The following is a 281,526-nucleotide window of genomic DNA, read 5'->3' as shown; positions in this document are numbered from 1 at the left end:
ATAAATTATTAAAATAATTTAAATAGAATTACAAAAAATATATAAAATATAATATAAATTAAATTAAATATAATTTTAAATTCAATTTTAATTAAATTTAATCTTGTAAAATATAAATTAATGTTAATTTTAATTAAATTTAACTTAATAAAATATAAATTAAATTTTTATTTTTATTTTTTGCGGGTAGCGGATAGTATAATACCCGTACCCGACCCATTTATAAGCGGGTATTAAAATATCCGCTACCCGCGAGTTACGGGTAGTAAATATCCGCGAATATTAACTATCCGTCGCGGATTTTATCCGCGGGGACCCAAAATTTTTTGCCATCCCTAATCCAGACCTTTACCTCCCTCAATACTGGTTTTCTAATAAATAGTCTTATTGTAACATTTGTTTGAAAAAAGAATTTATTTGTATTCATTAATAATTTCCATTTTAAATCGAATATTAATCGTAATTATTTTTCAATTTGTATTCTATCTTTTAATAAACAAAACTCAATTTAGCTTAAGTTGCAAAGATTTTATTCAAAGTATAGCTAAAAAATTCTAACTGCATCTTATAAAATATAAACACTTAAATATATATTTAAAAAAAATTACAAAAACAAAAGTTTTAAATTGTAAATTTAATTCTTAAATTTAAATAAACAAATCTAATTGATTAAATATATAAAAAAAACACCATGTAAATAATGATTTCACAAAAGTCACTACCATTATAATAACTTTTTAATAAAAGGTTACAAAAATAAAGATAATCATTTTAAGTCGTTACTTCTAAAGATAACTTATCAATTTTCGTAATTTAATAAAAAAAAATTCCAAATAGTTAAATTCTAAAAGTAATTGCATTAGTTCGATGCAAAACCTTATAGGGTTATTGGTTCTAGGAACTATCATACATGTTGCCCAGTCAATTAAATACGCATTACTTATTATTTTAGTATATGAATTTTAGGTTTTTGTTAATTTATTTCTCTAATTTCTTTGATTTAGTCATGCTATTTTAAAAGATATAAATGTTGGCCTAATTTTAGTTAAAAGTTGTGATTGATATCAATAAGTTTAAAAGGTGTTAATGTGATATAATAATTTGATCTCAGAATGAATTTCTTCATCAATCTTTATTTTTGAAAATACTCTTATCATTATTTAATTATTAACTATTCATCCTAAAAGAGAAAACAATTCATAAGAATATAAATTTCCAGTAAAAATACTTCTGCAAATTTTTTATATGTTTTAAAAAGTAAATTTTAGAAAAAGAAGGATTTGGAGAGATTGTGATTTGAGGGTGAAAGAAGTACTTCTTCTGATTCCCAAGCAAATTACAAAATAAAGGACAATATAATTAATGATTACAGACCTAAAGGTTGTACAACTTGGGAAAATCTCATTGTCCTTTTTCCTTGTATCCTCCCCATAGTTGTCAACCTCATCTTCATCAAATCACTATATGTTCCATATTAGTTGTCGTGGTATGTGATCTTCTTAATTAGCTCTTAAAGTTCAATTGTTCATGAAAAATTACCACATAACACTTGGGAAGAGCACATGCAGACTACCACGGTAGCTAGCTGCTATGTCAAGAAACTTCAACTTCTTCGACTTAACTGTAACTCGGATGAGTATGGGTGCCTACGTAGGTTGTTATTACATACCTCGGATCATCCTTGTCCCTTTCAACTACCTTCTTCACTGAACATCCCTCCACTGAACACCTGTAGTAGTTCCTGTAAAACAATATTTATCATATAACAAAGTTTTTTAATATATATGTATATGGAAGATTGAATAAAACATAAACAACACTTGTCATGACAATCGTGATGAACCATGCAATAATCTCCCACACCTTGGATTTGGGCTGTTTTTCACCATCTTCTTTCCGTACTTCCTCCACTTGAACCCGTCATCCATTATTTCTATCTCTGACTTTGTTTTGAACGCAACTCTATCTCTCACTTCCTTCTTCTCATGTTCATCACCATCGTCTCCTTTACGACACAACCAGACACATATACAAGTTAAGAAAAATACAAGGTGTAAATAAAGCATAATAAACTTCATTTCAGGAACTTCATTTACCGATAGAAAACTCTTCATGGTGGGTGCTACTTCCTCCAAGCTCACCAACTTCATTGGCTTCAGTCTTATGGCTGAAAGCATGCCCTGAAACAAATGAATCGAGGTCATCGTATGACCATTGATCATCATCTAAATTCAGGTACTCGGAGAGCTCCGAAGGCCATTGCTTGGTGAAATCACTCTCAGGTGAATCTGGTGGTTTTGGATTATCACCACTCATTTTGGCACCATTGATACGAAAAGAATGGACTATGGCTCACATAATATAAACCCCATAGCCTTTTTCTAAACGAGGCAGCTTCTTTGTGACCTTCCTACGAACTACATTAGGAAGCTTCTACGGCTATATATATATAATGACACATAAATAACTCCTCTTTAATATGATCATGAGAACCAGTTTATGGAAAAGTAATAACGTGTCTCTAAAAACACAATGGTAGGTATCCATTAATGTCAGTTAAAAATGTAAGAAAACATACACTGAGTGTGGGACATGCCTCGGATGACTCAGGAAGACTTTCTAAAGTATGAGTTTAATTACTCAAATATAAAAATGATCGCATATAAAGTTAAAATGACTTTTTAAAGGATATATAGCTCATCAATTATAAGTAATCAGAATACAACTTCCACCAATTTTAATAATATGCAGTTAATTGCTTTGCTATATAGGAAAAACAAAAAAAGGAGAGCTGGTAATTTAAAGTAATTTGAGCTGACAAAATATATATTTTAATTATTTCCAATAGTGTTAAGTTTTTTTTGTTGATATTAGATTAGTACGTAACCTGTTAAAGTTTTAATTGGCTATTGAGTGTCGTGGTTAGACCAACCCCTTCACAGAGGTGAGAACTAAGTCAAAAGTGATGGTGCTTTGAGGTTCCTTCGAACCACTAGTTTTTGGTTATCTTAATAGATATGTTTGATTGCTCTCTTATATTGTAATAGAAAGTTGGTTTTGAAATAATGTAAAGGCTTAATACCCTATTTTGTCCCCAGTTTCGCTCGAAAATGTCAAATTAGTCCGTCCTTTAAAAAATGCGTCAATTACGTTCTCACTTAATAAAATTTGCATCAATGAAATCCCTTCCGTTAAATCCGTACAAACGGCGTTACTTAATAAGAGAGAAAAATAATTAACGCCGTTTGTACGGATTTAACGGAAGGGATTTCATTGATGCAAATTTTATTAAGTGAGGACGTAATTGACGCATTTTTTAAAAGATGGACTAATTTGACATTTTCGAGCGAAACTAGGGACAAAATAGGGTATTAAGCCTAATCTAAAATATCTATACATTTTTTTGTAAACAAAGAAAATAAATAAATAAAAGGTCGTAAACACTCATGTCTTCCACTGCTACTTTCATTGCTTTATTAACACATGTTAAATGTCATATCCACTTCAATACTCCTATTTTGTGGATTGTCATCTAGTTACTTTATTAATGATAATCCTCTATGCAAAGTATTGAAATGTTGGTAATTCTTTCCTTTTCTAAAATAGAAAGACCATTGATGCATTCCATTATTCCTGTTTAATTATAACTAATTAATTATAACAATACTTATTACTTGTGAATTTATAACATATATTCTTTCTTACTAAAACAATTTGAAATTTGCCTTAAACCAATTCTAGAGTAGTAAGTATCACAAAGTTATATATTATAAATGGAGTGTATGATAATTCTCCTAAAATTACTTTATTAAAATAAAAAATATATGAAATCAAAATTTACTCTATGTATGAAGAAGATACTTATTTTAAAAAAATTTTAAGACAATAAACCTAATATATATATATATATATAATATATATATAACCCTTATAGAAAATTGTCTTTTTATAAAATTTTAAAGTCCCTGATATACACTTTGTGCATTACTTCACCTGAATCTATCTCTAATAAAATAAAATATAATAATAATATTGTGAAAAAAGAGAGTCATGATATCTATAAAGTCAACGTCATTTTATTTTAATTATTTTAATTATTTTAAAGTCCATAAATAACGTAACTTATATTTTGTATTATTTTTTTAATATTCATGTGATCCTAACTTTATACTCAATACGATATATTTCAAGCTTGTCTTTAATTAAATTTGGTGGTTCCAAAATAGATATTTAAGTCATTTATGTGACTTTTCAGTGATTTATTATGATAAGCTCAAGCAGTGAAATGTTATTTGATATTATTGGCTAACTGATTGTAGGAACCGATGAAATAATATCTTGTGTTAAACATTTCTTCTTAAGTGTGATTCAAAGATGACAACCACTTTTTTAGGAATTTCTTTCGGAAATGTTCAAGGAATATCTATCAAGTTTTCAACTTTTGAAAAACTATACTCTACATAACATTTATATTATGCTTTTTTTTGGAGGAGTCTTCGTAGATCTTTCTTTATATATATATATATATATATATATATATATATATATATATATATATATATATATATTTATTGTATTGATTTGAATAAAGTAAAGAAAACAAGGAAAAATACAAAGGGAAAAATTGCGAGGAAAATATGTTAATAGCTAATATTTATTAGTTTTTTTTTATAAATATACAAGCTTGAAATATAAATGCATAAGATAATATATTAAAATGATTTTGTTGTCATTTGTTTTACAACATGACACATATAATACAATTCAAGAATTAGAGGCTACTCAAAGTTTGTATTGTCTAATTTACAGTTTAAGGTTAGTTGTGATTCTACTTCTACATTTTTTTCACATCTTATGATTACTTTGTTTAGATTATTTAATTCATTTATCATTTGAAGTTAAAAAATGATTTTATATATCTTCAATGCTTAAAGAATAAAAATATATTTAAATTTATAAAATAAAAACCAGACAAACTCTAAATTTAAGTAATAGGTAGAATTTAATAGAGAGAGGTCTTGGAAGCTCCATTCTCAACACCAAGTGGAAGGTCATAAATCGTAATAACTTTGGTTTTTCTTCATTTCTACTTATTTCTTAACACGATGTGTTGTGTATTGTTGATTTTAGCAGAGGCAACGAGAATTGGTTTATATCATTGCCTATGATATCCTTTTCGGCAAGGTGAGGTGTTTTTTCTGTTGTTGTATGGGAGGACTCCTACTTCTACGACTTCTGGAAATTGAACTAGTTACTTATGTAATAAACGTTTAAGATATGAATTTGATTCAATCATAGGTGCATTCTACTTCTTCATTCCTTGTAAACATCACCTATTACCCTATCATTTCTATCCCCACCCCCAAGTTTGGTCTTATTTTTCCTCTTCGCAGTAAATTGTTAAATAAGTATCCTTTTTTTCTGCCAAGGGACTTGTGCAACACATAACAATTCTTTCTTTTATAACTCAATTAGACATCAAAGTGTACAAAAAACACAAGAAACTCTTTTTGGTATTTTTATCAAACAGTTGGTGTGCAAGGAATTATATTTAAAAGAAACTTTTTTGGAATTGGGTTTTATGAATCATATGAAGATAAAACTATGTACAATATATCATTATTTCATTCAAACATTCACATCAAGGCATACTAGTCCTAATCCCTTAGCAACAAGTTCTAAATTTATATATCAAAATGTTAATCCCTTAGTCCATTTAACATACAATTTGCATTAAGTCCGATGCTAAAAATGACTTATTGAGTCTATCCCTAGATCCCAAACCACTTAGGTGCTCTATCTATGTTCATGTTCAAAATTACTTTTCGGTAATTAGAGACATTCAAATAACATTATATTTCCATAAGTAAATTCAAGAAAGAGCATATGAACAAACAACGAAATATTGAACAGGAAAATTAATTCACAGTGAGTTCATTACATCCAATTCCAAGGAAAAAGAAAAACTACTCCTAGTCATCTAAACATACACATTTGAAGCAATCGCTTGCAAAAATGGTGTCTTGATGCCTTGAAGTAGTCTCCGGAAGTTCCTGAGATGTTTTCGTTTCTTTCTTTTGTCAGGAACTTCTGTCAGCCGACTCTTTCCGTCTTTCTGTCACGACTTTTAATTGTTATTTAACATTAAAGAGAGAAAAATATAATTTTTTATAATGTTGATTTTTTTGTCCTTTAAATTTTATTTTTTTGAAAGAAATATTTATTAAATGTGTGGATGAACTTAACTTTGGAGAGCTCATCTCTGGTTCGACGTCCTCAAAAGAATTGTCTACAATACATGTTCTATTAATCAAACTTGACATCAATAGGAGGAGGCAACTTCTTGATGGTGACGATGAGCACACCATTCTGGTCCATGACAGATATGGCATCAGAGTTGGCATCGTCCGGAAGCGTAAACCTGCGCATGAACTTTCCGACTCTTCTCCCCATACTCAAATACTCAACCCCTTCTCTCTCCTCCTCCCTCTTCCTATAGCCGCTAATGATTAACACATTGTCCTCCTTCACCTGCACCTTTGCACCTTAATGTCCCCAGCTTTCACGCCAGGCATGTCGATCACGAACACGTAACAGTTCGGATACTCCTTAACATCAGCATGGGTGGCAGCCATTGCTTTTACATCTCCAGCGTACGTCCAGAAAGATTTACGGAATAATAGTAGGGAGTTCCAGACGATTCCGTACTTAATTCCCATGCTTAGAAGGTCCAGATAACAACTCTTCATTTCTTAAAAACAAAAGTCAAAATTAATTAGTCTCTGGGCTCCCATTCTTCATTTTTGATATACAGAACAATTCAACCATTATCATATTATTTTCTAGATTCTTCTCAGTCTACCCTCGTCAACTCTACTGAGAAAGAATCAGCTAAAACTTGAAAGAAACAAACTTTATCTGCAAAAAACAAATAAGATTAAAACCAACCAAAATAAAAGAGGAAGAGAGAGGGGAAACAAAGCTAGCACTCTGATAACTTTTTGGCAAGTATATCAAAACATTCCAAGTAATATAGAGTAAGTTCAAAGTATCGTTCTGCCAAGTGACTTGTGCAACACATGACAATTCTTTCTTTTATAACTCAATTAGACATCAAAGTGTACAAAAAACACAAGAAACTCTTTTTGGTATTTTTATCAAACAGTTGGTGTGCAAGGAATTATATTTAAAAGAAACTTTTTTGGAATTGGGTTTCATGAATCATGTGAAGATAAAACTCTGTACAATATATCATTATTTCATTGAAACATTCACATCAAGGCATACTAGTCCTAATCCCTTAGCAATAAGTTCTAAATTTATATATTAAAATGTTAATCCCTTAGTCCATTTAACATACAATTTGCATTAAGTCCGATGCTAAAAATGACTTATTGAGTCTATCCCTAGATCCCAAACCACTTAGGTGCTCTATCTATGTTCATGTTCAAAATTACTTTTCGGTAATTAGAGACATTCAAATAACATTATATTTCCATAAGTAAATTCAAGAAAGAGCATATGAACAAACAACGAAATATTGAACAGGAAAATTAATTCACAGTGAGTTCATTACATCCAATTCCAAGGAAAAAGAAAAACTACTCCTAGTCATCTAAACATACACATTTGAAGCAATCGCTTGCAAAAATGGTGTCTTGTGCCTTGAAGTAGTCTCCGGAAGTTCCTGAGATGTTTTCGTTTCTTTCTTTTGTCAGGAACTTCTGTCAGCCGACTCTTTCCGTCTTTCTGTCACGACTTTTAATTGTTATTTAACATTAAAGAGAGAAAAATATAATTTTTTATAATGTTGATTTTTTTGTCCTTTAAATTTTATTTTTTTGAAAGAAATATTTATTAAATGTGTGGATGAACTTAACTTTGGAGAGCTCATCTCTGGTTCGACGTCCTCAAAAGAATTGTCTACAATACATGTTCTATTAATCAAACTTGACATCAATAGGAGGAGGCAACTTCTTGATGGTGACGATGAGCACACCATTCTGGTCCATGACAGATATGGCATCAGAGTTGGCATCGTCCGGAAGCGTAAACCTGCGCATGAACTTTCCGACTCTTCTCCCCATACTCAAATACTCAACCCCTTCTCTCTCCTCCTCCCTCTTCCTATAGCCGCTAATGATTAACACATTGTTTTCCTTCATCTGCACCTTAATGTCCCCAGCTTTCACGCCAGGCATGTCGATCACGAACACGTAACAGTTCGGATACTCCTTAACATCAGCATGGGTGGCAGCCATTACTTTTACATCTCCAGCGTACGTCCAGAAAGATTTACGGAATAATAGTAGGGAGTTCCAGACGATTCCGTACTTAATTCCCATGCTTAAAAGGTCCAGATAACAACTCTTAATTTCTTAAAACAAAAGTCAAAAATAATTAGTTTCTGGGCTCCCATTCTTCATTTTTGATATAAAGAACAATTCAACCATTATCATAATATTTTCTAGATTCTTCTCAGTCTACCTTCGTCAACTCTACTGAGAAAGAATCAGCTGAAACTTGAAAGAAACAAACTTTATCTGCAAAAAACAAAGAAGATTAAAACCCACCAAAATAGAAGAGAAAGAGAGAGGGGCTAACACTCTGATAACTTTTTGGCAAGTATATCAAAACATTCCAAGTAATATAGAGTAAGTTCAAAGTATCGTTCTGCCAAGTGACTTGTGCAACACATGACAATTCTTTCTTTTATAACTCAATTAGACATCAAAGTGTACAAAAAACACAAGGAACTCTTTTTGGTATTTTTATCAAACAGTTGGTGTGCAAGGAATTATATTTAAAAGAAACTTTTTTGGAATTGGGTTTCATGAATCATATGAAGATAAAACTCTGTACAATATATCATTATTTCATTCAAACATTCACATCAAGGCATACTAGTCCTAATCCCTTAGCAACTAGTTCTAAATTTATATATCAAAATGTTAATCCCTTAGTCCATTTAACATACAATTTGCATTAAGTCCGATGCTAAAAATGACTTATTGAGTCTATCCCTAGATCCCAAACCACTTAGGTGTTCTATCTATGTTCATGTTCAAAATTACTTTTCGGTAATTAGAGACATTCAAATAACATCATATTTCCATAAGTAAATTCAAGAAAGAGCATATGAACAAACAACGATATATTGAACAGGAAAATTACATCACAGTGAGTTCATTACATCCAATTCCAAGGAAAGAAAAACTACTCCTAGTCATCTAAACATACACATTTGAAGCAATCGCTTGCAAAAATGGTGTCTTGCCTTGAAGTAGTCTCCGGAAGCTCCTGAGATGTTTTCGTTTCTTTCTTTTGTCCGGAACTTCTGTGAGCCGACTCTTTCTATCTTTCTGTCACGACTTTTAATTGTTATTTAACATTAAAGAGAGAAAAATATAATTTTTTATAATGTTGATTTTTTTTTCCTTTAAATTTTATTTTTTGAAAGAAATATTTATTAAATGTGTGGATGAACATTCGTTGTACTAGTCATGTGACAGATAAGAATGAGAGATAAATGTTAAATCTAGAGTATCAACTTAACTTTGGGGAGCTCATCTCTGGTTCGACGTCCTCAAAAGAATTTTCTACATTACATGTTCTATTAATCAAACTTGACATCAATAGGAGGAGGCAACTTCTTGATGGTGACGATGAGCACACCATTCTGGTCCATGACAGATATGGCATCAGAGTTGGCATCGTCTGGAAGCGTAATCCTGCTCATGAACTTTCCGACTCTTCTCCCCATACTCAAATACTCAACCCCTTCTCTCTCCTCCTCCCTCTTCCTATAGCCGCTAATGATTAACACATTGTCCTCCTTCACCTGCACCTTAATCTCCCTAGCTTTCACGCCAGGCATGTCGATCACGAACACGTAACAGTTCGGATACTCCTTAACATCAGCATGGGTGGCAGCCATTGCTTTTACATCTCCAGCGTACGTCCAGAAAGATTTACGGAATAATAGTAGGGAGTTCCAGACGATTCCGTACTTAATTCCCATGCTTAGAAGGTCCAGATAACAACTCTTCATTTCTTAAAAACAAAAGTCAAAATTAATTAGTCTCTAGGCTCCCATTCTTCATTTTTGATATCAAGAACAATTCAACCATTATCATATTATTTTCTAGATTCTTCTCAGTCTACCTTCGTCAACTCTGCTGAGAAAGAATCCGCGAAACTTGAAAGAAACAAACTTTATCTGCTGTCAACACTCAATTTTGTCCGAGTTGTAAAAAAAAAAAAATGTGTTTTTATTATTTTTTTCTTTTTTTCTTTATTTTATTGTTTTATTCCATTTTTATTGTTTTCGATTTTTATTTTTCTCATCTTCAATTTGTTTTAATAGGATCACTTAATCAAAATAATTAAAAAAAATTGAAAAAATAAAATTAAAATTAAAAATAAATAAAATAAAATTGAAAAAATAATAAATAAAAAATAGAAAAAAGAGAGAAAACGTGGGAAAGGGGTATGTGAGAGACGTGTTGGAGGAGGGGGGACCGGTTTGTTAGAGGAAGATTTTCTAAGATTTTTTGGGAAAAGAAAAAGGGACCAGGTGGTTAGGGGGGGATTGGAGCCCAAGATCTTGGGAAGGAAGGAGCAGAGAAAGATCAGAGAAAAAAAGTTGGAGAGGGTGACGGGAATAGATCATCGGGAGGAGATAGAGGTTATCCAAAGTGACGAATATCAGAGGAATTCTCAGGTATGCAACTTATCCTTTATTCTCATTCTTCTCCATGACCGCCTGTTATCATCATCGATACATCATGCTCTCGTTGGAAACCCAGTAAAAAATCACTGCCAAAAAACGCTAACCCAGTAATATCCACTTTATTCATTGCACCATTTTTGTGAAACCCTTACGTCCCAAAACTCAAATGACCCCCTTGAAATTCGAAGTCTTCTCCACTAGAGTTGCTCTTCCAGTGAGGATGAATAGGACGATGGAGGCCATGGCACGGAACTCCTACGTTGGACAGGCTTGAGAGGAAGAGAGTGGTTGATTGTTTCGTGGTTGGCGGTTTGGAAGTAGTAGTCTGCTGTGTGGTGGTGGCAACGGCGTTGCTAAGGTTGTCCTGGTAGGTGGAGGTGACTGAGGAGGTAGACGAAGGTAGGCACGGGGAGCCTTATCGCGGCAGTGGTCGTGGAGGTTTTAGTAATGGTGAAGTTGATGATGATGGGTGTTGATGACGCGAAGGGGATTGAAGATGAACTCGGAGGAAAACCATCCCCGAGAATCTCTGGTTTTCGAAGAAAGAGAAGTGGAGACGGTGGTGTTTTGGCTGACGGTGGTACTGGTGGCGCGAGGTGTCGCCGGCGAGGCCAAGGCTTATTCTGGTTGAGGTGACGGTGGCTGGATATGGCAGAGGTGGCGGTGAGTTCGTGGTGCAGAGCTTGAAACCTTGAATCTCTGGAGAAGGTGCAAATCGGCTTGAAGGAGTGAGAATGAGGATGAATCTCTGAACCCCTAGGAAATTCTAGGTCAGAAGCATTGGACTGGGCCAGGCCCAGAAATGAACGTACGTCCGGGAACATTCAGCTTTTTTTTGACCGTTCGTTCAACATTCCAAATGAACGAGCGCTCGTTATCTAAACGAGCGAACGCTCGTTATCCTTAAGGCTTTTTGAGCGTTCGTTTCTCACCAATGAGCGATCGTTATCTAAACGAGCGAACGCTCGATTAACCTTAAGCTTTTTTTGAGTGTTCGTTTCTCACAAACGAGCGCTCGTTATCTAAACGAGGGAGCGCTCGTTAACTTTCAGCCTTTTTGACCGTTCGTTAACCATTCCAAACGAACGAGCGTTCGTTATCCAAACGAGCGAATGCTCGCCTTTTTGACAATTCGTTCAACATTCCAAATGAACGAGCGCTCGTTATCTAAACGAGCGAGCGCTCGTTATCTAAACGAGCGAGCGCTCGTTAACCTTAAGTTTTTTTGACCGTTCGTTAACCATTCCAAACGAACGAGCGCCCGTTATCTAAACGAGCGAACGCTCGTTAACCTTAAGCCTTTTTGACCGTTCGTTCAACATTCTCGCCAAGCGAGCGAACGCTCGTTCTCTTTAAGCTTTTTGACCGTTCGTTCAAATCTTCTCCCTGAAGAGCGCTCGTTATCCAAACGAACGAGCGTTCGTTTCCGAACCAATGAACGCTCGTTACTCAGCCTCAATTTCTCAACGTCCGTTCGCCATGCCTTCAACGAGCGTTTGTTATTGAGCCTTCGTTCTCAACGTCCGTTCATCATATCTCTCGACGAACGCTCATCATTCAACTCACATTTCTAAACGTCCGTCCGTTATGTTCCCCAATGGACGTTCGTCCTCTCCCCCAACGAACGTTCGTTCTTTACCTAACGAACGCTCGTTATTCTGAATCTCTTCCCAGCATCCGTTCAGCCTCTCAATTTTCTTTTGTTTATTTATTTTTTCTTTATTGTCTTATTTTATTTCGTTCTATTTATTTATTTTAGACATTTACTTATCCTAAAATATATATTTAATAATACAATATTGATAGTTTAAATAAAAAGAAATTTCAAAAATATGTTTTAAAGGTTTAAGCACACGTGTGACCGCTCGCGTCGTCCTTGTGTTAAAAACCTTCTCTTCTCCTTAAAAAGAAATTTCAAAAACATGTTTTAAAGGTTTAAGCACACGTGTGACCGCTCGCGTCGTCCTTGTGCTAAAAACCTTCTCTTCTCCTTAAATAAATTTCAAAAAATACGTTTTAAAGGATTAAGCACACGTGTGACCGCTCGCGTCGTCCTTGTGCTAAAAACCTTTTCTTCTTTTCTTAAGTAAAATTTCAAAAATATGTTTTAAAGGTTTAAGCACACGTGTGACCGCTCGCGTCGTCCTTGTGCTAAAAACCTCTTCTTCTTCCTTAAATAAATATACAAAAAGTATACGTTTTAAAGGTTTAAGCACACGTGTGACCGCTCGCGTCGTCCTTGTGCTAAAAACCTTTTCTTCTTCTTAAATAAAATTTACAAAAATATGTTTTAAAGGTTGAACACTCGTGTGATCGCTCGCATCGTCCTAGTGTTCGATACCTTTCTCTCTTATTTATGTAATATTAAACGAGGGTATGAGTGCTCGTGCGATCGTCCGCATCAGCCTAGCACTCAATACTCTCAAGTTTTCTTAAATAAGTAAATAATGGTATGTGCGCTCGTGCGATCGTCCGCATCAGCCTAGCACTCAATACCCTTAAGTTTTCCTAAATAAGTAGATAACGGTATGAGTGCTCGTGTGATCGTTCGCATCGGCCTAGTGCTTAATATCGTTATCTCTCTTTTCAAAAATAATTAATTAAAAGTATTTAAATATCATTTTAAAGGAATGAGTACTCGTGCGACCGTTCGCGTCGGCCTAGTACTCATTACCTTCTTTTTCTCGAAAATATTAAAAACATAAAAATCTCCAAAAATTAAAAACATCTGCTTTTTCAAACAAACAAACAGTCTTTCAGCTAGAACTACGTAACCCTGATTTCTCATTTTGAATGAGAATACGTAGGAGCAAGGTCAATCCTTGTCGGGCCCAAAAAACTAAAAAAATATATTTTGTTTATTTATAATTTTATTTTAGGGGATAGTTAAACATTTTGAAAACCACATCATATTCGCGCATTTAGTTAAAGGTACTGCCTTAGGGCAGGCGTTGTAGGGTGCTAACACCTTCCCTACACGTAACCGACTCCCGAACCCAGAATATGGTTTTCGTGGACCGTGCTTTATCATTTTGAGGTTTTTCCATAGTTTTCCATAATAAACTATGGTGGCGACTCCAAATCTCCTTTTAAAACCCGTTTCTTTTTGGATCGTCGTCCCGTCGCGATTCCGGTTGCGACAGATGGCGGCTTCACTGGGGACGCTTAGAGAGTCGAGCCATTTAATTAGATGCGCGAATTTGGTGTGGTTTTGCTTTGTGTTTTTCTTTCCCTTTTCTCTATCTATGCTTGATATTTAGAATAACTGCAATAACTGTGGAATATTGAACCCTAGGGTAGACAATATGTTTATATCTGCCTGGGAATTTTTCTGGTTGTTTTGCAGGTGAGGGTTTGGGTGTGCATAATTTCCTCCCTTCACACACACACTTTTGGCATATCATGAGTGGGGCCCTATACCCGGGTCTGAGCGTAGCTTAGAATTAGAGGAGTTGTGTAGCGGTTTCACTCTGGGATGTACTTCCTGTTTGGCTATCGTGAGAACTCCAGCTAGAGTCTGTTCTCTTCATATGTGTTTTCACACCTAGTTGATTACTCGACTGTTGTGGAAATGCTATGAAGGGGGCCATAGCTCTAGTGACCTTTGACCTTTAGGTTCAGGGAACTACCCTTGTGAGATTGCATATACTTGACCTTGAACTCAAAGCAGTGAACCTTTGTTAGGGCACGATGGGAGGAATATGTACTTCTGTAACCCTCACGCTGTTCGTTTTTTTTTATGATATTACATTTCATACCATGCATGTGTTTTGTTTTGTCATGTTATTTTATTATCATGCATCATATTCATACATCATTTAGTAACATGTTAATTTTAAGGGAAATCACAGGTACCTACTTGACTTCATACGAGATGGATGTTAACACAAGACCCGATGCTACACGGCATACCGACTCTTCCGATTTAAGAAAGAAGTATAGTCTAAGGACTCATGTTGGAAATTTGACCGGGCTGATAAACTTGGGCAAAAGGCTTAAGACTATAAAGAGAGAAACCTTTCAGAGAAGATATGGAAATTTGTTGAATTTAATGGAGGTTGAAGTACAAATACCCGCTATCACAGCCTTGGCACAATATTATGATTCTCCGCTTCGATGTTTCACATTTCAAGACTTTCAGTTGGCGCCAACCATAGAGGAGTTCGAGCATATCTTGGGTTTGCCATTGGAGGGCACCACTCCCTACCAACATTTAGAGCATCATGCCTCTATACCCACTATTGCTACCATCATGAAATTACATCCCAAGGAGCTTGAAGACAGGATGATGATGAGGAATCAAGTGCATGGGTTATCACAGGGATATCTAGAGCAGTATTTACATCATCTGGCTGATAAAGAAGATTGGGAAACTTTCATGGATGTATTAGCCCTCACCATATATGGCATTGTCTTGTTTCCCAAAATAGAAGAATTTGTGGATTACACCGCGATAGACGTCTTCGTGGCGAGTAAAACCAGATCAGAGAATCCTGTAACAGCAGTTCTTGCAGATGTTTATGGGACTTTAAGTTTTTGCCATGAGAGAAAGGGAAAGAAGATTCTTTGTTGCTTACCGGCGTTGTATACATGGATGACAACGCGCGTGTTTAAAGAGATGGTCGACGTTAAGAGTCTAGCAGAGACTTTGTCACACCAAGGGCTTAAAGGTAAAGGAGGAAACGATTGGGCCCGATTCCTTGCCGGCTTGAGCGAAAGAAGTATAAAATGGCGCCTTCCTTGGCTCGGAAATAAACTGGCTATACAACATTGTGGTAGTTTTCCTAATGTGCCTCTCATAGGCGCCCGGTACTGTATCAATTACAACCCTCTTTTGGTGCAAAGACAATTTGGGCATCCTATAAAAGGGGCACCTTCATCAGATTACCTTGCTACCCTATTCATTTATTACGAAGACGGGCATTTCATCGAACTGTTAAGAAAGGTTAAAAGCGCCTGGGAAAATGTTGTTCGAGCAGAGAAGGACATGAGGGATGGAGTAGTGGATAGCAGTGTTAGTTATCACACCTGGATTCTGGAGAGAGTGAAAGTAGTCAAGTTGCCTTTCAAGCCAATCAAGGATCAATTAGCTAGTGAAGGACCATCTCAAGCCCCAGAAAGTGAAGAGGTGCAACAATTGAAGGCTGAGATGGAGAAATTGAAGGTGAGAAATGCTAGGTTGGAGAATGAATTACAAAGGGCGCGTAATGATCTTGTGGATATGAAAAATGATAATGAAGAAAAGTCGCGGGCTTATGAAAACCTTGTCAAAAGCCAGAAGGCTGAGAGGGATTACACATTTCGAGTGAAACAGGATCTAGCCGCCGCGAGTAAGGAATTATCCATGAGGGTAAATGAGAAGAAGGTGGCTTTAGAGGAGGGAAAGGAGTGGAAGCACCTCTACGAAGAAGCCAAAAGAGATAAACGAGAAGCCCTGAAGAGATTAAGAGAAGCGCAGATTCAGATAGAAAAAGCGGGGCATGAGATGAAAGAGATGGCCATGTCGTTTGAGGCGGATATGAATAGGGAGCGTTGGAAGCTAACGGAAGCAGAGGAAGAGCATCGAACTCTGATAAAACAAATGGAGGAATATATCGAGGAACAGGAGGAGCGATGGAGGTCGATAGATTTTGAAGAAAGGCATCAGGCCTTGATAAAGCGAATGGAAGAGCACATCGCCGAGCAAGAAATGGCTGTAAAGCACTGGAAGGAAAGATTCTCTCAGTTGGCTGCTTTGGCAAACGGGGCAATTGAAGACATCCCCAGGATGGTGTCGAATGCTGAAGCAAGCACTCATTTTTGTAACTCACCAGCGGAAATAGAATTGTTTATTAATCATTGTAAATGGTTGGTGGGAGAGATGAAATCTTTCATTGCCCGGGCGCGGGATTGATGTACATCGGAATTATGTGTTTTGTTCCTTAGACTATGTAATGGATCAAATTTCCTTTAAATGAAAGATAAGGGATGTTTGTTGGTATCGGCTTGTGTTAATTTTCCATCAGTATTGTCATCGTTATCCTGTGATTTCCACTTATTACTAGCATGCATCATGTTTTCTTTCGTTTTGCATTTTTCATCGTTATCTAATTTAATTTAATAAAAAATAATAATCGGCAGTACAAGTGAGAAAACAACGGCAAATTTTCCACGACATCCGTACAGGACCAGAGCTAACTCGAAGGTCATGGAGAATTGGGAGCAGTCACACGAATCTATTAAGGCCGATGTTAGCCAGTTGAAGGATCAAATGGCCCAGATTTTGGCGGCTCTCGAAGCCCTAAAGACTACGGGAGGGGCGACGTCTGCGCAAGTTGAGGGAAGTGCTCAATATTACCCTCCGATGTTCAATGCTGGGAGCCAATCTGTTTCGTTCCCAATGTATGGATTACCCCCAGGTTATACCCCACCTGTGGGAGAATACACAGAAGGGGAGCAGACTTCATTCTCTTTCCCTACCACTGTCAACATACCGCCAATCAGTACTCAGGGACCTGTTGTAATGTCCGCACCCCTGGTAAATGAAGGAATGCATGCAAGCATGTCTGATGGAATACGAGTAACTCCGGTGCCACCTGTGATTACCGGAGAGGGCTTTTCTACAGGGGCTGCACCACATACTTTGTTTCAGGGAGCAATTAGTAATGTTGATGGGGCGAAAGATAAACTGGAGAGCCTAGAGGCAAGATTGAGGGCTGTGGAGGGGTATGAAAGTTATGGATTCGGAGATGTTGCCAGATTGAGCTTGGTTCCTGGCGTCAAAATTCCACACAAGTTCAAGGCGCCAGATTTTGAGAAGTATAAGGGAAATACATGCCCAAAGAACCATCTAACCATGTTTTGCAGAAAGATGGCTGCATATGCTTATGATGAGCAGCTGCTCATCCATGTTTTTCAAGATAGTTTGGCTGGAGTGGCGTTAAACTGGTATACCCATCTGGAGCCGACTCGAATTCGTTGTTGGGCGGACTTGGCTGATGCTTTTGTGAAGCAATACATATACAATACCCATGTTGCACCAGATCGTTTACAGCTGCAAAATATGTCAAAGAAGGACAACGAAACTTTCAAGGAGTATGCTCAGCGGTGGAGGGAATTGGCTGCACAAGTTGAGCCGCCTTTGTATGATAAAGAAATGGTGGCAATGTTTGTAAATACGCTCCAACCACCATTTTATGAACATATGGTGGGAAATGTATCTTCAAATTTTGCCGATATCATCGTGATAGGCGAGCGAATAGAGATCGGGTTGAAAAATGGGAAGATTGCATATGGCTCGTCGGCGGGTGCAAACTCCAAAAAAACCAATTTCAATGCGAGAAAGAAGAAGGAAGGGGATGTGCATGCGGCATCGGCAATGCCTGTATGGAGAGGTCAAGCTCCCGCTCATAGCTTCCGACCATACTTGGGGCAACCCCCTCTTGCAGCTAATGCGGCGTTCACTCATCAAGCCAGGCCTCAACAACAACAAGGGTATTATCAACCGCCATTGCTCCCAAATGATACTTGGAGGGCTGGGGCAATTGCAGGTCCAAATCAGAATGCGGGCCAAAATACTTACCCAAGAAGGAACCAATTTGTTAATTTCACCCCTATCCCTACAACTTACACAGAATTGTTACCCCAACTCGTCCAAAGGGGTTTGGTTGCTATTTGTCCAATGAAGCCCATGCAACCTCCGTATCCCAGGGGTTATGATGCAGAGGCCAAATGTAGTTATCATGGGGAAGGTGTTGGTCATTCAACTGAGAGATGTCTGGCTTTTAAACACAAAGTACAGACTCTAATCGACTCTGGGTGGTTAAAGTTTCAAGAAGATAAACCCAGCATTGAGACTAACCCACTTTCTGGGCATGAGAGTGCCTCGACGAATGCCATCGAGGATGAAAAATATGAGTTGATAAGGGACGCGGGTGGAATCCGAAGTTCCAGAAAGTTTATCTTCAAGGCGCTAATAAAGGTGGGCCTTTTAAAAGGTGATTATGACGAGGATGTAACATGCGCGCTTCATCCGGATGATGGGCACTCTATTGAGGAATGTGGTGAATTTGAGTATGTTTTGCAAGACCTGCTGGATCGGGGTTTGATGCAAGTATGCTACAAGGATAAGGAGGGGGAAGTGTTTACACAGATTGGTGGAGAATCCGACGTAACTCTGCCTGAGCCGTTGGTGATCCATTTCACTAGAACCACCCCTGTGCCAGAGACTGAAGAAAAGTTGTCTGTCATCATCCGGGCGCCGTCTCCCTTTCCTTACAAAACGGGAAGGCTGATGGAAGAAAGGAGAGAGTGCGGTCTAGCTCATGTAGAAAGGCGTGAACCCAGGGTGGAAAAGATTCGTATTCGTGACATCAGGGAAAAATTTCGTAGTGCTGGTTGGATCAACACGGGCCATATAACAGCCATGGAGGATGAAGATAGCTTTGAATGCTCAAGTTTCGTGTGGGCTTGCTCCCCTGATACTCAACTCAACAATTGGAACTCTGAGTTTACCCGTGATGCTTAATTTGAATAAAATGTAATAGTTTTAATTAATCCTATAGCTTCACCCGGGGCTTTAGGATTCATGACTTACGGGTTGACGTTTAGTTTTGTGCTCAGCGTGATAATCGAATCGTGTTTGTTTTTATCATCATTTCGCATTAGTCATCTTTTTTCCTTTTTTATTTATTCCTTTTTTTTTTTTCATAAATTTAAATAATGCAGACGTGACAATGAAAGTTTTGAAAATAACAATGTCGATATTCCTAATTTTGAATACCCTATCGATAATACGGAAGATGATTATGAGGATAATCCGGAACCCTCTCCAGAGCTCTTGAGATTAGTGGAACAAGAGTCTAAAGAGATAAAACCCCATCTGGAAGAGGTTGAAGTACTCAACTTGGGAGAGGAAGAAGAGAAAGGAAGTAAAAATCGGTACTGGCATGAAAAAGGAAGTGAGGAAAGGGTTGCAAGCCCTATTGAAGGAGTTTAAGGATGTGTTTGCTTGGTCTTACAATGACATGCCAAGTTTGGATACCGATATTGTGCAACACAAGCTCCCACTTAAACCAGAATACCTTCCAGTCAAGCGAAGAACTAAGAAGAATGAAAAATGCATTCGACAAAAGGGTGCATCCCAGAGAATTCCACGAAGGTGAGCTGGTGTTGAAGATGATCTTGCCTGTACAAAAGGATCATAGAGGCAAATGGACCCCGAATTATGAAGGGCCATTCGTAGTGAAGAAGGCATTTTCTGGTGGGGCACTAATTCTCACAAGGAAGGATGGAGAGGAGTTACCATTACCGGTTAATTCGGGTGCAGTCAAAAAATTTTACACATGATGATTCCGTGATAGGGGATCAATATTAAGGGATATTGACATGATCTTTAAAGTTTGTTGTACTCTGCGTTATTTCATTCAATAAATACTGCATGGTTTCATTCATAATTTTTGTTTGCACACTTCTTGAAATATTGCATGTCGCGCTGAGCTTTTAGGTAAATAAAGGAAAATAAAGGTAATGATAATTAAGCACACATGAGTAAAAGCATCACGGGTATATTCAGTTGGCACCAGCTCGTTCCTGAGGGATGTCGTGAAAGACTAAAAAAGGAGAGAATAAAAATGCACATGTTGAATTCATTGTCAATTAGGTTGTCTAGGGCATAGTACGTTCAAAAAAAAAAAAAAAAAAAAAAAAAAAAAAAAAAAAACAATAACTGGAAATGGCAAAGATGCAGAGTCTTCTCCTAATTCAGAGTTTCGGGGGTAACCTGTGTTCATTTCTCGTTAAAGCATCCGCTTTCTTATGGCGTGAACCCCTAACCTTTTCATTTCCCTTCAAAACAAAAGATTGTCGTGGATATAACACTGGGGCAGTCGTCATCATTGTGCCCATGCTCAATGATCCGTGATCGGGGAGCAAAAAGAAAAAAAAAAAAAATGAAGTCGATGTGTCAACTGCTACAGAATTTCGTCTCATGGTTAAGGTTGTGGAAAGCAAGTCAAGCAAGCTTCAGGATGACGTGTGGCCGTTTTTCTTTATCCAAATGATAAAAGAGGTTTAATCAATTGCACCCACTTTGAGCCGTAAGTCGTAATCATTTTTCATTACCCTAGACAAGAATCATTAGCATATCGACGTCAACTCAAAAACATACATCATAAGCATCCAAAGTTGAGGAGGAAATCTCTAAAAAAAAAACAAAACAAAAAGGAAAAGGAAAGTATCATAAAGGACCACAGCAGGGGCAACAAAAAGATTGATCCAAAAGGAAAGAAAGAAAAAAACAACAATAAAGGATGCCTGAAGTTCAAATCTCTAAAGACAGTTGACTGGGCACCTTGCAAATGATTCTTGTTTAAAAACTTTAACCGTCAAACACTTATTTGGGCCTTCATTATCCATTTCTTTCATAACCCGTTTGCCTTTTAGCCACGTTACAAGCCGATTAAAGTCCACACCGACTGAAGATTGTTCGTCCTGGTCTTTCTTACGAACTTAACTCTGGGAAGGAATGATGTGGTGACTGATATCATCACTAGAAGAAAAGAAAGGACATTGAAAATGAAAAGTAAAAATACAATGTAAAGTCTCCCCGTCAATCGTCCTGTCAAGAAGGAACCCTCAACTGGGGCAATCCTTCCTACCCAAACCTTTTCACCTACCCAAATCGTACTTTTTGTGCACAACAAAATTGGGGCAATCTTGTGGGCCCTACATGTTTCTATGTTAACCATGTCTCCCCAGATGAGGAGAACACAAATGTTAGCTCCACATACAATCATTCAGCTATCTACTTCTCGTCCCTATTTTTCCCTCACCTTCTCGGGTTCAGGCCAAATTGGATTGCAGGAAGCGATAAAGAGAACTTGAACTCATGGTTACACCCTTCTCTTTCTCATTAGAGGGCTCACTGTCTCCTGACATTTTATGATTACGTTTTGAACGTACATTAGGTTTGATGACAATGTTGACAATGAGTTTCAAACATAGGCAGTCTAATTAAAAAAAAAAAATAAAAAAAAAAAAAAAATAAAAAAAAATAAAAAAAAAAAAGCAAAGGTTTCATGTGTTTATTCATTCATGCACCCTCATGACATTACATCATACATTTCATAATAAGCAAGGTATTTTGTTTGAAAAAATCCTTTAGGCACAAGAGAAATTGTGAAAAAGTTAATACAACATTTGCTTTTAAGTTTATTCAATGTTTTGCTAAGTGCTTACCAACGTTTCAGAAAGTTTCAAATCCAAGTTTTCTTCTGCGATACTGACCCTCTGCTTCGCAATGGTCAAATTCAAGTTTTTCTCCTACGATATTGGCCCTCTGCAAGGCATTGGTCGAATCCAGTTTTCGCTTTATGGCCCTCTGCTAAGCAATGGTCTAATCCCATCTCGTTGTTGTATTACTGGCCATCTGCTCGGCAATGGTCAATTTCAGCTAGTTGCTCTGTATTGTTGACCCACTGCGTGGCAATGGTCGAATTCAAGTTTTTCTCCTACGATATTGACCCTCTGCGTGGCAATGGTCGAATTCAAGTTTTTCTCCTCTGTTATCGGCCCTCTGCATGGCAATGGTCGGATTTAAATTTTCGTTCTGTGAGTTTGGCCCTCTGCGAGGCAATGGTCAAATCCAGGTTTTAATTTTCTGTTATCGACCCTCTGCATGGCAATGGTCGGATTTAAATTTCTGTTCTGTGAGTTTGGCCCTCTGCGAGGCAATGGTCAAATCCAGGTTTTAGTTTTTTGTTATCGACCCTCTGCATGGCAATGGTCGGATTTAAATTTCTGTTCTGTGAGTTTGGCCCTCTGCGAGGCAATGGTCAAATCCAGGTTTTAGTTTTCTGTTATCGACTCTCTGCATGGCAATGGTCGGATTTAAATTTCTGTTCTGTGAGTTTGGCCCTCTGCGAGGCAATGGTCAAATCCAGGTTTTAGTTTTCTGTTATCGGCCCTCTGCACGGCAATGGTCGGATTTAAGTTTCTGTTCTGTGGGTTTGGCCCTCTGCGAGGCAATGGTCAAATCCAGGTTTTAGTTTTCTGTTATCGACCCTCTGCATGGCAATGGTCGGGTTTAAATTTCTGTGCTGTGATTTTGGCCCTCTGCGAGGCAATGGTCAAATCCAGGTTTTAGTTTTTGTTACTGATACTCTACTTGACATTGGTCATTTGGCATCGTGATTTGAATTATTTTGTTCGTTTTCTTTCATGATTGAAACCCGGACAAAATTAGTGTCTTTATCTTTACTTAGCTTTACTTAAATAATACGAAAAGATTAAATTTTCATATTATTTAGTAATATCTAAGTAAAGAGGGGCAGCTGTCAACACTCAATTTTGTCCGGGTTGTAAAAAAAAAAAATGTGTTTTTATTATTTTTTTCTTTTTTTCTTTATTTTATTGTTTTATTCCATTTTTATTGTTTTCGATTTTTATTTTTCTCATCTTCAATTTGTTTTAATAGGATCACTTAATCAAAATAATTAAAAAAAATTGAAAAAATAAAATTAAAATTAAAAATAAATAAAATAAAATTGAAAAAATAATAAATAAAAAATAGAAAAAAGAGAGAAAACGTGGGAAAGGGGTATGTGAGAGACGTGTTGGAGGAGGGGGGACCGGTTTGTTAGAGGAAGATTTTCTAAGATTTTTTGGGAAAAGAAAAAGGGACCAGGTGGTTAGGGGGGGATTGGAGCCCAAGATCTTGGGAAGGAAGGAGCAGAGAAAGATCAGAGAAAAAAAGTTGGAGAGGGTGACGGGAATAGATCATCGGGAGGAGATAGAGGTTATCCAAAGTGACGAATATCAGAGGAATTCTCAGGTATGCAACTTATCCTTTATTCTCATTCTTCTCCATGACCGCCTGTTATCATCATCGATACATCATGCTCTCGTTGGAAACCCAGTAAAAAATCACTGCCAAAAAACGCTAACCCAGTAATATCCACTTTATTCATTGCACCATTTTTGTGAAACCCTTACGTCCCAAAACTCAAATGACCCCCTTGAAATTCGAAGTCTTCTCCACTAGAGTTGCTCTTCCAGTGAGGATGAATAGGACGATGGAGGCCATGGCACGGAACTCCTACGTTGGACAGGCTTGAGAGGAAGAGAGTGGTTGATTGTTTCGTGGTTGGCGGTTTGGAAGTAGTAGTCTGCTGTGTGGTGGTGGCAACGGCGTTGCTAAGGTTGTCCTGGTAGGTGGAGGTGACTGAGGAGGTAGACGAAGGTAGGCACGGGGGAGCCTTATCGCGGCAGTGGTCGTGGAGGTTTTAGTAATGGTGAAGTTGATGATGATGGGTGTTGATGACGCGAAGGGGATTGAAGATGAACTCGGAGGAAAACCATCCCCGAGAATCTCTGGTTTTCGAAGAAAGAGAAGTGGAGACGGTGGTGTTTTGGCTGACGGTGGTACTGGTGGCGCGAGGTGTCGCCGGCGAGGCCAAGGCTTATTCTGGTTGAGGTGACGGTGGCTGGATATGGCAGAGGTGGCGGTGAGTTCGTGGTGCAGAGCTTGAAACCTTGAATCTCTGGAGAAGGTGCAAATCGGCTTGAAGGAGTGAGAATGAGGATGAATCTCTGAACCCCTAGGAAATTCTAGGTCAGAAGCATTGGACTGGGCCAGGCCCAGAAATGAACGTACGTCCGGGAACATTCAGCTTTTTTTTGACCGTTCGTTCAACATTCCAAATGAACGAGCGCTCGTTATCTAAACGAGCGAACGCTCGTTATCCTTAAGGCTTTTTGAGCGTTCGTTTCTCACCAATGAGCGATCGTTATCTAAACGAGCGAACGCTCGATTAACCTTAAGCTTTTTTTGAGTGTTCGTTTCTCACAAACGAGCGCTCGTTATCTAAACGAGCGAGCGCTCGTTATCTAAACGAGGGAGCACTCGTTAACTTTCAGCCTTTTTGACCGTTCGTTAACCATTCCAAACGAACGAGCGTTCGTTATCCAAACGAGCGAATGCTCGCCTTTTTGACAATTCGTTCAACATTCCAAATGAACGAGCGCTCGTTATCTAAACGAGCGAGCGCTCGTTATCTAAACGAGCGAGCGCTCGTTAACCTTAAGTCTTTTTGACCGTTCGTTAACCATTCCAAACGAACGAGCGCCCGTTATCTAAACGAGCGAACGCTCGTTAACCTTAAGCCTTTTTGACCGTTCGTTCAACATTCTCGCCAAGCGAGCGAACGCTCGTTCTCTTTAAGCTTTTTGACCGTTCGTTCAAATCTTCTCCCTGAAGAGCGCTCGTTATCCAAACGAACGAGCGTTCGTTTCCGAACCAATGAACGCTCGTTACTCAGCCTCAATTTCTCAATGTCCGTTCGCCATGCCTTCAACGAGCGTTTGTTATTGAGCCTTCGTTCTCAACGTCCGTTCATCATATCTCTCGACGAACGCTCATCATTAAACTCACATTTCTAAACGTCCGTCCGTTATGTTCCCCAATGGACGTTCGTCCTCTCCCCCAACGAACGTTCGTTCTTTACCTAACGAACGCTCGTTATTCTGAATCTCTTCCCAGCGTCCGTTCAGCCTCTCAATTTTCTTTTGTTTATTTATTTTTTCTTTATTGTCTTATTTTATTTCGTTCTATTTATTTATTTTAGACATTTACTTATCCTAAAATATATATTTAATAATACAATATTGATAGTTTAAATAAAAAGAAATTTCAAAAATATGTTTTAAAGGTTTAAGCACACGTGTGACCGCTCGCGTCGTCCTTGTGTTAAAAACCTTCTCTTCTCCTTAAAAAGAAATTTCAAAAACATGTTTTAAAGGTTTAAGCACACGTGTGACCGCTCGCGTCGTCCTTGTGCTAAAAACCTTCTCTTCTCCTTAAATAAATTTCAAAAAATACGTTTTAAAGGTTTAAGCACACGTGTGACCGCTCGCGTCGTCCTTGTGCTAAAAACCTTTTCTTCTTTTCTTAAGTAAAATTTCAAAAATATGTTTTAAAGGTTTAAGCACACGTGTGACCGCTCGCGTCGTCCTTGTGCTAAAAACCTCTTCTTCTTCCTTAAATAAATATACAAAAAGTATACGTTTTAAAGGTTTAAGCACACGTGTGACCGCTCGCGTCGTCCTTGTGCTAAAAACCTTTTCTTCTTCTTAAATAAAATTTACAAAAATATGTTTTAAAGGTTGAACACTCGTGTGATCGCTCGCATCGTCCTAGTGTTCGATACCTTTCTCTCTTATTTATGTAATATTAAACGAGGGTATGAGTGCTCGTGCGATCGTCCGCATCAGCCTAGCACTCAATACTCTCAAGTTTTCTTAAATAAGTAAATAATGGTATGTGTGCTCGTGCGATCGTCCGCATCAGCCTAGCACTCAATACCCTTAAGTTTTCCTAAATAAGTAGATAACGGTATGAGTGCTCGTGTGATCGTTCGCATCGGCCTAGTGCTTAATATCGTTATCTCTCTTTTCAAAAATAATTAATTAAAAGTATTTAAATATCATTTTAAAGGAATGAGTACTCGTGCGACCGTTCGCGTCGGCCTAGTACTCATTACCTTCTTTTTCTCGAAAATATTAAAAACATAAAAATCTCCAAAAATTAAAAACATCTGCTTTTTCAAACAAACAAACAGTCTTTCAGCTAGAACTACGTAACCCTGATTTCTCATTTTGAATGAGAATACGTAGGAGCAAGGTCAATCCTTGTCGGGCCCAAAAAACTAAAAAAATATATTTTGTTTATTTATAATTTTATTTTAGGGGATAGTTAAACATTTTGAAAACCACATCATATTCGCGCATTTAGTTAAAGGTACTGCCTTAGGGCAGGCGTTGTAGGGTGCTAACACCTTCCCTACACGTAACCGACTCCCGAACCCGAAATATGGTTTTCGTGGACCGTGCTTTATCATTTTGAGGTTTTTCCATAGTTTTCCATAATAAACTATGGTGGCGACTCCAAATCTCTTTTTAAAACCCGTTTCTTTTTGGATCGTCGTCCCGTCGCGATTCCGGTTGCGACATCTGCAAAAAACAAAGAAGATTAAAACCCACCAAAATAAAAGAGAAAGAGAGAGGGGGAATCAAAGCTAACATTCTGATAACTTTTTGGCAAGTGTATCAAATCGTTCCAAGGAATATAGAGTAAGTTCAAAGTATCGTTCTGTCAAGGGACTTGTGCGACACATGACAATTCTTTCTTTTATAACTCAATTAGACATCAAAGTGTACAAAAAACACAAGGAACTCTTTTTGGTATTTTTATCAAACAGTTGGTGTGCAAGGAATTATATTTAAAAGAAACTTTTTTGGAATTGGGTTTCATGAATCATATGAAGATAAAACTCCGTACAATATATCATTATTTCATTCAAACATTCACATCAAGGCATACTAGTCCTAATCCCTTAGCAACTAGTTCTAAATTTATATATCAAAATGTTAATCCCTTAGTCCATTTAACATACAATTTGCATTAAGTCCGATGCTAAAAATGACTTATTGAGTCTATCCCTAGATCCCAAACCACTTAGGTGTTCTATCTATGTTCATGTTCAAAATTACTTTTCGGTAATTAGAGACATTCAAATAACATTATATTTCCATAGGTAAATTCAAGAAAGAGCATATGAACAAACAGTGATATATTGAACAGGAAAATTACATCACAGTGAGTTCATTACATCCAATTCCAAGGAAAGAAAAACTACTCCTAGTCATCTAAACATACACATTTGAAGCAATCGCTTGCAAAAATGGTATCTTGATGCCTTGAAGTAGTCTCCGGAAGTTCCTGAGATGTTTTCGTTTCTTTCTTTTGTCCGGAACTTCTGTCAGCCGACTCTTTCTGTCTGTCACGACTTTTAATTGTTATTTAACATTAAAGAGAGAAAAATATAATTTTTTATAATGTTGATTTTTTTTCTTTTAAATTTTATTTTTTGAAAGAAATATTTATTAAATGTGTGGATGAACATTCGTTGTACTACTCATGTGACAGATAAGAATGAGAGATAAATGTTAAATCTAGAGTATGAACTTAACTTTGGGGAGCTCATCTCTGGTTCGACGTCCTCAAAAGAATTGTCTACCGTACATGTTCTATTAATCAAACTTGACATCAATAGGAGGAGGCAACTTCTTGATGGTGACGATGAGCACACCATTCTGGTCCATGACAGATATGGCATCAGAGTTGGCATCGTCTGGAAGCGTAAACCTGCTCATGAACTTTCCGACTCTTCTCCCCATACTCAAATACTCAACCCCTTCTCTCTCCTCCTCCCTCTTCCTATAGCCGCTAATGATTACCACATTGTCCTCCTTCACCTGCACCTTAATGTCCCTAGCTTTCGCGCCAGGCATGTCGATCACATAACAGTTCGGATACTCCTTAACATCAGCATGGGTGGCAGCCATTGCTTTTACATCTCCAGCGTACGTCCAGAAAGATTTACGGAATAATAGCAGGGAGTTCTAGACAATTCCGTACTTAATTCCCATGCTTAGAAGGTCCAGATAACAACTCTTCATTTCTTAAAAACAAAAGTCAAAATTAATTAGTCTCTGGGCTCCCATTCTTCATTTTTTATATAAAGAACAATTCAACCATTATCATATTATTTTCTAGATTCTTCTCAGTCTACCTTCGTCAACTCTGCTGAGAAAGAATGCGCTGAAACTTGAAAGAAACAAACTTTATCTGCAAAAAACAAAGAAGATTAAAACCCACCAAAATAAAAGAGAAAGAGAGAGGGGAAACAAAGCTAACATTCTGATAACTTTTTGGCAAGTATATCAAATCGTTCCAAGGAATATAAAGTAAGTTCAAAGTATCGTTCTGTCTAGGGACTTGTGCGGCACATGACAATTCTTCCTTTTATAACTCAATTAAACATCAAAGTGTACAAAAAACACAAGAAACTCTTTTTGGTATTTTTATCAAACAGTTGGTGTGCAAGGAATTATATTTAAAAGAAACTTTTTTGGAATTGGGTTTCATGAATCATAGGAAGATAAAACTCCGTACAATATATCATTATTTCATTCAAGCATTCACATCAAGGCATACTAGTCCTAATTCCTTAGCAACTAGTTCTAAATTTATATATCAAAATGTTAATCCCTTAGTCCATTTAACATACAATTTGCATTAAGTCTGATGCTAAAAATGACTTATTGAGTCTATTCCTAGATCCCAAATCACTTAGGTGCTCTATCTATGTTCATGTTCAAAATTACTTTTCGGTAATCAGAGACATTCAAATAACATTATATTTCCATACAATGAAATGGTGTCTTGATGCCTTGAAGTAGTCTCCGGAAGTTCCTGAGATGTTTTCGTTTCTTTCTTTTGTCCGGAACTTATGTCAGCCGATTCTTTCTGTCTTTCTGTCACGTCTTTTAAAGTCACTTAACTTCATTAATTCGCTCAGCGCACATGTACGGGTGCGCTATGCGAATCTCCTTCTTCTGGCAGTGCGAATTTTGGCTTTCGCTTTGCGAAAATTGACTGATAGAGTCTAAATAATACACCATTTCATGTACAATATTTTACATAACAATCTACTACCTATTACAACTTTTCAATGAGGAACAACATGAATAACTACAAGATTAAGCTTATTTATAAATATAAAAACAACTCTTTTTGACACTTATCACACTCATTATCTCTACGCACAAGAAATATTGAGTAAAAGAAAAGGGTCTGAGAAAGAAAAGAACCCAGGAAAAGCAAAGTCTCAGGAATCACAAGAAGCCCGCAAAAGATAACACCCTTTTTTTCACACTACAGCATGAGTTGTCTGGATATGAGGCAACACAACTCAACCTCGTCCAATAATAATAATGATAAAATGAAAGAAAGAAAGAAAAAAGGTAAAAGAAATAAAGAAGAAAAAGAGATTCATTACCTAATTTTGTCAACCATGTAGAGTCTCCTTTCGTACTTCCTTCCTTGGTTTGTTTTCCCTTCTCACTGCCTCATCTTCTGACTGTGACAGCAGAGAGCCATGATGGAAGAAGGAAGAAAGAATCAAGAGGAAAAATAAAAGCATGGACTTTCCTTGATCGAAACCATTTTAGTGAATAAAAATAACAGCTTTACTGGATGTGATATAGATATAATAAGCATACCTGTGTATGTTGGGGGTGTGTTGGAAGCGCGAGAAAGGGAGTCGAGAAAGAAAGAAAATGATGCTGATATGCGAAGATGGATTTGTGAAGATTAGGACGTTCGTGGTGATTTAAGGGCGAGTGAGAGCGTGGATTTGAGGAATGAGTGAAGTTTTTTATCTTCGCAAAATGCTCATATTTGTGCTTATTTACGGTGAAAATAGACAAAAGTTTTAATGAAAGAAAAATGGGCTTAAAAGAGATAGAGGAGACATAGAAAAAAGAGAAGTAGGGTTTTGTGTGAGAGAAGTCAATGGAGTTGGACAGATGTCTTGCATTTATTTTAAAGCCTTAAATCTCATTATTTTCCTCTATTTTATTCATTTAATTTCCTCATCTTTTTCTGTCTTCCATTAAATTTCAATTTTCATCGACTTTTAGTTAATTTAGTTCTTTTTAATAACAATTTTTAAATCTTTAATAAAAGATGAATAATGTGTAAGGTCGTATCAATTTAGTATTTTTAAATAATACTAGTATTAATATTACGTGTAATTGTTTGATATTTAATTAAATTTTCAATTCAATTTCAATTTATTTCGTTTCAAATTGATAGAATTGAGTGTAAGACAGTAAGATTCATAATAACTTAACACATACTATTAATATTAACTTATCACATCACATGATATAATATTAATTTAACTGACACATAGATTAATGATCATTAAAAAATCAAATTAAAAAAAATTATGGTTTTATTAAAAAATAAAATAAAATAAAACAAACTTCACAAAGTATAAAGCAAATTTCTATTTAAACCATTTTATAACTTCTTATTCCCGGAAAGAAATCATGGTGACACATTTCTTTTTATTCCAAATGCAGTAAATTTTATATAAGGAGATTCTTTACTGCTAAAATATACAACAATTTTATTTTAGATCTCTTTTTTTCTTACATAATATATTATAAATGTTGATATTTACTTTTTTTATATTTAACATGTTAATAGGATCTTTCAAATTTATAATAATTTGAATTTTCATATTTATTGAATAAGTAAGTATCATTTCATGATTTTAATTTGTAAATTATCATTGCAACATTTTATTATAAGAGTATAACATGTCTTCTTTTAAACTTTTTTTACTGTCTCGTCGTTTTAAAAGTTTAACTTGAAAACATTTATGATTATAATTTAAAAAAAGAAACATTTTCTTATATTTATTGTCATTGTCCTATAGCAGACTCTAAAACAATCAGATGTATTGTAATACTCAAATCTTAAATTTATAATTTGAGTATGACCCTATAATAAAAATGATGTTAAAATGTAAATATATTTCAATTGAAAAAAAAAATTAAAACTTCGTACTTAAAATATTTGATTGGTGTAATTAGAATCTAAAAGTATTATATCTAGTCTCAAAATAAAATTACAATTAATTACTTTTCTAATAATATATTTTTTAAACATTAAATGTTATTTGCTACTAAATTATTTGAAATATGATTTTCGGAATATTGAAGATTCACATACTACATTACTACATTTAGGTATGCCAAAATTCGAAAAAACAGTTCTCAATCATTACTAACTGAGAATAAACAATGTAATTATTATTTATATATTTAAAAATTTCAGAAAAAATTCTTTAAAATGTTATTAATTGAAAAAGGTTTAGTTTGACTTGGTAATATAATTGAAAAAAGATATTTGCCGCAAATTTAATTTTGTCTATATGGATATGAGGAACGTTAATGATATATAACTAATACGATCTTATTATATTTTTTTTATTAACTGAATTTTAAAATTCACGAAGATTTGAGAAAGAGTCGTAAGTTATTTAATTTTTGTGATTTGATTTAATAGTTAAAATAATATTAAATAATATTGAAAGGTTGAATATAAAAATATATTGAATACAATTCTCGTTAACAAAATTATAATTAAAATTAACTTTGAAAATCATAATAAAATGAGTGTCAATACTGTACCTATATCAGTGGTCTTGAGTCAATTCGATAAAAAGTTATTTTAACTCACACATTAAACCGAATATATATAAATAAAAACCTATTCTTTTACCAAATGACCATTTTAGTTTGAAAGTTTTAAATTGAAGGAAATTGAGTTAAAAAGAAATGGAATGCCGAAAGAGTAAGTGTGGAAAAGGTTGTGTTTATAATCAATCATTGAAGTTGTTTGTGACGTATGATCATCTGGGCCTCAATGAAGTCAACATTTGGGATACAGAAAAATGCTATGAATTATAATCTTAAAATATTATCACATGCTCGCGGAAATTAGTTTACTTTGGGTGTAGAATTAAAAGTATGTAAATAATTTTCTGTTATTTGTTCTGCTATTTTTTTTTGTTACAATATTTAGTAGTTACTTTCAAAGTTTTATAATAAATAACGACTAGATGGGTCACATCATTTTCACCACTGTTATTTTCTGATTTATTTTTTATTGTTTAGCTTCAGAAAAAATTATCATTTTAAAGATAATAATGTCTCTAATTGAGATATCTTAAAAAAAAATCATATATTATTTTTTTTCTCGAATTTGTGCTTGTTAGTCTAATTTTGCTTATTTATCAATTACAACTTTAATAAAATTCATAGTTGGCTTCATAAGGATAAAAACAAAAACATATGGTAAACAATTAAGTTATAAAATTTGTGATTTGATTTGATTAATGTTTCATCAGGATTGGATTTCATGAATTAAATATTGCAAAAATTATATATAGTATATCTCAATCTCCTCCATACATTCACATCTAAAACATACTAGTCCTAATATCTTAGCAACTAGTTATAAATCAATATGTCAAACTGTTAATTTCTAAGTCAAGTTAACATACAATTTGCATTAAGATTAGGTGTTTAGAATGACTAAATGATTGAGTCTATCCCTAGATTCCAAATCACATGGTTGTTCTATCTATGTTCAAATTCTAATTCATTTCGCAATGATTAAATATTTTCGATATCATGATATTCCATCATACAAAATTATAATCAAGATAGAACATATGAACATGACGAGATTATATTATACAAGAAGATTTACATCAATTTAAATCCATTACATCCAATCCTAATGAAATAGGAGTTTAAGTGCTCCTATGCATCTAAAATATACAAGATTGGTGGAAATTGATGATTGCACGAAGTCTTGATGCCTTAGAGTTGTCTCTAACTGAAAATATGAGTTCTCTTGTGTTCCCATACTTCAGAACTACTTCCTCTCATTAGCTCACTACATAATAACCACCTTCAGAAATTCACCTCTTGTTGAGTGAGAGAACACACTCGCTAAGCGAAAAATCAACTTCTGATTTGCTCTTAACTCCTTTGTCTCGTTGAGTGAGTATTTTTATTCTTCATCGAGTAAATGGATCATGACTGAGTGAAAAGGGTACTGACAGGAAATTCCAAAACTCTTCAAATCTTCATTTTCTTGCAAAATATTCTACAAAAAGATAAAATAACATTTAACTTGAACTAAACAAAAAATATAACATCTTCTCACAAAGAAAACACCAAATACATGAATAAATACAAATTTAAGATAAGAAATAAACATGAATAACAAGTATTAATCACACTTATTAGATATGTCTACAATGTCTCCACATCGTCGTTACCGCTTGGGTTATCGTTCAAGTATATGTTTCGTCCAAGCAAAGCTTGATATTTATAAATTACGTCACGACACCTATCCAAGCTCCTAATAAAGGTTTGATCGAGGACCAAAGTCAGAAAAAAACCATAAGGGAAAGGAGCGACCGTATAGTTGGAAAAATTCGCGTCGACACCGTTACCAAAGTTTTTAAGGTATAATTAGGTGGCACATGAGATTTGTGAATAGGCTAATATTTTATGATTTTATCCTTTTAAATCATTATTTATTTTACAGTAAAAAAAAGATACATAGGGACGTATTTCCACTAGTAAAGATGTTAAAAATCAAACTAATCCAATTTAAAAAGTGGAAATTGTAAAATATTAACTTCGTCGTATTGTGTTCTATTTTTTTTTTTCAAATAACATGGTTTGGATTTATAGGTTGAAAACTAATCTAAACCAAATCAAATTAAACCGCAGGACAATGTATTATATTATTTAATTTTGTTTTTATTATTCAGATTTATAAATTTGATTATGTTTTAATTTATATAAAATGTAGATCTTAACATTTATCGATTCGAATTATTTTTTGCTGATGTTGAAATTATGTTGACAACAACAAATATGCGATAATGTTTTAATGGTGAATGGTTGTTCAATAAGTAGCAAAATTATTTAATGTAAAAAATAACCAAACAAGATAACACCATATTAGTAATAGGATCGTGATATTTTAACAACAAATTTTAACAATTTTTTGACAATGGGCTACATGTCATTGTTTTATTGGTTTGTTTGAATTTGTTTTCAGAAAAGTATTTGAAATCAACCCATCATAAGCCACCACGTCTGTGTTGTCAAAAAAATTGTTAAAAAAGAGTTGTTAAAAAAGACATTTCCTTAGTAATACTCTTGATACTTAGTTTGGTTCTTCTACAAAATATCTTTTTGGGTGTGAGTTCCACAAGTACTTGATTGCGATAGTTCTTTGATTGGGTGACTTTTCTAGAACTATTGTAACTTGGAATTATTAAAACACCCATATAAAAACACCACAACCTAGCATCAAACTACCGTATACTCTAAATGCCAAAACCCCGTAATTTGAGGCAAAAATCATTTCATTCAAGAACAAGATAAAATTATATTTGTTACAAAGTATAACATCACAGAAGAACCAAAGTACATATTTTAAAGTTTGAACTAAAGTGCAAAGGATTGAGAACCAAGAAAAAATAAAGTCAAACAGCCAAATAAATTAAGTAATAAAGTACACAACATTATTGAAATGTCCAACTTCGATTGGCAGCTTTTTTTGTCCTGAATGCTTAATTAGGACAAATAGTCAAATAGGTTTGGAAGCCATTCTCAAATTAAAAGATTAGGTTATGACTTATTTCATTTCTTTTTGAAAAGAAAGTGTGCAACCATCCATTCTTCACCGTTATTATATCCGAAAAGTTCCGCAACAGCTATGAAGAATGTTCTCCAATACGCAGTCCACTTGGTAGCTGAATCATTGCCATACGTTGATTGCATAATTGGCTTGATGTAAGTTATTTTCTGGTCCATTCTTTTCAGCCATTCTTCACTGCAACATGTATTCATTGTTTTTTTAGAAGTGGGTTCGAACTTGCTTTGTAAACAAATCAACTACCGGTGGAGTATGACATGATTGCTGTAAAATCATTTAGCAGTCAAGTTGATTCTAACCTGGTCTGTGCGTAGTGTTTACCATTTACCAGCCAATGGTTGATGACTGTAACATCATCCTACATACATCACCAAAGAAGATAGTTGGTTACAAGTGAGCTGATTCTGGACATAAAGGTGTTAAACAAAAGTATAGCGGATACTTCCTTCTTTTCCCGTTTTTTCTTTTAAGGAGACAGCTTTTTTCCTTCATATAACACAAGGCAACATTTGACGGGATTCAGAGATACCATTTGTTAATAACAAAGCTGGCACAAGAAGCATAGGAAACTCACTTGAAAATAAAGAAGTAGATTTGCTGAAGGCATGGTTCCTCCAGTAAAGAAGTATCTTGTAATCCAGTCATCTTCATTTTTATCCTTTATGAAGAAGTAGCAAGTAGTAGGTAAATTAATTATATCTGATTAGGTAGATTAGGTAAGCCTTTTGAGTTGTGGAATTGCAGATTCCTGTAACTCTGCAGTTAATGTACTTCTTGGCAAGGTATAATGCCAGCGATCCCCAACCACATCCCACATCAAGTACCGTATGACCATCTTTCAGGTTTGATCTGTCGCAGTACACTTTCAACATTGCTTCTTCAGCCTCTTCCAGCGTCGTTGAGGCAGAAGAGAAATAGAGCTTCAGGAGTTTAGGGTTTAGGGTTTCTCCTGTAGTCTCTTTTAGGTAGATTTTGTTGTAAAGGTTTAGGTCCTATGTGATTTTCTTCTAGTCTTTTGCCTTTGAAAACTGTTACTTAAAATAATTCCTTCCTTGCTACTTAAAAATCAATTTCGCCTATAAAGTCTACCAGTTTAAAAAATTATTCCAAATCTTACTTTATAAACCAAAAACCAGAAACAGTTAAAAGATATTTTCTCATCGCCTGTATCTATTTTGTGATCCTACCTCAAGAGTGCTGCAGGCGGTGAGACTGAGACATCAGCTTAGTTGAGTGTCTGTGTTCGTTGTTTTTTTTTTTTTTTATAAAAAGAAAATCAACTTTCGAAAATATAAATCAAAGAAACATGATCACTATCTACTAATAGCACAAAATCAAAGAAATTTTTTAGGTGAAGTTACCAATCGACTGCAAAATCATTTTAGAAGTACCTGTATTTGAGATTGCTTCCAAGGACAAGCTTGAAGAAAGCGGTTGGTAGTTCATAATGTTGAGATTTTGGCTTCTCGGTGTTGATTGCTATGGGCATCTCTCGTAAAGCTGAAAGAGCGCGAGACATGAAATTCCTGGTCTAATTGTTCACTAACCGGACAAAATCAAATGAACTAAAAAAACACATTATTACATTAAGACGTTGCAAAGTAATGTTTTCGTTATTTTTCTTTTTTTGATTCCTAGTGTAACATCCCAAAATACAGTAATTACCATAAATTAAAATTAATTACAATTAACAGTAAACAGTAAACAGTCTTTACAACTAACAGAGTTCAAAAGCCGAACGGCTTGAATTGCAGCGTTTCAATAAACAAGTCAACAACAGCGAACGCTAATAACGAACGGTTTTACAAAATATTTAACCGAACGTTCCTACAATTCTGAAAGACTAATAAAAGAAAACCTAACGAGCGCTCTAAGGCTCGGCCTTTACTTCAACTTCCACCAGATTTGCATCTTCCAAATTTTCTTCTTCTAGCATATCTTCAAGAGATGCACCACCATCTGCTCACATCCACAACGGATGATCATTGCAAGACAGGACGAACGTACATGGACAATTGACAACACAAGGAAAACGAAAGGGTAAGCTTATAATATTTAATTCACACGTTCAACATACACAATCAACATTTTGATGCACACGCACAACATACAATTTAACATAATGTAACATAGTAATTTATATGTATATTAGACGACCGTCCGGACTGTATGAACCGTGTAGCTATAGGCGTCCTTGCACCCGAGTGATGTAGTAACTGGGATACCCTCAACAGCTGCCACTCGAGGTTAGCTCTATCCAAAGTACCCCTAAGGAATAGAACCTCCTGCCATTCCCACACATGACTACCCCCTTCTACGTGAAGATGAGTATCACGGAATATCAGGATGGACCAAGCCAGCATTAGCTAACCACAGTCATACTTTACCAATTCAATATTCAACATATATGAGACGTTCCTCCCTGGAACGCTCGTCCAAAATCCAACATCACAAATTCAGTTCTCATAGGGTTCACACCGTAATTTATCATATTCCAACCTCTTTTACATAATTAGATTTAAAAGTCAAAAATGACGAACGCTCAGTCCACCAAAGAATTAGGACGAACGTCCAAATGAAGTTACTGGATACTCAGGAAAAATATATATAACGAACGTAATTTCTGTTTGGCCAGTTAAATGAACTGACTCGACTTGAAGTGTACTGGTACTTAGAAAATAATTATGATAAAAACTTGGTCCAGATTTAATGCACAACGGAGGGTCAAGAACACTTGGAATTATCTTTGAAGAGAATTGCATATGAAAATTTTAATACCAGGAATTGAAAGGACGTGATGAAAAATGAATATTTAATACTTTGGAACGAACGCTATTTTATCAAATGATTATTCAATTAGTACGAACGCTTGGTCTGAGACCTTACGCAATTTAGAACGAACGCTCGTTATAAGACCGAGCGCCATTTATGACGAACGTTCGACATAGGGCCGAACGCTATTAAGGACGAACGTTCGACATGAGGCCGAACGCTATTAAGGACGAACGTTCGACATGAGGCCGAACGATATTTAGGACGAACGCTTCGGTTAAAGACCGAGCGTTACGTATTTATAAAGTTTCAAATATTTATATAACTGAGCTGAACCGAACGCTCAGACACCAAATTGGGGACGCTCGTTCTCGAGCGGAGTTCTTTCCAAATGAAAGGATTCCCTTCTAAGTTATTTTAAGGAAAACCGAACGGTCTAAGACCGTACAGTGACGAGCGTCATTTATCATAGGGAATGATATGAATTTCAGATTTTTCAACCTTAACAGAATTTTCCAGATTTCAAATTTATAAACTTTATAACTTTCATTTCCAGATTTAATTCACCTTAAACATCAGCATCATACAGATCTCATCATTTTAATCATTCCAACTATACAATAGCCATACACCTTTCATACGAATCAAATTCAACATGCATTTCAACCAACAGAAGACATATTCGAACAGCACAACAGGGTTCGCACATGCAGATCCAGAATAGCACATATATACGTATATAACATACAAACAACCCATATCATGCCTTCATATAATTCATACAAGTATAAATTAAACATATAAGCTTCCCTTACCCGGATTGCAGTGTACGCCCTAATAATATGTCTTCCACACGTTCAACTACAGCTCTTCTATACTCAACAGCCACTTAAGTTTCTTCCACTAAATCTAACCAAAGAAAGGTAGAAAATATCAACTGCTACCCTTGCATGCAACAGAATCTGGGTTCGCAAGAATATCCAGAACTAGGGTATGGATTGGAAACTTACCGTTCACAGAATCAAAAGGGGTTCGGATCAAAATGATGCTCACTGGTCTGTGGACGTTCCTACGGTCTCTGAAAATTGATCGGAATAGAGAGGAATGAGTAATAGTAGAGAGAAGATGAAGGTTCTTGGAGAGAAGTTGGAGAAGATGAAGAGTTTGCGTTCAGAGAAAAGAGATGAGTGGTGCAGGTGAGAGGAAGAGTTTTCAAAAATCTGGTTTTGTTAATCTCACATCCGTTCGAACGAGCGTGTCCCAAGCTGACACCTGCACACCAAACTCTGAATTGGAAGTTTCTCCCGTGACACGTGGCGTGTGTGCATGCAAGGCTAGGTGCGTTTTTAATGTTTTCAGAGAAATGATTTGGCTCAGCTTTCCGTGCACAGCAGAGATGAAAATCAGATTTTGGGAGTGGGTTTTAATGGTATGAACATTGATTGTGGTGCGTGTTAAGTGGTGAGGTGTCTGAATTATCTTTGCTTAATTATCCAGGGTTTCACATTCCCCCTAACTACAAAAAATTTTTCGTCCTCGAAAATTAAAACTTACCCGTAAACAAGTGTGGATACAAGTCCCTCATTGCACTCTCCACCTCCCACGTTGAATCTCCAGTTTTAGCGTCCCACACTACCTTCACTAAACGAACGTCCTTTCCCTTGTGTAGCTTGGTGCGAACGTCTTCAATACGTACTGGTTGTAACTCCAGCGTTCGGTCTGGCAGCAACTGGATGTCCTCCAACTCCAACACATGAGAAGGATTAGCTATGTACTTTCTGAGTTGAGATACGTGGAAAACAGGATGAAGATTTGAGAGTTGAGGAGGCAAGGTAAGTTCGTAGGCTACTGGCCCTATCTTCTTCAAAATCTGGTACGGTCCTATGAACTTTGGAGACAGCTTCTTTGGACGAACTACTCTGCCCACTCCAGTAATTGGGTTGAGTCTCAAGAATACGTGATCTCCTGCAGCAAACTCCAATGGCCTCCTTCTTCTATCCGCATAAGATTTCTGCCTGCTCAGGGACGTCTTCAATCTATCTTGGATCAACTTAACTTTCTCGGTTGTTTGCTGGATGAGCTCAGGTCCAGTTAGCACGTTCTCTCCTTCCTGGAACCAACAAAGTGGCGTTCGGCACTTCCTCCCATAGAGAGCTTCAAACGGCGCCATCCCAATGCTAGCTTGAAAGCTGTTGTTGTACGTGAATTCCACTAGCGGCAGTACTTCATCCCAGGCGCCCAAGTGATCTAGGACGCACGTCCTCAGTAAGTCTTCTAAGGTCTGGATGATACGTTCAGACTGGCCGTCCGTCTGAGGGTGATATGCTGAACTCATCTGCAGCTTGCTTCCTAACTCACTTTGTAGAGATTGCAAAAACCGAGATGTGAATCTGGTGTCTCGGTCAGAAACTATGCTTGAAGGTACTCCATGAAGACGAACGATCTCCTTGATATATAACTTGGCCAAATTTGTCATTAACATCTTCAGGTTCACGGCCAAGAAGTGGGCGCTCTTAGTTAACCTATCCACGATCACCCAAATTGAATCATGATTCCTAACCGTTCGTGGTAGATGAGTCACGAAATCCATAGAAATGTTGTCCCACTTCCATTCAGGAATCTCCAATTGTTGAAGTAGGCCGCCTGGTCGTTGATGCTCCGCCTTCGCTCGTTGACAGGTTAGACATGATGCCACAAAACGAGCGACATCACTCTTCATTCCCGGCCACCAGAACGTCTTCCGGAGGTCTTGATACATCTTAGTCATGCCAGGATGCATGCTAAGACGACTCTGATGACCTTCCTCCAGAATAATTCTCTTCAGATCTCCATCATTTGGAACGAACGTCCTACCCATATAGCGTAGTAGTCCGTCCGGTCCAACGTTGAACTCTTTATCTTTATCTGTACCGAGCGCGCTTAAAATCTTCACCAGCTCTTCATCCTCACGTTGCTTCATTCTAATTCGATCAAATACATTACTAGATATTCTAAGATTACAGCACTTGATGCTGTTCGGCTCCAACTCAAACTGCAATCTTAGATCTCTGAAACTCTCCACTAAATGCAGCTCCTTCACCATCATTAACGAGACATGCACTGCCTTCCTGCTTAAAGCGTCCGCCACTACGTTCGCCTTTCCCGGATGATAAAGAAGTTCGAAATCATAATCTTTCAAAAATTCTAACCAACGCCTCTGCCTCATGTTCAACTCCTTCTGATCAAATAAATACTTGAGGCTCTTGTGGTCACTGAAGACTTGGAATGTTGATCCGTATAGATAATGTCTCCAAATCTTCAGTGCAAAAACGACCGCTGCCAATTCCAGGTCGTGCGTTGGATAGCTGCGTTCGTGAACTTTCAACTGACGAGACGCGTACGCTACCGCTCGTCTCTCCTGCATAAGCACACAACCCAGCCCTTGATGAGACGCGTCACAGTATACTTCGAAGGGCTTGGACGTGTCCGGAATGATCAGTACTGGAGCGCTCGTCAACTTACTCTTCAACTCTTGGAAGCGCTCCTCACACACATCAGTCCATGCGAACGGCTGATCCTTTCTAGTCAATTGGGTAAGCGGAGCCACTATCTTGGCGAATCCCTCTATAAAGCGTCTGTAGTAGCCCGCAAGTCCAACAAAACTCCTCACTTCCGTGACCGAACGCGGGCTCTTCCAATCCAACACTGCTTTCACCTTAGATGGATCCACTGAAATACCTTCAGCCGAGACCACATGGCCCAAAAACTGTACCTCCTTCATCCAAAATTCACACTTGGACAGCTTTGCATACAACTCTTTCTCCCTCAACACGGTTAGTACTGCTCTCAAGTGTTCTTCATGCTCGGCATTGGTCTTGGAGTAGATGAGAATATCATCTATGAAAACGACCACAAACTTGTCTAGATAAGGTCTGAATATCCGATTCATGTAATCCATAAAAATGGCTGGTGCGTTCGTCACACCGAACGGCATCACTACGTATTCGTAGTGTCCATAACGAGACCTAAAAGCAGTCTTCTGGATGTCATCCTCCTTCACTCTAATATGATGATATCCAGACCGCAAGTCAATTTTTGAGAACACGGTGGCCCCATGCAATTGATCCAGCAGGTCGTCTATTCTTGGCAAGGGGTACTTGTTTTTGATGGTCAACTTATTCAATTGTCTGTAATCTATGCACAAACGAGAGCTGCCATCCTTCTTCTTCACCAAGAGTACAGGCGCTCCCCATGGTGATACGCTCGGCCTGATGAATTGTTTATCCATGAGTTCTTCAATCTGCTTCTTGAGTTCAACCAACTCTGCAGGCGCCATACGGTATGGTTGAACAGATATAGGGGTTGCCGTTGTCACCAAATCAATGGTGAATTCAACTTCCCGAGCAGGAGGCAACCCTGGTATTTCATCTGGAAAAACGTCCGAAAACTCCTCCACAATGGACGTTCGCTCTTTACTGCCAATAACGGACGTTCGTTCGTGCCTTAATCTTCCAAGATCTTGGTCTTCATGCGTCATGATTAAGAAGCAGCTCGCACCTCCCATTATATCCTCCTTTAACTGACCAAGCGTTACTGTTAACTCCTCTTCTTCATCATCCGAAAACACCAATTCCTTCTTACCACAATCTATGAGGATATGATTGGTAGCCAACCAATCCATTCCCAAAATCACCTCCAAACCTTGAAGAGGTAAGCAGATGAGATTGACTTTGTACTTACGGCCTTCCACTTCTATAGGACACCGGACGCACATAGTGGACGTCCTGATCTCTCCAGCCACTGGGGTTGACACCACCAGATCAAACTGCATTTCACTCAACTCTAATCCCAGTTTGCCAACGCACGCCTTCGAGATGAAGGAATGTGTTGCTCCCGAATCAAACAGCACGCAACAAGATCTACCATATACTAAACATGTACTGATGATGAGTGTACCTGAGCTAGCTGCCTCTGCACCAGTAATAGCATACACGCGTCCAGCTGCTTGGGCTCGTCCTCCTCTAGGCTGATTCCTGCCAGCGTTTGGTGGCCTCATCACTGCCCGTCCACCCATGTTACACTCATTTTCCAAGTGTCCGTTTCGCCCACAACGATTACAGTGCTTCACTCCCACCAGTTGAGGACAGGACGAACGGTAGTGTGGTCCTCCACACTGGAAACACGTAACATTCCCATACTGTCCAGCTCGTCCAGAAGGAACTAAAGCTTGAGAACCGCTCGTGTTAGATGGCTGAATTTGACGAGCGTACGGGGCTCTTCTTGGAGTAACATTGCCCCTGGAAACTATAGGTCCTCTACTCACTTGCTGTTGCTTCTTGTGCCTTTCCGCTTCTGCCATGTTCTTCTCTAAAACCTTGGCCCTTTCAACCATGGCAGGAAACGTCCTTATACATAAGCTGGAGATTAGTACCTTCAAGTCACTCCGCAGTCCGTTTTCAAACTTCCGGCACTGCCACTCTTCATTGGTAGCCATTGTGTTGAAACGAACCAAGTGTTTGAACTTGTTCGTATATTCAGAAATGGACATCCCGCCCTGAACCAATTGAAGAAATTCCACCTCTTTTGCAAACCGGACGCTATCCGGAAAATATTCTTCATAAAACTTACTCCTAAACACTTCCCAAGTGATAGGAGTTTGAGCGTCTGTCAAGAGAGCTTTCGCGCTCGTCCACCAGTGGTTTGCTACTCCAGTTAACAAGTACTCAGCGTACGCCAACCTGTTAACATCTGGGCAACGTTTGGCGTTGAAAATCCTCTCAATGTCTCCCAGCCATTGATCAGCCTCATCAGGGAGGCACTTCCCACTGAACTTAGCTGGGTGATGCTGAAGGAAACTCTCCAAACTCCACTCAGCAGTAGGTGGGGCAGCGTTTGAAGAGGACGCTCCAGGCGTACCTCTGGTGGCAGCAAGAATCTCCATCAGCTGCCTCTGTGTGGTTTCAGCATTGGCACGAGAAGCCTCTAAACTCTGCATGGCGCTCTGATTTTGCTGCATCAGAGTGGCGTTCTGCTCCATCAAAGTGACATTCTGTTGCTGCAGTCTATCAATCACTGATTCCAACAGCCTAGTGTTGTTGGACGCATCAGGTTCGCTTGGTTGAGGAGGAGGAGGGAGTCTAGGCGCCATTAGTTCTCTGGACCAGAGAAAAACGAACGTTAATAAAGTTCAAGAGTTAAAATCAATAACTCATTAAACACATAAAAGCACACAGCATAAACACAGTGCACTCACCACCTACAGCGTCCCTTAAAAGAACAAAACTGCTCTGATACCACTAATGTAACATCCCAAAATACAGTAATTACCATAAATTAGAATTAATTACAATTAACAGTAAACAGTAAACAGTCTTTACAACTAACAGAGTTCAAAAGCCGAACGGCTTGAATTGCAGCGTTTCAATAAACAAGTCAAAAACAGCGAACGCTAATAACGAACGGTTTTACAAAATATTTAACCGAACGTTCCTACAATTCTGAAAGACTAATAAAAGAAAACCTAACGAGCGCTCTAAGGCTCGGCCTTTACTTCAACTTCCACCAGATTTGCATCTTCCAAATTTTCTTCTTCTAGCATATCTTCAAGAGATGCACCACCATCTGCTCACATCCACAACGGATGATCATTGCAAGACAGGACGAACGTACATGGACAATTGACAACACAAGGAAAACGAAAGGGTAAGCTTATAATATTTAATTCACACGTTCAACATACACAATCAACATTTTGATGCACACGCACAACATACAATTTAACATAATGTAACATAGTAATTTATATGTATATTAGACGACCGTCCGGACTGTATGAACCGTGTAGCTATAGGCGTCCTTGCACCCGAGTGATGTAGTAACTGGGATACCCTCAACAGCTGCCACTCGAGGTTAGCTCTATCCAAAGTACCCCTAAGGAATAGAACCTCCTGCCATTCCCACACATGGCTACCCCCTTCTACGTGAAGATGAGTATCACGGAATATCAGGATGGACCAAGCCAGCATTAGCTAACCACAGTCATACTTTACCAATTCAATATTCAACATATATGAGACGTTCCTCCCTGGAACGCTCGTCCAAAATCCAACATCACAAATTCAGTTCTCATAGGGTTCACACCGTAATTTATCATATTCCAACCTCTTTTACATAATTAGATTTAAAAGTCAAAAATGACGAACGCTCAGTCCACCAAAGAATTAGGACGAACGTCCAAATGAAGTTACTGGATACTCAGGAAAAATATATATAACGAACGTAATTTCTGTTTGGCCAGTTAAATGAACTGACTCGACTTGAAGTGTACTGGTACTTAGAAAATAATTATGATAAAAACTTGGTCCAGATTTAATGCACAACGGAGGGTCAAGAACACTTGGAATTATCTTTGAAGAGAATTGCATATGAAAATTTTAATACCAGGAATTGAAAGGACGTGATGAAAAATGAATATTTAATACTTTGGAACGAACGCTATTTTATCAAATGATTATTCAATTAGTACGAACGCTTGGTCTGAGACCTTACGCAATTTAGAACGAACGCTCGTTATAAGACCGAGCGCCATTTATGACGAACGTTCGACATAGGGCCGAACGCTATTAAGGACGAACGTTCGACATGAGGCCGAACGCTATTAAGGACGAACGTTCGACATGAGGCCGAACGATATTTAGGACGAACGCTTCGGTTAAAGACCGAGCGTTACGTATTTATAAAGTTTCAAATATTTATATAACTGAGCTGAACCGAACGCTCAGACACCAAATTGGGGACGCTCGTTCTCGAGCGGAGTTCTTTCCAAATGAAAGGATTCCCTTCTAAGTTATTTTAAGGAAAACCGAACGGTCTAAGACCGTACAGTGACGAGCGTCATTTATCATAGGGAATGATATGAATTTCAGATTTTTCAACCTTAACAGAATTTTCCAGATTTCAAATTTATAAACTTTATAACTTTCATTTCTAGATTTAATTCACCTTAAACATCAGCATCATACAGATCTCATCATTTTAATCATTCCAACTATACAATAGCCATACACCTTTCATACGAATCAAATTCAACATGCATTTCAACCAACAGAAGACATATTCGAACAGCACAACAGGGTTCGCACATGCAGATCCAGAATAGCACATATATACGTATATAACATACAAACAACCCATATCATGCCTTCATATAATTCATACAAGTATAAATTAAACATATAAGCTTCCCTTACCCGGATTGCAGTGTACGCCCTAATAATATGTCTTCCACACGTTCAACTACAGCTCTTCTATACTCAACAGCCACTTAAGTTTCTTCCACTAAATCTAACCAAAGAAAGGTAGAAAATATCAACTGCTACCCTTGCATGCAACAGAATCTGGGTTCGCAAGAATATCCAGAACTAGGGTATGGATTGGAAACTTACCGTTCACAGAATCAAAAGGGGTTCGGATCAAAATGATGCTCACTGGTCCGTGGACGTTCCTACGGTCTTTGAAAATTGATCGGAATAGAGAGGAATGAGTAATAGTAGAGAGAAGATGAAGGTTCTTGGAGAGAAGTTGGAGAAGATGAAGAGTTTGCGTTCAGAGAAAAGAGATGAGTGGTGCAGGTGAGAGGAAGAGTTTTCAAAAATCTGGTTTTGTTAATCTCACATCCGTTCGAACGAGCGTGTCCCAAGCTGACACCTGCACACCAAACTCTGAATTGGAAGTTTCTCCCGTGACACGTGGCGTGTGTGCATGCAAGGCTAGGTGCGTTTTTAATGTTTTCAGAGAAATGATTTGGCTCAGCTTTCCGTGCACAGCAGAGATGAAAATCAGATTTTGGGAGTGGGTTTTAATGGTATGAACATTGATTGTGGTGCGTGTTAAGTGGTGAGGTGTCTGAATTATCTTTGCTTAATTATCCAGGGTTTCACACCTAGAATGTTATAGTGATTGATTTTTGAAAATGCAGTCATAATCGCAACGAGAGAAATCAAGAAGGTAAGAAATAATAAAATGTGCGAAGTGGAGGAGGTTGAAAAGCTGAAGCTCCGAGGATGTGGTGGAAGAAGAGCGAAGACGAGTAGCCAAAAGGAGGCGCGTGAGTCTTCTGGTGACGGCGTCAGGGAGCAGGTTGCGCTCAAGTGCAGACAGCATGAGCTTCACCGTTGCATCATAAGCAATCTGCATCATCCCATCCATGGAAGCAACAAGGGAACCGTCAGTGCAGAAGCAAGGATGGTAGCACCTACGGTTCCACAATTCTCTACAAGTCTTATCTTCTACTTGCCTGTATTATTCTTTTCTTTTTTTATATTATTATTATTATTATTATTATTATTATTATTATAATAATAATAATTATTATTATTATTTGTATCCTATTTTCATGATAATAAAAAATAAAAACAATTAAAAAAATATAATTATAAAATTACTAAAATTTGCATTAAAATTATAAAAATTAATAAAAAAACTCCGTTAAAAGTAAATTTTTATTTACTGTTATAATTACACAATAAAATAGCAGGTAGTGGCAGTAATTGTTATTATTATTATTATTATTTTATTTGCTATAGAAAGTGGGAGAATAAATGTCTTGATATTTATATTTTTAGCATGAAATTATCTTATCAAATGATATCATGGATTGTTTTTAGTTCATTATGTTATATAACTTCTTAATTATACAAATGATAAATGAGACAATGACATCATAGAAAATCATCCAATAACATCAACATAATTTAAAAGACCAACTCAAGAAATAAAATATATGATGTTTAAATTTAATTTTTATAGATTTGTGCCAACTCATTTAAGATATTTTTTTTTCAAAATTTTTACTTTTATACTAAAGTCTTACTCATAATTTATTAATATTTTATTAGGTTATTACATAAATATGTATTTTCAAGACAAAAAAAAAATCTTTTAACGTTATAATTCATAGTCTTATTTAAAATCTTGAATGTTGTTACCTCTTATGTTGCATGGTTCAATCCAGACCTTTAGCTCCCTCAATATAGATTTTCTAATAAATAGTCTTATTGTAACATTTGCTTGAAAAAATAATTTATTTGTATTCAATAATAATTTCCATTTTAATTCGAATATTCATCGTAATTATTTTCAATTTTTATTCTATCTTTCAATAATCAAAACTCAATTTAGGTTAAGTTGCAAAGATTTTATTCTAGCTAAAAAATTCTAACTGCATCTTATAAAATATAAACACTTAAATATATTTAAAAAAATTTAGAAAAAACAAAAGTTTAAAATTGTAAATTTAATTCTTAAATTTAAATAAATAAATCTAATTTATTAAATATATAAAAAAAAACACCTTGTAAATAATGATTTCACAAAAGTCACTACCATTATAATAAATTTTTAATAAAAAGGTTAAAAAAAATAAAGATAATCATTTTAAGTCGTTACTTCTAAAGATAACTTATCAATTTTCGTAATTTAATAAAAAAAATCCAAATAGTTAAATTCTAAAAGTAATTGCATTAGTTCGATGCAAAACCTATAAGGTTATCGGTTCTAGGAACTATCACACATGTTGCCCAGTCAATTAAATACGCATTACTTATTATTGTAGTATATGAATTTTAGGTTTTTGTTAATTTATTTCTCTAATTTCTTTGATTTAGTTTTACTATTTTAAAGGATATAAATGTTGGCTTAATTTTAGTTAAAAGTTGTGATTGATATCAATAAGTATAAAAGGTGTTAATGTGATATAATAATTTGATCTCAGAATGAATTTCTTCATCAATCTTTATTTCTGAAAATACTCTTACCATTATTTAATCATTAACTATTCATCCTAAAAGAGAAAACAATTCATAAGAATATAAATTTCCAGTAAAAATACTTCTGCAAATTTTTTATATGTTTTAAAAAGTAAATTTTAGAAAAAGAAGGATTTGGGGAGACTGTGATTTGAGGGTGAAAGAAGTACTTCTTCTGATTCCCAAGCAAATTACACAATAAAGGACAATATAATTAATGATTACGGACCTAAAGGCTGTACAACTTGGGAAAATCTCATTGTCCTTTTTCCTTGTATGCTCCCCATAGTTGTCAACCTCATCTTCATCAAATCACTATATGTTCCATATTAGTTGTCGTGGTATGTGATCTTCTTAATTAGCTCTTAAAGTTCAATTGTTCATGAAAAATTATCACATAACACTTGGGAAGAGCACATGCAGACTAGCTATGTCCCCAGAAACTTCAACTTCTTCGACTTAATTGTAACTCGGATGAGTATGGGTGCCTATCTTCGTCATCCATTATTTCTATCTCTGACTTTGTTTTGAACGCAACTCTATCTCTCACTTCCTTCTTCTCATGTTCATTACCATCTTCTCCTATTATGACACAACCAAACATTAGGAAGCTTCTACGGCTATATATATATATATATATATATATATATATATATATATATATATATATATATATATATATATATATATATATATATATATATATATAATGACACATAAATAACTCCTCTTTAATATAATCATGAGAACCAGTTTATGGAAAAGTAACAACGTGTCTCTAAAAACACAATGGTAGGTGTATAGTATGAAATATTAACCGAGCGGTTACAAACAACCAACCGGATATTTAGGTAATCTGTTTATATCTTATTCTGTTTATATTTTATTGGGCTTATATCAGCTCAAGATCCATGAGATAAATTATAAATACAAAGCCAGGGCCAAAAGTCAGGTACGTTCCACTTACGCATCATTCACTTTACGCTATTCTCAAATACTCAATAGTGATAATCATTCACTAAATATTCAACTAAGAGCCGAGGCTCTTCAAATCACACGCCTAACTTGGGCGTCGGAGTACCTTTTGCAGGTACATCCTCCCTCGTCAAGAAGGAGACCGATCGGTTTGCACCAACACCGATCGGCCAACAGTAGGAGTTTGGAAGCGAGCGAGCGGCCCAGACACGTCAGCAGGTTAGTCTCTCGGTCCCAAAAATATCTACCGAAACATTTTGGCGCCCACCATGGGGCCGAGCGTCAAACCCAATGATGACCACGAGGAGCATGGAGGAACAACAAAGCACCAGAAAGATTATTAGAAACCACAAGAAACCAAGACGAGCGTGAATCATCATCTCTACAGTAGATGAATCATCATCTCTACGTGAGACGTCGTCAACAAGATAAGTATTTTTTGAAATATGAATATTTCATAAAATATCTAATTGATAATAGATATTATAACAACTATTTTTATGTTAAATATATAGTATAATCCATAATATATTATATGATATATGATATATAATATAGTACATAACTATAAATATAGTTATCTAATTATTATAACCGAAACATTTTCTGGCATGATTCAAATAGTCAAATAAATTATTGTGTTAGAGATAACTATCAACAACAATATTATAAAATCTCGAAACGGTTTTGATACCTTGTTTATTATCTATGTTATTTATTCGGTGCAATTCATAATATCTGGTAACCGAATCATTTATTATACGGTTATATACCATAATATATATCATCATGAGAATTTCAACAATGAACATCTTGAACAAATATATATCGAAATCCACGCCATCAACTATGCAAGTGCGGACTAAGATCTAGTCATAAACGAACTTCATGCTTAAAGTATCATGGAATTCAATTAACGAAGGGGAAGTCTCCTATTGCAAACACTGATTGCCAATTTTGTCAGCAAAGTTCATAATTAACGATCAAGTCCAAGACCGAGCGGTAAATCCCCCTCGAGAAAGAGGTAAAACCCTCTCAAAGTCGAACGGTAAAGCCCGTTCCCTAGGAAGCACTCCTAGGTCGAAGACCGAGCGGTAAATCCACCTCGGGAGAGAGGTAAAGCCCTCTCGACGACGAACGGTAAATCCCGTTCACTAGCAAACACTCCTAGCTCAAAGCAGAGGTAAAACCCTCTCAAAGTCGAACGGTAAAGCCCGTTCCCTAGGAAGCACTCCTAGGTCGAAGACCGAGCGGTAAATCCCCCTCGGGAGAGAGGTAAAGCCCTCTCGACGACGAACGGTAAATCCCGTTCACTAGGAAACACTCCTGCTCAAAGCAGAGGTAAAACCCTCTCAAAGTCGAACGGTAAAGCCCGTTCCCTAGGAACCACTCCTAGGTCGAAGACCGAGCGGTAAATCCACCTCGGAAGAGAGGTAAAGCCCTCTCGACGACGAACGGTAAATCCCGTTCACTAGGAAACACTCCTAGCTCAAAGCAGAGGTAAAACCCTCTCAAAGTCGAACGGTAAAGCCCGTTCCCTAGGAAGCACTCCTAGGTCGAAGACCGAGCGGTAAATCCACCTCGGAAGAGAGGTAAAGCCCTCTCGACGACGAACGGTAAATCCCGTTCACTAGGAAACACTCCTAGCTCAAAGCAGAGGTAAAACCCTCTCGACAAATGTCGAAGACCGAGAGGTAAATTCCTCTCGGTTCCGCCAGAAGGACGAGCGGTAAATCCCGCTCGGTTTATGTCGAAGGTCGAGAGGTAAAACCCTCTCGACAAATGTCGAAGACCGAGAAGTAAATTCCTCTCGGTTCCTGTAGAAGGCCGAGCAGTCAATCCCGCTCGGTTCATGTCGAAGGTCGAGAGGTAAAACCCTCTCGACAAATGTCGAAGACCGAGAGGTAAATTCCTCTCGGTTCCGCCAGAAGGACGAGCGGTAAATCCCGCTCGGTTTATGTCGAAGATCGAGAGGTAAAACCCTCTCGACAAATGTCGAAGACCGAGAAGTAAATTCCTCTCGGTTCCTGTAGAAGGCCGAGCAGTCCATCCCGCTCGGTTCATGTCGAAGGTCGAGAGGTAAAACCCTCTCGACAAATGTCGAAGACCGAGAGGTAAATTCCTCTCGGTTCCTGTAGAAGGCCGAGCAGTCCATCCCGCTCGGTTCATGTCGAAGGTCGAGAGGTAAAACCCTCTCGACAAATGTCGAAGACCGAGAAGTAAATTCCTCTCGGTTCCTGTAGAAGGCCGAGCAGTCCATCCCGCTCGGTTCATGTCGAAGGTCGAGAGGTAAAACCCTCTCAACAAATGTCGAAGACCGAGAAGTAAATTCCTCTCGGTTCCTATTGAAGGCCGAGCGGTCAATCCCGCTCAGTTCATGTCGAAGGTCGAGAGGTAAAACCCTCTCGACAAATGTCGAAGACCGAGAGGTAAATTCCTCTCGGTTCCGCCAGAAGGCCGAGCAGTCAATCCCGCTCGGTTCATGTCGAAAATCGAGAGGTCAAACCCTCTCGACAAATGTCCAAGACCGAGAGGTAAATTCCTCTTGGTTCCTGTTGAAGGACGAGCAGTAAATCCCGCTCGGTTAATGTTGAAGGTCGAGCGGTAAAACGCTTTCAATTCCGCAAACGCAGCCTCCCTCAAACTCATCAGTCCTATAGTTAACCACGGCTAAAGCTGAACGCTTAACTCGGACTTGGGGGGCATAATGTATAGTATGAAATATTAACCGAGCGGTTACAAACAACCAACCGGATATTAGGTAATCTATTTATATCTTATTTTGTTTATATTTTATTGGGCTTATATCAGCTCAAGATCCATGAGATAAATTATAAATACAAAGCCAGGGCCAAAAGCCAGGTACGTTCCACTTACGCATCATTCACTTTACGCTATTCTCAAATACTCAATAGTGATAATCATTCACTAAATATTCAACTAAGAGCCGAGGCTCTTCAAATCACACGCCTAACTTGGGCGTCGGAGTACCTTTTGCAGGTACATCCTCCCTCGTCAAGAAGGAGACCGATCGGTTTGCACCAACACCGATCGGCCAACAGTAGGAGTTTGGAAGCGAGCGAGCGGCCCAGACACGTCAGCAGGTTAGTCTCTCGGTCCCAAAAATATCTACCGAAACAGTAGGTATCCATTAATGTCATTTAAAAATGTAAGAAAACATACACTGAGTGTGGGGCATGCCTCGTAAGACTTTTAAAGTATGAATTTAATTGCTAAAATATAAAAAAATGATCGCATATAAAATTAAAATGACTTTTTAAAGGATATATAGCTCATCAATTATAAGTAATCAGAATACAACTTCCACCAATTTTAATAATATGCAGTTAATTGCTTTGCTATATAGGAAAAACAAAAAAGGAGAGCTGATAATTTAAAGTAATTTGAGCTAACAAAATATATATTTTAATTATTTCCAATAGTGTTAAGTTTTTTTTTTGTTTTAATTAGTTTGTAACCTGTTAAAGTTTTAATTGGCTATTGAGTGTCGTGGTTAGACCAACCCCTTCACAGAGGTGAGAACTACGTCAAAAGTGATGGTGCTTTGAGGTTCCTTCGAACCACTAGTTTTTTGTTATCTTAATAGATATGTTTGATTGCTCTCTTATATTGTAATAGAAAGTTGGTTTTGAAATAATCTAAAATATCTATACAATCTTTATTGTAAACAAAGAATAAATAAATGGTCGTAAACACTCAAGTCTTCCATTGCTACTTTCATTGCTTTATTGACACATGTTACAAATGTCATATCCACTTCAATACTCCTATTTTGTAGATTGTCATGTATAGTATTACTTTATTAACTATAATCCTCGATGTATTGAAAATGTTGGTAATTCTTTCGTTTTCTAAAATAGAAAGACCCTTGATGCATTCCATTATTCCTCTTTAATTATAACTAATTAATTATAACAATACTTATTGACTTGTGAATTTATAACATATATTCTTTCATACTTTATATATTCTTTCTTACTAAAACAATTTGAAATTTGTCATAAACCAATTCTAGAGTAGTAAGTATCACAAAGTTATATATTATAAATGGAGTGTATGATAATTCTCCTAACATTACTTTATTATAATAAAAAAAACATGAAATTTAAATTTACTCTATGTATGAAGAAGATACTTATTTTAAGAAAATATTAAGACACCCTAAAATATATATAAAAAGCTTATAGAAAATTGTCTTTTTATAAAATTTTAAAGTCCCTCATATACACTGTGCAATGACCTCACCCGAATTTCTCTATAATAAAATAAAATATAATATAATAATAACATTGTAAAAAAAAAAGTCATGATATCTTCAAGTTTTAATTCAACGTCGTTTTATTTTAATCATTTCTTTTGCCAAATCAAGAAACTCATAGTCTAGACTCCAGCATTGTATTTAATGTAATAACTTGGATACAAAATACCTAACTCAAAATTCAAAATTCTAAGTATTAGAATTATTAAAACTATAATTGCAATATATGAAACAAAATAATTGAAGGAAAACGATTCATAATTTTTGAAGACATCATCATAATCCCCAAAATTGGCAAAAGGTGAGGAAGTTCATAGGTATCTTCCGCTGACTTCCATTTCGGGACAGATCAACAAATTCGAAGACTATATATAAGTGTTTGGTTAGCAATTAAATAAAAGTTTATGTTAAAGTTGGCTCACGCTTAAAATACCAATTTTCAAAACAAGAATCTATTTGAGCCACTCATCTTTTTACGAGTGCTTCTCTTTACACCTCACTCATTTCGTCCTGCACCACCCATTTCGTCCTGCATCTCTCATTAGACTTATTTGTCCTTCATCTATTAAACTGTGTATATAAACATTGTATACACCTCCTTGACTGATCATTTCTTCACTATTAAGTTGTTCTTTGTAAAAGTTTGTCTTCTAAAATGCCATGGTGATACATTATTGTGATCTAAATGTTAGTAATAGCCATGTGGTGTGGTTTGTGAAGGAGAAAGACAAGAAAAGATGGTGAAAGATTGTAAATACCCTTAACCGGTGTTGGAACTGCGGTTAAGGGAATATCGGTGTTCGAACGCCGGTTAGATTTTGCCGTACTTCAAAATTCGACCAGCCTAAACCGAATTTCGAAATTCGGTTAATGTTTGACGCACTTCAAATTACGCTGTTATTTTTAGCGTACTTCAAATTGCGCTGGTATGTTTTTCTGTTATTTTTGTAATGTTTTATTTAGTTTTAGTTAATTTTGTTTTTTGATATATATTATGTTGTTCTTTTTATTTGTTTAATATTTTTATGTTTTTTATTTGTTTAATGCTTTTATATTTTTTATTTGTTTATTTGAATTGTAATATTTATTTGTTAATCAATATGTTTTTATTTTTATTTTTTTTTTTTGAAAATTTAACAAAGAAATATAAATTTTGAAATAAACAAAAAATATTTAAAAAATTTCAAAATACGAAACAAATTAAAAATATTCAAATTAAAAAATATCAAATATTAATAAAATTACTAATTAAAAAAATTAAGAAACAAAATAAAAAGTATAAAATTCATAAATAAATACATAATAAATAATATTTAAAGAATTTTAAATTATAAAAAAAACACAACAAATAATTAAATAATAATTCATATTAAAATAAATAAAATATATCAATAAATAAATAGAGATTAAAAAACAAACAAATATAAATTTTGAAATAAACAAAAAATATTTGAAAAAAGTTACAAAATACGAAACAAATAAATAAAATTTCAAATTAAAAAATATCATATATTAAAAAATTACAAATTAATAAAATATTAAGAAATAAATTCAAAAGTATAAAAAAACCACAATTCGAAATGTGATAACACTAGACCGGTGTTGAAATTGCGGCGACATCTAAAGCACATAGTAGAGTAAAATAAAAATCAATTCTAGTGAAAAAGAATATAAAAAACACTTAGAGACAAAAATGAGATGCGTAGGGGTGTAGAAGTGTAGGACTTTTGTGTCTAATGGTCAAATATTCATCTCACAAGATTAAAAATAGAAATTAAATAAAAGTTGGAGGTGGAGAATGACATATGTATGGAAATTAAATAAAAGTTGGGGGTGGAGAATGACATATGTGAGGTGGAGGAAGAATCTCTCATTATTATTGGTACATCACTCTCATGGACTATTGTTTTTAGGAAAATGATACTTGAACAACCATTTTTGACAACATTTAGACACGCGCACACGTGTCAAAATCTGAGTGGTGCAGTTGGAAAAATTAAACGAAAATGGACCACTCAGATTTTGACACGTGTGCGCGTGTCTAAATGTTGTCAAAAATGGTTGTTCAAGTGTCATTTTCCTTGTTTTTAGAGTGTTTCATCTTACACCTCCAACACATCATTCTGCACTTTCAAAAATTTCATTTTTAACCTTCTCACATCTGCACCTCTAACTTTTCTAAAAATTTTATTTTTTAATAAATATATTTTTATTTTCTTCTCTCTTATTAAAGACACTTTAATAAATACCGGAGAAGACGAACACGATGTCAAGCCAAAGAAAAAGCCAAGCAGGAGAAGATTGTGGTGCGGGGTAGGGTTGGGGTAAATTTTGATGAAGACGGGAAAAAGGTTTTAGGATTTGAAAGTATGTGAAATTATAATAGATGGAATGAACGAAGGCGCGGGGTAGGGGATATGGGTCGTAACTATTATAAAATAAAAAAAAATATATATTTTAGGAGTGGTTTTTATTCAGAACCGTCGAAAAGTTTAAAAAAATAATAAAAAAAAATATCTGCGGTATTACACATTAACCGCCGGAAATTATTTTGGGTTTCTAAAACCGCTGGAAAATAATCCCTCCTAAAATTAATTATTTTTGTAGTGATTTAACATATTTAAATATATTAAATGTGATTTTAAATATTACTTTTACTTTTATTATTATTTTTATTATTTTTATTTTTAGTAATTTTAATAAAACTATTATAAAAATATATATTATATTTTAATAATTATTAAAATATAAAAATATAATAAATAATATTATAATTTTCAATTAAATGAAATATTTATTAAATTATAAATAAAAAAACTGTTAGCATATTTAAATTTTTTGTTTCTATTTAAAATTTAATAATTGTTTAATTTATTTTAATATTTTAATATACTTTAATATATATTAATACATGAAATCAAATTTTATATTATTATTATTATTTCATTTTTTTATTTTTTATTTTTATTTTTATTATTATTTTTATTATTTTATTTTTATTCTTTTTAATATAACTATTATTATAATATAAATCATATTTTAATAATTATTAAAATATAGGCTTAATTACCTACTTAGTCCCCATGTTCGGAGGTAATTTGCTGTTTAGTACCCGGTTTTAAAAATGTAGGCATTTGATACCTATGTTTTGAAATTTGTATCAATTGAATCCTACCCACTTAACGCCGTTATAAATCTAACGTTTTTCTGACTGTGTATGTGATTTGTGGACGAGCGTTTGTGGACGAGCGACGAGGACGCTCGTCCAGCGAAGAGGACGCTCGTCCAGCGAGGCAGAAGAGGACGCTCGTCCAGCGAAGCGAACGCCCAGTCAGGCAGAAGAGGACGCTCGTCCAGCGAAGCGAACGCCCAATCAGGCAGAAGAGGACGCTCGTCCAACGAAGCGAACGCTCGTCCATAACCGCTCGTCCACAAATCACATACACAGTCAGAAAAAACGTTAGATTTATAACGGCGTTAAGTGGGTAGGATTCAATTGATACAAATTTCAAAACATAGGTATCAAATGCCTACATTTTTAAAACCGGGTACTAAACAGCAAATTACCTCTGAACATGGGGACTAAGTAGGTAATTAAGCCTAAAATATAAAATTATATTAAATAATTTTTAAATTTTAAATTAAATTATATTATTATTAAGGTGGTATAGAGTGATTTTAATAAGAAAGAAAAAAATAAAAAAAATATTTATTAAAGTGCTTTTAATAAGAAAGAGAAAAAAATAAAAATATATTTATTAAAACATAAAATTTTTAGAAAAGTTGAAAGTGTATATAATTAAAAATGAAGTTTTTGAAAATACATAATGAAACGTGAGAGGTATAGGACGAAACACTCTTGTTTCTAGGAAGCGTCGTGGATATTACCTCGAACTCATATCACAACCTTAAACTAATGTTAGAAACACTTTTCATAATAATTTCTTATATATGCAATGTGATTTTATAGTTTACAGTCAAACATGTAGAAATATTGCGGAGGTAAATAATCTTCCTTCTGTCATTTCAAACGCTACTTATCTTCTGCCTTAACCTTTTAAAATTATTTTAATTTAGTATAAACAATTATGGTTAACGCTACCAGAACATGCTAGCATCTGGAACACATTCACAGAAATTGCAAAAAGACTAATCACTAGTGCTATTTTAAGTAATAATATTTTAAAAAGTACTTTGACTTAAATCCACCAAGTTAACAATTTTTTTAATAATTTTTTAATAAATTGTGTTATTATTCTATTCGTCCGTTGTAACATCCCAAAATACAGTAATTACCATAATTGAGAATTAATTACAATTAACAGTAACATAAATAGTCTTTGCATTAAACTCAGCGTTTAAAAGCCTAACGGCATCAGTACAAAAGAACGTACGTTCAAAATAGAAATCAGAGATAAACAGGACGAACGGTTTTACAAAACATTTAACCGTACGTACAACTATTTCTACCATTTACAGCACAAATCTAATGAGCGCTCTAAGGCTCGGCCTTGACTTCCACCTCAACCAGATTTGCGTCATCCAAATTTTCTTCTTCTAGTATCTCTTCAAGAGATGCACCACCATCTGCTCACATCCACAACGGATGATCATTGCAAGACAGGACGAACGTACATGGACAATTGACAACACAAGGAAAACGAAAAGGGTAAGCTTATAATATTTAATTCATACATCCAACATACACATTAAACATTTCAATGCACACGCACAACATACGATTTAACACAATTCATTATAGTAATTTATAAGTATAATATACGACCGTCCGGACTGTATGAACCGTGTAGCTACAGGCGTCCTTGCACCCGAGTGATGTAGTAACTGGGATACCCTCAACAGCTGCCACTCGAGGTTAATCCTTCGCCCCTGCTAAGTGAGGGATACGAAAGACCTCCTGCCATTCCCACACATGACTACTCCCTTCTACGTGAAGATGAGCATCACGGAATATCAGGATGGACCAAGCCAGCATTAGCTATCCATAGTCATACTTTACCAATTCAATCTTTCAATATACATATATATGAGACGTTCCTCCCTGGAACGCTCGTCCAAAATCCAACATCATAAATTCAGTTCTCATAGTGTTCACACTTTAACTTATCATATTCTATCATCTTTTACATCATTAGGTTCAGGAGTCAAAAATAACGAACGCTCAATCCATTGAAGAAGTAGGACGAACGTCCAAATAAAATTACTGGATACTCAGGGAAATATACAACAAACATAATTTTCTATTTGGCCAGTTAGATGAACTGACTCGACTTGAAGTGTACTGGTACTTAGAAAATATTGGTGATAAAAATATGAACCAGATTTAATACACAATGGATTGTCAAGAATACTTAGAATCATATTTGAAGATGGTTGCATAATGAAAACTAAGGCCAGAGATTTAACGGACGTACGGAGAATGAATATCTAATACTTTAGAACGAACGCTATTTTATCAAATAATTATTCAATTAGTACGAACGCGAGGTATGAGACCAAGCGAGATTTTAGAATGGACGCTCGTGATAAGACCGAGCGCATTATTAAGAACGGACGCTCGACATAAGGCCGAACGCTATGAATGGCGAATCGTTCGACATAAGGCCGAACGCTATAAATGACGAACGCTCGACATAAAGACGAACGCTATCAACGACGAACGTTCAACATAAGGCCGAACGTTATTATGAACGAACGTTCGACATAAGGCCGAACGTTCTCATTTCAGCATTGTTTAATTTAAGGCGTACGACAACTCTACGTTGAGCCGAACACTCAAACATAGTAACTCAATAAGGACGCTCGTTCTCACACCGAATTCTTCCCAAATGAAAGAATTCAATTCTAAGCCTTTGCAGGAAAACCGAACGGTATAAGACCGTACGGTGACGAGCGTTAATTATCATAGGGACTTTCTCAGATACAGATTTTTCAACCTTAACAGGATTCCAGATTTTTCCAACTTATCTTAACTCAATATTTCTCATATAATTCATACTTTGTAATTTTAAATCAACACAATTTCCAGACTTTATACAATTCTCATTAATCATTCACATTCATACATATCAAATATACTCATACATCACAGCCAACACATATTCCATGCATCCAGTTCAATCAACGTTCATTCATACATGCTAAAATTAACATATTTATCATACATACAGTTCATATCATACGTTCATGATTCATACAAGTATAAATTAAATTTATAAGCTTCCCTTACCTGGATAGCAGTGTACGCTCTAAAATATGATTTCCACACGTTCAACTACAGTTCTTCTATACGCAACAGCCCCTTAAGTTCCTTCCACTCAATCTAACCACTTGATCTAAACACCCACAACCAGAATTTATTCAGATACAGTCCATGCATAAACCGAGAGCATGGTTTCGCATGAAACCCTAATGGACAGCTACTAAAGAGAGGAACTTACCAGTTGGATTCCAGTTCTGTTCGGTCCAAAAGGAAGACCACAGTTGGATGAATGTTCCTACGGTGCTGAAAACGGGTTTGGAGAAGTAACGTAAGATTAACAGTAGAGAGAAGTTGGAAGCTTTAGAGAGAAGATGGAGAAAATGGAGGTTTGGGTTCAGAGGAAGACGAAGAGTGCGTGGTGCAGGTGAGAGGGTTTTCTGAAAATCCAGTTTTGTTTGATAAAATAATGTTCGTTTGAACGAACGTTTCCCAAGCTGACACCTGCACACCAACCTCTGAATTGGAAACTTCCAACGTGACACGTGGTGCTCCTGCATGCAGCGCTTGGTGCGTTTTTAATGCACTGAGTGTGTGACATGGTGCGTTTGTCAGTGTACAGCAGAGATGAAATCAGAATTGGGAGTGAGTTTAGAGGTAATGATTATTGGTTGTGGTGCGTGCTAAGTGTGGGGGTGTCAGAATTAATTCATGCTAATTATTAAGGGTCTCACATTCTCCCTAACTACAAAAATTTTCGTCCTCAAAAATTTAGAACTTACCCGTGAATAAGTGTGGATACAAGTCCTTCATGGCGCTCTCCACTTCCCACGTTGAATCACCAGTCTTGGCATCCCACACTACCTTCACTAAACGAACGTCTTTTCTCTTGTGTAGCTTGGTGCGAACGTCTTCAATGCGGACTGGTTGCAACTCCAGCGTTCGGTTCGATTGTAGTTGAATGTCTTCCAGTTCTAAGACATGAGAGGGATTAGCTATGTACTTTCTGAGTTGGGATACGTGGAAAACAGGATGAAGATTTGCTAGTTGAGGGGGCAACGCGAGTTCATAAGCTACTGGTCCAATCTTCTTCAAAATCTGGTACGGCCCTATGAACTTGGGAGACAGCTTCTTTGGGCGAACGACTCTCCCTACTCCAGTGATAGGATTTAGTCTCAAAAACACGTGGTCTCCTGCAGCGAACTCCAATGGTCTTCTTCTTCTATCTGCATAGGACTTCTGCCTGCTCAGGGACGTCTTCAACCTTTCCTGGATCAATTTAACTTTCTCGGTCGTTTGCTGGATGAGTTCAGGTCCAGTCAGCACGTTCTCTCCCTCTTGGAACCAGCAAAGTGGCGTTCGGCATTTCCTCCCATAGAGAGCTTCAAACGGCGCCATCCCAATGCTAGACTGGAAACTATTGTTGTACGCGAACTCCACCAGTGGCAAAACCTCATCCCACGCGCCTAAGTGGTCTAGGACGCACGTCCTCAGTAAATCTTCTAGCGTCTGAATGGTACGTTCGGATTGTCCGTCAGTTTGCGGATGATATGCTGAACTCATCTGCAGTTTGCTTCCCAACTCACCTTGTAACGATTGCCAAAACCGAGATGTGAATCTCGTGTCTCGGTCAGAAATTATGCTTGAAGGCACTCCATGAAGACGAACGATCTCCTTGATGTACAACTTAGCCAAATTTGTCATTGACATCTTCAAGTTCACGGCTAAGAAGTGGGCGCTCTTAGTTAATCTATCCACGATCACCCAGATTGAATCATGATTCCTGACCGTGCGTGGTAGATGAGTCACAAAGTCCATGGAGATGCTGTCCCACTTCCATTCAGGAATCTCCAATTGTTGAAGCAACCCTCCTGGTCGTTGGTGTTCGGCCTTAGCGCGTTGACAAGTTAAACAGGATGCCACAAAACGAGCGACATCACTCTTCATTCCAGGCCACCAGAACGAACGCCTAAGATCTTGGTACATCTTAGTCATACCGGGATGTATGCTAAGACGACTATGATGTGCCTCTTCTAAAATAATCCGCTTCAGTTCTCCATCATTAGGAATGCACGTTCTACCAAGGTAACGTAGCATACCGTCCGTCCCAGCATTGAATTCCTTAGCTTTATCTGAACCGAGCGCGCTAAAGATCTTCACCAACTCTTCATCCTCACGTTGCTTCATCCAGATACGGTCAAATACGTTGCTTGATATCCTAAGGTTGCAGCACTTGATGCTATTCGGTTCCAACTCAAACTGCAACCTTAGATCTCTGAAACTTTCCACTAAGTGCAGCTCCTTCACCATCATTAATGAGACATGCACTGCCTTCCTGCTTAGGGCGTCCGCCACTACATTGGCCTTCCCGGGATGATAGAGCAACTCAAATTCGTAATCCTTCAAAAATTCTAACCAACGCCTCTGCCTCATGTTCAGCTCCTTTTGATCAAATAGATACTTGAGGCTCTTGTGATCACTGAAGACTTGGAATGTAGACCCGTACAAGTAGTGCCTCCAAATCTTCAGTGCGAAAACGACCGCTGCCAATTCCAGGTCGTGCGTTGGATAATTTCTCTCGTGAACCTTCAGTTGGCGAGACGCGTACGCTACCGCTCGTCTCTCTTGCATAAGCACACAGCCAAGCCCTTGATGAGATGCGTCACAGTATACTTCAAAGGGCTTGGACGTGTCTGGAATGATTAATACCGGAGCGCTCGTTAATTTCACTTTCAGCTCCTGAAAACGCTCCTCACACAGATCAGTCCAGGCGAACGGTTGATCCTTCCTAGTCAACTGAGTTAGCGGGGCTACTATCTTAGCAAATCCTTCAATAAAACGCCTATAGTAGCCCGCGAGTCCCACAAAGCTACGAACCTCAGTGACCGTACTCGAACTCTTCCAATCCAACACCGCTCGCACTTTAGCTGGATCTACTGAGATACCTCCAGCCGACACCACATGTCCCAAAAACTGCACCTCCTTCATCCAGAATTCGCACTTGGACAGCTTTGCATATAATTCCTTCTCACGTAATACTCCAAGTACAAATCTAAGATGTTCCTCATGCTCGTCTTCTGTCTTGGAATAGACGAGAATATCATCTATGAAGACGACTACAAACTTATCCAAATAAGGCCTGAAGATGCGATTCATATACTCCATGAACACGGCTGGAGCGTTCGTCACTCCAAATGGCATCACCACGTATTCATAATGCCCATACCGCGACCTGAACGCTGTCTTATGAATATCATCCTCCTTAACTCTGATTTGATGATATCCGGATCTCAAATCAATCTTTGAAAATACTACAGCCCCATGCAGTTGATCTAGCAAGTCATCTATCCTCGGCAATGGGTATTTGTTCTTGATGGTCAGCTTATTTAACTGCCTGTAATCTATGCACAACCGAGAGCTGCCATCCTTCTTCTTCACTAATAGTACAGGCGCTCCCCATGGTGACACGCTCGGTCTAATAAACTGCTTGTCCAAGAGTTCTTCAATTTGTTTCTTCAATTCGGCCAACTCTGCAGGCGCCATTCGGTACGGTTGAACCGAGATAGGTGCTGCTGTCGTCACCAAATCTATGGTGAATTCAACTTCCCGAACAGGAGGCAGTCCAGGGATCTCTTCCGGAAAGACGTCTGGAAACTCGTCCACGACCGTTCGTTCAATACCGCCCTCCCTGGACGTTCGTTCTTTTCCTAATTCTCCGAACTCCTGATATTCCTGTGTCATGATCAGGAAACAGCTTGCTCCTTCCATTATATCCTCCTTTAATTGACCGAGCGTTACTGAAAATTCTTCTTCTTCTTCATCCGGAAACACCAACTCTTTTTTCCCACAATCTATGAGGATGTGATTGGTAGACAACCAATCCATTCCTAGAATCACCTCCAACCCTTGAAGAGGTAGGCAGATGAGATTAACTTTGTACTTACGCCCTTCCAATTCTATAGGACACCGGACGCACATAGTGGACGTCCTAACCTCTCCAGCCGCTGGTGTTGACACCACCAGATCGAACGGCATCTCACTCACTTCTAATCCCAGCTTGCAAACGCACGCCTTCGAGATGAAGGAATGCGTTGCTCCCGAATCAAATAACACGCAGCAAGATGTACCAAACACAAGGCATGTGCTAATGATCAGTGTACCTGAGTTGGCTGCCTCTGCACCAGTAATAGCGTACACACGTCCAGCTGCTTGAGCTCGTCCTCCTCTAGGCTGATTTCTGCCAGCATTTGGTGGCCTCATCACTGCCCGTCCACCCATGTTACAGTCATTTTCCAAGTGTCCGTTTCGCCCACAACGATTACAGTGCTTCACTCCCACCAATTGAGGACAGGACGAACGGTAGTGTGGTCCTCCACACTGGAAACACGTAACATTTCCATACTGACCAGCTCGTCCAGCAGGAACTAAAGCTTGAGAACCGCTCGCATTAGATGGCTGGTTTGGACGAGCGTACGGGGCTCTTCTTGGAGTAACATTGCCCCTGGAAACTATAGTCCCTCTACTCACTTGCTGTTGCTTCTTGTGCCTTTCCGCTTCTGCCATGTTCTTCTCTAAAACCTTGGCCCTTTCCACCATGGCCGGAAACGTCCGTATACACAAACTGGAGATCAAAACCTTCAAGTCACTCCGCAGTCCGTTTTCAAACTTACGGCACTGCCATTCTTCGTTTGTGGCCATCGTGTTGAAACGAACCAAGTGTTTGAACTTGTTCGTATATTCAGAAATAGACATCCCGCCTTGGACCAGTTGAAGAAACTCCACCTCTTTTGCAAACCGGACGCTATCAGGAAAATATTCTTCATAGAATTTACTCCTAAACACTTCCCAAGTAATAGGAGTTTGAGCGTCTGTCAAGAGAGCTTTCACGCTCGTCCACCAGTGGTTCGCCTCACCAGTCAACAAATACTCAGCGTACGCCAACCTGTTCACATCTGGGCAGCGTTTGGCGTTGAAAATTCTCTCAATATCTCCCAGCCACTGATCAGCCTCATCAGGGAGGCACTTCCCACTGAACTTAGCTGGGTGATGCTGCAGGAAGCTCTCCAAACTCCACTCGGCAGCAGGTTGAGCAGCGTTTGAAGAAGATGCTCCAGGCGCACCTCTAGTTGCAGCCAAGATTTCCATCAACTGCCTTTGCGTGTTTTCAGAATTGACACGCGAGGCCTCCAAACCTTGCATAGCAGCTTGGTTTTGCTGCATCAGGGTGGCGTTTTGCTCCAGCAACGTGGTGTTCTGTTGATGCAGTCGTTCAACTACGGTTTCCAACAACCTAGTGTTGCTGGACGTATCGGACTCATTCGGTTGGGGAGGAGGAGGAAGTCTAGGCGCCATTAGTTCTCTGGATCAGAGAAAAACGAGCGTTAGTAAAGTTCGAGAGTTAAAACAATAACTCATTAACACATAATAAGCACACAGCAAAAACGTAGTGCACTCATAGCCTACAGTGTTCCTTAAAAGAACAAAACTGCTCTGATACCACTAATGTAACATCCCAAAATACAGTAATTACCATAATTGAGAATTAATTACAATTAACAGTAACATAAACAGTCTTTGCATTAAACTCAGCGTTTAAAAGCCTAACGGCATCAGTACAAAAGAACGTACGTTCAAAATAGAAATCAGAGATAAACAGGACGAACGGTTTTACAAAACATTTAACCGTACGTACAACTATTCTACCATTTACAGTACAAATCTAATGAGCGCTCTAAGGCTCGGCCTTGACTTCCACCTCAACCAGATTTGCGTCATCCAAATTTTCTTCTTCTAGTATCTCTTCAAGAGATGCACCACCATCTGCTCACATCCACAACGGATGATCATTGCAAGACAGGACGAACGTACATGGACAATTGACAACACAAGGAAAACGAAAAGGGTAAGCTTATAATATTTAATTCATACATCCAACATACACATTAAACATTTCAATGCACACGCACAACATACGATTTAACACAATTCATTATAGTAATTTATAAGTATAATATACGACCGTCCGGACTGTATGAACCGTGTAGCTACAGGCGTCCTTGCACCCGAGTGATGTAGTAACTGGGATACCCTCAACAGCTGCCACTCGAGGTTAATCCTTCGCCCCTGCTAAGTGAGGGATACGAAAGACCTCCTGCCATTCCCACACATGACTACTCCCTTCTACGTGAAGATGAGCATCACGGAATATCAGGATGGACCAAGCCAGCATTAGCTATCCATAGTCATACTTTACCAATTCAATCTTTCAATATACATATATATGAGACGTTCCTCCCTGGAACGCTCGTCCAAAATCCAACATCATAAATTCAGTTCTCATAGTGTTCACACTTTAACTTATCATATTCTATCATCTTTTACATCATTAGGTTCAGGAGTCAAAAATAACGAACGCTCAATCCATTGAAGAAGTAGGACGAACGTCCAAATAAAATTACTGGATACTCAGGGAAATATACAACAAACGTAATTTTCTATTTGGCCAGTTAGATGAACTGACTCGACTTGAAGTGTACTGGTACTTAGAAAATATTGGTGATAAAAATATGAACCAGATTTAATACACAATGGATTGTCAAGAATACTTAGAATCATATTTGAAGATGGTTGCATAATGAAAACTAAGGCCAGAGATTTAACGGACGTACGGAGAATGAATATCTAATACTTTAGAACGAACGCTATTTTATCAAATAATTATTCAATTAGTACGAACGCGAGGTATGAGACCAAGCGAGATTTTAGAATGGACGCTCGTGATAAGACCGAGCGCATTATTAAGAACGGACGCTCGACATAAGGCCGAACGCTATGAATGGCGAATCGTTCGACATAAGGCCGAACGCTATAAATGACGAACGCTCGACATAAAGACGAACGCTATCAACGACGAACGTTCAACATAAGGCCGAACGTTATTATGAACGAACGTTCGACATAAGGCCGAACGTTCTCATTTCAGCATTGTTTAATTTAAGGCGTACGACAACTCTACGTTGAGCCGAACACTCAAACATAGTAACTCAATAAGGACGCTCGTTCTCACACCGAATTCTTCCCAAATGAAAGAATTCAATTCTAAGCCTTTGCAGGAAAACCGAACGGTATAAGACCGTACGGTGACGAGCGTTAATTATCATAGGGACTTTCTCAGATACAGATTTTTCAACCTTAACAGGATTCCAGATTTTTCCAACTTATCTTAACTCAATATTTCTCATATAATTCATACTTTGTAATTTTAAATCAACACAATTTCCAGACTTTATACAATTCTCATTAATCATTCACATTCATACATATCAAATATACTCATACATCACAGCCAACACATATTCCATGCATCCAGTTCAATCAACGTTCATTCATACATGCTAAAATTAACATATTTATCATACATACAGTTCATATCATACGTTCATGATTCATACAAGTATAAATTAAATTTATAAGCTTCCCTTACCTGGATAGCAGTGTACGCTCTAAAATATGATTTCCACACGTTCAACTACAGTTCTTCTATACGCAACAGCCCCTTAAGTTCCTTCCACTCAATCTAACCACTTGATCTAAACACCCACAACCAGAATTTATTCAGATACAGTCCATGCATAAACCGAGAGCATGGTTTCGCATGAAACCCTAATGGACAGCTACTAAAGAGAGGAACTTACCAGTTGGATTCCAGCTCTGTTCGGTCCAAAAGGAAGACCACAGTTGGATGAATGTTCCTACGGTGCTGAAAACGGGTTTGGAGAAGTAACGTAAGATTAACAGTAGAGAGAAGTTGGAAGCTTTAGAGAGAAGATGGAGAAAATGGAGGTTTGGGTTCAGAGGAAGACGAAGAGTGCGTGGTGCAGGTGAGAGGGTTTTCTGAAAATCCAGTTTTGTTTGATAAAATAATGTTCGTTTGAACGAACGTTTCCCAAGCTGACACCTGCACACCAACCTCTGAATTGGAAACTTCCAACGTGACACGTGGTGCTCCTGCATGCAGCGCTTGGTGCGTTTTTAATGCACTGAGTGTGTGACATGGTGCGTTTGTCAGTGTACAGCAGAGATGAAATCAGAATTGGGAGTGAGTTTAGAGGTAATGATTATTGGTTGTGGTGCGTGCTAAGTGTGGGGGTGTCAGAATTAATTCATGCTAATTATTAAGGGTCTCACATCCGTATATTTAAAACGAATCAATTATAAATTATCACGTAAGTGATGGTAAAAAAGTTGTCAAAAAAATATTAAAAAGACATTTTTCAACTTCGTGGAGTTCTGAACTTAGTTGTTCAAATAAAAAAAATTACAATACAGAAGGTTAAATTTATGCAAGAAATTTAGATACATTTCAAGTAATAAATAACTTATAATTAAAATATTAACTGGAATTTCTCTTCGTTAAAAATAATGCATAATAAATCAACACAAGTGGAGTTATTATTGTAAAAAATGTACACATTTTTAAAGTCCATAAATAACGTAACTTATATTTTGTGTTATTTTTTTAATATTCATGTGATCCTAACTTTATACTCAATACGATATATTTCACGCTTGTCTTTAATTAAATTTGGTGGTTCCAAAATAGATATTTAAGTCATTTATGTGACTTTTCAGTGATTTATTATGATAAGCTCAAGCAGTGAAATGTTATTTGATATTATTGGTTAACTGATTATAGGAACCAATGAAATAATATCTTGTGTTAAACATTTCTTCTTAAGTGTGATTCAAAGATGACAACCACTTTTTTAGGAATTTCTTTCGGGAATGTTCAAGGAATATCTATCAAGTTTTCAACTTTTGAAAAACTATACTCTACATAACGTTTATATTATGCTTTTTTTGGAGGAGTCTTCGTAGATCTTTCTTTTTGTGGTTTCCATCGTTTATATATATATATATATATATATATATATATATATATATATATATATATATATATATATATAATATGTATTGATTTGAATAAAGTAAACAAGGAAAAATACAATATAAAGAAAAAAATTGCGAGGAAAATATGTTAATAGCTAATATTTATTAGTTTTTTTTATAAATATTCAAGCTTGAAATATAAATGCATAAGATAATATATTAAAATAATTTTATTGTCATTTTCTTCACAACATGACACATATAACACAATTCAAGAATTAGAGGCTACTCAAAGTTTGTATTGTCTAATTTACAGTTTAAGGTTAGTTGTGATTCTACTTCTACATTTTTTTCACATCTTATTATTACTTTGTTTGGATTATGTAATTCATTTATCATTTGAAGTTAAAAAATGATTTTATATATCTTCAATGCTTAAAGAATAAAATATATTTAAATTTATAAAATAAAAACCAGACGAACTCTAAATTTAAGTAATAAGTAGAATTTAATAGAGAGACATGCTTAAAAAAAGAGATGCGAAAAGACACGAACTTATAAAGGAATCCAAAGCACTAAACCCAAAAGAAGGAATCCAAAAAGGTACGGGCCAGACTCGCTAGAATGGGCTTCCGTATTGCTCAATGTTCATAGACCTCAAAGACGACAAATAGAGTCGTCGTTTCAGGCAAAAGAAGAGAGTGACAAAAAGTTGTGGTTTATTGTGTAAATTAAGTGCGATGCAAAGACGCAAGACAGAACCCCTAAACCCTGGGAATGAAGAAGACGAAGAAGAGTGTGGAAGAAAATGGGGGAAAGTTCAATGGTGCTGAGAGGTCAGCGTATTTCGCACGCAGAGAGGCAGCGAAGGTGCTGAGAGTGGTTCTCGAAGGAGACGCTAAGCGCCGCGCTCTTGCCTCCATTAAATCCCTCATCTATCAACCTTCCGTTAGGAACAAGAAGGCCACCTTCGCTCTCATTTGTCAAACCCTAAAACGTAACTAACTAACTTACTAACTAAGTAGCTCTCCCTGGAATGTATCATTTCATTAACGTGTTCGTTGTTTCGTTCGCAGATCTTCCCATCATCAAAGATGTCTTGGAAGCTGCTTCCATTCTCAACACCAAGTGGAAGGTCATAAATCGTAATAACTGTACCGCATTGTACTTTGGTTTTTCTTCGTTTCTTAACACGATGTGTTGTGTATTGTTGATTTTAGCAGAGGCAACGAGAATTGGTTTATATCATTGTCTATGATATCCTTTTCGGCAAGGTGAGGTGTTTTTTCTGTTGTTGTATAGAAGGACTCCTACTTCTACGACTTCTGCAAATCGAACTAGTTACTTATGTGGTTATGGCCAAACTTGAAATTTATAGGCGGTTTCACTAGTTGGTGATGCAGAGAAGTACCTTATGCGACACGAAGGCGCTCTGCGTTCGACTCTTAAACAGCTTTTGTTACAGAGAAATGTGAAGACTGTTAAACAGTTGATTGCTCTGCATGACATTCCAGGTCATTTTTCACATCTTCAGTTTTTATGCATTTTATTAGACTTTATAGTTTGTGGAATTGGTGCTTTTTTACAGTTGATGCGCGGCAACGTTTTTGATTTCGAAGCTGATGCTTTACAGATGATTTTTTTGAAATTTTTACATTTTCAATATATGCTCTTATGCAGATGTTTCTGTACCTCGGTATGTTCGTGTGAATACGCTTAAACTGGATGTTGATTCTGCCTTGCTTGAACTTCAGAAAAATTACTCGGTAAATTCATCAAAATATTTCTGATGATCAATATTTTATATTTTAGTCAAAATGTTTTCTTCCTTTTATTTTTTTAGGAAAGTATTTAACTGAATTTATAAAAAGTCACCAGGTTTACTTCATTGATTTAATCCACATTTTCGGTTGATACGGATTATTATTAAATAGGTTCAAAAAGATAATCTGCTGGCTGAGTTACTGATTCTCCCAAAAGGCACTGATTTACATGATCACCCTCTTGTTAAAAACGGCAGTATCTTTATGCAAGTAAGGAATTACTCTTTTTTTTTTTTTTTTTTAAGAAGTTATAGATATATATCATTATCTGTATATAGGTCTCATTGGATGAAAAGGTTATTATCTTTTGATATTTAAGAAACGTACATTTCAATTCTGATTGCATGTTTTTCTTTCTTTTATAATCGTTTTGCTAAAATGGAGACAAACTTTTGTAAAGGGTAAGGCAAGTTCCATGGCAGCACCAGCTCTTAGCCCTCAACCAGGATGGGAGGTGAGTTATTGCTGCAATGTAATAAACGTTTAAGATATGAATTTGATTCAATCATAGGTGCATTCTACTTCTTCATTCCTTGTAAACATCACCTATTACCCTATCATTTCTGTCCCCACCCCCTTTCTAGGCTTGGATCTTTTTTACATTGGACTTGCAACTCTTTCACTTTTCTTTCTTTTTGAAGAGTATTTCTGAAAAGAAAAGAAAGTTTGCTCTTATGTTTTCTCTTGGCAGTAAATTGTTAAATAAGTATCCTTTTTTCCTGTTGCTGTCTGTGTCTTTCAAGGTTTTTCATAGCCATTTAGTAATTAACTAACTGATCAAGCAAAAAGTAGAAAGAAAAGCAGAACTGATGTGGTCATAACACGGGGGAAGCTCTAGTCAATTAGTTTCATGAGTTATTGTAGCCCAAAATTTCTCATGAAATGTAACTTGATAAGACGATTTTAAAGTAGGATTGAGCTATTTACTCTGAAATTAGAGGCGAAGTAAGTATGCTACATTTACTGTTTAACAGATTATTCTGTTCATATTGGCCAAATTCCTTCTTAGATAGTTTGGTCATCCTATTGGTGATTCAGGAATATTGAAGAATATTATATTTAATCTGTTCTACTGGGTCCACTGAATCTTTTGTTTTGGCTTCTATTTTTTAAATTCTTCTTTTTCTTAATATATTAAGTTGAAATGTTTTTGCTTAATTTTACTTGTATAAATCCTCAGGAATTTTTAATTTGTAGGATTGCAAAGAAAGGGCCAAGGTTACCATATGTAAATTAAATTACTAGAGTATAAGTGAGCAACCACTCTGTTTGTATTTGCCATGTGCTTGCCGCCTGCTCATTTTAACTACCATGTTATGAATGTTCAATTTGTAAATTAAATTATAACTACAGAAATCAGAGTTAAATAAAAAAAGTAATGTTGAATCCTTGAGATATTTTGTTAGCTATTCCAATCCTTACTAATTACACACCTCAAATGTATTTGAAGGTTATTGATGCATGCGCAGCACCGGGAAACAAAACTATTCACCTTGCTGCCCTTATGAAGAGTAGGGGAAAGATTGTAGCATGTGAGCTGAAAAGGGAAAGAGTTAAGCGATTGAAAGACACTATAAAGCTATCTGGGGCTTCTAGTATCCTTTGATGTTATATCTATGTGCTTACTGATAGCCTTTTCAATGTCATAACAACAATAAGTGTGTTGGATGTTTTTTAAAACGACAGGTTATGCTAGTTGTCTAGAATCCATGTCTCTTTTCTGTATTTAGTGTCTCCACAGCTGACGAGCATTAAATTCTGGAATTATTCTTTTTTAGTTAATTTTTGGTTGGTGGTTCTAACTGTCAGACTTAACCCCAAGTTCAGACATACAAGTCCTGAATGAGGATTTCTTGAACATTAATCCCAAGGATCCTTCATATTCTAAGGTGAAGTATATTTCCTAATCTGTAGGTAAATATTTTTGTTTAATGGGGTGTATTGGGGTGGCTGCTAATAGTTTGACTGATCTTGTATTATCAAACCGGACCTAATGATCAGTACATCTGCAGTTTTCTTGTAAACTTCAATAATTACAATTTATGAAATGTTTTTTATGTTCTGTGCCAATGTAATTTTGCTTTGCAAAAAGGAGTTAAGGATATGTTTTGTTGGTCCTTTGTATGATGAAGTTTTGTAATCTGCTGAATGCTTCTGGTAACTTCGATTCTGTAAAAAAAGGCACACTAGAGTAAAAAAGAGATGTTGTCTTTCATTCGTATTTTCTCCTATTGGAGGAGTTAAGCCTCACTAAACGGCCGATCCTCCTATTGTAAGAGCATATATTTTTTTCTTATTGGAGGAGTTTACTCATTTTACTGAATAGCTAATCCTTATGTTGTTAGAACCTACCTACACTGTTTATTTTTCGAAATCCAGTGATAGCATCTTAGGTTTTTATCAATCGGGTAAGGAAAATACAACTTGTATACAGTCGTTTGTTAATTTGTCTTACGGATTGAAGTTTTATTTTATTTGGTTCGTATGTGTGTTTGTGTCTAATTATGATTAGATCTATCATGACAGGTGAACGCTATTCTCTTGGATCCTTCCTGCTCTGGTTCTGGTACTTCTGCCTCAAGATTGGACCATCTGCTCCCATCTAAAACAGCAGGTTAATTATATTCTACAATGTAGACTGTATCTACCTAGCTGTCACTCTAAACTTTGCCATTATAGTACACTGTCAATTACTGTCGTGTAAGACCTGGTTTGAAGTATTGGACACATTTTTAAAATTTTAATTCCAGATTAAGTATGAAAATTTTCTTTCCTTCTTTGGTATGATGATTTACTTTTTAACCGTAAGCTTTTGACTCCATAGGTCAGGATACTGATATGGAAAGATTGAGTAAGCTTGCAACTTTCCAGAGGAAGGCTCTTCAGCATGCTTTACTTTGTAAGTTAGTTCGTTGCTTCCTTGTCTAGATCATTTTATTGTCTAGATAGTTTAGAAACTTAATAACAGTCTCCAAATTCTTTGCTGGGGCAGCTTAGAACTTTCAGTTTCTTTTTCTAGATGATTTCATCCGAGTATACACATGACAAATATGAACCTAAGATTTTAACAGTTTTTTTTAATTTTTCCAAAATTAAGACATATTCCAAAAAATTAGAATTGTTTCATTTACCAGTTTAGAGTGATAAATAAACACCCAAACTTGTCTCAATGTTACAGGAGAAATATAAGTTGATCTGGTGGTATATGTATATTCTTTTCTATTTTAAATTACTAAAATACTTATTTTGTAGTCTATTTCAAAACTTATATAATTATAATTTTTTATCTTTATTTAACATTAAAGAGAAATATATAATTTTTTATAATGTTGATTTTTTTCTTTAATTTTTATTTTTTGAAAAAAATATTTATTAAATGTTTAGATGTTATACTAGTTACGTGACATAGATAAGAATGAGATAAATTTCATATCTAGAGTATAAATTTTGACTTTGGGAACTCATCTCTGGTTAGACGTCCTCAAAAGAATTGTCTATAGTATGTTCTATCAATCAAATTCAGAATAAAGATGTCTTTCCTTGATATGTAAAAACAAATATGAACTTAAGATTTTAACATTTTTTTTCTGAAATTAAGAAATGTTCAAAAAATTTGAATGGTTTCCTTTGGCAGTTCCCGCTCTTGAAAGAATTGTCTATAGTACATGTTCAATCAACCAAATTGAGAATGAGGATGTGATCAAATCTGTTCTTCCCATTGCCGAATCATACGGATTTCAATTGGCCAAGCCCTTCCCCGAGTGGCAATGCCGTGGTCTTCCTGTGTTTGAAGGCTGTAAGTACTAATTTTAGACAGCAGCAGAGTTCCTGGTCTATCATTGTTTTGCACCATGATTTTTAGCGTTTTCTTTTTACATTTCAGCTGAATGCCTGATTCGGACAGATCCTGCTACGCATGGCGAGGGTTTCTTCATTGCTTTGTTTGTTAGGAAAGATGCATCTTGGGATTGTTCAAATAAAAACGAAACTAGAATTTTACGTAGCACTCCCGGAATTAAAAACGCGCAAAGAAAGAAGAAACGTATGCCGATTATTAGCACGAACCCATTCAAAATGTGGTTATATGATCAACTGATGTAGCTTTCGAAATGGGAGGGTATAAGGAGGTGACCAAGATAAAATTAGAGGTGTAAAATGTTTTAAATTTTCTTATTTTCATTTAAAATAGTACACATTTTAAAATTATTTTGCTGGCATCGCCATTTTCTTACCTGTATATTAACATTGATTGAGTTTTGTCTAGCCCGGGCTAAAAAAAACGAGAACAGATTTCCATGTGGCGATAAAAGATAGAGATGGTCAATTGGTAGGGGTGGTAACAAAGTCAGTTCTGTCTATTTGACCTGCTAAAAGTGGCGGAGTGCTGTCTAACACCCCAGATATTGAAAGGCGTGGGTTAGTTTGTTAGATTTATTGTATAATTAACGCCTTAATTCTATATAGATGTAGAATGTAGCCTAGAATATTCATTTGATGTGATAGATGTGTTATATAGAATATCGATATATACTATATTTTCAAGAAATTATTTTATTCTAAACAAATATGACTACGATAAAGTTAAAAAGATATATAACTTTAGAAACAGATATATAAATGCAGCTGCACTGAAATATGAAAAAATATAGTTTCACATACTTTTACACTAATTTAACATATTATTTTTTATTTATTATTTCTTATTTTCCTATTATAAACATCATGTCATTTGACTTATTATTTTTTATTTTCGTATTATAAACATCATGTCAAATGTGTATCAACCTACCATTGCCCATGAAATATATACATGTTTTAAAAATATAAGTCTTATTACATTACACAGTAATACATCCTCTAATCATATTTTACCCAATTTTCTACCAAATATTTCCCTTCAAAATATTTCATATTTCTTTTTCTTGACAAAATTTCGAATGGACTTTTCCCCAATTCTTTCCAAAACACTTCACTTCAAACTATCCTTTTTCTTTTCTTTTTACAATCTTTGAATATTTTTTTTAATTTTTTTTATCAAATTTAATTTAAATATGTTATATGATAATAATGATAACTAAATGCATTTTTTTTAATAAATATTTAAACATTGTAATACCATAATTGATTTTTTACATAGGAAAACTTTCATTATTATACAAATCGTGGAATTTTTTCGATAAAATTCACGAAAAAAATGAAAAAATATCTATACCATTAGAAGAGTTTTCTAATTCATTGGCGGCTTTTTAAATTTCCCGAAGATACAAAATATTTAACGAAAATTAAGAATAAATTTGTCTTATGAAATCAATGTCAATGAACTCCTAACTATTCTTGCATTTTAATTTTGTTTAACTGCTGATTAATTTTTTCACACTCTTCCCATGGTTAGAGAATGTCGACTTTTTTTATTATTATATTCATCATACTACTTGAGAGTTTAAAAATTAGAAATCAGAGGGATTAGACAAATTAAAGTTCAATTCAAAGCATACATTATATCGCTGCATTCGGATTACATTCAAAGTCAGACCAACAAAAACGCAAGAAAAAACAAAAACCATATAACCAAATACATAACATGCAAACAGGGTAGAGATAGGTGTGATAGGTGTAATACAGTGCAATGCCACTGATCTTGAAAATCAAGAAATTTAACCAATCTTGACCTCAATAATCTTGGGTTTCTTGGGCTCAGGAGGAGGCAACTTGTTGACGGTGACGATGAGCACACCATCCTGGTAGACAGCAGATATGGCATCAGTGTTGGCATTGTCTGGAAGTGTAAACTTGCGCATGAACTTTCCCACTCTTCTCTCCATCCTCAAATACTTAACCCCTTCTTTCTCCTCCTCCCTCTTCCTCTCGCAGCTAACAATTAACACGTTGTCCTCCTCCACCTGCACCTTAATGTCTTCAGATTTCAGGTCAGGCATGTCGATCACGAACACATAAGAGTTCCGATATTCCTTAACATCAGCAGGAGTGGCCATTGCTTTTGCATCTCGCGCTGCTTTTGCGTCAGCAACCATTGCAGAAGTGGCCATTGCTTTTGCATCTCGCGCTGCTTTTGCGTCTAGCAACCACATACAAACGCACGTCCAGAAACATTTTAGGAAGTTCCATAAACATTCACAGAATAAGAGTAGGAAGTTCCAGGCATGTCGCACGCACGTCCAGAAACATTCACAGAATAATAGTAGGAAGTTACAGGCATGTCGCACGCACGTCCACAGAGATTTACAGAATAATAGTAGGAAATCCCAGGAGGTTATGTACTTAATTCCCATACTTCTAGGAGGTCCAGAACACAACAATGTTTCACTTTTCATTTCTTAAAAACAAAATTCTAAATTAATTATTCCTTGGGCTTTGGGCTTTGCCCTGACCCATTTTTTCATTTCCATCACATTCTACCCCTACACCTTTTTCAAGTCATATACCACAATAACAAACTAAACAAAAATATTTATGTACTATAAGAGTAGTTTTTTATTTATTTACTTTTATCAAATATAAAATAAATTATGCACAATTGGGAATCTTTACTACATTTTCTTACAAATATAAAATAACTAACTTTGCACAGATTAGAAAATAAAATAATGTTTGATGATCTTACCATAAGTTTTTTGGGCTTATGTAGACTTGTGATAGGAACATAAGTTATGTAATTATCTTTTTGTCTATGGATAGGCGTGTAGTAGTGACATTTTTTTTAAGTGATATTAAATTTGTTGAGCTTTCAGTTAAATGCATGATACGTTGTTGTCTACATTTTTTTGTTTACATCCTACTCACACATCTTAACATAGGCCGTTTTCTCCTCTAAAACTGAGAAAGAGTTTTTAATTAATTATATTTTAAATTTATTTATTTCATATTATTTATTATAAATTTAAATAAACTGTACAATATTTTATGTGAATAATAATGTGTTTTATTATTTTATTTTTTCTATGGACAATAAATTTATCCACATTTATGCTGACATATTCAAATTATTAAGACTAGGCTTTGTAAAGGGTCCGAATACATAACATTTTATCTGTCAATACTTCACCAGAATGGTCATCATAAATATATAATTAATTTAACCTTCGTGTTAAATAATTTCATAAAATTACAATGATTCTTTGTTTATATACTCCTTATTTTATTTATTTTTATCTAATATGGTTAATGTAAATTCTAACAAAAGTCCCAATACATAAATTCTTGACTCTTAACTCTAAATCCTAAATCTCAAACCTTAAACCATAAATCATAAATCCTAAACCTTAACTCCTAAACCCTAAACTTTAAACCCTAAATCCCAAACCCTAAAACACAAACCCTAAATCATAAACCCTAAACCATACAACTCTAAACCTCACACCCTACACCCTGAACCCTAACACCTTCACCTTAAACTCTACACTCTAAACCCTACAACCTACACCAAACAACCTAAACCCTACATCCTACACTATACACCCTTGATAAGTGCAAAAAAGGTAGTAAATTTTTATATGGAATTTCGGCACTTTTGTATTAAATTGTGTACATTTGTATCAATTTTCCCCAATCTAAGAAAGATGAAAGGTAATCATATGTTTCCGAGTTGTTGATTAAAAGGAAATCATTTGATCCTATTTTGTATATGTTCCAAGTAAATTAAGAGAAAAGAGAAAAGAGAGAAGAGTAAATCCTGCAACAATTCACCTAAGCTAAAATGATCTCGCTTAAGCTAGATTCATCCAGGAAGCCATTGATTTAAAAGTCATTCTCGCTTAAGCGAAAATGACTATCTAACCAAGACGTTTCTTCTTGCTTAAGCGATAATCATCTAGCTTAAGCGAGAATTCAAGTAGTATATATATTGACGATTTAGAAAGAGGAGGGAGGACGAAGAGCTGCGGAGAAAGAAGTTACCCAAAGCGTTTTTCTTCCACTTTAGCTGTAGGATCTTCTTCTTCATCTCTTAGAATGCTAATGGCTACGATGAGTGGCTGATCTTTTCTCTTGGGATTGAATGTAATCGATTCGAACTCGAATGTAATTTGGTGATATTTATATATAGTATTTCTGTTTTATTCAATATTGGTATTTTTGTTCTACTCTTAGTGCTTGATTCTATCTGATCAATAGTTTCATGAATGTGGGTTTTAGATTTGACTGGAAAGTATTTCTAAAATCAGATCTGAACAAGAACACTCGATATCCTGTGATGCTAGGGATAGGTTTCAGTTTATCAATTGCTTATAACACTTGAATATAATGTTGGACAGTTTGTTGGATATGTGAGGAATCAATATTCATGGAACTAATCTTATGAATTTTATACGCGAGGAATTAGTATAAATGACTTTTGTGTGTTGCATCAATATTGGTAATTTCAATTGCTGTGTTTATATTCATTCAAATTGCAGACGAGTGAGATAGATGAATTCAATCCCAACTTCTTCTATTAAACTTTCTTTAACTTATCTGTTGTTACTATTTTACTTTCATGAGTATAAATTATAAATATCCATTATGAATCAGATTGAATATCCTTGTACATATGTTGTTTGAGATGAATTTATCTATTTAATTGAAGTTGTTCCTCGTAGGATCGACACTCTTACTTAAAAATCATTATACTACAGTTGACTATTGGTACGCTTGCCAAAAGTTCAACAACCCTACAATATAAACCTTACACATTAACCCCTACACCATAAACCGTAAACCTTAAACCTTGCACCCTAAATCATGTACCCTAAAGCCTTTACCCTTAACAGAGTACCCTAAATCCAACACCCTAAGCCCTACACTCTAAACCGAAAACCCTAGACCTTAAACCATAAATCCTATACCTTACACCTTTCACTTTAACCCTACATCATAAACCCTACACCTTAAACCATACACCCTAAACCCTACACTCTAAACCCTAAACCATACATTCTAAACCTTTTTGCCTAAACCATATGTCCTAAACCCTATGTCCTAAACCTGAAACCATAAACCCTTGATCCTGTACTCTAGACCTAAAACCATAGAACCATAAGCCCAACCCCCAAACCGTATAAACCTTGCACCCTACACCCCTAATCTTGAACCTTAAACGCTAAACCCTTAATCCTTAATCCTATACCATAAACCTTAACCTCTAAACCTTAAACAATACACTAGACACCATAAATCCTACAACATACACATAAACCCCAAATCATAAACCTTAAACCCAAAACCACACACCTACACTATACACGTTAAACCGTAAATATAAATAATTTGAAGTCTATGGTAACAAAATTTATTTTTTGTTAAATCTATTATTTATTATCATACCACTAGTTAATATTTAATTTCATATTTAATATATATATATATATATATATATATATATATATATATATATATTAATACGAGAGATATATTTAAAATTTTTCATCAACTAAAAATAAAACAAATTTTTAATATTAAGTCACGTCAACAATAATAAGTTTGGTTTAAAGATAATCTTTTGTAACAAAAACAAATATACATATTTTGTGACTATGGTTTTATGGTCAGGCAACTATGAAATTACCCCTTAGTCTAATAATGACAAAACTTTTAAAGTCTTCCTAGCTTATATTTTTACAATTTTTATTGAACGAACTTATGGTATGATGTGACTTTTTATTAAGATTAATGAGAGTTGATTATTATAGTTATTTATATTACGAGTTGTTTAAAATATTTAAATTGCTTATAACTTGATGAAAAAAATGTTTGAGTTTATTTTAATTTGATAATTTTTTTTGGTACTTTTATTGAGAGTGTTCTAAAAAAAGAAGTATTAGAAAAATACCTTTTTTGTGTGAGAAAGAGGATTAATTGATTAAAGATGCTTATTAAAATAAATTTAGAATATGTTTTTACCCATAAATATTAGTTGTTCATATATTAATGGTGGTTATGGAAATATGTTTTGTTGTTTTGTTTCTACTTTTATTTCCCCTCTTATAACATGCTTTTGTATTTTAATTTTAATTCTAATGCAATTGTTGATTGATAAAAAATAATTTACAAAAGTTATAGGCACACTATCATATATATATATATATATATATATATATATATATATATATTATATTTATTTGTATTAATTTTCACTTGTTAATTTTTGGACTGACTAACATTAAGTAAATGGTTGATTTTTAAACTATTTAAGGATCAACAATATCTTGTAAATAAAATTGTGTGTGAATAAGATTAAATAGACTAAACATTGTTAGAATTTTGTTAGAACCTATAATACAAACTATTATTGACGTTTGACAACATTGAGAGAGTGTAGAGAGAAGAACTCAACTCATAGATATTATGTATCGGCTTATTTCGTATAACTAATTATTTTTGAACCGCTTTATAACTTATACTAATGAAATTAATTTTAATAATAAATATAAGGATTGTTCATAATTTTCAATATATATATATATATATATACTAATAAAATAATATATCAATAGTTTAACCATGACAATTTATATTTTACTATATAATTATTATTTTATAAAATCATTATTTTTATTAGTAACTCTTCACAATAGATAAATAATAATAATATACATAATTAAATGTATATATGTATATTATTATAAAATAAATTAGAAAACAGTGACCAATCACCTGTCATTCACGAAAAATATAAAAGAAAAAAGGAAAATGACACTTGAACAACCATTTTTGACAACATTTAGACACGCGCACACGTGTCTAAATTTGAGTGGTCCATTTTCATTTAATTTTTTCAACTGGACCACTCAAATTTAGACACGTGTGCGCGTGTCTAAATGTTGTCAAAAATGGTTGTTCAAGTATCATTTTCCAAGAAAAGATGGTAATAATATTGACTTATTTCTGTTAGTTATATTATAATTGTTTTCGTAACAATTCATACCTGTCTCTCATCATTATGTTTTTGTAATTTTCACGCTTCTACCACGTCCTCAGCACATAAGAACAGGTGAGTTTTCTGTTAGAGTCAAATTGATGTAAAATTTATGCTTATTATATTATTATTATTATCCATCACTAGTGTACTTGTATATTCAAAATTAATATAAAATAACAAGTATTTGTTAAATTACCATAATTTATTTTCAAATATTTTTTAATATTAAAAAGTACATCAGTGTAAAAAAGAAACAAAATTCATGAACAGAAAATAAATCAACAAAAATCTTTATATCAATAAGTAAATAATTAGGTATTTATTTTTTATATAATAAAAAAGTATTATATTAATACTTAATTTTATAAATATAATTAAACATATATTTAATATTTCTTAATTTTATTTGAATTTGTATATTATTAGTATAATCAAATGGTCTTTAATTTTATAATTATTTTTATTGTGACAAAATAAATTATATAAATATATTTGTTCTATTGAATCAATTATTTATTATAAAATAATATCCAAATTCCATAAAAAATATATTTATAATTAATGGTGTCGTGAACAAAATTATGAAAAAAATACCATATACAAAAATAACACATAGTTGTAATAAAGAGACCGAATATTACTCTGTTTAAACCCTCAGCAACGACGGTGCCGCTTGCCCATGCCATGGTCCCCATTGTATTTCACTCCTTCCATCATCATTACATTTACATCTCATACACACCTATCACTGCATTAGACTGTCTACACCTTCATCTTACCTCTATCTGACACCTACCTCCACCTTCATCTCACTTTTTTTTTTTAATATTTTACTCCCATTTATTCAGATTTTTTGGATTGTTTTTCATTACAGAAAATAGATAAAGTTGTCACAAAATGAAGTAATTTAAACACCCAAAACTCACCTATACATCAACAGACACCTGTCCATTAGTGATGCCAAAGCATTTCTATAATATTGGTAACATAACCCATTCTCATCCTTTTCTCTTTCTCTTTCTCTTTCAAGCATCATATGAACAGTGCCAAATCTCTCAAATTCTTTTTTTCTTTTCCTCAGTTACTGCCGCCGTTAGGTTTTTCCCTCTCATCTTGCTCTGCATCACACCATAGCCCCAGGGCTGCATAATTAAGAGATGAACTGCTGAAAAACCATTCCCATGACTCCCTTGGTAAGACCTATGCTTCACTCTCATCAACATCAACCCTTTTTTTCTTCCAATACATGTTTCACTCTTTTACATTAATCCATTCCCAAATATCCCTCCGCAAGCAAAAAAAAAAAATCACACACTCTGTCACTGCTAACCTTAGCATCCCCGACCTTACCTTTTGTTTTAAGGAAGTGAAGAGCAAACCCTACCCTTAAATTCTCCCAGGTGGCGAAGATGAGTTTGGGCACCGCCGAGGACGATTCGGGTTCTGAAATCCACATCCCCGCGGAGATTGACTGGCACATGTTGGATAAGTCCAAGTTTTTCTTCCTGGGTGCCGCCTTATTCTCCGGTGTTTCCTTCACGCTCTACCCCATGGTCGTGTTGAAGACGCGCCAGCAGGTTTCCTCCTCACGCTTCTCCTGCCTCAACATGTCCTGCGCCATTATGCGCTACGAGGGTCTCAGAGGTTTTTACAAAGGCTTCGGCACTTCCCTCATGGGAACCATCCCCGCGCGTGCGCTCTACATGGGGTCGCTTGAAGTCACTAAAAGTAACGTCGGGACAGCTTTTCTCGAATTGGGGTTCTCTGAGACGACGGCTGTGGCGGTGGCTAATGCCACGGCGGGTGTTACTTCCGCCATGGCGGCGCAGCTGGTGTGGACCCCGGTTGATGTCGTGAGTCAACGGCTCATGGTTCAGGGGAGTGGAGGGAGTAAAACCATTCTGGCCAATCTTAATTCCGAGAGTTACAGGAACGGGTTTGACGCGTTCAGGAAGATTCTGTGTGCTGATGGAGCAAGAGGGTTCTACAGAGGGTTTGGGATTTCGATATTGACTTATGCTCCTTCCAATGCGTTTTGGTGGACTTCTTATTCCATGGTTCAAAGACTCATCTGGAGTGCTTTTGGTTCTTACTTGAGTAAGGGTAAAAGTGAAAGCAACGATAATTTGAGTGGTGTTAGGCCTAATTCTAAGACAATGGTGGCGGTTCAAGGGCTGAGTGCGGTTATGGCCAGTGGGGTCTCTGCAATTGTGACAATGCCTCTGGATACCATCAAGACAAGGTTGCAGGTGTTGGATAACGAAGAGCATGGGAGAAGGAGACCATTAACTTTTGTTCAGACGGTGAGGAATTTGGTAAAGGAAGGTGGATTGCCCGCTTGTTACAGAGGATTGGGACCAAGATGGGCTTCCATGTCATTGTCTGCTACAACTATGATTACTACCTACGAGTTTTTGAAAAGAATGTCTACCAAGAGTCAATAGGATTTTGACTGCATGATAGACCACCCAAGTAAAAGATTGTTTGTTAGGAATTAAGAATTAGGATCACTTGTTCTTTGCTTGGAAATTTCTTTCTAGTTTGTATTAGTCGACCTTATCTGTATATAAAGCTTTTTTCTTTTTAAATTTCTTTGGATCTTTTACCAAATACAATACCTATGATTTTGGATTTTACAATGGCCTTTGAGGATTGCAGAGGACGTGGTAGAGACTAGAGGCATGAATGCAGGGTCGTGTTCAAACTCAGTCCCAAAACTGAAATTGACCTTCTGAGTTATATATTTTAGTGGCTGCTTTACTTTATAATTACACTACCCAAAGCTTATTATTCTATTGAAAATTGTAAGATCTGGTTGGGAGTTATGATTGAAATTTAGCATGGAGTAAATCCCATGATACATAAGGTAGAATCATTATCATTACCGGTGGTGATGCTGGGAATCAATTAGTAGAATGACCAACTTTTTGGGTGATGTGATAGTTTATTCTAAACTATAAGTATAAATATATATTATTTCTAATTCTGGCCTGCAAAAGAAAAAGAAAGCAATTTTTGTTACCACACTGAATTAGCCACCCGAACTATTTTGGTTTGCATTATAAAACATGGTGAAAGTGAGACTTGGTTTAGAATTTGGAATCTAGTTTAAATGGTGAGAAAGATAAAATCATTTAATCTAATTCCAATTGAAATGTAAATTAGGGATCTGTTAAGTTGAAAAGTAGATAAAAGCAATAGATGAAAAGCATGAGAAATAAAGGAAGCAGACAAAACAGTAGACAGAGGTGCGCCTCCTGAATGTTGTCCTTTGTTGAAACTAGGAGCTGAAGAGGAAACCATTTTTGGATCTGCTATGTCCCATAAGAAAAATGAATTGGCATTTGCATTTCTATGGACCATTAAGGAGCCAAATCTGTGGGCCAAGGCCTATCCCTTGAAGATGATGAGCCAGGTCTCTTGTAATGCAAAACCTTCACAAGGCAGTGACAAATGGTAGAATCTGTATATAATAGGATAACCTTTTTTCCAAGTTTTACAACTCACAACAATCAGACTCACTGTTACTCTGTGCTTTCAGACAAATAATATTCCAAAGTCAATGGGATTACCTTCAAATTCTTACTACATTTTTCAGTTTTTCTTCCTTTTCCAAACCATCTTAGCAAATATGTTTCTTACTAAATTTGAATCATTTTTTTTAAGATATCATAAATCATAGTTAATGTCGTCTTTAAAATAATTACAGTGAAAGTTAATAAATTTCTTATATATAATTGTGATGAGGTAACAATGTGAAATAATATATTTCTAAAAGTAATAATAATATCATTTTATTTTTTTTATTATAATAATAACAAATCTTTTAATTTTGAAACGAGAGGATAGAAAAACTCAAAGTAAAGCAATAGATTAGTAAATAGAATTTGGAATATAATTTAAGTAAATAATTGGAAATTAATTTTTAAAATTAAATTTATGAAAAAAAACATGAATTATACTTTTTTTTTCATTACTATCTCTCTAGCTATTTTATCAATTTGTTTTACTTCTTACAAGGATAAATGGTGTAGGCAGAAAAGATTCAACTAACTAGTGGTGTTTTCTGATTGGATGAGTTTAATGAAGTGATATTTAAGTTCAATTACCAATGGATGAATTACACCACATGATATAGTAATTAGATTTTTCACAATTTAACCTATATAGTCATTTTATCATTTATAAGATCCTTCCATTTAGGAAAAAATTAATATGACAGTGTTAAAATTAAGGTGAGATTTGAATGAAAAAAGAAATCATGTAAATATTTAGGTAAAGATAGGAAAAGACTAAATAAACAATAAAAGGCTTCGAGGAGTAAGAAAATATACGCCCATTGAAATATTTTTGGTATAATTAATTTGTATTGACATTCAATGACCATATTAAACAAACATAAGTATTTCTTTTTGTATATTAAATAAGGTATAGGAATTAGGATGTTGTTATTAACTTTTGGGCACAAATAATATTTTTGTCCTAAAGAAAGTTGACGTTCAATTTAAGATACTGTTGACCAAGCATTATTGAAATCACTAGTTGACAATATTTGATCCATTGGAACATCTTATAAGTCAAAAGAAAAGGAGACAAAAGTGATTCATATAACAGGATAGAAAAAAAATATTAAACTAAATTGTAAAACAAGATTGGGAGATAATTATTTAAGTATTGCATTTCTTAACAAATAAACAAAAAATTTCAATATAATAATGTAGCGTGAGATCTTAAAATTATAATAATTAAAAAATAAATAAATAAGATTAAATATATAATTTAAGTAAAATATTAAATGGTTACTTAATTATAGTTTAAAATATTTATTTTATTTTAAATTATGATAAGAAATAAAATAGTTTACTAATTATTTAATTTAAACGATTTATTTTACTGAAAAAGATTAAGATAATAGATAGAATGATTTATTTAAAAACGTTTCTTTTATTTAAAGATTTTTTAAGATATAAAATGGTTTAATAATATTTTAAAAGATTTATTTAACTTTAAAAAATTAAAAAATAAGATTTTGTGAATAATATTTTAATTAGTAAAATATTAAACATATCTTTAAAAGGATAAAGTGGTTATAAAAATTATATAACCTAAAATAGGTGAATTGAGGATGTACATCTCATTTTAATAGTATAAAGCTATTAAAATATTACCTTACATATATGATAAAATTAATTACACAAAGATAATAGATCTACTTCTGTAAATTCATCTACCAAATCATATGCTTTGTCCTTACCTCTCACAGGAACAACTAAAAGACGTTCTCTAAGCTCACATCATTTAGGTGATTATCACAAAGAGAAAACAACACACAATAGACAATATAAAAGCAATTGTAAATTAGTGATACAAAACAAATTGTATAACATTTAGACAATAGCAACCATGAATCACATATAACATACATCAACCAAAACATCTTAACATGCAAGGACCTAGACTGACTATCTATATTTATAATGAATGTCGAGCTATGACAAGTTGTGCACTTGTGGTGGCTTATACTATTTTGCAAAATCATTGCCAATGGGTTTCACCCTACCACACACTCACAAGGTTAGTTTGTTTCACACCTTGGATCATACTGGAAGCACTCAAGACTAAGATTTCCTACTACTCTCACCACATGTGTCAATCTTCTCTACTTGAGAATGAAAGACCATTAAAGTGTCAGGATAACCGCCAATACTGAGCACTCTACATTCAGACTAATGAACCACACCACGAAGTTCCACCTTGAAACTAACTTTCATAACTTTGAAATCATTGATGTCACTTCATATTTACATTGAATCCATTTGAAACCATATACATATTCTTGTTTCCAATTCATATTATAAATCAATTCATACTTCACAATAAGTATTATAAACCAATCATACAAACACTCACATACATTGAACACACTTTAAGAAAATATATAAAAACTTAGTTGAAAATATGATACTGTCACTCAACCATCAAGTCTACTCGCTCAGCTAAAAGTGTTTGTCAGCACACTCGCTCACCACCAAGACTCGCTCAGCGAATACAGAAACAATGGGTTATGCTCGCTCAACAACTACACTTGCTCAACGAGAAGTGTTCTCTTGCTCAGCTAGAATCCACTCGCTCAACTAGATTGCATAATTCTACAGCACCAAAACTACAGAATTTGCACCCTTCAACCACTCATGATTTGTCCTATGCATCTTTCTCAACTTCTAACACTCTTAGATTGTATTCTAAATTCAAATGGACTTAAACAAATGTATCTAAACCAATCTAGACTTATTTTAAACTGTTTTACCACAAGATTTCAATATAAAATTAACCTAAACGTCACTTTAAAGACCAAAATTTAATTCTACAAGTTCTAGCTCATTTTTTATTAACTTAAAGGCTCTAACAAGTCAGAAATGACTTACCAATACCCTCTAAAATCACCATTTTGACACAAGACTTAAAATTCAAAAGCTCACTAGTTCAAACCCCCAAAATACACTTAAACAACTTTGTAAATACTCTAAAATGACTACCACTCGATTCTAAAGTTAATTCTCATCCCAAACAAGTTACAAATGACCAAATAACAACCCTAAAACAGTTGTTTCTTCACCCCTAACACCTATTTCTCAAACTCACCTATTAAAACCTCCTTTTTTAAATTCACCATCCAAGTATTTAATCCCTCTTCCCTTTAAATACTTTGAAATAAATTTTCAACATCAAAACAACTTCATATTACATCATTCAATACAACAAAGACATTCCATTTTATCATATCAAACATAGATCATACACATTTAATTGAACTAACATAGCATAAATACTCAAATAAAACATATTGCTTTCCTTACCTTACACCAAAGCAACAAAGCTTTATAAACACAAAACCCTTGCTTAGAGCTCAAGGAACTATAAAAACGCCTATAAAACATCGAACAATGATCAGAGAGAGTCCTTAAGACCTCTGATCTATAGGAAACTTGGAAAAGACATTACAACTCACATGCAACAAGAGATCAACATGATCTTAATTAAGAACGAAAAAAAGAAAAGGAGCTTAAACTTACTTACTCTATTGAAGAAACTGGATCGAATAGAAACGTAGACCTCGTTATCGTGGTCAATTAAGTACCTCCTGATCGTTAAAGAGATTACTCAAGATTTAAAACTCTTAGAGAGAAGATAGAGAACTCTAGAAAAATGATTTCTAGAGATATGATACGTTAATAAAACTCGTTTATAACAAAATTATTTATAAATAAACTATTTAATATTAAAATAATCGAGTCTTAGTATTTTTAAACTACTATCACTTCTAAAATACTATTTAATACTATTTTTTGAAATTTTACAGAGGTGCATGTAAGAGACTAAAAAATAAAAAAAAAATTCAATGCTTTAAAGAGTGAAACTAGAGGATTTTTTTAAGGATAGTTTTGAAACAGTTTTTGATAGAAACATATGGAAATAAACATATAATTTAAAGTGGAGCGTAAAAGGAAGAGGCATTAATCTTCATAAATTTTAAAATAAAAAATAAAAGCAGATTCTTTGTATTTTTTTTTCTTCTGAGTTCATTTTTTGTTATATTCAGCGTTTATAAAAAATAAATTATAACAAACGAAAAATATTGACAAGATAAATAATTTAACTCCAATTTATGTTTGAAAAATAATAATTTAAAGGATCAATTAAAATTTAAGATCTTAATTTAAAAAAAAAAAAAAAATATATATATATATATATATATATATATATATATAAATTAAGAATCAATCAGAATGAAATTGAAGTTAAATTTACTTATATATACAAGCAGAATAGAATTTAATGGTCCAGTAAACATAAAATTAAAATTTAATATGTCTATTTATAAACAGGATGAAATTTCATAAAGTTCAATAGTTTTTTCTTTATTTAGAATGCAAGCAATATGTTTCTTTGAAGAAAATACATCTCTTTAAGGTAACTGTAAAGAAAATGTTAAAATTGTAATTTCATTTTTGAATATTTAATTTTAGATTAATTCCTATTTATTTATCTAATAATCCACAAAACCAAGGGCAATCCCAGCTACTCTAATCTTTTCTGTGAGCTGCTCAATCAGGAAAAAACATTCATTAAAGCTCTCTACAAGTGAAACCATTTTCACAATTAGGACTAAGTTTGGAGTTGAATTTTGCACCCAATTTGTATATATTAAATATGATGAGTTACTATAATATTACATATTATCACAATTTAATGAAATAAAAGGAACAGTATATGTTAATTTTTTTTAATTATTTAAACACTTTTAAATAAGTAATTTCAAAAAACACAGATAGATAAGATTTATGATATCTAACCATTATAATCAATTTAGAAAAAAAAATGTTATTTAAATATGAAATTCTAAATGGGAGTTATATTATAGGAGTATACCAGTAGTTTTGAACATGAATTAAGGACAACTTTGAAATCCTGTTATCTTCCACCAATTTCCAATCCACCTACTTTCAGCTTATAACCTTAATTATTTTCTAATGGTTTTGAATACCCTAAAGGCGACATCATTTTTTCAATAATTTTTCCTGGGGATTGAAATCCATTAATTTTAGTATTTTTCTTATGAAAATGTTTATACTTCTTTATTTTTAGTGTGTATATATAAAAGATAATTTTTATCTTTAAATCAATTAAATAATTAAAAAGATATTAAATACATCTGAAGATAAAAAATAAATATTTTGTAATTTTGATATTTATAGTTGAAGTTAAAAATTATTGTAAAATCAAGATGTAAAATTGCAAACTAAAGTTACATCATAACATTTTTCTCAATCACAAAATTATACAATTGAAAATTTAAGTAAGAGATTTTTATTGTGACTCTTCTGAGTTTTTGTGTATTAGTGGGATATTAAGACAAGTTTTTGTGTATTATTGTAAAAAAAAAAGTATGTGTTTTTGCAACACTAGTAAAATATGAATTAATGAATAAAATTTCATCTTGCCCAACTCACAAGACTGTGTTTAAATATGTATTTTAGTACATCAATTATCTCATTGCACCTCTGTAATTTCTTGAAACATCCCCATGATATTTAAAAAAAAAATCATGATACACTTTTCTTTTCATACTACTTTTTCAAGTTAGAAGTTTTGTAAAATTAGTGTTTTGAACAGTATAACCTGTAATGTAGTTAAAATATTTATAATTTTATATTGAACCTAAAAATACACCAATATCATAAATTTTGGAAGAGTTGATTAAAAATTAAATAATTCAAAATAAATTATAAATAAATCCATCCAAAAATCTCCATTTGATACTCCCTCTAACAAGCCCAATAAAACAAATTCATGTAAGGTTTATTAACTAATTAACAACTTTAAAAATTTTAAATATAAATATATGTTCAATAACACGTTTATAAATAAAAAAAATTGAACAGTATATAATAATTTTTATTTTGGATTGAATATAATATCACAATTTTTTTATATGGATTGCTCGAAACTTATTAATTAGTATAAAATCTCATTAGAAATAACTATGGATGTAATTTTTTTTGTTTGAAAAGAGTTTATTTAAAGAAATACTCTTTATTTTATAAATGTATAGTTTTGGGAAAATATAAGTTTATACATATTTTAATGTATTAGTTCTAAATGATCATTATTTTTTAAAAGGAAAAAGATTTTATTAAAAGATAAAATAAAAAAAAGTGTAATAAAATAATTAAAAAGGAAATTACAAAGAAAAAAGTAAGAAAAAAAACATGAAATATATTTGAAACAAAAATTAAGTTACGACCTTACGGACTAATTCTTTATCAAACTATTATTTAAGCTGTAAGAAAAATAAATCTGTTTCATTAGATATTTTCGTTTATCAGAATACATTCATAAACTAATCAAATTAACATTTATCAACAGTAACTGAATCCATGATCGGATAACAAATCCGTCAATGAAATGCAAATCTAAAGTTGCCATGGGGATGATCCAGTTTCCCTATCAGAAACTCAACTGATTATTATTACTAATCATACTCTTAATCAACTCAAACAAATATTCTATTTTCCACTTTTGGTCCATTCTATTCGAATGGAAGAACGTAAAATAGAAAACAATGACATTAAAGGCAAAATACAAAATTAACAGACGATAATATAATTTTTTCTTGACGGCCTTTTCTTAAACGAGATGTTATTTCAGACGCCTCCAAGATCAAGGAAATATATGGTAATATTTGAATTAGCTTAAAACATAAATATCCAAATTTTAGACAGAATGAAGCGTTACTCAAATATCTAATTAATATAAATCTGAAATAAGGCTTAACTTTTGGATAGAATAACCTAATATAAATCTAAGAAGGAATATGCAGTTGACGTAAACAAATAAGCAGTCATAAATATCCAAAGTTTGCATTCAATAGAAGTACCTAATATAAATCTGAAATGAATAAAGTAGAAAGTACTATTGACGAACTCTCTTGTTGCTGCAAGATGGACATTTGTACTCCTTGATATTCTGAGCCTTCGCAGGGGTAATCCTCACACATCTCCCATGAAACCACTTCTCACAAATGTCACAGCCAATCCAGAACTCGTCAGCATCATTACCATAGTTCTCTCCACATGCCCCACATAGTTCCTCTCCATGCTCATCATCCTTTTCCAAAGCACCCTCATTCTTTGGTTCCATTGATTTTGAATACTTTTCTTGTGATTCAGACCCTCTCTGCAATTTTCAAACCAACGACATTATCAAAAGGGGCAAACACAAACCTGGTGCTTCTATCATTACAAGTCTTTTAGGTCTAAAAAGAAGGCTTGTACAACCTTTTCACCTCAAATGCATTATTGCTGTTGGATATAAACGAATACTACTTATTTTGTTTAGATCTAACTTCCAATGGTAATACCTTAAACTTTGCACTGTATTTATTTAGGTTCAGTTCCAATGTTAGCATTTGAAGTTCAAACCCTTCTTTCTGAAAAAGGAAATTCTCTTAAAACAGAAGCAATTGAAGTTCAAAGACAATAAACTCATCCTAAATCTTGAATTAAACTAAAAAAGTTACTTAGTTTTATTGTAAAACTAAAGCTATGTCATCTGCAAAAAATGTAAACGTTAATGATTAGTTTCTTTGTTCACCAGCAGGAGTTCAAAGAGGTTAAACTAACCAAATCTTGTATCAAATTAAAGAAAAAAAGTAATTAGCTTCATTGTAAAACTAAAGCTATGCGATCAGCAAACAACTACTAATGGTTAGTTTGTTTTCTCAGATTGAATACCTTGTTTGATTTAGATTTGTTATTGTCATGATTAGAGACTGATGACTTCTCCTTTCCTTGTTTCTTGGCCTTCCCAGCAACAACCTCAAATATTGTTGGAAGATCATTTATCATACTAAAAAGACTCTTCCTGCACATGAAGAAAGAGATATAGATATTAATGAAAGATAAAAAAATTGAAAACGTATATCACAATATGAAATTAACTACAAAAAAAAGAGGGCAAAGAATCAAATTATTGAGAGGGTGCAAACTGAAACAGTCTATAATCAAAGTTAGTAGGGAAAAATCAGCCTTTCAACAAAAGCTTGACTTCTGTACCTGAATTTAACACTTATTGTATAAATTACACTTTGGGTTAGTTGAAACGAAATCCAAATCCAGTATGTTATCTGTTCCTTTATGGATTATATGTGTATTATGAATTTCATAAAATCCTGCTATTTTGCAATTTTAACCCCCTTCTCAATTTAAGGTAAAATTCCGATTATATCATCTTGTTTCTTATAACCTAATGCTTCAACAAAGGCAAATAAATCAACAAAAAACTGTCCATAGCTGGATACATTAAAAACTCAAATCATTAGGGTAAAATTTTAGAACATGATATGAAAAACAGTGTTCAGACATCCCAAAAGCTGAGCTGAAGGTGTGTTACTGAAGATGAAACATATCCCCCATTTAAGGGAAACAAAAACCGTTTGTTGAGTAAAAGTAAATGGAACGTGCCAATAAATAGTGGAAAGGAAAACAGTTACCTATCAGCCTTATCAAATCCAAATCTTGCACCAAAATACATAGCCACAGAAATTAACCATGTATCACTGTGAACGGCAACCAAGGATAGCCAGTCCTTTTCTTCCATCCCGTCTCTGGCAAAGTTAATACCTAACGCTGGTTCTGGAAGCTCTGGAGGAACCTCCTCAGCAGGTAGATTGACTTCCCAGTGCTCGTTAGGAAATCCATAAAGGCAAAGATTTTCCTTATCTGTATGACAAAGCTCATACAAATCAATTATAATTATTGAAAATTCAAAAGTGTACAAATAAATGTGATGAACTCAACCCTTGCACATCAGAAAGAAAGCTAGGACAAATGGCCTTGACAGAAACCATAATGAAACTACAATTTAGATCCCCGACAACCCATCATACACGAATGATAAACTAATAAAAAAAAGTAAAATGAAGCCCTCCGTATCAGTTTGATCCGGTTTCAGTTGGCAAGTGAAGTGTATCAAAAGAGGAGGCAAATTTAAATGAAATCTACAAACACATGAAGAAATATTCCCCTTCCCAATTCAGCAGCGACAGTATCAGGGTACGGTAATGTGAAAAAAACAAGTAGAAATAAAAAACTTTTCAATTTCAACGAGATTTATTGAAATATTTACATCAGGTATGCGACGAATTAGTTTGATATAAAGAGAACTATTTCGGGACGAAAATAATAATAACACACCATATAAAACAAAATCCAGAAGTACTCACGTTAGAATCACAGAGATTAATAATGTAATTTAAAAAAGAAAATACTCGGTAGCCAAGTAGGGCATTTGAAAAAAAAAATAGAGAATTAGTCAGGTAAAATCATATACGAAAGCCGAAAAAAAAACGAATGAAATAAAAGTGAAAAGAAACGATAAGGGGCAGGGATTCAAGAGCGATAAAGGTAAACAAGCGTAGAGAGACGCAAAAACAAAAATACCTGGATCACACTGCTGGTAGAACAATTCAACCTCTGCATAAGAAAGAAAAAGTTACGGCAAGGAATAAAGGCGTAATTGAAATTGGAAAATGAAAATTAAGAATAAAATTGAAGGGTACCGGTGGTGAGGGCCTTAACAATGGCGGCTCTGCGGCCCTTGAAATCTCGGAAGACCTCGTTGACGGAACGGGGATTGTAGGGAGGTCCTCCGGCTGCGTCCATGTGTAAGAGAGAGTGAGTTCAGTTAAAGGAAAAGATGGAGGGAAAGGGAAAACAAACAAAGATGCCAAAAACTCTTTTCACCACGCCCTTCTTCTCTCTCTCTCTCTCTCTTTTCTTTCTACAACCAATTCAAACAAATTCAATATCTTAATATTCCTATTTATAAAACCCTACCAATACGATTCATTACTTTAGCGGCATTTATTTATTTTGTGTATAATATTTTTAAAAAATTTCATACAAAAATAAAAAGATATGTATAAAGGTAATTGACTTTTAGAATTTGACCTAATTTTTTAAATAATAAAATACAATAATCTCGTTTTACAATGACTTCGAAACATTGATGAGATTTTTTTTAATTTATCAAAATATGAATTAGGTAAAATCTGTTTTAAAATTTGATGCTTTTTACTTCTTCAAAATAATGCCCAAAAATCTTATGAGATTTTCGTGGATTTAATGGTTAATCTCATTTTATAAAATCCTATAGCAGACATAGAAAATATTTCCATATTTATAATTTTTTTGAAATTATGGATGTAACTGGGTAGATTGAGTTTTAAAATTCGATCTAAATTTTAATTTTTAAAATAATAGAAGATTCATTTCTTTTATAAAAACCCTATAATATAAAAGTATTGCTGTTTAAAAGTTAGAAGTTAGGTCAGATTTTAAAACACGGTTTATCCATTTTTGATAATCATTATTAATGATGATAATGGGTAGATTTGTTGTAGATTTAAATTGATCTTCAAGTATAAATTCATTCACAAATCCGTGGATATGAAATATTTGTTCAATATCAATTTCATTAAAAAAACATATATTTATCTTTTTACTATTTCAAATACCAATTAAATATTTATTTTACAAAAATAAAAAAACAAACCATATAAGTATTTAAATTTAAAAAGATAAACGTTTTTTTCTTCTATATCAAATATTAAAAAATAAATCATAATCATATAAATATAAATAAGGTAAAAGAAATAAAGAAAAGTTATTATAAATATTTTAGTCATTTAAAATAAAAATGATATAAGGATAAATTAAATATCTACGTTTCATTTTGATTTTTTTGTCCCTTTCAAAAAAATTAGATAATATCCATATTTATATCCGTAATCAATCCACAAATCTCCCATTAAAATCAAAACTATCCGAAGAATATCTACAAATCTTTCATTAAAATCGATTTTTTTTAAATATTACAAGGCACATTTCGTTTATCATTTCTAATAAAATTTATTTATATTTATATTTATGGAAATTATCAAAGTAATTTTAAAATCTCATCTAATTTTTCTTAAATACTAATACATGTTAATCCTATTTAACAAAACCACATGTTCGTCACAACCAATTTTTGTAAATACCTAACAAATGACATTATAAAAGTAATAAACTCGATTATTTTAATATTAAATGGTTTTAGTATAAATAGTTTTGTTATATAGAAATTCCATTATTTTAAAACACAATTTCTTTATAAATAATTTTTTCTAGAGTTTTCTAATTTTGTTATAAGAGATTTTCTTTTCCGACTGGTCTGATTGAATAATTGAGACCATAGGATTGATCATTATAGTGAACTCTTCAATTTAAATCAATCAATTTTTTCATTTGAGTAAGTTAAATTTTCAATCATTTTTCTTAGTCTTTTCTTATATTAGTTGCACGTGGGCTTCACTCAGCTACCACATGTCCTTTTAGTATTCAGTTTGAGTTTTTGTTGATCAGTAGTTCTAATGGTGTATCTTGATTGTGTTTTTGTTGTTAGTATGAGCAAATAGAGTCTCTTGAGCTTGTGATGTCGTTTTAGGACCCTTAGAGCTGTTTGGTCATTTAGATGTGAATTAATACTTTATTTTTAATTGATAGACAAGTTTTATTTGATGTTTGTATGATGATATGATAATTGTTTTAAGTAATTGAAGTTTTTGATGAAATTTGGTACGTTGAGTTGTTTGTATAAGTCCTATGTTGAATTAAAATTCATGAATGTTTGTTTGTAGTTGGTTTGATGATATTAGAATTGATTTTTGATGAATTTGATAATGTTAGACTGTTTGTTCTGAGATGTTCAATTGTTATGGAACCTTGATGTGATAAGAAGATAGAAAATTTGTGTTTTTGGTCCAAAATGAGAGGTTTTGACAAGTCAAATCCTGAAAGAATGATTTTGGGGAAAATTTAAAACTTTGGGAACTGTTTTTGGGTTAATCAGGACTAAATTGGCCTTTTACTTTGCAAATATCTGATTTCTATAGATTAAAAACTTTTATGAGTTTTTGGGTAGTTGGTTTGATTTGATAAACTCAATTCATGTTCAAATGAGTAAATTTGTATTCAATATGGGTTATAAACGTGTTTATCAATCAATTTCATTAGTAAGAATACCAATTTGGTTATTTGAATAGGTTTAAAGAGCATTTAAGTTAATTTTTAGAATTGTTATCATCTGATATAGTGTTCATGAACAGTCTTGTAGGAGGCTGAGCGCTATAAAACCTAAGAGCTACTGAGTTTCTGAGCAGGTTCTAAGCGCCATGAAGTCAAAGAATTATCTGACTTGTGGGTGTTGAGCAGTGGAATCTGACTTGTGGCCTGAACCTCTTTTACTTTTAAGTTGCTAGGGGCGAAAGTTGTGCCGATAAGTCTTTATCTTGGATTTTTGAGTCTTATGAGTAAAAGATTAACTTCATGAGTAGTAGGTGGAGTTACCTTTTGTTTATAACTCTACAGAGTATAAATACTACCATGGGTGTACACCTTCATTGAAGTCTATGTCAAAGCATTGTATCCGGATAATTAAGTCTAGAGTCAAATGATTATATGTTTTTATGAGTTATAAAATGTTTTAATGTTGAACTAATATGTGATTAATGAAATTGTTTATGAAGTTTTCTTTTAAACACTAGTTCACCTTGTTGTCTCTTTTGTTGTTCTTGGTGTGTTGTTTGTTTCTTTTGCGATGATCATCTAATCGGAGAGATAAGTGTTGAAGTATCATAGGTAGAGGATGATGATACTACAGAAGTCTTTTTGATGGTTTAGTGATTATGTTTAATTATTTTCTTCTAGATAATTGTATTAATTTTGTATCTAAAAGTGATCTCATATTTATTTTGTTTTCTTAATTTTATAATATTTTATTTTATCCTAAGTTTAAAATTGAGATGTTACCATTTTTATATTAACGGGTAGTTTTTTAAACATGTTATCAAATTAAATAACACATAAAAGAAATATTTAAAGAAAAATATATCAAATTATGGTCACTTAAAAAAATGATATTTTTTAAAATTTACTCATTATAAAAATAACTTTGTTAATAACTTGAACACATCATTAGTTTAAAATTTTTTTTCTTCACCCGCCACTATTCTCTTCCATTTTTTTCTTGATTTTATCATGATAAACCGGTGGTAAAAAAAGTATTAATTTATCTTTTAATAATATATTTAATAAACATAGCAGAAAATAATATTTTAATTTATATTCAAAATACAAATGATTAAGTTATTAATTTTAAAAGATTAAGGAAGTCAAACCTTGTTCACTAAATATATTATTCACATAATATATATAGCTCATGAATAAGCATCATTACAACACTTTTAATCTTAGTACCATTTTGTACTCTGGGTTAAGAGAACCTAAAAAATATAATGTTGTGTGTATTTCTTTTAAGAGAAAAAAATAAGATATCATTATACTAAATCATTAAATTTGAAATGGTGTATAATACTTTACTACACATGATTTTTATCTAGAAGTTTATTGAAGTCTAAGCAAGTGTTCCATTTTTTTTTTCAGGTCTAAGTTTCGGTGAGTTTTTAAATTTTGTTATACAAATTAATAATAACAATTAAGTTAAATTTAAAATATATAAAACCTGTACCATAATCTTAAATTAAAATCATTTAGTTAACTTTTTATAAATAAAAATTATTTCATTCCTTATTATAGATCAGTGTAGATGTAATAGTTTATTGGGAACAACCATTCCAAAAAATATGTTTGAGATTAGTTACTGTTGGTGAATATTTTGTAATGTAGTTTAGAAAATGAAGGGTGCATATCAACTAATAATAAAGTTGCATCATTTTAACAAAAAATAACACTTACAAAAGAAATATATATATATATATATATATATATATATATATATATATGATTTAGTAATGAAAATAATAATAATAGACAGCATGTATTTTTTTTTAATTTAAACATTTTTTTTTCATTTTTCTAAAATTTAACTATTTTTTAAACTAAATTTTTATAGAAAAAAATTATTTTAAAAAATAAATATTACCTATAATAAAATTATAAAAATTATTTAAATTCATTTTTTTGTAAAATGTGAATTACACAGCACATGTATTCTTCACTTATATAACGTTATTTAAAATGAAGCCACAGAATCTCAGTGTAATCTGATTTGAAATAAACTCTTCTTTCTAGAAATTAAAACCCAATCTTTTTGAGAAGTGAATATATTAGCACACAACAAATCAAGTAATAAATGGAAAAAAAATTAAAGGAGTACAATTACGTGCACTGAATCTCTGTTGGGGCCACTAAAATATATTTCCCCTACATCAATTTGCCTTTATGCTGCGTATTTGTTTGTGCAGCTGCAACTTTATGTTATAGTTGTTATTCTCTTTTTCTGTGCCCGAACTCGAACACGACAATTACTAAAAAACAAAATTTATAAACTGATATCGCAATTGGGTTTAAAAGTTCAAGCCCTTATTCTCAGGCTCGGATTTAGATTCCTAATATAAATGTGCAAATTAACAGTCATAAATGTCCAAGTTGGTACCTAAGATACTAATATAAATCTGAAATAGATTATAACTAGAAACTACAATTGACGAGCTTCTTGATGCTGCAAGATGGACATTTGTAATGCTTGATATAGGCAGCCTTAGAACGGGTAATCTTCACACATTTCCCATGAAACCACCTTTCACAAATGTCACAACAAATCCAGAATCCATCCACACCACCCGCATCGTTCTCTCCACATGTCCCACAAGGTGTCTCTCCCTGCTCTTCCTCCTCCTCTTCTTCCTCTTCTTCCTCATCTTCCTTTGATTCCATTGTTTTTGAATAATTTTCTTGAGATTCAGAACCTTTCTGCAAATGTCAAACCAAAAGACATCAGCAACGGCAGTTCACTCAACTTTACACTGTAGAATTGGATTTCTCTGTACCAAAATATGTATTAATTTTCTTTCAGTTCAAAAGTTAACATCTGAAAAACCAAGCAAAACATCACCAAGGGACGACACTACAACAGTCTATGATAGTTCATACCCTTCCCTATGTAAAAAACTCCAAATTAAAATTAAAATCATTGTAAAAACAAGATATCCTCTCAGCGTGTATACCTTGAAGTTTGATTTAGATTTGTTGTTATGATTAGAAACTGGTGACTTTTTCTTTCCTTGTTTCTTGACCTTCCCAACAACAGCCTCGAATACTGTTGGAAGATCATTTATCATATTAAAAAGATTATCCCTGCACATGAAGAATGAGAATAGATATTAATGAAAGATTAAAAAAAAACTTGAAAACATTCATCAAAATATCAAATTCACTAATAAATGAGAGGGCAAAGCATCAAATTAAGAAACGAAACACTCCATTATTAAAGTTAATAAGGAAAAATCAGCACTCCACTTAAAGCTTGACTTCTGTCCTGAATTTAACGTTTATTGTATAAATAACAGTTTTGTTTTTCAACTCTAACAAATATAGAAATGAAATCCAAATCAAATACTGTTATGAATATGGATTATGAATAAGTATTATGATATTTGTAAAATCCTAGGATTCTATATACTTATTGCAATTGTATCTCTCTTCCCAGTTTAAGGTAGAATCCCCATTTTTAACATCCTGTATCTTATAACCTAATGTTTCATTTATTTATTTATTTCAGGCGCAATTAATTCAACAGATTAACTTGTAGGTAACATAATACATTTACATTCAACTCATCTAAGGTACAATTTTAGACAATAACACATATAAAACAGTTCCCTACCAAAGATAAAACATATCTCTCATTTAAGAAAAACAACTGGTCAGTGGAGTAAAACAGTTACCTATCAGCCTTATCAAACCCAAATCTTGCTCCAAAAAACATAGCCACAGCTATTAACCATGTATCACTGTGCGCAGCAACAAAGCATACCCAGTCCCGTTCTTTCATCCCATCTCTGGCAAAGTTAATACCTAATACTGGCTCTGGGATCTCTGCAGGCACCTCCTCAGCAGGTAGATCGACTTGCCAGACTTCATTAGGAAATCCATAAAGACAAAGATCATCCTTCCCTGATATCACAATGGTCATACAAATTAAATATAACTATTGATATCACAAAGGTCATACAAATCAAATATAAGTATTTAAAAGATCGTCCTTCTACAACAGAAAGAAAACTAGGATAAATAGCCTTGAGAGAATCTAGAATGAAATTGAAATTCAGATTCCTGCAACCCAGAATGCATGAATAATAAATTAATAGAAAACAGGAAAATGCAGTCATCTATCATATATTCAATTAGCAAGCAAAGTGGTACCAAGCAAAAACTTTGGGCCCAAGTACCAAAAAATCGACAATTTTAATTGAAATCTGCAACAATCTGATCAAATACCCCTTCATAATTCAGAGGCTGCAGTACCACTTTATGGTAAGAATGAGAACAAAGCAAGCAGAAAAAGAAAAACTTTACGATTTCAACATGCATTGAACTATTTATCATCGCGTTCGTGTCGACTTAGTTTGGCATAAAAGAGAGTTCGTGTCGACTTAGTTTGGCATAAAAGAGAATTAATCAGGGACGGAAACAATGATCGCACACCATATCAGATGTATCCAGTAGTACTGGCATTACACACACCACAAGGCATACTAACGTAACTTATAAAGAAAATAAAAAAAATACAGAAAGATTCAAGTAGGGCTTTTGACAAGAATTAGAGAATTAGACCAAACACAAAAACGTAGAAAAATAATGGAATTGAATACAAGTGGAGAGAAACTAGAGTACCCAGGGATTAAAAAAAACTAGAACAGAGAGAAAAATACCTGGATCACATTGCTGAAAGAAGTCTTCGTAATCTGCGGAAAAAAAAAAAAGTTACGGAGAGGAAGAAAAACGTTATCAAGAATTAAGAATGAAATCGAAAGGTACCAATGGTGAGGGCCTTAACAATGGCAGCTCTGCGGCCCTTGAAATCTAGGAAGACTTCTTGGACGGAAGGGTGATTCGACGGAGCTCCTACGGCTGCCTCCATGTACCGAAAAGACTGTTCCGTTAAAGGAAAAGATGGAGGGAAAGGGAAACAAACAAATATGCCAACCCAAAACATATTCAGTATGTGTTAAGTCCAATTTATAAAACCCTATCAAAAATTTTGTACATTTGGCTAGAGAGGTAAATTGAGTTTTTTAAATTTTACCCAACTTTGTTTTTTAATCTCACTTTTTAAAACTACAGAGGGTGGTAAACTGTGTTTTAAAATTTTACTTATTTTTATTTTTCAGTCAAATTTTTAATATTTCAAATTATTAAATATATTTATTTTATCTTATGTTATAAAAACCGGCGGATATTTTGTATTTATGGATAAGCTCCTTTTTCATTAAATTATCACCAAAATGATTTTATTTTATAAAATTATGGATGAAGGTAGATTATGTTTCTTTTGATTGTCAAAAGTCTCATCCCTTTCTCTTCCATTAACTATTAATTATTAACTAATGACAATTAAAAACAAACCAAACTAATCTATAACCATTATTCATTTCAAGAGGAAAATGGTGGAAAAAAATTGTGAGGGAAGGGGAAATCATTTCATTCAGTTTTCATTAAACAACTTAAGATATTAAAAGGAAATCCAAGCCCCAAAAAAAATAAAAAATAAAAAGGGAAGAATATTATGCAATCTAATATTATTCGGAAATATACCTATTTAAATAGAAAAAAGTACAAATATACTTCTTTAAATCTTATTTTTTACATATAAGCAATACAATCATTCATTTCTAACTGTTCAAAATTTAGTACTGGAATTTCTAACTTAACTATATAAAAGGACTTATATTTATCATGAAAATAATTATCTTTATCTTACAACCTGAGACCTCAGTCATAATAGCTTCTTCTCCATTGCAATTGAAGACACTATTGTTCTTGGAATTGAAGCAGCTGTATTCCTGTTGGGGTGACTCCACCACAGCACTCGATTATTAATCGTTGAAAAGTTTGAATATCCTCTCGACTTGTTTTCCTTACCACTGGATCCGCTGAATCCAAACTTTTCTTCAGCACTTCCACTCTCTTAGCCAAGCTTGTCACCTGTATATGTTTTCAAATGATGTTCATCAATAATGATTTGCATAAAATCAAATTGCATTCCATGCATGCATTGTACCTTCCTTTGTGGCCAGTAAGATATTCTTTCCCTGCGGCAAATTCCCTTTATCACAGATACTGATACGCCTATTTCTGCAGCAGCATCCTTAATCGTTAAATGGAACACACCTCTCAGATCATTCAATGTCATCTTTTTTATTCTCTTTATCTGTGCCCCAAACCTTCATTAGAGTCATGCAAGTGCAACACTTTCAGACAAACAAAAAAATATGTATAACCTGAAATTGGCGGTTGGGTTTAACAGCTGAAGAAGCCCTTTTACTCTCGGCCTCCAACTCAGGCTCTGTACAAAAGTAACGACTCAATAATCATATTTGTGGAATGACATGATTCATGGAAGAGAAAAAGTGACAACCAAAAGGGATAATGACCAACGTGGGATTGTATTTTCTTCTTCGCCAATGAAACCGCCAACCGTTTCCAGACCAGTGCAGAGGGCTTCATAATAAGTAGACAACGGATCTTCTAGAGCAATGTATCCTAATTTATTCTTCTGTGTGCAGTATTCTACCAGGTAACTCTTAATTTCTGCTGTGCTATTGTGGGAGAAACTGATACACCCAAATGCAGACAAGGGTTGAATATACACTAAAACATAAAATGACGATGAAGCTTTGTTTAATGTAACATCTCCATGCAAAAGTTTTAGAACGTACTCAATCCTGCGATAAGAGTCGCCTGAAAGGCCATCCGGTGTGAAATTCTGACAGTGGACTATTGCGTGGCTAATCACCCCGATCTCTCCATGAATCTCAAATGTTTCATCACAATCAGAACCTGCGATATATATTTTAAATTTAAAGAACATGGTTAAGGGAAAGAATTAAACCCGGAATGTAAGATGAATCAGAACTTAATTAATTACCGTTGGTGTAAATCAATTGTCTAAGAACTTGACAGCAAGTGCAGAACATTGGCTTTGGTACAGGACGACAAAATCGAAGGTCGTTTAAATTTACATCTGCACTCGTATTTTCTCCGTTGGGAAACGTATTATCGCCATGCACGGTATGATATTCAATCATTGGATCCATGAAAGGAATTTTAGGCTTCCTCGTCGACCAATCCCCCTTTTCCAAGTTAGGTACTCCTCCTCCTACGGTAAGATGATTGCCATGTTCAACAAGAACAGGAACATTTGGTTGTTGGGGCTCGAAGTCGGGGTGGTCATTGACTGTATAGACGAGTGCGGGATCTGGTTCGATATAGTTACAGACGAGTGGATTGTGAAATGAGTGGGAGGAGTTATCCCAATTGTTATCCATGGATGCATTGGAGGCAGAAAAACACTTAATCACGGTGAGGAAAATGGAAATGTGTGCAGCGGCGACGCCAAAGACAGCGCCGCCACCGACACGATTCGTTGGTGACTGAGACAACGATAAAAAGTGTTAAAGAAGTATGTTGGTGGAATGCATGGGAACCATACAGGGACTAAGAGTTGTGAGTGGCAGTTATGGATCGTTGGAAATTTGAAGTTGAGTATTGTTTTGAAAATCTATTATTAGGTACGAAGAGACTTTCCTCTATGATGCCGTTTCCCTTCCTCATCAATTCGTTCGACCATGCCTTATGTGAATTTTAATCTCAGTTGTGATAACCTTTCCATTCTTAGGATAGAAATGGGGTGAAAAAGAACGAAAAGAGGGATGAAAAAAACTGTTATATTATTGCTATTTGCTTGATTAGAGAGATATAAAGAGAATTTTTTTAAGAAAATGTACAAAATTAAAAATATTAACATTTAGGTATCTGTTAATTCTAGATGAAATTTTCTTTATTACCTAATGTATAGAGTCGACATTTTGTAAGATACATATTTATTTGTATTTAATTGAAATCTTTAATACACATCTGGATATTATTAAATTGAGTTTCTTTCTTTATTTCTTTATATATATATATATATATATATTTTTAATGTATCAATTTTTTTATTATTTCCAAATCACTTGCTTAAAGAAAATAAGAATAGATATGTGGGTTGTATGTGTGAAAAGATGGAAAGCTTGGGTATCTTGTATACTAATTTATAAAAGTAAATATAAGATATGTGTTACTTAAAAAAAATGTAGAATTTAATATTGTAACATCTGTTTTATCTCATTCCAAGTAGAGTTGTCAAATAGATTAAAACTCCCGAACCAATTCCACCTATTACATGTTCGAGTAAGATTGGATTTTAAAGAATTTGTAAATTTCGTCACGAATCAAAACTAAACTTGACTCACTAAAAATCGATTTATCTAAGTTAAACTCATAGAGAGTTAGGTTGGTTCACCAATCCACCCATAAACTTTAAATTATATTAAAAAAATAAAAATTCAAAACTTAAACCCTCCTATGCTATGAATTTATCCATTCAAGATTATAATGGTATAAATAAATAAGTGCTAACTGTGGTTTGATATTAGATAATAATTTGTTTTGTATTTTTTTAATTTTAGATTGTATTTGGAACTTAACATAATTTTGGATTGTATTTGAGCTATATTTTTTTTATTTTGGATTATATATGATATTTAATATAATTTTGAATTATATTTAGATTGAACTTTATTTAAAAAGAATTATTACTTTTTTGAAATTGAAAAAAAAAATTATAATTAAGTAAACCAATCCATTTAACTGTCAAGGCGAGTTTAATTTTTTTTATTCACTAATAAGCACAAACCCATGATAAATAGAGTCAACTTGGATTAAAAGTAGCTCTACCAATACTTCTAATTTAAATTTTAAATAATTTTTTTATTGATAGCTATCTTATTTAAATATAATATTTTATTATTAAAAGAAATTTGTTGTGTGTTGGTTTGGAAAACTTAGTATCACATAATAATTTTTTAAAAATATAATATATAGTCAAGTAGTCTTAAAAATTTTGATCATTGGCCTATCCAGTTGAATCACTCGATCAGTAATCCAATTTTTCTGAGTTTCTATCCAAACCCAGTTACTAACCATGCCACCAATCATCACAGACTTAACCCTACTGCAAAGAATGAACATTGAACTTCCAGTGCAGGATTAAGTTAACACCCTCCTCCACTGTAGCTGTGCAAGAATTCCCTGGTCTGAAAATTACGTCAGTGTTCCTCTGTTGCATTAGCCTCAACTTTCCCACTTAACTGGAATCCCCCGAGCAAGCATCCCTCAAAGATTGTATCCCCCTCTTTCAATTTCCCCTTTGCACACATCACCTTCACAAATGTGCTGAAAACGTCTTGCTTGATTACAAAGTTCTTGTTCATAATGTCATAATATGTCTTTAGTGCCATTTCTTCATCCCCGTCTTCACAATATCCCTGAAGTAAGCAGTTATACATAGTCGCGTCCAGGTTATGCCCATTCTGAAGCATGTCTGAAACAAGCTCTTCAACTGCCTGCATCCTACTCTTCACTTCACAGAGTCCACATACCAATATGCAATATGACAAGAAGTTGGGTGAGCTTCCCATCCGACTCATCTGCTTCAAAAGAAGAACTCCTTCATCAATCTTCCCCTCATCCACAAGAACTCTAAACACTGCATTGAAGCTTGACACACTTGGCTTAACACCCCTCGTCACCATTTCTCTCAGAAGTGAGACTGCTTCTCTTGGTTTTCCAATCTTGCAATACTCATTCACAACAACCCCATAGGCTTTCACATCCGGCTTCATCCCCCGACTAGCCATTTCCCTGAAATGCTTAAAAGCATCATCGGACTTTCCCACAATACACAACCCCTTCAACAAGCTAGTGTTTGTGGCCACATTATCTGTCAAACCATTCAACCGCATCCTACCCATTATCATCTTTGCCTCATCCACTTCTCCGCTCAAGCAAAGACCTTCAACCAAGGCATTGTAGGTCACAACATTCGGAGAACACCCTCGTTCCGTCATCTGCTTCAGACACTCCACCGCCTTTTGGAATTCACCTATTTTCGAATACCCATCAATCAAAGTGGTGAAACTCACCACATCCGGCTCACAACTCTTACTCTCCACCAATCTGTCAAAAACCCACCGCGCACCCTCCATGTCACCCTTCTTACAAAACCCGTGGATCAAAGTGTTATAAGTAACAATGTTGCGTTCGCAGCGCATTTCGTCGAACACCTTGCGCGCACTCTCGACCATCCCCACTTTGCAAAACCCACGAATCATGATGGTGTGAGTGTAAACATCGGGTTCTACCACAGCTTCTGAGAGAACCTGATTGTAGATGGCCTTGGCAAAATTGACACGGTTGGCTCTGACGAGGACGCCCAAGATGGCGTTGCATGAGTAGACGCAGTGTTCTCTTCCCAAGTTTTTTGCTTTGTGGAACCAGTGAACGGCGCCCCTGATATCGCCGCAGTGACCGAGAGCGTTGATGAATCTGCAGATAAGGAAGTCAGAGAGTTTGTTGGAGTGGTGAAGAAGGGAGTAAGCGGTGGAGAAGAGGGAGTGGGAGAGCAAGAGGTCGGTGATGGCGGCGTAGCATAAGGGGGTGTGGGAGTAGTTCTTAGGGTTGGGGTTGGGGTTGGAGGCCCAGTTGAAGAAGTGAAGAGCGTGGTATGGGTTCTTTTGGTTCTTGATCACCTGAATGACCAAGTTCGGGGTGAGGTGAGGAGAAAATTTATTGAGAGATGAGAAATCTGGGATTTGGGGATTTAGATTTTGAAGGATTGAGGTGATGGATGTTATGAGGCAGAGATTTCGATTTGGAATGCTGGATGAAGAAGACAGGGAAGAAGAAGAAGGTTTTGCTATGACTTTTCCAAATGCCCGAGCCATCTACTGTCACACTTTTCTTTCCCTCCAAATATGGCCCTTTAAATGACTTTTACACAAGCTCGTATCATAAAACAATCAATTTATACAAAATATAAATTTAAAATTAATCAATTTAAATAATTTCTATACATAGCAGATGAGTAAAATTCTTTCACACATTTAAATATTTTACATTTATTCAACATTATCTTTATTTACTTTTTATTTTATTTTTTCTTAAAACAATACATAAGTTTACATTTTTTTACTATTTTATCTTTGTAACCTATATCAAATTAACGTAAAAATGTGCCATAGTATCATTAATCATCACACATATACAACTAATTTGATAGCTGCCAAGTCAAATAAGGATAAAGACTATATTTTGTTTTAATAAATTCAATTATTATTATTAGTTTTTATATGATTAATAGACCTCACACATTCCATTTATTTTTGTCAGTGAAATTTTCATCAAAGTAAAACACCCATTTTCTATTATATAATTATTACAGTTTCAACAAGTTTCTATAATTCGAAAAGAACAAATACTTGTCAAATCCATTCATTTGATACCGTGATATGTTAGTGATTTTTAAGATGATGTAACTTAAAATGATCTAAAAAATTATATAATTTTGTATTTTTTCAAAAAATAAAAAATAAGTAAAAATAATATCAAATAAATATAAAAAATTTAGGTGTGTAATAATTATTTTCCTAAAACAAATTATCTGTGGAACCACTACTTGAATGTTAAAGCAAAAGTGTCTCAAACTATTATTATTTTAATTGGAACTGCCATGTTTGGTTTTTCGCTGAGTGAGGTCTACAGTATCTTATAACTTAAATATCTGTTAGAGGTTGACTTAATTAGATATAAAAACGAATTCGTGATAATGTCAAAAATATTGAAAAGATAATCTTATTGTTATCAAAACAAAAAATCTATATATATATAAAAAAAAACTCACTCGTTATCACCACCACCACCACCGTGAAAAGTCATAAACCAAGCAGACCGTCACAAAGAAACAAAAAAAAATTAGGAAAACATTGACCACAATCTATTCTTCTTCGAATTGGATAATTTCTATTGGAAAATGTTATTTGGACAACAAAAGTTTGACACAATTTTGACAACGGCGACGTGGCAGCTGTGCATTGGCTCAGTGAACCGGGGTGAGGGGTATTTTGGGTTTTTTCTGGTTTGTTTTCAATTCACTGAGCCAATGCACAGCTGCCACGTCGCCGTTGTCAAAATTGTGTCAAACTTTTGTTGTCCAAATAACATTTTCCATTTCTATTCCGGTTGGGGTAACTCCACCACAGATCGCTACCATTTCTAGTTGGAGTCGTTGAATTTCTTGTCGAACTCTCTGCCTTGTCCCTTCATAGGGCGAATCCAATGCTTTTCTCAACACTCTCACATCCTTCGCAAGGCTTTGCAGCTGAACACATCAACACCTATATAGTGATAAATCCAAAAAGAATCCCATGATGTTCAGAAAATCAAACAACAAATCTAACCTTTCTTTGTGGCCATCTTTTTAAGTTTCCCAAGCGACTGATTTTCTTCACCACAGAGTCGCTTACCTCCAATTTATCTGCAGCATCCCTGATAGTTAAATGGAAGAAAGGGCTCAAATCATTCATTGTCATCTTTGGTACTCTCTTTCTCTGTGTAACGTAAAAAAATAAAAGACAATATTAAAACAAGTGGTATTTACGCGCAAACGCAAAACTTCTCTAGAAAACAAAAACTCTTACCTGAACTGCCATATTACGTTTAGGCTTAGGCCTAGCAGTTGAAGCCTCTGCATTACCAGGCTCGGGAACAAGGTCTGGCTCAGAAACAGTCTCAGGCTCCGGAACACTCTCGGGCTCGGGCTCGGGCTCAGAATCAGACTCGGGCTCTGTGCCATTAACTACAGGAGAAAAAAATATTCAAAATTCAGAGTGAAACTGTCATTATTGGTCGAAGAGAAACTTGAGAATTAAGAGAAGAAGACCAACGTGGACTCAAGTCATCGTCCCCGTCATTATGTTCAGCCCAATCAAGTCCAGTGCAGATGGTATCATAATATGCAGATAACGGATCATCCAGAGTGACGAACCCTAATCTTGTCTGGTCCTTGCAGTATGCTACCAGGAAACTCCTTATTTGTTCTATGCTTTTGAGGCCGAAACTGGTAATACCAGAAAAGATGAAGGTTAATAACGACAGATATAGCAACTAAAAACTATGACTTTAATTCACAATGATTGTTTTGAATAATTAAACACATGTTCATGCTTCAATGCAAATAAATATATAGTTCCACCAAAGCAACACATATGGAAGTTAGAACTTGCTTTATCATTTGATAAACTTCTCTTGGAGGTTCACCACCCGGTGTCATATCCTGAACGTGGAATATCGCATGGCCAATCACCCCAAGCGATCCATGAATCTCTAACTTTTCGAACTTAAAACCTGCGGAGTGTTTAAAATTTAAAGAAAATGAAAACGAGGACGAAAAACGTACTGGCTAATATATATTTGTGTATAAACTTAATTACCATCTGTATGAATTATTTGTCTAAGAATTTGACAGCAAGAGCAAGACAGTGACTTTGGTGACGGGGGCCAATGGTCAAGTGCTACCACATCTTCCTCGTTCAGTATACCATGCTTTAATAATGGATGTTCAGCCATGGGTTGTTTAACCTTCCTCCTTGATGGACCCTCCATGTCAATGTTAGGAACTTCTCCAGTTGCAAAATTATAATTGACATGCAAGGATTGATCTTGGAAAGTTGGATTCAAAATGGGTACATGAATCTGTTCAAGGCCAAAGGGATACAAATTTTGGTTCTGAGGCGGCGCATTTGGCTGTTTGCAAAGTGCATTTTGTTGCCCTGGCACAGCGTGTTGGTGCTGGGGCAATGCATTTTGTTGAGAAGAGGGTGCAATGAGTTCATCATTGGATAGATCGAAAATTGAGATGTCCCGGTCGATCAAATTATGAAGAAATGGATCAAATGAGGCATCAATATCAATATCAAACGGCCCAGGAGGCCAAAATTGAAGTTCGTTGGAAAAAGTATTATCGCCATGCACGGGATGATCTTCAATCATTGAATCCATGTAGGGAAATTTACGCTTCCTCGTCGACCAACCCCCGTTTACCAAATTAGGAACTCCTCCTATGGTGAAATCATTATCGCTATGCGTGGATACATCTTGAATCGTTAGACCAGTGAAGGAAACATGATCCTGTTCAACGATAAAAGGATCATTTTGTTGTGCATTTCGTTGCTGTACATTGGGTTGGTCGTTTAATATATAGATAAGTGCAGGGTCTGGTTCGATGTAGTTACCGATAAGTGGACTGTGAAATGAGTCGGAGTAGTTATTACAATTATTATCCATGGAGAAAAACACCCTTAATCACTGTGGAAAAAATGGAAATGTGTGTAGTAGCGGCGCCAAAAACACAGCGCCGCCACTGAGACACGATTTGTTGGTAATTGAGACAACTAGTGTTCTTACAGACAATTTTGATGGAATGCATGAGAAATATATAGGGGCGCAACTGACAGTTATTGACCGTTGAAAAATTTGAAGTTTGTTGATTGTTATGAAAAACTATTACTAAGAGACTTTCCTCTATAACCCTTCATCATTGGTTGGTTCTGCCATGCTTTAACTAATGGTGGTGAGAAATGAAGATGTGTGTTTTGATCTCAGTACGAAAAAAGTCCGATGATCTTCTATGATCCATCTTGAGATGATTTATATGTGATGCACGTCAAAACACTTTTATATGTGATTTGCATTGATACATTGTGTCCAATAAATCAAAATATCAGTGGTCATTTAGATATTTTACTAAGAAAAAGAAATTATTATTGTACGGAATATTTTATCATAAAATACCTCTTTCTTAAGGGTGTGTTCGCTTCAACAGAAAGTACTGTTCAAGAGTATTTGAGAGCGAAGAAATACGATTTCTTTTATGTTCGTTTGAGATGAAAGGAGTGGATTTGCGGGAGACGTAAGGCGCGGATTTGCGAGATTTATAAAATTTTCATCACCCGCAAGAGTGCGACGATTTGGAAGGATTGTCGATACAATATCTTCTTTACCCTTTGCCTATTATATAATTCCAGTCCAAGTCCTGAAGCTTACGTGCATCGATTCTAACTATGAAATAACTGATTCCATATGAAGATGATGGTTGAAGATGAAGTTTGAAGCCGAACAAGATGAAGAATAGTGGCTGAAGCTGACGTTTGACTGCCAGTGTTTTCAGTTCCAGCGCTGGAGCATTTCCAAGCTTTGAAGCTTCGTGGTGGAGGTGCAAGCGCCATGTTCGACGAAGCTGGAAGTTGCTTTGGTGGTGGATGCTGGATTAAATGCCACAAAGGTGGAGGATCCAGTTGTCTTGGCTTCCGGCCAGAGATCCACTATCACCAACACATCTCTGCATGTTCAAGCAATCCCAAGAGCCAGCACAAAATAAAGAGAAATTTGGTTGTAAATAAGAGGAATTATTAAAATGAGGAACCAGATACTTCATAAAAAAAAATGACACTCAAAATAAAAAAAGAAAAGAAAAAGAAAAGTAATAATCAATAATAATAATAATAATAATAATTATTATTATTATTATTATTTTACATTTTAATAATTAATTTTAATTCTTTTTTTTCTTATAAACATTTCTAAAATTAAATATAACATTAATAATTTATTTTACTACATTATAATTTTTTTAATATTTTAAAATTAATTTTAATTATTATTAATTAATTTCCTTTCTTTAACATTAAAAATTAACATTTTATATTACTTTAATAGTTAGGGACATTTTGGTAATCTTTAATTTCTACCAATTAAACTAATTTTTTAAATCTGTCACATCAATCAAATCCTACACTAATTCTCACAAACTTCAACCCAAAATTCACTTTCAATTACCTTCAAATCCATTCAAATAAACACACACAAAAATCACCCTCAAATCCTCTCAAATCCACTCAATCACTCTCCCCCAATCACTCTCCCTCAATTACCTCCAACTAAACACACCCTAAAGAATATTTTCATCGAGCCACTCACTATCAGTTTTTTACTAATCGATTTAAAAAAAAACAGTTTTATTGATTTTTTTTTTAAAATTAAACTGGATGGCCTGTTTCGTTTCTTACACCGAAACGACTTAAAATATCAAATTCTATGTTAAAACAGAATATAAGAGAGTCGTTGTTAACAAACGTTGCGAAGAGATTCAATGAAAGAAAATTAAGTAATTTTATTGAAAAAGAAAAAATAAATCAATCACTGTATAACGTGACCCAGTAGTGTTAACCAATATTGTTTTATTATATTATATATATATATATATATATATATATATATATGTATGTATATATATATATATATATATATATGTATATATATATATATGTATATATATATATATGTATATATATATATATATATATATATATATATATATATATATATGTATATATATATATATATATATGCAAAATTTAAAATATAAACGTATATATTAATTTTAATATAAGTGCTTATGTTAATTTTCTTATATACAAATTAGGTTTAATTAAATTTAAATTTCGGATAAATTTTGATACTTATTTTTTATTAATGTTTTAATTTTTTATATTTTCAAAGAATTTAAGTGTGTATGGTTTTGGGAGAATAATGTTTACAATAATTAAAAAGTAAAGAAATTTTATTTTTTGTTTAGCCTTTTGTAATTATTGAAATACGGTGATTTTCAGGAGAAATGGATTTGCTATAGAGGGATCGATGACAACGTGAGAAAGCAAACGTATCACACTTCAAATGATATCCTTGTATTTTCTTCTTGATGATAATTCATTTAATGACTTAAAATTATTATTTTTACTATATTCAAATAATTATCCACGATTTATTTTAAGTTAATTGGTTGATTAAAATAATTATATTTTTAAAATAATAATATACATTGAATGTCAATATTATTCATATTAATTATATTGTACTTTAAATTAGGTTTATGATGAAAGGTAAAATTATACTAAATTAATTTTATCAATATCAAACTTATTACATTATTCACTCATTTTTATAATTTTTTCTTTATTTATTTTTAATTTTTTAGGTACCTTTCTCTTAATATAATTAATAATTTCTCTTTCACATTTTATTCCCTCAAATTAACTCTTCAAATCTATCTTACAAACAAACAAAGGCCTATTTATTTATTTTTTCATATCATTTTATACACGAGGACCTTATCCTTTATCGTCAATGAAAAAATTACAAAATCTTAAAAAAATATTAAATACTTTATATATTTTTATTTAAATATTTTCTTATTCTTTAAAAATTTGAAATATTTATATTGCTGATTGTTTCATTTCGGAAAATATTTTAAAAATAAGGAAAATTCAAATATAAAATGTATTAATAAAATTGTTAAATAAATATAGAGTAATAAATTATAACATATACAAATACTTAAAATATTATACTCTTATAAAACCCATAATATTATCTTTGAAAAAAAATATTTTGACACAAATTATTATAATATTTTGACACTATGTGTCATTTTTCCATTATTTTATTATTTATTTATTTCTACAGTGACATACTCTCAACTCAATAAAAAAAATACAATATATCAAAGTATTATAAAAAAATGTTAATATACTAATATACCATGGAAGCTAATCTTCATAATTAATTTTTATATATAACAGTTATTATAATTTTATTCTCACTATAATAATGTTCTGATAATTATTTTTTATTGTAATAACTTTTATTTTTTATACAAACACACCATTTGTATTTAAGGCTATGTTCGTTTAGAGGGATTTGGGGAAGATGATTTGGGAGAGATGATTTAAATGGATTTGAGTGGATTTGAAGGTAATTTTTTTGTTGTTTTTTTTAGTGGATTTGTGGGTAATTGAGAGTGAATTTGGAAGTACAGTTTGTGAGAATTAGTGTAGGATTTGATTGATGTGATAGATTTTAAAAATTAGTTTAATTGATAGAAATTAAAGATTACCAAAATGCCCCTAGTTATAAAAGTAATATAAAATGTTATTTATAAATGTTATATTTAATTGTAAAAATGTTTATAAAGAAAAAAAATTATGAATAATTTATAAAATTAATGTTTAAAAATTATAAAAACTAAATAATCAATTTATTTTTAATAAATTAAAAAATATAATATACCTAATTTTATTAATATTAAAATAATTATAAAAAAAACTTGAAAAAACAAAAAATAGAAAATTGCGTAACCGGTTACGCGAACGCGTAACCGGTTACGCGAACGTGTTACGCGAACTCGTAACCGGTTACGCGAACTCGTAACCGGTTAGCTTGGAATGTGAATTATAGTTGAATCACGACAATGTACATTCCATGGCTGCAATTCATTCCTTCAAATGAAGAATTTTGCAAAAAGGAAAAGCATAAGACCAATTGGAATCAAAGTGGGAACCACCAAATAGTATTGCAGAATTTTTCTTTGGTTTAAGTGAAGTAAGCCGTGAAGTTGGATGGAAGAAGGGACCACTTTGTTGAAAAGTCAAGGCCATACCACTTATTGGAAAATTCAGCAATTGGAATAAAAGGGGGGGACCACGTTACTTTGACATTGCAAAGCATTGTTTCGATTTGCCGTGAAGTTTGATAGAAATAGAAAGCCACCTCACGTTTTTTTTTTGTTTAGCTTGGTGCATAATTTTTGAAGTGCTTTTCCACTTGGGAGTTCACGGTTTTGAGAAGAGAGATATGCAGCAAGCTACATAATGTCACGGCCTTACACCATCATCCAGGGGCTAGAACGTTTGGAATTGATCATTAAATCAAGCTTTTGAGGAAACAACACAACAGCAAGGGACGGTCCAGCACCAACACTTTAAGCGTTCATGGCAGCAGCAAAATGAAGAAGGAAGTCCAGCAAAGAGAAGTCAATACATGGCCTTGGAAGAAGGGGAAGCATCCATAGAAGAGAATCATCTAGCAGCCATGAGTAAAGGGCTGGAATGAGGACGTGTTGAAGCAGCCGTGGAGGAAAAGATTTGATCCATTGTCTTGGCCTTGGAGAGGGAGACGTCATGTGCACAAGGAAGAAAGCATAAATGTTGGCTGGAAGAATCAAGGAGATGGAGTTGGACGTGTGAAACCTGGAATGGAGAAGGAGAAGCAGTGATGAGTTGAGCGAAGCAGAAGAAGCCGTCTCCAGGAAGTAGTGTAATCGGTTACAAGCCTCGTAACCGGTTACAGCTATGCACACTTTCTTTCACATTAGTGTAACCGCAAAGCCAAACCTTTAACCGGTTACGCCTGCATCATCCACTGTTCATTATCTTCTCAAAGACGCCCATCTCCTTTCTTCATCTTCAACATCCACCTGCTGCATTCCACCAACACGCACAACCTCCTTCTTCCTCGTCCTCTACAACCCTGCAAATCAAAACCAACACATTTGTTTAATATATACCCTTCGTAATCGGTTACCCTTCACCATAATCGGTTATCTGGTGCAGAATTAATAGGATGCACTGGAATTTAATATAAAGTTACGGGGCACACACGACATTTTACATAAAATCACTGCAAATCTTCTCACTTTCGCGGGTGATGAATATTGGATGTATCCCGCAAATCGGTCCGCGCTTTTCTTCGCCAATCCTCTCAAACTAACACCACCTCACTTTCAATTCATCGCCCGGTAATTCGCATGAACAGTAAATTCTGTTCATGCGAACACAGCCTAAGTGTCAATCCCTTCCCTGATGCCCAGTAGAAAGAAGTGCAGCTGCTATGAAGGAAGTAAGTGGCCTCACTTGTTCTTGCTATTCCTAGTTATTTTATTTTTAAAAAAAAACATACTATTATTTTATTACACTTTTTTAATTAAATTATTAATTTATGTATACATGATTTAACTTTTTTTTCTTTCTTTCTAAAACTAAAAGTTAATTCATGAAATAAATAATGGGAAGGTGAAATTTGATGTGTTTTTACGATGGTTGATTTGGTAGGTTTCGTCTCCCACATCGGATGAGCTGACCTGAAATCAAAGTGAAGGGTTTGGATTTTCAAAATCAGAAATGAAAGCATTCGCATTATCACCATCACTGCTTAACTTCAAATCTTTCACGTTCCACCACTCTTCCTCTTCTAACCCCCTTTTCCCCCTCTCTTTCATTCTCCCCTCTCTCTCCCCCTGCCATCTCCGCCACCACCGCCCAATCCACCGCCACTCTCCAATCATGGCCGCCGCTTCATTCAACTCCGAACGCGCCCGGGCCCCACCCGCCATTCCCATGCCCTCTCCCCCTCTGTCCAAGGCAAGTTCTCTCTCTCTCTCCCTCTCTCCCTCTCTCTGTTCCCGCTCACTCACGTCACGCGCTTTGTTCTCTTTCAGTTCAAAATTGGTCTCTGTCAACTCTCCGTCACTCCCGACAAAGATAGGAACATCGCCCACGCGCGCACCGCCATTCAGGACGCTGCATCCAAGGGCGCTCAGCTTGTTCTTTTGCCTGTCAGTTCCTTTTTCTTTTTCCCCTCTTTTTACTTCCTCTTCTGAACATCATCACGCGTTTTACTGAATTTAAGTTGTGAACAACTTTGTTAAACTTTCACATGTTTTTGAGCAATCTTTTGGGATCGAGTTAGGTTTTACGTCCCAATTCTAAGAATGAGTGCGGCCTTCTTTTGTCAGGAAATTTGGAACAGTCCTTATTCCAATGACAGTTTCCCTGTCTACGCTGAGGATATTGACGCCGGTGCCGATGCTTCTCCTTCCACCGCCATGCTCTCTGAACTCTCTCGTCTCTTGAAAATCACCATCGTCGGTGGTTCCATTCCAGAACTTTCTGGGGGTCGCTTGTATAACACTTGTTGCGTTTTCGGGACTGATGGAAAGCTGCTCGCCAAGCACCGCAAGGTATCGCTCCTCCGAACAATACTTCGTTATCTTTGGTATTGAGTTTTGTAATTGAATGTAATTTCGGGAGGTAAATAATGCGTGAATTGGTTTTTGAATGTGTTTTGTTGTTGTGTGATTTCGGACATACTGGCTATGCGGCAGATACATCTTTTTGATATTGACATCCCTGGGAAGATTACATTTATCGAGTCAAAAACTCTTACTGCTGGGGAGACTCCGACGATTGTTGACACAGGTCTAATATGTTCTCTCATTTCACATTCTAACTCATTCTCTGTTTCAGTACTGATGCGGTTTTACATTTTGGTTATGTTTGGGGTCATAAATGTATATTTAAAATTCAAAGTACTGAGTTAGTAATGATAATGTAGGCAGACTGCAGAATAAAGGAAATGAAAGTTATTATGGTGGTTGACATGGATAAACCTCAGAAGTTATTATGGTTGTGAACTTGGGTTAAGGAAATGCAGTTTTATACTCTGTTATTATGTTTACTTGTCCATAACATCTTGAACACACATGCTACTCCACCTTATCCTTTTGCACAATCAACCATTCTATGTCTCTGAAGGAATTTTTGTGAATCATATCACTTATTAAGACTAGATGCTTTTACGTATTTCTGGCTTCTCGTGTGTGAGTGTATGTGTATGTGTGATATGAAAGAGGAAACAGTTATACAGAATTCAGGAGGTTAGCTTAGAAGGATAGGTTAATGTGTAGTTGTGCTTTTAACTAGTTATATTTGCGGTGTAGTCTTAATCAAATGATACTGAAGATAGAAGAAAGCACCTTGTAAAGGCTTCCCATCCAATCTTTATTTATAGAGCATGTGTTTTGCCTACCATGACAAAGGAGTAACATAATATTTTGTTTCAGACTATTTTTTCTTGCAGTAAAAATTTCTCTGTTTGAGTAAACAAATTCAAATTGTGAGTTGATTCATGCAGAGGTTGGACGCATTGGCATAGGCATTTGTTATGACATTCGGTTTCCAGAACTAGCAATGATATATGCTGCTAGAGGTTTGTCTTTTCCATATTTAATATGTTTTGAAACAATTAATCTCTCTCAAGTTTTGATTGGTTGCCCATGATTTGAGTTCTCGAAATTATTTGTATCCATGCCTCTTGAGTGCTATTAGTGTCATATAGTACAAATTTTGATTTTTTGGGATGGATACAAAGAGAGATTGGTTCACATGCATTAGGCAACACTGCCTGTGTATTTCTTATTTCAGGGATATACTAAAAGAAATTTCAAATCCATAGTTCTTGGTATGATATTTCATTCCCTTTATTATGTTATCTGTTAATTATTCCTCTTTTTTGTGTATACTCTTTCAAGGATCAATTGAGATAAATTTTCAATTTATGTTGATTTGAAAACAAATAAACACAACTATTGTTATTATTTTCCTGTCCTAAGTTTTGGCAAACTTACAGTATCAGTTAGCTTTTGATTTCAGGTGCTCATTTACTCTGCTATCCTGGGGCATTTAACATGACAACCGGACCATTACATTGGGAGTTATTGCAGAGGGCAAGGTAGTAATGGATACAATTAAGTGAAACATTTACAACCCTACCTAGGCTTGTAGGTTTCCATTAATTTGTTCTGTAACCTAATATATTTTTATCTTTACCCATGGCAATATTTGAAATTGATAGCTTTTCGATTTTTATTCAATTTTAGTCTTTGAAAATTGTAAACCACATGCCTTTTGTCCCGGCACTATTTTTTGTTAAATCTTGGTCTAATCATAATAAACAGAATTTAACTAGGGACTAAAATATAAAACGTCAACTCTCAAATATGGAGAACATATTGAAGCCAATAACATGTTACTGTCTTTAAACCAACTCAATAAACTTGAAAGTTAACTAGATTTTTGCACTAATTACATCAACTAAATTGGACGATAGTTTTCTGAGCCATATTTATAATTTTGTAATACGCATTTGTGGACAAATGTTATCTTGTTTGTAGAAAACAAGAAACTTCTGATCATAATTGAAGTTAAAAATGCATTTGGGTTACCTTTCTCCTTGTTCTACTTTCATTTTTTCTTTTGACTCTTCCTTATCTTTGGCATGGAAAACCATTTTTTATTTTAACTTCTATAAAATCCTTATGATTAAGCATTAATGACTAATTAAAATTCCATTGCTAATCTATACTTTCTTTCTTCTCATGCAGGGCTACAGATAATCAGGTAATGCTCCCTTATTTTTTAAAACTTATGTGGGGTTTTAATGTATGAATACTAATATTTTATTTTAAAAGTATATGAAATCCGAAATCATCTAGTTGTTACCATTTATGTATTTAGTTTAGTTCTTGATGGATCACGAACAGTAGGCTTGAAAAAGTAGAGCTTTGAATTGAGATATGTGTGCATTTTAAATAAGAAATCAAACTCTTCACCCCCTCAAGGAATTTGCTGTAAATTTGACAAACTGAAAGCGTATGCTACCTTCTGTGAAGCACTGACTCCAAGACCAGTCATAATTGTGGGCACCGAGACTCAACTGTTCAAAATATAGGACACCGCGACACTGCTAATATATATATATATATATATAAATTTGTCACAGTTTCCATTTAACAACATCCTTCACAATAGAATTTCAAATTAGAAACATGCATCTTATTAGTTAAAGTAATTAGTTAAGTCTTACAGAAAGAAGCCTAAAAAAGTGTGTCGTGCATTATTTGTCATAAGTTGCTCTCTTTTGTTTTTTATAGTAATGTCCAGAAAGTTCAGCTAAAAACTAGGTGTCGGCTTACTTTTTTTACTCATGTTCAAGTCGTGTGGAAGAGATGTTCAAGATGTGTCAAATCGGTGTAAGAGACGAAAAAAATATTTTATCTGTGAAACTGAAAAGCACCAGACACGTTCCAGAGGCGTGTCTGACAAGTATCTTGTCCAAAAAAATGTTGAACGTGATGACATGCTATTCTACAGTGCTGTCATTGCTCCCTAAGCTACCTGCTTCAGTGTTGTTTCCCTTTTTCAACAAGGTATTGTCTCAACAATATATTTACGCATATCTGAAGTCTAGAGTCCAAATACGTTGATTATTATCCACTGACGAACAATGTATTTTAGGAAAGCTCCACAACAATTCCTACGCATCTCAGTATTTTACAGTCGATTATCCACAGATGAGCAGTGGAGTTTTGGAAGGCTCTACTACACATTTCAGTATTTTACAGTTGAACTTTAATCTCTTGAAATGTGTCAGCGAACTGCCTGTGAAGAAGGTTTATAGTAGGAAGAGGAAGTGCGGTTACAAACAGAATTTTAGAGTCGTGAGGATTTATTAATAGCATTAGCCTTGTAATGGGGAAATAACTGTAATATAGGGCGGGAGTACATAGGTAAGAGATAAAGTTAGTAACTATCCAGTAGACAGTATATTTATTAGGTTGCTGAAATAAACAGGAGAACGGTAGAGTTAGTCGCTTTACTGGTATTTGAAATTTTGAATCAAAATTATAATGGTAATTTTTCCTATACATTTCAGTTCGTGCATATACACTACACAGCTATATAGTGGTAATTGATTTCAATAAATTTTCCATTTTTGCGTATTATTTCTGATCCATTTCTGTTAGATTTATGCAGTTGATTGTGTGATTAAAGCATAAAGCAGGGTATAGTTAGGGATTTATCTGTGTGTTTCTGACCATAATAGTCATTGTTTGAATTGTAAATTTTAAGCTCTGAGGAGATTAATTGATGCTTAACTTTAGGAAATTCTTTACTGACAGTTGTATGTGGCTACCTGTTCGCCTGCTCGGGATATAGGATCTGGTTATGTGGCCTGGGGCCACTCTACTCTTGTAGGGCCAGTAAGTAGATCGTTTACACAGAGCTTTCCTTTATTAGAGCCAGTGAATGCTCTGATTATGGAAATCAGTATTGTATTTTGAGTTTTACAGAGAGTTTTAATAACAAATGGAAAGCAGTATTAATTGTCTGTACTTTCTGTGGAATATATCACTCTGGCAGTTTGGAGAAGTTCTGGCTACTACAGAACACGACGAGGCTATCATCATTGCAGAAATTGATTATTCAATATTGGAGCAGAGAAGGTTTTCTTTTATTCTCACTAAAATTCACTGCACGTGCATTGCTTTTAATTACCTGTCATAAGATTCATACGAATTGTTTTCATTAAATTATTCAGGACAAATCTCCCTGTAACTAAGCAAAGACGAGGTGATCTTTACCAGTTGGTCGATTTTCAGAGGCTGAATTCCCAGTGAATGGAAGCAGTGCCATTGTAATTTAGACATCTGGATTACCTTGTACGAGGCATTCGCTTGCTAATGTGGAATCCGAACCTGAAGGGAAGAAATAAAGGAATTTGTGCGTTCTCCAATAACTTGTTTTGTTGTTAGTGCTATCACTTCTACTAACATCTCTCAATTTTGGGTTCACAATGTGATGTCTTAATGATAATAAGTGGCTCCAGATTGAAATCTATGTAATGCAGATCTGGCTGTGGATTGGTTATAGCCGTTGCCCTATTATCAAATCATTGGATTTAAGTTTCTAAGAAAAATTGTGAAGTGTCTCTTTTAAGTAGAACACGAATCAGTTCTCACATTAATGATTACTCATTATACATTCATATATGGTCAAGATATAAGTTGTCAAACATTTTTTCAAAATCCTACTAGGGACGGAAACAAATTTGTATTTATAGGAATTGTTGGAGTTACTTATGATGTTTAAGGGTATGAGTATCTATTGGTCTTATTTTTAAACTATTATTTTTAAAAATTATCAAGATGTCTTTAGTTTATTTGATATTTTATTTTAAAATGTATAATTTTTGTTATTTGGAAATCAGGAAAAAATAAGTTTTTAATTGAATTTTTGACAATATTACTTTCTTAAAAGAAATTATTTATTAAACATTCAAGTTGTAGATAACTTTGTCAAAATAGGTCACTCGACCTGACTTGGTTTAATTTAGTAAACTACTTTAATTTAACTTATTTATTAGTTTAAAAATTTTGAACTTAGTCTAGCTTACCATGTGTTGGTATGTTAAACAAATTGGTTCATTGGCTTACTTAAATTGTTTAAGCAATATTATCGTCCTAGAATGAAGCAACAATAAAAAAGAACATAAATTGTTTGTAAAGGAGCATGATTTACTTGCCAAGGAACATGGTTTGCATTGTTTCAAATCAAATTAGTTGGTGTGCATCACTTCAAATCAAATTAATTGGTTTATACCGTTCAAATCAAATAAGAGAAGTGAGAGCATCTAGATTTAGGATTTTTATTTTTTTAATATAATTTAAAATTTATGGATATGTTGATAAGACAACATATCCATAAATCAGGTTCAATTTTGGTTCATGTTGAAATTTGTAATTTTTCAAACTTAATTCAGTTTGAACTTGTGATAAAGCAAATTGACTCGTGAATTTGAGTTCATTTTTATAGTTATAGGTGGAGATGTTTGTGCTCTTTATTCTTTTGAAAGAATTATGTTATTCTATGATCACAATTTTAAATTTATTCTTTGATCATATTTATTGTCATGAAATAAATACACTCTATATTGTTTTAATATTTTCTAAGATATTGAAATGTTTATGAAGAGTGAAACGGAATTTAAGGTACAAAATATATTTCACTTTCAATTTTGTTCAAAACATCTTTATGTAATACATAAGAAATAGAAAAAATGGTTATGGCTTTAAAAAAAAAACTTAAATCCTCATTCATCATGTTGATAATGTTGTCAAAATAGGTCACTCGGCCTCACTTAATCATTTAGTGAGTCAACTCAATTCGACTTACTTATTAGTGAGTTCAAAAATTTTAAACTCTGACTCATAATGTGTTAGTGAGTTAAACAAATTGATTCACTGACTTAATCAGTTTAAGCAACAATGTCGTATAGGAACCAATAATAAAAAAGAGCATGGATTGTTCGTGAAGGAGCACAATTTGCATTCACTTAAAGTGTAGTATTGAAAGCAAATAAAAGAAGTAGAGTATTTAGATTTAGGATACTATTTTTTTAATATTATAATTTAAAATTTATATTGTATTGATAAACCAACTTAATCTAGCATTAATTCAATCAGATAAATCAAGTTCTTAGTAAGGGGTTCAATTTTTTAACCTTTGTTGAAATTTATAATTATTTCAAACTCAAGTCACTTCAAACCCATAATAAGTTAAGTTAATTTGCATATTTTAATCCATTTTAATAGTTTTAAATCTATTTTAATAATTTTCTATTCTTATAAGAAGTTATGTTATTCTTTAATTATTATTTTAAATTTATTCCTTTAATCATATTTAATGTTATGAAATAAGGTGCACTTTATTATTTTAATATTTTCTAAAATCTCAAAATGTTATATTTTACTTTGAATTTTTGCCCTACATAAGAAATAGAAAAACGGTAATATAACTTAAAAAACTTAAATCTAAATTTGTCAGAAGGTTTTGAAAACTAACTTAATTAGAAGTTTGATATTAATTTCTTTCAATAAACTGATGATTAAGTAAATTAAATATAATAACGCAATTATTATTTTAAATAATAACAATTCGACAGGATTAATGATTTTTGTTTCAACTTAATTTTTATAACTTTAATTGAGGGAGCTGAGTTTGGCGATAACGAGAGGATTAGTGATGCTGATATATGTCTCTCTCTCTATATTTACCCAACACAACTGCCAACAATGGACAACATTTAAGAAATATATTCTTCAACAATTGAAAATTACTTAAACTGTTTATTCTGTACTTTCACAAAATTAGTAGGAAATTATGGTTGTAGAATTACTTATTTTACATATAAATGTCAGAATTTATAGATCATTTTCATTTTTAAATTTTATTCCTCTCTCAAAATATAGAAGGAAAAAAAATGTCATGCTTATAATGTGTGTAGTTAGTATTTATTTATCGGGTTACCAAACGTGAGAGTAGGAATTGATTTAGGAGAATGTGTCAAATTTAAATTTTGTTTCCACATCTGAATTAATATGAAACATTAATGGTCACATATGGAAAGGTTTTTTTCCACATAGAAAATTGTCACAATAAAGATAATTTTGTAAGGGTTTTATTTAAACTGTTACACATAAGAAATCTAAATATTATTAAACCATTTGGCATAACAAGAATCTAAATACTTTATCTATATTGGTTGAATTTTATGGAAAATTACCCATATTAGCTATTTTATTTGAATGTTGGAATGTCAAGTGTATGATTGGGTTGAAAATAAGAGAAGAATTTAAGAAAGTTTTGTTGTGTTAAAAAGGCACATAGTTAGAGTAGAGGCATGGCATGCCAACGATCATTAAAAGACCAGTTTTACAGATTCTTCTTCCTCTTTAAAGACGCCTCATCCCCCACCATTAAAGCCTCTCATCCACCTGTTTTTCTTTTTACTTTTTTTTTCTCAGACATTTCCATTTTCTTTAGGAGCACCACCTTTCATCCATGGATTTCAAACACAGTAACAAAAGAGGAAATACATATTGTAATTATTATGAGATCATTTTTTCCCAATGGGTTATAGAATTTCGCAATTCGTATTTCTCATAATAAAATATTTACTATAAATACAGCCTTGAAAGAAAATGATAATTATAATACTAGCATAAGCAAAAGGGGTGCCATAATCCCAACCCATCCTATGTTGTAAATTTTAATTGGAAAATCATTTTTGTGATGGTAAAAGCAAAAACAAAATCTCAATAACATCATCTTCCAATCATATCAACCATACGATATCCCAAAATCGAAGAATTAAACACATTTGCAATGTTTCCTTAATTTTATCCACTTACTGCTTAATATTTAACTTGTTAATTCCAAATCTCTTCCAATCATTATAATTATTCTGCATTATGTACCAACCATAACAAACTCCATAATTTATTCACACCATTCAATCTATCCCTTAATGAACTTCCTAAATACCTCCTTAATTGACCGAATTATGGAGAATAATTTTTTTATTTTAGGAGGTTAGACCTTGTTACCTAACATAAATCAATAATGCCCTTGCCAGCTCTATTCTAATTCCTTTTAAATTTACCCACCACATGAATAATTAAATGGAATTTAATAATCATTAATATTTGTCCACATTCAAAAATTCTGCACCCTCTAAACAAATATAAAGGAAAAGCCTCACGCACGGGCTAAAGTGATAGGTAATCATAAAAAATCTAAATTCCCAAATGTTTTCCCATTTTTCACACGTGGGCCCTCGCTTTCTCGGGCGCACCGTTACATTCAACACTTCACCGCACCGGCGACTCTCCCAAACTTCATCAACGGCTACAAATTCGAATTTGTGGCCCATCATCAGAACAAAAAAAAAACTGAGTAAAAAACAATGGCACGTCAGCGAATGCCAAGCTGGCAGAGTGGCGCCCAGGGGAAGGAGGGTGGAACGCACGCGCGTGATGAGATGAGAGCTTTATAAAGGTGTCTCTCACACTGTTCCTTCTCCTTGGTATCCATGTTCATATTCATATTCATATTCATATTCATTCATTCGTTGTAACTCGAAAGCGTGTCACTCTGCTCTCATTGCTCTTTTCTTTTCTCTTTCTCCAGACAAGGAATCAATTACCCTGTTCACGTTTTCTCACAAACGCAAAAAGCCTACAAACCAAGCAAATCATCATCTTTCTCCTTCCCTCAATCATGCCCCTGTCATAGCTTAACACAACACAACTCGACTCTCATCATCATCATTCTACACCACCTAGCTTCCATGGCAGCTTTTCAACCTTCCACCACTTCCCACACCTAAAACAAAACCCAAACACCTACCCCTCTTCCTATACCCCACCACACTTTACTCCCTGTTCCTCACTCTCCCATCTCATCATTCCCTTTCGCCCGTGCTGTTCCAATTTAATTGCGCACCCAACATGTACGCCCTCGACATTTCACACACACAACACACCTTCGCCTTCCAAAACAACGCTAAAACCCCCTCCTTCTCCTCCTCTCTCCTCGACACCATCTACCGCTCCATCGACGAAGGACAGAGCACCGCCAACGACATGAAACTCCACACCCAGACAATCATCAAGAAACAGAGCAGAATCCTCGTCCAACAAGATTTAACGGCGCCCACCATTCCCCGTTCTTGTTTAGTGCAAAAAGGGAAGGGAAGCGAGAAACCTGTGAAAGCACAGATGGAGAGAAAACCAAAATCGCGTTTGCATGGTCACGATCACGACCGGGAGGTGATGTTCTTCAGTTCGACTTCGAGTTGCTCGGATTCCAGCTCTGGATTACTGTCTTCCTCCGACACTGAATCCCTGTACGGATCGAGGTCGCGAGTTTCGTGTTTTGCTCCTTCGAGACCCAAGCCATTGATGACGTCGGCGAGCAATGGAGAGCGTCTTATAAAGCCAAAATCAAGGGCGTTGAAGATGTACAACAATCTGAAGAAAGTGAAGCAACCCATCTCTCCGGGGGGGAAGCTGAGTACTTTTCTCAGCTCTCTGTTGGGGAACGGGAAGAAAGCCAAAACCTTGGACGAAGCAAAATCCAAGTCGGGACAAGAATCCACGTGTTCATCTGCGTCCTCGTTCTCACGCTCTTGTTTGAGCAAGGCTTCGCCTTCCTCGAACAAAGTGCGCGACGGGGTTAAGCGAACGGTGCGCTTTTACCCCGTGAGCGTGATCGTGGACGAGGATTGTCGACCTTGCGGGCACAAGTGTTTGTACGAAGAAGACACCACGCGCGTAATGGCGGTGTCTATGCCAACGGCGTGGAAAATTGGACGCAACAAGAACGAAGAAGAGGAAAAGGTTGTGGATAAGAGCAGACGTGTGGAGGAGGCGGCCAGAGAGTTTTTGAAAGAGTACCACCGAAGTCAGAAAAGGAGCAACTTGATTAATTTCAGGGATTTTCCCAATGCGGTGGAAGATGAAGGCGAAGACGATGATGATACAGATAATGACGATGCAGCGAGTTATTCAAGTTCGGATCTTTTTGAGCTCGATCACCTTTCAGTGATGGGAAACAATAGGTATCGTGAGGAGCTTCCCGTGTACGAGACTACACATGTCAGTACCAATCGCGCCATTGCCAATGGCCTCATATAATGTAGTTTCTGTCCATTACATCCTAGTTTCATAATAAACTACACAGATTACATATATATTACAATCATTTTGTTTTCTTCGTTCACCATCATCGCTCAAAATCAATGTATCATCATCATCTTCATGACTGTTTGTCTATGAAAGACGAATCTCCTAGTTTGAAGTAGTTATCAAACAATAAAACAGCAGCACTGTTATGCATAAGTTTAACAAACTTTCTACTCGATCATGGATTATACATAGATGGTTTGATTTGCGGGAGACTGTGTCAGCCGTTTTTCAGTTGGTTTTGGCATTGGTAAGTATTTTGTTTTTTGTGTTTTACATCCCGTGTTAGACAGAGTAACTTTTCTGGTTTTGTAGAAGTACGTATCTGGGAAGGCGTGCGTGTGTATCTGTCATAGAATGTTGTTGAGTGAGGGAGAATATGATAAAAAGCAGAGTAGCTGCGTGATTTATAAAGTGAGTAGGGTACTAAAAGGAGAGAGAGGTGGGGATGTGTAAATTCTCGATCACGATCAAACATTCACACAGATACTGACAGAGCAGTTGGATGAAGGAAGAAGAAAATGATAAAGAAAAGAAAGAAAAAGAGGAAGAGGAAAACGAAAGATTCGAGATGGCGATGAGAAGCAAAATGGGGAGTGTGATGGTAAAGGGAAAGGCAGATCTTCGCCCATGGGAATAGAGAAAGTGAATACTAAAGCCTATGCTTTCTTAGTTTCCCTCTTTCTTTCTTTCTTTCTTGCATCCTCTCTGGAATTCCCAATTTGTATTGGTCCCGTTACTTGCAGGTTGCGCAACCATGAAAAATAAACGTTTTTTTTTCTGCTTTTAAATTTAAAATGCCGTGCTTTAACATGGTTGATCGTTGTTTTATGGTGGCAATGGATGATGTTGGGTGACGAAGAGTTCGTTTTGTCCTTTGTTTTGAGGTGTTGTTTGTACATAGTACAATGCAAACTCTGCTAGAAATGATGGTGTTGAAAGCAAATACAAGTCACTGATGCGCAGTAAAGTAAGCAATTATTGCTGTGGGGTGTTAAGATTAAGATGCTCATTAATCACAGCCACACATCACTGTTCCTTCAACTTAACATCTAATAACTATTCGTTATATATTTTTTAGATAAATACTTTTTATGTTTTTCAAAATTTAAACCATTCTTCAAGTTTTGCCATTTTAAAAGGTTTTTCTAAGAAGATGGTAAATAAATAAATAAGATTACCGCATTTAAATTATTGATAAACATAGAAAAGCGAAGCAACGTAGGGTTGATTGGTCGTAGAGCTAATAATAGCCTACTAAAAAAAGCATGATATATAATTAAGATTACTACGTGAGGAGCATGACGAGCATGCATATGGTTGCAAAATGTGGGAAGACCCACATAAAAAGAATCTCTCCCTTAGTCAAAATATCAACATGATATCATTTTCAAACTAATATTTACCCGTTGTTCGATTAGAGGACGGTGAGTGTGTAACTTAATTATTCAACAACTGCTTACGTAATTAATTCCTAATGCACTTTCACTGTTTTAAAGCAGTTTTAAACTGAAAGTTAGATCAGAAATAAATAGTAAAAAAATACAAAAACTATTTCAAGGATTTTAAAAAATTCCTATAATTTTCGTTGTTTAAAGATTCCGTACATGGGGTGAGTTGGAGAAGTAGGGTAGCAATGGGGAGAGGAATAAAATTTTGCTGGCTTCTCTAAAAGACTGTGTCTACCATTTAAAATGGAAAAGGATAATGATTATTATCGCATATTTTTTCTCTTTGATATCTTCCTTTTCTTTTTTTCACATCGTTCGTAATGTTTTTATTTTCTTCTGCTCCCAGTGCTACACTTAGAAATGGTGCATTAAGTCATCATTATACAAAGTGTAACATCCCAAAATTATACAGTCAGCAACTATATAATAGAATATTAACATGTATTAATATTATAAAGCAGTTTTACAATTAAAGAGAGCAGTATGCAAAAATGGCCGAACGGCCTTACATATACTCAAAAGAATAACGAGCGTTTACAAAAGAATAAGGACGAACGGTTTTAAAAACGATTACCGAGCGTCCTAATATTTACAATCAGAAAGAGGGCGCTCGCTCACCAGCGGCCCATTATCCTAAATACACTAACTAAAAACCGAACGCCTCACTGTTCGGCCTTCACTTCTACTTCCACGAGATTCTCCTCAGCTATGAATCCTTCTTCCAGTGTTTGCTCCAGGGAAGTATCACCTTCTGCTCACATCCACACGGATGATCATTGCATTTGACAAGACGGATATACATATACAAGACAACACAATGGAAATGCAAGGGTAAGCTTATTGAATTTAATTCAGGTCAAACAGATATTTCATACTTAACAAATTCAGCAAGTACATTCACAACATATACATTCAATTCATACATAAATTTCATCCAAAATCCTGATACTAGACCGACCGTCCGGACTGTATGAATCCTGTGTAGCTAAGGCGTCCGTGCACTCAGGTGGGGTAACTGGAATGCTCATCAGTAGCCACCTGAGGTTAGTCTGTTCTGTCCAAGTTACAGTTATGGACTAGACCTCCTGCCATTCCCACGTATGACATACTCCTCTCTACTTGAGAACGAGCACTCACGGAATATCAGGATGAACCACCATCTAAGCTTACCACGTTCATACTTACAAATCTCAATTTCCAACCAAGAGTCGTTCCTCCCTGGAACGCTCGTTCAAAATCCACAACCGTTTATTTCATCTCATATAATGTTCATCATTCATAATCTTTCACTTTTATTTTCACTTTTATACAGATGGACGATCTGTATTAACACGGGTGCTCGACACTGTCGGTCGACCCAAATGGACGAACTGTATTAAGAAGGTTGCTCGACACTATCGGTCGACACAGATGAATGATCTGTATTATCAAGGGTGCTCGACACTGTCGGTCGACACAGGTGGATGATCTATATTATCAAGGGTGCTCGACACTGTTGATCGATACAGATGAAGGATCTGTATTACAAGGATGCTCGACACTGTCGGTCGACACAGATGGATGATCTGTATTACCAAGGGTGCTCGACACTGTTGATCGACACAGATGAAGGATCTGTATTACAAGGATGCTCGACACTGTCGGTCGACACAGATGGATGATCTGTATTACCAAGGGTGCTCGACACTGTTGATCGACACAGATGAAGGATCTGTACTACAAGGATGCTTGACACTGGCGGTCGACACAGATGGATGATCTATATTATCAAGGGTGCTCGACACTGTTGATCGACATAGATGAAGGATCTGTATTACAAGGATGCTCGACACTGTTGATCGACACTATTCATTATGAACTCTAAGTAGAAGACCGACACAACACATACTCAACCAGAATTCTTCCCAAATGAAAGAGTTCAACTATTTCAAAGGAGTTACTGAAAATACCGATCGGTCAAGGACCGTTTCGACATCGAACGTTCATTATCATAGAATTTCATACTTAAATTCAACTTACGGTAAACACATTTTTCAGTATAAACTTTCATACATTTAATTAACTCTATCATAGTATATCCCAATAATTCTCATGCATCGAATCATAATCATATACCAAAAATCCAATATCAAAATCATACTGCATACAAATTTACAGAACGTTCATACAGTACAACGCATCTAGTTCACAAAACATTCATACATCACAGTATAACACAAGAACTAAATCTAATAAGCTTCCCTTACCCGGATTAAGCAGTGTGCGTTCGTTCTTCAGAAAGAAAACAAGATTCCAGTATACTCTTCTACCCTTAACGTTCAAACCCCAAAAACTCCTCAAACCGTTTCAGAATCCAAAACTGTTCGGTTTGATGGAAAGCTCACGGTGCAGGGATGGTTCTCACGGTGCTGAAACGTGAACGGAGCAGCGTAGGGTGAGTTACAGAAGAGAGAAGGAGAGGGGTTCTAGAGAGAAGGAGGAGAAAAATGGAGATTTTGAATTTCTGAGGAAGATGAAAGTGCACGCAGAGGAGGGGAAGAGTGTTTCAGAAAAATTTAATTCTCTTACCAAATCATACGGACGTTCCTTCCTGTGCTGACACCTGGCTTCCAGAATTGAGTGCAGAACCTTCCGATGTGACATATGTCAGAGAGATTCAGAGAATGAAAGTGCACATTAGTGGCACCGCACGTGGGGGCGTGGGTGTATTAATGAGGACACAGTGGCATTAAATGGGGCGTGACACAAAGAAACTATACACGTTTGAAAGAGTTTGCATAATCTAGTGAGTGACAGACCTACGTGTACATGAACATTTTCAGATTTTGCTAAAATTATTATTAAATATTTTAGTACTCATCGATTTGTCTTTTATTTATCGACAGTTAATGTTACATGAGTAATCGAAATACTAAGAACTTAGAAGAACTTTTTAACAAAAATTGCAACATTTGGAGACTTTGGTAACTTATCCTAAATTACTTGAGGTTAAACATGTTTAATCATGAAGTTCTTATGAGTTAGGATATCGAAAAATAAATGCATTTTGGTGATATGAGTAGTCAAATCAATCCTTTTAAGTTATTCTTTAACTATATAGTCTCATACCCATTCAGTCTTTAGATCTCTTATTCCGATATATGTTTGATTCATCCATGTGTCCCTTTCACTGAAGGCTGCCAAAAGCGGCTCTTTGAAGAAGAAAAATGTGAAGGTGTGTTTTGATTATAGTCCCGATTCCACATCCGAAATAATTTTAAAAGAAATTATTTGGTTTTTCTAATTTTATATAGTTAAATTTGTTGGTAGCTGAGTATTCGTTTTTTAATTGAATTATGGTTGTGGGTATCGAGATTAACTCGGTTGTTACTAATAAAAAACTTTAGTTATGATCATAATATTCCCTTCATGAGGACTCATGAATCCCTATACACTTAGGTAGGCCTTGGTTTATGGGGTGTAGTATAAACTACACAAGTCAAAGAATGCTGCTGTACTGTTGTGTGTATAATCCACGATGAGAAGTTGGATGATAAAATAATAAAACTTGCAGAAATAGAAACATCGTTAAAAAAAAGTGACAGGCGACTCTTAAGAGCCTTTGAAATTATACCTAGCCCATGTTATTAGTGCTCCTCTGTTCTTTACGTTCAAATCACTTTTTTCTTTTTAACAAAATACTATTGATGCAAATAAATATCTGTCTCTACTTTATCGGATCAACACCTTTTTTGTTATGTATATAATGGAAACAAGTGTTCTTACGGTTTTCTTTAAAGTTAATGCAATAACAACTTATTTCCAAAAGTTATCTTTTAATTTCGAATTAAGTATTGCATAGATTATATTTTTTTAAATTGAATTATTTATGTAGCAGTTTGCTCTTTTAGTTGTATTTGAATAAATCACACTACAATTTATGTAGTTAGTTCCATTACAATTTAAAAAGTTTATTCTATCACGACACTGATCTTGAATATAAGTTAAAAAATTAGAACAATTTACGCTCTTTAAAATGTTAATGAGTAGTATTTTAATTATACCTGTTTTTGTGTAAAATAAATTAGCTAAACTTTAACATTATCTTTCCTCAAAACTTCATATAAGAATAAAAATGTCATTGAAAATAAAATCTTAACTAGGCGAAAAACACTTGAGACGTTATAGTACTCATTAAATTAATTAAAGTTGTGGATATTTTGCGGTTAAAGTTTTCAATATTATTTTCTCTTATTTATCTTCCTTGATGCTAAGGCTTTTGTTTTTTTAATTCCTTTTCTAGTTGTTAGTTATAGTCTTTTTGTTTTCTTTTTATTCTTAATATTGAAAGAGCCAAATTAAGAGGTATTTATTTTAAATTGTTATTAGAAAGACTTTTGATATAAAGAGGGATAGTTAGATTTATAAGATGAGAATGTTCATTGAGAATATAAATATCAATAAATTAATCTTAGTTCAATCACATAAAAACATTAACATTACTTCTAATCTAAAATTTTAAAATAATGAATTTATAAATCTTTAATGCTATTTAACTTTTTTTTTTAATTCTGCTCAATATAAAAACTTATGACTCTAATTGAAATTCTAAGTATATCTTGGCCACCACCCTTCTGCAAGAAATTTGGGATGGCCTAAAAGTAAGGTCTTCTAGAAAAAGTGATTCTTACCTATCTTTTCAACAACTCCAACAAGGATATGATAATCTTAATACACATTATATAAAGTTGAAGTCTATTTGAGAGGAATTATATGACTATAAACCCCCTCTCCACCACGGTTGTGGTGGTCTTTAGCAACTTCAAACATACACCGAATCTAAATATATGTCATGTCATTTTTTATGAATTTGCATGGTTTTTTTTCTTTCAAATTTGTGATTAAAATGTTCTCTATGATCCTCTACCTTCAATTAGTAACGTCTTTTTCCTTATTCTCACAAAAGAAACTCAATGTGAAATTATTGACCCAAATTCATCTTATTGTACTCCTTCATGTACTACAATTGTTTGTGTTATGGTATAGGTTTAATTTTTCTTTCTTTTTATCGTCATTGTTATATGAACTCCCTTACTAGGCTATTTTATAGTACACTACAGTTTTCAGTACTATTCTCCTTTCTCTTACTCAGTGATGATCTGTAATGTATATTCTCTTTAGAATAATTCATTCAGATAAAAGTTTCGGTAGGTCCAATATAGAGATAAATAATAAATAGAAATAAAGATTCAACAAAAACATATAAATTATACCTAAAAAAGGAAAAAGTGCTTAATTAACGCTAAATAATCCTTGCATGCATAACGCACTTTACATCCATAATTTATTTATTTTCTGAAAGCTTAACATTAACTACCCTCAAGAAATCTAAATCCTACATCCTAGGAAGATTGTTCTTGCCGCTTTTGACATGTTTGCTTTGGAATTAGTCGTGTGCAGACAAAATTTTGACCACGATATAGCGATTAGTTGACCTTTTGTGTGTAATATGAATCTCGTTAAACTTCAAAGTAAACTCCGCCAAAATGTCTCTCAATTGTGAGGGTCTAAATTTACACACAACATTTCCGTCTTCATACAAACCAACAAATCTGGCCAGCACAAAATCTGTCTCATTCTCAAACTACATAGTCAATTCATTTTAGGAAAAAGATAAAATGAACACTCAAAATAATCTCAACACCATTAAACAAATAAAATCAGATAAAATTGTGGTGAAGGGAAGGTTCGTGAGAAAGTCCGTCAGTTGAGCCTGCAATACAGTTAACAAGGAAAAAGGTGCATGTTTATATATGATTATAAGACACTCTTTACCACCACATTTAGTTCTCCTCGTACATTGCCTCCTCCCACACAACATTCGAACCGACAACATGAGTCTAAGCGAGAGCCCAACCACTCGCCACAACCTCTCTCGCCAATCATCCAAGTCCAAGAGTGGTGGATGCTGTCGAGGCTTCAGCAGCGTTAGGACCGTCTCATCCACCGCACCAACCTTGCAACACCATCATCTTCAGCAGCTTTACCAAAAATTGGAACTAAAGGTACCTTTTTTCTCATGCAAATCGCTTCCATTGGACATTGAAGTAAAGTTATTAGCCTCCCAGTGATAGTGTGAGTTGAATCAGGTGGCAGGTTTGGAAAAAGAGGTGCAGAGGCAGACAGAACTGCGCGTTATGTATAGGAAAAGAATGGAAAAGACGCAGGATTACTTGAAATACTGTCTCCAAATCGCACAGGAAAATGGAATCTTGGACCTCATTATCCACTCCAACGGTGAATTCTCGCAATCTCCCATTTCTTCTCCACGTGAACTCAACTCCACCCCCACACCATCGCACAACCATCCCAATCTAATACCCATCGTTGATCAAGCCAAAATCAATGGATGGTTCATCAACCCCAGTGAGGTAAAACTAACTACTTTCTATCTTCCTTCTCCGTGCCTATTCAAAATTGGAATATACCTCAGTTTTACAGTGATGAACAGATTCGTCTGGGAGAAAAAATAGGGCAGGGAACCACGGCGGAGATTCACAGAGGGACATGGCGCGGATGTGATGTGGCGGTGAAGTGCATGTCAGATTCATTCTTCGGCAAAAACGAAAACGGTGTCGTGTTCTTCGCTCAGGAGGTTGAAACCCTCTCGAAACAGCGTCACCGGTTTGTGCTTCACCTCATGGGTGCGTGTCTCGACCCTCCGCGTCATGCATGGGTGGTTACCGAGTATCTGAACACCACGCTCAAGGAGTGGCTACATGGGCCGGGGAAAAGGCCCAAACACCGAACAACGCCACTCCCTCCCTTCAAAGAGAGGGTGATACGGGCCCTGGAAATAGCCCAAGCCATGCAGTACCTCCACGAACAAAAGCCCAAGGTCATTCATCGTGACTTGAAGCCCAGCAACATCTTCCTGGACGATGCGTTGCATGTGAGAGTGGCGGATTTTGGTCACGCGCGGTTCTTGGACGATGACGAAATGGCCCTCACCGGAGAAACAGGAACATACGTGTATATGGCACCGGAGGTAATTCGGTGCGAGCCCTACAATGAAAAATGTGATGTATACAGTTTTGGGATAATTCTCAACGAGTTACTTACTGGAAACTACCCTTATATAGAGACACAACTTGGTCCCGCCAAGGTAACTACACTTGTTTTTATCCTTTCTTTTATTAAGCGTGGTTTAAATTTAGTTTAATTTTTATTAAAAAATTTAAATTTTAGGTGTAAAGGAATTTAGAAATTTTGTATTACACACTTTACATTTACTATTTTACTTTTTAATTTATTTTTGTAAATATAAAAGTTAACTTTTTTTTTAATGATTAAAACATCTCTAAAGTGGTGCTTTCCAATGTTATTTTGTTGTGAAAATGTTGTTAGATTGCTATGGAAGTTGTGGAAGATGAGCTAAGGCCTTTAGTTGCATCAAAGGACGATGGTGAGGAACTGGAAGAAGTGATTGACCTAATATGCCTTTGCTGGAATGCAAGCCCATCCACTCGACCATCATTCGCAACAATTACTCATACCCTCAAATCTTATGTCGAAAGGGTCCTTCTAATTTCAAATTAATGTATCAAAGGTCAAATAAACTGTTTCCTCATTGTAAAAAGGAATCTAATAGAGCTTTTTCATGTTCGACTCAGGATTCGTTATTTCTTGAATTAGTAAAATGCAAAAATTACCTTATGAAAAAGGAAAGGCAAAAGGAATGTTAAATTTTGAAAGATGTCTAACTGTCTAAAGCTGTTGGTAAATAAGTTGTAATGAGGTCCCCATTTCAGATATTATGATGCTTCATGGATGTCGTATTGGTGGGTGATTTGTGATGTAAATTACAGAGCAAAAAGCATTATTGGTTTTTCTATACATACATTTCAAAAGTTGGTCTTCCATTCTGAGTTGTATAATCACCTCGTATTTGTCGAAATCTTTAGTATAACCACATTTGAGATATATGCGAATTTTGTAGCTAAGAACTGTCGGTGTTTCTGATTTTGAAATCAGTTAAAGAAACATGGGCTGCTTCGATAATTCAAAGGTGGGTCGTGTTGCTACCAGATTACAGAAAAAGTAAGAAATGCGTTTTTGAATTAACACGTTTCCTACTCAAATTGCACAAATTTGAATTACAATCACTTGAAAGTTGACAAGTTATACAAGTCAAATAATGTTTATTTTGAAAGTTTAGAAAACGACAGCACATAATAGGGGTTGCACAGTAAATACTCAAATATCATGATTTAATTATTTTTGCCAAATGTTGCAAGTATAAAAACAATATTTAAACTTATAATTAACTTATCAATTATACCTTTATTGCATTACAGAAAAAATATATAAATATATAAAATGTATAACAAAGTTAAAGCGAATAAGAATGACAAAGGATATCTTATTTAAAAAATTAAATAATACGTACTAAATACATTATAAGTAAAATATAAACATTGTTCTCCATTGTATTTAAAAATATTATCTTTTTGAAACTTGTACTGTTTAAAAAATAACCAAAACTAAAAACAATAATTCTCAACAAGATCAATTCATACTCATATTATTCATTATTTATAATCATCAATAATGTCAACACCAATTATTTTCATTTATCAAAATAGTTCCTATCACTTAAAAGTTACTTGTTCACTGAGCAAGAGTTTTTTTTATCAGCAAAGTATTATGAATTATATATATAATACGAGTTGAAAGTGCACTAAAAACTTCCAATAATCTAATGAAACAGTACTCAAATAATAAAAAACACTGACCAAAAGTTGATCAGATTAATAATTTTATATTTAATTACTGTCACCCACACGTTCAATTAACCCCTCTACATTTTACTAATTAGAACTTCTCCTGTTACTTTCAATGGGAAATGATCCACTTCCATCTAACCTTGTAGTTAAGGTACAAGACTCACAGGTGGAATAGATGTTACAAAACTTTTCAATTTACTTCATACTTTTTATTTATATTTTAAGAACTAAACAATAGAGACAGTTAATGATACTAAAAATATAATAAAGATTATAATAATATAAATTCAATACTGTATAAATACTTATTAGGCTGGTTTTTAAGAGTATGTTCAAGGCAGAAGAATTAAAGAAGAATTAAAGAAGAATGAGTGAATGAATTTGAAGAGATTTGAGATTAAATTAATGATTATTTATTTGAGTGAATTTGAAATTTTTTATAAAAAAAAATAACACAGTAATTAATGAAGTGAAAAATAATTAAATAGAGAAAAATGATAAACTGAATAATAAATTTAGTATTATTATCTAAATTGAAAACCGATAAAAGAGTTTCTATATTTAAAGAAAACACCCTATGTATTGCATCTGGAAATGCAACCCAAAAATCTCTTAAAACATCTCTCTTCTTAATTTTCTTTTAATTTCTTTCCGGGTTGGGTTGCCCTTGGGCTTTTCAGGGGGACTTGCGTCCCCCTCGCTTCACACAATTTACTGCGAGGGACAAAATCTGTTGATTTTCCGGCGAGGTAAGAAACTGTTAAAATTTTTCTTTGGTCAGAGGGGAGGGAGGAACCTTGAAGAATTAAGATTGGTTTGGCTTTGGCTTCAGATCTGGGAATTAAAGTTTAGTTTTGATTGTGGGTGACGCTAATTTTGGGTGAGGTGATTTGGTAGATGGAATCAGGCGTGGGTTGTATACTGCTTCCACGTCTTGGAAGTTCTATAAATCCAAGAAAAGAGCCAATGTTAGTGTCTCCTGAGTGATTCTGAAATTCTCTAATAGTTGAAGATAAATCAGAGATTGTACATTAAATCTCTTTCTTCTCACGGTTGATAAAAATTGCTACACCCTGAAAATAGCAATTATTCATTGCTCGCATTTCCGTTGAAATGAATACAAAAGTTATTGTATTTTCTCGCTCACAAATTGATGTGAATGGTGGAATATGCTGAAGTGAACAGAGCATAAAGAACTAATTCCAAAAATACAACTTAAAAGAACAAAAAACTAATATTATTTTATTAACACCAACTAAACAATCTTAAAAATCGATTTTTTAATTATTCTAGTTTAAACACAAGGAGTATCACCAATGAATTCTTTCTGATCACTTTACACTACGAATAAAAAATTAAGAATAAAACATTGGAGTTTGTATTGTTTGAGATATGGTTGAGATTGTTATCCAACTAGATCGACTTTGATGCAAAAAGTGTCTCCTCTGATTGATGATTATGATACATGTTTATTTAGTAAATAATACCTGCTCCAGTATTTGTTTACTTACGTCTTAGAGGCTTCTTTTCTGATCGGCTTGGACTTTATAGGGACTGCGATGCAAATCCACAGTTTCTTCCACGGCAACTCATTCCTTCATTTCACATTCCCTTTCTCTCTCTGCTCTCAAGTCTAAAAACTCAAACTTTTCAATTAGTCTTCGTCCTTGCCCCCAAAACTTCGCCGTTGTTTTTGACTCTCATGTAAGCACACTCACCCTTAATCCCCGTTTCCTGTTTTTCATCCATCCATTGGTGCAAAGCTAGACCTTTGTCTATGTTTGTGTTTTTCCAACCTTTGCCAACCAACTTTATCTGTCATCCACTGTGTGCCATCTAACACAACTAGTACAGCTTCACCTGATCTGTTTCCTTTCATACTCTATTGTTCTTTTACTTATACCGTTTTGTCTAGTACTATTAGTTCAAATCCAAGTTGTTCTTGGTATATACCATTAACATGTTGAACAGGAAAAACACATGTCCAATAGTAGACTAGCATCAGTGTGTTCATTTCTTGTGATTGATTTACTTATTACTTTCGTCAACTTTACATTTTTGGCGCAGGGTGATGAATGGATGCTAATTTTAAGAACCAAGGTCTTCAAGGCGGCGATGTGAGCTTGGCTGAGAAGAAAAGGGAAGTTATGGTGGCGATTCCAAATGAGGGTGGTGGTGAATCTTTGATGCCAAAGCAGCAGAGCAGGGGGAATTCGCCCCACAGAATGTTAAACGACGAGTTTTCTGTAAAGTCGCCACCTTTGAACTGTGCTTCCCCTGAGATAAGGTTCATGCCAAGCCCAAACAAGCCCCCAAAGATTCCCGTTTCTAGCGCCAATCTCACCCGGAGAAAATCACTCACAAGGTCAGTGTATTCCAAACCCAAATCAAGGTTTGGTGAACAGCCTTACCCTGTTGATGGGACTCTTTTAGAAGAGAATGGTACCTCAACTTTGCAAGAAAATTTCGGTGTTGGTTCACCATTTAAAGCATCGCCTATTAACAATAAACCTGGAACTATTAGTCGAACAGTCTCCATCCTTTCTGTGATCACTCCTAAGACGCCGTTGATGGCGTCTCCCGGGCCGGCTGGTGGGGAGGATTTCGATGAACTCGTTTACAGAAAAGTTGAATTGAGTAAAAGCAAACGTAGTAGAAGAGTGACAGTTAAGGTTTTGTCTGAATGGTTTGTGTTCGTGTGCATTACAAGTACCTTGGTGGCTAGTTTAACAGTTGGAAAACTTAAAAGAACGGAGATTTGGGGTTTGGGGATTTGGAGATGGTGTGTGCTTGTGATGGTGACCTTTTGCGGAATGTTGGTCACCAGATGGTTCATGCGCATTATTGTTTTCTTGATTGAGACGAACTTTTTGTTGAGGAAAAAGGTGCTGTATTTTGTCCATGGACTGAAGAAGTGTGTCCAGTTCTTCATTTGGCTTGGTTTGGTTCTTCTCACATGGGTGCTGTTGATTAACCGGGGGGTGGACCGATCTGAATTTGCCACAAAGATTTTGAATGGGGTAACATGGACTCTTACTTCCCTCCTCATTGGTGCATTCCTGTGGTTCATGAAGACATTGTTGCTCAAGATTTTGGCGTCAAATTTTCATGTTAAATCTTTCTTTGATCGAATTCAAGAAACGCTTTTCCACCAGTACATTCTGCAGACTCTCTCTGGGCCTCCACTTGTAGAAGAGGCTGAGAAGATTGGGAAATCAATCAGTGTTGGTCACTTTAGTTTCAGGAGTACAGATGGTAAGGGTGGAATGAAGAAAGAAACCATTGATATTGCGAAGCTTCACCAGATGAAACAAGAGAAGGTTTCTGCATGGACTATGAAGGTCTTGGTAGATGCAATGACAAATTCAAGGCTGTCCACAATCTCTAGTGCACTGGATGAAAGTTTTGATGATGGAGAAAATGAACAGACTGATAAAGAGATTACTAATGAGATGGAAGCAACTGCTGCAGCCTATCACATTTTCAGGAATGTTGCTCCCCCCGGTTGCACGTAAGTATATCCACTGTCACTTCTAGTCTATGAAGTTCGGACACTGACACACATACAACACTCCTACGATATATATCGCCGAAGTGTTCAATTCAAAAGACATTTTTTTAGCATGGCTCCAATTCACGATGCTTATGAAGTGTATTTATAATTCTCCTTTTTTGTGATATTTGCCTCTGTTGTTTCTCCTAAATCGTTCTGTCACTATGAATAGGTACATTGACGAGGAAGAACTAAGGAGGTTCATGATTAAGGAAGAAGTGAGGATGGTATATCCCCTACTGGCTGAAGCAGAAACAGGGCAGATTACCAGGAAGTCCTTAACAGACTGGTTGGTAAGGTCTCCAACATATGCCCATCTAAAAAATTGTCATGATAATGAAAGGATTTAAACTCTGTTTGGGTTGCAAACATATCACTCCATAATGTTTGTTATTGTTTGTGTTTTTCAGTTGAAGGTATATCAGGAACGCAAAGCATTGGCACATGCCTTAAGCGACACCAAAACTGCTGTGAGACAACTAAACAAGCTCGTGACAGTAATCCTAGTAGTTGTGACCGTAATTGTGTGGCTTCTACTAATGGAGATTGCAACAACGAAAGTACTTGTGTTTCTATCTTCCCAGCTAGTACTTGCAGCTTTCATGTTTGGCAACACTTGTAAGAACATATTTGAAGCTATCATCTTCGTGTTTGTGATGCATCCGTTTGATGTTGGTGATCGATGTGTTGTTGATGGGGTTGAGGTAATCTATGGCCACTACATTTTGTTTCCTTGTTTGAGATTTGCATATTAATTCATCCTACTAATATTGCAGCTATTGGTTGAAGAAATGAACATATTGACAACAGTCTTCTTGAAGCTTAACAATGAAAAAGTGTACTATCCAAATTCTGTCTTGGCTACGAAACCGATTAGCAACTATTACAGAAGCCCAGATATGGGTGACCGTGTAGAGTTCTCCATTGATTTTACAACACCAGCTGAGAAAATTGGGGCACTGAGAGAAAGAGTAAAGAGGTAAGCTAATTGTATCTTCATGCATAAATGAGTATTATTTGTTCATTCATGGATCATGTAACAACATATGAACAGATAAAGGAAACATAAACATTTTAATACATGCTTTCAAGGGTTTACCAAATGAAGTGTGTTATATTGTGAATTAGTATATTGAAAATAAATTTGATTGTGACTTATTGCAAGTGAAAGTGTGCATCTCAATCAGGAAATTTGAAAAATGACTGCAGTTTTATCACCAAATTCGGAAAAACTCTTATTCCTGTCATGCCCTCAGTTATTTGTTCTAATTTTGTTTTTATATAATTAAGGTACCTGGAGAGAAACCCACAGTACTGGCACCCTAATCATGGGTTAGTAGTGAAGGAGATCGAAGACGTAAACAAAATTAAGATGGGTATAATCGTTACCCACACAATGAACTTTCAAGAGTTTGGGGAGAAAAACAAGAGAAGAACTGAATTGGTGATGGAAATAAAGAAGATTTTTGAAGAACTCAACATCAGATACAACCTTCTTCCACAAGCCATTCATCTCAGACATATGGAGCCAGACCCTAGGGTTACATGAATCAACTGCATACACGTCTGCCTTTTTATGTTTCATTTCATCCGTCAAATACCATTGCTTGATTTAATTGGTGATAATTGAGAGTGGTGCTTTAGTATACATACTGGGCTTAGTATTAGCAATTTGTTTCCCACATATTAAGATTAAGAAATTATGAATTCAAGAATCTTGTACGAACCTTCAAGTGGATCCAATGTAAAAATTTCTCCCCACATTTGAGCTCTATCCAACTCTGTTTCTGATGACATGATGGAAGCATGAGAATGAGTCAAGTAATTTCTACTGTTCATGATTTGTTTGTATTAGGCCATTTTTGTTCCTCCCAAAGATCAATCATGAACCAGAGAAATACACAAACTATAAATGAACAGCTTTTTAAACAAAATAAAATTAACAGCTTTTTATCGTAGTTAAATTTTACTTTGTTAAGTGATTTCATGAACTCAGTTATTTAATTAAGAAATAAAAAGTAGTATTAGTTTCTACCATTCTTCTAACCAGGTAGTAACAGTATTCTTTTGAGAAGAGTTTTGACCCTTTCATAAGAGGTGTTAATAGGATGATGTTGCAGATTATGATAACGTTATCCTCCCAATAGCAAGTAGAGAATATCCCACGTAGGATAACCTACAAGTGCCACGTTAGCACAAAATCTCAATTTCATCATCCATTCTCTGAGCTTCAACCTCATGAGCAGAATCTTCAGTTCAGACCAAGGCAACTCCTGAGATGGCTTCTGCTTCCGTTCCGGTGGCTTTGTCTCTGACCTCTGTCACGCACCGCAAGCCTTCATCTCAAGCCTTCTTCAGGCCATTGCCCTCACCACAACCAAAGAGAACCTTCTCAAAAAAGCCACCGTCAAGCTCCAACCTTCAAATTAATGCATCTTTGAAGGAGAAGGCAGTGACGGGACTCACAGCCGCAACCTTCACAGCCTCTATGGTGATCCCAGAGGTGGCCAATGCTGCTGGATCCGATTTCTCCCCTTCTCTCAAGAACTTTCTACTCAGCATCTTCGCCGGTGGGATCGTGCTGGTAGCCATACTTGGAGCAGTTGTTGGAGTTGCCAACTTTGATCCGGTTAAGAGGACTTAAACTATGATCTACTTCTTTTCATTTCTCTGCCTTTTTGTCCCTGTTCTCATTTCTTACTTCATGTAAGTTTATGCCACTGCTTCTTTTTCTGCACCTTATTTTGTACCCTCCCCGTGCTTCTTAACGTTATAATATATAATAACTGCGTTTGATCCGGGGTTCAACATGTTTATGTTTTGTGTTTTTTATTAAATGAACCACACAGTCTGTGGATCAAAAACTATGATGAACTATTATCAGAATTTTGAAATCTTCATTCACACTACTAACAAATATGTCATGAGTTCAGCCTTCACTGTGTTGGTAAAACAATATTTAGTATAAAACAATTTATCCTCGACTTCGTTCTGTTTAAGAAAACCTCACCCCAGAGACAATAAGCCACGTCATGCCCAGAAATGAATCTGGCACTTTCGTTTTCAGTTTGAATTTGAAACAGTGATGATTTTGTTGTGGTTGTAGATGTCAGCATAATCTGAGATGTCCATTGAATTGTTAGCTTTTGTCAATTTGGTTATCAGTCAATCAAGTTCTTTTGTTGTATGCACATTCCAATTATGATTTGTGATTCTAAATTACAGTGATTTGAAAAATTAAAATGTTTAAAGTGTAATGAAGCTCTTAGATTTATGTGGAGTACTGGGTTTTGAATGTAAACTACAAAGACAAAACACCTACCATGGTGAATGAGTCTTATTGATGGTAACTGATGCCTGTAACCAGTTATCTAAAGCAGAATTGTCATATGTAAAAAAACGAGTTATGTAAACATCACTACGTTTTTATTTAGTTCTGCTCAGCATCTACCGTGATCAAGTTATTGATGTTTCTTTAAGGAATTTGTAAAAACAACTGTGTGTGTTGAAAGACTAGCTTCCTTCGAAGCTGGCAGTGCAAACTTTCACAAAAGGACTTTAGCATTGTGAGAACAGAATGTGTTTATCATACTATGGATCTTAAATTAGACAGGTAAACCGATATGTACCAAAGATTCAACGCATGGTATACAACCAGAGAAAAAGTTTCCTTAAAAATGTTACAAATGAAGTGGTGCAACTAGCAAAAGAAAGAAAAGAAATTAACTCGATAAATAGTTGATGAAAAATCTCTGATTGAAAAAAAAAAAAACTCCGACATGCTGATATGGGATGGGGCACACGTAGAGATATATATTACTCGAATGCAATCCTTCAACGTAAGATTATACAAAAATTGAATGAAAAGAAACAACTCGGTATTTGGAACCCGCACATAAGCCGTATTAAATGCTGCAGATATTCTAAATGTAAAAGAGGTAGAAAAGAATGGTTAATATGAAGAAAAGAATCTTGGAATCGAACGAAACTAACTGAACTTTAAGGAACCAAAAATTTTAAAAATACGCCATTGCCGAGATCGAACCCAAATCGTCTAATAGAAAACAGAAATTTCAAAAACATCGCCGTTGCCGGGGATCGAACCCGGGTCACCCGCGTGACAGGCGGGAATACTTACCACTATACTACAACGACATTCTTGATCAATATTAAAACATATTCTTTTTATTACAAAAACAGAAAAGGTTTTAATTAAAAACTATATAAAAACGCCGTTGCCGGGGATCGAACCCGGGTCGTCCGCGTGACAGGCGGAAATACTTACCACTATACTACAACGACCACCTTTGTTGACCAAATCCTCTGTTGTGTTATTATATTTGTTTGTTTGAGAGAATGCACTGTTGATAACTTTTTAATGGCAAAGAAGTGTTACCTTATCCCACCATGCATGTATGATTAATAAACAAAATAATAGCAGAGCCGAAGCGCGTTCCAGGAAAGGTGAAGGATGGCTGTGTCTTCTACCACTGCCCCAGTATGTCTTCCTGCTAAAAACATTCCAAACCCTCAGCTCCAAAAACTTGGTTTCTCAAGCACCGTTTCCTTTACTGTGAAACAGCGGAGATCGTTACGCATCAGAAGCTCCTCGGCTGAGACCTCTGACACAGGCGTAGATTCAGAGAGTTCCATTGAACTTCCCAAGGAACCCTATTCATTAATTTCAGCTCTTAACGTCGAAAGGATTCTCCGTGGCTTACGTAAGTTTTTGCAGAACTCTTATACCTGATTTAGTATTTTGTTATTTAGAGCGCAAATGGGCTTTTAATTGATGAAGACGTAGTTTAGAATGCAGCAATTACAGATGCAGATCATTATGGTAGGCTAGGTGTTCCACGAGGATGTCCCTTTGACATGGTCCGAACCAACCACCTTAATTCGATTTTCTGTTTCAACTCACTCACTTCTGATCTATTTTATGTTTTACACCTCTCTCTATTAACCGAAACCAGGTGGGGGTTGCCTATAAGAACAAAATTCAAGAATTGAAGACTCAGAATCTAGAGGAGGAGGAACTTGAGAAGAAATTGGAACTTCTCAAAGTCAGTAATACACACATATGTATTCAAAATTTGAATCACTTTTGCGGTATTTGTTCATGATCAACAACTACTTTGTTTAGGAATCATACATCATCCTGTCCTCAGAAGAAGAAAGAAGAATCTATGACTGGAGTTTGGCCAGAGTAAACAACACCGAAACATTCATTTGGCCGTTCGAGGTTGACATAACACAGACAAAAATCCCAGATGAAGATCCTCCACAACTGGTACCTCTGTTTCCCATAATCTATATCTACTTGTAGTTACAAAATAAATAACATTCTTATTTATGAATGTCATCATAACTCTCATTGCAGGACACTGAAGATGTTCGACCAACGATATTGGTTGGGTATTTCACTTTGGGATGGTTAGTGCTAGGAGTTGTGGTGTCTATCGCTATTGCACTAAACCAATAGAACTAATGTTTTACGGCGAGTTTGATGAAGTAATGTTTTTTCTGTTCTTAGAAAATGTGCTATGTGGCAGTCTCATCACATTCTATCATTCTTACCACAGGATAAATCTATGATATAATGAAGCTTCCTCAAAGAATATTTATTGCATTGGATAAGAAAAATTAAGAAATATATAAAGTTCTAATACATCTGGCCTAGTGTCTTCAAGCTTGACTACCAAGATTTCAAGATAAGTCTTGAATGGTGTTTTATGAAAGTCAAGAAAGGAAAGAAAAGAAAAATAACCAAGAAAAGTCAAGAAAATAAAGTAAACTTCTTAATAAAAAATGTGCATCAAAATTTGGATTGAAATTCGTAATTTTAATGTCATCTATAACACTGTCTTACCTATATTACAATGCCAATCGTCACCTGTGCTGTCTTCTGTGTCAAAATCTCGTGTTATGGTCTTTGTCACAAAATAAAGAAACTGGACTTTTATTTTTGATAGGCATATGAAAAGAAACTGGACTTGATCGGTTTACAATCTTGCTAATGATGCAACGATCAAGACAACTTAATTTGTTTTTTTGAATTGAAAAACCAATAAAGTTTTGATGAACTTCAATGGTGAGCATCTGATACGAAAAACTTACCAAGAACATGAATTTGAGGAAGAGAATAGCTTTGTCTCGGAAGAGACTGTTTAATACTTGAGTTGCCAATGTGAGGTATATAAGGATTCGCGAACTCACTATTTCACCTAACCAATTAATGAAAATATCATTTAATTTATTTTTTTTAAATTATTCCTGACGTTAATAGGAGAATTTTATAGACCTAAATAAAGTGATAGATGTTTAGTTTGTAGCACTTCATTTTTTAAAAAATTGTTCTCAAATTAATGACGAATACTTTTTTATTTTAATGTTTCTCATGATTAATGTAAATATTATTGTAATTTCATTAATTATATATAACGAAAATACCAAGAAACAGAGTTAAATATTCTTAACAGTTACTTACACGGCAAGGAACCACTACAAAATCTAGATATCACCAAGCAAACATATTCTCCTTGCATAATCAAGTGTTTCATCAAAAATACTAAGAAAAGAAACAAAAACTCACTTGCTCCAAACAACAAAATGATCGGTTGAAGTTGTAAACCTTGATGCAGTGATCGTTTAGGTACCTCCTAATCATCTAGGTACCTCACTATCAAAGAGTTATAATACTTAAGAGAATAATGTTTTGTAGATAGAAGGTGTTTTAGATAATGAGAGGAGTTTATAAAATTCTATTTATATTAGAATATTATTTTATAATAAAATGCTTAGTTTCATTATTTTAATACACATATTAACTTTAATACTTTATTTTCTGCAAAAATATTTTACCAGTACACCCATGCTTGGCATGAGGGGAGTTTAAGATCTATAATTTTTTTAATAAATGTTTCTATAATTTTAAATTTACCAAAATAAACATTAGCATATATATAAATATTTAAAACTATTAAAAATAGAGAGAATATTAATATGTATTCACATATTCTTCTATTTATAACTATTGTAATTTATATAAATTTATTTAAAAATTTACTAATTTTTATTGATAATTATTTTTTGTCGGAGAATTTGATAGATTGGGTAAAGTAAACTGTTCTTTCAAATATATTTCTCTCTATCACAAAGCTAAAATAGATATATTTATATTTTAAGTTATAGCAAATCAAATTTGTAAATAATTCAAGTTGAAACTTATATTTGAAATTTGGCCGAACTCATTTTCAAATGTGTAATTGTATTCATAATTACTTTTTTTTAACAAATTACACCTTACTTATTCGTAGTTTTTTAGATTGTCATTATATTTTTTTTCCAACTCTTAGTCACTCTAAAATACTATTTTTATGATAAATAGTAGTACAAGACATAATTGTTGCTTTATTTTGAATCAATTAAATTTTAGATCTTATATATTCTTGATGTAAGATGTGAAAGTTAAAAGAGAGGATAGAATAATATAATGTTCACGACCGATATTGTGGTTGGGGGAAAAAGATAAGAAAAAGAAAGCAAAAATAATGGAAAACTGATGGAAGAGACAAAATAACGCAATGTGAAATTCCACAATTAAAAATTGGAAAATAATTTTTGCCACTCCTAAAAAATCGCACTCGTTTAACACTCACTAATATAATAATATATATTAGAATTTTAAATTAAAAACAAAACAAATATAATTAAAATATTACTATTTTACATTATCATTTGAATATTTTACGTCACGCTTAAAAACTTGGAATTTTTTTTACACACTATATGTATCATTTGATAATTTAATTTTAGAAATATTTTGATCATTACAAAATTAAATTTTTATAATTTTAAAGAAAGAGAAAAATTAAAGGATAAAATGTCTAGAAATTTGGTGGGAGTAAAAACAAAAATAATGGTCGTCACTGAAAAAGTGCTACTATCCTGAAGTACTTACAAGATCTGTGAACATAACATACCAGAGAATCCAAACAGCAATACCCAACGTTGTTGCAGGATTCTCTCAACATCTACAAGACAACCTCAAAACAGTGTTCTTTCACTAAAGCCGTTTTTATCCTTGATTAGCACGTTTCAAAAGATTAACCTCAAATTTGTATTTATTAACTTCCACAAATCACAAAAAAGAAATGAAAAATCAAAAGCAAACAAATACGGTAGATGTCAATTTTCATGTATGGTAGATAATTGGTCGTGATGACCTTTCCCAGAAACAAGAACGAACCTTTGACCGGTTATTTTCTCTAAGCTGGAGACAATGGAAGAGTCTCTCTTAGAAGCCAGATCTCGCTCTCGTGCTTTCATAAGCGCTTCTCTATCGTGAATTTCCGCTTCTCGACGCCTCCAACCTTCTTCCCATTCCGCTCTTTCTTTCTCCATTCGCTCAATCGTCGCCACCAATTTGTTCTGCAGAACCTCCTGCTGCTTAACCACACGCTTCACCAACCTCTTAAAAAACGAAACCATTTTTTCTTCTTCTCTCTTCTTTCTCCTCCTTTTCCCACTCCTCCTCGCGCCTCCGCCCTCCGTCTCAACTGTTTCCGTCGCTAACATTTCCCACTCATTCATCACTGCACGTGATGCGTCTTCGTTACGACCCTTTTTGTACACATCTTCAAGATCCCCGATGTTCTCATTCACCTCTTGGTGCTTCCCCTTTGCATCAGAGAGCACAGTGTTGAAAGCTTTCCTGCAACACCAATACGACGGAGAGTGGTAATGGAGGAAAGAGAATTATAAAAGGAGTGTGAGAAGAAAAAGGAATTATACCAAAACGATGCTGTGGTTGTGGATTGTTCTTGGGGGTGGAGAGAAGAATCGAGCGCTCCCAGATGCTGGGGTTGTTGTTGGAAGAATTGGTGAGAATGTTGGTTGTGGTGAGTTTGAGGATAGTCGCAGTGTTGAAGATGATGAAATTGGTGAGGAGTGTGATTAGGGCTTAGAGTGGATGAGGAAGAAGTGTGATAGGTGTTGGCCATTTGGTAGGGACTGTGAGGCTGCATGACCAAAGCAAACCACTCTATTTCATACAACAACAAATTTAACAAATACATTTTTTTTCTTTTAAATAATCATTATTTTATATCATAAATCTAAATTAAATTATCGAATAAAATAATAATATCCATAATTTGGTGGCTGTATAAAGTATAGAATTTGTGAATGGCTGCTATGATAAAAAGAGAGAAAAATCTACAAAAAAAATATTGTTTTATCGTACACTTTTAAATGTGTATATAAGCTTGATATGAAATAACGTGGCATAATGATGCAAATCACTGTAAGAACTACAAAACTTGATTATGCTAGATCTACGATGAAGTATTATTTTGCTGTTTTGAATCAGTCACGACGTTATTCAATATTCAATATGCCGACTTTATAAAATTAAAAACTAATAAAATACCATAGGAAAGGCTTTTCAAAATCAAAGTATAAAAAAAAACTCATTAAAAATAATATTAAAACGAAAATGGAACATAATGTAGAATCATGAGAAATAAAAAATATAAAAAGATTGTATGAGTAAGTGTAGAAAATACAATTAATATTTTTATACGTAATATGGTATATGTGGGAAAAAAAGTTAAAGGTAATAAAAAGTGTAACGAAATTGTATGTAATGTTAAAGTGTGTGTATGGAACTTTTTACAAGAGAGTTGCTCCATGAGTAGAAAAAAAAATAATATAAAAATTCAAATTTATTGAAATAAAATTCTATTATTATAAAATTCGTATTGATATATAACTTCTTTTATTATATTTTATTTAATGTATAGTTTTGTTTACATTGTATATTAAATTGCAATTATTTTTTTCTTTTTTGGTACTTTGGTCATCCTAAACGGGAATGACGTTTTGTTTTCGTCTAAAACTAAATAAGAAATGTGACGGTATACAATGGCTTTTAAAAGGAAAATCTTTTGTTTTTCGGGATGTGCTATGTGACATTTAAAATTTATCGTATGAAAAAAATTAATCACAAATTATTGGGGATGTTTTTTTTCTTTAGTCACGAGAATTCCAGATTTATTATATTAATTTTGTTTACAGTTATTACATAAACAAAATTTTGTTATGGTGGAGAGCACACGTGTGATTTATGAACTTTTATTAAGTCCTAATATACCTTTAATTTGTTACAATTAATCCTCATTCATTAATTGTTCATAGTTTGTTTGGTGGGAAGAGAGAAATAAATCTTATGAAAATTATAAGTCTTATTTAATAATATGGATAGAATAACATACAAAATTTATGTTACGGTATATAAATATGGTACAAATGGTATAGTTTTTGAAATATAAAGTTATCAAAAGAATATTTACATTAAATAATTTTAATAAAGTTAAATAGTTAGTTAATTTCGGTAATGCATTGTCATGGATATCTAGTATTAAATAAATATAGGAAAAACTAACATTAAGTATTGAAGTAATTATAGTTACATCAAATATAAAAAATATTGATGTAATATTTTCTTTTAACATTTCAATATCTAAAGTCTTTTATATATGATTTGGTCATTAGTATGTGTAAAGACCTGAAAAATAGAGTGTTATAGAGTAGATTGGTGTATTAGAATAATGAGATAAATTATTTTACTTTAAAATAATCTTATAATATAAATAGAATTCGTATAAACACATCTCATTATTCTAAGAACATTTCATCTCTCTAGAACTCTATTCCTCAAAGTTCTCTGAATTCTCTCTACAATTTCTTCTTGCTGAGTTATTTGTTCAAAGATCAGGAAGTGTCTAAGCGATCCTGACATTGAGGGCTTGAGTTTGGGCCGATCAATTTCTCGTTCTTCAGCTGGTAAGTTGTCTCCCTTTTATGTCCGTTCTTCTCTGAGTTGTGAGCATGCAATGATTTTGGTTGCATGTGATTAGTAGTTATTTCTTCCTTTTCTAGCTCAATTTAGGTTCTAAGTGTGGTTCTCTATCACCAATTGGTGAGTTGTAGGTTTCTGTTGAGTTTCCTTGTTGTGCAAGGTACGGCTGAAACGTTTCTGTGTGTGTGACTGTTATCTCTGAGGTAAGGGAAGCTAGATTGTGATTTAATTATCAGTTGTGGTTGTATGTAATGAATTATGTGATTAAGTGTTGTGCAATTAACATTTCAGCTTGTGAATGTATGTTCTTAACTGTTAAAATGGTAGAAACTGTGAATTGTGATTGATGAGCTGATTTGGATTAGTCTATATGTTGTAATGTGTGCAAATTGGTGATTGTTATTGGATGTGATGTGTTGTAGTGTTGAGGAAATAAAGTGTAAAGTGATTTGGGATGGTTTAGTGTATTTTAGAGGACCTGAGGTAGTGAAATTGAGGATTAGTGGTCAATGGCTGTTGGTGACTGCTGGGGTAGTGTAGATAGGTCATATGTGACTGGTTTGAGTCATCAAAATGGTCAAAAACAGGTTCAAAGTGGTAGAATTGGTTTTGAGTCTCTAAGTTGATGAATTGGAGGTTTTAGAGTAGAGATTGGTGCATAAACACTTTAGATTGGTGTTAGGAATGTTTAGAATCCTTTAGTCAAGTTTAATTTAGTATATACATCGATTTATGGATGTTAGAAGTTGGCCAAGTTGAGTAGAATTGGTAAGGAGTCGTTGAGTCGTATAATTCTGCAGAATTTCGTTCTGCAGATTATGCAGACTCGCTGTGCGAATGGATTCGCACAGCGAGTCATCTTGGCGAGGTGCTCTCTGCCAATGTACCTGCATAGCGAATGGGTGCGTTGTACGAGTGATTTGAGAGGGTTGCTCTCTGTTTGTTAATCCACATAGCGAATTGGATCGCTATGCGACTGATTGAGGTCTGGAACCATTATTCATTTTATTCAATCAGCGAGTGGGTCTCGCTCTGCGAGTGTTTGGGGGTCAAGTCTCTGGATGAGGTTCTTGCATAGCGAATTGGGTCGCTGTGCGAGGGGTTGGGATCTGTTGCATTTTACAATTTTATTCGCATAGCCAGTTTAGTCGCTATGCGAGAGATCCAGAGTAGTTGGTTTCTGTCTAGGGTTTTCGCAAGGCGAGTTAGGTCGCTGTGTGAGAAGCTTATGGTCTCGCTATGCGAAGGTGTGCGCTGTGCGAGAGGTACGTTATAGTTCTGGTCTTGTGTATTCTTATGTTGTTTGATATGCATCAATGAGTGTTATATGAAGTAAGTTGAGGTTGTATCATGTAATATCTGTGGTGATTGTGGTATGTTGTAATCAAAAGTGTAAAGTTCAAGTATGGTATGAACTTAATTCCATGATCCTCAAGGAGAGGAGACATGGTGGTGCCCTATGTTGTGATTCAAAGTGGAATCTCTAGTTGAGATTCAAGTAAGTTTAGAATGGATGCAGGAGCTTAGTCTTGGGAGTTATCTTGAAACTCCAATGGTCTTTCATTCTCAAGTAGAGAGGATTGATCCATGTCGTGAGGAGTAGCAGGAGGTCCTAGTCTTGGGTGCTTCCAGTATGACCCAAGGTGAGTGATAACGGACTAACCTCGTGAGTGATAACGGACTAACCTCGTGAGTGTGGTAGGGTGAAACTCATTGGCAATGGCTTTGCAAAGCAGTAGAAGTCACCACTAGTGCACGACCCGCCATAGCTCGGCAATCATTCTAAGTCCGGATAGTCATAGTCAGTGTGTGTCATGTGTGAAGGGTTTAAGTGATGTGAATGAATAATATGCTTGTATGAAGTTAAACAAATTATTGTATGATTAATTCTGTTTAAACTAACTTACCCTGTTGTGTGCTTATGTTTTGTATGTTCTGCTATTCTTCTTCTGCGATGACCATCCTTTGGATGTGAGCAGCAGAAGAAGAGGTCTCTTTGGAGCAAGCATTGGATGAAGGTGATGCTGCTGCTGAGTAGTTGTTTTTGGTTCTTTAGAGCCTTGCTTATAGTTTTGGAATAGTTTGCAGTCTATATATAAAGTTTTAAATTTATAGTTGTTTTTGGATGACGGTAAATATATCACTTTATGTTTTAGAGGGATAATTTGTACTACTTTATCATGCATGTTGCTTCTCTTTATTATAGTTGCCACTATATATTGGGATGTTACAGTATGTGCGTCAGTTTTTGTGAGCTTCCTAAGACACAATTTTTTTTTATTGATAAAATTTGTAATAAATTTATTTATTGAAAATAGAAAACTGTTTAGAATAATTGAAAGAATTTAATAAAAAATTTGATTATTATTGGTTTATTGTCTTATAGTTTGAAAATTTATAAATGACTTATTAAACTTATTTTTAAAATATGAATCTAATACATTAAACAGAGATAAAAAAAATTTAAAAATATATAAGAAAATACTTTAGTTAGAATTTATCACTATATTTTATATATTGAACTCATATCCTAAATGAAACCTTGAGGTATTGGAATACAACAAAATCTTAATTATTAATTATATACACTTGAAAACAAAATCTTAATTATTCTTCTAAAATCCGGTAGAATGAAAATTATTAAAATACTCTTAACCTTCAAACTTAGAATCCATAATATATAAAGGTATTTTTGTCTACTAAAACCCGGTACACATGGCTAAAATGTACCAACTGAAAAACAGGCGTACGCGCATTAGCAAACCCCTATATATATAATTTATTATTGTTTTAATTATGTGTGATATTTTGCATAATTATAATATTATTATTACTAATATATTATCATTATTAAATGATAACTACGTTTTAATTTTAGACAAATTGAATTTTTAAAACATTATATATTAAACTAAGTTTAATTTCTAAAATTTTAATTTCAACATGATATAGAACATATAGTTGATCTATTTTTATTTACATAATCCGGTTTTATATGTTTCTTGATAATTTTATTTTATTTTACTTTATACTTTTATAATTGTATTGTATAATTTGTTTTTTTTTTACGATTAACATTTGTTAGTATGTATATTTTTTTTTATCTTTTCCCTTTTAGTGTTATGTTTCTATTACATTATATTTTAAAGTATTAAATTCTTATTATAGTTATACTTTTTTTATTTTTTTCGTTTATTCCACTACTTTTAATATTATATTTATAATAGTTGTTACTATAAAACTTATTTGCATAACATTATTTAAATCTCATATTATATATTCATATATTATAGTATATACATATATGAATTAGAGAAACAAGGTGGTGGGAATAAGTAAATTACACACAGACACACACACACATATATATATATATATATATCCCATGTATTCAATCCATAATTCAATATTCAAACATTTTTAATTTCTATTTCACACAATTCTCAACAATCATGCATCACTGTAATAATAATAAAACATTATTTCACCATCATTCAATAACTATAACTACTATAATACTACACGTTGAGAAGATAACATCGATTTTCACTAGGACAATCTTAAAGTTAGTCAAAATGACACTCGAACAATAATAAAGTATATATTAAGCTTAGGTGAGTTAAACTGACTCTAAATTAATCACCATTAAGTATAACAATTTAATTTTTCACTTGCAATAAAAAATTTGTTTAATAACAATACTAGATGAATTTTCACATCTTATAATTTTTACATCTTCTTCCATTAAAGCCAAACATAACGAAACACATTTTTATTAATTTAAATCCCACGTGCCAACCGAAAAGAGAAAATAAATTAAAATTTATATATAAAAATAGAAACAATTACTTCCTGCCAATTTTCGTAAATAATTATGATTTACCTATGGCAAATAGATAAATCTATATAAATATCATTATCTACAAATTTTACCCATAAATATATTATATACAAACTTTATTTACGAATATATTATATATGGATTTAATCATAGAGAATTACTTATATATTTATTACAAATGATAAATCAAGAAAAATAAATAATAAACCTGTTATGTTTATTTATACAGTTAAAACTATATTTATAACATAAATGTTAATTCATTAAACCTCTAAATCTTCTCCCCTAATATTATTTAAACAAATTTTACTTTTATTAAAAATTAATTTTGCTTTCTAGATAACTTAAAAAAATCTTACGTTTTATTTAATTTCGGAGGGTTCTTTTACAAACTGTATAGAAATACTGGGTATCCGTTCGGTTAATTAGTTTACTTTTAATCTTTGTCGTCGACTTTAGAAATTGTATATATTAAAGTATTTTTTTACTTTTGGAATATTACATTATCCCATATATAAATTTTATCAAATGTGATTTTTACTATTTTTAAGAGGTTTTTATTTTTTTTATACTTATAATTTTTTTTTTCAAAACTATTATATTTTATTATTGTAGTATATATACTATAGTATTTTGACTTTTTATTATTGTAGTATATATATAAACGTGTGTGTGTATTTTGAATATTATTTAAAATGTAGATTTTAAGTGAGTTTATGAGTAGACGAAAAAGTTTAGGCGAGTATGAGTGAGTATGAAAGTGTATATATAGTTGATGGAAGACATTGTTTTAGTGGGTAGTGGATGATGATGTATTTGATTATTTGAATGGTTTTAAAAGAATATGATAATGTAATTAATGGCATTGATGTTTGTTTTTCTATTGTCCGATATTGTTTGTGTTATTTAGGTTGGAGATGTGTGTGTAATAATGAGGGTGGGGCGAAGGGGTGGTTTTGTTAGGACACGTGTTTGGAAAAGACAGCGTTTGGAAGAAGTATAGAATAGACGTGTTGCGTGCACATGAACTACGTCCTTCTCATGTCTCCGCCATTAATTTGGTGTCTGCAACATCTAACGGTCATACGTCTCTGACTTCAAATTTCAAAATCACAGTTCTTGTTCTTCACTTTACACTGCAGAGGCTGGGGGGCCACCCACCTGACACCTGCACCCTGTCTTTCACTTCCTTCATAAACATACATTTACATCAACAACTCTTATTTTTGACTCAATAATTTTTCTTCTCTATTCACATGTCAAAACACACGTTTCAATCAAACCCTTAGTACTATTAAAATATACTTATAAAATTTATTCATGTTTATTACTTTTCATCTAAGTAATAAAATTAACATACAATAATTTCTTATATTCATATAATATCAAATTAATTTAATTAAATCAACCTTTATAACTTGCGTTCAATATCCAAATACAATTATTAATTTACAATAATTTCAAAAATAAAAATCACAGTTTCATCCGAAGAAATATAAAGTAATCAATCTATCATTATTTAATTACTTAATCTTATCAACTTATATCACAATTATAAAAAAAAACTTAAGTTTATTATCTTAAAATTTTGAATTCTACATAGATTAGACTCAAGCTTAATCAATGTTGCATATGTATCTTTCAGTCTAATCTATATAGATTAGACTAAAGGTTTGTCTCGACAATCTACTAAGACAAATATAGTATAATTTTTATATCAAAACTCATTTTTTTGAATGAAATTGTATCTCTAAGAATGTTGAGCATCTATTAGAAAAACTAATAAAGTCATTATCTCAAAGATTGTCTATTTTTTCACATACCCCTATATTTTCTTCTTTAACCCCATAACTCAAACTAAATTATCTAAATAGCCCTTATTTAAAAATTATTAAAAATGCTAATGTGAAAGTGACTTTCCCCTTCCATTTAACATAACTCATTCAATTTCAATTCAGTCAAATTTCATATTAAATCCAAAATTAACTAATGAACCTATTATTTGAATTTAATCTCAGATGCAATGACAAAAACCTTGTATATAATTGAAGCAAGAGAAAAAAAAAAACTTACTTTGATCTATGAGTAAACATTTCCTTCACTTTCTTACCGACACTTTCTAATAGAAAAAAAGTGAAAATTAACTTCCAGAGCGTAATAAAAATATTTTTTAGAAAGTAAAAAGGCATTGATATTTACAAATAAATATCTAAATTATTAAAAAAATTAATTTATACAGTGAACATGATAAAATTTTAACTTTTATTTTAATTTCAAATAAATATCTCTACTACACTAAAACCAAGTATCAATTACAATGATACTGATACGATAATAGTTAGTAATATTTTTTTTCATCACACTTTATAAATTACTAAAGTTTATTGAAAATCATAACTTGTGTCGTTTATTGTTTAAAAAATATTTTTTAATTTTTAATTTCTAGTAATTTATAATAAATAAAAGAGTTTGAGTTGGAAATAGTATGGAATGTGAGGTAATGGTATAGGCTATGGTTTTGAATTAGTTGTTAGAACATGCATGAGGAATCCATGGGAAAAAATTAGTAGAACCTCATGAATGGTATCAATTGCATGTTTGTTCAGAAATCGACATTCTTGGTATTGATGTGATAGCTCGATCGATCCCTTCGAATCGTTATCAAGAGGGAATTTTTTTTTTTGGACTGCCCAACGACCAACCGATATTGGTCAACTATGGCTTCAGTTATGTCCCTGCTTTCAGCTACACTTAGTTATTAAGTTGTTCTCACGCTTCTAAACATTATATATTTATGTCTCTGTTTATACGAATCAAATTAAATGTATAATATTTTGTTTATTTATATGATAAAATGTTTAAAAGTTAAATTGTTTTTAATTTTTATATGTGAATGTAAAATTAAAATATGTTTATGTATTAAGTTTTAATATATTTTGATCTTTAAATTTTAAAAGGGAATAATACAACTTTTTTAATATGATAATGTGAGATATAGAGGTCCGATAGGATATGAAACAATATATTCAACAAACCATAAATATCGTTAGAATGAGCTGTAACCATAACTCATGTTAAGAAGTTGATTGAAGTCTAACTCAATCTTACAAAACCGGTTTCTAAGGAGAGATTTGCAGTAACTTATATATTATAAATTTGTCTTATCTCTAATCGATGTCGGACTTTCAACAATTGCAATTAACATTTGAGTTAAACTTGTTAAAACAGTATAAACAACACAAATATCTTCCTAAAATATGTTTGACACAATTAACACAGTTAAGTTAAAGAGATAACCACTTTCATTTTTAAAGTTTAAAACCAACCTATATCAAAATTTAGTACAAGATTAAAATTTAATTTTACATCAAAATTTACTCTACTAGAAAATTCTTAAAGAGTGTCAATTTTTGTAATGAAAAATAATTAATCACCATAACAACCAATTTAAATAACAATTTATAAGCTGTAATCTATTAATAATTAAAATATTTTTCATTATAAATAAAAAAAATTATAATTGATCTCTATAATTACAATATTTTTTATAATAAATTAATCTTTAAATTAGTCATTAATATTAGATATCAAATAAATTAATGTCTAAATAAGTCTTTAAATATATTTTTAATCACTAAAAATTATTATTATTTAAAAAATTTCTTATAATATTAAAAATTAAAAATATATTTTATCCTTAAATTAATAACCAACTTTACATACATTTATGAAGAACAATAAAATATATATTATATATTGACCAGCTAAAAGATATGTATGCTCCACCATCTCCATCTATTTATCTAAAAACATGGACATTTTTCTTAAAAAAATTAATGTTAATTATTATATGACTCAATTTTTATATATAATAGATTATTTTAAAAGTGATATAAATTAAAATTTCAAAATATGCTTGACATACTCGTGTGTGTGTATTCTCCTCTCGTCTTTTATCTTATGGCATATGCGTTGATATCGTTTATGTATGAAACTTTTGAGTATTTGTTTGTTTAAAACTATAGTTGATGTTTTATTTATAATTTTCTTTTAAACAAGTTAGACATTTTCTATTTCTATTTGAGTTTTTTATTTTTAATTTTTTTAGAATAGAATTGGATTGAATTTCAAATTAAGAATTTGCAAATGTGATTTATTTAAAATGATGGTTATAATAGTTGCTTTAAACTTTTGGAATTATTTTGAGTAGACGGTGTATTCGAAGTTATTATATGAATGAGTTTAGAATCACAATTTTGAAATATCATAATACTATTGTAGTTTTGAAACTTTAATTATAGGATTAATTGTTGATTTAACTTGTTTAAAATAAATTAGCTTAATAAACAGAGAAAAAGTTTCGAAAAGTTTTTATGTTTTGCAATTTTGGCTAAAAAAAATTGTATGAAAATGTTTACTATTTTTTTAAAAAATAAATAAATAAAAATTTGCAGTTTTTACAATTGCTAATTAAATAGTAATACTTTTGTTCAGTATTTGTAATGATAGATCTTGAATAACTTAAGAAACAAAACTTAAAACAAGAAATCGACAACTTATATCTGTATAAATATAAGCACAAATCCGTAACAACTTACTTCTGTAATAAACAACGATAGTCTTACTAAAAATATATTTACTTTTACCTTTTTATATAATAATAAATACTTTTTTTACATTACAAGTACATCATTTGACTTTTTATTAAAAAAAATGTGCAAATTATTTTTGTTTAAATAAAATTTTGCACGCTCCACTTGCATTTTCGATGGACTCCAAAAGACTCTTACTGTTTAAAAAAATTAATTAAGATAATAATTTATTGTAAGATTACATACCCCTTACAAAATCTTAATTTAAACTCTAATTATAAAGAAGGCTCATTTTTTCCCACAGCGAAATTTCATGTTTACTCTCTCAAGCTTATTTTTCTTTATTCTTCTCATGACTTATCTGAAAGCTTAAATGTAAATTATTACCCGACGATGTTTGTATCCTAACCGTTGGATTGTAATAATTACAGAATCTTACTCAAATTTTCTTCGGGTTGCTTCTGCTTGTGGCCCAACATAAAATAAAATAAAAATACAGACTTCAAAAGAATGGGCCCATAAAAATACTAAGAATATAAATTAGTTTGTCTAGAAATTAATAAAAAAAATATATGCTGACGAATAACTAGGCTAATAGTGATTAAAACTAGGTACATAAAGGGATTATTGTATATTTATAACAACTATTACTTGTTACTTTGATATTTTTCATATTGTAAATATTGATCTTTAAAACAAATTAAATATATTATTTTTTATTTAATACTCTGTATATAAAGTAGAATTAGAAATTTTAAATAATTTATTTATTATATATCCTTCAATTATTTTCAAAACATAATAAAAAACTATAATTAGAAAATTATATATTATCTTAAAATTAAAAAAAAAATAGATAAAAAAGAACAATTTTTTTTAAAAAGAAAAACATTGTGCAGAGATAGGAGTATTTCATACATAAAGGGTTCTGACCAAAAGGGAAAAATCGTAAAGCATAGGTAAACACTAGTGCATCCATTAATTAATTGCAAGATTAGTACTTATGGCCTTAACGTAGTTAATTGGATTTCCCCTACATTTCCTTTAAAATTATTGATATTTAAAACTGACATAAACATGATAAATGTATAATATTTATAGTGACATAAGATGATAAAGTCATAGTTTGTTTGTCTTTAAATGGTAAACCGGTTTATTAAATTGGGACGTGATGGGTAAAATTACCTTATGATTCCACTTGGCAAGAGAAATTTCTCATATCTAATTTTAACTTATAACTTATTTTATGTTATCATTGTTTTATATAAATATATATTAATACTAATAAGGATTAGAGTTTTAAAATCATCAAATAATACTAAAAGAAGAAAGAGTAAGAGAAGCCAAATCCTTCCTATAAAATAGATAAGTTTTGATTTTGAACATTTGTATGCATCTCTTTGGCTCATTCACCTCAAATGAATATTCTTTGACACTAAGTTTTTTAAGCTTTAGGTTTCTTCCGTGGTTATATTAATCCTCAATTTCACCACAATTCTATCTTCATTTTATTGTGGTTGAAATAGCCCTGTTATTTGCTTTATACCAGTTTAGTTTAAACATGGAAGATAGCATGTTCAAAACTATGGCATGGTGTTTTGCCTTGCTACTTTTCTATGTCATGATTAGCTTTGTGAACACTATGTGGTGGAGACCCAGAAAAATTGAGAAATTGTTGAGGAAGCAAGGGATTAGAGGAACTTCATACAGGTTTTTTACTGGTGACACTTCAGACATGAAAGACTGTATCCAAAAGGCATTATCAAAAACTATCTCCCTTGACCATCAGATCATCCCTCGAGTCGTCCCTTTCATGCACCAAATCGTTCAGCAACATGGTAAATTAGTTTTACCATCATAATCACTTTTAAAACAACATTTCTAACACGTTTCTTGTACTGGGATTAAGTTAGTTTTATTGCTTTTGTAGTGAATGATTAATCAAAGTAATGCTATTTATGTGTATAGGAAAGATTTCACTGTGTTGGTTTGGAAGAACACCAAGACTCATAATAGCAGATGCAGAGCTCACACGATCGATTTTAACAGACACGAAAGGGCACTTTTTGAAGCCACCACGTAACCCTCTCATCAATCTTCTATCGTTAGGATTGTCTTCGTTAGAAGGCGAAATTTGGAGCAAACGCAGAAGGGTGGTAAATTCAGCTTTCCACCTTGAGAAGTTGAAGGTAACTTTTTATATCCCAAACACTTTTCTTTTCTGCTCCTTTCTGTCTTTAACACCAGTAAATGATAGCTTTTTTGTCGATTATCCTATTCCAACAATGATCAAAACAGTTCAATCTTATACAGTAACAGTAGAGATTAAGCAACAATGCTGATATAGTTTTGAGTTATATTATAGGCAATGATGCCAGCATTTTCAATCAGCTGTAACAACATGATCGAGCGATGGGAGAAATTAGTAGAAGCTCGTGGATGGTATGAATTGAATGTTTGTTCAGAATTCGACATTCTTACTGGTGATGTGATAGCTCGAACAGCCTTTGGAAGTAACTACCAAGAGGGAAAGAAAATTTTAGAACTGCAAAAGGAGCAAGCAGTCTTGGTCAACGAAGCCATCAACAACATCTATATCCCAGGTTACAGGTACGACACATAAACCATTATGTTTATTTATGAAAACTTAAAACCTGATCAACCATCAGAAGCAAACATTATTCATGGTGAGTCTTTCAAAGCTAATCTTATTCTAAAATCCACGAACTACAAATATAATGAACTGTTTTTTTTATCAGGTTCCATTGTGAAAGTGACCTTTGGTTATAAAATACAAATTTGAAATCTAAAAGTATTGGATGATTTGTACTCACTTCACTTTTTATGATTGCATGAACCTAGATTTTTACCAACCACAAAGAACAAGCGCAGGTACAACCTAGATATCCAAATCAAAGCTATGTTACGAGATATGATACAGAAGAAAGAACAGGCAATGAAAGAGAATAAAGTGAAAGAGCATGATTTATTAAGTTCACTGCTACAGTATAGGGAAGAAAGTGGTTCTTTAACAACAGATAATGTGATTGAAGAATGCAAGTTGTTTTACTTTGCCGGCCAAGTGACCACGGCCAACTTGCTTTCATGGACTGTGATTGTTTTATCTATGCATCCAAATTGGCAAGAGAAGGCAAGAACAGAGGTGTTGAAGATTTTTGGCAAAAAAACACTTGACTACGAAGACATTAATCACCTCAAGATTGTAAGTTCATTGTCTGTTATTGTTGTTGTTGTAATGATTAGTTTGAATAAAGAAGAAAAAAATGACCACCAAGTGTTTGACTATATGCAGGTGTCAATGATACTGTATGAAGTTTTGAGATTATACCCTCCTCTGGTAAACATCAACAAATACAGTTGCTGTGAAACAAGAGTGGGAAACATTTCCATTCCAGCAGGGGTTGAACTGTGTTTACCTTTGTTACTTCTTCATTATGACAGTAACTATTGGGATAAGCCTGAAGAGTTCAACCCAGGTAGATTCAGTGAAGGGATTTCAAAAGCTTCAAAGGATCATATCGCTTTCTATCCATTCAGTGGGGGCTCAAGAATTTGTCCTGGCCAAAACTTTGCCTTCTTAGAAGCAAAGATGGCTCTGGCTTTCATTCTTCAACACTTCTCTTTCCAACTCTCACCCACTTATGCTCATGCTCCAGCAACTTCTACTATTACTCTCACGCCACAGCATGGTGCTCCCATTATTATTCGTCGCACTTAGTCCTGATCAATCAACTGAAATAAGCATCGTGAACTGCACTTCGATCATCTTATCTATTTTATCATATTAATTATTACTTTTAATGAATAATGTGTATTAATATCAAATTAAAAAACTACTCTTCAATTTAAATTAGTCTTTCATCAAACTTTGGTTTAGTTTTATATCTTGGGTATTTCCAATATGAATTATTGAGTTTTGTGGTGTGAAGAAGTGTTTTGGACTGATATGGGTAAGTGGTAGAAAAGAAGAAAGACGTATAGGGGAATGTGAAATATTAAAATAGGTGGCTATGATTCTATAAAGACTAAGCAATGATAGCATGAAGAAATAGGGTGTGCATAAATGTATTTTTATGAGAGGAGTAAGACAAATTAGAAAGCAAAAGGCAGTTGTTTAACAGGACATATAGGAAGAAAAAGATAATAAGGTGATAGTTGAGTTTGTATCTATAAACCGAACCTCATGACGTGACTGAGATCTTTTAAGAATCTCAAACATGCCTCCTATTACATCACAAGTCAATCTTTGTTATAACTCGCTTCGGCATGACCTAGTTCCCATGTTAAGCGCAGATCACAACAAAACTAAGCAAAATGCGAAATGCTATAAACGTCGGCACTATAGTTTAATAATCTCAATGCATCAAATGAAAATGTAAAGAAAACCACACACTACACAACATAAATTAAAATTGGTGTGATTTTAATTTTGTTTTATTACCCACACTTTTTCAACTATGGGAGTTGTTACGATTTTATTTTTCTTCAAGAAATGGCATAATGTGAGTTGAGTTCTGGTAATGATAAGTGTTTTTGATTTGTGGAACTTGGCTTAAATCAAAGATAAAATATTGAAGCAATTCCACACTACAAAAGTGCTGTGTGCGCAGGCGCATAACCTTTCATTTCAAACTCAATTGCTTTCGTCACTATCTTTTCTCTCCTATTTATTCAAATCCAGATAAGATGAGACCATAGTAAACTTAATTTTGTAGCACTGACAATGTAATATTTTAAAAATTAAATATGTGTTTAGTCTTTTGAATGTAGAATAAGAATTAGTTTATATCTCAAATTATATATATATATATTTTATTTCTAATGAATAAATAATTTTTTTAAAATTAATTCAGTTAAATCTTTTTACATTATATCTCAAATTATATATATATATATATATATATATATATATATATATATATATATTTTATTTCTGATGAATAAATAATTTTTTTAAAAATTAATTCAGTTAAATCTTTTTACGTAATGACATTTTAGATTGACTTATAACGTGTTAAATGATACAGAATAATGACATCTATTTATTTTTAAAGTTTATAAATCTAGATATATTAAAATTTGAGATAATAACAAATTTCAATTTTGTATTTAAGATTAACAACTACAAGCACATATATTTAAATAATACATCTTTTTTGTTATTAAAATTTATCGAAATATTCAAGTATATATGTCGTAAAGTTAATTTTATCATAATAGATTTAGTAAGCATTTGGACTTAACTATATTAAAAGAATTAATATCTAATTATGAAAAAAAAAACTTTCTAAACTATTATCAAGTACACATTCTATATGCCTAGTTAACGTGGAATCCAAGCGATCATTAATACAAAAATAATTGTATTTGGGTTAACTTCAGTTAGTCAGTTGGTTAGTTGATGAAAAAACAAATCAATTTTTATCTAACATGGTAAACAAGCTTTTATTTTGGTTCAAGATTTGTTATCAATCATATACTGATTTATATTATGTAGATAAAGAAATAACTGTACCTTTTAAATTAACCATGCTATAATTTTTATATCAAATTTGGTTTACCACTTTTCCATCATAAAAAATTCTTTACAAATTCCTAAGTCAAAATATAAAATTGTATTGCAGATTAGTCAGGTGATTTATAATAAAAGTGAACTTTTATTCTTAATATAGTATTAGAAACAGTAAAAAATTAGCCTAGATTAATATTAAAAATACAAATATTAATATTAATATTTATAATAATACTAACAATAATAATACTTATAATAATGTTACCAATGCTAATAATAATAATAATAATAATAATAATAATAATAATACTAGGTAATGCTACTACTGCTAACAATAATAATGCTAATAATATCATGACTAATACTACTAATACTAATACTAGTATTATTTCAAAAAAATAATACTAATTAATAATATTTAATACTAAATATAATAGTAAGAATAATACTAATAATAATAACAATACTAACACTAATAATAGTAATAATAATAATAATAATATTTATACTAATATTACTAGTGCTAATACTAATAATATTACTATTAATAATAATGATATTCTACTAATACTAATAATACTACTAATGTTAATGCTAGTAATAGTACTACTAATACTAATAATATCAGTATTAATAATAAAAATATATAGTTTGGAATCCTAAAATGGAAAATTATAGTTTTAGAAGTATTTCATTTGACAACCATTTTAATAATACAATAATATGATTTAAAATTTTTAATTTTAAAAAATATGATTAAAATATTAATATTCTAAGTGGTACAGTGTTATTTTTATCTTTGATAGTGTTCGTGTATTACGCCTCTTATTACATATCAACCATTATCGATAAATAAAAATTTTCCAAATAACAAAAATATTAATAATGTGAAAAATCAAGTCCATGAAAAATCAGATGCTTTATGAGTATAAAAAATAAACTAAAAGAAATAAGAATAGTGGGCATTGAAGGCCAAAAAACCAATAAAATTTACAGTTGTCAAAAGAGTGATTAATTTAAGAATTATTCACACACGCATATTACAACTTGTATTCTTTAAATAAATTATTTTATTTCATCGATAAAAATTGTGGAAAAATAATAAAATTATATAAATATAAATTCGATAAATAAAAAACTAATAATTAGCTTAATAAATTTTATATTCCATATTTAGATAAACATAAAAAAAATTGTGTTTATTAAACCACACCACCAAGAATTCAAATTGTCCTTTTTTTTCTCTGAGTAAGAAAAACAAGAAGTTGCTATGGTTTGAAAGGAAATTTAATTCATACGACCACGGTAAAAAAAAAATTAAATAACTTTTTTTTCATTAATATGTTTTTTAGTATTACTAAAAGGAAAATGCAAATAAACATAAGATAAATTCTCTTAATCTTACCGCGAGTACGCGTGATTTCTTTTTCACTCTCTCCGCTAATTAAATAATTACTATTTGAAAATACGTTATTGAAACACTGCAATAAGACAATAAAAGGAATAAATAGTAAAATTATTTTAAAAATATGCATCCGGCCAGACAACATGGCCTTGATTGATAATTGATTACAAACATTGTAACAGGATATCAATAATTGATATGGTAATTGATTACAGCTTGATACTATTAGTAATTGGAGTGTGACCTAATTTCTTATATCTAGATCATATTAGTTACATCTACAACACAATACCATATAATAATTTTTTTTATGTACTTCAGAGATATTATTGTCAATTGTTAATTAACAGTGATTTTAGCATTTAAAAAAGTTTTAGATAAATCAATGTAGGCGTAAGTTTTCGAAAATGTTATAATTTATTGATTTCTTTTTGAAAAAGTAGTAATAATACAAAATAAAACCGCTTTATTATTTTTATGAGAAAGTAAAATAAAATTTAATTTCTTCCTTCAATGTTTCTCCTCATCACTTGCCATATGTCACACATCTTCGTAGTCTTCACCTATTAATGGTCTTCCTGCTCATTCCACCATTAAGCATATGCCTTGCTGCCATTGATGCAGTTCCCTTTTACATTATTTCAAAAACATATCATTATAGTTTGTCTTTATTACTTATTTTATGTTATGCTTTATTAAGTTGGTCAATAATATTATCTCTAAATAAATTAACGAATTTGAGTCTCGGTGTTAAAAGAGATTAAACTTTTAAACATATTAATTCGCATATAATTTTACAGTTTATGTTAAAAAATAATCAATAATGTTACATTATATCATATCTATTTAAATAAGCTACATTACTGAATTAAAAAAAAAATGTTAAATGATATCCATAGCTTTAATATTTTAAAAGTAAATACGTGTTTAATCTGGGATAAATTTACCTGACTGGTTTCTATTTTGAGTGAGTATCTTTTCACCATTGCAATGATTGTAGATAATGACGATTTGATAGTGGAGTTAAGTAAGATGCATTTAGCCATTGAATAATGTTTATGTTATACTCTTTTTATCTTTTTAATTATTTTATTTGTCATGGAAAGAGATGTAGTAATTGTTCATGAACAGTTAACAGAAGAACCTGATACTAATTTAGGAATTATGACTTTGAAATAAGTTTAAAAAAATCTCCTAATTTAGATTTTTTAATCATTTAGAGTTAGGTTAGTAACCACAGGTAACTTAAAAAAAGGTGTTTCTTTTTCTCTTTTTATTAAGAAAACTGTAAAAATACAAATTTTGTATTTTCTTATAAAATTGAAGTTTATTAATAATATTTAAAAAAAAAAGACGAAAAGAAGTTTTTGTGGGTGGGACGATGGAAGCTCACTGGAAGTGCATGGGACTGCATTCACAGTATAAGATGTCAGGGAATAATATAATAATAATTCAGGAATTCAAAAACTTGCACAAGTGGCAGACAATTGGTGTGGAAGGATCATAGCGTCAACGGAATATTGAAAGGGGCTAATGACGTCATAATTCTAATGAATCCAAAAAATACCACTACTGCTTTTTTAATTATTAAAAATTCCAAATAAATCCAAATCAGCCAGTATTTAATGCCAAACTTCACCTGGAAGAAGAAACAGAAGAACTGCACACTCTTGAGAGTTTATGCAAATTTTGTTTGGTCACAACAAATAACTTCCTCGCTGCCCAAGATGCTAGCTTATTTGGAGCACTTCGTTCACGAAAAAGATGCTGAATCCAGGCAAGACGACGAAGTTGCCAGCCTCTCCAGAGCGCTTGAACTTCAAGCCAGTATCGACGAATTGGGTCCCACCGGAATCGCCAGTAAGGATTTCGGCGGCATCAAGTCCGTGAAACCCTTGGCCATGATCAGGCCTTCCTCGGCCGTCGACGTGGCCAGAGTGGTGAAAGCCGCCGCGGCGTCTCCGAGTCTGACGGTGGCGGCGCGGGGGAACGGGCACTCGGTGAACGGGCAGGCCATGGCGGAGAAGGGACTGGTCCTCGACATGCGTGCCTTGGAGGAGCCTTTTGAGATTGTCTGGATAGAAGGCACGGCCTACTTGGACGTTTCGGGAGGGGCATTATGGGAAGACGTCCTTAAACGCTGCGTTTCGGAGGTCGGACTCGCTCCGAGGTCGTGGACTGACTATCTCGGTTTAACAGTGGGTGGAACGCTGTCCTATGCCGGCGTCAGCGGGCAAACCTTCCGTTACGGTCCTCAGACATCCAACGTAACGGAATTGGAAGTTGTGACTGGCAAAGGCGAAACGCTGTGCTGCTCCCCGACACAAAACTCTGAACTTTTCTTTGGTGCCCTCGGCGGCTTAGGACAGTTGGGTATTATTACAAGGGCTAGGGTCGTTCTTCAACAAGCTCCAGATATGGTGGAAAAAGAATTTACTTATTATTCATTTTAACCATTTTATGTTTTTGTTTTTTTCTTTTTTTAAAAATGTTTTGCTTGGTGTGATTTGATGAATTAGGTGAGGTGGATAAGAGTGGTTTACTCTGAATTTGAGGAGTATGCTGGGGACGCAGAGTTGCTGGTGGAGGAAGTAGAGGAATGTTTTGATTACGTGGAAGGGTTCGTTCTGGTGAACAGTGATGACCCGGCCAATGGATGGCCCACGGTGCGATTGGACCCGGAACAAGTGTTCGACCCGATTCATATTCCTTCCAATGTTGGCCCTGTTTTATATTGCTTGGAACTGGGTCTTCATTATGGTAAAGCGGATGATCTTTCCCGTGGCCGTGTGGATATGGCAAGTACCTAATATATCCTGTTAGTTATTTTGTGATCTGCTTTATGCGGGTTCCTTGTTGATGCAATAGGTTTGCCATTTGTGATGGGTTGAGAGGGGGGGCAATCAATGACTGAGTTTTGACCTAGGTGGTTGCTAAGGGGTTATGTGGTTAAAAGCATGCATAACAGGCATTGAGTACTGTAATATGTGGGCCCGTGTAAAAAGTCAATATAAGCAGAGTTAAATAAACATGACTCACATGAAATTTAGCAATGGAGGAGGGTAGTGTTAAAGCATGTGTGTTGTCCGGGGGTTCGGGCTCACTGGGTTGGTTCTAATCCTTTTTTTTAGGAGTGTTATGATTAAAAACTTGTCTCACAAGGTGAAAATGGTTGCTGAAAACTGACGATACCCCAATGATGTATCTTCCATTCCAATGGATTTTCTGACGACGAATATAAAAAAGCTATACCATAGTTTAAATGACCGTAGAAACTGAGTGTACTTGACCTGTTTCTGCTGCTGCTTCTGCTTCTGTTTCTGCCTGTGCCTCCTTATCATTATTGTCACAAGGTGTCACTTTCGTAATAGGGAGCATCCCATTGTGGCTAAAATGGTAATGTAACATCACTAGCTGCTCCATAGCGCTGATCATTGAGATCTCGCTGACGTTAGGGTCCCCACACTTCCACAAATAGCCAAAAGCCCATCATTTTCTGGAATCTCAAAACGTCAATTACTATATCATCCCTTAAATACAGTACAATACAATAAAATCCAACTCAATATTCCATCTTCCGTATGTGTTATGCTGTTGCGTTGCTCCTCTAACTAAAACTAACTCCGGTGTAGGATGTGGATCGATTGCTCGGACGGCTGCGATTCATTCCGGGTCTCAAGTTCCAGACGGATGTGAGCTACACGGAGTTTTTGCTTCGTGTAAAGCGCGTGGAGGAGCACGCAAAAGCCAGCGGCACCTGGGATGCGCCTCATCCTTGGCTGAATTTGTTTGTGTCCAAGTCCGACATTGTTGATTTCGATCGTGAGGTGTTCAAGAAGATTCTCAAGGACGGCGTCGATGGCCCCATTTTAGTCTACCCCCTCTTGCGAACCAAGTACGTACATCCTTCCCTTCTTCCTCCTTCATCCACTATAAGACAATATATTAGTTAAAAAAAAAAAAAAACAACCTTTACTCTTCTTCTTTTAATATCCAAAAATGCCTGTGATGCATCTTTAACCGATGAGTGATTGAGAGGATTATGTAAAAAAAAGACGAAAATATTCAAGAGTCGTCCAAGCAGAACACGTGTGAAGAACGTGGGCCAGGTCCCACCGTGTGACATGTTGGCCTCGAAAATGAATAACCTGAGCCCCTTCTTTCTTTCGCACGATGTGTGATGGGTGAGCTGAGCTTGCCGAACCCTGATTCAAACAGGGTCGTTAAGATTTTGAGTGTGAGTATGAAATATCTGTTACTACTTGAGGTCAGCCACAATGGGACCCCTACAGGTAACCATCTATTGTACCATATCTTGGTCGTCAATCGAAAATCATAAGCTCTTCATTGTGATGGTTGTACCATCTTACTCCCTGCTCCTCCGTACCCTATCGCACCCCTTCCTCTTACCTCCACGATGCATACGCCCACCCTTATAGGTTGTTGTTGCAGGTCTGTTAGGTTAGCGAATGAGCAACGTATGCACCTGTACGGATGTACCTCTGCATGGTGCTAAGATACGGTGGGGCCCGCTTGACAACAATCCTGCTTCTTTTTATTATTACAGACTTTGTATATATTAATTTGTTGCATCGAGAGTGTATGCTTGTGGGTGATCTGAGAGGGTAAAATGGGAAATGTGAGATGTGGGAAATTCTCTCTGGAACTGTGAATTGAAATAAATATCAATTGATTCCAAGCAATGTAGCTGTCTTAGTGAGTGTTACTGATCGAGAATCGACAAGGATATTTGTTCGGCAAAGCGGATAACTGTGATTCCGGAATTGTATGGGTTCTATATACGAGATTTAAAGTTTGATGGTGCTTTTCGTGGGGGAGGAATTTGGTTCTTCGAGGGTCCCCATGAACACTGTGGATGCGGATGAGGAGGAGGATGTATAATCTCGATCACAGGCTGAAGTCAATTGACCTCATGCATTAATTGAACATAAAAATTTATTTATATTACCATATATATATATATATATATATATATATATATATATATATATATATATATATATATATATATATATATATATATATATATATATACCTGTTATGTATGTTGTCTAAATAGTGATTTCAACCGAGGAAGAACAATGACAAAAATTAAGGCCTTTTTATTACTGTTTTTCAAATAAAACAGGTGGGATAATCGTCAGTCGGTGGTGGTGCCTGACAGTGACATCTTCTACATAGTAGCCTTGCTCCGATTCAGCCCACCACCTCCAAAGGGTCCACCACCCGAACTCTTGGTGGCGCAAAACAACGAGATTATTCAGTTCTGCACAAGCAGAGGCCTTGATTTCAAGCTATACTTTCCTCACTACCACTCTCGGGAGGATTGGATGAAACACTTTGGGAAACAATGGACCAGATTTGTGGAACGAAAGGCCAATTTTGATCCCATGGCTATCCTTGCGCCAGGACAGAGAATTTTCTCCAGAACCTCTCAACCTCGTCCTATCACATAACTAGATCATTTAAGAATACCTGTCATCATTGTAATTTGTAACCTTCTTTCCCTTTATTATATTTTTCTTTCCCTACTTTAATTTGGTGGCAGTGTATTGTAAGGAAAATATCTAGGGCAAATTATTTTGGGGTTTGGTATTTGACGCATCTATTAATGATTTGACGGTCGATCAGATCACATCTAAATATACACACAAGTAAATGGCATCGAAACCTAGGTACACGAGTTGATGAAGAAAAGTGATATTGGAGTACCAAAAGAAGATGAAAAAGTATAATGTGGGTGATGCATGAGACGTAAATGCAAAGCTTAATTGGTTAGCGTCATTTTCATCTTAGCCATTATGTGAAGCAAATTAGCAAAGTAGCAAAGTGCAATTGTGAACCAGTCCTTTTTCCTTTGGTCCAGTTGGAATTTCATCTTGGAGAACCTATAACAATCATCAATATGGACCGTCCACGAATAATACACTATATATATCTATACCTCTTATTCGGGACAGTTTTAACTGATGTTGATGTTTCAGTTCCAAGCTTTTGTCTGTCCTTAATTTGTTCTCTTCATCAGAAGCTTTCAGATATATACCATAATTACGTTTCTCTTCCGTTCAAACTTTAACTCAAACCTATCATTTTAAATCATGTTTGCACATTAAAACTATAGAATTTCATAAAACTTTCAAACGCACCATCAACAATAAATATTTATCATTTCTATATGACTCAATCTGAATAAAATATGAAACGGGTTATCATCTTTTAATTCAATTGTCGTCGTTCAAAGAACTTACCCATTCTTGTCTTTACAATTTCTCCTTTAAATTGTTTAGACATGATATTTCTTCTTCTGCAGAAAAAATAATTAGGTATGTATTATAGTTCTATATGTGTTCATTAATTTGATTTTGTGAAGTAAATAGGTAGTATTTTGAAATCTTACTGTTAGACAATGTGATTAAAATTTGTACTCATTGAGTAGGACTCCACAACATGTTGTAAAATAAAAAAGTGTTCTTTGACATGATCAAAAGTAAAGTTTGTGTAAAATTTAACTTATATGATATATACAAAACATATTTCAATAAATAAAAAATAAAAATAACGAAATTACCCTTAATGGTAATATTGATACAAAAGGATATTTGCGAATAAAATATTTGTTGGTAACAAATATTTTCAAATATTAAAATTAAGAAAAATTAATAAATAAGTAAAACAATATTCTTTAACGATGATTATTTTTACTAATGTTATTATTATACTTTTTGTTTCTGTTACCGTTACTTTTATCGTTATCATTATTGTTATCTTTATCGTTAGTGTTACCATTACGTTACTGTTGTCATCATCGTTGTTGTTGTCATTATCGTTATCGTTACTGTTGTCGTTGTTGTTAATGTTGTCATTATCGTTACGTTACTGTTATTGTTACTGTTACGATTATCGTTGTCGTTACTGTTGTCGTTGTCGTTGCCGTTACCGTTACTGTTACCGCTACCGTTACCATTATCGTAGTCATTGTCGCTACTGTTATCGTTGTCATTACCGTTGTTGTTGTCATTGTTGTTACCGTTAGCGTTGTCGTTACTGTTGTGATTGTGGTTGTCGTTATCGTTGTCATTTTCGTTGTTATTACCGTTGTCGTTGTCGTTATCGTCATAGTTGTCATTACTGTTATCTTTACCATTACCATTATTGATATTGTTGTCGTTGTCATTGTCGTTACTGTTGTCGTTGTCGTTACCGTTACAATTATCGTTATTATTGTAGTTATCGTTATTATCCTTTATCGTTATTGTTGTCGTTGTCGTTCCTGTAACTTTTGACGTTTCATTCCTCGAATTCAACCCCTAAGATAAAGCTACGTCAGGTTCGATCAAAACCATTTGATGCGAAATATCATTTCGCACTACAAGGAAATCATTGTGAAGTTGAGAAAGACCCCTTATTAATGCTTTATTGTTTCTGATAAAGTGATCATCAAGTCGGCAGCCCAAAACAAAGCCTATCCAAGTCGGTAGCATTGAGTTTGTCTAAGTAAAAAACACAAAGTAAAGATTATCCTTTGTTGACAACACTCATACAACCCAACCAAACAACCAATCCACTTGTAAATGTTAAAAGTCAGCCAGAACCTAGTCAAGAGGTCACTCATTACCACAATGAGCACCTATCATATGCTAATCAAACTCCTAAGACTAAGGGACTTATGTGCCTACCTCATTCAATATATGTGTTAAAGAATGTGGTCCAACAAAGTCCAATAAGTCTCATGGTCTTGGAATAGATCCAATATAGGTTTATTGAAGCAAATATTCACATAAAGATAATCATAGCAAATCTCATCAGTTTGATCATATCGTGATATTATTATTGTTATTCACAACAAGGTACAATGTTATTGTTATTATTGTTACATATGAGGTAAATATTTATTTTATTTATATTATTTAATATCGCATTACCAATTTTATAACATGAACCGTAAGACCCAAATACCCTATAACAACATATGGTATTTTTCATATAATACTCACTCTTACACTAATATTCATTCTCTCTTACTTATAAAGATTCAAAGTTTTTACTGATTTGAACATCAGAGAATCTTTTTCATATGAATCTTCCATGTATTTCAATCCTTAAGAAATACACGTTAGATTCTTTAATCCACTCAAATCCTACTACCTATTCTAAAGACCGTACTCATATCAAAATAATGTATATTATTTTTTTAAACCTTGTAAAGTTTATAATTTCAATATTCATAACTATAATTATAATTGTAACAAGATTTTCATAATAATGTAACAAAATATTCATAATATAGTAATAAAAAAATGACAAAAATAACATTTTTCTTAATGAAGGTTTGTGCTTTTAGAATGCGAAAATACACTTAATTTAGTAATAATGTAGATCACACGATGAATTCTTTATATCTAAAAAAATTACATCGTATCGTACCATTCAATACTACGAGTCTAATTTCTAATATTTAAATTAAAAATTAAAAATCAAATACATTTTTATATTTTGAAACATTAAAAATTGTATGGGTTACTTTCTTTAATAAGTAAATAAAAAAACAAGAAATAGACAATTTTAGAATTTGTCTTCCTTGATTTGTTAACTAGGCATGTTATCTTGTGTATACTTTTAGGCTTTTGCTACTTACACTTCCTATACGTTTATTTACAATCCTTTTTTGTTTTTATTTTGATCACCATTTTTTTTTCATATAAAAAAATTACAAATCCTACACTCCACTGTTAGCAATGCTCTTCGGCTGTCATTTGAATCCTTTCTACCAATTTTCTATATTTTTCTTGAAATGTATAAAATTCACTTTGTTCTTTTTCAATATAATTATATTAACACGATTGTTGTTATAAAATATTTTATCAATTTATTTATTTATTCTGTGGACACAAAACTGAGGTGTTTTTTCAATAAAGAGAAAATGTAGATTTATAATGTGAGCTGATTAGGTAATTTTACAAAAGAATAGGAAACTGAAAGTGAACTTAGAAAGTCTAGGAAATGTAAATAGCAAAAGCATTATTTTATTTGTAATTTATTGGGGTTGGGCTAGTTGCTAGTAATTGCGTATTGACCGAATACTTTAATGGGCTGATCTTTGGGAGGAATAAAGGCAGTTACTTCCCTTTTATAAAAGTTCGAGATAATTATAACTATTGAAAATAAAATTATTTTTTTTATATTCTTTATTTAATTTAACAATTAATTAAATGAAAATTTAGGTGGCATAATTGACTATGTTTTAGTAGAATTACCCTCCATCTAATGACAAAGAAATGTTAGGCTTGGTTGGTTTAGAGATGAATTTCGTTTGAAAGATAAAACTTGAACATAGGCTAATTTATTTTCACTCCACTCTTTGGTACATGTTTGTTTGTTCACAATTCTAAAACACGAATTATTAATTAAAGGATTCAAATTTAAATTCCAGAAGATAAACATAATATTCACATTTTTACGCTTGATAAAATTGATTAAAATTGCAATGATTTAAAAAATATGTATAAACTAGTTAACAATATAACTTATAAATATAAGTAGACTGTATTTATGCTTAAAATATGCACTTTTTTTAAATGGAAAATGTACTAAATAAACTTATAAAAATAAGTAGAGTATTTACTAAAATTACAATAAAAACCTATATAGAACTTCTTTCTCTAGACATCCTATTAATGATTCCATTGATAAATGAATCTATGTAAGAAATCTTCGTGTTACTGTTGATTGTTTTGGTGGAACCTACTTGTCATTGTATAAGGAATCCTCATGTCATATCTTAACTTTAGTGAATTTTTTGTATATAAAAGCCCAAATTAAATCAGCAAAAGAATTATTATTCTTTTTGCAAAATAATGGACAAACCAAGGATCTATCTATGGAGTGATATTTTGCAAAAAAATAAATTCAGTAAAAATTTGATTTTTTTTAATAAATTTTCAATTTGTTCTTAACGTATAATAGATATCATACCGTCTAACATAAAACAGTTCAGTCAATTACAATTTTGAGAGTCCAGTCTAATTTATTTGAACACTTGAAACAATAAATAAAGTCCATGACACCTCTTGAACAAAAAGACAATAATGTACGGACAAGAGTGAAGGAAACACATAATTGAATTATCTTAAAGTTGTGGATAATTGGCCAATCCAACAAAAATATTTTGTTGTTCACCGTGGGACTAAAAAACATTTTTAAACTCACATGATGACCATAAGGAACATGACAAGTAACATTGTTTTAGAGGAGACTTCAATCGACCAGATGGATGCTAAGGAGATGATGATGAGCATGTAGAAGCAAATGGATGAAATGCATAAGAGGTACGAGGAGGAGTTAATAATCATGCATGTTGAGAATGTAGTCATTCAACAAGGACGGGGCATGAAGAGTTTCGTGCATTCCAACCTGACCCTACTAGGATTAACTAAACAATCACATGATGAATTTGACCACATGGCTTGGAGAGCATTTGTGGAACAAGCAAATATCGTAACTCGTCCATAATGATGGTAGATACCATTGAGGAATGTGTTGTTATACAAGACAAAATAAAAGAGCTTATTTGAGTAGGACACTTAAATAAGTTCGTGAAAGTTAAACACTCTAAAAGAAGTCTTTCCTGTAAATGCAGTTCGCTAAGGAGTTGTTCACCTTGAAGGGAAACTAAGATATACGATCAACATAGAAAGATGATATATAAATAGAGTCGCATCCAAAATAAGAATTGAGTATAGATCGTGAACAAAAAACCATATTGGACACCATTCAAAAATACCCAATCAACCTTAACCTAATGTTTCATTTGACAAAACAATATAAACATACCGTGAGAGTGAAAGTCAATCAAATTAATTGCAAACTAATAATTTTAAATGAAACTAATGGTTTTAGTCTTATTATAATACTTGAATCACATTTAGAGGAACTTTTTTCTCATAAACTAGCAGTTATTTGAATCCTTGATCAGAATATGAAATGACTTTTGTATTTATATCATTTACTTTTTATTAATATTAATATAGAACTCTAAACTTTATTATCTATGTAATTACTTCTTAAACAAAAGAAATGAGAAAAAATCTACCCGAAATCTCTTAAACATCACATTACGAAGCCATTATCATATCTTATCGTATTAAACATGTCTTTAATGTATTAAATTTGTGTAATAAAATAGTGAAAAAACACAATAAAGCGATATAATTGAATGCATGACAATAGACATAATAGAAAAAATGGTAGCTTGTTTGTGTGAAAAGGAGTAACATGGTAAGTAAATCAGTGTCTATTTTGTAGATTGTTATGGAAGAATTGGAAGCAGGAGAGTCCCATTAAATGATGAATGTTAATGGAGTCTTTCTTTATTGTCTTCAAAATTGAAATCAGAAATAAAAATGCTCATCTCATCAAGACAAGACATCATCCTTTGGTTGGTTCCCATTACCACCACTTTTGTAGACGCAAAAAGAGACAACAACCACTAAGCACCCCTTTTCAAACTCAACACGCCGAACCAGAATTTTAAATTCAAAACAATAAAATAAATAAATAATAAATTAAATAATAAAATACACAAATAAATAAACAAACAATAAATATCAGGTTAAACGCCGTCGTCTACATCGTGCAATCTCTGATTAGTAAACTAGCTTTCCGCAAAGAAGAGAAAGAAACACAAGACTTCTCAGGAACCAAAATCGCAACAACGTATCCGATCGGATCCATTCCTTCATATAGCTCTTGAGTGTGTCCAATTTCCACATTTTGCGGAATAGAGAAACAAACTGTCTGTCAAAACCGCCATCGCCCTAGGGTTTCTCGCGAAATGTGCGCGATCGAGACCTAGGGTTTATGAGGCGTTAACTGTTGCTGCTCCTGCATAAGCTTCAAGCGTCGTCGTTTCTATTCTCTTCCCGCGGGACCCATTTTACCAAACCACGCTTTCATTCTGTTGATTGAGTGCATGGAGAGGTTTTCGTCTTACAGGCGTCGTTCTGACGGAGAGGGCAGTTCCGCTTCAGCCGAGGACAATCGCCGGAAGCGCGCCAGAGTTTATTTTGATTTCGAGTGAGTTTGAGTGCGAGTCGTTGGCATTGGGCATTCTTTATCTTTAAGACATGGTGTTTTTCTCTAGGGTTATGTTACGATTGATGTCCATTTTTGATTTTGGACAATTGGAAAATGCATGTGGGACAAGAATGTTATCGCATTATCGAGAAATTTGGTGGTGTATTGATGTTCGTTTTTAATTTTTTTTTTTTGCAGTGGCGCTCATTCTGCGATTGCGGGTTCTTCGAATGTTGGGAAATCCAGTGCATCTGCCGAATATGGGGATTATAATGATATTCAGGGATCGTCTGTTCAATCCAACGATGATGCTTTGCGGTTGATGTCTTCTGGTGAGGGGAGTAACTTTGATGAAGGAGATGACAGTGACATCGCAAATGTAGATGATCTAGTAAACAAGATGGATCTTACGGATGATTTGTTGCACATGGTATTTACTGTTTGTTGCTAATGGTTTGAAAATTGGAATTCTATGCTTACCCGTTCTCCTTGTAATCTAGGTTTTCTCCTTTTTGGATCACTCCAATCTCTGCAAAGCTGCCAGGGTTTGTAATCAGTGGAGAATTGCTAGTGCTCACGAAGACTTCTGGAAGAGTTTGAATTTTGAAGATCGTAACATATCTGTTGAGCAATGTGAGCCTGAGAATATATTTCATAATAAATTGTTATCTGTAAATATTTGGTGCCTTGTAGCGTTCAAATATGGTTAGTGGAAATAATGCTGTGTCCCTCGTAATCCTGTAAATGTGCTGATACAATGCTTGTGTCTGTGTAGTCGAGGACATCTGTAGGCGTTATCCTAAAATCGCAACAATCCGCTTGTCCGGTCCTCCCTCTTACCAGCTTGTCATGAAGGCCGTCTCTTCGTTAAGGTTGGTAGCTTCTTCGGTATTTGGGTTCTCAGTTATGTTACCAGTGATTCATTTTCATTCTTTATAACTGTTTTCAGAAATCTTGAGGCTTTAACGTTGGGAAGAGGAAATATAATGGATAGTTTTTTCCATGCTTTGGCTGATTGTTCTATGTTGAGGAGACTGAGCATCAATGATGCTGTACTTGGCAGTGGTATTCAGGAAATATCAGTTAATCACGACAGACTGTGTCATCTTCAGTTGACTAAGTGCCGTGTGATGCGTATAGCTGTCAGGTGAATAGGTTTAGTGGTTAGCGCACATTTAGCTGTATTTTTACCAGTGAACTCAAATGTGATTGCTTATTCTTTTCCAGGTGCCCACAACTCGAAACCATGTCCTTGAAGCGCAGTAACATGGCTCAGACTGTACTCAACTGCCCCCTTTTGCAAGAGCTTGATATAGGGTCTTGCCACAAACTTCCTGATTCTGCTATTCGATCAGCTGTGACATCATGCCCGCAATTAGTTTCTTTGGACGTGTCTAATTGTTCATGTGTTAGTGATGAAACATTAAGGGAGATAGCCCAGAATTGTGCCCACCTTAGTTTTCTTGATGCATCATACTGTCCAAATGTATCCCTAGAGGTATATTTTGAGTCTATAATCACTTTTTGCCTATATAGATCCAATCTTCCTTATTTTGACATGCTTTTTCCCCTCCTATTTGAAAGACTGTTCGACTGCCAATGTTAACAGTTCTGAAGCTACACAGTTGTGAGGGCATCACTTCAGCTTCAATGGCTGCAATAGCTTATAGTTCCATGTTGGAGGTGTGTGATTTGTCCATGATGCTGATGTTAATGTCTTACTTCTCTGGCAAGACTTGCAAATGAGAAATGATGTTACTGCTTTTGTAGGTTTTGGAGCTTGATAATTGTAGCCTATTGACATCAGTGTCTTTAGATCTTCCTCGCTTGCAGAACATTAGATTGGTTCATTGTCGCAAGTATGGCCACCTTTGCTTCTTGTCATATTTTTTTAATGCTTCTATTAACCGTATTACCGAGTATTTCCTTTTCTAATTTATTTCTTAAAACTATTTTTCTTGTCAGATTTGCCGATTTGAATTTGATGACCCTAATGCTGTCTTCTATCTTGGTGTCCAATTGTCCTGTGCTCCATCGTATAAACATCACATCAAATTCACTTCAAGTATGTCATAATTATCATGTCCTTCATTTTATGTTCCCATACTTGTCTATACTGTAATGGATTAAAGGGCAGAATTTTGGCAATGCAGAAATTAACTATACCGAAGCAGGACAGCTTAACCACATTGGCTTTGCAATGCCAATCTTTGCAAGAAGTTGATCTCTCTGAATGTGAATTTTTGAATAACTCTGTATGCAATGTTTTTAATGATGGTGGGGGCTGTCCAGTGTTGAAATCATTAATTCTCGATAACTGTGAGGTATATTTTAATCATTTGGTGTTCATTTTCCCTATTTTTTCTTGTGCATGATCTACACCACTTGTATAATCAACTAATGAGGGTCACATATTTTATATAATTTTTTTCCACGTCTTTTCCTGTATATCTCCATAATGCCATGTTGTGAATTTTGCCTATGGAGTTTTTGCCTGTAATTTTGTTGATTATTTTTTTCTTTTAAATTCTAATGTACGGTGTTTTGATGAATTCAGAGTTTGACATCGGTTCAATTCATCAGTACCTCTTTAATCTGTCTTTCACTTGGTGGTTGCCGAGCAATAACTAATCTTGATCTCACATGCCCTAATCTAGAGAAACTTGTATTGGATGGCTGTGATCATTTGGAAAGAGCGTCATTTTGTCCTGTAAGTGGTATTGGTTTTATATACTGTTTGCATAGGATCAAACTTGTTAGTTCTTTATGTATTTTTATTTAAATATTTGACATACTGCTAAATCAATAATCACGACTACTGAAGATTGATATGAACTACAAAATATGAAGTCTTCTGCTTGTTTGTTTTCCTGACTGCGTTCTTCAAGCTATAAAGCTTGTAAGATATCTAGGTTTTGCTCCCCCGTAGAAAACATTTCTGTTTTGCATGAGATGAACTTCTGTTAATATGATTTACATAAGCTGTAGGCTAAGTATTTTCTTTTCATGCCTCACTTGTCAGGTTGGTCTTTCATCTCTCAATTTAGGAATATGCCCAAAATTGAGTACACTCAGCATTGAAGCACCTTATATGGTTTCACTTGAGTTGAAAGGATGTGGTGTACTATCTGAAGCATTCATTAATTGTCCACTCTTAACATCTCTCGATGCTTCCTTTTGCAGGTCATCTATACATTATTTTCCTATTTATCCTTTGTAAAACATTTGTTAATGGTTTTCTCTGAACATCTCTAGACTCTTTTTTCTGCAATGCTGATTGACTTTTTACTGTTTGGAATTACAGCCAACTAACTGATGACTGCTTGTCTGCTACAACTGTCTCATGCCCACTGATTGAGTCATTGATACTGATGTCATGCCCATCAATTGGTTCAGACGGTCTTCGATCTTTATTTTGTCTTCCAAATTTGACTGTTCTTGACTTATCATACACTTTCTTGGTGAACTTGCAACCTGTTTTTGATTCTTGTTTACAGCTAAAGGTTAGAGTTTCCATAGCATGGTTTCTTATTCTTGTACATTCTTTTAATCACGAGTATTGCTAATGAGATGGGTTTAGAACAATCATACCTTTTTTTTATAATCAGTAATTTGTACTGTTATCACGGTATCATATTCCCATAATTCCAATCTGTCTTTTCCCTTTCGTTTCATTATTGATAATTTGGCATTTTATATTAGTGTTATTTTTTTTAGTATCTTCATTTGCTGATAGTGCTACTTTTTTTTTCTCCTGTTTCATGAAGGTGTTAAAGCTGCAAGCATGCAAATATCTCACTGAAACATCACTTGAACCACTTTACAAAGGAGGGGCTTTACCAGCACTTCAGGAGTTAGACTTGTCTTATGGAACTTTCTCTCAGTCAGCCATAGATGAGCTTCTTGCTTGCTGCACAAACCTCACTCATGTGAGCTTGAATGGTTGTTTGAATATGCATGATTTGAATTGGGGATGCAGTTGTGGGCAGAGTAAGAATTTGCCTGCTGCGAACACCCTATCAAGGGCAAGTTCTAATGAGAATGTTCCTGAATTAAGTGAGCAATCCCCTCGCTTGTTGCAAAACCTTAATTGTGTTGGATGTCCAAATATTAGGAAGGTTGTCATTCCATTGAGGGCAAATTGTTGTCATTTGTTAATTTTAAACCTTTCGCTCTCCGCGAATTTGAAAGAGGTTGATGTTACTTGTCTCAACCTATGCTTTCTTAATTTAAGGTATGGTTGGGTCTGCAATAAATGTGTGTTGGTTTCTATCCATCTCATATCAGATATATGTTAACGTTTTTTATTTCTCTTTTCAGCAATTGTTCCTCTCTAGAAATTTTGAAGCTAGAGTGTCCAAGATTGACTAGTCTATTCCTTCAGGTATTAAGTCTTCCCTGCTAATTTTAATCTGTTACAAGTTTTGAATATTGACGCTTCAGTGCTGTCTTGTCCTTTTTTTTAGATATGCTTTACTATATATATTATTTAATATATATTAAGTAACAAGTAAATATACTTTATTATATATATTATTTAATATATATTACGTAATATGTAGGTTATCTTTTCTGCACTGCAGCATTCATCAACCATCATTTTTACCTTGTGAAATTTATTGAAATGTTTGAAGGATTCCCCTGCTCTGTGTCACTGATTTTATCTGTTACATATTTACTTCTTTTGTCTTGGATTGTCTTTCTCCTTGCAAACCTTATATAATCTAGTGTTTCCCTGTTTAAAGGTTTCTTACGAACTCTAGAGGGTTGGATAAATCTTTTATGGAATCATGTTCGGATTTGAGATTGGCTTTTTGTGCTCCGCCGGAAATTTAGCTTGTTAGAAATGTATTTAGTATATTGTATTAGGATCCAATTTCAAGGTAATTGACACGAGTCTTTCCTTGGAATTATAAGATTGTAGTGTAGGATTTTTATGTTTTGAATAGGTAATTTTGGTAGTGTGGTTCTTATCATATTTTCATCAATTTAATTTACCATCCAAATCTTGAAGGTCCCCCTTGTCAATTTGTGTCAAACCTTCGTTTCATTAAACTTTTCTATCTTTTTTATATTTTGGGTTTTCAGTCTTGCAATGTTGACGAGGAAGCTGTTGAAGCTGCTATATCGAAATGCAATATACTGGAGACTCTTGATGTTCGCTTTTGTCCAAAGGTGATAGGGAACTCAGTTTTCTGTTATATTTTCCTTAATCACTTTGCCTGTTGTCTGATGCTTTTAGCCATTTAACCTTTTCATACGTAATGATGGAATAATGCTTAACTAATACTTTTGGTCATGATCTTCATGGGGGCTTCGTAGATAAGCTCAATGAGCATGGGAAGATTACGCACAATTTGTTCGAGTTTGAAGCGTATATTCAGCAGTTCGTCAACTTTGTTACCTTGATCAAGGATCAGTTTTTCCTAGTGGATTGAAGGAGCGCTTGGTAATAAATCTATTATTTCATCGTGTTTTTGTAAATGGCTAAAATTTAAATTTGCTTGTTTGTTTTGCATATGGAAATCAGTTCTATTTTTGTTGCAATAATTTATATTTATTCTACTTGCTATTCTTGTAAATCAACATTTCAAATTTCAAACGAATCCGCGTTGAAGAATACGGGTATATTTGACTTCTGTATTTTATTTTAAATATTGTTTTCTAAAAAAATTACATTATTCGTCAATCAATTTATCACCGATATTTATGTCTGAATTATTTTCAAAATTAGTATTTAAAAAAGAAAGTGAAAATGTTATTGTTTTTATGGAGTGGAAAGGGGTCAATTTTTTTAGAAAATATATTGAAGGTACAATATTTGCAAATCAGTTGTATTTGAAAGCAATGATGGCGTTATCATTGGATTATTAATGGAGTTATGTAAGCAGTTATGATGTTATGAAGTTTTTTATGTCTTTCAAATTTAAAATGATTGTTTTAATTGGAAAGATTGAGAAAGAAACGGGTATGTTTAAAATTGATGCAAATTTTATACCTTAAACTAGTTAATACAAATTTCAGAATTTTAAAATCATAGAAAATACTTCAACGATTTTTAGAAAAATAAAATAAAATGCCATTTTATAGTATTCTAGCTTTCAGCACAGATTAAGACAAATTGTATAAAAAATAAGGGTATTAAAAAAGAATTTTAAATATAGGTATCTAAAAATGTTTTTAAACTCAGATTATAGAAAAATAATTTTAAACTGTGGAATTGAAAAAAGTCATTTAAAAACTTGAGCGATGGAAAAGATTAATTTTATTTTAAAACTAGAAGAAATAAAAGAATGTTTAATGGGTTCTTTTTTTTGGTGGAAAAAATATTTAATGAGTTGTACTTAGATTTGCATGATATTAGTTCGCGGCAACTGTTCATTGACATAGCTGGAAGCTAGAGATTGAAAATCATATTTTTATATATTTAGAAATAAGAAAGTTTTAAGTATTAATAACTAAAAATATAAGTAATCGTTCTAACCTTTAGAATGACTTTAATCTTTTAAAACATTTTTTAAAGAGTTATAAACTCATTTTGCATATATAATTTTTTTCATTTTAAAAATATTTATATAAAAATTATATAAATAGAATTATAATCTTATTTCCTTAATCTTTCAATTTCGACTTGAGAGAAACATATAAATATATATGGGAAGCTTTTGGATATCATGAGTTGTAATTTGGTCGAACCTAACTCTTATATCTAGAAAAGGGAAAATGATTTACAACCTACATGACACGGCAACTTTTCTCAACATTTAACTGCCTGTACTACTCGTTTATACGGGAGTAAAACAACATAGGATAGGAAATAAAGAAAATAATCTGTTCTTTTTAAAAGAAAATAAAGTCAATAGGTATTATCCAGCAGAGCAACATATCGTTTAGTTCGTATTCTCATTCTAGGGGTAGGACTTAAATGTTTCTTTGCACCATTTTTCTATCAAATTTAACCACTAATGTAATTCATAATATAAATTTTCATAGATCAACACACTTTAAACAATTAAGACTAGGCATTTCCGTAAGTCCAGAGATAAACAATTAGATAATACACACACACAAGGGAGTTATACCTCACGACTAATGATCATCGCTGTAAATCACAGAAGATAAAAAACCTTGGTCAAGTTTAAAGAAACAGATCAATACTTTAAAACCTTTTTCATATTTTGATCCACATTATGTTATTTGTGTTTTAAGATTCTGCCTTCGGAACATTGGTTCTATAATCTTTAGTTCTCAAGTAAGCTGACTAATACTAAAAGGCGAATAAGCATGCTAGATATTCATAGTATTGATTGTAGTTGCTTTAATTCAGGGTCCAAACTACCTGTTTCCTCGCCTTCCGGTTCCCTGTATGAATCAGCTATAACCTTTCCCTTACTTAGCACATCTGAAGGCACAGTTTTTAAGAGGCTGAAAAATAAAGCTTAGTAAGAATCACATCTTCTCAATCATTCAAGGCTATGTTTGGATAAAAGTTGGAAAAATATATTTAGAAATTTCAATGCCCATCTCTGACTTTCAAGACGAATGAAAAAACTTGTTACTTTAACTTTTGGTTTTCCCAACTGACGTCCAAACATAAACCAGTTAGGGGAAAGAAATATGTGCAAGAGGAAGAAGAGACACTGTGGAAAGAGAAACGACAAAAACTACACAAATCACCTGTCTAGAGCGTTAAGGGCGGAATTGATTTTTGCTTTCATTGATTTGACCGAGGCTTCAGGATCCTTTCTTGTTGCATGAAGAAGCAGGGAATCAAGTTCTTCTAGTGACCTTCATAAGCAGAAATCTTACATTGGGTTTTCATATTGAAAGAATTTAATTATGTACTGTGTATAATAGATCAGTGGTTACTCGTGACAGTTCATTCATGCAATTTCTATAGGAAATTGATTACAATACCTCAGACATTCATCAACATCATTGGAAGCAGTTTTACCATTGCCACTGTCAGATGCATACTGTGCCACCTACAAAAAGATAGTGACTTTCTAATTAACTTTCATATCCATAAAGATAACATGATGAGAATGGCTTCAGACAGCAGAAGGAGAAATAGTTTATCCAAAGATATATATCAGCAATGGAATGAGCTATGAACAACACTCATTGAAGCTGTTGGTTGTTCTATGTTGTTTAGGCGTCTTCTGAAATTTGCTTGATAACAATGGAGACAGTAACGACCAAATAGAGTAGTTTTCGTAGCAAATAGAAGCTTGGTATCAGAATTCAAAGTTGAGGAATTGTATATAAAAAGGAGTCGAAGTAAATATACGAATACTTCATACTCAATCACAAAATTGAAGCTTCATAAACCTTTCAACCGACTCAAAAGGGTGGGAGGGGCTGGGGACTCAACGGAGAATTCTAAATTTTCTTTATAAAGAGAAACGATTGGTGTCACATCTAAAAGAACACCTAATAAGTTAAAGGAAGTCTTTACTTACTGCTCTTATATTTACACGAAGTGATGCTGCGGGCCCGGAACGAAGTAGAGACCGACAGAAGTCATATTGGGGTTCCTCACCCTCTAATGTTTTTTCTGCAGTAGTAAAAAGAAGCCTAAATAAATTTTATACTACCTTCAAATTATGATTGTTGCAAACCTTGTCATATGAACACCGACAGCAATACTAATGACGAGGATACAAAATGGACAGGAACGACAAGACCAGACATGTATTGAGAGGAATGTATGCACACGCATCAGAATTATGTCAAATTTTAAAGTCGAAAACAAACGAACTGTATTTCATTAAATTTCCTTTTGTGAGGTGCTTGTTGTTTTTAATGGCTAGATTAGAAAAGGTGGCCAATCAAAGAGATAATCAGGAAACGTTGGAAACCCGGAAAATATAACAAAATACTAACTACAAGTATGGAATAAATAAATAACTTCAAATAATTGAAATCACAGATTTTCTAATATATGGATTCTAGCACGACAAAGGCATTACCTAAGTCCTTGATCTGAAACTCCGTAAGTATGACAGCTGGTACATAAGCCTCCAGAGGATCAAGTTTTTTTCTACAGCATTACAGAACAAAATAGTTTTAAAATCATAGTTCTTTTGATGGAAAAAACAGTTGTTTTAACCATAAATTAAAAAAAAAGCAAATCTAGCACAGAAATAAATCAAACATCTCCTCCCCCTTATACGAGTAAAATGAATAAAATGAATGAACAATGTGCATTAACAATGTAAAGAATTTTTACAAGATCGACCAATCACAAGTCGTTATATTTGTCCACTTTTCCAATAACTCACTCAATCATTTTTCATGATTTCTGAGTTGTTAATATTACAAAAACCACTATAATTATACAAAAAAATGAAACTCAAGTCAAATAATAATTAGTCTAGCATAATGCAAAACCATGTATAATTGAACCATCGCAAAGCTAGCCAATACTGGTGGAGATGTAAAACTGTGAATACTTATCTATCTAAACAGAATAAAACCTCGAAAAACATACGCTAAGCTAATACAAGGAACTAATCGACTAACAAACTTATAACTATAGGAAAAAAGTAACTGATATGCACAGAGTGTAAGCGCAAAAATGATGACAAGATGATCGATACTAATTCATACCTCTTAACATAATTATCGAAAGGACTTGCCTGAACAGCAGCACCTGCAACGTGAAAATGGCAATATCGTGAAACGGATCCAAAGTGTGAGAAGAGTATGACTGAAACGGCGAAAGAAGTACGCACGGTGAGGAATGAGAAGGAGGTGGGAGAGAAGCAGAGAGAACGAAACCGTGCGCCGCCCCTCACGCCACCTTGGGGACGACACTGCGCACCTCACTCGCTTCGCCTTCCAAGTGGAACACTGCAATGGCCTGTTGCTGCTAACATGCGCAGGGGTGCCAAGTGACGCCATGCCACACAACATAATAGTGTGGCTGGCTTGATGGTTGGCGATATCGTAACCGATTCGGTGGGTCCCACTCTTATCTTCTTAGTTGTCACTTCTCTTTCACTAACCACTCCTCCGCGCCCCCTTCCACATTTTTGTAATTTGCAGATATATCCTTTCCGGCTTCCATAATTATTCTATCCACTCGTTTTTAAAATTCCTCCTCGTTCTAATGTTAATATTTTAATTCGATAAAAATGGACAGTTTCAATTAAAAATATTATTAATTTAAATTTTACAACTATGAATATACCGATAGAGTTAAATAGTTTAGATAATAATTATATATAAAGAATGTTAATTATAGTTGAATGTACCTGCAAAATATACTCTGACGCTCAAGTTAGACGTGTGATTTGAAGAGGCTCGACTCTTGGTTGAACATGAATGATTATCACTATTGAGTAGTTTAGAGTGAATAATGCGTAAGTAGAACCTACCTGATTTTTGGCCCTAGCTTTGTGTTTATAATTGACCTTATGAATCTGAGCTGATATAAGCCCAATAAAATATAAACAGAATAAGATATAAACAGATTACCTAAAAATCTGGTTTATTATTCATAAATACCTTAACCGCTTAAAATATCTAAGATATTTTATCCAATAAATATCTTACTATACAAGTAACATTTTAATCAATTAATATGATTTAGACATAATTATACTTTGATTTTATTTTTTATTTATTAGTTTCAGTTTGATCCTTTATTGTATGTGCAAAGAGTTTTTTTTGGATAGACGGGAAGTTGTTAAATATGGGCCTATAAAAATAAAGAAAAGTTGCTGCATTTGCAATGATTAAATTGTAGTTATTAACATTTAAACTTGTTCTTTATAAAATAAGTAGCAAATGTGTATTAAGAGGTAGGTATATATCAGTCTTTTAATCCACGTGTCGTATTCTTCAATAGAATAATATTTGACATAAAACTATTCATAGTTGTTTATATTGAGCTAGTTGTGTGTATGTTTTGAAGACGTAATATAATCTAAACAGCTAAATAAGGGACTATTTAGCCATTAAAAAAGGCAAAGGACTTATTTAATTAAGTCTGTGATTATATGGTTAACAACTCAATAAATGAAATTTAATAATATATGAATTTAATTAAGTCTAGGATTATATGAATTTATTGGGGTTGTGACCTAACTGATTTATGATTGACTTGTATATTATTTTTATTCTTGATAATGTACCTTTCTTGTGTTTCTTGTGTGATTTTGTATTATGGTTATATTTGGTATATAAAAAATAATGTTGCAAATCAGGAAGTTAGTTATAAATGTTTTAAAAGAAATTATTTAAACTTGTTTACATGCATGTAAATAAGTTAATAGTGGATTTTATTAAAACATTAAAATCTCATAATAGATATATTGTAAATGATTTCAAAAGTAAAATTTCTATCACTGAGATATAGTTTGTTCTATGTTTTACATGTAAGAGCTTAGAAAATAGAATATTAGAGTTGGTAGGTGTATTAAAATAATGAAACTAATTATTATAAAATTTAAAAATAAGTTGATTAAATAAATAGAATTTCTTAAACTTCTCATCATCTTAAACACTCACATTCTTTCTAAAACATTATTTTCTTGGACTCTCTACCATCTTTCTAAGAGTTTTAACTCCTCGATTATCTGTTTGACGACCAGGAGGTATCTGGACGGTCATAACAACAAGTTCTACCTATCCATTCAATCAATTTCTAGTCTAGAGCAAATAAGTTTCAACTCTTTTTTCTCTCTCGTTCTTAATTTGAGATCATGCATTGTAATCCTTTGTCGCATGCGATTCATGATCTCTTTTCCTAATTCTTGATCAATCCAAGGTCATAAGGACTCTTTTCGCTTCCAATTTGGTATTGTGTAAGTGTTTCTAGAGTTCCTTGTACTCTAACCAAGGATTTGGCGTTTTTAGAGCTATTTAGTTTCGATGCGAGATAAAAGAGGCTAGACTTTGTTTTAGATTATGTTTGTGGTGTTAAATTAGTGTGTGTGTGTGTGTATATATATATATATATATATATATATATAATATGATGAATTAACTGAAATGGTGATATTATTCTTGATCTTGAGATAATGATACTTGGTAGAATGATGTTTGTATACTTGGAATTTTGTGATTTTGATGTTTGATATTGTCATAATTGAGTGGGTTGAAGTTGTATTGTTGTGTGAAATTGAATTCAAAGTGTTTGGAATGAGTAGTTATTTAAATCATGAGTTCTAAGCATAAAAAGGGGGGTTTTTGATAGGTGAGTTTGAGATATAGGTGTTGGAATGAAAAAATTATTGGTTTATGACTATTGTGTGGTCATTTGGGACTTGTTAGAGGTATTATTTGCTTGAAATCTAATATGGAACATAGAGGTGATTCATTGTTGAAGTTTTGGGGTGTTTTTAGTGAAAAATTAGGGTTTTTGGTAGTGAGCTTTTTAGGTAAGGGTTGTGAGCTGTTTTGGGAAGTTGGGAGACTGATATCAAACTAATTATGACTTGTCTAGGCATTTAAAGGAGTAAAACCTGGTGTGGAAGTGTTAAATTCATAATAGGTAAGTTCTTGGGCACATTTTAGTTCAACTTTGAGGTTTGACTAGTGAAATCTTGAAACAAAAAGGTTATGAGTAAACTAAGGTATTTGGGTAGGTTATCTAGTGTATTAAGACTTGTCATATTGCTAGATTGTTGTTATTTAGTGTTGCAAGTGATAGAATTGATTAGGCACTTTGGAGTTGTTGAATTAGTTTGGTACATCTAATTCCTATCCAAATGAGCAATGTAGTACTCTATTTTCATCTATAAATATGTTTCATATCAATATTAGTATTACAGGTTATAATGTCTAAGATGCACCAAAACTATAAAAATCAGGTTACTATAAAAAACTAAAAAGAATAATCGATTATCACATATGATAATCGATTATTGTCTGATAATCGATTATTGTCGTCTGAAAATCATTTTGGCATAAATCCTTTCGGCAATAATCGATTATTTAGTGTGATAATCGATTAAAAATAACTTAAAATTTAATTTTTGGTTAGGGTGTCTTGTACGCATATTGGTGTTTTTTGTTTTATACTTAATTTGTTTTCTTATGGATAAAAACTGATACGATAATGTAAAGCTTGTTTAGTAATATCAATGAAAAATGTTATGAAATTTTATGCATGAGGTTATGTATGTTCCAAGTATGGTTTGAAAAGAGTTTATAGGATGAAACTCTTTACGGTTGCTTCAAGTTTTATAAAGTATGAATATAGGAAACTTAGTATTGAGATTTATCCTGACACTCTAATGGTAATTCATTTTCAAGTAGAGAGGATGAGACATGTGATGAGAGTAGCAAGAGGTCTTAGTCTAAGGGCTTTACCTTGGTCCAAGGCGAGTGATAACAGATTAACCTTGTGTGGTAGCTTGGGGTAGACGAGTTGTTTCACCACTACAAGTGCATGAACCGCCATAGTCCAGTCTAAGTCTTGACATGTTTAAATAATCTTTGGTTGGTTTGATGTGAAACATGAATCATGTGTGAAATGTTTAAGTATATTATGAAATGTTTTGTATCTCTAGCTTACCTTTTTGTTTATGATTTGTTTATATGTTTTTGTGCATCTTTCTTGGCTACGATCTTCCGGTAAGTGTGAATAGAGAGTGATAAGGTGACTGTAGAACAAGCTTCAGAGGGAGGATTCGCGGACTTGTAATTTTCTATAGATTAGTTTTATGTGTATAATTTTGTTTTTTTTGCCTGTATAAAGTAAAATTTTGTAGTTATGTTTTGTATAATTATGAGGACATTTTTATTCTTTGTTTTGTCAAGAGTTTTATTTTATTAAATATGTGATAACTCGTTTATAATTTAATACTATATATTTGTAACGTTACATTACACATTATTTTGTTGTTAAATTTAAAACAAATTATGTTGTTCAAGATATTAATTATTGTCATATTTATTTATAGTATAGAGAATAAAATTGCATCAACAACAATTCTAATTGTAATAGTTTATTTTAATAGTTAATCCAATTAAATATATATCTAGTCTTTAATAATTATCACATACGTTTATTAAAAAATTAAAGTTAATATGAAAAAAAAAACTATACTAAATTTATAATTTTATTATACTAAAAACAAAATTATTAGTATTTATTATACTGAAAAAATATTTATTCTTAAAACCAGAAAACAATATATTTTTTAAAATAAATTGAACAGATCATATATTTAAAAAAATATTATTATAATAGTTAACTCCATTAAATAAATTAAATTAGTTGTAAAAATATTTTTTTCTTGATTCTACAAGCCCGTTAAATGAACAGGACATTGATCTAAAACAATCAGAACATTGCTAAATTATATTTAAAAACTTTGTTTTCTACAACTAAATCAAATTCAACATCTAAAATCGATACACTCTATAAAATCGTAGAATATCTCAATCTCTCAACAATATACTACCAACCACAAAATGAATTTACTTTAATTGTGTATATTACAGGTACAATTAAAATCATGGACTCATCATAACTTGAAAGAAAAAAAAAGAGAAACGGAATAAAATGGACAGCTATGATCCTCTGCATTACTTAACATCTTTCATTAATAATTTCTTTAGTCTCTTGTCATTTTCAAACAAAATAATGGATTTTATTTGTCAATTTGAACAACTAAATATAACTCACCGACAGAAAAATGATGTAATTTGGTTGGCAATAACAACTTCAATTTATTTTTTAATGGAATTTTACTTGCTGTAATGGTATATTGCAGAATCTTTGAGAACAATGAAGGTGAAAAAAAAAGAGAAAATATAAAGTTGGGAAGGACCATTCAGTTGGTGGAATTTGTTGCAGTTTATTGAGGTTTGAACCAGAAGGCATCAGTTCGAGACAGACACAAAGCAGATCTGTCTTGAACTTCTGTGTCCTAAAACAGCAACAATGGCAAAAACCATGACCGTGTGGTATCTTTTGCTCACCCTTTCCTTCGTTTATGTTGCCACTGCTGATACTCAAAGTAAGTCCAAATCAAGTCTCTGTTTTGTCTCTATCTACTGATTTTTGTTTCAGATTTGGAATGTCGTTGTTAGTGTCTGGGGTACTCTAAGTTTGATCTGCATTACAATCCCTTTAAGATGTATTTTTTATTTTATTATAAATATTTTTTACTTAAGTTTTCTTGATGCGGTCCATGGTAGCTTCTTCTCATTCTGGACTGTGTTTTTTACTTTGTAAATTTATCGAGTGTCTGTTTACAATGCCAGTGATGCTGTAGATCTCAATTGCTTAGAACTTTCGTGTATATGTTTGGTCTCTCACGGGAGATTGTTTCATTTTGGCATAGAGATTGATGACATTTTGGATCTCGGACTATAATAGTAGAAAATGGTGAATAGAACAAGGAAAATATGTTAAGAATGTAAGCTGATTCTTGATTTGGACGACCGACCATGTTTGTCTTCCTTCATCTTTAACTAAAATTCGTTGAACATGTTGTTTAGGTTTCCTAGTCTTGGAGTATTCCATTCAGGGATGTGCATCTTCTGTGTGTGATAGCAATAACCCATTTGAGGTTTACTTTTTTGGAGCTAATCCCCGAGATTGATTTCATTAGAATATAACTTTTGCACTATCTTTGGCGTTTCTAGTTTTAAGAAAGAAATAGAAGTTGTTGATATGATTATGAAAACGATGCAGTTGTAAAGTATATGACAATGCTTTGTTTGAAACTGTAACTTTTTTATGTCTGGTAAGGAGCAAACAAGGTTTTGAAAAATGATCCGCAACCATTCTTGTAGTTTCAACATTAAGGTTTTATGAAGTGTTTGCTACCACAGTAGTTGCATTTGTCCTTGATTTCTCGCAATGTCAAAGATTGTGACAAAACTGTAACCATTACTGCAACCACTGTATAAAAGCTTAGGAGCAACATGAACTCACCTCTGTAAAAGGTTATGCCTTTATTATTTGAGGCTCAAACTTTTCTGTCCTTCCACTTCCATCTGTTACAGGGCTTTTGAGAAGTGATGACTGTCATTAGGATTTAATTTATAGAGCCCTCAAATGCTGACCTCTTTTATGTTGACGTGGACTTCTTTAGGAATTAGGAATTTGGAATAAGATTTGATATTGGTTCATAGTTGAGCATGTTTAAGTAGACAAATCTCTAGCATTTATAATAGCTACTGTAAATCTGTATTTCAGAGGGTTAAATTGATTGTTTAAGCCGTACCTTAGTCATCTTGGAAGATAAAAAAAGGGTTGGGAATGAAGTGCCAGAAGAAAGAAAAACAAAATTGTTGCTTTAAAAAAATTCCTGACCGATAATGCTCTCAGCGTGGTGGTACTGGCAATCTACATAATATGTCTGAATTAAGCTTGTGTTTGTCAGATGGTAGGTTCTTCAGGGGGGAATATATTAATATTAAGAAGTACATAATTTATTAATTGAAGTTTGCTGGTTCCTTTTTCTTTGGATTTGTCATGTATTATAAGTGTTTGAGATTTCAGTTTATGTTTCACTACTTGTTTTTGTTTGTTACTGTGTCAAACATGGATCAGAAAACCTGGTTTCCTTGCTTTAGCTTGAGACTACATACATCTTCTGACATTTTCATTAATTATACATACATGACTATTTCCTCAATACAAAGCCTTCTTCTGACTTAACGAGAGTTCCCCAGAACTCATATGACTTATTTCCTCAATACAAAGCCTTCTTACTCATAGTTAATATTTATTTTCATAAGATATGATTTCATTACTCTAAATTCATCTTGCATTTAGTAGTATCTTCCCAAAAAGAAATGTATTGAAGGTAAGATAATGATGTATTAATACGATGGTAATAGTGTACATATATAGTAAATGCTAGCAATACATGATTCTATGATTATGGCTAGCATTAAAGTGCTACAACTAAATAAGATAACAAGTAATGTTTACAGTAATTGATTGGAAATTACATTAATTACAATAATTGATAATATCAAAAAGTTAATATTGGATGCACAAATATACACAAATCAAGGGATCTTGTTTCTAATTGTCCCCCACTTAGGTGCACTTTAAATTCCCTTTTGTGACTTAATGAACAAAATTTTGTTGCAGTCAAAATAACTAACAATCCTGCTGACAAGTTGGTAGCTGCAATAAACGAAAACAGAACCGCTCACAAGGTATCAACCTTAACAGACAACCCGGGTCTTGCATGTATTGCTCTACAATACATTAAGGCATACCAAGGTGATTGTGATGCTGTGGGTGGACCTGATGGGAAGAAACCTCCAGAATCTCAATTTGCGGAAGTTTTTGCTCCAAACTGTGGTGTTCAGGCATCAACTCTTGCTCCTATAACTGGTCGTTTCCTGGGGTGCCAGACTAATTATGTACATGCACCCGAGGCATTTTCTGAGATCCTCATAAGGAACCAAAAGAGCTTAGACATACTCTACAGTAGGAACCACACTCAGCTTGGTGCTGCTGTGACAGGTACTGATGGAGGGTCTCCTTATTTCTGGTGTGTGCTGTTTAGCAGTGGCAAACCTAACCAAACCTTTGCTTTGGAGGGTGGTGTGGCTAAAATAACAAAGCCTGGTTGCTTCAGTGGAGCCAATGATGAGTGCAGTGGAGCCAGTGATTATTGGTCACCGCTCAATGGGATGTGGGTTTTGGCCACTTCAGTTCTTATTGCAATGGGGTTTGGTTTAGCATTATGAGCATAAATTGAGATATATTGTATGATTTCTACATGATTTGGAGGAAGGTAGTCTTTGTTGTATATGAAAGGCTTGGCCTCAGCTATTCTTTTTCCCCCTTGTTTGATTTGTAATTTGAGAAGAGCTTCATTTTCCTCACTTTTTTGTTTACATATATAAATTTTCTGGTATTGGCTCTTGCAAATTCTTTTACCTAAGTTTCTTTTTTCCCTTTTTTGAAAAAAAAAATAGATGAATTAAGCTACACAAGAGTATTTTTGTCGTTTTAATAGGATTTGTATCTTTGAGATTATATCCTAGTTTAACTGGCACTGCATACAATTTTTAAGAAATATTTACGAGAAAAATACTAGTGACATACATTTTTTATTATTGACAAAGAAATTAGGGAAAAATCATAAATTTTATAGATCTTATTTAGTATGTAATGAGTTTAACATTTTGTAGATTTAGTTATTCTTTAATACCTGAGAAAAATGCATTCTTAGTTGCCCTTAATAATATATGATGTTCTCCCTACTACTCTGATAAGCAAGTTAGCAATTGATCTTCTATAGAAGAAAGTTACGCCACAGAAAAAAAAATGCCAAACGTTATATTAGCTAATTACATTCTTTAAAAAAAATTAATACATTTTTCAAAATTTATATTTTATTAGATAAAATTAACGAAACACAAAATTTATCTAGTGTTACATCATATTTAATAAGCATCTTGTATAATTTACTATAACCAATAATTAAAACAACGTGTTAAGCAAAATTGAAGAGTTTCTTGTTAGCATTCTTCTCGCACCAAGCAAACCTAAGCAATGACCTCTACATTAGCCATATTGTATCAGAAATCGTGGACAATAAGAAGGAAAATAAAAGAAAATTTTACAGAATAATTTTGAGTTGTTACCAAATTTGCAGGAGAGTCAGAGGGAGGATTTGAGATTCAAAATAAGCAAAAGAAGAGAAAGAATGGCAAGAATACCGCCAGAAGAACCAATAACTCTGTAAATCCAGTAACGATCAAAGGCGGCAAGGGTTCGGTCGAGAAAAGCCGATAAAGCTATGCCGAAAATGAGAAGAAGTAAGAGAAACGGCAAGAAGGCATCAAAGTTGATAGGTTGGTCTTCCTCTTCCAACTCACACTCCGTCTTGCGGTCTATGTAGAGAGGAGAAGCCACAGCCAGAAGCACCAACCCTATGGCAGCCAATCTCTCATACGAAGAAAATCTGCTACCCCTTCTCCAACCTCCAACTTCCATTCACTGTTCTCTCTCTGCCTAAGTTTGTTTCTGCTGGAGAGGTGCAGTGCAACTGTTCTGAATAAACCATCCAAATCTAAATTTCAATGTTCATGGTGAAAAGCTTCAGCTACACACTCCTTTTCTTTTCTTTTTTTCATTCAACCAGTATATTAGTATTCAATCCCACACCCATTACTCCACTCAACACAAATATTCATTTGTTATTCAACCTCTTCCTTCCTAGCAAAGAAAATTATAATATAAATTAAATTAAAATTAAATTTTATTTAAATTTAACTTAATAAAATATAAATTAAATTTTAATTTTAATTTTTTAATAATAAAATTCATATATAATATAATATCTGTTTCTAAATTTTTTTTTAAATGGTTATTAAAGTATTTATTATTCATTATCCATGAATAATAAATATTATTATATTAACTATTTATTCAAATTTTATCTATTTATATTTATAAATAGAGATATTTTTCTCATTCATATTTACACCTTTCACATATACTTTTAAAGATTATATGGGACATTTTACTTTTTTGGATCGTAATTATTTAAATTTTAGAGTTTTTATTTGAAAATTTAAATAAATGGAACAGTATGGTGTGTTTTTGTGTGTTATTTTATTTTTAAACAGTTCGCTTAAATAAAAAAATATAAATCATGTATAAAATCAAAACTTTAGCTTCAAGATAAGAAAGTGAGAATTAAACTTGCAAAGTGTAGAATTTACTTAAACTAAATAAAACGCTTCTTTATGCGGTGAACAATACAATTGTTTTGTTTAGATTAGTTTATTTAAAAAAAAATATGTACAGTTTATTTATCTTTTATTTTATATTTTTATCGTATATTAATATTATTATCATTATTAATGATGAGAGTTTGACTAATTGAACTCAACATTAATTGACACAAATAGTATTAAATTTCTGATTCAGCTTTTCTAGGTAATATTACGAATATGTTAAATATGTTTTTTATCCATTAAGTGAAATTTGATATTAGTTCCTTTTCAAAACTTTGGTCTAATTTAATCCCCAACTTTAAAAATGGGTGAATTTAGTCCTTTTAACTAAATTTTGTTAGATTTATTTAATGTTTTAAGTGCATTTCATGATAGCATTTGAGTTGTTTATATCATTTGACACATTTTTGCTTCAATGTTAACTTAGAAATGCATTTCAAACATCAAATAAAGTTAACAAAATTTGATTAAAATGACTAAATTCACACATTTATAAAGTTTGGAAACTAAATTAGTCCAAAGTTTTGAAAAATGACTAATTCCAATTTTCACTAAAAGTTAAGATATCAAAAACGTATTTAATCCAATATTTTATAAAGACGAGTTGGATTTCTAGATTCATCATAATAATGGATATCTTGTTCTACAAATTTGTAAGTACTTTTTATAAAGTGTTTATCGGGTTGGGCAGTTTGTTAGGTTTGATAAACTTTTTTGGTAACTTACCTAATTTTTTTCTAAATCAAATTAAGTATACTCGGGAGAAAAAAGTAATGAGAATATGATTATTTAATCCACAAATTTAAAGTTGTTGTCTTGGATAGTGTTAGGAAAAACACTACAACTTTTTTTCTGCGCTGAGATGATCGAAGGATAAAGTGCAGCCGTACCAGAAATGGTTTGTTAGCTATAAAGCTCCGGTTACTAAATTGTAATATTGTATAGATATGAATAGATTCTTCATTAATAAAGCATATATTCGCTGCTATGCTAAAATTTCATGTGGAATCTGATGCCTTTTCTGCAGTGGATGAATGTCCGTGCAACATCAATTGTAAACAAACACAGAAGCTTCTTGAATGTGTGCAATAAAATGGCACATCACAGATAGGACCTATTCATGTTAAACAGTGAATAAGTGTCGTCACCAATTAAAGCTTTGAAGGGAAGGATAAAGGATAAAATTTGATTTTGGATTCTATATTCTTAATCTATCCAAATAAGCTTTGTAGAAAAGAGAATGATATTTCACAGCATTTTCTTTTATAACATTTTAATAAAAAATTACTTCATTATATCCAAAATTACTTCATAATTAATAATAATAATTATAAACACCAACAAAACAAGTGTAAATGATATTAAAATATTGTAAGAAAAATATTGTCAAAATATCATTATCCTGATAGATAACATCACCTTCATTTTAATTAAATAATTTTTTTTAAAAATATTTGTATCCTCTCGTTTTTAATATACAACTTTTTTTATATTGTTTTATCTTTTAACTAATTATCATAATCACCCAACATTCACAACCGTTATTATTATTTTAATAAAAAAATAAGGCCTCAAACATTTTTTTTGAAAGGTATAAGTCCTCTATCATTACAATTATAAACATTCTTAATTTAACCATTTTTTAACTAAAAACTCAATTAAAGACAGAACTAAATGTAGCTCTTAAAAACATAATTGACAAGACAGAGTACCAACCATTTTCAAACTAGCATCAGTAATAGATTTCACATTCAATAAGACACGAACATTGTATAGAGGATGGATTCTTAATTTGAAAAAAGAAATTACCTAAGTTAATTTCAGTCAATTGTGTACACTTTTTTAACAAGGTATCAGATCCTGCACTTTTAAACATTTAACAAGCATTCAGACACACACTACAAGATCTTGTGGTAGCAAATTATTTACTTTTACTTTTCGGTAAAAAAAAAAAGCATTTCTATGAAAAAGTGCTATCACGATGCTTCATAAAGTCAGTGGAGACTGAATCAATGAATTGGGATGAAGCCATCCGATGTTGAAATACGGTCACAATAAAATCATAATTAGTCTTGGACTGTTACGCTTTTGAGAAGAAAGAGATGAGTATAAGTTACAACTTTTTTAGTTTAGATATAAGAGTCCTTGAAAAAGAAATACCTTGAGATTAATGTGTACTGAAAAAATAAAACAAAATAAATTGTGACTGTGGTAGCTTGATCTTTCCACAGCAAACTTCATAGCTCTACAATCTTTGGAACCATAAGCTGGAAAATTGAGTTGCCTAGAACTACCATAATTGGACGGAATTATCAATAGCAACTTATATGAATTGATAAACAGTTATATGCATAAATAAACTCTACCATGTTCTATTTAGCACCACCAGTTGTCCTTGACTTGTTTCCTAGAAGCCGTCTCATCCATTTATTCTGTGAAGTAGTAACATTAGAAGCTTGTAATGGTGGTGCAAGACCTTGTTGGGATCGCTCTGTGGATGGGAGCTCAGCAGGGAGTGCAGCAGCAGTGCTAGTAAATGCATTTAGGACCAAAAATGCTAGAATGGGGGAGAGATCCAGTGTTCCTCCCAGAGGGGGAATAAGCCCACGGAATATGTTCAGGTATGGGTCACATATGGTGCTGAATCAAACAATAATCACTTTATTTAACCCTCAAAAGTGGTTATACACCATTATTATATGGATAAAAGTGGTTATACCCCATTATTATATGTTAGAATACATTTTCACTAACTATCATTAAGCATGTAACAGTGAAATGTCAAAGGATCCTGATCTATCCCCATCCAAAAAACAAAATGGTAAATCATATTATGGTTTATGTTTGGTGCATGAGTGGCCCTTGGTTTCTATACACTAAAATAACCAAGCAGTCTCTGCATAATTTTTTTTTAAGGTTTAGACTCTTAAACTTTTTCAGTTCAGTACAAAGACAAAATTTTAGTTGCTATAAAATTGTAGAGACCAATACAATCAATGGTTTTAAGGTGATAATGATAAGAATTAACAAATTGAACATTTATGACAATCAAAACCAGATACGGTACAAAACTGTGATACTGTCTGTCTGTACCTATTATTTACTTTTGAAAATGGAAAATTTTACATGAACACTAAAAAGTTTTACTAAAGTATATAACACACCTAATAAAACATAATACTTTTACTTTTTTATTTAATTCTTTTTTACATTATTTTATATTTTATGATAAAAATATAATTTTATTGGTGTTGCAAAGGTGTAGAGTAAAAATGAGAGTGTCCACGTATTATTACTCTTTGAAAATAACCGCCTTTAAAAATTAAAAATTGAACCAAGTCTTATTATATATACTCTTGAGTTTATTTTCTATGCAATGTTAACCTAAGAAGTTTCATAGTATTAATTACATAAAGAGAAATCGGGATAAAACTTATTTTGAGATACTTAATTATACACGTCAATCTGTGATATGAAAGTGGATTGACTATTGCTTCTGTAGTATTTATGATAACATGATAAACCAATTGAAAGAAAAAGCATGTAATTATGCAACCCCCAAAATAACAATACAAAGGAGGGTAACTCACCTGAGGGGACTAACAATGGAAGGAGGAGTGTTGGGAAACCATGTCAAAACAAGCCTGACAATGAGCAAGGTGTTGTAAATGTTCAAGAAATTCAGAACCCCATTAGCCACAACCAATCCTGCCACCGAATCCCCAGGTAAAACAGCAGCAAAATTATGATTACTCATCAATCTCACGCTATCCTGCTTCTGGATCTGAACCCAAACACAACAAGGTTTCGCATTATTTTTGCCACATAAATACTACCAAAAAGACGGAAGTTAAGAAGTACCTGGATGCATAGGGTGTGAAATTGGGAGGGGAGAGAGATGATTCTGTTGAGGAAGGTGTTCTGAGAAGCGAGGGAGTGGAGAAGGGTGAAAAAATGGTCAGCGACAGCGGTTAATGATGTGTGGAGTTGCGGCGGAGAGAGGAAAGTGGCGAAGTTGGAATTGGGGAGCGTGAGAAAGGGAAGTGCAAAGGGTATTTGAGCATTTCCCCAACAATGGGAAAGCTTCTTCTGTGTCTTCTCTATCTCCGTGGTGGAGTCATTAGTGTTGTTGGCACCCATTTTAGTTGGGTTCAGTTCAGGAAAGGAAACTCAAACCTGCATCTATTTTATCTTACACAACCTCTGGAGCACAGATAGGATAACCTTATCGCCTTTCTCCATTTCCTTCTTAAAATTTATTTCCTCGCTTCTTAACTATTTCTTCTAAAATTATATATATAATTTGGAAATTTTCTGTACATTATGGGAAAAAAGTATTGCATAAAATTCAATAACACGTGTTGAATTCGTAAATTAGCTTATTATACATTAGAATGAGGTGAAAGAGGAGAAAGAGAAAGAAAAAAATATGGTTTAATTAGTTATAAAACAAGAAGTAATAAAAATAAGAAATATTTTTTTTAAATCTTTTATAAAATAAACAATAATAACTAACAAACAAATAAAAAACATTAAAGTAAATAAATACTATAATAAAGTTACATTTTATTACTTATCCGTTTCTCGTCTGCTTCTCCTTCTTTTTCTTCTTACCTCTGACATTAAGCTTACAGTAATTATCCGTTGGTAGCCGCCAGCTGCGTAGGGAATGGACGTGTCAAGTTTTGATTGGCGATGTTTTTAATATTCAACGAAGGCTCTAACGTGCGAAATTAGCAGGTAACATGAAAAATTGGTGGTTCACAACTTCTTCTCTCTCGGATTATGGCTACTCGTCTCTTCAGATTTCCTCTCACGTCGCAACCCAAGCTCTGCTTCAATTACACGCCCAACCATCCTGTCCAATTCATATCTCCGATCAAACGACGTCGCAACCGCCACCGCCATGAGATTCTCCGTCCATCATTCGCAGTATCCAGCTCCTTCCGGACCGAGATTGGCTCAGCTGAATCAGTTCTTATCGGAGTCCAGAGAGAGAAAAAAGACTCGCCGGTTCTGCTTGACGTCACCGGCATGATGTGCGGTGCGTGCGTCTCCCGAGTCAAAAACATCCTGTCCGCTGACGAACGAGTTGACTCTGTCGTGGTCAACATGCTGACCGAGACTGCCGCCGTTAATCTGCGCCGTATCGAGGAGGAACCGGCGAGCGTCGCCGAGAGCCTCGCACGGAGACTGAGTGACTGCGGATTTCCGACGAAGCGGAGAGCGTCGAGTTCGGGAGTGACGGAAAACGTGATGAAGTGGAAGGAATTGGTGAAGAAGAAGGAGGAATTGGTCGCCAAGAGTCGAAGCCGCGTCGCGTTCGCTTGGACATTGGTCGCATTGTGTTGCGGGTCGCACGCTTCGCATATCTTTCACTCTCTGGGGATCCACATTGCTCATGGTAGTACTCGAGACCATGCAAAGTTCTATCTGCTACAAATTCGCTTAAACGCAAATAAGTCGAGTGGGGAGCGCAACTTGTAAACGCCGTCTTCTAGTCTTTGAACTTACTTTCTATTTGCAGGATCGCTTTGGGAGATTCTTCATAGTTCGTACGTGAAGGGTGGTTTAGCTTTGGGGGCTCTATTGGGACCAGGACGAGGTTAATTATTCTTTCTTTTCCCTTGTTGATACATAGCAGCACCTTCTCTTGAAGTATGTAGGAGAGTCGTGCATTCGTAGTTCTACTATTTTCTTACTGTGTGTGATTCATGAAAATGTTTCAGAGTTACTCTTTGATGGCCTAAATGCGTTTAAGAAGGGGTCGCCTAACATGAACTCTCTCGTGGGATTTGGTTCTATAGCCGCATTCATCATTAGTTCCGTGAGATTCTATCTGGAATTTGAGCGTTCGGTTAAGTTACTAGACAATAGAATTTCTGATTTTGTTCAATGTGTCATTAATTCGAACTTGTCTTTGCTGTAGATCCCGCTACTTAACCCCAGCCTAGCATGGGATGCATCCTTCTTTGATGAACCGGTGACTTTCTCTACTTTTATCTGCCCTGATATTTGTCATTGGAAAATCTGCCACCTTGTTCTATCTTGACTTTAGGGTCTTGTTTAATTTAATAACCTCTCACCTTTGTAAAATATGTTATTTATTTTCTTGTTCATACTTCTTACGTTCATGTGTGTATAAGCTCCTCATGTGAGTATTGAATCTTTTAGCGTGCAGGTCATGCTTCTTGGTTTCGTGCTTCTGGGACGTTCTCTGGAGGAAAAGGCAAGGATCCAGGCATCTAGCGATATGAATGAACTGCTTGTAAGTTACAGTGTGATTCACCTCTTTCATCTGCTAACATTCAGTAAAATAATATTTATATAACCTGGTTATTTGCTATCTGGAATCAATAATGTGTTTTCCAAGAACAAATTATTAGACAATTTGTAGAGTTCTGTTAGTAATACATCATCAACCTGAGACTTCAGAATTTGGAAGCCAACTACTTCAATATCATTGGAACTGAATTCATTAACATTCCGTTGGAACAGAATTTTGATTTATGAATATGTTCCTTATAGTGATTAAATGGCCTCCGTAGGTTACGGCAAAGAGGAGGCATTTTGTTGGTTCTCCGTTTAAAATCCAATCCTGTTTCAACTTCCACTTCCAGTTCTGATCAATTATTATTCCTGAGAAAAATGAAAAATCCAAGAACTGGAACTTTAGTCATAAGATAAAGTGGCTTATATGAAAATTAAGCATCAAATTATAGTTTTACTGGTATGAATGGCATTTCTTTATTGTAATATTTTCCTTTCAGTTTAATTTTTTTATCTTACATGATTACGCTGTGGTGAATGTTTTTCCAGTCACTTATATCTACTCAGTCAAGACTTGTGATTACTTCAACAGAAGGTTCTCCTTCTACTGACACTGTGCTTTGCTCTGATGCAATTTGTGTTGAAGTCCCAACTGATGATATTCGAGTAGGTGATTCCGTGTTGGTGTTGCCTGGAGAAACTATTCCTATAGATGTAAGCCTTTCTGATTTCTATTGGTATTCTGTTTATCTTAAATAAAACAAAGCATGAAGTTAATTTTGTGGTACCTGAATTGGTGAGAGTGCACACATATCATTGCATTAAATTTGTAGTCTCTAGGACCAAATGCTCAATTACTAGGATGTGCCTAATATGCCAACAATGTCCTATAATAATAACATTGTTATGAAAACATTCATTCAAATATTTATTCCTAAAATTTGGTTCATGTGGTATTGCTTGCTAACTAAACAAATGCCCGGTCAGGGAAAGGTTATTTCAGGAAGAAGTGTTGTAGATGAATCCATGCTTACAGGGGAATCACTTCCTGTATTTAAGGAGAAAGGCCTCACAGTTTCAGCAGGAACTATAAATTGGGTCAGTCTTTAACTTTGTGTTGTCTCACTGAATTCACATGAGGCACACGAGTGATTTCAGTTCGTCTACCTTTGTTTACGAACAAACTTGTTGATCTGTTTCTTAGACCAAACAAATTCCTGTTTCAGGATGGTCCTTTAAGGATTGAAGCTTCTTCAACTGGTTCCAACACTGTGATATCGAAGATTGTACGCATGGTTAGTATCTCATCTTCTGTAATGGCTTGGTGATAAGATGCTGTATCATTTAAATGATATGATCATGTTTTTCAGTTTTTTGCTGAATTGAAAATTCAATTTCATGCATTCCTAATTGTTATAATTTTATAGGACAATGTGGTGCTGAACACATCGTATAATTGCTTTGCTTCATTTAATGTTTTTTGGAAAATTCTGAGCTAGCATTGTTGATAAGTCCATTGATTTGACATATGTGGAAATCAAACAATTGTAGAGTTTCTGCAATATTACATCTTTGTCTTGGGAAATTTAGGTTGAGGAGGCTCAATCACGTGAAGCACCTGTACAAAGGCTTGCAGATTCAATAGCAGGGCCATTTGTATACAGTGTAATGACTCTGTCAGCAGCAACATTTGCTTTTTGGTAAGTACTTATGTTTCCATGCAAGTTTTTTAGTTGATAATTTTTGGATTTGCCCCACCGATCCCAAATGGTAGTGGGGTTTGTCATAGCTATTATTAATTTACTATGGCATATTGATGTTATTTGTTATCCAGCCTATGTGGCTCTCCCTGACATTTAGACTAGATAAAGTTGTGTCCTTTTGTGTCCCATGCCAACATCAGTGTCTGTTCTTAGAATCTTGCAAGATTTATGATTGTCATGCACATTTAACATTCCCGAGTAAAAGACTTAATGTATACAGTTCATCTTGAGCCTTATCTTTGACAAAGTTCTTGCATTTATCTCCAGGTATTTTTTTGGATCACAGATATTTCCTGATGTGTTGCTCAATGATATTGCGGGCCCAGAAGGAGATCCTTTGCTTTTGAGTTTAAAACTATCTGTAGATGTTTTGGTGAGCCATTCTAAACTCTAGGTTTCCTTGTAGTTGGTGCTTCAAGTTTGCAACTAAAATTTTTGGCGTGTCCTTATTCACTTTTCTTTCAATATCTCCTATGAAGCACCCCCTTTTTGCTGGCTTTCTGCATGCATCTGTTATTGGTTAGGACGTTCTTGACAAAATCTTGCATGTTGTTTATGAGTCTTCAGAGTTGCAAACAGTCTTTGATTTGGACTCTTCACATTAATCAACTCTAAAATTTGGTGACGTAAGCTAGTAGTTGTGAGCATGTCTATCAGGAACTGATTGCAACATTGTGGATAAAGAGGAAGAAAAAAAGTAGAGTCATGAAAACGAGTATACGGAATTGCTCCTGATAAAAGAAAATTTTCAGGCAGGACGAAATATTGGTGTTTGTAATTGCTTATGAGTTTATTTAAAAATAATCTTTGTCCCAATTTTGTAGGTTGTTTCTTGTCCTTGTGCATTGGGTCTTGCTACGCCCACAGCAATCCTGGTTGGCACCTCACTTGGTACGATGCTTTTGCTTTCTGTATATAGTAAACTTAGACAACTGCAAGGTGAAGCCAATTGAACAGTACAGTGCATTTATAGTTGCAACTTAACTCCGTTTACTATCGGTTGAGATTCACTTTAGACCCATGATGATAGCATTCGTCATTGCTCAAATATTATTGATTCATTTTATCTGATACCAAGGTTTTCAACTTTCTTTTCCTTGAAAATTGATTGGCACCGAGTAATAAAAATATTAATCACTTTGTTTTTCATTTATACTCTCCTATTAATACTAATGATGGACAACAAAAAACTATTAATGAATTAATGTTGGTTTATGTAAATAAACCTACCACGACAATTATTGAGACAGAAGAAATATTTCTTTCATATATTTTCTGTTCTTTCATGTAATTATTTACCACTCTTGGTCAACTGCTGGTTCTATAAATATCTATTAACGATGAAGACACAAAACTATTGCGTTAAAAAGTAACCATGTCTTAATCAGGATTGGGATAAGGTGTCTTACCTAGTTTTTCTTATGCACTTGACTTTGTTGACTTTTACTGTGTAAAACTCGCTGCGTAGCAAACTAGTAAGGTAGTTTTAGTATCTTTGGTCTTTTTGTAACTAACTCTCACGTTAGGCACGTGTTGACAATGACCAGGAGCAAGAAAAGGACTTCTTATTAGGGGAGGGGATGTGCTGGAACGCTTGGCTAGAATAAACTATATTGCTCTAGACAAGGTAGTTCAGTATTCATAGACAGTATTATTCGTCTTTCCCCAATCCTCCCCATTCACCATATAGAAACATTTATATGGTAAGGTAACATGCATATATTTATGTATTAATGACTTTAGCAGGATGAATGTCTAAAAGAAAACATTATTAAGCTTGTTTTGCGCATACCAAATTTCACATCGAGACAGAAAACTCAAAAAAATATGAGTTAGTGATTCCTTATGTTCTGCTTTATTGATACTGTGTAATGGGAGCTTATAATATAATGTACTGTGATGTAAAACAGATATATGGTATAAATAAATAATGAACAAAAATGAATTACTTTGAAAGAAAAAAAAAAAAAACTAATCCATGCACTACTCTAACTTTTTTGACCGGCTATAATTTCTCATGAAAATAAATAGAAGGAAGAAGATTTACTAGCACTGTGCTTTCAGACAGGAACCCTGACGAAAGGAAAACCAGTTGTGTCGGCCATAGGCTCTATCCATTATGGAGAGTCTGAAATTCTTCGGATTGCTGCTGCAGTGGAGAAGACTGCATCTCACCCAATAGCAAAGGCTATTATCAATAAAGCTGAGTCATTGGAGTTGATCCTTCCTGTCACCAAGAGACAGTTAGTAGAACCAGGTTTTGGTACATTAGCAGAAGTAGATGGGCATTTGATTGCAGTTGGATCTTTGGAATGGGTTCATGAACGCTTCCAAACAAAAGTAAATCCGTCCGATCTGACAAATCTGGAACATAGTTTGATGAATCATTCATCAAATACAGCATCTTCTAAGTATTCGAAAACTGTTGTCTATGTTGGACGTGAAGGAGAAGGCATCATTGGTGCTATTGCCATAGCTGACACTGTGCGTGAAGATGCTGAATCTACTGTGATGAGGTAAGTTTATTTTGCCGTATGTATCCTCAGAATATTCTACCCAACACAACTCATTATAGGAAAATAATACTAGTGCTGCTTCTGACCAAATGCGAAGTTGATTCACTTCACTTTCTTCAGAAAAAAATGGCAGTTTTATTTTTGTTCTACAAGCTTAGCATTCATTTCAAGCTCAATACTAGCATAGCGCTACACCATTTTCTAACCCACTGTAATGTATGACATATACTGAATTTAATATATTTCCTGCATTCATTGGAAGAAGTATTTGCCAATTCAAATCTTTATCTAGTTTTATGAATTCCATGTGTGCATTTTCCGGCTGACTTTGTTGCATTTATTGGAAGGCTCAAGCAGAAGGGGATTAAAACGGTACTCTTGTCAGGAGACAGGGAAGAAGCAGTTGCAACAGTAGCAGATACAGTTGGAATTGAAAATGATTTTGTCAAAGCATCTTTGTCTCCACAACAGAAATCTAGGTTCATTTCCTCTCTAAAAGCTGCCGGACATCATGTTGCGATGGTATGTTTAGTGATGATAGCTGTACTTAACCAAGTTCTCTCCCCCTCACACCTTCTCTTTCTTTGTAATTTTCTTCATCTTGGGTATTGGCCTTAAGTTCAATAGAGAGCTAGGGTCAAAACCCAAGGTAAATATGCACCGAGTTTATAATATGATACTGAGGTTGGTCTTAAATTTAGCACGTATTAGTATCATACCTAGCTATAAACAATTGGATTTTGATTTTGTTTTTTGTTTTCGAAGTTAAGATATTTATGGTTGCTATTAATTGAAGAACATGCTATGGAACAGCTCCATACCAAAATTCTTTTTAAAGCATCAGGCTGTGGAATTCCTCTCAACTATTGCATCCATCTACCAACGACCAGAAAAATGACATTTTTACTAACAGTTTTTCTCTCCCCTTCTCTAAGGTAGGTGATGGGATAAATGATGCACCCTCTTTGGCTGTAGCTGATGTTGGGATTGCTCTGCAGAATGAAGCTCAAGAGAATGCTGCCTCGGATGCAGCATCTATTATACTTCTAGGGAACAAAATTTCACAAGTATGTTATTTTTATGCCCCAAATTTTGTTTCACCTATATGCAATCCCCAAGCTATTGATCTTTTTTATTTTTGCCCAAATGGATGGAAGATGGTGAAATTTTGAAATATTTGAAATTTTCATTGCTTGTGGCAATTCTTAATACTTTTTTCAATGCTTTCAATTTACACGATAATACAAGTAATCTGCTTAAAGCATTCTTTTGTTTGATACAACAATGATGATGGCATAATGCATCCCAAGATGTTGCTCTCTTTTTAATACTTGAAATTTTCATCAGTTGTGGCAAGTCTAAATGTTTTTTCATTGCTTTGAACTTTTGCACCATGATACAAGTGACCTGCTTAAACAATCATCTGTTTCGTACCACAGTGATGTAACGTTATAGATTTTTTTTTTATGAATGGAGTAATTTCTTGTGTTTAGCCTGCTAACTTTTATTAGGGGAGAGAACAGAACAAAATAGAACGGATTGTGGTGAAACTCAAATTTCAAAATTTTATATCACCTTTCATTTTCTAACAATGGCAGGTTGTCGATGCGCTCGACCTAGCACAGGCAACAATGACAAAAGTGTACCAAAATTTGTCTTGGGCGGTCGCCTATAATGTTGTTGCCATTCCCATTGCTGCCGGTGTATTACTTCCCCAATTTGACTTCGCTATGACACCGTCACTTTCAGGTAAACAGCATTCTACCACTCCATTCTTCTCATACATTTCCTCCGGCTATTCAAGAAGTTATAATTAATCCACACTTATTAAGGAGTATAATTAATTTAATTAGTAGCATTGAAGTTGTTTATAATTCTAAGAATTTAAAAATTATCTTTAAGTAATTAATGTATGAAAAAATGAATAATAGTAGTAGAATTTTAACTTTTCAAACTTAAACTCTTCAATTGTCTAGTCTTCATCGAAGAGAGCCAATTGGTGACATTTTCTTATTTATACGAAAATTATTAATGTATTTTGATCAATAAATAATCAAGGAACCATTAAAATGTAATTTTATTAGAAGAGATGGAAGAATTTCAAAAGAATATTCATAATTAGGAAGAAAGACAGTATTTTTTTTTCATGAATAAAAGAAATAGGTTCTTTCTTTCTGCGTATGGTGTTTGTCACCCTTAACATTTATTCACAGGAGGACTGATGGCCCTGAGCTCCATCTTCGTGGTTGGCAACTCACTGCTTCTGCAGCTTCATGGGTCTCCGATCCCTAGAAAGGGCTAACTCTTGACACCAGTTATTCCCATTCCGGCACATATGCTTAAATAAGCTAGCATAGAGTATTTTAGCCCAAACCTGTAATATATTTGTATCTTATAAAAGATTAGAGTGTATATTTTAATAAATTGCAGAAAAAACATTGTAATAAATACTTATATTCTCAGTGAATGACAACGTAAAAAATATCTTTCTTATTATTCTTTTAACAATAATGAATGAGGCATTAACGAAAATTTAAACAGAGTCTAATGTCATATACTCGTTCACTAAGAAAGAAATTTGTATACTTTAATACGAGAGGAGAAAGCTTCTGCATATTTCAATATGTGTGTTTTTGTTTTCTTTCTCAGATTCAATATCTTTATATGACAAGAAGAAATAAAACAAGAGATATTTGGATATTCGTTATCGGAATATTTTTCTTGGATTCATAAATTTTACTATAAAATATAATTTAAAATTAACTTAATTTTATAAAGTTTACTTATAAGACTTAAACATACTTACATAATAAATTCGTTTTTAGATTATAAAAGAATAAATTTTAAATTCAACTTAATTTTACAAGACTGTATTTTAAAATTTATATCATTTGTATATATTGTAAGTTTATATTATTTCTAATAGTTGTGAAATATTCAACGACTTTTAGATGAACTAAACTATTGAATTAGTTAATTATACCTATATATACTTGAAATATTTGTAAAATGAACGTATTTTGTTATATGTTTTCTAGTATTTATCTATATAAGATTTTTATTTTAATTATTGTAAAATATTTTTACTTGAAATAGTTATTTTTTAAAGGACTTCTTTCTCAAGGGAACTTCTTCACGAGCAGAGCATAGCCATGCCAGCCGAAATGGTAATTTTATTTCGATTGAGTTATCTTTCTCTTCAATCTCTGTTCTACATCCCATAAATTCCCTCATTCCAATCATCCGCAAATTACTTGATACAAATGCAATAATCACTCACTTTTCCATCCTCTTATAGATTTTTTTTATTTATTTACTAGGACAGTTGTAGCTAATATTAATCTGAATAAACGAGGTTAGAATTTGATTTCTTATTATATTTGTGAAATGTGGAGTGCTAAATGGGCCCCCACAAGAAGTAAACCTAAAAGCCCGTTAACTGGGCTAAGTCCGGGGTGCATTAAGAAAAAGCAAAATGTGTGGTAATAAAACGACAACAAAGAAATAGAAAAGGTCCTGAATTTAGCCATAAGAAACAGAGGCGCAGCGCATCGCTACCTCTACCGTGGCATTGTAACAAACATATTTGAGATTATAAACCGAAAGCGTTGTAACGTGGGAGGGGAAGCAAAGCAAAAGAAAATGGGAAGCAAAGGAAATTTCTTCTGGCTATTGGCCACGTGCATGTGTGTTATCGTAGCGCATCACGAAGCCGGTGCTGCAGAAATGCGAGGCAAAGAGCTAATAAAAAATGTGTGCAAGACAAGGGGAAACGATGAATTGTGCATGAAGGTGCTTTCGACGGATCCAAGCAGCCCAGAAGCCACCCTAAAGGACCTGGCAATAATAACGCTGAAGGCCGCGGCGGAAAACGCCAGCGGCATATTAGTGGACGCGAAGAAGATGATCGATGACCCGAACTTGGAACCGGCAATACAACAGGGGCTGGCTGATTGCAAGGAGAATCTGTTGGATGCAGAAAGTCAAATTCAAGACACTATTGCTTCCGTTTTGTCCGACGATAAGAGAGATGCCCTATTGTGGATGAAGGCAGCCCTGGCTGCAATCGACACATGCGACGATTCCATCCCCGGAGACGATGACATTCTCTCCAGAAGGAGTGTAAGCTTTCGCCAACTCTGCAACATTGCCGTCGCCATCAACAAGAGAATGATGGGCGTTCAATCTTAGATGCTACTTACCATCTCTCAATCCTATGTTTCTGTCTTTTTGTCTCCACGTTTTGCAAATCCTAGATTTTTTGCTCGACAAGGTGGTTCAGCTTTTAGTTAGGTTGGTGAAGGAGACATTTAACTAGCGAGTGAAGGCGCCCACACATACTATGCTAGAATAAGGCACCCCTATTATCTTAGAACAACATCTTATACAATATACACGTCAATTTATTATTTTAAACAAAATTAGTGTAAGACATATTATACTTTTAAAACCAAATAGATAAAAGTAAATTAACTAGAATACGTAGTAGCAAAATAAACATACTGTAAAATGATAAATTACCAGTGTCAAATGATTTAAAAATCATATTTTCACTTACTCGTCAACAAAATAAAATAAAATAAATTATTTAGTGTTTATTTTTGTTACATTATAATAAATTATAAAAATTTAAAAATATGTTTTAATATTTATAAAACCTTAACTATATATTTTTATCAACGAAAAGATATCAGAGGAAATATACTAACTAAAAATTTGTGATACTCACGTGACAATTTATATAATCTTTTTATCTATATCATATCGTCAACTTCTCTGTTTCTCTTTTATTTTACAGATAACATTATTTAGAATAAAGGTAGGGGAAGGTGTTATCTTTCTAACGATAAGTTTGTGTGTAGCCAAAAGAAGCAAGGAAGAAAGAAGTTTTTTTTTTTTTTTTTTTGAAGTTGTGTCATTAACTCAGAAACAGGAACTGGGCAGCATGAGGACCCAATAATCTTGGTGATGAGAGATGGATATAGGATTATTCCTAAATCAGAAGCATGACCTATTTTGGAACCAGTTCATAGAACACATAATACTATTGCTTCTTTTTTTTTATTATTATTATTATTATTATATATGATGTAGTGGTTCCGAATAGCACAATAATTTATAGTTGAATAATATATTTCTATCTAGAAGAATAATTTATAAGAATACTCAAATTTTCAATCATCTTTATTGTTAATATTATTAAATTATTTCTCTCCTATTACTATTATAATATTATTTATATAATAAAACAACAAATACGAGATTCAAGATATTTAAATGATGCATTAATAACACATTTTATCACGTAACTATTATAATTTGATGTAATTTTTTGTCATTTAAATTTTTAAATAATTTACCACCAAATTTTAATTCTGTACTATAAATCGCGCTATCCAATATTTCCATGCATTTCGTTGATTGTATTTTTTAATTTGACACATCTTATCTTTGTGTTTGCTACAAAAATGGCGTTTTTAGTTGATAAAACCAGTTTTTTAACCAGTCAACACTCTGCTGCATAATCAAAATATAACAATGATGAAACGCTTAAAATAAAAAAAAATAAATTATGTGCAAGAAAATATTAAAGCGACAAGACTCGTAAAGTATAATTAATTAACTGACAAAGTATACGATCAAATTAATAAATTGGAACATAATTTATAAGATTATCTATATATAAACAAACGTATTCCCTTAAAAAAGTGGTATCTTTTGGATGCATAGACATATTTGAGTGGATTTTTTTTCTTATACATTTTTATTTTATTAAAAAATAATAATTTCTATTTTTTTTTCTAGTATACTACATTACACGAAGCCTTACAATCACAAAATCTAGTAGGTAGTATTTATAAATTTCAAAATACGAAGTATTAAATTTTGAATGGTGTAGTAGATATGAACAGTGATTTATAAATTGTTTTTTTTTATATTGTGATTTGATATAAATTTTGCTCTGAATATTCCGGTAAAATTAAATAAAATGAGAAGGTTTGATGTTGAGATAGGAAGAAAAGGTGGTTTTAAGATGTAATTAGTTTGTAAATAAAGTAGGGATAGTAGAAATGAAAAAGAAGGGAGTGTGGTCCTATTTACGAAAATAGAAGGTAGTGGGGTGGGACCTGTCCTATTTAACATAACACCAAAGGAAGTGCAACACGAATCATCATCATTGATGATGTTACTTAGGATAAAAGTAGAAACCACTTTCCAATTCCCAAGGTTAATACAGTAACTTTATTTCCTCTCAGGCAACGCAACTTCATCCATTCAAATATTTCAAATTAAATTATTAATACGTTTAACTCACTTATTTTATTAATATCATGTACGAAGTATATTCACAAAGCATAACCAGATTTGATTAATGTTATTTATAATTATTATTATTAATTATAAAATAATTTTAAATTAATTATAAAATGACACATTGTTATAAGAAAATGTTCTTAAAATATCATTATTGTATTCACATAATACTCAACAATATATACGTTACTTTAACTTTTACAATTATTTAAACTTATTTCACGAAGTTGTAACATTCTCTAATATAATTACCACACAACAAAGTTATAACATTCTCTTGTATAATTACCATACAACAATGTATAAGTAGACGAGAAAGTTAATCAAAAAATTACTAGTATAATTTTATACAAGTGAGTTAATAATTCAACGAACTTTTGTCGGACCTAACTTCTAAAACTTTAAATTTACAAGCAGATTGAAATTTGAAGTGATGCAAAATAGAAAAATGATAATAAATGTTTTTTGGAAATTTATTTATATTAAGTATGTGTTGATAAAAACAGATATTTAACCTATTTTTAAGACTTTATAGGTTTATGTAACATTATTTTTACATATATAAATGCGTTTTAAATATGTAAAAAAATCATTTTTTTACCTGATATCTATGTAAATATTAAGTAAGTTCATTTGAGATAAATGATTTAAGGGGGAGAGATTAGATGAATTTGAGAATATTTGAAAAGAAATTGTATACTGTTATTTTTTAAGAATTTAGATGTGATTTAGATGAATTTAGAAGTAAACTTAGTAAGATTTATCTTATGTAATAAATAAAATAATGTTTTAATAGATAGAAATTAAATATTATCAAAATATTGTTAGTGATAAAAATCATATAAAATGATATTTATTAATAACATCTTTATAGATAAAATAAATTAAAATTAAAAAAATATAAAATAAAATAAAAATATTATTTAAGTAAAGCCAAAATATGTTATTTAAACTTTAAAAATATATATTTTTAATTGATTAATGACATTGTAATACACTGTCTGGAATGGGTTCTAGGTGAATGTAGAATCAGTTTTGTCAACCATTAGAATGAGTTATGGATTCAAATTAGTTATACCCTTCACACAATCGATTACAGAAGTTGATGTTCTCACGTTCTCAATGTCAAAATGGTGGAATTATGAAAATTATAAGGACGAAAATGATATTTAGCATTAAATCCCTTCAAATAATAGCATATCACACAATTAAAAAATCCCTCTATTTCACAATTCATCAACAACTTGACTCACTTTCAATTATTTCAAACTGAACATCATTTTAATAAATTTTTTTAGGTTTTGTTCGTTTAAATAGATTTAGAAGAGAGTGATTGAATGAATTTAAGAGGATTTGAAAGTAATTATTTTTTTGTTTAGTTTGTGAGAATCAGTGTAGGATTTAATTGATGTGACAGATTAAAAAAATTTACTTCCAAAACAACTTAAATAAACAACAAAAAATTTACCTTCAATTCCTCTCAAATCCATTAAATCACTTTCTCCCAAATCAACTTCTATTTAACTGAACAAAGTGTTAATTAGAAAAATACCTATAAGCAAACACATTCTTATACTACAAGTCAAGTAAATATATCTTTACTAATCATACATTATAATTTTTTTTATTGTCAAAGTTTGTGTTGTTTTATGTGATATTATAAAATTAAACGCATAATCCCAGTCAATATAAAATCAATTGAAAAATATGAAATTTTTAAACTCAATAAAACAACTATTTTTAATGTGAATTTAATTTAAAATATTCAAACTTATGAAAAATTTAAACTTAATTATTTTTGTTTTAAGTGGAATGATACGTAAACAATGATAATATAAAATAACAATCACGTCAATTTAATTGATGAAAAGATTAGATAGTTAATTAAAAATATAGTTTTTTTGAATATTTAATAAAATAATTAATTTAAAAACCACTCAGTTAAAAATATTTGAAAATATTTAAATATGTGTAAAACTTAATTAAATTTTTATATTAATATACTTTTAAATAATAAATATTTTTGCTGGTTAAATATTATACTATTTATAATATTTTAGTAAATTACACTATGTGTGTAGTAGATGCAGACGTTACTTATTGATTTTGAAGAAAAAATTATCAATCTTTTGAACATCGTGAGATGTTCTCTCATTTCAGGGAGTTACATTATTATATCATCCGTAATGTTTGAAGGCAATATTGGATTGAACTTCTTGATTTATTCGAGTTATTGAGCTTGGTACGAAACAATATAAATTTCTTACAAAGATAGATCTTTTTACTAAAACAATTTATTTTTATTTACCATAAATAGCAAGAGGCTACTCGGCAATTATTTATTTTATGAATACAAGTGAAAAGAATATAAAATTGCTTTGCTTCACTTTCTTGACTTAATTAATAATTTGATTATTTTATTCAGTTCCATGATTTATTTTAGTTTTTGTAATTATTTTTATATAATATGTTTGGAATATATTTGTATAATTTGACAAATTACATGTTAAAATTTGTATAATTTCTATATGTCAAAATTTGAATAGTTTTTTATTCTGAGATTCTTTGATATATAACACATTGAAGATTTTGATCGATGGTATATTGTAAAGATTTTAACACATGATATTTGTTTTATACATAACACTTTCAAGTATAATTAACACTAGTTTAAAAAAAAACTACCAAATTAATGTTATTCAACAAATACTGAAACTTAATTAAATAAAAAGTTTCATAATAACTAAAATAAACCATAAACCTATAAATCAAATTACTCATTAATGCTTTCATATCTGGTATGGTGAAAAACCCTTTTCGCTCTTGGTAGGAGCATTTTATTAATAGGATTTATAGAAACTTTCTTAAACACTTAATAACAAATTCCTATGTTTTCTATTATAATATTTTTGAAGAAGTTATTGAATAATAAGGGTAAGAGTTTTCTTATTCACGATAGGGTGACTTTCACATGCATCCTTTTATTTAGAGTTGTTAAATATTGACTCATCACATATTGGTCACTTAGCGAGCTAATCGAATTCGACTTATTTATTAACAAATTGAAAAAATTCAAACTCGACTCAACCCACAACAAGTTGACGGGTTGATTCACTGGTTCATTTAATTATAAGTTTTCTTTTAAATAAAAAAATTTCATTTTTTTTAATTCAAATCTAAATAAACATTACAAGAAAATGATGTTAAACTCAAAAAACAACTCAAAAGTAACATACAATCCACACTTAATAAAAAACATGTACACAAGACAAACAAATAAGTTTTTAATGTTGATATTTTTTATATCACTTGTACATTTATAATTTTAGAATCTTGAATAAATAAATCTATAATATTTTTCTATCTTTAAACATCTTCTTCTTTATCACTATTAAAAAAATGTTAACTAATAATATTGAAACACAAAATAATAAATAATTTAATTAAATTAAGTGGGTTGGTGAACCAATCCGGTTAACCATAGATTTGACCCGTGAGCCGGGTTTTAAATGAGCCGGGTTGAAAACTAACCCGTATAAAAAAATTACATTTTTTTTAAACCCGATAGATTTTTTTTTTAAATTTATTAATTTTTTGGTCATTAATTTCTTTAACTTTTCAAGAAAAAAAATTGCGTTCAAAATTTTCAATAATAGTAAAGTTTAATTATACATAGCATTTTTATTTATTTATTATCTTAAGATTTAATTGTAGTGAGTCACAAATATTTTTCGCCTTTTACTTGTGCAATAAAACAAATTATGATTGATGATTGCTAGAAAAAATCACTGGCTACCATGTTGTCTGTTTTAAAGAAAGAAAAGTGTCAGCAGATAAAAAAACACATTTATTAACAAAAAAAACTTTATTCTGTATTATTTGTTCAGCACATTTAATGAGAATCACATAAGTATTTTCTATACTTTTTTTTTTTGCATTTTAAAATAATAGATATAGAAAACCTACATATATCTTTTTGTCCTCAATTCATAAAAAACAGTGCGACCAAACCTAAAGTAAAGTTTGAATTCTGGTTCTCTTGTTTAGTTCCGAACATAAAACAAGACCTCTAAAAATAAAGAACACTATTCTCATAGCCATGGATACCCACACAATTTTTAAGTATCTAAGAAAAACTCGTGTGTTCATTTTCATGGGATTTTTGCATATCAAAGAAGCCATTAAGATAGACAGATACGTCACTGTCCCCTTAGTATAATTTACATGTTCCAACTATACAATCATTTACGTTGTACGTTGCTATAATACAAAACACTACGATTTCTTTTAAATCTCAGATCACGTACCCTTTCTTTTTCAGATAAATTACACTTCCCCATTCATAATCTCACCATTAACAAATGAAAAAACCTTAATTTTAACGAGTTGCATGTATTTAGCAACAAACCCTTTTGATCTAAAAGACGTTGCAGTAGTATTTGACAAAGAGAGCAAAGAAAGATAGCTCCTTTCAAATAATAAACAACAAGGCATTGAAGGAGAGAAACACACAGACTCAAAAATAATCATGGAAAGAGGAAGTGTTGGTTGATTGGCAGAGAGAAGTGTGAACGGTAAAGAGAAAGGTGTCTCTGTCATCTCATCTCAAATGGATCTCCTTATTGCCTTGCATCACTCTCACAACACAAGAACACAAAGTGAAAACGACCCTTTCCCACGTCAATTAAGACCATGCCATGGTATAATTTGCAATTGCTGAAATAAGATCCCACTACAGCTACCACCACATAGTGTAATTAAGTTAAGAGAGAGAAAACAAACAAAGAGAAAGAGAAAGCTGGACCTCCCTGCTTGGTACGTAGATAGAGACTCTGCTACAGTGTTGCAGGTTGTAGCAGAACCGCTGCCAGATAGTTTTAACTTTAGTCCATTAATTTATTCACTTCACATCACTCCATTAATTTTAGTATTATAACTAGTAATTCTACCCAGCAAGCATGGTATTACAGAGAGAGAGAGAGAGAGAGAGAGAGAGAGAGTCTATGTGCCAGGGTGATGTGACGTGATTACAAAACAAAGCACTGCTTCTTCTGTAACACACCCTTCAAAACCAGAAAAAAGCATGTTATCCCATCACATCATTTGAACGAGTTCTATTCTGAACCTCTCAAAGCCTTCTCTTTCGTGGTTCTTGCATTTGGTGCAGTTATGGCGTTTTGGTTTGGATTCCTTCTTCCGGTTCTTCTCCTTCGTTTGGATTTGGTGGAATCTCACGACGGTGAGGCCTTTTCTCTAACCGGACACGGTTTGTTTTCTTTTGTTCCTCTGGTTTACGAGCTCAATGTGCATGTTTGAATTGAAGGAGCAACTTTGTTGGAGATGAAGAAGTCGTTGAGGGATGTGGATAACGTTCTGTTTGACTGGACTGACACACCTTCTTCAGATTATTGTGTCTGGAGAGGGGTTACTTGTGAAAATGTCACTTTCAATGTGGTTGCACTGTAAGTACCACTCTTCTTGTTGTTGAGTTGTGTATCATGTGCTTCAATAAGGATCTTCTTTTCGTTTTTCTTTGTTTTTTTTTTCTTACAGGAATCTTTCAGGATTGAATCTTGAAGGCGAGATTTCACCTGCATTAGGGAGGCTTAGCAGATTGGTCTCCATGTACTTACTGCTTCATGTTTTAACTTTATTTAGGCTCTTAGTTTTATTTGCAATTCTCAAACTCGAGGCTTTGTAAACCAATGCCCTTTTGTATGCATGTGTTGTTTAACAGTGATCTCAAGGAAAACCGTTTATCTGGGCAGATACCTGATGAGCTTGGTGACTGTTCCTCTTTGAAAAACGTGTATGTTTCATACCCGAAGAACTGAATTCCATTGATAGTTTTGGCTGCCGAGAGAAAATGTTTAATGGGGAACTTTTTCCTTTTACTGTGTTGTCAGAGATTTCTCTTTTAATGAGATTCGGGGAGATATACCGTTTTCAATTTCGAAGATGAAACAACTGGAAAATCTGTGAGTTCTTGTGAGGGTTTCCCTTTCATTGGGGTTTTTATTTGCCTAGGCTATGCCATGGTTATGACAAGTATTTCCCCCCCTTTTTTTAATCTGCTCTCAGAATCTTGAAAAATAATCAGCTCATTGGGCCAATTCCTTCAACTCTCTCTCAGGTTCCTAACTTGAAGATTCTGTAAGTCATTTTTCCATTTTCTCTTTTTCGTCTAAAGGATCAATTTAGTATCTATAGAGTTTTTGAAAATCGGTTCTGTTTCAGAGACCTGGCACAGAATAATCTCAGTGGTGAGATACCAAGACTTATATACTGGAATGAAGTTTTGCAATATATGTGAGTATATTGTATATTTAGTGAAACCCATCATTTAAATTACTTATGCAATGAAATCTATGATGTGATCTTGCTGTTAATCCTTTTGTTTCATTTTCCTATGACAGTGGCTTGCGAGGTAACAATTTGTCGGGTTCACTTTCTCCAGACATATGCCAGTTAACTGGATTGTGGTATTTGTAAGTTACTACACTGGCTCTCCTTTTATTTAATGTCCTGAAAGTATACATTTACTTGGTGTGGTAGGGAAGTAGTTATTATCGTCCTTCCATTTTGCAGTGACGTGAGAAACAATAGCTTGACAGGCAGTATTCCTGAAAACATAGGCAATTGTACTGCTTTCGAGATCTTGTATGTATATCTAACTGTATCTGTATCACAGACTTTATCTCACCATGTTTTCACTATTCTTTTTAATATGTTCTATTGATGTCAGGGATTTATCTTACAACAAGCTATCTGGAGAGATACCATTCAATATTGGTTTCCTACAAGTAGCAACTCTGTATGTATTGTGTTATCTGTCAGATATTTTCAAAAAGAATGATGTGGTCTTCCACTTTAATAATTTAAGAAGCTCCTAAAAACTTGTTTGAATTTGGTAGGTCATTGCAAGGCAATAAACTCTCAGGTTATATTCCATCAGTTATCGGTCTGATGCAAGCCATTACTGTCTTGTAAGTATTCGATTGACAAACTTTATGAAGTTTCCTTGTTGACTTGATGTTTTTCCTCTTTACTAATCTCTCTTTCGACATTCCTACAGAGATTTGAGCTGTAACATGCTAAGTGGGCCAATCCCTCCTATATTGGGAAATTTGACCTACACAGAAAAACTGTGAGTGCATGTTAGTAGTTTAAAATTTACATCTTAAGTTTGATTTTGTGCCTAAGTGTGTGCATTAAAAGTATCAGAAAATATTTAGACTCATTGGATAAAATTTATGTAATGTTTGAAGGTATTTGTATGGAAACAAGCTGACTGGTCTCATCCCCCCAGAGCTCGGCAACATGACAAAGCTTCACTATTTGTAATATGCTTTAGTCATTAGTTGACTTCAGGTGCAACTTGGGTTAAATTTTTCCTATAATGATTCACCTTCCTGTGCAGGGAATTGAATGATAACCTTTTAAGTGGACCAATCCCGCCTGAGCTTGGAAAGCTTACTGATCTGTTTGACTTGTAAGTGGTGTTAATATGAATTATATATTTTGTTGGTTGTTGAGTAGCTTTATCAGTCACACATTGTTCTTGCAGAAATGTTGCCAATAACAACCTTGAGGGTCCAATTCCCGAGAATCTCGGCTCATGTAAAAACCTCAACAGCCTGTAAGTAGTAAGCCTTGTATATTACTATGTAAGAAGGACTTTTTTTTCGTTACATTAAGGTGATGGATTCTCTGATGATATATATCAGCAATGTGCATGGGAATAAGATGAGTGGAACAATTCCCTCAGTTTTTCAAAGCTTGGAGAGTATGACCTATCTGTAAGTTTTACCTTGACTTTAATATGCTAAATGTTTCATCTTATCTGCATAATTAGTTCTACTGTGATTAGTTCTGTTGGCCCTAAACATGGCAGTACGCATGAACTTCTATAAATGCTAATTAGAGTCCTACTGGAGTTGGCCAACACTTAGCAGTTCAAAGTTAAACGAATTACTTATTTTCTTAATTAATTCTGATTCCTTCAAGTCCTTGTGATGGCTATCCTTAGGAATCTTTCTTCAAACAATTTTCAAGGGTCTATTCCAATTGAACTTTCACGGATCGGAAATTTGGATACACTGTAAGTATGAATAGTTTAATATGTCTTCTTATATCTATATCCCTGATTTCTTTCTAATCGATGTTTTCCTCCAGGGATATATCAAATAATAATATAGTTGGTTCCATTCCTTCTTCCATTGGTGATTTGGAACATCTTCTGAAGTTGTGAGTGTTTTAGCAAGTTACTTTTGAAATCTTGAATGTTACTTTTCACTGACTGTGAGTAAGAATTTTGCTAGGAATCTGAGCAGAAATCATTTAACAGGCTTTATCCCGGCAGAATTTGGTAATCTAAGAAGTGTCATGGATATGTAAGTCAATCAACTTATGGATAAAAATACATCAAAAGTCTTTTGTTGGTTCTTGTTACTGACTATTATTCCTACTAAGTAATATCTCAGACAGTTTGCTTAACTGATTAAATAACTTTTTTATATTCATGTAGCCGTTCTCCCTTAGTAGATAAGATGGTTGGCTTTTGTACTGACTATTTTCACGATTCTGTACTCCAGTGACCTTTCAAATAATAAACTCTCTGGCTTGATCCCTGAAGAACTTAGTCAGCTTCAGAACATGATATCTTTGTAAGCTCCCTTTTTCCTTATTCAATGTTTGTTTTATAAGTTCTTGTTAATATAAGTTGATGATATTTTATGGACTTGCAAATCTCTTTTGCCAGTAAACCAACTTCCTTAAATTCTACTGATTTATTGGATGGTAGAAATACATAAATTTGTTGCAATATATGCTGTCTTTTAGGACGAATTTCTCAAAAACTATGCTTAGAATCTATGTTCATTAGATTTGATAGAGTATTGAGATCAGCTTCTTTAATTGCTTGAATAGACCCAGAACTAATTTTCTCGTTCTTGGGTTTATTTTGTTAATTTGAGTTGACAAATCATGATAGAGTGATAATTTTGCTGCGGTTCTTACATGTTTTAATCACATCTCTTGTTTTGAAATTCTACAGGAGACTAGAAATGAACAAATTATCCGGGGATTTGTCTTCACTTGTAAATTGCCTTAGTCTTTCTTTGATGTAAGTTCTGTCTCTTCTGATTTTACTTTTGGAACAATTTGGCATTATAATTCTCTGGAAAGATCATATAACTTTTACCCAACAGATTGGTTATTGACTAAAAATTTTGTAGTAATGTATCTTACAACAATTTAGTTGGTGTTATTCCCACAAGCAACAATTTTTCCAGGTTTTCTCCTGATAGGTTAGTCCATTTCCTGGTGAACCTTTTATCTCTATTGCTTCTATTTTTCAACTCAATGTAGCTTTCCATCAGTATGTTCTTTTGGATTCATTGATTGATTGACGTCGCATTTTATTTGCAGTTTCATTGGAAACCCTGGTCTCTGTGGCTATTGGCTGGATTCATCTTGTCAAGGGTCTCACCCTACCGAACGAGGTCAGCTGAACTTTCTAGCATAATACCATGTTGTTCCTTCATATTTTTGTTTCATGGATTTTACAGTAATTAAAAAATCTCTAGTCCTCAAGATCTTCCCACGTTAATTTTGGTTGTTATTCTTGTTAGAATATGTTGGGTAATGTAAGGGATTGTTAACGTTGGAACTCTAAGATGGGGAATATGTCCCCTTCCATCTATGTTCTGTTGTATGGTTCTATTGTATAGTTCTATAAGCACCTAAAAGTCTCTAGTTCCTCCCCTAAAAGATCTTCCCATCAATGTTTTGTTTTTATAGTTTTGTGCTTGAGGTTTTCTAGGTTGCTACTTCTGTCTGATACAGTTTTTTTATTAGATTCCTGCCATGTGGGCATTTTTTTGTTGTGACTGATGTGATCTGGACCCTTGATTACATAAAAAAGATAGTCTGTAAGCCAAAGTTTATTTTATTCAAGTAATTTTTGTTGTTATATATCTCTTTCATATTTGTCTTTTGTAATTTTTCCATATTTCTCTTTTGTAATTTTTCCTTCGTTAAATGAAATAAACGGACACAAATAATATGGGAGTAATGGCATTTTGTTAAAATAGAAGCATTTGAAGAATAAAACTGGGTTTCACATGTTTGTTTTTATTTTCCAAAATGACACTGTTAATCATTCAAGATGATTGACGAGGAAGTTACACAAGGCGCTTTGTTCTTCCTATTACATCATTCAATTTAGAACTAAATAGTTTGTATGTGCATAATGAGCTAATATGTTTTTTGATGATGCAGTTAACCTGTCTAAGGCAGCTATCCTAGGAATTGCTCTAGGTGCCCTTGTGATTCTTTTCATGGTGCTCTTTGCAGCTTGCCGACAACACAATCCAGCTCCTTTCCCTGAAGGATCTTTTGACAAACCAGGTACTTCATCTTAACTGTGCTTATAGAAAATGAAGATGATGCTCTACTGATTTTTCCTTCTTGACAGTTAATTACTCACCTCCGAAGCTAGTGATACTTCACATGAATATGGCACTTCATGTATATGATGATATAATGAGAATGACTGAAAACCTAAGTGAGAAGTATATAATTGGGTATGGTGCATCAAGTACAGTTTACAAATGTGTTCTTAAGAATTGCAAGCCAGTGGCTATCAAGAAGCTGTATTCCCACTACCCCCAATGCTTGAAAGAGTTTGAGACTGAGCTTGAGACAGTTGGCAGCATTAAGCACAGGAATCTGGTCAGTCTCCAAGGCTACTCTCTGTCTCCATTTGGAAACCTCCTCTTTTATGATTACATGGAAAATGGAAGTCTGTGGGATCTTTTACATGGTAAGTTGAAGCTTTTGCTTGAAAGATGTTGATAGTGTTGCATGCTTTGCTACAAACTTTCAAGCCAAGCAACGCTTTTATTCATGCACATGTTTTTCAGGACCTACCAAGAAGAAAAAACTTGATTGGGATGTTCGTCTAAAAATAGCACTTGGATCAGCACAAGGGCTCGCTTATCTACACCATGATTGCTGTCCACGTATCATTCACAGGGATGTAAAATCATCTAATATATTACTAGACAAAGACTTGGAGCCCCATCTCACCGATTTTGGCATTGCAAAGAGTCTATGCCCTTCTAAGTCCCACACTTCCACTTACATAATGGGCACCATTGGCTACATAGACCCCGAGTATGCTAGAACTTCTCGTCTCACTGAGAAGTCTGATGTGTATAGCTACGGTATTGTATTACTTGAGCTTCTAACTGGGAGGAAAGCTGTGGAAAACGAAGCAAACCTTCATCATCTGGTGACTCTTCCATTCATTTTAAACAATTCTTGACTGTTATCTCTTTTGCCCCATCATGAGCTTTGAGATAGTTAAATACAAAAAAGAAGTTATATTTCTAATATTTGACGTAAAGCCATAGCATTGTATGGTCCTACATAGCTGAACAAGATTTTACCTTAAAAGACATGATATATATAGCATGAATAAGCTGAGTAGTGTTACCCTTTGGTGTTGTTACCTTAGTCCATAATTTATGGCATATACCTAACTCATTTGCTAACATAATTTTCATATTCTAACATCTAAGTCCCTTTATTCGTGTAGATTTTATCCAAGACAGCTAATGATGCTGTAATGGAAACCGTTGACCCAGATATCAGTACCACATGCAAGGACATGGGAGCAGTAAAAAAGGTTTTTCAGCTTGCCCTTTTGTGCACCAAGAAGCAACCAGTGGATAGACCCACAATGCACGAGGTGACCCGCGTTCTGGGGAGTCTAGTGCCACCAAAAGAATCAGTCCCAATGCAAGTACTTTTACCTCATTCACAGCCATCTGCAAAAATGCAATCCTACAAGGATGAATACGCCAATCTTAAAGCCCCACACCTGGTCAACTGTCCCTCCATCAGCACCTCTGATGCGCAACTCTTCCTCAAATTTGGAGAAGTAATATCTCAAAACAGCGAGTGAGCACTTGAAGAATCAATGTATATTTAAGCCACAGAGGAAATATGTCAAATACTTTGTATGCAATATGGTCCATCTGGATAAACTAGGAACAAAATCACTCCAGTAATTTTTTGGTGTAATGCCTAACATTTATCTACACTGCACTAATTGTACTACCTTTTTCCATTACACTAATTGTACTACCTTTATTCAATGATAATACTATTATGCTAATGAAAAAAGACAATAGATTACATTGCAATTTGCACAAATAAGTTGTCCCCGTCGTGTAATCTTAAAGGATTGATGATTACAAGATTAAAGGCTCTTATTGATTCTTTCTTAGGAAAGCGATGATGCAACAATATATTTTATTCAGGCTTAAGGATTTGGAGACATCTTTCTATCACTATTTTTCAAAAGGAAATATCAGGAAAGAAAACAAAATCATTTATTCTTTCAAGTTAAAATTAGTTTTGTATATAAATTAAATTGAAAATGTTATATTTTATTAATTTTTTAAAATATCACAAATTAAATTAAAAACGTTATTTTTATTAATTATACTTTACAGTTTTTCTTTTATTTCATTTTTTTTCTAGATACTCTTATGAATGTTTCCTCGAGAAGCCTAAGTTAAATCTTTATACTGTTTTGATTTCTTAATTATAAGTTATAACATTTTATTCCTAATCCTTGCCAAAGAGAACGGGTTACCCTAAATTACATTATTTTATCGTTTGATTAATGGACAATTCTGTCAAATACTGAAGGATATTTCCATGCAAGTTATTCGTCTAACTTTTCTTAAAGGATAGAATGTATTGTTTTTTTTGTAATTGAACTCAATTATGTTTATGTAAACAAAATAAACTCATGTAAAAAGCACTTCAATCATAGATTACATTAGCAAGAATCATAGTAAAGCTTCTAAAGATAGAGATTAGTTTTGCGAATTATTTCGGGTAAAAAATTATGAATTGATGATGTACTTTTATAGTAAATAAAAAAACTATATTGAAAATGATGCATGAATTTTTGTTTCAATGATTTTATCTCTCTTACCAAACCAATAACAAGTGGAGTAAAAGGTCAAAATTAATAAAGGATTGAAGCGTAAAGCAAAGGAGAAACAAAACTGAAGGAAGAGATGAAAATTGTCCTTTGCTTCCTTTATACGTTGATGCCAATGGCATTTTGTTTCGGTCTGTTTTACTCTTGAAATTGTATTGTAATTAAATCTTATAAAAGCTGTAACTCTTTTTCTTTATTAAATTTAGTTTATATACATCGCTATCGTATGTCAAAGGTATCTTTGACTTTTTTTACAGTCGATTTAAATACTTATACTAAGCTTTGAGGGGTAAGCTATACAAATATGCAAAAAGTCGTAAAAGTATATTGTAAATAATAAGAAGCACATTCTTCGTAAAATTTGAAGGTAATTATTATAAAAATAAATAAACTATTATGTGCTATGGTTTACGATTGTATTTTTTCGCATTTTATATTTTTAGTAATTTTAAAAAATCACGACTGTTGAAATGATATTACAAAGGTTAAATTATAAGAGAAATTCTGAAAGTTAAGATTTTGAATTCAAATTGTGTAAGAAGTTGAATGAAAAAACATGATCGTGGGGAAATAAATATCATCAATGTTTAAAAAATGGAAGTTACTTTGTGAGATCATGAGAATCGATCTAATTTAAAACTGTAACGTAATTTGGTGCAACCATGGCAAAAGAAAGAAGCGGATGATACGGTAAAGCGAAACCGCGAGTGAAAAGAGGAAGAAAACTACAAGGCCAAACTGGGTACGGTGGTGACGTGTCGAATACGATATAAATAGCGTACAGTTTCGCCATTTTTGACTCATAGTCCTCACCCGATAGGGCGGGAACCACACTTTTCAGCAGAACAGAAGAGAACTACCTCAACCTCATGCCTGTAAGTACTACCTCTCACTCTCCAACTTCTCTCTCTCTCTCTAGGGTTTCATTTTCCACTTTTTTTTCCCCTTTGCAGGAACCGATCATGAATCTGCGCCATGGCACTAAGGTTTGGGTTCACGACAGGGATTTCGCGTGGATACCAGCTGAAGTAGTCGAATCTTCAGGAAAGAATGTTACCGTTGCCACTGCTTCTGGCCATAATGTGAGGGTTTTGTTTCTGTCTAAGTTATTCTGCTTGCAATTGTGAATGCTGGTGCATAATTTGGATGATGAATTTGTGAGGTGTGTTGTTGTTGCTGCAGGTTGTCGCTCTTTCCGAGAACGTGTTTCCCAGGGACGCGGACGAAGATGAGCATGGAGGAGTGGAAGATATGACGAGGTTGGCGTACTTGAATGAGCCAGGGGTGTTGTACAATCTCCGCAGAAGATATGCGCTGAATGATATCTATGTGAGTTTTAGTGAAGTGATTTATCGGTAACTGGATGGAGAGTTAGGGGTTATTTTTTTTTTCGTGTTCTTAATCTTTATTTGTTTAATGGCGAGATGAGCATGAGTTTATAGTTGCTACTACTGCGCTGTGTGAAGTGGGTTTTGGTGAGCCGAGTTGGCATTAGGGGATTACCATATTAGTGAAATGATATTCAATTTTCTGTATAATGCTATTAATGTAGGGTTTTTCGTTAGATTTTAATTGAAATGCCTTGAGTGTTAAGTTTTTTACATTGTCACCTAATCACGTATTGCTGCGTATGGTAATTAATTTGTACACTCGCACACGATCATTCAATTGCAAATTGTCACTTATGATAAGTTTGCTATCTTTCACAATAGCTAACATTTTTAGCATTGATAGGTCATACCTTTAAAATAAATCTTTTAAAACACAACCCCCCAATGATGATTTTTGATTGAGAAATAGTATAACATTTCTTACATTGACCATTCATGACAATCAAACTCCCATTATTACTGTCAAAATTGCATATGGGTATGCGACTATTGTCCCTAGCCACTTCCCAATCTGCTGGTATTTGAACGTAAATAAGTATGATAAGCTGACATGTGCTTTGTTGCCACCATCTTTTAATGTATGAAGGTAAATAATCGGTGTTTTCATTTAAGGACTTTTACAGTAGTATATTCGAGGTGCAGTGCTTGTTAAGGTAGCCAATACCGATGAAACAATTAGCATTTACTTAATATGTCAATGTGATTTATATATATTTATAAATTTATTGATCAATATGCATGCAGACACACCTACACACATATATTTATATATTTTGCAAGGATTATTATGCCTATCCTTTACATTGCATTGTGTACTATTTTATGCTTTTTCCAGTGACTTGTTTTTCTCTCTTAGACTTATACAGGGAGCATTTTAATAGCTGTTAATCCATTCACAAAGCTTCCTCATCTGTATGATATTCATATGATGGAGCAGTATAAGGGAACTCCATTTGGTGAGCTTAGTCCACATGTATATGCTGTTGCTGATGCTTCTTATAGGTTAGTACGTATTTGGTCTTGCCCATTACTTTGTTTCTTTTTTGTCATATTTACTCCTTGCCTTTTCATGTTGTGACTAGTGAGTTTTTTTTTTTCGGCATGATATAGAGCTATGATGAATGGAGGTCAAAGCCAATCTATCTTGGTTAGTGGTGAAAGTGGTGCAGGGAAAACAGAGACTACAAAATTGATTATGCAATATCTTACCTTTGTTGGTGGGCGTGCTGCTGGTGATGACAGAACTGTTGAACAACAAGTTCTTGAAGTAGGCTAATTTTAAACTCCATTGATCATGAATTTGAGAATTATTTTACTTATAACTTCCATTCCATTTAGTCATCAATAAGGAATGCTGATTGAACATTTTTGCTTGATTCAGTCGAATCCACTCTTAGAGGCATTTGGCAATGCAAGGACTGTCAGGAATGACAATTCAAGGTGAACTTGGTTCTTTATAGTTTGTATATAGACCTTCTGCCAATCTCTAATATTTCACTTTCCACCTTGATTTAAGAAATAAGTATATAATTTTTCTTTGGTCTGTCTTATGATATTTTCTTATCTTTTAATTAACTAAAGCATGCTATTTGAAGACACAATCTTGTCTATTTAATCTACCGTCCATCCATCCAAAACCATAGTTGACTTCATAGAATCATAGTTTTGTACCTAAAAAGTGGCATTTCATGGAATAGCAATTATTTAAAGACCCGACTTTACTAGAACAGTGAATGGGGAATGATCTTGAGGTATAGATAAGCTATGCTATTTGACCGAATCAATACATGATCGACCAAGCTTTCAGTTATTTTACTGTGCTAAGCGCAACTTTACAAGGTAACATTATGAATGGTTCATGTGAGTGTCTATCATAAAAAAATATAGTTACATAGATGTGATTTTGACAATATCATACCACATGTTTGTATATTTTGTATTTAGATTATTATCTAGCACTAAAATGTTCTGCTTAATCATTGAAAGAAAGTTTTCTCAGGATAAAAGTATATGTTATAAATGAGTTAAAAAAGCTAAATCCAAGTTTTATTATTCTTAAGCAAGTCCAACTCTTAATAAGTCTTATTTAAATAAATAAGCCAAGCTTGAGCCACCCAATTTTTTCTTAAGTTGAGTTTAGTTCTTGGCTCTGCTCAGTTTCACTTGTTTACACCCACAGACTGCACCGTTGTTGCTTAAAATCTCAAAATATACAAGTGAGAAGAGAATTCCGTGACATCATAGAATTTTATTCCCTTGTGTATTTCCTGGGATATAGATTCAGAAGGACTAAAATTAGGAATCGTGGTATTCATATTTGAGATTAAAGTCTGAGGTTTAAGTGTGTAAAGTGGAAGAATACTACTTAAGTTTGTCAGTTTTGTGAGATAATATTTTATTTTTAATTATGTGCATATGATGAATAATCAAGCTCTCTGTTATGGATGTTTTAACAGGGTTTTACATTTTAATGAAACAGTAGTTTAGCAGTTCAAATATTCTTTTATTGAAATTTTTCTTGGTCATTGCCTCATTATTTCTATTTTCCTGAATGCAGCCGTTTTGGGAAGTTTGTTGAAATTCAATTTGATTCAAATGGTAGAATATCTGGTGCTGCAATTAGAACTTACTTGCTAGAAAGATCACGTGTAGTACAGATAACAGATCCAGAACGAAATTATCACTGCTTTTATCAGTTGTGTGCATCTGAAAGGGTATGCAGTCCATGGTGAAGTATTTATGCAATTATATTTAGGTGTAATATCCAGCATAGAACAATGTTTTCCGTTGTGCATGTTTGGGCTACTGTTTTCAGTATATCATGTTATTGTTATACTTTTTTATTGGAATGCCTTATTTTTAGGATGTAGAGAAGTATAAGTTGGGACATCCAAGTCACTTCCACTATTTGAATCAAAGTAAAGTCTATGAATTAGATGGCATAAATAGTGCTGAAGAGTACATGAAGACTAGGAGAGCAATGGATATTGTTGGCATAAGTCATGAGGATCAGGTTTGATGATGCTACCACTAGTGTTTGCTTTCTTCGTTTCTATCTTGATCAGTTTTGTTGATATGCTACCCTTTACTTACAGTTATCCTTTGTTTTTATTGTCAGGAAGCCATATTTTGCACCTTGGCTGCAATTTTACATTTGGGAAACATTGAATTTTCTCCTGGTAAAGAGCATGACTCATCAGTACTAAAAGATGATAAATCAAGATTTCATTTGCAGATGGCTTCCGATCTTTTCAGGTAGGTGATTTTTGTTAGGAACATTATTTTACTCGGCTTAGTTAACTGCATTTTTTTTAATTTGCATTTGACTTTCAAGTTAATTTATTTTTTTACATATTCATGATATTTCTACAGGTAGGATTTTGATAATATGACTATGTAGGGTGCATTAACAGACAGGGAAATTAAGGGGTAATATAGTTTTTTACAACTGCTCATTAGTGCAACAGTGCTATGAAATGCCAAGGTGTTAGTGAATACAGTTTTCAACTACTGTTGAGTATTGAGTTTGCTAAGATAGGTAGTATTAAGTTTTCAGAGTTTGTACTTCAAAGAAGGAGACAAAGCTTTAGATTAATTTGGTTTCTTTAGTCTGTGAGAGATTGGATTTCTGTCTGAAGCTGTTACTAATGGAGTTATCTTTTATCTTTGTGAAAAATGATAAAAAAAATAAAAAAATGAGATGGATGATTGGTCACTTAATTATTTTTCTTTAACATGTAATTAGACATGATTTAATGTAAGTTTTCACTTTTTGTCCTTTTCGTTAAACTTAATTGAATGTCTACAAATTTTCCATATCTAGGTGCGATTTGAACCTACTGCTTGCAACATTATGTACACGTTCAATACAAACCCGAGAAGGAAATATTGTCAAAGCTCTTGATTGTAATGCTGCTGTTGCTGGCCGGGATGCTTTGGCAAAAACTGTCTATTCTCGTTTATTTGATTGGTATGCTTGTGTTCAATGCAGACTTGTCAAACATATTTTTATCATGAGCATATTAGGGTGAATACTAACTATTTGTTACTCTACCAGGCTTGTTGATAAGATCAATAGTTCTGTGGGCCAAGATATCAATTCCCAGATGCAAATTGGAGTTTTGGATATTTATGGTTTTGAGTGTTTTAAGGATAATAGGTAATTTGTTGTGAATTAAATATCTCTTGGAGTATATTTTATTTTTTTAGGTTATATCCACCGTGGAAAGTTGAAGTGAGTGGGTTAACTGTGCATTTGAGTTGTTGAAATATATCTTGGTAGAAAAAATGAATTGTGAATATCTTGTTTAGTGATTTGTGAATACTTTGCCACTTGTATATAGCACTCTTGTAAATTTTAGCATTTCCAATGATAGAAAAAATGAATTGTGCTCTTACATCTGTGTTGTACCGTCTATTGGTTTCTTTTTCCTATTGAGTTTTTACTATTAAATTGTATTTTCTGCTGCATTATTTTAATTTGTAACTATTGTGGTTTCATTCTTTTGGTTGATCCTATTATATTCATTTCATCAGTTTTGAGCAATTCTGCATCAACTTTGCAAATGAAAAGCTTCAGCAACATTTTAATCAGGTATGCAAATTTGTTTTATCCAAGTTAGTGGTTTTGTTTGGTATAATTAGTTTAAAGCTGAAAAGCTAGAGTCAAAAGTTGAGGGAGTTCAAAACTGAAAGTTGCCAAGTTCCATGATTGGATTGAATGTTTTTGGTATGATCAATCAACCAGTTGATATAATATAATATGGATGACATATTATGAGAGTCTATACATAATTAAAAATTAAATAACTGAATGCATAAATTATTATTATTATCATCATTATTTTTAGTAAGGTATATTTCATAGAAATACTGAGTACACTCATATTGATTGGGCATGAGGATATTGATTAAGGGCACAATAAAAAGTATCATTTTTAGACACTAAAAGGGATAGTATTGGAAAAAATGAGCCAGTTTGTTTAAACTTAAAATAAGTGTTTCTAAAATAATTTTTTTTTTGAAATAATCACTTTTTAAGAAATAGATAGGATTTGCTTATTTAAAAAAAGCAGAAAACTAATTATTTTATGTTCTGCTTATTTTGTTAAAAAAACACGTTTAAAAATAAGAACAAACGAAGTCACCCAATATCTTGCAACATGAGTCGTATGCTACATCTATGGGGTCTTGTTTGATCCTCTGGATGAGATAAAATATGATAGGATGTAATAGTTAATTGCGAGCATGATAGAATAAGAGTGTGACAAACTCATACTATTTCAATGTTGATGCGTACCAAATAATTGTTAGATTATATATATATATATATATATATATATATATATGTATATATATATATATATATGTATATATATATATATATGTATATATATATATATATATGTATATATATATATATATGTATATATATATATATATATATATGTATGTATGTATGTATGTAATGTCTGTATGTATGTAATGTCTGTATGTATGTATATATATGTTTAAGGTGGATCAAAGTATATTGTGATATGAAAAAACATACATGTGTGTATGACAATATTACTCTTTCATCTTAATTGCACAGTATTTAAAAAAAATTAATTTGATATATTTTTATTCTTTTTTTTAAGTTATAGGAATCATACAAAGATATCTTTAATATTTTTTTACTTAATTTTGTTTTTCTAAATAGGAAAATTTATGTAAGAAAATAACTAAGATAAATGACGAAGTGGACATTTGAGATTTTAATAAAATGTTAAGAGAAAGAAACATATCTGTATCTATATATAATAAATGTTAACAAAATGTTGTAATAGTATTTATTTAATTTAGTTTAAAAATTTTCAATCAGTAATATATATTAGTTTGCAAATTTTCTTTGACTAAGTGAGAGGGAACACTGAGTGAGGAGGAGAGAACGCTGAGTGGCAGAGAGCTGGGCTGGGCTGGACAGGACTGTATGGTTGAGTAAATAGATGGACTGATAGGCAGCTCGAAGGTTGGGCCTGAGTGGGCTGTGCTATCAATTTTGATGCATTGTAAGATTCAACAATTTTATGGCACAGCTCTACATTTTGGGCTGGGTTGGCCCACCGATTGTGGCCCCACTTTGACAGTCTATGTATTACTGCATACATTATATTATTAATCATTAATATGGTATGCATATATATATATATATATATATATATATATATATATATATATGAATTGTTGTTATATGTAAATCTTTTATACACTCTATTCTATGTTGTTGTTTTTTGTCCAATTCTTTCTATTGGATAAAATTTGTTACCAAGAGGGTATAATATATTGTGGGATAATGTAATAATATTTTGTTGGTGTGCCAAACAATTCATAAAACCTAAACAGAATCATGTGTCCTATCATATCCTATACGCAAATGGCCAAAAGAGTCTTCTACTATGAAATTTGAGATTTTAAGTGTATAAATTTATCGAAAAAGCTTAAATGAAAGACTTTTAGTAGCTTGTTTTTTTTGCTAAACATACTAGTTGGCTAATTAGAAGGTACTCAATTATTTATCCAAACGCAATGCCTTGGTGTCTTAGTGCAAATGTTAGTTTCTTTTATTTTTTAAAATTTTATTGTAACTTGTTTGCGGCTTGTAATTGCTTCCAGCATGTTTTCAAGATGGAGCAGGAGGAATACACCAAAGAAGAAATTAACTGGAGCTACATTGAATTTATAGACAACCAAGATGTTTTAGATTTGATTGAAAAGGTTTTTGCTAAGTCATTTCTTTTGATGGAGGTTTTCTGATTCTATGTTCTCATGCACCATTGATTTCATATAACATTGATTGTTTCATGTGTAATATGATGCAAGGATAATGTTTTTCTATAACATCGATGGATGAAGTATTGTGAATAAGCTATGTATTTTGTCACTTTATTTCAGTAGGCTGCAATACTGAATTTGAATAGAATTTGCATTACAAAGTATTAGAAATTGATTCACCAAGCATGAAAGGAGAGAAAATTCCAATTTTATTGATGAGAGAAAAACTGAATTAAAATGGCTAGTCTCTATTTACAGAGAATCAGAAGTACCTATGCTACTAAAGTGGTAAGCCTGAATAACTTGTCAGTTACAACATATGGCAATCAGCCCTAGGACACAGGTGGTAAGTAGATTTAATTCTCTGAAACAGAAAACAACTACTTAACTAGACCACATTATATCAATTCCTTTGTCTTATTCTATGCTTTTGGTCTAATGTTTGGATCTAACATATATATGATTTTGACATAATGTTGGGAATAAGTATTGGATTGGGTTCTTTTAGGACTAGTTGGTAAGATCTGCATACTAGGGTTCACATGATTTTAATTATATCAAATGAAAACTGTGTAGCAACATTTGGAAATTAATTTCTGTTGCATTCATCATAGTATGTACGAGTAATTTTTTTTCTCTCTGGATTTCAGTTTCTCATGTACTTGATGCATTCTTTTGCAGAAACCCATTGGGGTCATTGCTCTGTTAGATGAAGCTTGGTACAATTTGATTTTTTTTAACCCAAATTGGTCTATAATTATGTGTTACCCGCTTGCAAATTATCTTTAATCCTGCATTTGTCTACTTTCAGTATGTTTCCAAAATCAACGCATGAAACATTCTCTACCAAGCTGTTTAAACACTTCCTGTCACACCCTCGGTTAGAAAAGGAGAAGTTTTCAGAAACAGATTTTATCCTTTCTCATTATGCTGGAAAGGTAATTTAATGTTTCAGTACTTTCTCTTGTTTTGAAAATGAATTATCTTGGCAGTATATCATCTAATACTTTTATGCAGGTCACTTACCATACAGAGACATTCTTAGACAAAAATCGTGATTATGTAGTTGTAGAACATTGTAATCTATTATCCTCTTCAAAGTTGCCATTTGTGTCGGCTCTTTTTCCTTTGCTAACAGAGGAATCTTCAAGGTCATCATACAAGTTTTCTTCTGTGGCTTCCAGATTTAAGGTTTGAATGTCTATTTGATTTTTGTGAGTTACTGAATTTAAGGGGAGTCATTATTGTGAACGAATACTATGTGTGATTAAGTATTTGAACATTAATTTTGTGATGTTGATCCTTTTCTGTTTCTTGTCCCGTGTGTGACATTGGTGGATGGGGACTTCAGCAACAACTGCAAGCACTCATGGAAACACTTAACACAACAGAACCTCATTACATTCGTTGTGTCAAGCCAAGTTCTTTGAATCGACCACAAAAGTTTGAGAATACTAGTGTCATACACCAATTACGTTGTGGGGTCAGTTGTTAAATATTTGAACTTCTTTACTATTTGTTGTTCACCTAAAGTCGTAAAGAAACATATTGCCAGTAAGCCAATTATTGAATTTGTTTCCTTGATTGCTGTTTGCTAATGACTTGGTCAAAGGAATTGTTTAGTTTTACCAAATGTTACTGTAGGGTACAAGATCAAGTTACTTTTGTGGTTTTTCCTTTTGAAGGTGGTGAATATCTTGTGTGTTAGTGCATTGAATTTTCCAAAGATCTTCTCTAAGTCGGCCTGATTAAACTTGATGTAGTTTTTTTTTCCTACTCAAATTTGAAAGGTTTTTAATCACACTTATTTGATAATAGGCAAAATATTACAGTTATCACTGTTAATAAACAAAATATTCTCACTTTGTCATAGTTTGTTAAGTCTGTTATCAGTGTTAGTATAGCTGTACCAATGAAGGCAGCCAGTATAAATGCTCCCAATGCATTAGGATTTCAGTGGGTCGATTGAAATGAAGAACTCCATTATTAGTTTATTTCTCTCTTGAAAATTCTTTATGATGGGATCTGAACTTTCTTGAAATGAACCCTGACCTATTTTGCAATCTGTTTAATATTCTCTCATGGAAACTCAAATCTCATCCCTTCCATCCCTCAATCTGCTGAAGTGTCTGATTTACAATTGCATCTACATGTTTTCATGCATACAAAAATTGCAGCGGGTTTGATTCAGTTTTTCATACTGACAAGGCTGCCATTATTATCTTGTTTTGTCTTGTCTAAATTTACTTCCTAGTATGGTCACATTTGTTAACATTTCTTCTATGACTTTTTTATTTATTTAGGGTGTCCTTGAGGCTGTTAGAATAAGTCTGGCAGGTTACCCCACTCGTAGGATTTACTCAGAGTTTGTAGACCGCTATGGATTAATAGCTCCCGAATTTATGGATGGAAGGTGATTTTTTTTAATTTTATGGACTGACTCAGTTTAACTGTATAATTGGATGAGTCTTTACTAATTTTATTTTTTTGGAAGTGATGGGAACCTTTGAATTACTCCCATAAAGTTGGATTACTTCTGTTAATTTTTCCTAGATTTGCTGGTTTGTTTGGTTAGCAATTAGTTCAAACGTTGATCTATTTATTAACTCGGCCATATCGTGGGCTTGTTCTATTACGTGCTTGAAATAGAAAACTTGGTCTGGTTATAAAAATGTTGTTGGTGATATATCCAGTTTTATTGGTGGTTTTAATTTACTGAACCAAATGAGAAACGAAAAGCAAGTTGATTTTACATCTTATTTAAATTTTTTATTCTTCCTTTTCATCATGTTTACATCTATTATCTCGCACTATTGGACTGTTTGTATTAGTATATATGCAATTTTAGTTATGTGAATGCAATTGCAGCAATTCAAGTTTCTTATTTGGTGATTTTTTCACTTCTGATCAATGTTTGGTTACAATTTTTGTGCTGACAGTTACGATGATAAAGCTGTAACTCTGAAAATATTGCAAAAGCTAAAGCTTGAGAATTTTCAGGTGTGCTTCTTTGGTACTGTGCATACTGTTGTTTTTCAGCTCTGGGTCTGAAAGCATAAATAAATTTATGTTGGTCATTCTTTAATTATTTTTTAATCTTTGTTGTTCAGTTAGGTAGGACCAAAGTGTTTCTGAGGGCAGGTCAAATTTGCATTTTAGACTCTAGACGTGCAGAAGTTTTGGACAATGCTGCAAAATGTATTCAGCGTCAACTGCGGATGTTTATTGCTCGCAGGGATTTCATGTCAATTCGTGCTGCTACACTTTCTCTTCAAGCATGCTGCAGGGGTCAGCTTTGTTTATGTTTAACTATAACGTTTCTCAGATGTTATTTTTTATGAAACATAATGCATTCCTTTCCAGCTTAAAGTAATGCTTGATTCGTATTGCATTAGCCATTGGTTAGTTTCAGAGTTCGTGAACTGAATGATAGTATTTATTGCAAGCATATGTCATGTATGTTTAGAATCTGTAAAATGTTTGTAGGATTTAGCTCCTCTAAAGTGAGGAAGGTGCAGAAGCAACAGCTATTAGCATGTCTTTTATGAATATTATATAGAAACTCAACGGTGGTAGTTTTCATATCCTTATAGTTTTTTTACATGTCCAGTGTTGGTTCATGATTTCAACAGTTGATTTTCTAATCAATGGTTGTAGCTACACTTTTTCTTCAAAGTACACCTCACTTTAGAGGAATCCTATAAGTAAATGCATGAGTTGCCATTTTCATGATTAGTTGTCAGCTTTTGTTCTTACAAGGTTGCATTAGCCGAAAGATATATGCTTCTAAGCGGGAGACAACAGCAGCTATTTCCATTCAAAAATACACCCGTATGTGTCTGATGAGACATGCTTATGTGAAATTGTGTTATTCTGCTATTATTGTACAATCCAATGTTCGTGGTTTCACAACTCGACAAAGGTTCTTGCATAGAAAGGAGCACAAAGCTGCTGCTTACATTCAGGTATTTTACCAAAGGGACAGAGTAGTAACATGACCTTTATAATGTCAAAGCAATTGCACATTCTTCATTTTAGCATTGAATTACGCTTGTGTGTAATTATGCATGTTTAGATATGATAATGCATTATATTCTTTCTATTGTTCCCTTTCAATTGGTTATGTTGTATTTTTTGTTTATTGTTGGATAATGTATCTAACATTTATAATGTGTAACCTTCATACATAGGCCTGTTGGAGGATGTGCAAGGTTCGATCTGCATTCGTAAAACATCAAAATTCAATTGTGGCAATGCAATGCCTTTGGCGATGCAGACAAGCAAAAAGAGAGCTCCGTAGACTTAAGCAAGTAAGGGTTTTCTTTCTTTTATCCAATGGAGGGGAAAATGCATCAGAAATTGTTCTCACTAAATTTTTTTAATTATCTTTTTTAGGAAGCTAATGAAGCTGGAGCCTTGCGTTTAGCTAAGAATAAACTTGAGAAACAATTGGAAGAGCTTACATGGCGTTTGCATCTAGAGAAAAAAATTAGGGTATTACATCCAAAAAAGAACAGATGTTTTGGTGTGGATGTGTTCAAATTTGGTTCATACATACGGATAGGATAAGTATTTTTTCACAGGATATTTTGTTGCTGCATCACATTCTATTTAATTTTCCTTTTGCTAATGTCATGAATATGTTTTTTATTTTGTGAGTCAAATGATTTTAGATTTTGTAGTGTACTATTGTTTCTGCAATATACATTGGTATTGTCTCATATTTCTAATAATTATTCTCATGGTATTGTGGTTTGTATATTTGTTGTGCTCATGACACATGAAGATTCATTCATAAGATTATCTTCATATATTTGTACATGGTATCATAGCCTAGTTTGAAATCATTGCTCTCCAGGGGGGATGTATAGTTGGAGTGCTGTTATTGGTATTCTAAATTAGGAGATTTCTCTCGTTTGTGATAGCAAAGCTGCCTTTCGAGGGAACCAATCATCCTAAGATGAATTGACAGTTCATTTGTGAAAAGATTATATCTTGAGACATTACTTCTGATTTTGGTAACTCTAATGATTAGTTGACAGATGTCCTCACCACATCATTGCATTGTCGTATAATTGATTATATTTGTAACTTGGTGCATCACATCATATGTACCAAATTAAAGGGGAGTGTTGGCTGTATTTTCAATATACGGCTCTAGGTCCATCTCCATATAATGTATTATACAGTCTATATAATATTTTCCTTTGCTGTGCACATGAAATACAAGGATGCATTCATATGAATGTCTATTTTATATTTTTACAAAGGGAACTGAAGGGAGTGGTGGTAAATACAATTTATTTGATTCTTCCATTTATATGTTTGCATCCCTCTAAGGAATTTCGTATACTAGTCACCCTCCCTCATTTGTTTGAAACGGAGGCTTCAAACAATTGCCTTCACTCCACCTTATTTGGCTATATATTTTTCTTTACTAATTCAAGGGTTTCATGCAGTATTTTTATGTCGCTTCTATGTGGGAAAGAAGAATCCTAAGCAGAACATGGTATTGTTCTTAATAATAGATTGCAAGAAAGGCTAGCAGCTGAGTTTAATGCTCCCTTTCCAACATGTCCTTATACCTCCTTTCCAATCGGTGAAATTTGTTGTAACTTGTAGTATAATGCGTTTCACTTTCTGGTTAACAAGTCTCACTTGTAATATCGTGTTTCTAATAATGGTTAACAAGTCTCACTTGTAATATCGTGTTTCTAATAAATTTCAGTTAATTGTATAGTATTTGTTGGAAAGTTTGTGCTACTAGCACGCTTAATAGATTACACATAAAGTGGAATGTCCACACTGTGTATTGTTCTCTGGATGAACTCGCATTTAGTAGGAACATGCAGTAAATTTTGGCTTATGAGTGCACTTGGTTATTGTGTTAAGGGTTTTTCATCAATGGTTAAATTGTTGCAGTTTTAAATTACGAGATTTAACACTAAATTATATATTTTAAGCTATTTTTCATTGTTTTTATGTCTTATGATTTGAGGCAAATATGATTCACAATTCAAAAATTAAATTAACAGTTCATGTTTTCAATCCTGATTTGTGTATTTCTTGTTTTTATTTTCTGGTATTGGAATTTCTCTTCCTCCATCTTTTTGTTGCTTTATCTTTATAATATAATTTCTTTTATTAAAATATACAAGTGTCCATATATCGGATTGTCAGTTTTTACTATAAATTATTGGTTATGTTTTTAAATTTTTGCCATTTAATTTAATGTGATGTGTCAATTTTAGACAAATAGTATGTATGACCATCAGTTCATTCCATTACATTAAAGATAAAGTTTGATTTATGCAGGTGAGATTTGGGAAACTTATGATATTGTTTTCTTCATTATAATGCAGATTTCTAATGAAGAGGTTAAGCATGTTGAGATTTCCAAATTACAGAAGACGGTGGAGGCTCTGAACGTTGAATTAGATGCAGCTAAACTTGCAACAATTAATGAGTGCAACAGAAATGCAGTTTTGCAAAATCAGTTGCAATTATCAGTAAAGGAAAAATCTTCTTTAGAAAGAGAGCTAGTTGCAATGGATGAAGTGCAAAAGGAAAATGCTCAATTAAAGGTGCTTATTATTCTTACCATTCAATTTATATGGCAAGATTTTCTATTTCTGTGTCTAGAAGCTAGCTTGAATTACATTCCAAATTTACTCTTCATTGTTTAAGTGCAAGAAGTTATCCTTTTAATTTGCATGATGTATGCAAAGTTGGGGTACATATTGGCTGCGCTATGCTGTACAAGGCCCGAGCTAGGCCTGCTACCCCAATTAAAATCCCAAGACCTGTTTACCTTATATAAGTCTTGTTTTGAGGCGTTGGTTGGTCAGAAAGCCTATTGAAAAGCTCTATTTAGTTTTAACAAAACCTATTAAATAAGGTGACATGCATACCTAAGCTGATTAATGTTATTTGTAGGCTAGTGGTGTTTAAGTCTTTAAATAGACCAACAGGTATATGATTCCAAATTGTAGTAAAAATTTAATACATATTGTTATAATCTGAGGCTTTTGGGAGGACATTCAAGCCTAACCTTTTGAACTTAATAAGCTTCTAATAAGATTTTAGCTTGATATATTTAGAAAATTTGCATAATCTACCCAAAGACTGATGAGGGCTAGAATAAAAGTCCCCAAAATGTGGGGTAACCTATTCACTTCTCTAAATTAGGCTCATGTCATAAATTGCAGAAATAATGGTTGTTGATGAAGTAGTGTGTTACATATGAGTTCATTCATTTAATAGTATATGCTTTGAAAACAAATGGTTAATGAAATTTTCTTGCCTCACTTTCTGTTTTGTCTGATTTCTCTGATAAATTATGTTATATAGATTGCTTATCTGATATTGTAGGGTTCACTGGAGGCTTTTGAAAAGAAGAGCATGGCTTTGGAGCTTGAGCTTGTTAGTGCTCGGAAAGACCATGACAAAACCATTCTGAAAATGAGGGAGTTTGAACACAAGTGTTCTCAACTTGGGCAAGATATGAAAAGGTGCCTCTTCTACTTTCATTTATCCTATTTTACAAATTGATTTAATTCAAGTGCCAAAGGTGCTGGACCTTGTCTTTCCCTTCCAATGGATTTTTCTTTCCTTTATTAGAGTTTGATTCTTTTAAAAATTTTAATATTGTGCAGTAGTTTACTTAAATTTGTTTGTAATTCTGATTTTTCTACTTGTATTTTAATTTTAATATAGCCTCCAGGAAAAGCTATTTAGTTTAGAGGATGAAAATCATGGGCTTCGTCAGAAAGCCTTAACTGTATCTCCTAAGAGTAACTATCGAGGTTTAACAAAGTCATTTTCAGAAGTAAGTTTCCTCATGCAAATTGATGTTGATATCAATTAACATTTACAGAAATTGTATCTTTGGGTTTCCATTTCCCGTATAGCCAGTATATAAATGTTTCAAATATTGCAAAACTATTTGATTGGGATATTGTGACATATCTATTTAATTTGCTTTCTGAAACAGAAACAATCAAATGCAGTAGCTCCCCGCACTGATCAAAAGCCCATATATGTAAGATGCTGCATTATTGGCTTCTGTTGAAAAGAATTACTGAGCACAATTATAGTTGTTTTTTATTGTCTCCAATTTAATGCAGGAATCGCCCACACCTACAAAACTTATTTCCGCTTTTACACATGGAAGTTTCTCAGACTCTCGTAGATCAAAATTAACGGCAGAGAGGCACCAGGTATTATTGTGCTTCAGCCTCTTGTTTTCAAATATCAGATGGTTGCTTTAAAAGGTAGCTGTAAACAATATAGCTCACTTCTAACAAACTACTCTAAAGAAAGCAGTTAAGAACTGCTCTGTATACAATATATTCATGCAATATTTATTTCTAAATTCTCGGAAGTAGCAATCCCGGACAGAGATTGCCATTGCTTAATTTTTTAATTTAGTAAGAAGGTGAAGTGGGCTGGGGCACATCATAACTGCAATTATTTTCAATGTCCGTTGACAATTTCCTTGTTCAGCTTAAACGTGTTGGTTTAATCTCTGGGATTTGGACTGATTGGCCTTTTTTTTTCTTGGCTCGTCCACAATACTCTAATTGTTTGTTACCACAAGGAAAAAGAAGCTAGGATTCAATCTACAATTTGCCAAACATTGTGCCCTGTAGGCTTATTGATACCATGTGTTGTGCAGGATAACAATGAACTCCTCTCTAGGTGTATTAAAGAGGATTTGGGGTTCAAAAATGGTAAACCTCTGGCAGCTTGTATCATATACAAATGTCTTCATCATTGGCATGCCTTTGAATCTGAGCGCACGGCCATATTTGATTACATTGTTGATGGAATTAATGATGTCCTAAAGGTAATAATACTGTATTTGAATTGTAGGTTGCTTGTGTAGTTTTCAGTGAGATTTATTCATTGGAGTTGAGTGTCATCTGTTTCAGGGTAGAGACGATGACATTATCTTGCCGTATTGGCTGTCCAATACATCTGCACTTCTATGCCTCTTGCAAAGGAACTTGCATTCAAATGGCTTTTTAACAGCCACTGCTCAACGTTATGCCAGATCATCCGGCTTGACCAGCCGAATTGGGCATGTGAGTTATCAAGTCAAGTTTGTATACTGATATCAGATTTTCCTCCCTTGTGCATCATAAATTTTCTTCTATTTTGTTGGTGATGATTGACTTGGTTCAAACAGTTGCATAATGTTATTAATTTTAATAATCTATTATGTTATGAACTTACAAATTATTAATGTTTGGATGTAGAGGTTGTTTTCTTTTATCGATCTCTTTATGCATATGTTTTGTAAGTAATTTCAGCATTCATAAATGCCTGCCAGACTAGACAATGCATGTTAGTTACTATGCAACCATGGAGATCACCTCAAAATGGGCCATATGGCTTTGATGCCATAGGCTGATAAAAAAGGATTCCATCTTAAAACTTAATACCATGATAATATGAACCACACTTCAATTATTTGGCAGCCAGTGTTGGACTTCCTTTTGCCTGCCATAACTAGCATAAAAAGAGATTTATTGAGATTATAAATTCCAATGACTAGATTGGCAGAAGTTGTACGGTTAGCATTCCACATAGTACTCTGCTGCATTGAATAAAATAAGGCATGGTGCACTCTCTAAGTGCTGCTCATAGTTTTACCCCCTATTTACATTGCTACCTCCTCAGCCACTGAACAGTAATCTGAAAAACCTGTTGTAAATAGAGGATTAATATTATTATGATAAGAATATCTTCAATATTTCCATAGAAATGTGGAGAAAATTATTTTTTGAATCTTCCTATTATTTAACCATATTTTATTTCCTTATTTTAGAGAGTTTGATTATTACAAATAGAGGAAATGAAAATATAACTCATGTGATTGTTATCAGTAAAGTAATTTTTTATTTCCTTCCATAGTTCAAGTATACCCCATGTCATTAATCAAGTTTCCCAAAATCTCAAACACTTAGGTGAAGATACATCAATCCTTTTTTATTAAATCTCTAAAGTTCTACTTAAACTTGTTTTCCAAATAGCTCTCAACATGCACACTTGTCAAACTGAATTATCATTTTGCTTTAGAAAACTACCAACTACCAGTTTTATTCCAAGTATTGGTCTTGGGCTGTGATTCTGCTAATTTCCGTCCCAGTACTGGTCTTGGGCCGTGGTTCTGCTAATTTCCGTCCCAGTACTGGTCTTGTTCCATGATTCTATGCAATCATTGAATGACAGTGTAGTATTGTGCTATCTTCATAGACACAGCCTGCAACTATTTCAACTTTATCAACACTTTTGAAACCCTTATTGCTAGCATTTTCTTTCTTCTAAAGATTGCTCTTTTAACAAGCTTTGCTTATCCGGTGCTAAGAGAAAGCTCAACAATGCAGAATGTTGAGAACAACCTATTTTTTCATTGTTTATAAATGTTCGATGATTTGATCATTATGTTGTATCTTCAACTTACAATTACTGATCATTCTATGAATTATATAAATAGCAATTATTGGATTCTTTTAAAGGTTATGTTGACTGTTGCAATGTTTTTATCTGTTGATTTATTTGGCTTTGTCGCCATGATTTTTTTTTTCCCTTTAGATTTTGCATTTCACTCTAGCTGGTCTCCCAGCACATTTCTTTATCTACCTCCTTATTCAGTTTGGTTTGATGCCATTTTTCAGAAGCTGCGGTCTCCATTGAAGCTTATTGGATATGATGATAGTACAGTACATGTGGAAGCAAGATATCCAGCTATACTTTTTAAACAACAGCTAACTGCTTGTGTAGAGAAGATTTTTGGCCTTATACGTGATAATTTGAAAAAGGAGCTTTCTCCACTTCTGGCATCATGTATTCAGGTGGTCCTAGCTGATACTTTTGGGGATTCAAGCAATGTGTCACTTAATTTGCCTAGTACTATTTTGTGCACAGTTGTTGTTTTATTATTGGTTATATTGTACTATTAAGTTTTAAATCCTGGATCATTGTATAATGGCTGTTTGACTTTATTTCATTGCTTGAGTTGCAATTTAAGTTCCATATTTAGGAGTTTATAGAGCAATGCAAAGAAACAATTCTGATAATTGAAGAGTTGTTCTTATTTGCTTGCACTAGGAAACAAATTTCACTTTGATGGTTAACTTCTTGTGGCTACTTTGCTTGTACAAAGAAACAATTTTATTTGTTGAAGGGTGTTTTATTTGCTTGCTCAAGGAAACACTTTGATTTTGATGGTTAACTTCTTTTCTTGTGGCTACTGTGATGCATTGAAACACAATAATTGAAACAACCTTGGGAATGGTTGAGACTGGGAGAGATGTCTTTGTTTAGCCTAGTGATAACCAATTTCACCCATTATTTGCATTGATGATGTTACTGCTTTGGAGATTGTTTTCTTTCAACAGCTGCTATATATATATATATATATATATATATATATATATATATTTTTATATATATAAAAAAATGCATGTTATATATTATAGCATCACTATACAAGTGCCAGTTTCTGTAGACTTTATTTATGCTAAGTTGTATGATTCATGTTGTCAAATATCACTAAGTGGGAAAGTGCTTTTGTTTCTGTCAAGCTTTAATAATGATACTTTGTGTAATCATGTTTCTTATTATATATGATACTTTTTAGGCACCTAAAACAGGTCGGATGCTAGGTGGAAAATTATCCAAGTCTACTGGTGGGCTTCCTCCACAATCACCTGTTGCTCAATGGGACAACATCATCAAATTTTTGGATTCACTCATGAGCAGAATGCGCATGAATCATGTATGCTATTTATTTATTTGTTTGTCACCATCTGATGTGCGCTATTCTTTCCAGTCCAGTCTTTGTAAGCATTTGTTTGGTCATTGCGACAAGAGATGTAAGGGTTTCCTTATTTGAACCATGGTTATTGTAACTCAAACCCACTTTCTAATATGGTATCAGAGCCTAGTTAGAGCCTATCCTAGCTAGTTCTAAATGGGCATTCTATTCTTCTATTCCATCCGCTATTGGACCGTTATCGGACCACCCAATTTCTACTATTACGCACGAGATGTCTATACCTCGGTGTGAAGGGAGTGTGTTGGAAGTCCCACATCGACTAGAGATAAGGCCAAATTATAATATATAAGTGAGGTGCAAACCTCACCTTACAAGCCGGTTTTGTGGGGTTGAGTTAAGCTTAAAGTTTACTTCTAACATGGTATCAGAGTCATGGTTAGAGCCTATCCTAGCGATTGTTGGGTGTTTGTTGGGCATATTGTTCCACCCGCTATCGGGCCGCTATCGGACTACCCATTAAAAATGTCTAATCCCACGCTCGAGATGTATATACCTCGGCGTGAGGGGGGTGTTGGAAGTCCCACATCGACTAAAGATAAGGCCAATTCATAGTTTATAAGTGGGTGCAAACCTCACCTTACAAGCCGGTTTTGTGGGGTTGAGTTAGGCTTAAAGTCCACTTTTATCAGTTATCAAAACCAAACTGAACCAACTGGGAACTGGCCTACCATCCTGTTCAAAGGAACCACAAAGCTATTACGTGAAAGAATAGAACAAGAACTGGCAAAACCAGTCTTCATTTGGGCAAACTGGTGGTTCAACTAGTTTTTCAAAATACAGGTTTCATTTTAGAAATGTCTATAACATGTTTTAATATGAAATCAACCTCAATGAATACTATGTTATGATGACTGGTAGTTATATGAATTACTTAGTTTCTATTTGTAGATGTTACTATTGCTAATGGATATTGTTGAACTTAAATATTGTCATATTTAATTTTAGTGAGTTTTGAATGTTAGTGTTGTAACTTATAAGTTTTGGCATTTAAAAGTGTTTTTTAATTTATAATGTTGTATTTTGTTGATCATTTTTTAATATAATATATGGTAACTTTGAAATAAATATTGTTTATCTTACTGGTCCAATCACAGTTAGCTCATTTATTATTGAATCGGTGCACTTTCCTGTTTAATGACCAGTTATGTTTCCAAAATATTGACAATCTTCAACTGATCTTTTCTGGGACTGAGTAGTTTAATTGGTTATGTGGTGTTTTTCTCAAGGTCCTTTTAGTTGGGTGTCTCTTTTATTTGAAGAGATTGGCTTGGAATGCCTCTTGTTCCTTTCATTGTTGCTGCCTCATCCTTAGTTCTGGAGGTTTTCTTGTTCTCTTTTTGTATATTACTTTTCCAAGTTTATAAATGCTTTACTTGTCCAAAAATTTAATCATGTTTCCGTAAAAATTGCATGAAATGAGGATGTTTAAGTTTTACACACTATGATTTCTTAATTGTTTCCTATTTTTTAGTTATGCCAACTTTAGTTAAAGCTTTGGTGTGGCGAACTGAAATATTGTAATTCTTTGAAACCTAGAGTGCTTTTTCTACACACTTTATGTTGAGAACATAATTAATAGAATTCCCTTTTCTATTAGAAAATAAATGAGCAGTTATAATTTATGGTTATGCATTTAGCTGTTTGTTTCAATAAGTATCAACCATTCAATGTGATCTATTTGTTTCCCTTAGTCTTTTCTTACCAAAGGCTGTGTGTTCAGGTACCATCCTTTTTCATCCGCAAGCTGGTTACTCAGGTTTTTTCCTTCATCAACATTACACTCTTCAATAGGTAAAATCCCCTATCTACTAGATTAAGTTTTTCTGCTGCCTCAAATCAGTAATTTGCTTTGTTTGTTGAATTGCTTTCTGTAGTTCAGTTCTCTAGTTTTTAATTGAATTTGCCCATAATATCTTTTAGCCTTCTGTTGCGACGCGAATGTTGCACTTTCTCAAATGGTGAATATGTAAAGTCTGGGCTTGCAGAACTGGAGAAATGGATAGTTAATGCAAAGGAGGAGGTAAAGTGAGCTTGCTATTACTGCATGATTTTATTTTTAAGGTTTAACTAGGTACTTCTGGAATTTAGTATGCAGGAACATCCTGGCACGAACTGAACTATATAAGGCAAGCTGTTGGGTTTCTGGTACAAGCACTGCCTTAGTTGTACTTTTTTTTTTCTCAAATAGCACTGATATGCTATATTTATTTTCATTTATTTTAATTGTACAGGTAATACACCAGAAGAGAAAAAAATCTTTGGAAGAAATTCGGCAGGATCTTTGTCCGGTATTATAAACATTATATTGTTCTTAATGATTGCAACATCTCTTTTATCACACGTTTATACTGAATAGTTTTTCATCTCAAATGATTTAAAGTTCTGTTGTTTTGTGAATATGCCAGAGAAATTGAACCTGCAATTAAGAAATTTGTGACCATGACCCAGGGGTTCTTGTTTCTTGCTTTGTTTTTCATTGAATCAATTATTTGGCTGAAGTGAAAATTCTTTTGAAGTTAGATGAAGAAATGTTGATGGTATAAAATAGCTATATGTGAAAGTCAATGTTTGCTCCAATATAATTGATACATTTATTTCTTAAATTATTAGTTTCTTGCAAGTAAATATGTGGAGTCTTTTTGGCCCGACGTATATAATAAATACCTGGGTAACAGTTGGATTGTCAATGCTGTGTTGGAAGGAAGTTGCCCCTAATATTCTCTTTTGTACTTTTGCTGAAAAAAATACTGTTTATAGAAGGGTTAACCTATTTCTAGTTCACTTTAACAGGCATTAACAGTGAGGCAAATTTATCGGATCTGTACAATGTACTGGGACGACAAATATGCAACCCAAAGTGTATCCAACGAGGCAAGTTGTGTTTTGAATTGATTTAAAGTACTTTTATGTTGTCGTAGTATCTTTGGAGTTCTGAACTACTTATGGTGAACAGGTAGTTAACGAAATGAGGGAAATTGTGAGCAGCGACAATCAGAGTTTGACAACTAATTCTTTCTTGTTGGACGATGATATGAGGTGCTTTGCTTTCAGCAATATCAGTTCTTTTTAGTTCTTTGTAGTTTTAACAAGTGATTGGCGTTCTTATTATTGCCATGGTACCAATAAAAGTGTATTTGTAAGATGCTTTTACAAATAGCCTATTATGTAATTTTGAAACTAAGTAAAGTCTAGTAGCCTAATCTGACTATGTCATGTAGTGCGTTTAGGTTAAATTGCATTGCATACTTTATTCTTCTTTGGGATGACGGAGAAATGCATTTTCCACAATCATTGATTCTTTGTTTACTCATTAATAAAATGTCTGGTAAAATGTTCTCACAGGACCTATAATATATTAAACAAGGGTAGCTTTGACCCCCTCTCTTAGCCTTTAATTTTTTTGGTGCAGCATTCCTTTTTCTGCTGAAGACATAGATATGGCAATCCCTGCTATAAATACTGATGATATCGATCCCCCAGCATTTTTGTGCGAATATCCCTGTGCCCAGTTTCTTACTTTACATGAGAAATAATTTATCTACACTACAATTGGAAGATCGATTGAAACTCTGCTTCAATATGTGATCTCTGGGATTAAATGAGAGCACAGCCCAGTCGGAAATTTCCCCCATTCAAATGGACATTAACCTTAGTTGTCATCAGATTTATCGGTCTCGTCACTGAATGCCCTTGGTACTCATGATATTAGTTACCAATCAGAGGTGGAAGAATGATTCTCTTGGTTTGATTTGTAATTTCTCTTCGGATTACAGTTAAACCAGCAAACTGTAATTATCTAAAGATAGGATAACAGTAAAGTTTTGACGTGCTGCTGCTATTATTATGTAGGCTCATCTTATTTGTATTCATCACTTTTGTTGTATTCTATGTAGGTATGCATTTGTAATCAGAGCCTTGGCCAAAGAAATTAAAAGTTTATTCATTTATGTAAAAATGCTGAACTTCAGCCTTCCGTCTCACTTTTTTTTATTCCTTTTAAATGTTAATATTTTTTGTAACTTCAGCCTTGAGATTTTGAATGTCATTGTTTCATTTTGGAAGCACGGCACAGGTTTGCTGGCGATTAAAAAGGGACTACTTTTAGTCCTTGGTCGACACCACCACATGCCATGTAACCACAATTGAGTAACGACATCAATGATCTATATCTTTCAAAGTCTTACTCAAGGTCAGAAATATGACTGATAACCCTATCATCATCATTTCAATTAAGTATGATGGGCGTTAATGAACTTTGTTAGTCTCATTATATTGTCTTCAAGGAGTGGTATGAACAACCAATGCTTTTCGTCTTGACTGAATTTAATTATTGTTTTACTTGAAAAATATAGAATTATTTTATTGATTTCATTCAATTACATTCTCATAATCTTTATTTGTAATATACTTATATCTATAATTTCCAAGTTCTAACTGATTTTTTTTTTAAAAGTTGATATTACATATTTATATTATATAGTAGGTAAAATAATATAACATAGTCGAATAAAAAAGTTATTTCATTGTTTCCACAAATTATGCCCATAAGACGTTTTAAAAATTATAATTTATTTTTGAGGTTATGCAAACAATTAAGTAAAATATAAAGAATTAGAGTATTATTAAAATAGAAATCAGTAATTTAATTTTATAAAAAGAGTGGTGAATATTTTTTCTGAGATCATATTTACTCTTCACTGAGTATAGTTGCATGTTTGAATGAGATAAAATTATACATTAAAAAAATCTCAATTAATTTTATTTAAAATTAATTGTTCACTTAATTAAAAATTAATGTATCTTTTCATAAGTCAGAACAAAAAAACTTATTTCTGAATTACCTTTTGGAAAATTTTAATAATACGACCAAAGCTGGAAGTATTGCTTGAACGCCTTGTCATTTGTAATCAAACGAGTGCTAAAATCTGATTAAATTTTTACATTTTTTTTGGAGTACCAGAAAAAGAAAATTGAATAAGAGAATAATTATTTTAAAACATCATAAAAATATTTTTACTATCATTTCTTGTTACCAAATAAAGAATGTATATTTATTAAGTTTGCAAATTATTAAATATATTTAGTTTCCTTTCCTTCTAACGAAATGTATCGATGAAGTATGGGAGAATAAAACGTTAATAAAAAAAACAAACAAAAACCCAAAAACAGTTCTGCATCAGCATCTAAGAGGAGTATATCACAGTGTATTCTTTTCACTTGCAAGGTGAAACACATCCACGTCCACAAATATTCCAAAATATATGTATTTAAAGATCAAAATACCTTTAATATTTAATTTTAAATAATTAATAAAAATAATGTGCAGTTTTCTTTCGATATTTTAAACACTCGACTATCTTTTGCCTTTTTTGTTTAAATTGCAATTAAGTTTGTTGATTTTTTTAAAGTTCATTTCAATCTCTCTTCAAAAACCTTGTTGATATCGGTTAAGATATGCTAAATATTCTATTAAAGGATATTAGGCAATCAAATATTATGTTAGTTATAATTTAGATATTATTATAATTTGTGCAGATTTGTGCACCTGTCATTCCTTTAATAGATGAAGGATTATAGGATCCTTAAATGTATATATATATGGTACTCTACTCTTTGAAATAAAATATCAGAATTATTCTTTAAACCTTTTATTATGGTATCAGAGCCAACACTGATATCCTCTAAGATATAGGAATCAGTGCCTTTTTTCATTGAATATTTCTGATGGCTTCTTCCGATGACAATCAATCGGAGAAACATGATTCTGGAACTTCCGCTGCTTTCAAGAGTTATATTTCTACTGCTGTCGGATTTGTGACCAAGTCAGGTGTATCTAACTCTGCCCTTAATCTTTCTGTTGTTACTAAGGATAGTAATTGGATAATTGATTCGGGTGCTACTGATCATATGACTTGTGATCCTCATATATTTACTAATTTTTCCTCTAATTGTTCTAAAACTGTTATTATTAATGCCAATGGGGTCTCATCTCCTATTGAAGGTATAGGTACTATATCCCTCTCACCCTCTTTATCGATTCCTGATGTTTTATTTGTTCCTACATTAAACTGTAATCTTATCTCCGTCAGCAAGTTAACCAAATCACATTCTTGTGTTGCCTTATTTTACCCAACCCATTGTCTTTTTCAGAACATCCATTCCAAGGAGAAGATTGCTAGTGGTAGAGAGAGTGAAGGACTGTATTATCTTGAAAATGTCTCACAATCAAACCATAATAAAGGATTGACTTGTCTTGCGAACGATCACATACAAGATAAAAACAAAAAAGAAATTTGGTTGTGGCATAGACGGTTGGGACATCCCTCTTTTGGTTATTTAAAAAAACTATTTCCATCACTATTTCATAAATGCAATATTTCTGATTTTTTTTGTGAAACTTGTGTTTTGGCAAAAAATCATCGTGTTGTGTTTCCTTTAAGCAATAACAAAACTAATTTTCCTTTTTCATTAATTCACACAGATGTTTGGGGCCCTGCCCCGCAATCTACACATAATGGAAAAAAATGGTTTATCAGTTTTGTTGATGATTGTACTCGGGTAACCTGGGTATATTTGCTTAAATATAAAAGTGATGTGTGTGATGTGGTTCGTTCCTTCTATCATTTGATTGTTACACAATTTAACACATCTATTAAGGTCATTCGATCAGACAATGGAGGAGAATATTTTAAGACTGAATTAATAGAGTTCATGAACTCTAAAGGCATCTTGCATCAAACTACATGTCCTTATTCACCACAACAAAATGGAGTGGCTGAGAGGAAAAATAGACATATATTAGAGGTGACAAGATCACTTTTGATAGATGGTAATGTCCCATCTCATTTATGGGGTGAAGCTGTGAGCTCTGCCGTTTATTTAATTAATCGAACTCCTTCTAGTGTGCTTAACTTTCGAAGGCCTTTTGATGTGTTGTCTGATCATTGTATCCTTCATCCCATAGTTTATTTACCACCTCATATTTTTGGATGTGTTATATATGTTCACTTACACCCACATCAACGTACAAAGCTTGAAGAACGAGCGATCAAATGTGTTTTTGTTGGGTATGGATCAACTCAAAAAGGTTATCGTGCTTACCATCCACCATCAAGGAAATTTTATATTTCTATGGATGTGACATTTAATGAGCATGAATTTTTTTATGTTGATTCTCCACTTCAGGGAGGCAATGAAAGTGAAGTGCATAATCGTGATGTTGGTATGTTTGATTGTGAAGATAAATTATTGTGTAAGGATCATTCTGCAGGAAGTGAGCCAATCCTAAATATGGACCCTTCTTTTCTGGATAATACAGTGTCTTCTGATCATAACCAATTGGCTCAATCTTCTCCACAGGTTCAACTTGACTCTTCAGAGGTACCTTCTGATACTATCTCTGATAATACTAATGAAATTGATCATGAAATTGATTCTTGTCTGCGTGAGACCACCAGCACACCAAACACTGAGTCTACTACTGTTCAATATATTCTTCCACCTCGTTCTAACCGTGGTCAACCTCCAGTTAAATATGAACCAGACCTCCAAGCCAAAGTTAAATATCCCATTAGTAAATATGTGTCATCTCACAGGTTATCTCAGTCATATGCATCATTTGTATCTCAATTATCTTCAATTTCTATTCCTAGTAATGTACAAGAAGCTTTGGCAGATCCTAGATGGACCGAAGCAATGGTTGAGGAGATGGCAGCTTTAGAAAAAAACAACACTTGGGATCTTGTGTCCTTACCAAAAGGGAAGAAAACTGTGGGCTGCAGATGGGTCTTTACAATTAAGCATAAAGCTGATGGAACTGTTGAGAGGTATAAAGCACGACTTGTGGCTAAAGGTTACACTCAGTCTTATGGTGTAGATTACCAAGAGACGTTCGCACCAGTAGCCAAACTCAATACTGTGAGAATACTTTTGTCGCTAGCTGCAAACCAAGATTGGCCTCTTCTACAATTTGATGTGAAAAACGCTTTCCTACACGGAGAAATTTCAGAAGAAATTTATATGGATTCTCCACCAGGCATGACTGATTCAATTGGAATGAAGGTTTGCAAATTAAAGAAGGCTCTATATGGATTAAAACAATCCCCAAGAGCATGGTTTGGAAGGTTTACCAAGTCTATGAAGGCTTTTGGCTATAGAGCGAGTAACTCTGATCACACCTTATTTTTTAAGAGAGGAAAAGGAAAAATTACAGCTTTGATTATATATGTAGATGACATGATTGTTACAGGAAATGACCAAGATGAGATTTCTAGTTTACAACAATACCTTGCATCTGAATTTGAGATGAAACAACTTGGAAATCTTAAATATTTTTTAGGTATTGAAGTAGCTAGATCAAAACATGGTATTTTTCTATGCCAAAGAAAATATACTATTGATTTACTATCGGAAACTGGGCTGCTTGGGAGTAAACCAGCTGATACACCAATTGAACAAAATCATAAACTTTTTCAATGCTCAAATTCAGCAAGCATAGACAGAGGAAGATACCAAAGGCTGGTAGGAAAATTAATTTATTTGTGCCATACACGTCCAGATATCACTTATGCAGTGAATGTTGTTAGTCAATTTATGCATGACCCACGGAAGCTTCATATGGATGCTGTTGAAAGGATTTTGAGATATTTGAAGTCCGCTCCTGGAAAAGGAATTTTGTTCTCAAATCATGAAAACTTAAAGGTAGAAGGGTACACTGATGCAGATTGGGCAGGTTCAAAAGATGATAGAAGATCTACCTCTGGATACTTTACTTTTGTAGGAGGGAATCTTGTAACTTGGAGGAGTAAAAAACAACCTGTAGTAGCAAGATCTAGTGCTGAAGCAGAATTCAGAGGCATGGCACTAGGTGTATGTGAACTTTTGTGGATTAAAAATGTGCTATCAGATTTGGGCTTTACACAAAATGAACCTATGAGTTTGTACTGTGACAATACTTCGGCTATAGCAATTGCTCACAATCCTGTGCAACATGATAGAACAAAGCATGTGGAGATTGATAGACATTTCATCAAAGAGAAGCTTGAAGCTGGAATAATTTCATTTCCTTTTGTAAGATCAGAATTGCAGTTGGCTGATGTTCTCACCAAAGGAGTATCAAGAAGATTGTTTAATGAGTCTTTATTCAAGTTGGGAATGTGTGATATCCATGCACCAACTTGAGTGGGGGTGTTAAGATATGCTAAATATTCTATTAAAGGATATTAGGCAATCAAATATTATGTTAGTTATAATTTAGATATTATTATAATTTGTGCAGATTTGTGCACCTGTCATTCCTTTAATAGATGAAGGATTATAGGATCCTTAAATGTATATATATATGGTACTCTACTCTTTGAAATAAAATATCAGAATTATTCTTTAAACCTTTTATTAATATCAATTTAAGTAATTACAAGAACAGCTTTAATACTAAAGATAAAATGTTTTATATAAAAATAAAAATGCAATAAATATTTTTTTTCACGATGCCTTAATTCTATGATTTAAGATTGTATGTACATTAACGACCATAAACATAAAACAAATCTTTTGAATGAGATTGGTCATTGGAGAATATATTGTACTTTTTTTTCTTGAGAAAATCACAAAAATTAAGGAGATCAGGAAGAAGGGTTTGACATATTCTTAAAGTGAATACATAATACATTATTCATGGTTCATATCGTTTCCTAATTCTTATTCATCTATTTAGTGGAGCAAGATAGAAGCTCATTAATCTGGAATCCTAAATTAAGAGGTAAGTAATTAATTACAGGTGTTATTGATAATATATGTGATCAGCGTAACAATTTATATCAAAATTTGGAATAAGATGAAAATGAATCAAGACAAAGATGCAAGCTTTGCAAGAACTCCAGCAGCCAGGGAATTGACGTAGGTGCATGGTTCAGTGTAGGGTGACTCCCAACGTTTGTCCTTGAAGTTGTCTTCGCGATCAGCTCCACCCACAATAGCACCGGTGAGTTCATGAGGGTTAGGTTCATCTTTCATAAACCATTTTGAGAAGGTCATGCCACAAGGCACATCTTCTTCACCCTTTTTCAGTGTCGGCACCGAAGCACCTCTATGGTGAGGTTGCTTTGGTGGGTTCTTTCCAAATCCTACCATGTACGATCTTCCCAGTGGGTTTTTCCCTAGAATGTAATCCATCTGTGCCAAACATTGCAATCAATAACTGTTTGTTGTTTTTAATCAATCTTTAAATGGAGTATATGTGTGTGTACTAACTTGTTCCTTAGCGAAAGATAAGAGACGGGAAGAGCTAAACTTTTTGTCACCACAAACAACTTTGTCTTTATGTTTGGCAAGCAAATCACTGTATACACTGAACAAGAAAGCGGTGCTAGTTGCATACTGCGAGTTGGCTCCGTCTCGTAAATGAATATAGCCACCTGCAAAACACCATTGTTCATAGATTTGGTTCATTTTTAGCACTGCAAACACAAACAAAGGAAGAGGGTACTGACCAGGAGACATTGTAATCTGGTGGTAGGGACTGTCTGGAAGGACAGAGCATATGAAACTTTCTGCATGGTATTTGAATTTCACGAACTTCTTTTCACCCTCGAAATATAACTGACAAACAACACCATGTGTTAAGCATTCATGAGGAAGGAAGAAGAAGAAGAATAAGAATGATTATAGGAAATTAAACCTGGCTAAGAAGGACTTGAGCTCCGGCATATTTAAGGTCCCAACTAAATTCTGATACACTAGCACTCTTGGAATCTTCTAATATGTACTTTAAATACATTGACCTCTTCGTAGCAATGTATAGCCATGTTGCTGCCCACATCAATTCGTCCTGCATTCCACACATTCACATTGCAGTGATACTTTAAACTTCATAATTCGTGAGAAATTATCAAAAGGGTGTCTTCTCCATGATTCAGAGATAAAGGTTAGAGGAGAAACTAATTACATTATAGCCGGAATAAGAGCAGTAGAAGGGACACTCTCCATCATACGTTCCTTTATGCGATTTGGCCATATGGAAAAGCTACACCAAATTTATTTAAGAAAGAAAATTAGACTATAAGATTTTCATGCACGCAAAAAGTTAACCGAGTAGACATGAAATACTTCACGTACCGTTTTAGCTCTGTTGAGAAGAGAACGAGCATATTTACGATTTTTGGGTCTGAAAACGATGGAAGAAGCTGCCATTGCAGCTGCAGTTTCAGCTGCGATTTCACTCCCGGCCGTACCTTCACCAATCTTCTTAACCGTTCTCGGTGTCTTCATATATTCTGGTGGAATCCAACACTTGTGATCCTCTTCCGCGTCCCCTACCTGCATTATAATAATATTTTTAAGAGAGAATGAAGCGTGCTATGACAAACAAGGCAAAATTATAGGGTAGTTAATAAAAGAATGCACCACCTCTACGTATAATCTTTTGCGTCGAGAACTAGCTTTGAGAAAATAATCAGTGCCCCAGCGAATGGCATCGATAAGATGATCCATCTCTTTTGCATCTTTAAATTCTTCCTTGTAAAAAATAGCAGCCCATGCCAGCGTAGTAACGGTGAAAGCCATGGGGAGACCATATTTCACATTGTCCCCTGCATCATAGTATCCTCCGACAAGGTCCACCTGCATGCATGCATGCAACATGTAAATATATAATAATTTGTTGTCTGTGTATACAGAGAAGCTATATATTGTATGATTCAAACGGTATAATATGATAATTTGTTGTGTTGTGGTGTAAGAAAAAAAGATAGAAAGAGACGTTGGCGAGTTTTCCATCATCGAGTGCTGAGTCTCCTCTCCAGGGCACCCTATTACTTGAGGGAAGTTTCCCTGATCGTTGTGCCTCGAGGAAGATAAGGGACTTGGTGAGAGCCTCCTTGTAATTCAAATCACCACTGACAAGCATCATGTTTCCTTCAAACAAAGTAAGCCATGCTATAATCATGGCCAAATATACTTGTCTGTTACCCATTTACACGCTTGAACGGGGAAAGAGAAGAGAGAATGAGGTGTTTGTAAGAGGTTATAGAGAAACGAAAACGAGGTTGAGTTGATTGTTGCTTGAGAAAAAGAACCCAGAAGCCTTTGTTATTATGCGTAGAGATTTTGAAACCGCTACTATTCTTAGCAATTCAGAATGTGGATTGCTAAGTTCTTGCCTCACAAACAAAGATAAAGCTACACCGCTTATTCTCCTTCTTACTTTTTTACCTTTTATCAACCAACAAAACAGAACCATCTTTCCTTCATTCTAAAGCCAACGTTTCTTGGAAAAACTTCAAATAATACATCTTTCATCAACACCGTTAGATTCGTCTTTTATATATTATATTTTTCTCCCTATTAAGTAATCAAAGTAATTACAGAAACCATTAGTTTTTACTTATATCATTTGAACATTTCATGTTCTAATTTCTGTATTCCTCGACTCCTAGAGTTATATCAGTTTGGTGGCAATCGACGGATTTTGCATTTTCATTATCAATGAAAAAAACTTAAATTTTTTAAGTGAACACAGGTGAAAATTCAAGATACACATTATTAGCCTGATGAGAGACTAAGCTTTAAGAAAATGAACGGCCCCAAGATGCGAAGGAGGGTTTACACTTTCTTGTATAAGGTTTTTCAAATTTATCTAATTGACTTCAAAAAATAACTAGTATTTTTTAGAGTACACCCAAATGTAGAACCACGAATTTTCATGTTGTTTGATCCATAGGTTGTAGACAATCAAGTATAGTTGTCGGTTGATAAAATGAACGAGTCTTCGTGCAAGTGTTCAAAAGAAATAAATGGACTAAGAACAAAAGGCTAGAAAGTAAACTAAAAAACTGAAATTAGCATGATTGCTGAACATGCAGACTAACATAAATCAGCAAAAGAAACTGATCAACACTTAGCAAGCTTAAATAAAAGATGTGGAGTATTTGATTAGTGACTTTCAATCAATGAAAAGATAATCAACTGACTTTACTTTCTAAAGAGGGATGTGGTGTGTGATCAAGTATTGAGAAAGGCTTTCCCAATCCACCCACATAAAATCAACAAATGGATTTTATATTGTTGTATACCTGACCTCTAATATACCCAAAATCAGAAGACCTTTTCAATGTAAAATTATACCATATTCCTCTTAAACACACTCTTGCATGGTCATAATAAGCCAGCTTCAAACAGATTCCTCCGTCTCAAAGTCTCGTCAACAAGCTTGAAAGTCTTCTTCACAAGCTTCTGATCAAGAGCAGTGGTCCGGTATATCTTGAACACACGATCTACGTGGTCAGGAGCAATGCTCTGGAAATACAATTCCTCAAACTTTTTCTTCACAAACCTGCACACATAGCTTATCCAACTAAGTCAATGGTTCAAGTTACATGAAAACTTCATCTTCTAGCACTTGAATTTTCATCAGCAGCACTCTTTATTCAAACAGTTTGCTTACTCATACGCATGTTCGATCTCTTGCTTCCCTGTTGAAACTGGCTGGTAGTCTTTGAACCACTCACACACATTGAGCGGAACCTGCACAATGCAAGGTATTAAACTGAAATGATAACACACTCCACCTATGACAAAGTGTACTCATGTGGATGGTTCTTACTTTCAGGATCTTCTTTTCAAATATGTCAAACTTGTTTAAAAATAACATGAAGGATGTTTTCTGTCCACAAAAGATAAGACCGCCATTATTCACTAAGATAGACACAAATGTTAATTTTCATATAATAAAGGAGACTTTCTATAAAAATGTAGTTATTACAATTTAAAAATGAAAAAGAAAACCTCAAAACATGGTTGCTTCAGGACCCACTCGAAAAGTTCCTTAGTCTCCATCATTCTGTTCTTGTTTTCATCCTCATAAAGTGTTTGATCATACCTGGAAGGTAAATGTAAAGTCAGCACTTTTGCTAATCATCGAACATTTTTAAGTGTTAAGGAAAAACATAACAGAAAGAGTTTAATTGTAAGTGTGTCTGTGGATGTGCAGCTGGATTATGATTTTTTAATTTGGTGTGCTAAACAATCCAAACAGATATGCAGACAAGAAATTAAGATAAGTTTTTGAGATTTATACACTTTTAGTAGTCCAAATAGGCTTCTATCACCACTATTATAAATCATATTAAGCTATGCAACCAAATGTCAGACCATACTCGCTAATTGCAGCACAGAATATTACAGCTGTAACTCCTTCAAAAAGATGGATCCACTTTCTCCTCTCATTTCTCTGGCCACCAACATCAAAGAGTCTATAGACTTCACCACTTCTCTTATTTTCTCCAACAGGACTGTCAAAATAGCAAAAACATACTGATGAAGTTGGTTCTATCAGTAAATCATATTGAAGATGTAGATGAGGAACCACCATCTATGTTGTTTGAATCTTTATTCACACAATTTGCATCTTCAAGCAACACATAATGATTAAAAAATGCAATTGTTCAGAATAAATGTTGAAAACAGGAGCCTACCCAGCTTCAAGTAATACAGGTGGTTTTACATACTCAAAATAAAGACAAGGCCATACGAAGAAATGAGTTAAAAAAATTGCTACGACAAAGTGTGTACAGTAATAGCACTTCTCAGTATCATTTCGGTACAAAAATTGTCAGTTCAGCATGTTCACCTGAATTGGATCTCGACAACACCAGTCGTACGAACTCTTGCATACAAAACATCCTCCTGTAGTTGTCAAATCAAGTGAGAAATATTAAGAGAACCTTAACTTTACCTTCAAAAACTGAGGGCCCAAAATGAAAACAATAGCAAAGACACAGTGAACTTCTTACAACATATGCCGAATTAGGCGTACTAAATTAACATATAATATCAAAATTCACATCATAATGTTTGTCAATTATAGACAATAAGCTGTTACATGATAGATAAAAGAAAAGAACAGCAAGAAACAATGCAAACCACTCACTCTCTTAGAGTAACGCATGATGGCTTGATTTATTTATTTTCATAAAAAGAAATTAGTAAATAGCCACTAATGTTTCGAAGTTTATGTTTGTTGATGATTAGCAGCTAATAACCTCATTACTGAAACAATTAAAAAATCCAAAAATACAACACTCTCCAAGAAGAAAGAATTTAGCTTTATAATATACTGATATTTGTAGTTGGCTTTTTGTATCTTTACACAGAACAAAATAATGGTAGATTTTGGATACCTTTGTCGGAACATAATTTGCATCAGACAGTCTCTCCAAATTTTCCATGAAATAATGGGTACAATCTGGAACTTGGAGTTCATTAGCACGGGCATATGTTTCCTACAGCAAGCATAACATATAAGACATACATTCTAAGTAACTGATAAAAAAAGGTAATATGTGTATGGATTAAGGTTAAAGCAATCAAATGGCATCAAAAGGGTGCAACCTGAATTGCAGCATCTTCCCACAGAGTCTCAATTTCCTGCGCAAGCTCCTTGGTAAGACGCGGGTAATCCAACCTGCCTCCTATTTCTGAGAGCTTTTCCCCAATGTCCTGCCACAAACATTAAACTCTAATTGAATTAAGAATCCTTTGGCATACAGCTTTGTTGGAGCAACAGATCCCTCCAGAAGAAAGAAAACTGTGCATGTATGTTTGATCATTACACAGTAGTTCTTTACAAAAGAAACTTACTGACAAATGTACCAGACGATAAACTACTCAACTATTATTAACCAACCCTATTGGGGAATAAAAGAGATGGTAAAGGTGAACTACCTGGTTTTCATTAGATATTACGTACTTTGAAGAATCAGCATCATTCTGCGCCAACTCTTTTGACCCATCATGCAGTACCTATTTAAACACGTCAAGAACAAACTAAGGATTACAGTTTTCTCAGCTATCTCTACTGAACACAACTCAACATTTTTTCTACAAACAGAGAACACTTTAACTCTGTATTTTTAAGAGAAAAATAATCAACACACCCTTTCAAGTATTGCGTACTTTTATTGTCTGAAACACGTTAGCATGAATGACTGGTATGTAGCTTTTTAGCTCAGCATCGTCGAAGCCGGTTTGAAACAAAAGTTTTATCTACGTATTACAAACAAATAAGTGATTATCAATAATCTAACAATCATATATCATAAGCAGCTCTGAAGATGAAATTTCTTGCCTGCTTAAAGATTGTAGACTTCCCAGACTCTCCAGCACCTAAACAACAGAGATATTTGCACTTAACACAGGTAAGTGCAGAAACGCAATAACAAAAGCAAACAAGCTACTAAGAGACTGCATTAATATGATCCCTTCAAACTATGGGAGTTCAAACATGCAATACATCAATGCTAAATTCCAACTATTCCTACGGAGCAAAGCCACTCTAGTAAAACACACCTAATAGTAGAAGTTTCTGAATATGTTTTTCAGCCTTTGTTTCTAACTCGATTCTTCTTTCAATTTCGGCATCCTGCAAATGCATGCCACGTTCATCAAATAAAAGCCTATTTAACAGTATTATTTGTAACTTAACAAGTACCAAATTTATCAACGACAAAAGACCTGAGCATTTTCTTCAGCATCAGCATCACGAAAACGTCGTCTTTTGCTGCAGACTAAACCCATATTTCTGTAACCAAGAAGATGATCAAGCTCATTTAATGTACTCATACATTATGCAGAATTTAGAGGAGCTTATTTGGACTTATGGAAATAGCTTATTATGAGCTTCCCATAAACACCATTCAACTTATTTTAATAAAATTGCTTTTCATGGTTAAACTTAACAACGTAAATTCTTTTTAACTAATTACACTACGATTCACTAGCAAGTTTATAAGCAAGTGCTCATTAGACAAGTGCTTACTGAATAATTATTGATCAAGGTGTTTATCACTCAAACAGTATGGACTTGAGTTTAAACAACAAGAAGACTTAAGCAGAGCAAACAAACCCAAGCACGCACTAAGCTACTTCATGCAACTTGCAATAATATATATGCAAATAATAGATTCTCAATCCACAGAATAAGACATCTGAATGAATCAAAAAGACTCAAAGGCACAGCTGGATAGCAGGAGTAGGTTGAAACGAGCTCTGAACAATCGCTTTAACCAGAATAGTTTCCGGCCCACACATCAGATCTGAAGAAGTTAATGATTATTCTGAGCAAGTTATTCGGCCGAAATGTTGGGTTCAACAAACAATAGAATATTCTACTCCTCGCATATGGGAAACGAGGTTATGGGGCGATCACCAGCAACTTGGATTTATTTATCAACTTTATTTTTTAAGTGAAAAACATTTTTGTTACATACCATTAACAAGAATTTTATCAAATGGATAACCTCCATCACCAGATACATAGAGTGAAGTTAGTTAAGATGCCCATGACTGTTAAGAAAAATCACAATTTCCAGCGTTGAGCAGAATCAATTAATAATCAAGTTATCAATTCATGTATATGGGCAAGAATGATTCTTTTTCTGATTTATTTTCTAGGTAATTATTTCTTGGTTTGAATGCCGATACCCTCCGCACGAAGCATGAAAGTTTAGCAGTAGAAGTACCGTGAAAAAGCAAGAGCAGCATGCAGGGTACAGCCACCCCATCATCAAAGTTTTCACCAGAAAGAGAATACAGTCGAAGATGGTACAAAAAAACAACTGTTAAAAAACTATACAAAAAAGTGGAGAAAAAAAGGAGAATATTTCCGCATCTCGATCTGCATATGCAACATCAACACAGAGATCTCCTGAGCCAAAACCCACACTCCACAAACTATCATCAACAAAAAAGAAGGATCTTGGGAAAGAGAGAGAGAGAGAGAGAAAGAAAGAGAGAGATTGGGAATGCAACAGAAGAAAGAGTTGTTACCCGAAAAGAAGCAAAACTAGAGATGTGGATGTGGAATATGCCCCTTGATTTGGCGGATACGTTAAGTGTGAAGTGTGAAGCGTGAAGCGAAAAAGCAACAAGTTCAGTGTGTGTTCTTCTCTGTGGAAGAAGATATATAGTATAGTAGTATTAAAGTTCTTTACAAGTACTGCTATTGTAACACAACAATAACAATTGTTGTTTAGTTCAGCGTAATGACAATAATGACAATAAAGTGTGGATTATAATATGCTGTTAATAACATAATGGGATTCGGAGAAGTGTGCATATGTGAATGAATTATATTATATGATGAGATAGATAAAAGTAAAATGATGAGAATGGTGGAAGAAGGAAAGAAAATAGAGATTAATTAATTAGTTAAAAATGAAAACAAAAGAGCGCCGAAAGCTGTGTGAGGGTTCTTGGTTGTTCCTGCACCCTTTGGTCGGGTCAAAGTTTAGTTTAGAAAAGACACAAGAAGGCAGCAGCAGGCACAGCTATGGCACTTTCTTTATGTCTTCTTGGGAAAATACACACACTGTCACTGACCCTCTTTCTCTCTCCGACTGCCACTCTCAACTCCAACATCTTGACGCAGACCAAGTAGCATCACTGTACATTTTTTTCATTTTTTATTTCGATCACCAAAAATTTCACCATTGACAAACAAAAAAAAATGAAACTTTAAATAACAGCATTCATTGGGTGGCTTTATAACTTTATGTGAAAACAACCCATTAAAAAAGATAGGATTTTTAGTTGTTGAATTAAGAAAATCATATTACATTTGAATGTGGAAAGGAACAGGTGTGGAGGTACTTATCCATTAGATTACAGGTGCGAAAATGCATGACGGGTGACAGAGTAGTTTGACTGAAGGGAATGGAAGAATGGGATTTGTTGGAGGATGAATTTTGTTTGCAGGATTTTCATTTGATGGTGTGGTGAGTTGAGAGAGAGAGAGAGAGAGAGAGAGAGAGAAGAGAATTGTGATTCCATTCCATGTCTGTTGGCGGTCAAAGGAGACAAGAAAGGACACATCTGCATCTGTATCTGTATCTACGTGTGTCTGGTTTAGATGTTCTTCCAAGGTATTACACTTTCATCATTCAAACATATATTATTTTACACTTTCATCACTCAAACATCTATTATTTTAATACATAAATAGTTTATTACTTTGATATGAAAAACTAAATATATGGTATGAAATGTTTTTGTAACGCTTTATAAATAGGTTTTGAAAAACTGAAAAAGAAAAATTATTTTCTGTGTAATAAATGGAAAAATTACTTTAAAAAGGCAAAAGATTGGGACAATCTGCTTTTTTCACTTTCTTGGCAATTTAGGATAAAATACTTTTATCCGTAGTGAAAAACCTTAAAACAATCTTCTTTTCCAATTTAAAAGAATGCAATTTTTTTAAATATATTTTAAATATCCGTACTTTAATCCTGATATTATCCTATTTAATTGTTTCAATTGTAAGAGAAAGAAAAAGAAAACTCTTGATCATAAAAATCCAGAAAAATACCAGTAACCCCATTAATTATTGTAATAATTGGTTTTTAATTACAAATATCTTTTTATCTTCATAAAAACAAACTAATATATATATATATATATATATATATATATATATATATATATATATATATATATATATATATATATATATATAAGCATTTACTATGATAACCGATATACGTTAATAAAATTACGTGACTTTTATTCTATTAATCTTATAACGTTTGAAAGTTTTTGTGTTTTTCAACATATTTGTGTTTCAAAGCAATATATGTTTGCAAAAAAATTTCAATTAATGCGCTAATAAATCAACAACAATATTTGTAATGATTTAATTACGTCACTCAAGTAAGATTTGAATTATTTATTTAGTGAAAGATAAAACTAAATAACCCATAAAAAGATTCTAAAATACTGAGTTTTTAAAATTTTGTATTCAAGATAATATATATTCTCTTTTACATGAATAACTCAGACCTCAATTATAATGAATCTCTCTTTTCCTTATAAAAAAATCGAACAAATAGTATTAAAATCAATTATCTGTCTTAATGGCCAACTTGGAGGGTTATGATAAAAGTTCAACAATTTTTATAGTTAAAGAAAGTATATTAAAATAAATAATCAACTTTGCATGCTTTCTATCTGTACTTGCGATAAAAATAAATAAAAATCTCCCTTTTTTTATTTCATCTCTCAAATCTCTCGCATTCACATCATACCACCCAAATAGCATTAAAGTATAAAACATCTCTATATTCAATTAGCTATTTGTATTAAAAAAATTATTTTTAATTCATAATCTTTTATCTGCTCACAATTCAATTTTAATTGTAATATTTTTGTGCTGTTAGTGAAGAATTTTTATTATCTTAACTGCCTTTTTTCTTTTACATTGTGTTTTGATGGTATTTGGTGATAAATCTTTAGGTAGTTATATTTCTTAAGTTTTTTACTATTTTTTATTTTTGTTTGAAATCCAGATAAATAGAAGCAACTGTTTAGATAATAAGTATTTTATGATTATGAAAGTATGTATTGTTATGAAAATTGTTAGGTCAATGTAAAAATTAAACTAAAGAATACGAATTGTTAGGTGTAACTGTATATATAAACATTAAATAATTACAATTAGTTTGGAAAATAGACAGGAGAGTTTAAAGCTTAATAAAAGGTCTTCATTTAATTAACAAATTAGAAATACTAATGATTCAATTTAAATTGTGCTTATTATATTCTACAGTGCGAAGAGGTTTAAATTGAGAATATTAATGATTAATCAATTATCAATTATTTGGTACATTTTAAACTTTCTTTAAATTAGAAAACTGACTTGTTTGGAAGTGAGATTAATTTTAGGGCAATTGTAGTAATTTATTCCAAATTAGCTTATTCAATCATATAGTGAATAATATTATAATATATTATATATGGACTCTCAACTGTTAAATAACTCATTCTAATTATACAAGTATTTAAATTTTTTGTCTTGATTATATTTGATATATAAAAAATATACAAGTTTAAGGATTAAACCAATGTTGATGTCGAAATTTAATTTATTGTTATTTTATGTATATACTTTAGAAATATAGATATTTTGTTAATTTTATTATTGAGTAAATTATACTTTATTGAAACCTGTCGATCCTTACTGGTACAAATAATAGCTTCTTTTTTTACTGTAAAATTCAGAATGTAACTTTTATTAGTAAGTTATCAACTATATTATTTATAGAATCAATTACTACAGTATACTTTATAATATTTATCTTTATCTCTTTACATCACATCAATCATCTTATATCGTATCTTATCTGACATGTCTTTTACCAACATTAATCTTATCTCATATAAACTTTCTCTCCTAAATTAATATAACACAATTCGATATTGTAAAAAAAGTGCTTCTTGTCCACACATTTTAGAATAGTGTTAAATTAGTTCATGATTAACTAATCGTGTTTTTTCCTTTTGCCAAATAAACACAGTTTTGCTTACATTGCATAACCAAAAAATAACCAATACACTTGGAATTAAAATAATTAATGTATATATTTAAAGTGAGAGAAACAAGATTTTTTGTTCTCCCGTTTAAGCCCTGTGCATGGGGAAAAAAATATCTTATTTTCATGGTTTTTTTTTTATTGTGTGGACAAGTATTTTTTACACGTGTAAGTCCCATATTAAAAATACTTTAATTTATTAAAAAAAACACAGAAGAGGAAATACACGTGTGAACTCATCAAATATAAAAGTTACTTTTCTCAATTTCCAAATTTTAATAAGTAAATGATGCACATCTAATATATAAGTTATTTCTAACAAATTTAGAAAAATCAAGTAAAGAATGGACATTTTTAAGCTCTAGATAAGTATAAAGGTGCATTACATCTAAACTTACACTTTCTGTAAATTTAAAAAGGAGATTAACAATGACTAAATTAATTAATTATAACATTTAAAAAACATATATATTCAACTGAATGGCCAAGTTACCTAACCTAAGTTGAAAAATGATTATGTAGGTTAAATGTGGAATAAGACAAGTTGTCTTACTAATAAAGTTTTCAAAATAAGTTAACTAACTCCACTTAGCCTTGAAACTAAGGCGAACTAGAAAATAAAGAAGAAAAAATATCAAAACACCCAAAACTCATGATAGCTACCAGTCATCCCTAAAGACTTTCTGCTGTTAGATATCAAAATTTATATAAAATTTATGTATAATTTGACAAATTAGCTTTTATTACATTAGTTAGTTGCTCGAAGTTACGCATGATAAAGTTAATTTATAATATTACATTAATTAAATTTATAACATATATTTTATTTTATAGTTAATTTTGTAAAATTAAATTAAATTTTTAAGATTAAAAACATTAATTAAATATATCATATTAAAAATTGGTTGAATTTATTGTTTTATTTGTTGTTAAAATTAAAAATAATTGTTAGATTTATTGTTTTACATTACTATTAAATCAGTATATAAATAGACGTAGACTTTACTTTATAAATAATTATAATTTTATAAAATTAAATTAAACTTAAATTTCATCTCTTAACATTAACATTATTAATGTTGGTTATATTTAATGAAAAAAATTTAAAAGTTACTGAATTAAATATTAACGTTTACAAATAATTATAAATCTCCTAGACATTTTTTAATGAAAAGTAAAGTATTGCAAAAATAATAATTTATTACAGAAAAAACTATCTTTAGGTGCAATTAGTTTTTCTTTTGTTAAGGAGAATAGAAAAAAATGGTTAAAGTATTTACGGATAATTAAATTATGGTATAAATGTGAAGTTATTTTCATATCAAACATCAAGAAAATACGATATCAATAAATCATGAATAAAATCTACATAAAAAAAATTAGGATATAATTTTTAATCCAAAATATTAAACCAGAATCTTAAATAATGTATTTATAAACTTTTTATTTATATTTTAGTTTTGATGCCACGTAACACTTTTAACTCACTTGAAATCTTAACAATAACCAAAACAATTACAAATGCTTGTGAAAAGTGTTTTTGGTGTAAGGGAAAAAACATTTAGTAAATTTCATTTAATTTACTAAATGAAATTTTCATTTAGTAAACAGTCTCAACTCAAAATAAACTTGTTTCAGTACAATTTATTTAAATTCTCCAACTCTACTTAAACTAAATATTTAAATTCATTGATTATACAGATCATGCTATCAAACTCTGCTTTTGTTTTCTTACAATATATTACAATTTACATTGCCAGGAATCTAATAAACTTTCCTACAAAGTTGTCGAAAATTGAAAAGAAAAAAAAAATAATCTAAATTGATTATGAAGAAGAATTATGATTAAATGGACTAAGAAAGAATAATTAGAAAAAAAAATGAAGTTAATAGAGCTAAAAATACAGTCAATGAGTCCCCCGTAAAAAATTAACGATGATGCGGTTGAATTGTACTGGCTTTTCAATTTGAGGCACATGTGCTGCTTCCTTTATGAGTTCTAATTTTACATCTTTACCTATCACCCTGCCATACATTATGCATACATCAATTTCTCTTCCATTCCATAAAAACTACAAAACAAAAGCACCCACTTAGAAATTTAACATACTCTTTCAGTTCATGCGCCAATCGCACCGGAAAAACCCGGTCTTCTTCCCCCCACACTATCAGAACTTCCTGAACATCACAACCACAGTAATTAACAACGCAAGCAAATGCAAACTATTTAAACACAGAATTCATTTCGTATGTAGAAATTGAAATCGCATTATGAAAAGGAAATGAAAAGTCTGGATGCCTGTTTAAGAGGTGAAACGTTAGAGGTTTCTTGCCTGCCGACAGAGATCCCTTTTAGAATTTCCAATTTTCTCTCCTTATTCTCTCCGTACAATTCCTAGAAACAATAAAAGGAAAATGCAGGAACGAAAGGTATGGAAAATGACAGTGAAGAGGGAGAGAGAGAGAGAGAGATATGTATATACATGAATGAAGATACTGAGGACAAAATCAGGGACATGGGGAGGCTTGTAGATGGAGAGGGACATCAACTGGCGCAGGTGGTGGGGGGAAGAAGGAAACATGAGGTCGTCGATGTTGTTCAATTTAGAACTTCGGAGCATCTCTAGGTTGCTTCTGGCGGTCATGTTAACGCCGGAGCTGGCGATGACGACTTTCTTCACCCTCCCTTCCCCCAACATCTTTGCCAGATTGTAAGCCACCAAGCCACCGTAGCTGGTGCCCACCACGTGCAACGTCTCCACCTCCAACCTATCCAGAAGCTTCCCCACCGACTTCGCCTGAAACACCTCGCTCCTCTCGCTGGAAATTGTGGTGGAGCCTCCGAAGAATACGAGGTCCGGAACGTAAAGGTTGAAGTGTGGGGCCAGGGATTTGACCTGTCTGCGCCACTGCCACGTGGCCACGGGCCCAAAGCCGTGGATGAGAACCAGAGAGGGCTTCTGGGCCGTTTTGTTTCTTGGGCCCCAAAAGTGCATGGTGGTCTTGTCGTCAAGGGCGAGGGCCTGCGACCAGAGGCCCGCCCCGGCGAAACAGCGCCGGATGTACTTGTTGTACATGCAGGCGAAGTTGAATGACGAAGGCATGTCGATGAATTTGGTTGCTCCCTCCCTCGTCGGAGATTTCATTGCTATTTATATTGGTTCAAGATTGTGTGCGTAATCCATCCTTTTTTTTCTCTCCTTTCTCATGGCTCCCCTTCATTTTCGGATCACCGTCTTTTCCTCTCAGTTCCCGTCAAAATAATCTTCACAGATCTTTCCCCACTCACTCACTTCTTACCTTGCTTATTCTTCTAACTCAAATCATTCTTTTTTACCAATAATATTCAATTCCGATACTAATTTCTTTTTTCATGCATTCCTAATCATTTTTAAAAAAGATAACTTACTTTTTTTTCCTTATATTATTTATTTTATTTTCTCTCTGAATGGTAATGGTATAAAATGAAAACGACCAGGAGATTGGAAACCGTTCAGGTCAGTACCAGTTCTTTGTATCAACTCCGATGCAACATAATCCTTGTTGAGGTAGCAACTAAGAGTCCATTTTGTTTTGGTGACGAGTGCCTTCATAAGCTGACTATTCAAGTCAAGGAAATTACCGACAGGGTACATAAATAATATGGTTAAAAATATTTGATAAGGTTAACAAAAATAAGTTTGATAATTATGATTAATATGTGATTGGATCATAATTAGATTAATGATAAATAATAATCTATTACAAGTTATATAAATAAAAAATTAAAATAAAATAATTAATTATATTGATTGCCACGTTTAATAGATTTTTTTCAACTTGCGCAAACTGTCCTGAATTAAGATAAATGTGACATATTTATCATTGTTCTTACGTATGAAAAGTGAAATCAGATAAAAACAAGTACAATGCCGAGTAACTTTGCTTCGGCAATATAGCATAAAAGTATTCTGATTTTTTATTTTGTTTTTTTTTCTTTTAGTTCCACGATATTGTCGTAATAATAATAAAAATAATAACAATAAAAATAATTTTTAATTTTAAAATTGTTTGTGATTCTTTTTATTGATATCAACTATTGATTATTGAAAATAGGAATATCAAAATATAATAACATAAAAGGACACTCAAAAAATAAGTAAAATTAAGGTTTAATAGGTTCGGAGGTCCCTATATTTGCGGGTTCGTTTCACTTGGGTCCTCCAATTTTAAAAGTGATCAATTAGGTCCCTAATTTAACAAAATTGAGTCAATAATACCCTTTCCGTTAAATGCAAGGGAATCTGAATGCAAATTAAAAATTGCAGAAATTGTCACGTATTAAGCTCAAACTCTGCCACCTGCAAATAAAATGATGTCTCAGCATGTCACCTGTTTAATTTGCATTCAGATTCCCTTGCATTTAACGGGAAGGATATTATTGACTCAATTTTGTTAAATTAGGGACCTAATTGATCACTTCTAAAATTGGAGGACCCAAGTGAAACGAACCCGCAAATATAGGGATCTCCGAACCTATTAAACCTAAAATTAAATTAAACAAATTACAATTTAAACTAAATTGTGCATTTTTTTTATGTGAAAGTCATAAATTTTGAAAGTGTTCTCTCTTTTTTTAAAAAAAAATAATCTAAAATACGAATAGGCAATATTTGTTCGCAATTAAAACTGAAATTTCTAACGGTGAAGGGACACATAATCTCAGACACCATATTAAATCACATTATTCTAAAAAGTCAACTAATCATTTGTGAATTTTCTAATACATAACTCCTCTCAGTAATAACATGTTTGTCTTATGAAACGAATAAAAAGTATTACTATTATTATTTTATTTTTTCGTAAATTTATTCTATTTCTTATAAATACTGTTTTCGTAACTTTAATTTCAGACATCATTGTAAAGTTTACAATTCTGCTAACACCTAAAAGTATTAACTCAAACCTTAAAGAAAGAAAAATTAACATTAACACGGTCAAACTTTTTTTCCAAACGCCTAGATCTATGATTCATTAACACGGTTGACTGTTTCTTTCGATAATTTAGTATACGCATTCATTAAGACTATATTCAAGCCATATAAATAACTGCATAACACTCTTTGAGTAGTATGAGTCTGTACAAATATTACATTTTTCAAAGAGTTCATTTTTTTTTTGTTAAGATAAAGATATTAAAATATTAGGGGTGTTACTCCCTCCACCCCCACACGTCTCTTCCTCCACCTCCCCAATTTTCTAAAATACCAATTATATCCTTCTAAAATGACAATTATATCCTCAAAAGTTAAAATTTTTATTTTTATTATTTTAATATTTTAATTTATTTAAAACTTCTGATTTACTTCCCTCTGCACCTCTTCCTCTCTTCCATTTTCGTTTACCTTTCTCTCTTTCGTTAAGCTTCTTCTCCACCTATAACAAATTCATATTTTAACAAATTCATATTTTAACAAAATTATTACGTTTAAAAACTAACCATATATAACATTTAAAATTATAAATTTAAATATAAATTACTGTAAATAAAATAAACAAATAAAATAAAAACGAAACGTAAAAGGAACACTGCCTCTGGACGGATGACATCCTTCAACGGATGTCAACATCCGTTGAAGGCAAAACGGATGTCGACATCCGTTTTGCCTTAAACGGATGTCGACATCCGTTTTTCCTTAAACGGATGTTGACATCCGTTGAAGGATGTCATCCGTCCATAGGCAGTGTTCCTTTTACGTTTCGTTTTTATTTTACTACGTTTTGCGGCTCATGCAAGGATTATAGGCTTGGATATTAAAAGGATTATTGGAAGTATGGGAAGGATTTAGGGTTTAGGATTATTGGAAGGATTATGACTACGTACCTGGAGAGGAACCACGACAAGGACACTACACCATAAACGCACTGCACCACGTACTGCACCGAGAACAAGAAGAAGATTGTTTGATAATTCTTTTCACGATCACCAAGCTTTGTAGAAAAATATTTTACTCATACAAGAAACTACGTAGGTTATCAATGAAATATGTTATAAATGAATAAAATTAAAAAACAACAATTTTAAAAATAAAATTTTACTGAGGGGCAAAATAGTAAAGGAAAGGTGGAGGAAGGGGCAAAATAGTAAAGGGGAGGTGGAGGAAGAGATGTGTGGGGGTGGAGGGAGCAACACCCAAATATTAGCCACTGAAAAGTTGTCCTAATGATTTTTAAAGAAATTATTTTAAAAATCAATATTTTGCCATGCGTAATAATTTGCGACTAGATGACAGGATAAAAAATATTAACGTTTTCAAAGTATTTTAGTTAATAATAGAAAAAGTGTTAAAAATAAAACGTAATACTAGTTGATATATTTTAATCAAATACCATGTTTGTTATGAGTGAAAAAACATAGCGGTATAATTAATTATAAAAATGGATCCAGACAAAGCATGGATTTAATGTAGTTTGCAGTGGTAATGAAAAAATTACTCAAGAATGGGCTTGCAAAAAATTAAGGAGAATGTTGTTGAATTCTCTTGGCTTCTCCATTTGAGGCACATGGGATGCCTCCCTAATCAATTCCAATCGAGCCTTCCTACTGATTATTCTGCAATATGTTAATTAAAATAACACAATTAGCTTCACAGACAGAATATCTCATCTTTTAACAATCTAATTTTTCATCCACTAATTCAATTCAAAAAGCACCTAACAGATGTGAATTGAATTTGGAAGAATAGAAGAAAAAAATTGAATTAAAAGACGCAAAGAATTCAAACTCTTTCAGTTCGCGGGCCATTTGCACGGGAAATATTTGGTCTTGTTCGCCCCACACTATGAGAACCCCCTGATCGTAACCAATATAGATCAGTCACGGTAACGATCGAATATCCTATACGGTGTGTGTGTGAATTCTAAGCATATCAATATACACCATGCTTACTTGTTGAAGAGGCGAAAGTGTTGAAGATTCATCCTTTCCGATGGTTAATCCTTTCAGAAGCTCCTTTTTTTCCTTCCGATTCTCGCTGTATAGTTTCTACAAAACGTCAAAATGTATTATAAGAAACTTAATTTCCAAAATTCATTATAGTTTTGAAAAGAACTATTATTTTAATCAATCGATCGGTGTAGTTGGTTGGAAAGCGGAAGAAAATTGTTTGTAAAAAGAGAGACAGAGAGAGAAGTTACATGTAAGAAGTCGTTGAGTAAAAAATGGGGGAGGAATTGCGGAGTTCTGTAGACGGAGAGCGACATCAATTTTCGCAGTTGTTGTGGTGTGGCAGGTAACATGAGGTCTTCGATTTTCTCCAATTCGGCCCTCTGCACCAAAGCCACGTTGTTGCTCCTTTTCATGTTAACACCGGAGCTAGCAATCACCACTTTCTCAACCCTCTCTTCCCCGAACATCTTCGCCAAATTGTAAGCCACCATGCCTCCATAGCTCGTTCCCACCACCTGAAACTTCTCCACCTTCAATTTATCCAGAAGCTTCCCCACCGACGCTGCCTGAAACGTTTCGCTCCTTTCGCTCGATGTGCTGCTCGACCCTCCGAAGAATATCAGGTCCGGAACGTACACGTTGAAGTGAGGGGCCAAGAATTGGACCTGTTGCCGCCACTGCCATATGGCCGCAGGCCCAAAACCGTGGATCAGAACCACGGCAGGCTTTTGGGCCGTTGGATTGGTAGGGGCCCAAAAGTGAACCGTGGTTTCGTGATCGACGTCGAGCGTGAACGAGGAGAGGCCCGCGGCCGTGAAGCAGCGGCGGAGATAGAGGCCGTAGGCGGAGACGGGGCTCAGAAATGAGGGAAGCATCTTAAACTGAAAACTGGTAGCTTGTGGTTGGCGATTGCAACTAAAAGGTAGTATTGTGAATTGGTGGGAGTATGAGTATTTATGACTCAGCTTCTTAATTATGAGACGGTAAAGATCGTTGGGTTCAGAGAATGAGTTATGCCAGTAAGAGGAAACTTTTATGAATGGGACGCGCTTCTTCTTGCTCACGTTGACTAAAACTACTATCCTGATTATATTATTATTAATAATAATAATAATATAACATTATATTTTATATGCATGTACCATTCTAATCTTGAACTAACTATAATGATTCGGGGAAAATGTTTCTTGGATCACGGAGACTGATTGCTAGCGTGAGTGGAATAAATAAAACATGAATTTTCAACTTAACTTCGGACAGTGTTAATTAATTCCCATCAACCGAAAAACTGACACGCATCTTAATTATAGGTACTGCTTTTATGAGAAAAGAAAAGGTTATATGCCCTTTTTAGTGCTCAAATTTTCATATAAAGGATAATGATAGTCCCACTTTCATGATTTATATATGTTAAAGAAAGTTAAACCATAAAAAGAAATGTTAACAAAGTTGTATGGAATGTTTGATAGGACTTTCGAGTTTCACACATGCTTTGGAATTCTCGTCTATAGACCGTGAAAGGGTTCTACTATTTAAGTATTTGTTTTGTATTTCATTTTAGTTCTGATAATTTTTTCTGTTCAAAAATTGAGAGGAGTGCAAAGAGTAATAGAAGGGGAAGTGTGAATAGCATGGACCTGTTTAGTAAATAGATCAAAGGAGCCCATATAGTAGCTGGGCGACAAGAACAATATAGTTTGCAGGCTATTGCTTCCTGCACCCCCCCTCCCCCACAATACTATGAAAAGACATAAACAAAATAAGAAAATGAAGAAAAGCTGCATATAAAGAAAAGAAACAAAATAAGAAAATGAAGAAAAAAACCTATTCTGATTTTTTTTTTCAGAATATATTTCATATATGGGTATTCCGGATAATTCATTATACGGAACATATTTTATGGGTTTCGAATAATTCTTTTCAAAAATTCCAATCCAAAAAATTTATTTCAGAACATATTTATATGTTTGAAAATTTTGCTTCAAAAATTATATTTTGAAAATTAAAATGTTGTTTCGGTAGTTTCGAAAAGCTTATTTCAGAAAATTTCCCAAGTATGTAATGTGGAAGTAACTTTTTCAAAAGTAAAATGATTATTTCGAAAGTTTGAGGAGTCCTGTTATGACGGGTAGATAGATGGCTAGATCTGGAAGAGAAGAAAAATCACATAAAATCCTAGAAAAAGGGTTGAAGAGAATCTGTAAATTTGTATCCCTTAATTCTTACGCGGCCATTGAAAAAATGATTAGAAATTTCACATTGTTCTGGTAGAGACACAGAAGCCAGTTTTGATTTTAGAGTGTCATCACATGTTCCTGTTCCAAGCATGGAACTGAACTCTTCTTGCACTTGTTGCGGGAAAACTATGAAACACCAGAATCAAACAGACAAATGACATCTACCCAACACTTACTAGCAATTACATTGCAGTTTGCCACACCGTGACATTAAGTTATTAACTTGCATCAGTCAGGAATACAAGTCTTACATTAAATAAAAATAAGAAAAATCAAGAATTCATGCAAAGTTTAGTAGGATTTAAGGTAACATGAACTTTTATTCTGCAGAAGTTGAGTCTGTGGAATGAAACAACGTTGGTTTTAACTTTTTAACTTACCTACTACAATCCCTGATACAACTCATTACCCTGATAATGACCTCCACAATGTTCAGTATCTGAAGTTTAACATGTACCGGAACTCTGGCTGTTGGCTTGAGTGTTTTCAAAGCTAATTTATCTTTCATACTGAACACAAGTTTACACAATTAAAGTATATATATATATATATATATAACTTTTTCCCCTTTCTTATTTTGGTCATACTTATGGTCTTTAAGCACTTGGAAAGGGCAATTCAATTGTCAAAGAATGATGCAACGATTAGCATAATAAGTTGTGTAGAGTTTTGGCAATTTTCCACTGGGGATAGAAGTGGTTAATGGTTAGATTGATTGGTTCACCCTTTCTCTTTGACCTTTGTGAAGGCTACCTATCCTTTTGTTTTTATTTTGGTATATTTTTCCCTTTCGACAATTTTAAAATATCTCAAGCCTTTTGAAGTTTTTCGTCGTTATTTCTGAAACTGAGGCCTAGACCAAGGAGATGTATTTGATGGATTTATTAGGATTCTATGAATACTAAATTCTTAGTATCCTCGGTCAGGAAGCTATCCTTGATTACCACATTAAAAATTGCAAAGGAGAGTCTATTGTCGGGCTGCCATGTCTGAAGTTGACATGTTAACAACAACAATAGAGAAAAGTGTGACCTACCAGAAACTGGGAAATGTATCAATTGAATAAACAAAGAAAACCGTCTAATGTGCTAAAAGATTCGATAATATGGAATTGTTGGTTTTGCACCTGGCAAATTATGTCAAATTGTAAGACCTTCACTGGAA

At 33.5% G+C, this 281,526-nt stretch overlaps 33 protein-coding genes, 1 long non-coding RNA gene, 2 other non-coding genes and 4 pseudogenes across 50 annotated transcripts; 16 read left to right on the top strand and 24 right to left on the bottom strand.

Annotated features, from left to right (window-relative positions):
• Positions 1-1,617: 1,617 nt before the first annotated feature.
• LOC148204157 (putative WRKY transcription factor 51) lies at positions 1,618-2,358 on the bottom strand. Of its 2 annotated transcripts, none has more exons than XM_088108032.1 (3): positions 2,097-2,358; positions 1,864-2,005; positions 1,618-1,741 (listed from the first exon to the last, which is right to left on the bottom strand). In XM_088108032.1, the coding sequence occupies exons 1-3, from the start codon at positions 2,314-2,316 to the stop codon at positions 1,618-1,620; spliced, it is 486 nt and encodes a 161-aa protein (XP_087964158.1). In that variant the 5' UTR covers positions 2,317-2,358. The 2 variants fall into 2 exon arrangements, with proteins under 2 accessions (XP_087964158.1, XP_087964159.1); XM_088108033.1 differs by having other exon boundaries at positions 1,864-2,002; positions 2,097-2,316.
• A 3,948-nt stretch (positions 2,359-6,306) lies between these two features.
• LOC148204156 (17.3 kDa class II heat shock protein-like) lies at positions 6,307-6,719 on the bottom strand (annotated as a pseudogene).
• Positions 6,720-7,940: 1,221 nt separating this feature from the next.
• LOC148204155 (17.3 kDa class II heat shock protein-like) lies at positions 7,941-8,345 on the bottom strand. Its single transcript, XM_088108031.1, has one exon. The coding sequence runs from the start codon at positions 8,343-8,345 to the stop codon at positions 7,941-7,943; it is 405 nt and encodes a 134-aa protein (XP_087964157.1).
• A 1,271-nt stretch (positions 8,346-9,616) lies between these two features.
• On the bottom strand, positions 9,617-10,021 carry LOC148204154 (17.3 kDa class II heat shock protein-like). The gene has a single exon (XM_088108030.1). The coding sequence runs from the start codon at positions 10,019-10,021 to the stop codon at positions 9,617-9,619; it is 405 nt and encodes a 134-aa protein (XP_087964156.1).
• Positions 10,022-27,799: 17,778 nt separating this feature from the next.
• Positions 27,800-28,114, bottom strand: LOC148204153 (17.3 kDa class II heat shock protein-like). Its single transcript, XM_088107856.1, has one exon. It carries the CDS (start codon positions 28,112-28,114, stop codon positions 27,800-27,802), a length of 315 nt encoding a protein of 104 aa, XP_087963982.1.
• Positions 28,115-28,659: 545 nt separating this feature from the next.
• Positions 28,660-30,099, bottom strand: LOC148204152 (uncharacterized). Its single transcript, XR_015784550.1, has 2 exons — positions 29,834-30,099; positions 28,660-29,691 (listed from the first exon to the last, which is right to left on the bottom strand). It is a non-coding gene; the product is annotated as an uncharacterized LOC148204152 (long non-coding RNA).
• Positions 30,100-34,854: 4,755 nt separating this feature from the next.
• LOC148204151 ((S)-coclaurine N-methyltransferase pseudogene) lies at positions 34,855-35,083 on the bottom strand (annotated as a pseudogene).
• A 480-nt stretch (positions 35,084-35,563) lies between these two features.
• LOC148204150 ((S)-coclaurine N-methyltransferase pseudogene) lies at positions 35,564-46,835 on the bottom strand (annotated as a pseudogene).
• Positions 46,836-60,675: 13,840 nt separating this feature from the next.
• On the bottom strand, positions 60,676-64,602 carry LOC148204149 (uncharacterized). The gene is made up of 4 exons (XM_088107855.1): positions 63,389-64,602; positions 62,782-63,172; positions 62,004-62,205; positions 60,676-60,878 (listed from the first exon to the last, which is right to left on the bottom strand). The coding sequence occupies exons 1-4, from the start codon at positions 64,600-64,602 to the stop codon at positions 60,676-60,678; spliced, it is 2,010 nt and encodes a 669-aa protein (XP_087963981.1).
• Positions 64,603-69,417: 4,815 nt separating this feature from the next.
• On the top strand, positions 69,418-74,847 carry LOC124819710 (25S rRNA (cytosine-C(5))-methyltransferase NSUN5). Of its 3 annotated transcripts, none has more exons than XM_088107214.1 (13): positions 69,421-69,790; positions 69,870-69,928; positions 70,014-70,067; positions 70,172-70,307; positions 70,474-70,559; positions 70,728-70,826; positions 71,017-71,070; positions 72,067-72,211; positions 72,444-72,505; positions 73,143-73,230; positions 73,441-73,515; positions 74,251-74,412; positions 74,500-74,847. In XM_088107214.1, the coding sequence occupies exons 1-13, from the start codon at positions 69,571-69,573 to the stop codon at positions 74,715-74,717; spliced, it is 1,458 nt and encodes a 485-aa protein (XP_087963340.1). In that variant the 5' UTR covers positions 69,421-69,570; the 3' UTR covers positions 74,718-74,847. The 3 variants fall into 3 exon arrangements, with proteins under 3 accessions (XP_087963342.1, XP_087963340.1, XP_087963341.1); XM_088107215.1 differs by having other exon boundaries at positions 69,422-69,790; positions 70,017-70,067; XM_088107216.1 differs by lacking the exon at positions 71,017-71,070 and having other exon boundaries at positions 69,418-69,790.
• A 1,254-nt stretch (positions 74,848-76,101) lies between these two features.
• LOC148204148 (17.3 kDa class II heat shock protein pseudogene) lies at positions 76,102-76,888 on the bottom strand (annotated as a pseudogene).
• A 5,315-nt stretch (positions 76,889-82,203) lies between these two features.
• Positions 82,204-84,296, top strand: LOC124838147 (uncharacterized). 2 transcript variants are annotated; one of them, XM_088107212.1, is made up of 2 exons: positions 82,204-82,721; positions 82,929-84,296. In XM_088107212.1, the coding sequence occupies exons 1-2, from the start codon at positions 82,710-82,712 to the stop codon at positions 83,970-83,972; spliced, it is 1,056 nt and encodes a 351-aa protein (XP_087963338.1). In that variant the 5' UTR covers positions 82,204-82,709; the 3' UTR covers positions 83,973-84,296. The 2 variants fall into 2 exon arrangements, with proteins under 2 accessions (XP_087963338.1, XP_087963339.1); XM_088107213.1 differs by having other exon boundaries at positions 82,206-82,721; positions 82,892-84,296.
• Positions 84,297-91,749: 7,453 nt separating this feature from the next.
• LOC148204147 (PHD finger protein ALFIN-LIKE 4-like) lies at positions 91,750-94,886 on the bottom strand. The gene is made up of 5 exons (XM_088107211.1): positions 94,649-94,886; positions 94,530-94,562; positions 93,581-93,809; positions 92,823-92,952; positions 91,750-92,265 (listed from the first exon to the last, which is right to left on the bottom strand). Exons 1-5 carry the CDS (start codon positions 94,749-94,751, stop codon positions 92,002-92,004), a joined length of 759 nt encoding a protein of 252 aa, XP_087963337.1. The 5' UTR covers positions 94,752-94,886; the 3' UTR covers positions 91,750-92,001.
• Positions 94,887-99,454: 4,568 nt separating this feature from the next.
• LOC124828131 (PHD finger protein ALFIN-LIKE 4-like) lies at positions 99,455-102,133 on the bottom strand. Its single transcript, XM_047301360.2, has 5 exons — positions 101,970-102,133; positions 101,864-101,896; positions 100,877-101,105; positions 100,157-100,286; positions 99,455-99,902 (listed from the first exon to the last, which is right to left on the bottom strand). Exons 1-5 carry the CDS (start codon positions 102,070-102,072, stop codon positions 99,621-99,623), a joined length of 777 nt encoding a protein of 258 aa, XP_047157316.1. The 5' UTR covers positions 102,073-102,133; the 3' UTR covers positions 99,455-99,620.
• Positions 102,134-106,040: 3,907 nt separating this feature from the next.
• Positions 106,041-107,988, bottom strand: LOC124828132 (uncharacterized). Its single transcript, XM_047301361.2, has one exon. The coding sequence runs from the start codon at positions 107,975-107,977 to the stop codon at positions 106,301-106,303; it is 1,677 nt and encodes a 558-aa protein (XP_047157317.2). The 5' UTR covers positions 107,978-107,988; the 3' UTR covers positions 106,041-106,300.
• Positions 107,989-109,227: 1,239 nt separating this feature from the next.
• On the bottom strand, positions 109,228-111,374 carry LOC148204146 (uncharacterized). The gene is made up of 7 exons (XM_088107854.1): positions 110,522-111,374; positions 110,315-110,435; positions 109,976-110,148; positions 109,837-109,887; positions 109,730-109,776; positions 109,490-109,639; positions 109,228-109,410 (listed from the first exon to the last, which is right to left on the bottom strand). Exons 1-7 carry the CDS (start codon positions 111,372-111,374, stop codon positions 109,228-109,230), a joined length of 1,578 nt encoding a protein of 525 aa, XP_087963980.1.
• Positions 111,375-117,034: 5,660 nt separating this feature from the next.
• Positions 117,035-122,561, top strand: LOC148204145 (omega-amidase, chloroplastic-like). The gene is made up of 10 exons (XM_088107210.1): positions 117,035-117,343; positions 117,421-117,537; positions 117,718-117,942; positions 118,087-118,180; positions 118,896-118,970; positions 119,414-119,492; positions 120,145-120,160; positions 121,723-121,803; positions 121,964-122,046; positions 122,142-122,561. Exons 1-10 carry the CDS (start codon positions 117,104-117,106, stop codon positions 122,218-122,220), a joined length of 1,089 nt encoding a protein of 362 aa, XP_087963336.1. The 5' UTR covers positions 117,035-117,103; the 3' UTR covers positions 122,221-122,561.
• Positions 122,562-126,432: 3,871 nt separating this feature from the next.
• On the top strand, positions 126,433-128,135 carry LOC148204144 (protein BIG GRAIN 1-like B). The gene has a single exon (XM_088107209.1). The coding sequence runs from the start codon at positions 126,892-126,894 to the stop codon at positions 128,077-128,079; it is 1,188 nt and encodes a 395-aa protein (XP_087963335.1). The 5' UTR covers positions 126,433-126,891; the 3' UTR covers positions 128,080-128,135.
• A 7,504-nt stretch (positions 128,136-135,639) lies between these two features.
• Positions 135,640-137,156, top strand: LOC124826171 (serine/threonine-protein kinase STY46-like). Its single transcript, XM_047298938.2, has 3 exons — positions 135,640-135,988; positions 136,069-136,722; positions 136,965-137,156. The coding sequence occupies exons 1-3, from the start codon at positions 135,755-135,757 to the stop codon at positions 137,154-137,156; spliced, it is 1,080 nt and encodes a 359-aa protein (XP_047154894.2). The 5' UTR covers positions 135,640-135,754.
• A 1,777-nt stretch (positions 137,157-138,933) lies between these two features.
• On the top strand, positions 138,934-143,732 carry LOC124826176 (mechanosensitive ion channel protein 10). Of its 2 annotated transcripts, none has more exons than XM_088107208.1 (6): positions 138,934-139,092; positions 140,411-141,854; positions 142,069-142,189; positions 142,307-142,600; positions 142,673-142,875; positions 143,187-143,732. In XM_088107208.1, the coding sequence occupies exons 2-6, from the start codon at positions 140,419-140,421 to the stop codon at positions 143,443-143,445; spliced, it is 2,313 nt and encodes a 770-aa protein (XP_087963334.1). In that variant the 5' UTR covers positions 138,934-139,092; positions 140,411-140,418; the 3' UTR covers positions 143,446-143,732. The 2 variants fall into 2 exon arrangements, with proteins under 2 accessions (XP_087963334.1, XP_047154898.1); XM_047298942.2 differs by lacking the exon at positions 138,934-139,092 and adding an exon at positions 139,643-140,047.
• A 386-nt stretch (positions 143,733-144,118) lies between these two features.
• On the top strand, positions 144,119-144,704 carry LOC124826177 (uncharacterized). Its single transcript, XM_047298943.2, has one exon. The coding sequence runs from the start codon at positions 144,175-144,177 to the stop codon at positions 144,538-144,540; it is 366 nt and encodes a 121-aa protein (XP_047154899.1). The 5' UTR covers positions 144,119-144,174; the 3' UTR covers positions 144,541-144,704.
• Positions 144,705-145,979: 1,275 nt separating this feature from the next.
• Positions 145,980-146,051, bottom strand: TRNAD-GUC (transfer RNA aspartic acid (anticodon GUC)). The gene has a single exon. It is a non-coding gene; the product is annotated as a tRNA-Asp (tRNA).
• A 75-nt stretch (positions 146,052-146,126) lies between these two features.
• TRNAD-GUC (transfer RNA aspartic acid (anticodon GUC)) lies at positions 146,127-146,198 on the bottom strand. Its single transcript has one exon. It is a non-coding gene; the product is annotated as a tRNA-Asp (tRNA).
• A 75-nt stretch (positions 146,199-146,273) lies between these two features.
• On the top strand, positions 146,274-147,514 carry NDHU (Chaperone DnaJ-domain superfamily protein). 2 transcript variants are annotated; one of them, XM_088107207.1, is made up of 6 exons: positions 146,274-146,394; positions 146,479-146,617; positions 146,713-146,774; positions 146,870-146,959; positions 147,040-147,186; positions 147,277-147,514. In XM_088107207.1, the coding sequence occupies exons 1-6, from the start codon at positions 146,368-146,370 to the stop codon at positions 147,376-147,378; spliced, it is 567 nt and encodes a 188-aa protein (XP_087963333.1). In that variant the 5' UTR covers positions 146,274-146,367; the 3' UTR covers positions 147,379-147,514. The 2 variants fall into 2 exon arrangements, with proteins under 2 accessions (XP_087963333.1, XP_047154890.2); XM_047298934.2 differs by having other exon boundaries at positions 146,299-146,617.
• Positions 147,515-149,800: 2,286 nt separating this feature from the next.
• On the bottom strand, positions 149,801-150,924 carry LOC124826168 (uncharacterized). Its single transcript, XM_047298935.2, has 2 exons — positions 150,690-150,924; positions 149,801-150,609 (listed from the first exon to the last, which is right to left on the bottom strand). The coding sequence occupies exons 1-2, from the start codon at positions 150,920-150,922 to the stop codon at positions 150,084-150,086; spliced, it is 759 nt and encodes a 252-aa protein (XP_047154891.1). The 5' UTR covers positions 150,923-150,924; the 3' UTR covers positions 149,801-150,083.
• Positions 150,925-162,601: 11,677 nt separating this feature from the next.
• LOC124826178 (cytochrome P450 CYP72A616-like) lies at positions 162,602-165,077 on the top strand. Its single transcript, XM_047298945.2, has 5 exons — positions 162,602-163,028; positions 163,159-163,379; positions 163,556-163,800; positions 164,053-164,413; positions 164,504-165,077. The coding sequence occupies exons 1-5, from the start codon at positions 162,752-162,754 to the stop codon at positions 164,927-164,929; spliced, it is 1,530 nt and encodes a 509-aa protein (XP_047154901.1). The 5' UTR covers positions 162,602-162,751; the 3' UTR covers positions 164,930-165,077.
• Positions 165,078-169,759: 4,682 nt separating this feature from the next.
• On the top strand, positions 169,760-174,211 carry CKX7 (cytokinin oxidase 7). Its single transcript, XM_047298946.2, has 4 exons — positions 169,760-170,548; positions 170,648-170,926; positions 171,761-172,023; positions 173,278-174,211. The coding sequence occupies exons 1-4, from the start codon at positions 169,856-169,858 to the stop codon at positions 173,603-173,605; spliced, it is 1,563 nt and encodes a 520-aa protein (XP_047154902.2). The 5' UTR covers positions 169,760-169,855; the 3' UTR covers positions 173,606-174,211.
• Positions 174,212-179,759: 5,548 nt separating this feature from the next.
• LOC124826180 (F-box/LRR-repeat protein 15-like) lies at positions 179,760-185,849 on the top strand. The gene is made up of 17 exons (XM_047298947.2): positions 179,760-180,221; positions 180,420-180,651; positions 180,722-180,854; positions 180,997-181,093; positions 181,171-181,368; positions 181,449-181,719; positions 181,806-181,904; positions 181,992-182,080; positions 182,187-182,286; positions 182,375-182,545; positions 182,779-182,931; positions 183,244-183,404; positions 183,526-183,724; positions 183,989-184,455; positions 184,542-184,605; positions 185,310-185,396; positions 185,544-185,849. Exons 1-17 carry the CDS (start codon positions 180,118-180,120, stop codon positions 185,628-185,630), a joined length of 2,712 nt encoding a protein of 903 aa, XP_047154903.1. The 5' UTR covers positions 179,760-180,117; the 3' UTR covers positions 185,631-185,849.
• Positions 185,850-187,224: 1,375 nt separating this feature from the next.
• LOC124826182 (uncharacterized) lies at positions 187,225-190,191 on the bottom strand. The gene is made up of 7 exons (XM_047298949.2): positions 189,959-190,191; positions 189,834-189,876; positions 189,194-189,264; positions 188,684-188,778; positions 188,139-188,206; positions 187,899-188,009; positions 187,225-187,646 (listed from the first exon to the last, which is right to left on the bottom strand). Exons 1-7 carry the CDS (start codon positions 190,137-190,139, stop codon positions 187,517-187,519), a joined length of 699 nt encoding a protein of 232 aa, XP_047154905.1. The 5' UTR covers positions 190,140-190,191; the 3' UTR covers positions 187,225-187,516.
• Positions 190,192-194,924: 4,733 nt separating this feature from the next.
• On the top strand, positions 194,925-198,070 carry LOC124826183 (uncharacterized). Its single transcript, XM_047298950.2, has 2 exons — positions 194,925-195,199; positions 197,293-198,070. The coding sequence occupies exons 1-2, from the start codon at positions 195,124-195,126 to the stop codon at positions 197,898-197,900; spliced, it is 684 nt and encodes a 227-aa protein (XP_047154906.1). The 5' UTR covers positions 194,925-195,123; the 3' UTR covers positions 197,901-198,070.
• A 684-nt stretch (positions 198,071-198,754) lies between these two features.
• On the bottom strand, positions 198,755-199,320 carry LOC124826173 (uncharacterized). The gene has a single exon (XM_047298940.2). It carries the CDS (start codon positions 199,153-199,155, stop codon positions 198,820-198,822), a length of 336 nt encoding a protein of 111 aa, XP_047154896.1. The 5' UTR covers positions 199,156-199,320; the 3' UTR covers positions 198,755-198,819.
• A 2,726-nt stretch (positions 199,321-202,046) lies between these two features.
• On the bottom strand, positions 202,047-204,163 carry YLMG2 (YGGT family protein). Its single transcript, XM_047298951.2, has 3 exons — positions 203,763-204,163; positions 203,492-203,685; positions 202,047-202,541 (listed from the first exon to the last, which is right to left on the bottom strand). Exons 1-3 carry the CDS (start codon positions 204,039-204,041, stop codon positions 202,274-202,276), a joined length of 741 nt encoding a protein of 246 aa, XP_047154907.2. The 5' UTR covers positions 204,042-204,163; the 3' UTR covers positions 202,047-202,273.
• A 462-nt stretch (positions 204,164-204,625) lies between these two features.
• LOC124826169 (copper-transporting ATPase PAA2, chloroplastic) lies at positions 204,626-212,946 on the top strand. Of its 2 annotated transcripts, none has more exons than XM_088107205.1 (17): positions 204,626-205,305; positions 205,429-205,506; positions 205,631-205,728; positions 205,831-205,884; positions 206,083-206,169; positions 206,721-206,885; positions 207,159-207,269; positions 207,398-207,466; positions 207,762-207,871; positions 208,202-208,307; positions 208,759-208,825; positions 209,482-209,561; positions 209,966-210,450; positions 210,798-210,972; positions 211,386-211,517; positions 212,049-212,199; positions 212,664-212,946. In XM_088107205.1, exons 1-17 carry the CDS (start codon positions 204,687-204,689, stop codon positions 212,750-212,752), a joined length of 2,676 nt encoding a protein of 891 aa, XP_087963331.1. In that variant the 5' UTR covers positions 204,626-204,686; the 3' UTR covers positions 212,753-212,946. The 2 variants fall into 2 exon arrangements, with proteins under 2 accessions (XP_087963331.1, XP_087963332.1); XM_088107206.1 differs by having other exon boundaries at positions 204,627-205,305; positions 209,999-210,450.
• A 1,061-nt stretch (positions 212,947-214,007) lies between these two features.
• LOC124840224 (putative invertase inhibitor) lies at positions 214,008-214,782 on the top strand. Its single transcript, XM_047316235.2, has one exon. The coding sequence runs from the start codon at positions 214,093-214,095 to the stop codon at positions 214,639-214,641; it is 549 nt and encodes a 182-aa protein (XP_047172191.2). The 5' UTR covers positions 214,008-214,092; the 3' UTR covers positions 214,642-214,782.
• Positions 214,783-221,549: 6,767 nt separating this feature from the next.
• LOC124840227 (LRR receptor-like serine/threonine-protein kinase ERECTA) lies at positions 221,550-228,962 on the top strand. 2 transcript variants are annotated; one of them, XM_047316239.2, is made up of 27 exons: positions 221,550-222,004; positions 222,089-222,227; positions 222,319-222,390; positions 222,503-222,574; positions 222,672-222,743; positions 222,847-222,918; positions 223,003-223,074; positions 223,182-223,253; positions 223,354-223,425; positions 223,511-223,579; positions 223,680-223,751; positions 223,841-223,912; positions 224,034-224,105; positions 224,186-224,257; positions 224,333-224,404; positions 224,493-224,564; positions 224,795-224,866; positions 224,941-225,012; positions 225,087-225,158; positions 225,360-225,431; positions 225,821-225,889; positions 226,002-226,073; positions 226,195-226,268; positions 227,047-227,175; positions 227,243-227,590; positions 227,691-228,061; positions 228,368-228,962. In XM_047316239.2, the coding sequence occupies exons 1-27, from the start codon at positions 221,935-221,937 to the stop codon at positions 228,734-228,736; spliced, it is 2,934 nt and encodes a 977-aa protein (XP_047172195.2). In that variant the 5' UTR covers positions 221,550-221,934; the 3' UTR covers positions 228,737-228,962. The 2 variants fall into 2 exon arrangements, with proteins under 2 accessions (XP_047172195.2, XP_087963330.1); XM_088107204.1 differs by lacking the exons at positions 221,550-222,004; positions 222,089-222,227 and having other exon boundaries at positions 222,372-222,390; positions 222,534-222,574; positions 228,368-228,904.
• A 1,485-nt stretch (positions 228,963-230,447) lies between these two features.
• On the top strand, positions 230,448-253,818 carry LOC124840226 (myosin-15). Of its 2 annotated transcripts, XM_047316238.2 has the most exons (39): positions 230,452-230,664; positions 230,743-230,871; positions 230,972-231,118; positions 232,037-232,182; positions 232,291-232,447; positions 232,562-232,620; positions 233,738-233,894; positions 234,044-234,193; positions 234,299-234,435; positions 235,004-235,150; positions 235,238-235,339; positions 235,717-235,774; positions 237,835-237,936; positions 238,675-238,712; positions 238,805-238,931; positions 239,011-239,184; positions 239,345-239,476; positions 240,297-240,406; positions 240,933-240,993; positions 241,104-241,281; positions 241,753-241,958; positions 242,184-242,303; positions 242,389-242,487; positions 244,356-244,577; positions 245,365-245,504; positions 245,710-245,821; positions 245,987-246,034; positions 246,120-246,212; positions 246,671-246,841; positions 246,927-247,079; positions 248,676-248,852; positions 249,641-249,778; positions 251,559-251,629; positions 251,759-251,858; positions 251,927-251,983; positions 252,070-252,126; positions 252,629-252,709; positions 252,792-252,874; positions 253,248-253,818. In XM_047316238.2, exons 1-39 carry the CDS (start codon positions 230,659-230,661, stop codon positions 253,369-253,371), a joined length of 4,569 nt encoding a protein of 1,522 aa, XP_047172194.1. In that variant the 5' UTR covers positions 230,452-230,658; the 3' UTR covers positions 253,372-253,818. The 2 variants fall into 2 exon arrangements, 1 of the variants encoding a protein (XP_047172194.1); XR_015784433.1 differs by lacking the exons at positions 252,792-252,874; positions 253,248-253,818 and having other exon boundaries at positions 230,448-230,664; positions 251,927-251,964; positions 252,629-252,710.
• Positions 253,819-259,466: 5,648 nt separating this feature from the next.
• Positions 259,467-261,827, bottom strand: GH9A4 (glycosyl hydrolase 9A4). The gene is made up of 8 exons (XM_088107202.1): positions 261,597-261,827; positions 261,245-261,457; positions 260,954-261,154; positions 260,784-260,861; positions 260,517-260,666; positions 260,329-260,437; positions 260,090-260,253; positions 259,467-260,011 (listed from the first exon to the last, which is right to left on the bottom strand). Exons 1-8 carry the CDS (start codon positions 261,807-261,809, stop codon positions 259,685-259,687), a joined length of 1,455 nt encoding a protein of 484 aa, XP_087963328.1. The 5' UTR covers positions 261,810-261,827; the 3' UTR covers positions 259,467-259,684.
• An 882-nt stretch (positions 261,828-262,709) lies between these two features.
• On the bottom strand, positions 262,710-268,317 carry LOC124840225 (guanine nucleotide-binding protein alpha-1 subunit). 3 transcript variants are annotated; one of them, XM_088107199.1, is made up of 14 exons: positions 267,662-268,312; positions 266,348-266,414; positions 266,183-266,255; positions 265,962-265,999; positions 265,790-265,879; positions 265,559-265,636; positions 265,226-265,333; positions 265,015-265,116; positions 264,465-264,520; positions 263,992-264,126; positions 263,621-263,714; positions 263,439-263,498; positions 263,280-263,359; positions 262,710-263,168 (listed from the first exon to the last, which is right to left on the bottom strand). In XM_088107199.1, the coding sequence occupies exons 2-14, from the start codon at positions 266,408-266,410 to the stop codon at positions 262,991-262,993; spliced, it is 1,155 nt and encodes a 384-aa protein (XP_087963325.1). In that variant the 5' UTR covers positions 266,411-266,414; positions 267,662-268,312; the 3' UTR covers positions 262,710-262,990. The 3 variants fall into 3 exon arrangements, with proteins under 3 accessions (XP_087963325.1, XP_087963326.1, XP_087963327.1); XM_088107200.1 differs by lacking the exon at positions 267,662-268,312 and adding an exon at positions 267,355-267,640; XM_088107201.1 differs by lacking the exon at positions 263,439-263,498 and having other exon boundaries at positions 267,662-268,317.
• Positions 268,318-272,864: 4,547 nt separating this feature from the next.
• On the bottom strand, positions 272,865-274,500 carry LOC124838471 (uncharacterized). Of its 2 annotated transcripts, XM_047314072.2 has the most exons (4): positions 273,681-274,500; positions 273,497-273,592; positions 273,308-273,375; positions 272,865-273,222 (listed from the first exon to the last, which is right to left on the bottom strand). In XM_047314072.2, the coding sequence occupies exons 1-4, from the start codon at positions 274,341-274,343 to the stop codon at positions 273,105-273,107; spliced, it is 945 nt and encodes a 314-aa protein (XP_047170028.2). In that variant the 5' UTR covers positions 274,344-274,500; the 3' UTR covers positions 272,865-273,104. The 2 variants fall into 2 exon arrangements, 1 of the variants encoding a protein (XP_047170028.2); XR_015784430.1 differs by having other exon boundaries at positions 273,100-273,222; positions 273,531-274,500.
• A 149-nt stretch (positions 274,501-274,649) lies between these two features.
• Positions 274,650-279,162, bottom strand: LOC124838470 (uncharacterized). Of its 3 annotated transcripts, none has more exons than XR_015784432.1 (6): positions 278,374-279,161; positions 278,126-278,221; positions 277,962-278,029; positions 277,672-277,789; positions 277,061-277,113; positions 274,650-274,797 (listed from the first exon to the last, which is right to left on the bottom strand). XR_015784432.1 is itself a non-coding variant. In XM_047314069.2 (4 exons), the coding sequence occupies exons 1-4, from the start codon at positions 278,998-279,000 to the stop codon at positions 277,672-277,674; spliced, it is 909 nt and encodes a 302-aa protein (XP_047170025.1). In that variant the 5' UTR covers positions 279,001-279,162; the 3' UTR covers positions 277,582-277,671. The 3 variants fall into 3 exon arrangements, 1 of the variants encoding a protein (XP_047170025.1); XR_015784431.1 differs by lacking the exon at positions 274,650-274,797 and adding an exon at positions 276,253-276,612; XM_047314069.2 differs by lacking the exons at positions 274,650-274,797; positions 277,061-277,113 and having other exon boundaries at positions 277,582-277,789; positions 278,374-279,162.
• Between the last annotated feature and the right edge of the window lie 2,364 nt (positions 279,163-281,526).

The sequence above is a fragment of the Vigna umbellata genome, chromosome 2 (assembly GCF_029865625.1).
Source record: "Vigna umbellata cultivar VRB3 chromosome 2, Vumbellata_1.0, whole genome shotgun sequence".
Classification (NCBI taxonomy): Eukaryota; Viridiplantae; Streptophyta; class Magnoliopsida; order Fabales; family Fabaceae; genus Vigna; species Vigna umbellata.
The sequence above is the reverse complement of the archived record's forward strand: the minus strand, read 5'-3'. Positions and strand labels throughout refer to the sequence as shown.

Excerpts from the sequence above, each read along its gene's own strand:
- LOC148204157 (XM_088108032.1), bottom strand. The coding sequence starts at position 2,316 with ATGAGTGGTGATAATCCAAAACCACCAGATTCACCTGAGAGTGATTTC. Across the intron at positions 2,006-2,096 it reads CCATGAAGAGTTTTCTATCG|GAGACGATGGTGATGAACAT; the intron begins GTAAATGAAGTT and ends TGTGTCGTAAAG. Across the intron at positions 1,742-1,863 it reads AAAAACAGCCCAAATCCAAG|GAACTACTACAGGTGTTCAG; the intron begins GTGTGGGAGATT and ends ATTGTTTTACAG.
- LOC148204155 (XM_088108031.1), bottom strand. The coding sequence starts at position 8,345 with ATGGGAATTAAGTACGGAATCGTCTGGAACTCCCTACTATTATTCCGT.
- LOC148204154 (XM_088108030.1), bottom strand. The coding sequence starts at position 10,021 with ATGGGAATTAAGTACGGAATCGTCTGGAACTCCCTACTATTATTCCGT.
- LOC148204153 (XM_088107856.1), bottom strand. The coding sequence starts at position 28,114 with ATGGCTGCCACCCATGCTGATGTTAAGGAGTATCCGAACTGTTATGTG.
- LOC148204149 (XM_088107855.1), bottom strand. The coding sequence starts at position 64,602 with ATGGCCACAAACGAAGAATGGCAGTGCCGTAAGTTTGAAAACGGACTG. Across the intron at positions 63,173-63,388 it reads GAAGAACTCTTGGACAAGCA|AGTTAAGGAGGATGATATTC; the intron begins GTTTATTAGACC and ends TCATCAAATCAG. Across the intron at positions 60,879-62,003 it reads ATTCAATGCTGGGACGGACG|AACTGGAAGACATTCAACTA; the intron begins GTATGCTACGTT and ends CTCATGTCTTAG.
- LOC124819710 (XM_088107214.1), top strand. The coding sequence starts at position 69,571 with ATGAAGAAGACGAAGAAGAGTGTGGAAGAAAATGGGGGAAAGTTCAAT. Across the intron at positions 70,827-71,016 it reads ACGGCAGTATCTTTATGCAA|GGTAAGGCAAGTTCCATGGC; the intron begins GTAAGGAATTAC and ends ACTTTTGTAAAG. Across the intron at positions 74,413-74,499 it reads TCTTCCTGTGTTTGAAGGCT|CTGAATGCCTGATTCGGACA; the intron begins GTAAGTACTAAT and ends TTTACATTTCAG.
- LOC148204147 (XM_088107211.1), bottom strand. The coding sequence starts at position 94,751 with ATGGACGCAGCCGGAGGACCTCCCTACAATCCCCGTTCCGTCAACGAG. Across the intron at positions 92,953-93,580 it reads GGATTTGATAAGGCTGATAG|GAAGAGTCTTTTTAGTATGA; the intron begins GTAACTGTTTTC and ends CTTCATGTGCAG. Across the intron at positions 92,266-92,822 it reads ACAAATCTAAATCAAACAAG|AGAGGGTCTGAATCACAAGA; the intron begins GTATTCAATCTG and ends TGAAAATTGCAG.
- LOC124828131 (XM_047301360.2), bottom strand. The coding sequence starts at position 102,072 with ATGGAGGCAGCCGTAGGAGCTCCGTCGAATCACCCTTCCGTCCAAGAA. Across the intron at positions 101,897-101,969 it reads TGTTAAGGCCCTCACCATTG|ATTACGAAGACTTCTTTCAG; the intron begins GTACCTTTCGAT and ends TTTTTTCCGCAG. Across the intron at positions 100,287-100,876 it reads GGGTTTGATAAGGCTGATAG|GGATAATCTTTTTAATATGA; the intron begins GTAACTGTTTTA and ends CTTCATGTGCAG.
- LOC124828132 (XM_047301361.2), bottom strand. The coding sequence starts at position 107,977 with ATGGCTCGGGCATTTGGAAAAGTCATAGCAAAACCTTCTTCTTCTTCC.
- LOC148204146 (XM_088107854.1), bottom strand. The coding sequence starts at position 111,374 with ATGGATAATAATTGTAATAACTACTCCGACTCATTTCACAGTCCACTT. Across the intron at positions 109,888-109,975 it reads GGACGATGACTTGAGTCCAC|TTAATGGCACAGAGCCCGAG; the intron begins GTTGGTCTTCTT and ends TTTCTCCTGTAG. Across the intron at positions 109,640-109,729 it reads AACGTAATATGGCAGTTCAG|AGAAAGAGAGTACCAAAGAT; the intron begins GTAAGAGTTTTT and ends TACGTTACACAG.
- LOC148204145 (XM_088107210.1), top strand. The coding sequence starts at position 117,104 with ATGAAAGCATTCGCATTATCACCATCACTGCTTAACTTCAAATCTTTC. Across the intron at positions 117,344-117,420 it reads CCTCTCCCCCTCTGTCCAAG|TTCAAAATTGGTCTCTGTCA; the intron begins GCAAGTTCTCTC and ends GTTCTCTTTCAG. Across the intron at positions 117,943-118,086 it reads TGCTCGCCAAGCACCGCAAG|ATACATCTTTTTGATATTGA; the intron begins GTATCGCTCCTC and ends GCTATGCGGCAG.
- LOC148204144 (XM_088107209.1), top strand. The coding sequence starts at position 126,892 with ATGTACGCCCTCGACATTTCACACACACAACACACCTTCGCCTTCCAA.
- LOC124826171 (XM_047298938.2), top strand. The coding sequence starts at position 135,755 with ATGTATAGGAAAAGAATGGAAAAGACGCAGGATTACTTGAAATACTGT. Across the intron at positions 135,989-136,068 it reads GGTTCATCAACCCCAGTGAG|ATTCGTCTGGGAGAAAAAAT; the intron begins GTAAAACTAACT and ends AGTGATGAACAG. Across the intron at positions 136,723-136,964 it reads CACAACTTGGTCCCGCCAAG|ATTGCTATGGAAGTTGTGGA; the intron begins GTAACTACACTT and ends AAATGTTGTTAG.
- LOC124826176 (XM_088107208.1), top strand. The coding sequence starts at position 140,419 with ATGGATGCTAATTTTAAGAACCAAGGTCTTCAAGGCGGCGATGTGAGC. Across the intron at positions 141,855-142,068 it reads GTTGCTCCCCCCGGTTGCAC|GTACATTGACGAGGAAGAAC; the intron begins GTAAGTATATCC and ends CACTATGAATAG. Across the intron at positions 142,601-142,672 it reads GTGTTGTTGATGGGGTTGAG|CTATTGGTTGAAGAAATGAA; the intron begins GTAATCTATGGC and ends CTAATATTGCAG.
- LOC124826177 (XM_047298943.2), top strand. The coding sequence starts at position 144,175 with ATGGCTTCTGCTTCCGTTCCGGTGGCTTTGTCTCTGACCTCTGTCACG.
- NDHU (XM_047298934.2), top strand. The coding sequence starts at position 146,368 with ATGGCTGTGTCTTCTACCACTGCCCCAGTATGTCTTCCTGCTAAAAAC. Across the intron at positions 146,775-146,869 it reads GAGGATGTCCCTTTGACATG|GTGGGGGTTGCCTATAAGAA; the intron begins GTCCGAACCAAC and ends AACCGAAACCAG. Across the intron at positions 146,960-147,039 it reads AGAAATTGGAACTTCTCAAA|GAATCATACATCATCCTGTC; the intron begins GTCAGTAATACA and ends TACTTTGTTTAG.
- LOC124826168 (XM_047298935.2), bottom strand. The coding sequence starts at position 150,922 with ATGCAGCCTCACAGTCCCTACCAAATGGCCAACACCTATCACACTTCT. Across the intron at positions 150,610-150,689 it reads ACAACCACAGCATCGTTTTG|GAAAGCTTTCAACACTGTGC; the intron begins GTATAATTCCTT and ends TTGGTGTTGCAG.
- LOC124826178 (XM_047298945.2), top strand. The coding sequence starts at position 162,752 with ATGGAAGATAGCATGTTCAAAACTATGGCATGGTGTTTTGCCTTGCTA. Across the intron at positions 163,380-163,555 it reads TCCACCTTGAGAAGTTGAAG|GCAATGATGCCAGCATTTTC; the intron begins GTAACTTTTTAT and ends GTTATATTATAG. Across the intron at positions 163,801-164,052 it reads ATCTATATCCCAGGTTACAG|ATTTTTACCAACCACAAAGA; the intron begins GTACGACACATA and ends GCATGAACCTAG.
- CKX7 (XM_047298946.2), top strand. The coding sequence starts at position 169,856 with ATGCTAGCTTATTTGGAGCACTTCGTTCACGAAAAAGATGCTGAATCC. Across the intron at positions 170,549-170,647 it reads TTCAACAAGCTCCAGATATG|GTGAGGTGGATAAGAGTGGT; the intron begins GTGGAAAAAGAA and ends TTGATGAATTAG. Across the intron at positions 172,024-173,277 it reads TACCCCCTCTTGCGAACCAA|GTGGGATAATCGTCAGTCGG; the intron begins GTACGTACATCC and ends CAAATAAAACAG.
- LOC124826180 (XM_047298947.2), top strand. The coding sequence starts at position 180,118 with ATGGAGAGGTTTTCGTCTTACAGGCGTCGTTCTGACGGAGAGGGCAGT. Across the intron at positions 182,546-182,778 it reads TAATTCTCGATAACTGTGAG|AGTTTGACATCGGTTCAATT; the intron begins GTATATTTTAAT and ends TGATGAATTCAG. Across the intron at positions 183,725-183,988 it reads ATTCTTGTTTACAGCTAAAG|GTGTTAAAGCTGCAAGCATG; the intron begins GTTAGAGTTTCC and ends TGTTTCATGAAG.
- LOC124826182 (XM_047298949.2), bottom strand. The coding sequence starts at position 190,139 with ATGTTGTGTGGCATGGCGTCACTTGGCACCCCTGCGCATGTTAGCAGC. Across the intron at positions 189,877-189,958 it reads CCTCCTTCTCATTCCTCACC|GTGCTGCTGTTCAGGCAAGT; the intron begins GTGCGTACTTCT and ends TTCACGTTGCAG. Across the intron at positions 189,265-189,833 it reads TTCGATAATTATGTTAAGAG|AAAAAAACTTGATCCTCTGG; the intron begins GTATGAATTAGT and ends GTAATGCTGTAG.
- LOC124826183 (XM_047298950.2), top strand. The coding sequence starts at position 195,124 with ATGGCAAAAACCATGACCGTGTGGTATCTTTTGCTCACCCTTTCCTTC. Across the intron at positions 195,200-197,292 it reads TGCCACTGCTGATACTCAAA|TCAAAATAACTAACAATCCT; the intron begins GTAAGTCCAAAT and ends ATTTTGTTGCAG.
- LOC124826173 (XM_047298940.2), bottom strand. The coding sequence starts at position 199,155 with ATGGAAGTTGGAGGTTGGAGAAGGGGTAGCAGATTTTCTTCGTATGAG.
- YLMG2 (XM_047298951.2), bottom strand. The coding sequence starts at position 204,041 with ATGGGTGCCAACAACACTAATGACTCCACCACGGAGATAGAGAAGACA. Across the intron at positions 203,686-203,762 it reads TTCACACCCTATGCATCCAG|ATCCAGAAGCAGGATAGCGT; the intron begins GTACTTCTTAAC and ends GTTTGGGTTCAG. Across the intron at positions 202,542-203,491 it reads TCCATTGTTAGTCCCCTCAG|CACCATATGTGACCCATACC; the intron begins GTGAGTTACCCT and ends TGTTTGATTCAG.
- LOC124826169 (XM_088107205.1), top strand. The coding sequence starts at position 204,687 with ATGGCTACTCGTCTCTTCAGATTTCCTCTCACGTCGCAACCCAAGCTC. Across the intron at positions 205,306-205,428 it reads GGGGATCCACATTGCTCATG|GATCGCTTTGGGAGATTCTT; the intron begins GTAGTACTCGAG and ends TTCTATTTGCAG. Across the intron at positions 211,518-212,048 it reads TAGGGAACAAAATTTCACAA|GTTGTCGATGCGCTCGACCT; the intron begins GTATGTTATTTT and ends TAACAATGGCAG.
- LOC124840224 (XM_047316235.2), top strand. The coding sequence starts at position 214,093 with ATGGGAAGCAAAGGAAATTTCTTCTGGCTATTGGCCACGTGCATGTGT.
- LOC124840227 (XM_047316239.2), top strand. The coding sequence starts at position 221,935 with ATGGCGTTTTGGTTTGGATTCCTTCTTCCGGTTCTTCTCCTTCGTTTG. Across the intron at positions 223,913-224,033 it reads TTGACCTACACAGAAAAACT|GTATTTGTATGGAAACAAGC; the intron begins GTGAGTGCATGT and ends TAATGTTTGAAG. Across the intron at positions 224,405-224,492 it reads TGTAAAAACCTCAACAGCCT|CAATGTGCATGGGAATAAGA; the intron begins GTAAGTAGTAAG and ends GATATATATCAG.
- LOC124840226 (XM_047316238.2), top strand. Across the intron at positions 230,872-230,971 it reads CCACTGCTTCTGGCCATAAT|GTTGTCGCTCTTTCCGAGAA; the intron begins GTGAGGGTTTTG and ends TTGTTGCTGCAG. Across the intron at positions 249,779-251,558 it reads GCAGAATGCGCATGAATCAT|GTACCATCCTTTTTCATCCG; the intron begins GTATGCTATTTA and ends CTGTGTGTTCAG.
- GH9A4 (XM_088107202.1), bottom strand. The coding sequence starts at position 261,809 with ATGGGTAACAGACAAGTATATTTGGCCATGATTATAGCATGGCTTACT. Across the intron at positions 261,155-261,244 it reads GCAAAAGATTATACGTAGAG|GTAGGGGACGCGGAAGAGGA; the intron begins GTGGTGCATTCT and ends ATTATAATGCAG. Across the intron at positions 260,012-260,089 it reads TATCTTTCGCTAAGGAACAA|ATGGATTACATTCTAGGGAA; the intron begins GTTAGTACACAC and ends TGTTTGGCACAG.
- LOC124840225 (XM_088107199.1), bottom strand. The coding sequence starts at position 266,410 with ATGGGTTTAGTCTGCAGCAAAAGACGACGTTTTCGTGATGCTGATGCT. Across the intron at positions 266,000-266,182 it reads TCAGAAACTTCTACTATTAG|GTGCTGGAGAGTCTGGGAAG; the intron begins GTGTGTTTTACT and ends TCTGTTGTTTAG. Across the intron at positions 263,360-263,438 it reads TTGAAAAGAAGATCCTGAAA|GTTCCGCTCAATGTGTGTGA; the intron begins GTAAGAACCATC and ends TGCATTGTGCAG.
- LOC124838471 (XM_047314072.2), bottom strand. The coding sequence starts at position 274,343 with ATGAAATCTCCGACGAGGGAGGGAGCAACCAAATTCATCGACATGCCT. Across the intron at positions 273,376-273,496 it reads ACGTTTCACCTCTTAAACAG|GAAGTTCTGATAGTGTGGGG; the intron begins GCATCCAGACTT and ends TGTGATGTTCAG. Across the intron at positions 273,223-273,307 it reads TTGGCGCATGAACTGAAAGA|GGTGATAGGTAAAGATGTAA; the intron begins GTATGTTAAATT and ends AATGTATGGCAG.
- LOC124838470 (XM_047314069.2), bottom strand. The coding sequence starts at position 279,000 with ATGCTTCCCTCATTTCTGAGCCCCGTCTCCGCCTACGGCCTCTATCTC. Across the intron at positions 278,222-278,373 it reads TACTCAACGACTTCTTACAT|AAACTATACAGCGAGAATCG; the intron begins GTAACTTCTCTC and ends GACGTTTTGTAG. Across the intron at positions 277,790-277,961 it reads ATGGCCCGCGAACTGAAAGA|AATAATCAGTAGGAAGGCTC; the intron begins GTTTGAATTCTT and ends AACATATTGCAG.